Source organism: Anopheles gambiae, chromosome 3, assembly GCF_943734735.2.
Source record: "Anopheles gambiae chromosome 3, idAnoGambNW_F1_1, whole genome shotgun sequence".
In the NCBI taxonomy this organism is placed as follows: domain Eukaryota; kingdom Metazoa; phylum Arthropoda; class Insecta; order Diptera; family Culicidae; genus Anopheles; species Anopheles gambiae.
Window position 1 is genome coordinate 70,419,016 of NC_064602.1, and position 263,017 is coordinate 70,682,032.

Here is a 263,017-nt window from a genome sequence, read left to right on the forward strand (position 1 = left end):
AAAAAAGCTTGGTGGCACTCTTGCCCCGTATGGCACACTTGCCCCAAATTCCCCTATGCTTCGCTCTGCTCTGTTCTTCCCTACTGGTATTGCACTCACAACATTCCCTCATATCAGTGGAGACGCTAACGAACTTTCATTAAAAAAAAAAATAGAAAAAAAACTTATTGCATTGTGTACGAGACAAAACAGGTGCTGTGAGTATGTTAGCACCACCAACTGTTTTACATATATGAAGTGGAAGAAAAACCGTTCATCCTTCTGGCTCCTTTCAACATAGGAAGAGTTCTTTTTTGGCATTCGATTTACATTCCTTTTTTCTCCTTTCCTCTCTCTCCTCCTCTCTCTCTCTCTCTCTCTCTCTCTCTCTCTTTCTCTCTCTCTTTCTCTTTCTTGTTCTTTTTAACTTCGAAACCTATATAAATGGGGGAGCGCTTCGGATTACATTTACATTAAGTGTTTTTTGGTTTAATAATGATTAAGTTAGATTTAATCTTTGCCTTTCTTCCCTCTCTCTCTCTCTCTCTCTCTCATTCTTTCTCTCACTTTCTATCTGTTAAATTTACCTTCCCTTTGCATCTTGATGATATGGGAGTAATAGAGAGGACGAGGGCTGAGCGTAAACTTATTTATAGTAACGTGAAAGTGAAGGAAACCAGTGAGTTTTTATCTTTTCTTTTCTTTTTTTTTAGTATCAACAAAACGAGTACCGCCTCTTGTATCACAACATTTGAAACGACATTTCTACACACAGTTCTGTCTACATCGTTTTTTTTCTCTCTCTCTCTCTTTCTCCTTACATAGCCTCTCTACTTGCCACTATATTGCACGCACACCCAATTGCATCCCTATTTCTGCATTCGGTCCTGTCCAGCAAACCCTTCTTTTACCAACCACGAAAATTGCCGTTCCGTTGCTTTGCGCGAACAAAACAATTATATTATTGTCACCAATGATAAGACTTACCAAACTCAAAAACAATTGCTGAAAACACAAACTGCTTAGCAAGCGAACCCTTACTTCTGTCTCTCTTTCTCACTCTTGCTACGGTAAACTGAGGATTTTGCTTTTCTCTCCGTTATTTTTTTTTTGTACACAAATTCTGCTGCTAAAAGAGCTCCTAAAATGCTGGCTTCTAAAGGACTCTCTCTCTCTCCACAAGAGCGGGCTTTTCTAAAGTGTGTGTGAGTGTGTGTCTGTTTATTTATGTTTTCATGTGTTTTGTGTTAACTGCACGTTGCATTGAAAAAACTGCACAATCATACCATTTTGTTTTGCAAATCATGTACCTTTACCGTGTTATTTTGGTTGCTTTTGCATGAGGTTAACGTTCTTCTACATTTTCTAGAAGACTATCAGGCGCTGTGTTTGGTTTTTGCATTTTCATAAAAAACTGTGTTTTTTATTTGTGTCTTTTTGTTCTGTGGTCTATTTTTCATTAAAAACGAAGCCGCCTACCGCGATGGGAAAGGGAGAGCCTACCTTTGGCGTGTGCAAAATTGGCGCTACGCTGCTGTGTGAATTGCATACTTGCAGGCGAAATGTCTCTACACATTCACGAAAAGGGATAGAACGCCTAAAGTTATGCGCTGCTGCATTACAAAATTAGCGTTTTTTTCACCTTTTGTATGCATTTTGTTACTGTGTGTATGTGTGTGTTTGCAGGTAAATCCCTTTCTACGGTATGTTTTATGTTCTTATTATCCTGTTGCTTGTGTTTTCTTCTTCTTCTTCTCCTCCTCTCGGCTTTAAACTTTCAGTTTTTTGTTTGTTTTTCAAACCACCACCAAATTTACAAAACCAAACGCTTAAAAGCGGCTTCCTTCCCAGCTTCCTGCGCTGCGCTTATAGTGCAGCTCATAGGATTTGCGCAATGACCGGCTCGAGAAGACACATGTGCTCGGCACCACGGACCGGCAGCCGGTTCAGGCAGAAGTGCCTGATCATGTCCGGTATCGTTGGGAACGGGCGGCTAAACTGACCGAGGATGAACTGGCCCGAGTCGGCGTCCCGCTGTATCCGCATGTGCATGAAGCCTTTAGCGCTCCTAAAAGAAGCAACATCAAACAAACAATTAATGTCATGGAATGGAATTAATGAGAACACTGTACTTACTTCAGCGTGAGTGAATAATCCTGTCGCGTTGATTCGCTGTTACGTACGAGGAAGCTGCCCTCCGACAGTGGTCGAAGGATTTTCTCCGCATCGATCCGGCTGATGGAACCATGATACCAGCTGCAGGAGAGGCACAGATAAAAGCAAAGAGTTGAGGTTAGTATTTCTCTTTCTCATGGTCACATGGTAATAAAAAGATATTTATTCATCGCTTACCCTTGCCGGTCGAGCGGAATAGATGCATCGATGAGGTCCACGTTTGGCCTGTTTGTGCCCAGGTTCAGGCCAAGATCGAGCGTGCCGAACTTTTTCGGCGGCCGCTGGCCACATTCGTTCAGGTTTAGCGTCAAACTTTGCTTGAAGAATCCTGCAATGAGAGAGGAAATAGATGAAAATGTAAAAATCAATTATGTACCACATTTTATCTATTCTTTTATCAAACAAATCGATAAACAGTTTTCCATCATAAAAATAGTAATAATTATCATTATGATGATGATGATGATGGTGATTGTTATTATTATTATTATTATTATTATTATTATTATTATTATGATTATTATTATTATTATTATTATTATTATTATTATTATTATTATTATTATTATTATTATTATGTTTATTATTATTATTATTATTATTATTATTATGATTTTGATGATGATGATGATTATTATTATTATTATTATTATTATTATTATTATTATTATTATTATTATTATTATTATTATTATTATTATTATTATTATTATTATTATTATAAGTATTATTGTCATTATTTTTATTTTTTATTTATTATTTCATTATTTTTATTATTTTTATTATTATTATTATTATTATTATTATTATTATTATTATTATAATTATTACTATTATTATTTTATTATTATTTTTATTGTTGTTATATTATTGTTTTATTACCATATTATAAAAAAAAAACTATAACCTCATTAAAACTTACTATGCATTTTTGCAAAACTAGCGAGCCTTTCTAAAGTGTGTGTTTGTGTATGTTTTATGACTGTTCTTATATGGAGATGAAACCAACCAAACGGAACGTTGTATTAGTAGTGGAAAAGATGTATCCCCGCAATTGAATCATCCATTATATCCAGCTACTGTGTAAATTACACTCTGTGAACACAATTTTGTATTATGATCGATATTATACTATTGTTAGTCGTTAGGTTCTTCAACCTGGGAAGAGCGGACATGATCAAGCCAAAGCTGAACTGGGAACGTACAAAAAAGCATCCTCCATCAATCCCATGTATGTGATCTGATAGAGTTTATCAAGGTTCTTGCTACTAATTTGTTGTAGTTTAAAATCAATACGAAATTTGCATCTGTTTCTGTCGTTGATAACCATCAAAAAGGCGAATAACACAATTAATCACGTAGAGGAGAATATGAATGATAGAGGTTGTCCTTCACTTCGTTCGTTCAAGAGATTTGAATTGTTGGCTGACACTGAAAATTCTTTATCAATAATCTGCAAAAACGGGCCAGTCACCAAATACACCAAATACAATCGAAACTGAGTCATTTCATACATTTCCACCAACTGTAAAATTGTGATCAGCACCATTTACACTTTCCAATTAGAATACAATAGGATCACGGCTCGTCAACGGAATGCCCAGCCGAATGCCCTTCACTAAAAGCATGGGCACCATTGTCTCGTTGATGCTTCGGTTAGCATAATCCTACCAATTGTCTACCGTCAACACAGACATAGAAAAAGAGAGAGAGAGGGAGAGATTTTTCCTAGTGAAAAACACTCGGCTCGTTATCAGCCGACGTCTCAATGCCATCCAAACGCAGCACCATCATCTGTGCGACCACCATCATCAAGTTCAGCCGTTACTATCGGTGCTAATGCTGATTGTTATTGTTTGACATGCCTACACGGCTGCCTGGTTTGCTCAAAATGGGAAACAAACCGTGGTACGTGATTGGAATGTCGCAAGGAGAGTTTTCCCGAAAAAAAAAAAACGCAATCGCATTCAAACCCGTTGCACCAATTACTTTCTAACTGATTATTTCATTATTTATTCGCCGCACGGTGCGGCCCCATGCACGAGGGGCACATGATTTAAATATATCCACAACTCCTACCCAGCAGCTAGCGTGACGCAGCATCCGGTCGCGATTGTTGTGTTTGGTGACAACGGCAATACATTAAACATTAAACAATTGTGCGCAGAGCTCGTGTGTAGGGTGGGGTTTGCGGGCAAGCGGCTGTAATTACTTGCTCGTTTTTGTACCCTGTGCGAGGTCAGCAAAACGGTCAACCAGAGGCCGCGTAGTTCCGTGGTTTTAGTCACCTTCGCAGCGACTTCTTTCGAGGGTAAATCGGTCCTCGTAGCTGGCTGCAAACATGTCGGCTGTTAGTCACACACAAAAAAAAAAAAACACTACAACGACTAAATACATCACGTCAGGATGTCCCTGCGTGTCCCTTGCTAATGCTAGTAGGGCGCTCTTCCCCCAGTTTAAACCATTAGCCATCTCTTCTCGATGTTTTTGCAACTGCTGAGCGATAATGTTTGCAACATTTTTCACTTCACCAGCCGGACTCTGACCGTGGACGACAACACACGTGGCTGGTTGGTTGGTTGGTTGCTGTCGTACACCCGGAATACTAAAATACTAACCGTGAAACCATGCCCGAAACATGGCTGCAAACAACGGTGCTAAACGATTGTTTATCACATATATACGCGAGAGTTGCGGGGATGAAAAATGTCAAATCTTTGGCTCAACTTTGTGCGAGAACGGGGGAAAACTTTTACTCCCCTTTGCTTTGCGCTTGTGTGTGTGTGTGTGCGTAACAGTACGCAAGGAGTACACGTTTGCGCGAGTGACGGTCGAAACCAACCACACGGATACAGGCGTTTCGATGCATAATTTATAAGCGGGACTCTCTGTAACTTCCGTTCGAGAACGCAGGAACTGCGAGGAAACTGGACAAACCTGCCCGCACCCATGCCAGGATCGCGTGCTGGACAATACGTTTCATTGTCGGCTTGTCGGTAACATGTGCCATTGAACGCCAAAGCCAATGCCTAAATCTCTCAATTCAAAGAGAGAGAGAGAGCTTGATGGTGCGCCCAGCAAAGCCTGCTGTGATGCGGCTACCTTAATTAAGCTGTGCAACGCTACCAACGAACCAACGGGACATGTTTCTGCTAGCGTCAGGGGTTTTGGGCGTTCTTTGTTGTTCTCCCCTGATAGTAGCAGCCGATTTGGCTGTTGCGATAGATGAAATGATACAGTATTGGACAGTGTTTTTTGGAAAGGGAATTCTATAACAGTGCTTCGATCAGCAGAAGCAGTAGTATTCGCCGGAAGTAAGCTTAGAATTTGATTCAACGTAAAACTATTATAAATTTTACGTCACAAAACTGTTATTTTTTTTCGATAGTAGCAATTGAGTTATATTGAACCTTCTTCTTTTTTTACTTTGAATCTATTTGAAGTTAGTGAAACATTTTAGTTGAACAATACAATACAACAAAGAGTAAGTAAAAAACGATATTAAGGTTCTAATTCAGGAGTCTCCAAACTACGGCCTGCTGGCCGCATGCGGCCCTTAAAGGCCTGTATTGCGGCCCGTGATGACTTTGTAAAGGTTAAAATAAATAGCTTATTATATTGACTAATTAATCAAAATTCAAATATTTACTTTTAAAAGACGAAAATCCAACTTCCATAAAAGAAAGATCTAGAACCTTGATACATTCAATTTATATTTTCTAATTAAAACGGGATTTGAAATTTTACCTATTGTAAAGGTAGCGTCAAAATGGCCCTCGACAACGTTAATTGTGAAGCAATGCGACCCGCGAACTGAAAAGTTTGGATACCCTTGTTCTAATTGAAAGCTTTCCATTCCAGACCTCTCAGTTCGGTTTGAGCCTTCGATGGGTAAGCACCGCTTCTTTTGTGCTCCCGAATAATCTCTCATAAAACCGGTTTTCATTTTGTCACGCGCGTTTCTCTGCCTCTTCTTCGATCATGTCGGGGGAGGGGGGGAAACACGCGAAGCGTGGAAGAAACAGTTGCAGTGATAGTGGATCGGACTCGGGCATGTCGAAACGCTCCGTGCGGCGGATATGCCCTACTGCCGATAACGATGCATTGGCACAAAGGCTGAATAATGAAAACAATAGCATCAACGATACCAGCTCCTCCGACACCATGGAACAGGAGGAAATTTCCCAGGAATTTACTTTAGTAAATCGAAAGAAAGGCTCCGCTCGTCGTCGGTCTACTCAAAAAACATCCGCCGGTCCGTCGGCTAACCCACCCGCAGCATCTGCCACACCGCTGGCAGGTCGAAAAGTAAATCCGACTTCCGAGTCGAATTTCAAGCCGCCACCGATTGTGGTTAAAACAATACCTGTTGCTGAACTTCGTCCGGAGCTTCAGTCACGAGGATTCACGCCCCAATTCCGACTCAGCGGCATTGGCACATCCATTGTCACTCGCTCCAGGTCTGAATATGATGGCGTAGTAAAATACTTGCAAGAGCGAAAAGCGGAATTCTTCAGCCACGATGCGAAACAAGACCGCCCGTTCAAGGCTGTGCTACGCGGGCTTCCAGAAATGGACATCCCCGAAATAGTGGAGGAACTTCAGGGACGCTACCAACTCGAAGTTTTGGAGGCCTTCGAAATTAAACGGCGCATCGATACAATACACTCCAGATTGTATCTAGTACACTTCAAACGTGGGACCTGCTCCCTGAAAAAACTAGAGGCGGTTCGAACCATACAGCAAGTCATCATAAGGTGGGAGGCATATCGTGGTGGTAAAAAGGGTCCAACGCAATGCCATCGTTGCCAAGACTTTGGCCATGGTACGCGACACTGCAACATCCAACCACGTTGCGCTCGTTGCGCGGGTCAACACATCACTGAAGCTTGTCCAACCAAGGACCAAAATGAGGCGTTGAAATGCTCGAACTGCTCGGGTCCTCATGGGGCTGATGATCCAACCTGCCCCCGCCGAGCAAAATATGTAGAAGTTAGGCAACAGGCCTCACGTCGACAGGCAAAACACCAACATCCGCCGAACCCGGTTCATCGACAGATCCCTCCGAGGCCGTTCATAACAGCTCCACCGATGGTACGTCCTCCCCCCGCAACATCGACCCATACTGCTACACAACCCAGCAGTTCAGTAATGCAGACAAACCGCACTGCTTCAATTGAACCAAATACCCCACCCGGCTTCATCACCCTTGCCCAGCGCTTGGAAAATGCTCGGAACGCCCCAGACACACCAACACCAGTTTCTGAAGCGAATCTTTTTTCCATGCAGGAACTTTTTAGCATCTTCACAAAGATGATGTCGAAACTTCGACTATGCCGCAACAAGGCAGAACAACTCGCCGTTATCGGAGAACTACTTATGCTCAATGGGTAATCTTCGCGTTGTGACATGGAATGCACAGTCTGTAAGGACTAAAAGAATACCGCTTGAAGATTTTCTACATAGACACCGTATCGATATTGCACTAATTGTTGAAACACATCTAAAACCCGATATCAACTTTTACATCAGTAACTATTTCATTTATCGGTATGATCGCACTTGTACTAGAGGAGGTGGAGTAGCCATAGCAGTCCGTCACGGTATCCACCATATGCTGCTCCCGCGATTCGATACTACTATTATCGAATCATTGGGGATTCAAGTTTCGACATGCTCGGGGTCAGTTTGTTTTCTGGCGATCTACTGCCCTAAACAGTGCACCAACATCACAGCACAGGCTTTCCGAAGAGACCTTAATGTACTGACGCACCTCAATATGCGGACCATCGTTGGTGGCGATATTAACGCTCGACATACCCTGTGGAACAACATTCGTAGCAACTCTAATGGGAGAATCTTAGCCGACATCGCACAGCACGGAAACTTTATCATAGATTATCCTGATCAACCAACATATATCCCTTCTCGGGGGGCTCCCAGCACATTAGATTTGTATCTTACGAACACAGTGATAATGAAACCATGCACCATTGATGAACTTAACTCAGACCATTTTCCTGTGTATACTGAGCTAAGTGCTGAACCGAACAGAGCCCCACCAGCAAAACGCAGGAACTACCATAAAGCCAATTGGGCCAGATTTGGAACCATGGTTGATCAAAGCATATCGTCGACAGAAGTACTCCTTTCACCAGAATCCATAGATTCAGCCATTAAAATGTTGCAGGACTCCATTAATACTGCAGTAGTCGAATGCGTTCCCGAGGTGCGTATTAAGGGGGAAATTGTCACCTTAGACGAATATACCCAAGACTTAATCAAGCATCGTAACACACTCAGGCGCCAATACCAGAGAAGCGGTGATCAGCTGTTAAAGCGACAAGCGGCTAATCTCTCACGCATCATCTCAGATCGCGTAGCAGAAATTCGCAACACTAACTTTGCAAGCAAAGTTGAGCAGCTTCCACCCCACTCGCCAGCCTTTTGGAAAATGGCGAAAATTCTAAAAGACAAACCCCGGCCGATTCCTCCATTAAAGAGCAACTTACCAGCGCATGTAGTCATTACGCCCATCGAAAAGTCCAATGCACTTGCTAATCAATTTGCTGTGGCACATCGCCTTGGTCTTACAATGACTAGCCCTCACGACGTAGAAGTGTCAACGACCAACAGCACAGTTGACAACGCACCTCCAACTCTACCACCCGAAGAGCGCATCTCCGTCGCGGAGGTTGAAAGTACCATCAAATGTCTTCAAAACATGAAGGCCCCAGGCTTTGATAGAATCTTCAATATTTGCATCAAACATCTACAAAATCGAGCTATAAGTTTACTTGTTGCGATTTTTAATAGCTGCCTCTCACTCAACATCTTCCCGCAAGCCTGGAAGAGCGCAAAGGTGATCCCAATCCTGAAGCCCGGAAAGGATCCCACCCTTCCATCCAGCTATCGTCCAATAAGCTTGCTAAGCGCCTTCAGCAAACTGTTCGAAAAAATAATATATTGTCGACTAAGAAGTTCGGTTAACGATCTACAAATTATTCCGGTAGAACAGTTTGGATTTAGGTCCGGACACTCAACAACACACCAACTGATTCGACTGCAAAACACCATCCAGCAAAATAAACGAGTAGCAAGATCCACTGCTGTAGTGATGCTTGACGTGGAAAAAGCATTCGACAACGTGTGGCATGATGGACTTGTCCATAAATTGTACCAGTACAAGCTCCCATTATTCTTGATCAAACTGATCAAGAATTACCTGCAGCACCGCACCTTCCGTGTTGTCATCGGCCCATATAATTCGGATGTGCAGCATGTACCGGCGGGCGTACCCCAGGGCAGCGTTCTGGGCCCACTTCTGTATCTGCTGTTCACGGCGGACCTTCCTGCTCTTCCTAGCGGTGCCCAGTTGTTCCTATTTGCAGACGACACGGCGATCGCTACTAAGGGCAGAACACCAGCAGAACTCAGACGCGGCGCTCAGCGCTGCTTAGACGTACTACAAGGCTATGCTGCTGAATGGAGAATCCGCATCAACAACGCAAAAACACAAGCCATGATTGTCCCACACCGGCTAAGGCACCAGCTACTAAACCCGATTGGCCACCAGCTGACTGTGGGAGGAACAACAATCCCTTGGTTGGCAAGGGTAAAGTATCTGGGACTACTCATGGACAACAAGCTGCTTTATCATCACCATACCCGAGAGCTGGCAACACGGATCAATGTCCTGCTTAAAAAATTGTATCCCTTAGTTAATCGCGGCTCTCGCCTTTGTTACAGGAACAAGATCGCGATCTATAAACAAATAGTTCTTCCCATGGCTACCTATAGTATCTCGGTTTGGAAAAATAGCGCCCCAACCAACATCCGCAGGGTTCAAATAGGGTTGAACCGATTTTTGCGATTAATTGCAAATGCTCCCTACTGGACCAGGTTAGAGGAGCTATATGAAAAAACCAGTACATATCCAATAGATGAAATTGGATATGTGATAACAGAACGCATTAAAGCAAAATGCGCAACATCAGGTTCACCCCTTCTAAGGGCACTCTTTTGAATTTTTCACTTTTTTTTTTTCTCTTCCTTCTTTCCTTCATATTTTTGAATTTCTTTTGTCTTGTTCCTAATCTAATAGTGTTAAGTAGATAAGTTAGTTTAAGTTAATATAGCGTAACAAAAGGCCCTAAGCCTAACACCATGCTTTCTAAAACCAAAACAAACTGCCTCTTGGCAAAATGCTCTACAGCGGTGAAAAGCGAGCGTTACGCTAAATCTCGCAAAACAAATGTACTCATGAACTTAATAGAAAAATATCAATAAACATATATTCTGATTCTGATTCATTCCAGACCGAACGAAACTGTCAACATTACTACGATTAATCGGAATCCTATTGGAAACCGAAGACTGCCAATTGTGATCATTCTAGTGATGGACAAGACTGAATCAAAGTGTGCGAGTGAAATCTTTACAGTGAATGCATTGAATCGTGAAGAGTTTATTGGACTTATTTAAATCTCTGCAACTTATTTAAATCGGTAGCAACTCGTTCGCTGTGAATTAAATCAATCGCGAGTTAAAGAAGTGTGGTGAGAGTTAAATCACGTTGAAATGCTTATTTGCTTTTTTAAGTCTATTTTAATAAAGTGATGTGAATTTAAAGTAATGTTTGACTCAGTGAGTTACATTATTCGCAACCTCAATAACTCTTTTCTAGAGTTGCGTCTCAATGAGTAGTAAAACTCTGAGTGATATTTACCAAATCAGCCAATATCATGAACTTTGGCTATATTTAAATCAGTTTCTGGACATTGGACCATGAATCTTGAATATCCAACAATTGAGATCGTTTGCTGAATTTAATTTTGCTTTATCGTTGTTTTCCTACCAATATTTGACCTACAAATGGTCAAATTAGTCTCATAAACTTTATTTTTTTGGATTGCAATTATCTGTAAATCATCCCATAAAGAGCAACATCAATTTTAATGATTGTAACAAGCATAAATAAAGCTCTTCCGTAAATTGAAATGAGCCTCCTGCTGAAATTGAAATGCTCTACTAGTTTTTACTGTTATTTGATGCAAATCCTTTACTTTGTATTCTAGTGCAACCTTTTTACATGTTATCTCGGATGTACTCTAAATGACATGATCATATCATTTTTTGTCATGTATTACACACGGTGTCGTTTTGTACTTTCCAAAACAGTCCTCCAAACAAGGCATTGTTTCCTCCTACCAATTAAGCATTCCACCCTGTTTTAAGCCGAACGGGTATGCAAACGGGATCTTTATCTGCTAATGGAGGATTCTGCACATCATCCGCATCATCATGATGCCTTTGTCCGGTGCGTCTAGGTGTGGCAGGTGTATGTGTGTGTGTGTGGTCCGCACTGCCATAAATCAATTACCAGCCCGAGCCACGCAATCCTTACGCAAATGTCGCCCTAGTCAGCCCCAAAAAATCTCCCCCCAAATACCCACGTACGTGACGAATGTTGCAAGTAAACATGTACATATCATCCATTTATCCATGCAGACCGTGCAATGAAATGGTCATTACACAAGATACTACAAGCTCTCTTTCCCTCCTCTCTCTTTCCCTCGCTCAAATCGCAACTGTTACAAGATGGAAATCGATGTCATTCGATACATCCGAGTGGAGTGGAAATTAATTATTAAAATGAATGTACCGAGAGCTCCGTATCATGCGACACCAACGAGGGTGATTGAAACATCACTACCTAACCGCAATCGGCCCTCGACGACGCGGAGGGACGTGTACTTACCTCCTGCTAGTGCCAGCTTGCTATCGGAGTCTCGCATCGACAGGCTGGAGGAGGCTTGGGACAGCCCGCTTGATTCGGTGCTCGTCTGCAGCAGCATACCGCCGCCCGATGTCGACGCAGCCGTGCTGGTCTGGAATGGGTGCTGCTGCAACTGATGCTGCTGCTGTTGTTGCTGTTGTTGCTGTAGCAGCTGCTGATGTTGCTGATTTTGGGACAACCTTAGCCGGCGCCGCAACTTCGGCATATCGAAGGGTAAATCACCCACGTCCACCGACGTGACACTGCCAGATGTGCACGGTTCCTAGTGTGATGGTTTGGAAGGAAAGGAACCCCATCAGTGTTTTGATGTGAAAGATGATGAGAGAGTTTTCGTCTCGCCATTACCACTACTACCACTACTTACCTGCTGCAGGTGTGCTCTTCTTCTGCGCAGCTTTGGCATATCGAACGGCAGATCGCTTAGGTCCTGCGGCAGTCCCGACTGTCCCTTGCCGTGGTCGCCCTGCTTGTCCTGGCCGAGGGAGGCCCGCTGAAGGCTGGCGTTTAAAAAGTTTGTCCGGGATTTTAGATCCTCCCGGGAGTGTAGCGAGATGCCACTGTCGGAGCCTTGTATTTCGGGACCTGGGTGAGAGTTCAATACAATGTTATCAGTAAAGCGTATGCACAACAAATTAGAGCACAGTGGGTAGTGGGTATTTGGTAGGGACGACATATCCAAAGTCCTAATTCTTATTTTGATTAATTCAAAATTATGTTTTTATAGTCAGACGTCAACCTAAGTTGAATAAAAAAAATTGATAATTTGTATGAATTAGTTTAAATGTTTCAAACTTAGTTTATTAGTTTAAACTTTCAAAGTCTACCGGAACAGGATTTGTTCTTATTGCATTGAAAATTCTTCAATTTATTCTAAAATTGAATCTAAAGCATCGTTTTCAACAACAAATGTAGTATGGGAATTCTCTAAAAAATGTTAATAAAAACTAACTTGATTCTGCAGAATGATTTTTGAACAAAAATAATAATTAAATACATTACAGAAAATAGTCAATTTTATATTCTAAACCTTCTGTTTAAAATTATCTGAAGACAAGGCACATGGCTCAATTTTAATAACACATTTTTATCTTTATCTTTTCTTGTCGTAAAAATGTCAAAAGTTATCTAACCATATTTTTCTAGGATATTTAGTGACAATACACTACAGAACGTATTTGATTATTTAAAGAGCATAGAAAACTAATTATCATTATATAAACATTAAAATGAACCATAAGAAAGTGAAAGAAACAAAACACGAAAAACAAACAAACACAAGAACAACATAAACAAAGGAAGAGAAAAAAGGAAGAGAGAAGACAAAAAGGATAAATAAAACAAGTAAGACAAATAAATATTATTAACGAGAAGTCTTGTTGAAAGTTATAGTATTTTGAGACGATTTGCTTTCACTTAAACTGAGTAGATGAATTTTCGTTTGTTTTTGTTCCCTTCTTTTCATTATAAAACTTATCTACATCGATAAATGTCTCAACATTCTCCCACTGTGCTAGTGATTCTCAACCGAAACCTAACTTACCCGTTATTAACAGCAATGCCTTGTTCGGTGCCGAACGTCTCTTTGTGACGTTCGTTTTCACAGCCTCCGTACCTACGACACCACCACCAGCGCTCTCCTCTCCCTCCTTTTTGCTCAACGTACCACTTCCTCCACCAGCAACAGCACCACCACCACCCGTAGTACCATCCACGGGCGACTGCTTCTGCGAGTTATTGTTGCGATTGTTAATGTCCGATGTCTCCGAGCCCGGCTCTTGTGACGACTTGTCCGATATCGGACTCAGTATGTTCAGCTTGTTGTGTATGGCCACCGGCACCCTCAGCGGGAACGCCAGCGACGGTCCCGAGTCGGAACTGTGCGAACTAAGCGACGAAGAGTGCCGCGAGTCCGAACTGGACGTACTGCGGTTCCCTTCGCTCGTACTCGACTTTAACGACTCCATGCTACCGCCACTACTCGAAGTAGCCATACTTTCCGTGGAGGAAAAGTTTCCACGTCCACGCTGATGCTGCTGCTTACCATGATGGTGATGGGACGCACCACGATGACCTCGCTTCAACTCTAGCACCCGCTCCGGCTCGAGACAGAGCGTCGAACGGGGCCGTTCACCCACCTTACTCCCATGCCCAAACGGTGCCCCCTCGGCAATGCTGCCATCGCAGCTACTCCCACCCGCACCGTCATTGTTGCGCACATTCTGTATGTCCAACCGCAGATCCTTCAACCTCGGATGCTGAGCGCCCGCATTCGAGGAGGGCAGATTCGGTGCACTCTTGATGCTGCTAATAAAGAACCGCTCATGCTTCCCGGGGAACTTCATCGGCAGGGGTGCCGTTGACGGCGGGGACGGCGTATAACCCCACAGGGGCAGCTGAGAGGAAGACGTGGAGTTGGCGTTCGCTATATTGTCCATCTGTTTGTCGAGCTGCAGCTTCTCCTGCAGATCCTGCGCCAGCTGATCCGCCTTGGCTTCTTCCAAGGCTGGCTGAGCCCCTGCAATGTCCTGCCCACCACCGGAAGGCGTTTTACTGCTCGCGGATTTGGTCCGCTTCGTGTCCAGCCGCTTAGTGCGGGACGCTGGTGGTGCTCCCCCAGTTACCATGTTGCTCGCACTACTGCTGTTACTCTTCGTTAACTGCAGCAGCACACTCTGGTTGGTGATCCGGTCCACCTCATCCAGATCGTCGTCCGAGCGCGTTATCTTTGAATCGAACGCCGTCTCGTAGATTTGGCGCGTGCGCACGTTCGCCATCTCGTCCTGTGCCGGGGTGGAACTCTGCAGATCACCTGCCCCTCCTAGTGCACAGTCAGCACAGTCGGCGGCGCCCGGTTGGTGCACGTAGAAGATACTGCGCGGACGGAACAGCTCATCATCGTTGTCATCGTCGTCGCCGAACGCCTGGGGCGTTGCACAGGCACAGACTGCCGCCGGTCCGAGCAGACGGTGCGGTGGCATCGAGTCGACGCGCGGCCCAAGGTTACAGGTTGCCCGGGTGATCGCTAACGCTTGCGCCTGCCACGCCCGCCGCTTGCAACATTCGGAGCAGTCCGAATCGTCCGAGGTAGTGGTGGATGGGGAGTCGCACCGTATGATCCGTACGCCCTCCTCGGTGATGGAGTATCGCTTCGGTAGCGGGACTTCCTTCTCCGCGCCCGGTGTATCTAGGCTGCTGCTCTTCTTATAGCGGACGGGAGGATCACGACGGACCGCTTCTGCTGTGGGCGTTTGCTGTACTGTTGGAAGATTCGCAGGCAGTCCAGTGTCTGCTGGAATTAGTTCAGTTCCTTCCCTTTCGCGCTGTTTGTTCTTCAGCAAGTCGGAGTAATAGTAGGGCGATGGGTTCCGTTTGGCTGTATCAGGGCCTGTTGTCTTGATGGGGCTTTGACGCAATGGTAGTGCTTGCACGAGATCGTCCGATATACTGTCCGGCGAGTTCAGCTCTGGTATCTTGCTGAGCTCGTCCTCCTCTTCGTCGTTATCTTCCTCCTCAGAAGATATCGGTGCCGATGAACCTGCAATTCAAAATTAAGCCTTTCAAAATATTGAAATGCCATCAAGGGGACTTGTTCTACTTACCGGAGCTAAAGTTTTGATTGATGTATTTCACCTCCGAACAACTATCTGGACGCCTTGTACGGCTTCTAGCGCGATGCCTGCCGGCCGGCTTATAGCTCCGACGGGTATCGAAGATCTCTTCGAGTGTTTTGATGGCGACGGTATGAGCCGCTGCTGTAGTTGCTGCGTCCGGACCTGGCTGTAGTGGAGGGATAGGGCACAGCGATGGACCGGAAGCTGATGGGACGAGCGGGAGTGATGGACGACCGATGGTACCGGTACCTGGTGGAATGCCGGACGATGCGATCGTTACACTGCCCGGTACGTTATTGCTGACGATGGTCGGAACCGCTGACAAGGGTTGCTGTAGTAGCAAAGGTTCTAGAAATGAAACCTGAAAGACAGAGAGGCAGATAAAAGCGCTTGGTTAGAGTTAGGAATAATTGGCAGAAATTTTGAGCACGAATTTGGTACTAACATTCGGGAAATCTGGAGAGATTTAGAATCGTTGAAACAGTCTGGAATCATCTGGAACGTTTTGAACCATCAATAATATTCAAAGATACAGAATTGTTTTTCCAGAAAATTTTCCACCAACTCATCTGATAGTTACACACGATTCTGGATGGTTCTGGACTGATCCAGGTGATTCCAACTGGAGCTGGCGCTTCTATTTCTTCAGAGTTGGAATAGGAATTAATCTAGCATGAGCTGAATTGGAACCGTTAGTGTACTCCCAGTGAATCCATAAATACAGTGGAGTCTTTGTAAGTAATCTGCAGTCTTTCCAAATCAATTTTTCCAGTAGTCCACTCCATCTAGTCTGTAACCCGACAAGACTGTCGAATAGGCATGGTTTTCATATTTGTGTTTTCAAATTCTATTGAAAAGGTTTTATGGAGTAGAGTAGCAAAAATGGCCTGAAAATGAGGAAAATGCAAAGTCCTCAGAGAATATCTCCCATAGTTCTTCAACCGATTTGAGTACCAAGACTTAGAAATTCCAAGTCTTTGAAACCATTGAAGTAACGAATGTTCACAGAAATAATGTATACTAAGGTCCAAGACTAATGCTTAATATCTTGGATAACCCTTAGCAACATGTGGCTTTAGTTTTCCTAGAATAAATGTCTTTTCTTGGGTCCCTTGGAGATTCTATTCAGGAAGACTTCACGGTATTCTCAATACCTGATTGTGTTACGGATAATATTAAACTACCAGTAGATACTGTGAACTAGATTTCCCGATTACCGGCACTGATTTTGAACCCTCAAAACAAACGAACGTACGTGGCAAAAAAAAACAAACAAAATCAATCCAGAAGTTATTTCCAATATCAAACTATAAAAAAACGCGCCAATACCATACGCCAATCCCCCAAAGGTACGATTTCAAAGCCGGGAGCTTTAACCAACCATAAACATTTCAAAAATCGATTATCTTCCTATCCTTTGCTCTCCCGGTGCTCACACAGGTCACAGGACATGCTCCTCCTGGTGCCGTTCCTTCCCCGAGGGACCCGTTTAGGGTCGTGGTATATCTCGCTCATAATCCTACCCATCCTTTTGGCACACACACATACACAAACACATACCCACAGATGGCAGTACAACACGCCCTCAGGCTCGTGGCTATGTGTCCCACACTCGGGTGAGCGCTCGCGCGCGCTTGTGTGTGAATTGATGGATCCGTTGGGGCTTCATTCACGCGATTCACGGTGCGATGCCGTGTAATGCCAATAGTGCAAAACCCCCCGCCAGCCAGCCACTTGTTCCAGTGTGGTTGTTCTTGTTGTAGCAAAAACGCAAGATCCCACTCGCCGCGTTTTGCACCAAGAACGCCAACTCTGGAAGAATGTCTGTCGCCAGTTTCCACACGATTTGCTCGAGGCACGCCAACCGTACGAAAGGTGACATCTTGATCCCTTGGGCGACCAGCTCAAGTCTCCCCCGTGGAGTAACTGCAACACACATACACTCGCCAAACACACACACACAGAATGCCTTCAAAACTGGTAATTTATGACAATTTTAATTTATGGTGTAAACAGAAACATGCAAACCCAGGCACCCAGGCAGCAAACACGCACAACTGATACCGCTGCTCTTACAGGGGAAGAGCTTGTTGCCGAAAAGCTTGTTGCAATTTTTGAGCGTCACGTCATGATGAGAGTCACGGAAAAACCACGGGGGAAATTGAATAAATTTCTTCGCGTTACGGCGGGTTAATTCGATTAGGTTCATGAATATTTAGCGATACCCGATCACACCGTATCACACTGCGCGAGGCGCCTGGCGAGCGTTTGCCATATTTTTCTATAAAAAAAAACTTTCTGCCCGATATTATCACTCTCTGATCGGCGAGTGTGAGGGGAAAGGGACGATTTTTTCCCTTAAAATGAGCAAAGAAAAAGTGTAGTCAGTATCTTTCCCCTCCCCCCGATTGAAGCTCCTCCAATCTGAACGTGCACTCTTGCTAGTAAAATACAATTTGAATAAATTTAAATTGAACACTCTTCGGTGTATCAAGTTAATCCGAGTAGGTGTGTAGGGAAAGGTGTCATTGGCGTAGACCATTTGACTGTGGGTGTGTATATTATTTAGCGCTAAAATGCTCTCTCTTTCTCTCTTTCCCTAGACAGATAGAGCGAACCACATATGGGTGGTGGGGAATTATTTTCCTTTTTTTTAATTAAATTTAACGTCCCATGCTACCTCTCCATTTATAAGGCTATTACGGCATTCCTTAAGTCTCCCAATGGCTTATATAATTGCTTTTTGATAAGGGGGGAATGGGGCACGCAGAAATAAAGGCAACAAGACCCGCCTCTGCCTCTTCCATCTCATTGAAATTAGCTTGCAATGGAATGTGAAAACCTCGACGTTCTCTCATTATGAAATATTTATCGAACATTATTGTCGAGGTTCCGTTTCCGATCCTCCTACTCTACCCGGCTTGTCCCGCAAACGGGCACGTCTATTTAATATTCCGCGTCTGTACGACAACATAGCAAAAAACAGGGACAATGGAAACGAACTGAAAAAAATAGAGGAAAAATACTCTCATCTCGATAAGGATTTGCCGTCCTACAGGCAGGACAAATTTGAACGCCAACAGAACGCCAGACTAGGAAAAATCCAATTCATAGTAACGATCTAAAAGCTTCCCCCCTCCAGTGGTTGGATTCCGTCGAGTGTAGTCTCCAGGCTGGTCAACCAAAAACCAACCGTGTGTAAAATATTTAAAACTCAATATTGAGCGATTATAAATTTTGCCACCAACACAACAAAAAATACACGAGCCGCCGAGCAAATGACTACGGAATTGAACGGTTTACGAAATCGGCTTCATCTCCCATTTGGGTAACAATGTGCAACAATGTGTCCGTCCGTACGTCCGTCCGTCCGGGGGTCGTCTCTTTAGCGATACTTCGATACGATAACAGTGCCCAAAATGGTAGACGAAAACCAATAACAACAACCAGCGGAAGTCAGTAGCAACAACGAACCAAAAAAAGAATGTCGGGAAAATGACTTCTCTGTGCCTAAACTCTAACTCCTCCAGAACATGGCATTGTCGTTGGAGTGCGTTCCCTCGGCAATCGAACGACTGGCTTCTTGCTATCAGAAACAACACAAAAAAGTGCACCGTTTTGAAAAGCATTCAGACTCGGTACGGCAAAATACCTTTTGTTGTTCGGTTGCTTTTGGCGGCTTCTCTCTGGTTTGGCTAGAAATATTGAGCACAAACCGTGTCATTTAAGGCCCTGCCAGCCGGATTGAATCCTATTCGCGGGAGGCTGATTGCGCGTCCGTTGGTTGGTTGGTAATAGTAAAAATTCCGCGCTTCGCAATCCCACTCGGATATCGTTATATCGGTTTTGCACGCTCAGGGCTTTCTCATCAATAAACGTTGCGACTACCATCAGACTTTTCCAACAACTGTTTTCTGCCCGCTTCGAGGGGAGAGGCCATTGTTTGGTAAAACTATACCAGCGCAATAGGGTAGGCATGCAGGATTAGTAGTAGTAGAGGCAAACAGGGCGAACATACAAACACACCTATTACCTGGTGGTGAAGCGGATGTGCACATGGTAGGGTATTTCTGGTATGAGCAGAACCATCGGCAACAACAAAAAAAAGTACGCCTACCACTTCACTGCACCAGCACCAGTGTTCCGTTGAACAAAAGACACTCCAAGGTCTGCCGACTTCTGGTCGCTATATTTAGCAAAGAGTTGAGTGCAACAACAGAAAAATGAAAAAAAAAACACTCCTGCATGAAGAACATTGTGAGGTCCGTGATATGTCTGCACGTACAGCGGCACAAGTGCACAAGTGATAAGGGTTGTCGTTTTTGTGTGTGTGTGTTCTTGTTCGCAAAACTTGCCATTTTAAGCCCTTCATCGCTCCATCCTGCATGTGTTTTGTCTTTCAAAGTTATTGATTTGCTAAATGAAGCACACATTTGCGTCATAAGAAAATGGCTCTGCAGCTGTGCAGTTACGTTTAGGGGTATTTGTAGGATATTAGGGGCTTTACCATTTGACAGAAAGTTACAGACGTTTGATATCAAGATCAGCTTGTAAGGCAAAATTTATGGACGTCCTTAAAGATGTTGCATTTGCTCTGTTGAGAATGACCTAGAACTGCAGAAACGCAACGATGTAAATCCATGGAGCTGAGGCTAAGGCATAAGCTGAAGACAACTTAATGCAAATGACACAGACCTCTTCATCAAAGGTAAGTAACTTCTGAGCTCTTTGCCACTAAAACGACTTGTTTCATTAATGCAAGGGATACTTCAATAGAATAAACTAGAAAAGAATTTGACAGATTCGTCATATCATAATCATCTATACCTTTAAGTTTTATGAAATACGTATAGATATTCTACCATTTGGTTCCAAAAGCCATGTCAACATATAGTTCTGATTTAATTTCGAATGTGCTTCTGAGACTAAAAATGATATCCTTGGCTCTATAGAACCTTAATCTGGAAATTCTTTTGCTAAGAGTTGAGTTTAACTTTTCATATTTAAAAAAATAGACACTGAACTGAATGCAACTGATGTTAACTTCAATGTAATGTATAGAAAAAACAAACATTACCAAATGCTTAGAGAAGTAATATATACCTATACTCAACTATTCAAACTATCTGAAATCGCCATCTTCGGGAAGAAAACACCTTTATTTCACGATTTTAGGAAAGATGTTCTACGATTATTCTATACACTGACCATGAAAATTCCAAATTGTTGAACATTGAAATGAACATTGAATGAAGTATTTATGCGAGATAAAGCGAGATATGCGATTATGTGAGATAACAAGGCTCCAGATCCCTATCAGTTTTCGGTTATCAGAATCCACCGTTTGACCTTTATTTACAAAACTTTCTAATTGAAATGCAAATCCAACATGGAATCAAAGCACATTATCAACGATGCAACGCATCACCATCTACGGCTTTATTGAATTTTGCATTGCTTCTTAAAATGCTAATCGAAAAAAGCAGATTAAAAAACCGCAAAACCTAAGCCTGGTAGAGCTTATAACCTCATAAAGTGCATCTTTTTGTAGCGACAAAAGTGACCCTCACCTCTCCCTTTTGTTTCTGTTCTCTCTTACATATTATAACATCCGCACTGATACAATGAATATTGATTTTTACGATTATTAGTTGAGCTGGCCACTTTTGCGAGCATAACTGGGAGTGTGGGCACAAAATTATCCCATACCTGTGTCTAATGAGTTTCGCTGTCGAGTTTTTCGCGAGCGTCAAAATGGAAGAATACAAAACTTTTTCGCTAATTTCAGTAGAATGTAGCAAAGAAGTACGTACGAAGTACGAAGTCGCCCAGGGTTCAGGTGTTTATAGAGTGCTGTTGCACGATGGAATCGAGTCTGTCGGAAGCGATTAACAACAGTGGGCCAGGTACATCCTGGCAGCTCCACGCGCTGTCACAAGACCTTCTGCACAAACCGCGTGTTCAGGAAGCAGGAAAGAAACGGGCGCTAAATCTACCTTGACATTCAATTATGCTTTAATTTCTTCAACCGCGATGAGCGAACGGAAGAAGGTAAAGTTGCGTTTAATCTGGACGGGACGTTCACAGATGGGTATACATTGTAAGCCGTGGCGTTATTGCTCGTTCATTGCTTTCGAAACAATTTAAGCCACTCGAGCGATTATGTGTCGACTTGTCAAACAGTGTTTTTTCAGCGTAAAGCTGTAATATGACACTGAAATGAGTAAATTGACAGTAAGGATTGAAAAAGTGTCATAAATTTAAGGCAATAGTTAAGCTGGAAAAATGTACAGCAAATCTTGTACTTTAAAGACTTTTAAAGAATTCCCTACAAAGAATTCATTACAATAAAACTAATCCTCGACTCTTCTTTTCAATCTCTCCCCACTTGCATACATTTCGTATCACTTGCCGTTTAATAATTCATCAACCCATCGCACCGTTCGCACCGGCAACAATCGACATTCCAACACCCCCGGCAGAACCAGGCTTACCTAGCAGCATCAGGTTCATAATTTATTTACAATCACCTTCATCCATTTCGTATTGCATCCTTGCTCACCGCAGGAGGGAGGAGCGTTGGTTTCGCTTCACGCTCCAAGATGAATCCCGGCAATGGTCGAAACGCAGCTAGAAACGCACTTGAATCCCCAGCTTCGCTCTCCATTGCTCCAGGTGTATTCCAGTCCATATGCTTACACCCTCACGGACGGACACACACACTCACCAAGCATTCAACGTAAAACGGGCGGCACATAACAATAACAAACAGCCTCGAATGCTCCCCAGACTTGGGAAAGTAATTTATTTGCGTTTTAATTAAATTCTAATTCAATTAAATTATGGTAGTTCAATTTTTTGTCCATTTAAAAAGTAATTATTTGCACCACGGGGCGATTTTGCAGTGCACAGTCTTCGGTGCTCAAAAGAGATAGCGAGAGAGTACGTTGCTTGATGATCATCGCATGCTCTTGTAGTACGCCAGGCATCGGTAAAAGTAGTAATCAGGGCGTGCAGACTTCTTCAAAGTGCGACCAACGGTAAAATGTGGAGTGTTGTTGATTAAATGGTGTGTCTTTTCCAAGTGGTTGTTCACCTTCCCACCCAACGAACACGGGTTGCATGATTTGATTTTCCACAAGAATGCTGCTGCTAAACGTTATCAGTTAAGGGGTTGTTTCAATTGGTTTAGAGAGCGCGTTTTTCCAGTGTTTTGCATGCGACGGAAGGAATTGTTAGTTTACCCCATAACTACTGTATTAATGTTAGTAATCTGATAGTAGCATGATGATGGGGCATATTAAGAGTTTGTTTGAGTTTGAGTTCTGGAAAATGATGATCTCCATAACACAACTGATGACAAATAGCTCAGTAAAGTCTAGATCATACGGATAAAAACCTAGGATTCTTAAGTGCGCAGTTCTCACTTTAGTCATATTAAATCAATTGCCACACATTAAAAACACATAAAATTTTACTGATAAAATCTCCAAATATCACAGTTTCGTTTAAAACAGATGAGTTGAGGTTAACAATTGAACCATACACTTCAAAGATTAACAAAACTTGATGGCCAACAATCTGACTTCACGAAAAAGTGTGCAAAAGTAAGAGATAGGCATCAACATGAAAGGATCATACAATTCCAAGAAAATGTCAACATTAAATATCATTCCAATTTTCCTTTGCAATATCCAAAAAGTTCTATTTTAATATGAATAATAGGGAAAATGATAAAGACAATCCAGAATGCTCCTTTTCTAAAATGATGGAAGTTTTCCAAAATTCAATAAATCATGCATAGCCTGGAATTAAGAGTGAGGCTAATGATCAGTTGTATCAAGTGTGTAGTGTATTAATCTTGGATCAAGCCTACAATCAATAGACGAAATGTGCCAATGTCCTAATATTGAGACACTTCTTGCTTCATAATTTAGTGCCTAAGAAGTAAACAATTGCAGTTTTCAATGCACATGACACATAGGATAATATTTGAACTACTTTTAGATCTCCATGAGTCCCTTTAAGTATTTAAAACATTCAACGTGTACTTACGTGTTCTGATTGCGGACTTGGGGAGGCCCAATTGGTTGGTATATGCTGTACGAGGCAGGGATCAAAACTGGACGGTCGTTTCTTTACAAAGTCAATCGGTAAGCTGTAGTCATCACAGACGGATATCTGAAAGTACAAAAACAAAGCAACAAACTGGTAAGTGGTTAAGCTTCAACAACGTAAACACTAAACTACCATCTCCAGCACTACACAGAACTCTTGCAAAATGTTTTATAGACTCCCTCTCCAAACTGGTCCATCCAAAGCCAGGCATCCTTGCCACCACCACAAGTGCCTTTCCCTCCAGCAGCTGGGTTACTTTGTATATGCATCTTTTGAAGTACCAAGCAAACGATTTCCATTTCCCGGTTACAACAATTTCCATATTGTAACCGTTGTCGGTGGAAATTCCACGGCTTTAGCACATACTCTTACTCCTCGCTCCTGCTCCGGAGATATGACGCACCACGCTATGACGCCCTCCCCTCTTTTTTAAGTTTGTCACACCCCGGTTTTGGAATTTCGTATATTTCGGACCTCCTTCAGATGTGCATAAATTTTGCGAATTCTATTGTTTTCGTTACATAATTCATATCCGTACCAGCAGCACACGACAGCTACCTTGGCGCTTAAATCCGTGGGGCCCCGGCCCGGTCGGGACAGATTTCCGATACGCCTTCCGAAGCGTTTGCCGTTGATTGGGAAAGTGGCGAATGGAGGGATTCCTTCGTTCAACGTTTATGTTAAATTCAATTTTGCTCCGTGACCACACATTGTGGGTGGGATCGAGTGTGTTCACCTTCCCAAGCCGTTTGTCCTTGTTGAAAAACCCATCTAAACGTAAACGAGCCGGGAACCCCTGTTTGTTCTAGCGAACGTAGGTGGTAATGATACGACGATTAATACCCCACGCACACACACACATGCGGACTGTTGTGCGTTCCCTTCGAGTTTCGACGACGACGTATCGACAAGTGTTTGCGTCGGTGCGTTTTGTTTAAATATACACACACACCCACCGCTACACGCATGCACATGCACATCCACTTCAAAATCAACCCTTTATTTATGGACTTGGGCAGGGCTAGGGATAATGCCTCTCAGCCCCAACGACACGGGAATGTGGTCAAAAATGTGGTCGTAAACGTTTAATTATTTGCAATATTTTTCCGAGAACTTCAGGACATGCCTATCGTTTTATGTACTATTTCATGTGTTGTATTAATTGAAACATTATTTACTGCTGTTTGAGTATATTAAACACCTTATACATTGCATTAATTCTTGTATATCATTTTGATTAAATAATAAAAAATATTAATATATTCCATACTAGAGCGCATAGTGCAGAAGCACACTCTTTGGGGAGCAAAAATCAAACCCTATTCCTCGTTTTACACTCGGCACACACTGAACCGTAGCCGGAAGTGACTGCTGGTGCCGGCCAGCAACCAGCAGCGACTGGAATGCACGAACACACACACACACACACGCTCAGTCCAGCAGCAACCCTTTTTCCTCCCCATCCCATCAATGCATATTATTCATATTCATGATTTACGGTCGCATTAACCTTAAATACGTACAACGGCGTTGAGCACGGGGTTCAGCTCGTTGCCGTGTCCGTTCACCGCTGTGGGGGTGGAAGAACCCATCCCAATGAAGTGAAATTTATTAAGCCGTAATCATTGCAAACAATGCACACCAACCACACCAGCTACCCCCTTTTTGTGTGGGATGCTTCCAGGGATGACTCGGAATAGTGAAAAGCCGAACGAGGAATGATCATCAGCGACCTACGTATCATAATGTTTGGTTTTCATTTCCGTTCATGCCCTGTTTTTTCGACAGACTGGGAGGATTTCTTGTGGGTTTCCGAGGGAGAGGGCGGGGGAGGGAGGTAGTGACAGAACAGGCAGAATAGTCCACGTGCGTTGTTTTTCTTCTATGAGGGGAAATGACTCCCTCCCGCCGAAAAAAAAACAAGCAAACAAACACGAACCGGCCTGGTCATTTGTTAAAGGGGGTAGCTTATTGAAAGAATAATTCATTCCAAATGATTTCGTATCAATTTCAATTACGCTCTGTATTTGTTGCTTTTGATGATGGCTGCATTTTATGACCCGCGCGTGCGATAAATTACGACGATGCGATAATTATCGTCAAAAAAAAGGCCGCAAACGCAAGCAAACGAGCCTTTTCATTTTTTGGTGGAGCCTATTTTTAATGGTTTTGGCTGTCATTTTCGGTGGGACATTAGGTGATTGAAGCATCAGCCATCAGGCAGGCTGAAACCGATTCTACGCCAAACTTAATTAAGCTCAAAAGTCACATAACGTATATGAGGATTATAATGTAAGTGTTATAAGAGGGATTGTTTAAATGTTATTCAGTCCCATAAATTAACAATTCCGATGGATAATTCACTTTAATCTGAGAGTAAATATTGAAACATTTATTTTCATCCAACGCCACTAAAACAGCAAAATTGTGCAATAATCATTGCATTATGATTTTATAACTAAATGAGTGTCTGATCATTACAGACAAATGTTCGTCAACGTGACTTCATTTTGAGCTTCTTAAACTTTATTTGTTAATGTAATTAACAATTTCGACACATTTTACTAAAGCTTCTTCATCAGAAGGGTAATAGAAAATGGAGTTTGAAGTCAAATTTTGAAGAAATTTGATTTGTTAAGGATGTACTATGCTTGAATTATACACGGTTTACAAAGTCACATTCGATTGTGCACATAATTATTCATCCCATCCAAGATGTTTTTCAACAGCTTTTAAATGGTGTATTTGCTTCGAAATGAAATTTCAGTTTCAACACATGATTTTCAACACATAACAAAGAACTGTCAAACTCAATCGAGCTCGAATCGTGTTGAAAATCATACTGAAGAAATTATAAATTAGTATGATGGGAATGAAATGACAGAGTGCTGTGGAATAATATTTTGCACGCGGTGCATAACAATGTTTACATTCGAAACTCACTTGGAAAACCCTGTAGTTATGGCGTTAAAACCGATACATTCTCATATCTGTGTTACAAATATTTATTATTATAGCAACAAAATAAAGAACTCTTTGTTGCCATTTCAACTGAAACAATCCAATTCTGGATATACGGAACAGCTAATGCATCAAAAGGAAAGGGTCGTGCCAATTTGTCCCATCTAAATGTGTGCTACAAACAAAACAAAGCAACACATAAAGCAAAACAAACCCTTGAGAAATGTAACATTTGTCTCGGAAGCAGTTTGTGTGATTTATTCCAACCTTCCAGCCTGATGTGGAGCTGATCTATGAAGCCACCAGCTTCGTACAATCACAATACAATCAGCTCCCAGTGCGCGCCTTTTTGCACATTAAATTTTCATACCTAACACTGATAAATTGTATCTTTTTTGTTGTTGTGGATGGGGTGTGTAGCATAGATATGCAAAAGGTAGTGGAAAAGAAATGTTTCAAATAAAAATATTCACACCTTTACACGACGAATAACAGGTCCCACCGAACGAGCGGACATAGATTTCACTTACCGCCAAAGGCAACTCCCGAATCACATCACACCCTTTCCTCCTGACGCTAGAACGAAGCAAGTAAGCAAGCTAAAAAAACGAACAAAATCCAATCCAACAGGCAGGCAGACAGGCACACACGCCAGGGTGGGGTGCAAATTCAATAGGCACAGGTACCACACAATTTGTTTCGCCACCCCTTTCACCAGTGCGCATAAATTCGACAAATTACGGTAGCCTAAATGGGGATGGCGTGAGGTGCACGCGTGGGCAAATGTTGAGCGAAGGGAGGCAAAAATCCACCCGACGTGTACCGTCTTCGCTAAAGATTTTGGCGAAAAATTTGGTTCCCCACACACACACGAGACGCGCGCGTCTTCTTCTCGAAACATTCGGACAGATTTGCTCCAAAAAGCCGTCGAAGGAAGAAGCAAATCAAATCAATTTCCGGCTATAAATCAAAGGTACGGATGGCATGGCGGGAGATGATTCCAATATCTTCTATTTTTTCTGGGGCCTTTTCTAGGTCCTCAGAAGTGCTAGCCAGCGCTGTCGTCTCGTACGCTGCTCGCTGTGATCGGCTTAATGGCCATAGTTGTCGTTTGGCGCGGATCTACACATCCCTCAAGGGGAAACGGTGAGTCGGTACTACACGCGACCCTGGAAAGACACTTTCTATTTCATTCTATACCCCCTTCACGTACAGGCGCTGGAGAACCTTGTAACAATCACAATCCGTTGTGACGGTAAAAGACAGAAGGTTCGCTAGGATACGATTCCACGACTCTGTACTCTGACTCTGGCAGGAAATTGCTCGTTTCATCAGCACACAGCAGGGAGAAAGGATTCTCTGTATCCGTTGCTGGCCCGGAAGCGTTGATCTTCTACCACCACCGTGGTGCACAGAGCGCCCTCTCTAGATCAAGCAAGAAGCGGTGAAGATTTATGGCATCTCATTTGAATGGTAGTGAAAATGCTCCCGATCACAAGTATTTGCTACAGATTCGCCCCCATAAAGCATCCTTCAGCACGTTGGAGATACCGTCACTATCGCCTCGATGTCCGTCCCAATGCAGACATGTGAGGGGGTATGTAAATAGGGGTTTTATTTATTGAACACACTATTTACATTTTATATTTATAACATCTAATATGCATGGCTTTCTCTTCGCGTGAATGTTGCATGTACGGCCCCTTGCATGTAACATTACAAATTGTTCGCATTCTTCCGTCCTTCGAAACATAAAAGAAGGAAACCAGATGGAGCTTATTCACACTATTCTACCGAGCGAAGCATGAAGGCGACTGCAAAGAGGTGGTGACGGATTGCACACAATGTATCCTCCGACCACATGTATTCAGTCGTTTTTTTTATTCCTGGTAAAGGTGTACACTGATTAGATTTCCCAACGCCATTCCCTAAATAGAAGTGCCGAAAGGCACTACAATCACTGCTCCTTGTGCTTTCCCGCCGTCAAACTACTCTCGTGTATATGCCACCGCAAGCAACAAATGGGTGCCATTTCCTTGGAACCACGCGCCACTCCCACACCAGGGTGGGCTACACTAACGGCCACTCATCGATCTACTTGTTCGCGGGAATTGCAATATACGTTTTCCCGAAATTGATTCCATTTACACGGGTTTTGGGAAGCGTTATTACGCACCATTTGTAACTGTGCGTGAGTGTGAGAAGCTGTCAGTAGCAAACGACCGCTGCTTGCAGACAATGTACAACCGTTCTCGCATTAGCTGTACTGTAATCAGTGCGCAAGCGACGAACAAAGCACTGCGAAACGGTGGTTCAACTTTAATTACCATCTGGCCGTCGAAATCTGGCAGTCAAAATTTGCATTTTACACCCAATCAGTGGGCAACATGTTGCTCGCAATATGCAACATTCAATTACTTATCCATTAGTAGAAATAATGGAAAGGAAAGAATAAAAAAAACCCTGCCAGATATAGCGAGCGCCAGTACCACATGATCCCAAGAGTACCGCGAGATTAATAGTGGGATATAAAATTTAATTCACTTCCCTTCCCAATAGAGAGGTAAAGGTTGTTATCCTCATCCTGACGGCTTCGAATTTCGTACTATTTCATCTGAAAATCCGGATGCTGTGCTGCCGGTGTAAGGTGTAAAACAGCAATAACTACACACGCTTGCTACATCCCCTGGGCCGACAGTAAAAATTCATTAAAATAGACTTTTATAGACGATCAATTTAACGCACTGACAGTCATTAACATATTTGTCCCAACGATAACGGGGCGGCCCACCTGCGGTCATCTCCGGCGTCCAAGAGCGTCGTGCTAAGCGCACGTTACCAGACACTTGTTCTCTCTCTCCCGCTCTATGCAAGCTCCCAGAATCCCCCGAGTTGGAGCTCATCCACTGTGTGGTAATGGCGTTTTGCGGTGAGTTTTATTTCTTACAAGTTGGTTGGTGCGTGCGTGAGAGAGGGTTCGAATGGGTTAACTTTTATTGTCCACCGACAGGTAGTCGCACCGACGTGGACGTGCGCGCGGAACCTCCGGGAGTCTCCGGGACCCGGGACAAATGGTTATTTTATCGTGGGAATGTCGGTGTATGTGCTGCTGCTTCTATCAATAGCACGGTGCACGGTGACCGTTGTCGTTACCAGCCCGAGGTGTCTGTGGAACGTGTGCCTGAATGTCATCAACACTCCTCCCCCCGCTATTGGGTGATTATTGTTTGACGCTGTAAACATTGCTTTGTTGCACCGTGTCCGTGTCGAACACGTATGTTTGGTAGTGGGCAAGTCGTGGTTGCAAGTAATTGTGGCGCTTGTTATATAAAATGTGAATAATGGCATCTCAATAACACTGGTTATTGGAACAAAAGAAAGTGGTAGAGATGTACAGAGTGGGTGTTGTGGACATGTGTATATTGATGGGGTAGCCATTGTAACTAGGCGAGGTTACAGAGTGGATTAACCTTGTTGTGGATTTCAAGAAAAACACAATCAGTTTTAAATTCAGAGTAACTGGAGCTCCTTTAATCTCCAGTCGTTATATTACAGCTTAGAAAATCTAGGAAACCTACCTTATTTGGACCAAAACATCGATACAAAATGCTTAATTTCTTGAAATAGATCAAACAAGGTGTCCTCAGACACTTCATGCTTAGAGAGAATGAAGTAAAGCAAGGAATTGATTTAGTCTAAGCCCCAAGAAAATCCTAGCATCATAATCGAAAAGACCCTAGCTATGGAGGAGTTTCGCTCCAATTGCAAACTCTAACACTTCCAACTCCGACAAGTCCAAATATTATGAAATTGTGAGCTAATTTCGACCAATTTTAGAACTGAATAAGAGTTATCTTTATTCAGATGTATTTAAGTTGTAACACCAAGAAGATGAACCTTTAAATTATGACTTATTCTTCGTTCAAAATAGCTAAGATTTTTGGATTCTACAAACAGTCTTGAATAGCGTTATTATATGTCAACGATCTGTATCAATTTTCATCTAGTTTCTACTAACTAGACATAAGATCACAGTTTGAACATTAAAAATATGTTAATAATTTAGCTAAATCCAATGCGTTTTTAATAAGGACGATGCTTAAAAACCTATTGAAATTCGTATTTTGCTCTCAATTTCAAATTAGCTTCTCACAACTTACATATTCTTCTCAAATTTGAATCTGTCCCTAGAATCGAGTCACTCTTTTTCTGCACTTATAAATCATTCTGAAATAGGATAGGGAATCGATCCTTGATATTATATTCTTCAGATATTCAATGTTCCTCATTGCAATCCGGAAACCATTTGGCGGCACACCTTTAATAAATTTCACAAAAATCGAATTTGCCTGAATTCACCGTTTACCCGATAAAGAAACTGCAGACATTTCACGTGCTTCGTACGCTTCAGCAAACCCCGTCACGTAACGACGGTAAATCCTGGCGTCGAAACGAAGTCGTGATTTCTGCAAACATGATCTTCCTGTTTGTACGGGCGGTTTCTTTTTTTGCGTGTTCTGTTTCGATTTATCACATTTTCTTTTTTTCAATACCGTTACATCCTTACAACACTCACCGAGAAATAATTTCTTGCTCTAAATGCTACACAAAAGCCGTAGCAACTAGACTAGACAACCACCGGGTGTTGCCACATTCCACTTTCTTCAAGGCTGTTCCTGCGCGCACACCACATCTGGTTGGTGCAAAGTTGCCGAATAAAAAATGTATACATTGCTTATGACACCGGGAGCCGGGAGCGTGTAAGAAGCGTGTTTTGTGCGCACGCCAAAATCAATGTGTTGAAAAATGGCGCATCATTATTCTCGCACACAAACAACAATCGTTGTCACGGGCAGAGTGGCACAACGATCATAATTTCCTCACTCCTTGGGCGGTCCTGGCTACCTGGTTGTCACGGGCGTAATAAAGAACAGGAACCGTTTTCCCACCTTCACCCTCTGGGTGGTGTTTTTGTTCCCATTTCCTCGCCCCTCCCCAGCCGCAAAAGAAACCAGATAAATCTCCGACGCCCTTCACGCGGTTGTTCTGCAAGTTATTGCTCTTATTATTACATAAATTGCTTCTTCACTTTGCCCAACCGAGCGAATAAAAGGAGGCCGATGGGAAAACGGTTTTTGAAATCACTCAACTTTTCACCACACCCACAACACCACACCGGTGTTTCGAGGAGGAAGTCAACCGTCGTGAGTGCTTTGCTGTGGAAGCAGCCCCGCCCCCGCAACCACTGACCGAAAGCGATAAATTATGCTTAATGTATCTCACTCTCTCTATCTCTCCATCCGGAAAAGCCACAGAAAACTCCAAATCCACAAGCAAGCCAAATAAAAGGCAGAGGCGCGTTTTTTCCGGTTACATCCAACTGCTCCAGTTGTTCTAGACGCGCACTAGTTGTTGCTGAAGATACGGGTGATAATAAAGGGGAAAGAAAAACTTTCGTACGCAAATATGCGCACCAAACCACAAAAGCAGACACCGTGACGCCATTCTTATCACCTCGATTATCGCCAACAACGCAGGCGGCGGCAGTGTTTTTATCAACGGCCGAGCCTAACCAATAAGTATGGTAAATCTTTTCCTGCTTCTATTTACATAAATCCTTGCCGCACCCTTCTAACTGGCGCAGAGACACTTTCCTGCATGCTGGACTGCTGGTCTGCTGGCAAAAGATATTGTCTCCCCAAACTACCACCTCCATCCACCAGTGCTTAGAACGCAGAAGGAGAGAAAGGCAGACCAAATCGAATCAACATAAACACTGGCCCCGGCAAAAAAAGGATTTACTGTCCAATCTCCCAGCGGGTTAGCAGAAGTTGGGAGTGGGGACCGTTTTGCGGGAGAGAAAGAATGATTCAATAATAATCATAATTTTCTTTGTCATCAGGGCTCGCTTGCTCTGTTTTTGGCTCTGTAGCCATTCTGTAGCCACACGTATAGCTCTGGACACCGTTCCTGAGATATTTAACTTTCGTCCAACAATGTGCCAGAGAAAGAATACCACACAGAGATATGACTAGGCCAGGGAGATAACTTCAAGGACGTCTTGAAGCAAATATTGGAGCAGAACGTCCGTTGGCTCTGGTCCAAACGAGTGACTGGTACCTACAAAACACCCACTCGCCCCAAACTACATCTCATTTCCGGCCAACTACAGTCGTAACTATTTATTGAAGTCGCTTAACAGCTTTGGACGGCTCGCACCAGCATCGCCACTGTCATGCCATTGGCAGCATCGCAAGCATATTCACACATTTTTTTGGTTATGACAGTTCGTTCCAAGATGATATTCCCCTGCATCTTGAAACACGTATGGTTTTCCTTCATCAGTTTCTTCTCCACATATGCGAAATCTCCCCGGGTAGAGTTTTTCCGTTGATCCTTAAACGGTCCTCAAGTTGTTGTCGGAACGGAAATAAGGCAAGAGACTCCCCGCTGGCGCTCCGTTGACGATGGATCCTAACAACGATGTCCACACATCCGTTGCGTTATGAGCGTATTGCGGATCAAACGCAACGCCAGCTAAACATGGCTGACGAGACAAGAGGAAAAACCTCCTGAAGAAAAAATGGAATGTTTCATGAGCCTATCATGTACCGAAATATTTCCCCCCACCTCACGGGGTTTGTACGTATGATAGTATATCTTGAGGTTTTTGATTACCTTTCCAACCAGCTGCAAAGGTACATTGGAGGACCAAAAGCTATGAAAGAACAAGGCCGGTAATGGTATCGACAAAACGTAGACACACACTCCCACCACACGCGTGCTTGCAACGCGTCTCTTATCCACGAGGCTCTAAGAGTATGACCGGTTCGTACATGATTATAATCCGAGAAGGATTTGTACCATCATTCCCTTCATCGTTTGAAGTTTTTTTCCTTCCTTCTTGCTTCTCAAACTCTCGAACTTCTCCTTCCAAGGGGAAAAATCCCGATAAGATTTATTGGACGGCTTATCTGTTGACGCAGTGATATGGTCCAAACTTTCGGCAGATTTGTAGACCGGAAGTCGTAATAAGCAGCCGAAATAATCTGATCCCCTTTTCTAAACCACTGGAAACATATATTTGCCTCCCGCCACGGGGTTTGGCCCGTCTTATCCCGTCTGGGGAGATTGACTTTAGCCCAGAGCTTGGAATATGAGGCCTATCATACATTTGTGAAGGAAACGTGAAAAAAAGGAAGTAAACGAATATCCCAATGCTGCTGTAGACTTGGACATCTTGCGCCGGCAAACCACTTTGATGAAGCTGTACCTAAACTAACATTTCGTATTCATAGAATAACGTAAATCCCAGCCGCAGTCTCATGCATATGAGCTCCATTTGCTCTGCCGAGACGCACTGCATAATTCTACTCCGGCAGCCCCAACGCCACACTTACGCCGAGACGGATCGATAACCGAGTGCCTTCCGCTTGTGGAAAGCGCCGTTGCCGTTAAGTGACGAACGAAGATGCAAAGAAATGAAGAAACACAAAAAGCGGAGCAATTCCTCAAATGCGCTCAAAGTCAGTGCACTTTAGCGTGTGGAAAAATAAATGACATCCAACACCTGCAACCCTTCGGAGTCGACATTCCACCACCTCAGTGTCTACTGAAAGGTTCGAATAACTCGGCGCCTCATCAAATTTCCACCTCGCACGGCGAAAACGGCGTGTCGGCGGCGCGTATGCACTTTCCACGATTCGTCAAATATTCATGAACCTCATGCCCTTCTTCAGCAGGCCTTCCAGGCAAGCGAAAAAAACAATAGACCGTGTTCCGACCCGGGCTGTGGATGCCCGAAGGTATATCAGCAGCAGGAACAGCAAAAAAGACATCACACTACGGTGTACGCATATCCTTCCCATTGTCACGGCAAAAAGTCTCCATGTCAAGACCTTCTCCAGCTCCAAAAATGGCAGAATGAGGAGCAAAAAAAAAGAAGGAAACAAACACCTTCATTCGTTCCATGCACTCCTTCCCTCCTAGAAGCCAGAGGAAGGATTCGGTTTCATTTAGTCAACTCCCAGCTCCCAGCAGCTTCCTCCGCCCCCTTTATCGTGCATAATTCGTCCTCTCAATCAAGGAAATGGAAAAGGACACTTTTGTGATGCTGCCTAGCGTAAACCGTTGGGTGTGATAAATTAAGATGTGTACGAAGTGAAACTTTATATCCTACGGATGGTGCCCAAACCTCGTGACAAGATGGATAGGGCATTGAGAAGGGAGGGGAAAAAAACACGGAAAACAAGGCACATAAAGTCCAGCGAGACGTAAATGTCAATAAAGGTGATTTGGTTGTGTTAGCGGAGATGTTACCGAGCAGCATAATGATGAGATGTTTTGACAGCTGCGGTTCAGTTAGCATCAATTAGGATCAGGTTCTCGGTTGCCGTGTCCCAGCTTTGCCTCTGCTTCTAGAGCGCTAGATCATAAATATTAAATTTTCGAACAATTTGCACCGTCGTTGGGGGTTTCGCGTGAGGTTAGAAGGTTGACGCTGCATCACGTGGTTGCCTGGTAGGAGGATTTGCGGTCCTTTTGTTTGGTCATTGGAAATGGTCTGGTCGGCAAATAGAGCAATTTTGCTGACAAATTGAAACTAATGATTCATCGCCGCCTCGGTTCAATCGACCAGCGTCGAACAGCGCAATCAGTGCTAATGAAGGGCATCGGCACTAAAGCCTTCTCGGCGATGACTCTTCGCTGAAAATGTTGAACACGTATCCAGAGGGCTTCCAGGGAACAGGAAGGCTTGCTCGTTCGATCGAGGAATGATACCAACCTGAAATGAGGCGAAAAAAAGGCAAAAACACAATATTAAAAATCAATATTTCACTCAGATGTCGGTCAGTGTGAGAGCGGAGGGACGGAACAACAACGAAAAAATGAGCTCCAAGATAGACACCCAACCCGTTTGGGTTGGTTGCTTGGTCCGAGCGATCCTAACCTCAATCCCCATGTGGCCAGGAGTCGGGAAGTAGAAGAAAAAAATGTAAAATTCATAAGCTACCTCCAAGCACACCTATCTACGTTGTTGCCGGTACGTTTTGCAAAGGTATGTTTTCGCTTGACAAAAACCTCACCGGGATCACCAGCGGGACCATTTGTTTGCGTGTTAGAGTTGGTGCAATTTTTTTCCTGTGTGGGCCACTATGTTTACTCTATCACTTGTGCCGGTGTCCCTTTTTTGGCAGACCGAAACTATTTCTACCCCCTTCGCTCGCACCCCTGGAGCCTTCTCGAGCCCCCCCGAGTTCAGCGGCTAACGTCCTTTTCAAGGGCCTTTAGTGAGTCATTTTTTACCATCTTTATGTGACCATTACCGAGGTTTTCCTCGTGACAGAGAGCAGGAGACAAGCAACCCGTTGTAGCTCGTGCTTCAGCGTTGTCTCAGTGTGGATGTGAAGACATTCGAAACATAAACAATTTTATGAGCAAACTTTCCTTTCACCGCAGATAAACAATCTGTTTTGCCCGCTTCCACCTCCCTCCACTGTCCTGGTTGGACATTGAGAGTGAAGTTTGGTGGAAAAGCGCCGACAAGAACCTCTGGCATTTTTGTATCTTGTTATTTTTTCGGCTTCTTCATGTTTTACGCGTTTGAGTTTTCGATCTATCGTCCTTTTTTCTGTGTCAGGTGAACCTTCCCCTGTTCTATTTTGCTAAAGGTAAGTGGTCCTGTCCTGCACACTTATGGTAGGGGTCGAGTGGAGCCCTCGCTCTATCACTCCCTGCAACTCCTTCAAGTCCCTAGGAAACAACCGAAGTGGAGGAGTGGGCAAGTTTGGCACAGAGCAAGACACCCAAGGACGATTGCTGTTGCTTTTTCGCAAAACACACTCGCACAAACATTCCGGCTGCGCATATGTTACATAACCATAAAAATCAAAATGAAGGTATACTCCCCCCGCCAGGTTTGAGGAATTTGAGGAATTTTCGGCACTTATATCCGCAAAAGGCATTTCGCGAACCTTCCGAGAGAAGGTGCGCTACGGTGTTTGGGTTGAAAAGAAAATTAACATTGTTGCCCAACCGTTTCTGTGGTTTGAGCTGAACCTCAACGAAGACGAGGTTCTAGTAGACGCTCTATTTTGGATTTCTACTGAACCAGGTTTTAGTATCACTCCTCCACAAAAACCACAGACATTGTTGCCGTTTAGAGCTGTTACAAACACATCCCAGAGCTTAAAATTGCCCTCAGAGAGGCGACTTAGTGGCTAGATTATTTTGTGAGCATTCGCCGATACAACGGCTTTACTTAAACACAAAGAGAAACATCCAAAAATGCTTCCCACAGTCACAACTTTAAAGTTGCAACATTCCGTTGCAAATGTGTCTCTGAACGTTCCACCAACAACAACAGCAATAAAACACAAAAAAACATTCATTCCTTATTTATCCGCCCGAGTCGAAAACGGGTGCGTGAAAAAGCGTGCTAAAATAATAAATCAAGCCCACAAAAATGTTGCTTCACCAGCGACGAAACTTCTGCTTCGTCCCAGCCATTGTTCTCGAGTTTGAAACGGTAGCAAAAAAGAAAAAACAAAACAAAAAAGTTTTCCAGCCTCTAAAGCACCGCCGGTTTGTGATTTTTGTCTTATCATGCAACGTAAACGGGCGATAGCACGGATTGAACAACCATCAAAGAGCGCGTAGAATGAGTATCGCATATCCCTTCTTTTTGCTTGCGTTCTTCCGCTGGATTCTAAAAAAGAATCCATTCAGCCGCTGGATTACATTCCTGGCGTGAAAATCTCTCGCGCACAAAGCGATGAAACGACGCACGCGGGCTGCAATAAAAATATAATTTTACAACACTTCCACTCGGGGCTTCTCGGGGAAATTTGGGGAAAGTTTGGCTTCCAGCGGCGGCAGTGTATTGAAAAAGGGAATGGTACTGATATTGAATGTGCAGCGGAGAGCGAAAGTGAAACATAAAAAAGCTATTCAAAATTATGTGCTTAGTGGTACATGGAGTATTGGAAAAAATATCTTTATATCTTTTTTTAGCAGGAAGTTCTTCAGTGATTTGCATGCAAACTGATGTAACTTTAAAGGGTAGATTTGTTCTTTGGGATGTTTTCCTAGTTTAGCTATTAGCAGTTTTAGTTTTAGTATTTAGTTTAGCAAAAGTATTATATCCAGGATATATCGTTAACCTCATTTATATCGCAAAATATCGCAATTGCAGTATGTAATATTACACACCACACATAGAATCGTGAGTTTCAAGAAGATAACATCACTTTATACGATTATGATATCAACTGAATACTTTTATTTATAGTTTCATAGGATTTGTGGAACTGTTTTTCAAAAATATTCTCACGACGTTTGAAGTGTTTCTTCTCAACTTGGCGCAACGTCCTACGCGGACATACCGGCCTATACAGGGCTTTAGAGACTTATTCAGTACCACGTCGCTGGATCAGTTCTTGCTACGGAGGGAGGATACGTCGGAACAAGGCTTGAACCCAAGACGGGTACCTTTTGTTATGTCGGTCGAGCTGACGACTGTACCACGGGTCCGCCCGATGCATTTATTCTCTTAAAATTGCTAATAAATCGGAGAACAAACTGAAACATGTGTGGGGAAAAGCAAAACTTGAAACGTTCATCAAAACATTGAAAGAGTTCCAACAATTAAATATTTTTGATATTTTATTTCGATTATTTATACGACATTCAAACATCAAAATGAAGTAACCATACATAACCATTCATTTTAGACATATTCTTCTATTATTTTAATTTTTCTGAAATTTCAACTCAAATACAAGACTGAAAATCCTTCGAGGCAGTGATTTTGCACATTCCTACACGCACATTCACATGTCACCCGAAACCCCGAGTCCCAATACTCACATGAAGAGCAAACTGTCACGATAAAATAAAATTTTACTATCTTCAGGCACCATTTACCGTCATCCGCCACGCTTAACGCCTTCGCTAATGGCAAGTCGCGAATATGATTCGAAAGGCTTCACGCCATCCCGCATGGAGCCCAATTTCCAAACCCCTGTGCTAGCAATTGCCGTAACATGTACGCAAATAAGTCGTTTAACGTGGAATCGAAATAAAAACGACCCAGAGTGTGGCACAATGACGTGCGGCAAGCTTGGGAGAGCAAGATATACATTAAATCTGAAAAATGAAATATTTAACACCTCCGGGCGTTTCAGGTGGAAATACACAGTTTCCACGAACTGTCCGGGAATTGGCAATTCCAGTGCGCCGTTAAAATCTTCTCCCAAAATCACAACTAAACAGCGAGCGAGCGAGCGACCCGTAATTATCATTAATCTTTCGGCCCTTGCGGCAACGCAGATTTTTGGATGAATTCCACCCGCCTGGCTCCGCCTGTCAAGATTAAAACATCTCCTTTGCGCCTGGGCACTTTCACGTGCCTGCGAGTACTAATTTCCCGAACGCTCTCGTTGGATGGATGGATTTCCACCTCCCTCCTGGTTAGAGGTGTTCTTTCTCCATAAAGGTTTTACGGCATCAAAACTTGTCCGACCCCGGGTAAGACGAACGCGATGTGCATAAATACGATTATGGATAGGGGGCCCGCGGGGTTTGGCAAGAAATGAATGATTAATGACTCCATCGTCCCGAAGACAGGCACGTCAACTTGAGACGAGCGAACCCTATTAAATTTTGTTTCCGGGGCACGCGCTCCTTCTGGGTTCGCCGCAAAATCGAATAAAGATGATACCTAATTCCAAAAACTCACGCACACCCCAAAAACGCCCAACGAAACGCGTTTCCGATGAGTTGGGATGGTAAATATTGCAAAGCACATCACCTAAGTGATGTGCCTATAAACGCAACGTGTTGGTGTGGGCAAAGCGGAAGCGAGATAGTATGTCTCCACTTAATCCCAGATGCTCTCAGCTGCTTGCCATTGATCCTTGCATCATTCGAGCAAAGGCTCTTGTTGGGTACATCTAGTACAATAGACACACATTTAGGAGGCATCATGTGCACTCATAAAATGAAGCCAAAGCCGACGAGAGCTCGAGTTTTCATTCGAACGCGTTAAAGTGGAGAGTGATTAGTCGCAGGAAATGGTTTGCACGCAGCATCCCCAAAACCGTCCGGACCTTCTCCCAACCAATCCTATCTCTGTTTCGGACGCTCTCATCCGTTGGAGTGGTGCAATTTGTTGAATAGAAATGGAGAATCCCCGGATCATCCATTGTCCGGCTATGGCTACCAGGGAGCGAAAACCCCATTATGCACCGATGCCGTACCGCACGATGGACAACCGTGGGCAAAAACCATCCCGACTTCGGCCATTGGTCTACGAAAAAACGGGAAGCAATTCGGTACCAGGCGCAGCTGGGCCCAATTTTAATATGCTCCTGCACGAATCCCATCAAACCGGGCGGGTTGGGAAAGCGCGCACGCTCCGGGAGGTTTAAAAATCCCGCTCCCCCAACATTATCTTCCTGGGACATGCTGGCCACTAGCTGCTGCTGCTGTAATTTGAGCCACGCAGAGGCCCAGCAAGGGGCATGCTCCCGTCGTTACATAAATTCTGCACAACATATTTTATAAATTTCCAACAAGCAGTGAAATTGTCTGCACTTAAGCGTCTGGCGTCCAGGATGAGCCCGTTGTGGATGAGCACGTGTGGACGTGTGATGCGAGTAAAAAGATGTTAAGCGAAAAAAAAACACCCCGAACCATCCTGGTAACGCTATGGAAACACACCGATACTACCGTGTTACACACCGTGCGTTCATCCGCTTCGTACCATAATGAATTGCAGGTGTTTTTGTTTCGCGTGAGGATTTGGTGGACTTCAGGAGAAGATGGTAGAAAAAAAAACAACCAAACCATTAGCAGAACCACGTCAAAATAAGCATTTGCATAATATGATGAGGCGATATTTGCATAACAGCTTTTTCGACCGATGCAGTTACTTTAAGTACTTTGTTATATTGCTACGTCGTTTGAAGGTCAACGATGCACTTTAAGGTCATGTTATAGATAAATATTGAAACCTTTTACTTATTCATCTGGTATCCACCATATATAGAAACATATGCGATATCCCTTATTTAAAATTATTTTTCAATTTTGTCTTAATAATAATATATTTAAATCTTAAAAATAATTCAATTAGGATAGTTTCTACTCGAAGCATTTTAATTACATCTACGAACTACGATATAATCCTAAAATAGCTACTATTCAACGAGATGTCGATAATGCCGTCGAATAGAACCGTACATAAGTTCTCGGTCTCGCGTACGAAAGGGCGTGCGATCGAATCTAAGCTGTGAATTTCGTGGATTTTGATGGTTTTGAGTAATGGGTACATAACATCAAGATAAGAGTATTATTATTTACATAATCATTGCTACTCTGTCTCATCTACTCACACCAAGAAACTTGTTAACTTTCCCAACGGTAGTGGGGGACAAAAGGGGAAAAATAGAGATTTTCGATTTAGATTCTGTTGTGTTTATCTACAAAACACAATTTAACACACAAACCAAACATCAAACCCCACGTCAGCACACGCGCCGTTTGCTACTCACGCCCAATGTTTACAAAAACGTCGTAATTGCGTCCGTGTTGGATGATATGACGGTCATTAACACAGGACAAATAATTGTTCACACTCGGCGTAATACGCATTTTAGCATTTTCGCGTGCCAACATTACTTACTGCTCACAGCACCAAACCGAGACGCGAGAGTGGTGTTTGACCGATGGTGGTGAAAATCTCGTTAAACGTACAACAAAACACATTCACGCAAAACCATGCTAAAGCAACAGATATATAGCGTGCGCGCTTCTAAAGGCCGGGCTACATTGATCGTACTCGCACGCGTAATTTTGATTTTCACTAGCGCATCTGGCGGCGGCTGACCGAAGCATTTTGCCAAACAATTTGGAGCCGCTCCAGAAAATACGTTAATTTTCCATGTTTTTTACTTAAATCGGAGGAGAAAAGTTTTGTAAAACATAGATACACATGTTTTGCACGCATTGCATTCATTTTTGCAATGGGAAACGATGAAAAAACTAATTAATTTTGAGATCCGGCACGACCATTCCCCCGACGACCAAAAAAAGCTTCCACCAGCCGCCGCCAGATGCGCTAGTGAAAATCAAAATTACACCAGAGAGTACGATCAATGTAGCCCGGCCTTAACTCGCGACCAAACCTCGGGATAGTAAGCTACCCAACATTCCACTTTCACGCTATTATACATCGCGCTGCCGGTTCATTCTGATTACTGTTTCCTTCGCCGAGGCCTCGTGCGCTTTCCATTACCATGCAAAATTGAACACGCGAAACAAGGCTCCTCGGCCTCCCAAAAGGGCCATTGCAGTCCAAGGGTTGCGCGTTCTCATCGTGTGCGCCTCGGGGTGTACTGTGTTGCGTATTGTACCTGGCCCAAAAGCCATAAAAAACACCAGAGAGATGACGGGAGCAGGTGGAACCGAAACATGGTGTTGGGCCAACTATTATTATCTTATTTCACGCACCACTGACCTGCCAGCATTAGGCGGATCTGATTTTCTGACCAACTGACACTGGTCACTGTACTGAATAGTGTTTGAGTGGGTGTGTATTTGTCGTTAGCACTTGCAGAGCACTGAACCAGTTCACTATTTTCACCAACACCTACAACAAAAAAGAAGCTAGCTACCCCGTAACTCTTAACCCATGCGACACGTGTTGGTGTACCAGTAAAGCATAACTAGATCCTCAGTACCGGAACCTCCCCCAACAACGTTGGAGCGTTCGGGTGTGGGCTGGCTTTACACAGATTGAGATAATTAACCGGTAGATGGATGATTTACCGCACCTAATCCATCCACACCGGCAGCAGCAAACAAGGGAGGCAGCGGCAGCAGCATGTCTCCGCTGTGGTCTATTAAACTGCCAGAGTTGGCCATGAAGTCTGGCAGTTTCGCAGAAGATTCATTACGCCTAGGCATTACGTTCTGGCAGGTCTTTGAGGTTTGAGGACAGCAAAAAAAACCACTGCAAAAGGGCGTAAATGTATCCTGGACACGCGACAACTCCAGCCACAAACTGTTAAAGCAACTCAGTCTCGATGTTAGTACATTCTGCACACATGCCACCACCGAGTAAAACCCATAAAAGGCCTCCATACCTTCCAGTGTGTATGTGTTTTGCTTATCTTTCAGTAAGTTTTACTAACACCTTTTGAGGCAAGTCAATCTGCTGCACATTGTCCCGGACCTAGAGATATGAAGATGCACATAAACTCACAGGGGGAGCAGGAAGTCGCAAAAAAAAGAAACATTGTCATCTAAATCGGATGTACCCCGCACGGCTGGTAGTAGCCGGAAAGGCACACAAACACAAGTCCCCACTGCCTTTAAGCCGAATTTACATAATCCACCCATATGTAAGTGGCGCTGATGTTCATTAAAATCACTTTCAGTGAGAACCAGTGCACCCCCCACACCTCAGACACTGGAGACCAGAAGGAGGAAGGCGAAAAAAACAACAAGAACAGAGCCGCCACGACACAGGATGTGCTGCTTTGGGGGGTCTCACTCGTCCAGACGAAAAAGTTTATCGCAAGATAGATCCTATTTGTAGACGAGACTCTCTATCCGGAACTTCCGGCAAGCAGGAACACACACACACTCGTTCCACATCCAGTAGGGAAGGGCATTGAAACAAAGACGTCCCACCATACCCGTTGGAATGGGTATAATTGACGAAAAATGGTAATCAGCGTTCAGGTTCCCAGACAATAAACGAGACTCAAACTTCCGGGATGCTGGTGGTGGTGGAATGGCGGTAGTGGTTGACTGTTCGGCTAACTCTTTACCCCTTTTTTTGGTGGTTGTACTTGCGAGGATCGGGGGATATATTTAAATGAGATTATTATTAATTTCCGTAAGCCATTTTATCTGCTAAAGGGAGAGAGATAGAGCGAAACAGTGATGTGAAATTAGTGTCTTATTTGTTGAAAATGCCCAGATGCCTCGTTTGCTACAAAATGGTGTTTAACGAAATGAGGATAATGGTTGTTTATTTGTCTGAAATCTGCTAATGTAGTTTGTTGTGTGCTTGCATACCTTGTTGTAGCGTTTTAGTACATATTGTAGGACAGTTGTATGACAGTTTCTATATGAGTAGTTTCAAAATAATCTCAGTTTGGGCCTACATGTACAACACAGATATTTTGCTTGTAATTAGTAAAGTTAATTCCTAACGCTTAGAATGAACTCATCGAAATGAACACACTAAACAAGTTTATACTCGAGAATTATGGAATTATGGGATTTAGTCATTAGGTGCGTGACAACTAACTACTACTGTACCCATATACAGACAGATCAGTCCATTTTGGCAAAAAAAAACATGCCAACAGCAAAAAAGAGCTTTTGTTGTGACTTCGAGAAACTTATTAGAGAGAAAACATAAATTCCTTCGAAGAAATGAACAAGTTGAACAAATGAATTTTACTTTCCTTCGAAGAAATGAACAAATGAATATTACTTTCCATTAAAAGCCTATTTTTTCTTTCCAAAGGATTTCAGGGTTTCTGGCATACTTATCAGAACATTTAATTTCTAATTAGAAATGTTTTCTGTCAATAAAGGTACCCTAGGACATGACAATCACCAGCCAAAAATCAAATCCCGTGCGAAAAAATCCAGTAAGTGCTATAAAGTATCAAAACCGTGTGTTGTCTCTGCTCTTAGTTAATGAAGAAAGTTACTGAAAATAGAAAAAAGCTCTCATTTTGAGAGGTTTGTCAGATTGTTGTCGCTTCTGTGCTGCTCACCTTTTTATGCACGTCAAAATACACTTCAATAAATATTCTATGTTTGTTTAAAGCTTGTATTGCTATTCATATTAAACTGAGCTTGAGAGTGTGGAACTTATTTGCCAACCCAGCCGTGCATACTGTTGTGCCCATCGGGCTCCGCCACATATCCCATGACGCTCATTCTGACCGAAATGCCTCTCACCCCCGGGAAGATGCCGAGATTCAGCGCTGCACAGGAAGCGGCAACTTTTTCCACCACGCAACACTATCACCGCCTCCACATCAAAGCCCATAATCAAGTCATAAAAAGCGGATGATAACGTCACCGGGATATGCTTTTGTTCGTTAGGGATAACATTTTCCCCCCTTTCGGTGCAGGTTTTGTGTAGGTATCCTCACCCCGCACGCTTCCTTGTATCGTCAGCTTTATTTTTTCCGTCTACTTTTTCCCGCTTTATTCAAACCGGACGTAGGCTCGAATGTGGAATTGACGACATAAACGGTAAACCAGGATGGCCGAGAGGGATGGCAGGATGAGTTGTTCGGTGTTCGGCTTGTGTGTGTGTGTGTGTGTGTGTGTGTGTGTGTGTTTGTCTATGTGAAAGTTTGTCCGGAAAGTTCAACGCTCGTTTGCTGCCTCCAATGTTCCATCAGCCAGGCTCTTATCTTTCCCGAAGGATCACACGGCGGGAAGTGGAGAACTTATTTTTAGATCCTTTCACGTTGCATTACACTCAGCCCACCAAACACCATGTTTGACCTCAAAAATGTTCGCCTCGCCACAGCGCTCCGCGCCCTCTAGTTTCCAGGGAACACTCTCAGGCACCAATCTCAGCTCAACAACCTGCGGTGGTGGTGGTGGAGAACCTGTGTAGGCATTAAACTATTCCGAGACATCTTTAGCAGTGGCGACTAAAGCCGCATCCATTTTCACGGCTTGTCAATTTTTCGCCTAACCTGTCAGTCGGGTTTGCGTCAGTCGCTGATGGGGCGGAACCTGTCTTGGAATAGAGGACGTCATTTCTACCTCCCAACAAGGTTCTTCGTACATCTAACCACCCATCCACCCGCCAAAGAGTTCAGTGAGAACACAGTGTTACAATCACCGCGTGATGGATACTTAGGAATCTTCTCTTCTTAAGCTTCATGACAGCAGCCCATTATTTGAGCAGTTCATCAACCACTTTCCAGCAGAAGATTACTCACTCTATCGATCGATCCATGCTTAACGAAGCAGCACCGTCATCCCCCAAAATTTTCGCTGCCAATGTTTAACCTCTTCCAAACTCAGAAAACTGTCCAAAAAGGTGGAGTGAGCATGGAGCAAAAAATTAACATCACCAGTCAATCTACAAAATGTTCTTCCCATTTTCCCCCTTTCCACAGTGGCTTAATGTATACGAACATGGAAATTTGAGCACTCTACACTGTTCGTGGCTGCAGAGGGTGGTCATTTTACCGAACGGTTGAAATCAAATTCCAAACTCTACCTAAATTTCTGAAACATTGAGTGCCTCGCGGCGGTTACGGTGCTCTGTAGCCCCGTACATGGTACCGTTCTCTTGGATACACGGGATGATGGAACCCCCGGTGGCGTTTAATCCTTTGCCAGACGACTTCATACGTACGCTCTGGTCGTTGACGTTGCGATCACTGTTTTATACAGCATCGGTGTAATATGATTTGCGATGATTTAGTTTGCACGTACAGTTAATATGTACGCTCTCCCTCAGTTTACTACGTGCTTTAAAGCGAACGCCATCAGCAAATGGTTTTCTACTCAATTGCTATTGCTATTATGAATATTAAGTTAAACTTATCGTGTTTAAAGGCCACGCTACCCTTCGGTGTTTTGAGGGGCCAAATCCAAAATCTGTCTCACGAACGAACGGACTGTACTGCCTCGGGGTAGCAAACAAAACGACCTTCCCATCCGTCCATCATACCGTAGCAGCTTCACAAACTTGTCTATTGCCTGCAAACATCAGCATCGGTCCCAACAAAAAAATACACATCATTTCTTCAGACTTTCTTCAACTTCGAACTTCCTAATTACAAAGATTAACGATGTCACGGCGGGAACCGGTACAGATGCGCCTCCCTCTACACACTCAAAAGAGTTACAATCGTACCGAATTATCTGTTCCAACCATTGGAAGGAAACTCTTTTCCGAAGAATAGAGCTTTGTTTTTTTTTGCTTTGATCTTTTCTTTTATTTTGGTTCCTTTTTTGCCATTTAGAATGATTGACTGATTCGACTCCATTTTCTAAGGTTCAAGAATGAGTTTAAAAATCGAAAAGAAGTATTTCCTTAGAATAAAGAAACACAAACAATCACACTGCTTTTTAGTCTAGGGATGTCTTCTTTGTCAGAGGTGAAATAAAGCGTTCCATTTCAATCAGATAAAGAGCCCAAAAAAGTATGGAGAAAGTCTTCTTTTATTTTATTTTCGCGCAATGTTTAAAAAGCATGTATTATTATTGTATGTATGTAGAATCTTTTACGTGATTTATACACTTCCTCCGGTTTAGAAAATCAATTCATACATCGAATAATGGTGGCACTCCAGGTTGGATTTGAACGCTTTATCTCCGTTGTGGTACGCAATCGCTTTTGTCAAGGCTCCATGCGTTCCTCATATAGCATGGGCATCAATAGAGCAATAAAACCTGCACACAATGCACCCACCACTCCTTTAAAATGATGCTTCCACATAGTGATTATACTTTTAAACGAGTTTCGGCGCATTTCCATCGATGTAAAAATGAAAGCAAAATTGGCAATTTAACCTTTAATTAAACTGCTTGTTTAGAAGCTTCGTTTACACTTCGCCCTCTGTATTACGCTCGATTACTACTGCACCTTAGCATGGTTTATGCGGACAAAGCAAAACGTTACTTCCGTGCTTCAAGCAAGCGGACTGACCCTCTGCACTCCCTTAAGGGAACGGCAGAACCATAAATCATATTTTCCCATAAGCTAATTGTTGTGCGCTCGGCCGGCTGGCTGAAAAGTCCACTTGACATAGGTTGACTAGCCTTGAAAATGGGCTCAACATCAGCAACAACAGCTCACCTTACCGTGAAGTGTTATCAAAACGATGAAAAGCGGTTAAATAAACAAATAAACAACCAATCCCGAAGGGGCGAAGGCTTTCCCTTTTTCCATCTAGTCTGTGTGTTTCAACGGTTGGATTGGAAAGATTTAGCCAAAGGGGGAGGAGGAGGAAGAATATTTACCCGATCAACTGGTGTCTGTGTGTGTGTGTGTGTGTGTGTTTGGAGGCTTGGTTGGCAGGGAGTATATCGAATCGAACATGATAAGGATGGAATTTTACTATAACTAACCCTTGTCGAGCGCTCCTTCCACTTCATAGTCCAGACAGGAATTCAATTGCACAAACCGAATTGGCTGATTTATTGATTTGTAATGCACTTCACATGTCCATTCTGTGGCATCGGCGGTACCTTGTGAACACCACTGTCCCTCCTCTTTTCACATTTGGGTATTTAGCATATAAAGCATCTTCACTTCGCATCTCCACTGTTGGATCAATACTTCCACACCCCGAATCTGGCAGGAATTCTAATTTGACTCAAAAACATCTCCCCCAGCTCTCTTCCTCCTCTTTCCTCCGGTGCGCTGGAATGCTAACAAAATGGCGTCCCTCCCAGGCAGCTTCAAAGCATTTCCGGCCGATCTGATATCACTTTACCCGGGCGGGGACGGGAAGAATTTCAAACCGGACATTTCGTTGCCGTTGGTAACGGCAGCTCGAGGATGGACGGAGAGATCGATACCCGGAAAAGGGCTGCCCATCATCATCTTTCTTTCTCTTGCACACACAAGAGACTGTTTTCCATCTGTCAGGATGGATGGTTGGCTCGTCGGGACGCAGAAAGTTAATGATACTAAGTGATGCTTCTTTACGGTTTAACGGAAGCGTCGAAAGTTTTCAAGTGCCCGCGTGGCGACCTTTTTAAATCATTAAAGCACTGAAAATGTTGATACTCGAAAGTACATAATTGGACCGGGCGTATTGCTGCTGGTTGTATGATTCGGACCGGACTGAATCGGGTCTGGGGATTCGAAATGAGAAAAATATCTAACCGTCCAGGTCGCTGCCTAGGGGGAATTCAATGTTTTGCAATTTTTTTACACAAATTAGACGATGAAGGACAAAGTTATGGACACACAAAACAACTTTGTTTTATGCTCCGTTCCTGCTGTTCCGTAATTTAAGAACAACTTCTTTTTGAAGTGCGATGTGAAGTAATTTTATGAAATATTGTTTTTTTTTTGCGCACAAAAAACTCCTATCAAACGCATCTTTCTTCATCCTTTCACTCTTTAACAGCATGAACATAAAACAAAACAATTTTACCTTTCCAAAGCATACATCTTCTTGTGCATTGCTTCTTTCGCTGCCTTACGACTCCTTCTAACACCTTCAGTACGTTAGATGAAAAATAGCAATTGCCCCTCTTTCCTCCTCTCAGTCATTTTTTTTCACTAACATGAAAGTAAATGTGGCCTTCGGATGACATTTCATGTCGGCACCGGCACCGGTGAGTGTCAAAAGCGTTAGCTGTGCACAAAAAAAAACCGCACAACCTTCCCTCATCTAACCAAAAACGAGGGTTCAGTGTACAGTGCCACATACACACACACACACACACACACACACACACACACACACACACACACACACACACACACACACACACACACACACACACACACACAGAGAGAAATAACCCTTTGCGCTTCATAAATTCAGCCTTCAACCCGGACGGCGTGCCAAAGGTCGAACTGAAGAGGCTGTCGTACGCTTTTCGCTCCGTTTGCCATAAGCCACAGCCCCAGCAAACCACTTAAACCACCCTCCTTCTGGTAAGGAACCTGGCCGCTTACCTTTGCCGTCAGCATCCAAACGCCTCTCGCCAAGCACTGTACAAATGCACTCTCTATCCTATCCTTTCAGATTATGCTAGGAATATTCATACATTTTGCAAGGAGAGTACAAAAAATATTATTCTACACAGTACAGGAAAACATTTCTCGCACTTTAGAGCTGCGGTAAATGTCTTTATGTCCCTCCGGTACGGGCAAACACACCACTGCAGTTGAGCGGGAATCTCATACTTTATACCTTTTAGTTCTTTTTTGTTCTAGGTTTTAATATCTCTCCCGCTTCTACCCAACTGGTCACGCTGTGAAGAGAACTTTAAAACTGCAGGAAACATAAATTTCACATAAGCTTGAATTAAGATGCAAGCAACGAACGGAACAAAAAAAAAAACAAACACGACACATCTCCACTCCACGAAGGGAAATAATTGCCGACTTGTTTCACGAAATTAAACGAAACGTAAAGTTTCCGATTCTGTGAAAATTCACAAAGGAAAAATTAGAAACTTTTTCTCGTCCTATTATCTCCCACACCCCCTCCCCTTATCAACACATCCTTTCCGCACGACCCTAGGGTGTTTGTGTCCCGTCGTTAGCCCCCTTCATTCGTTCGCCCCGCGAAATAGAACTTTTTTCTACTGTCCCTCTGTTTTGTGTCTGTATGTTTCGGTATCTCCTTTTGGGACACTCGTAACGATATGATAAAAAAATGTATGAATGAACACCGCCCAAAAGCATTCCGTGAGCCGAGGGTTTAATTATTTTTCATAATTTTTCATCCTATCGAGTGGTCATAGGTATGGGGAAAGGAACCCCCTACAGTGAATGAAATGAAGAGCCTCGATTATCTTCCCCCCGTCAACAGTAGCCATCTAGCTGTAGCATCATCAGGAAAGAGAATCAACACAGGAATAAACAAATCCAAACAAAACAAGCAAAAAAATATAAAATAGAAACTTTTTTCCGAGCCTTCCGTCCTGGGGAAAAGGTAAAGCTGGATTATTATTTCTTCCTTTCCATTTTGCAACCGCCAGGGGAAACATTACAGTGCGGGAATGGAGAGACCTGAGGCTGGAAGCAAATATTCAATTTACTGTGCTCGTCAAAAACTTCCACCAGCTCTAATTCTCGGTTTCAATAATCATATAAACAAATGTTTGCCTGCCTGCCTGCCTGCCGGTAGCCACACTAACAAACACCGAGACCGAGAATGATGCTTTTAGATGAGATTGCGCAAAAGCTGTGATTATCTAAGGGAAAACGATCGCCATCATCGATTGACCCGGGTCTCTGGGTGCATTGTACAGCCACCGCAACAACACGATGGAAAGATTTTAATGTATCAATTAACTTTTACGGCAGTCAGCCAGCTTGCGACGCGGGGAAACAGCAAAGCTGTCTCAAGTAAAGGATGAAAAACACAATAAAAGAAAAAGAATCTCCTGCCAAGCCGTGCGAATATCTGCACCAAAGCATGAAAAGTACCGTGGCAAAGATGTCTACCGTCGATTCCGGCGAGCAATGCGTGGTGGCACTACACTTGGCAAACGATTTAACTTTTCTATCAATTTGCAACATGAAGTGTTAACAAAGAAGGCAAACCGATATGGCAAAATCCACTTTGAGAGAAGGGCAAACTTTCTTTTGACCGCTGCAAAAGAGGCAAGCAGTTGCAGGAGCAAGTTATTTTGGCGTGAAAATAGCTTGCTGTTGCTTGCTCAAAAGAATTTTTATTGCATTTTTCCTATCTGTATTGTTGTTGCTAGTGTTGTGTCCAATAGACACCGCAGAGAAAGATCAAACTCGAACTAATTAGTGTGTACTTTCAAACAAAGACCCAGAATGGTCCTTCGAACCGGATTGTCATTAGTTCGGTAATTTATAGATACCTTTTTATTGTTTTTCTAACTTGTCACAGATCAAAGAAGATTTCAAAACCTAGAAATATTACCAAATATGTTGTTTAAACAAGTGTCAAATTATCTAGCACATCTGATATACATTTAAGACCTCTCTATAACATGAAGTCATAAGTTCAGGCATATTGTATTGTCATGTCACAAAAAGTTGAGAAAATGCGGAAATCGTCTCACATCAAGTGAGAACTTCTAAAGCCCTCGAATACATCGTGAGACAAAATGACATGCCAGTCAGTATTAATGAGTATTAACGGAGTTAAAAAATAACAAATTTTCAGTGTCTACTGACTCTTATCAACGAAATTAAATCCCGAAAGACTGGTCAATACAAATAGCTCATCTCAAGACATGAAAAAAGACCTACCTCACAAATCCCGCACAAAAATTGACTTTAACTTTATGTACATAAACATTACGTACATAAAACACTGATAAACTGAAATACTGTGCGCAATTTAAATGCAGTTATCAAAATGTCGTAAACATTCCATCCCCACCCAAACTGGTACAATTGTCCCAACGGTTCGACTGACCGACCCATCGTATCAAAAGGGGAACATGCATCGAAAACGCCATCGGCTGTAAGCGAGAAAATGGATATGATGATTGCTTTTGTTTCGGTAGTAACACCACCATCCGGTGGATTTTCCTCTGATTTTTTACAACAAAACCATACAGGATGCAGGGAAGTTGCATGCGCCCCAATGAAGGTGTAAATCATCACAGTTTCCTGTAGACACGCTGGTCAAACAACTGTAACGCATCGAACACCAATAACTTCCCCCATTTCTCTTCCCTGACAAGCGAACAATTAATTGAGGAAATTGAATGTGGTTTTAGGGAATGAATTATAAGAGGACCGCTAACGGACAACGATCGAAAAATTTACGCACACACGCACACGTGTAGCCGCAATTTAATAGAAATAAATGTAAAAAGCCACTCTCTCGCCATATTCGGATGGCGAGTAAGGACGGTAAAGCCCAGACTAGTCAATATACTATTATGCCTGCCCAGTGCATCCTCCATTTGGGGATGCATCGCAAGCAGTCCGCTAACGTACGCGAAACAGGGAAACACGCCATAATTTCCATCTCACCAACTGGCCGAAAGCATAATCCACTAAATTAAAATAGCGGATTATAGTTAATTTTTACGATAACGGGGCTCATAACAAGCTGTTCGCCATGGCAAGTCCCCGTGGTGAGTTGGTTTGGTTTATCGCGTGTTGAAGCGCGAAGCAGCGATGCGAAAGCTCGACGGAAGTGGGAAACTCATTTTAAATCAAAGTCCTCCGGCAGGTGCACACTAGCAGAGAAGAGGGGCAGGAACAGCCGTGTTATAGTCAGCGTAATTAATTACGCATTTCACCAATAATGCACCGTGTTTCCACAGTGCGCTACACGATTCGTTTAAAGAGCAGTATTTTTCCCCCGGAATCTTCCCAAAAGACTTGAAAAAGCAATATGGTGGAACGTGCCTTTTGCGAACAGTATTTTTATGTGACACGTATGTTTGGTACGTGTGAGGGAGTGCTCTCAGGGGTTTGGCGAGCTCTCTGGCCGGGAGGTACAAATATTAACTTTCTATCATCATCATCATCACGGCCCACCAAAAAACCCTCTTGCCCCACAGTGTCAACTTACGCAAGGATCAAGCGTATGTGGCACCACTTGGCGAAAGTTAATGCGTTCAACTCGCCTGGAAGCCATCAATCAATTTCGGAGGCCTAAGGAAAACATTTTGCTCTCCAGCCTCTCACTCCAAAGGCACACACACACACACACAGCAGGTCGTCATCTGTTGATGACAGGAAATGCTAGGCGCTACAAGGACGCTAGAAGCAATGTTACCTTGTGCCAAAAAGACGTTGCTTGTGCGAACAAGATCCCTTTTCGCCCGCCGTCAGATCGCGTGACGAGCGTACATGGGTTTGCTCACCGAACGAAAGTGCGAAGAGAGATAAATCGAGGGTAAATGCAACGCAAATAGAAGAATCCTTATGCTTCTCCAGGACGCAAGGAGAAGCAGAAGTAAGCAGAAGGCGCTTATACACCAGGCTTATACCTCTGCCTGGCGCTTATACCTCTGCCGCAGCAGACGAGGTTGCGTCACGGAAGATAATAAAGTAGATTTGCAGCAGCATTTCATCCTCATCTGGCCCGAACACCAATATCGTCGTCGTCGTTGTTGTCGTCGATGAAGTACAAGCTATTGAAATATGATTTCGGGATGAATAAATAAATAGCAAGAAAATTACAATCTCTCGTAGCGATTACGAACCATTGCGTCATTGACTTTCCATCCATGCGGCGGTCTTCAGGCCCGGGATCGTTGGGATTTTTGCAATCAATATTCTATTGAACGGGCAAGCAAGGAAAGAACGACCGGAGAAGCAAAAGCAAATTCAAATCCGATCAATATGGAAGTTCTCAAACACTGTCGCAGCCGGGTTGATAAGACACAGCCCGACGGGAAAACATAATCGATACGCCATTGGAAGGCGCGATGAACCGGGGTCGGTGTTCAAGGCGCAAGTATTCTCTTCAATGTGGATACAACAGCTTATTAATCTCTCGCTGCCCGTACACTTTGTTTGCACTGCCTGCTAGAGGATTTGTTTGTTTTGACGCGGAACAAATTTAGTCTCTTTTAGTGGTTGAACGGGAGGCAACGGCAGTGCTAAATGATTGTGATGAATTGTGATGGATGACCTTTCACTAAGGGGGTTTACTTTTGTTTGTGGCCAGTGTGATTGGGTGGTGTTTACCGAAAATATGCTACTATTGCCCAATAGTGGAGATAGTACAGTGGCTGCAATGACGTATCCGATTTTGGTCCTTCGAGCCGGATCACGGTTGATTAATAAATCTAACGCCTTTCAATGGAGTTTGTTTGACGTGGGAGGCATTTTCTCACATACTTCTTCGAATGAAGTCTTTTCTTTGACATCCAGTAACCCTGAGGAAGTCCAGCAAGACTAAATGAACTGTTTTATTCCTCATCATCGTCATCATCATCATCAATTAGATTTAGGACGTTCTCACGTCCAGCAGTTTTGAAGTATCAGTAAATTCACTAATTGGCGTCCAACACTGCACATAAAGTGGGATTGCTTGAATATAACTTAACAAATAATCTTTCAATTCACATGATTCATTCATTCTAAAAATATTCTCAAATCTTTAAGCTATTCTGGAAGTTTTCAAAACCCTGACCAACAGCTAAATCTTCCCACAGCGATTCGAGACACTTTGGTCCATACTCAGTTAGCACCCACTCAGAGATTTACAATTGTTTCGGCAATCATTCGATCCACCTTAATGGCACACTTGCGACTGGTCATTTCATTAAGCCGCGCGATGATTGCTTGCTCCTCATTATTGTACGTGCCTCTTTATTTATTTTACTTCTTCGTCTTTTCATGCGGCGTCAAGTTTTCCCTTTCTCTTCAACCATCTGCGCTTTGTTTCATTTTCTACAGACATCCTACAAAAAAAAACACAGGCATCTTTTGTTACCTTTTACTAAGACGCAAACACACCAGGAGACCTTTCCATTTATTTTCCCACTCTCCCTTTAAGTGGAGCAAACGCTGCGCAAGGCTCACCCAAGACGCACCTGGTCTAAAATATATATCGCACCCTCGGGATACCCCTCGCGAGCCCACGGCGAAGATATCTCCCGCTGGGACAAGTTGCCCATTACCGTAACTCATTAAAACATTTAGCGCCATAAACAGAGACGTCATTGTCAAACTTTTCAGCTGTGGCAAAGCGCGAGAATGCGCGCGCGCGTCGACAACATTATGGACCAATAATTATGATTAAAATTAATATTTAAACAGGCATTACCCCCAAAAGCAGCAGCAGCAGCATCGGTGATGTAATAATAGCCGATGATGTCCCGTACGCGCTATTTTCGCTCCAGCAAACCGTCACCGGCACCGCTCATTGCAGGCAGAAGGATTGCATCGGGTGACATCGGCGTGATGACGCTACCCAAAACGGCCTTTCGTAATGGTATTAGCCGTTAAGCCTAGCAAACACATTGTAATTAGAGCGCGAAACGCTTCAAAGCGGCCAAGCACCAACAGCCTCGGATCGGGGACTACCATGGCTGCCCTGCAATGCGCCACCGAGCGCAGAGTGACGACGACGACCGCCGACGACGTCTTTACGGCCACGTTGGATCACGGTTCTGCGGGAGGATGGCCCTCAAAGCACGTCGAGCCGGGCGCGCTTTAATTCAATTAGAAACCATTTCCCCGGAATGGGGCACACGGAAATTTTAAGGTTTCTAATGCCCTGTCAACTAACCATTCCCACCGGGTGGCCGGGCAATCGGAACCATTTTCTCCTGTGTGTGTGTGTGTGTGTATATGTCTGTGCTTCTGAAAAACTATAGAGAAAGAGATTGTGAACGCTACGAGGGCAACGTTTGCGATGGCCCTCTCGAGACCATCTCCGCCGCCGTTAAGTGTTGAGCATTATCCGAATGTCAGGTTTTTATTGTTATTGAATGAAGACGAAAGCATCGTCCCGGGAAAAGCGCACGGGAATCCTTTCCCGGTGCTTCGAAATCTAGGTTGCAAAACGAAAAACAAAAAACCTTCGTTAAACATCTTGATTGCAAGCGCCAAAGCCCGGAATATGAGTTTGCTCCTCCTAGGGTTTTCCGCAACGCATTTTGTCGCATTTTTATTCACCATTCCGGCAGGACGAGCGCGCTGCTTACTGCTGCTGCTGCTGCTGCTGCTTTACACCAAATCGGGCGGGCCAGATATTATTTATGGCAAGCTTTATTTGTCTAGCCGCTGGAACGATCCCGGCAAACGTTCTTGCCGGAAAACAAGTGCCACTTTTACTAATAGAGATAGAGAAGGGAGCGTCGTGGCGGGATCCCATTTTTGCAGCAAAAATCATCATCACACCCATCCAATCACACGGCCGCACAGCGGAATGAGAACCTTCCAGAGTTCGTAATCCCGGGCACAATTTCGCATAATAGTTTTATGCTCCAGCCTCCGAAAAATAGCACCAGCCAATGCTTCGGAAAAGGCCCTGGGAAAAAAGTGTGGTATGAGACGCATCGCAATAATCTTACACACCAAGTGGTGCGACATGTGTGGTAGCGCGCGCTGAATGGCATTCAATTCTTAAACGCCATGCTGTCAGGGATTGAAGATAGCGGCATTACACTGACTGTGGTGCAATAGTTTTTCTGAATTTTGGATTCACAGCGCTGTTCCCCTTTTATTTCCACCGGGTAAATGTTCCAATCCATTTTCCTAAGCGGTTTCCCCCAACCGGCTTTTTTTCTCGGTTCGGTTTGCTGCCCGGCACGTGCTGACACGTGTGAGGAGCGGGGAGGAGTGATGTTGCTTTCGTCAGGCGTAGCGGATGGCCTTACCGGCCGGTAAGAAATTGCCTGCATGTGTCGCACATTAGTGTGGTCCATTTGATTATCTTCTATTTAGATAATTGCATTCATTTGTCTGGATTATTGTGCTAAACTACTGGCGGCGATGGCAGCTGCATTTTAAGCACAAGGAAGCTCATAACCTTTGTGTCTGATGAGTGTCGGTGGAATGCAGGTAGCACTATAGGTTTAACTGGATTTTAGTCGCTAAGTAACTTCTATCAGAAGATTTTTATTCCATATGACACAATAACCATTGTTTCACGGTGGAGAAACAGCAAGAAGAGCTAGTTCATAGACATTCTTACGAAATAATTTTGTCTAGAATGTTAGGAGGTAGCAATTAAGATCTTTGTTGTACCTTAATTGTATGTGTCGTCATCTTCACAAGATATCTGAAATTAAATGAGATTTCCAAGGCTTGTTCTCCAACATTTCTAATCAGCTTGAACACGTCAAATGCTTATGCTGCTAAGTAGAAATTGTGGTTTCGCTTGTATTACATAAATCAATTTAAAAGTTCCGAAAACGCCCCGTAGTCGCTTGAACTTTGCCCGACAACCTGCCGAAAGTCTCATTTTTCTTACACTCCCAAACAGCTAGACCACTCATTTGCAGGACACACTGTGCGGCTGCCGATGTCCATCGTGTAATTTATTGATCACAATTAATTTTCTTGCCACTTCCAGCCACTAATTAATTTTACGAAACCTGCTTACTAGCAGTACTGCACAACCGATAAAACTTTGGCGAATGATTCCAAAGTCCTGGCCCATACTCCTTTCGAATGCTTTTCCAATGCATGGGCTGTTTTATCGTGTCTAGTGCAGCTGAACTTTGACCAGAATTCACGATCAACGGCAATAATTCTCGTCTCTCAGGCTTCCTCGTGAAGAGGTTCCCCTGACAACGCAATTCCAATATTGATGGGCAGTGGAAAAGAGTTACACGCGCGACAAAAGGGAGCAAAAAACGGGGCGATGACTAAGGGAAATTATAGGAGATCCCATTAGTTACGTGACCTTTCCCCAGGGGAGGTAGAGGACGACACTATTGTACGAAGTTGGAGTTAGTGGATGCAAGCGAATAAATTAGTTTGGTTGTCCAAAGCTCAAGTACCACACAGAACCAGAAGAAGAAGTCATTTCTATTCCGCCCTCCGAACACTCTAATCTCCATCATTCACCGCCTCATTCGTAAATGGGAATGTTTCCGGGAACGAGATATGGTTGATTTAAGTTCACCTGCATATTTTATGATTTTATTCACTTACAATCCAAAGGTAGGCTCAATAACTTCTTTTTCGCAAAACCGAACCTCCCGCCAGGTTGTGGAGCAAACTCCCCAAGTTGGTATTTTTCCGGAATTTAGAAATCAAATCTTCCCCTGTCTAACACATTATGGTCTGCTCCAGAGAAGGGATGTTCTGAGTACCTGAGCACGATATGTTCCGTTCCAGCTTTGGTGCACAAGATACTATTGTAGTAATTTTCGCATTCCAATTCTATTTCGTCCTAATGGATTCGCCAATTCCAGACCTAGTTCCACGTTCTCGCAAGAAGGGGGGGGGGGGAGTGTCTATTTTATTTCGCCTAAAGGTAATTTTACGATTATGCGTCTTATCTGAAGGGATCACACGCTTGGAGATATCTTCTTTTTCTATTACGTCTCACTTTTTTTCGCTAGATCTTGCGCACACAACCATAAGAAGTACCTCAAATACTCAAACACGTGTACACACGGTGGTTTTAGGCTAACCGCCCACGTCTGTCTATCCCTTTTCCGGGACGTCCTTAGCACCGCGTACACCACGTTTGGTGGCTTTTTACATTATTGTTACGGGTTTTTGCAAACCGCAGCACTAGGTTCTGACATCTCAGGACACCGACGAACGAAGGTGCGAAAGAGCTCCAGGTTCCAGCGCCACCAGCTCGTAAACAAACCGATCCCAACGAATCCTGCGTAGGGTGTAATGGCGCATCTTTTATGGTGTCGTCCCACAGTTACTGCAACCCTCTCTCGCTCTCTCTCTGTCTTTCGTCAGTAAGCGATTCAACCAAGTCGGCGCGGTACTCTTATTCAATATTTATATGCAATTTATAAGTTATCATAAATAAAAGCCGGGCCCGAGTGAACCCTCCTACCAGCGGAGCTGAGAATCTTTTACCAGAGCTTACCTTTGCCGGAGGGTTGACTGACATTCGCGTAACGACGGAGATAAAAGGGAAAACGGACTTCTTGCACACACACACACGCATGGAGACACCCGAACAAGGAAGAATTTCTACGGGAGATGGGGTGCGATGAATGAATAATGAAAACATGTACCACCGCAGCCGAGAGAAGAGAGGAAGAGAGAGAGAGAGTGAGCGAGAAAGACAGGCAGAGATCAGAAGCCCAAAAATGTCTTCAAGTTGGAGGAGAATGTAGACGCCAGGGGGGTTTGTGTGACCAGGAAAAGGCGTGACACGAAAGACACAACCCCGACACGGTTCAGACAGACCCCGGTACAGTTGAAATGTCAGCAAAACTGACGGCCGGCCGGTTACTGGTCGGAAGCGACCGGAAAATGCTGTACGTCAACACTCGAAAAATCTTCGTCCCGTGTGTCGAGTGTGCTATCGTCGCAATTTTACGCTTCCGCTCGAGCAAAATCGTCCTCTTGAAAAGTCTCTCACACACACACAAGTCCCAAGTAGTATTCCCATTCCTGCACAAATCCATGGCTGGTTGGAATCGTTTTTTCCCTCTTTTTTTCGCCTTCCGAGCTACTTTTTAATGATCGGAAGAAGCTGAAAGAAACCCCATAGAGTGATAGAGATGGCGAACAAGTGGTTCCAAGGAATCTCGTGACTGATTCTGAGGAATGCTTTCACGTCATCCTTTTCTTTGCTCCTGGACAAAGAGTCGCTCACATTCGTCATCCCGCTGGGGGAAAGTGGAAATTGGAAATATCTACCATTTTCACGCACCAAACTGGATGGGGTTCGCTTTTTTTATTTACTGTTCAATAAGGTTCGAATGGCGTGCCATGCGACTGCCACATCCATTCTTTGGTCTGTGGGGTGGAGGAAGTTTCAGTAACAAAGCTAGTAAAACCCTCTGCTGGAAGTTTTTATTTACAACACTCCACTCTTCGATTTGTATGATGGACCTTCCTGTTCACCAGAGCACAAACAAATTCAAGCGTGAATATAACATTAAAAAGTTTTTCTCCCTCTTTCCAAGTGCTCGCCCTCCACCAGCAAAGCATTGTTTTCCAACTTTGACAAAGTTTACTCGGTCAATCTTATGTAAAACGGAACGGAAGCGGCAGGCACAGGAAAGTTAATCATCCACTTCATAAGCGCTCATCAATATCAAATATTTACCGAGCGAAGCGGGCAGTACCTGCAGTACACCAATCGATAATTGCTGCTAATTCTCTGCTGCTGCTACTTCTTTGCGACTAGAGCACAGATTTCAAGATTTGGCCCATCCATCCCACAAAGAGCACGCACAACGGAAGTTCAAATAAAATTAGCAAACGTCGCAGTGTGTTTTAGCGGTAACCTTCTGTGTCTGCAATAACGATAGCATCAAAGCAAGAGTGTGTACTATATTCTGTTGGCTCCTGCCCAAATCTTGCCTGCAAAAATATCTAGTCCACTAATACTCCAAAAAGCTCCCCAAAAGTGTGCTTCATTGAGTTTCGAACGGTGCGCCGCTTTGACCGAGATTTATCTAGCACAAATCTTTTCCATTAGTGAAAATAGGCAACTCAGCGAATCGTTTTCAGCATCCACAATCACATCAAAAAGTGCCGTGTGTGTGCTTCTTTTCAGCTCTCAGCCAGGGTCTGTGTGGAAAATAAACGACGAAAAACTTTTATCTGCTGACACTCATCACTCATCTAGCAAAGTATAGAGGATGGTGGTGATGCTCATTGCTTCCACCATTGCTTTTAACCTCTCGCCCGGAACGCGTGCAAAGGAGAATTCATTTATCAAATGCCGTTTTAGAATTATTAAACGGCTTCACCTACCGCCAAAGGCCCTTCTGTATCGAATGGGACCGAATAAATAGCAGGGAGGCAGACGGAGTATGATAAAAGAAACCTCATAATTGAATGACATTTGTCAAATTTTGTACTGCTCGTTTTAACAGGAAGATCGAAAAAAAGGGCGCCGAAGATGATGTACACAAAAAAAAGATAGAGTAACAACAAAGCCAGCAGCCTGCAAGCAGCACAAACCTGACAAGAGATGTGGTCCAGGCGGTGCCTACTTGCCCGGAAAAAAGCCAACAACTCAAGGGAGGGGAGAAGGCGCACGTTAGGAAGTCTATTAAAACCGGCAGGCGGAAAGCCTAGCAGTAGACAAATCTTTTCGACCCATCGTCGTGCGTCGAAGAAGAAAAAAATGTATCGAAAGAAAATATTCTTCTTATGCAATTTCCCGCCGAAGAATGATTTTTGGTTTCTTTTGTTTCGGTAGTGCGGAAAGTTGGTAAGGCTTGGGTCTTCCCAGGATGGCCGGACAGCATTGAAGTCGGTTTAGGTTTATTGTGTTGCGTGGCTCGGGAGAAGAATCAAAATAATCCCCCAATTTGTTGGACACATCAAATCATCTTACAATTTTTATGATTTGATAAATCCCTAAATTACATTACTTCAGTGAACCGATATGGCCAAGGGGTTTTGGAGGGGAGCGGGATAATAAATAAAAGTTGAATTATGTTTTGTCTTGATTTTTTTTTTGTTTTTTTTTTCAATACCAGTAAACGCTTGTTTAGGACGGTCATTCTTTCATGTCACGGTTCGATGCAGCATTTGTGCAAACTATTCGACTTGAATTATTTTGTAACAATAAAACAATAAATATAAATCCGTATCTTTAGTAGGAGCATAGAGAATAAACACATAAAAATAGAATGGGTTGATTTAAAAAAATAAATACTAAAATAATTAATAATTACAGTAAATAACGTATCATCTCGAATGATGATTTTTTGCTTTGTGTTGTAATTTATGGATGATCCCCCTCTCCCGTTACGTAATTTATGGACGATCACTTAGTTATTTAATCAAGCTAAGATTCGCTCAATAAAGGAAAGATTTCTTATTTAGCGTAATTTGTTGTAATACATTTGATCTATGCTATTCGAACTTTATTTAAAAGCCCTACTGTTAAACAATAGCTTACCGACTGTGTACGATTTGGACGATATGTACGTAATGTCAACATCTTTACTGTTATGCGTTATGCTAATACTCTATTTAATTTCAAGATAGAACAGATGTTATTTCCGTTTTAACTATAAGCTCTGTATCATGTAAATTCATGCCGAACAGAACATTTACACCATTAGTTTGTTATTTTTCAGGCACAAGCAACAAGCAGCACTTCATTTCAAAACACCCGCCTGAAAAAAGAGCGTAAAAGTAGCTTCCTGCTTCCTATTTCATGACACACTCCCTCACCAGACCGTTAAAATCAACTCAAAAGCGTAAACCCAATTTAACGCGCGCGTGTTTCGTTTTATCCTGTAGAAAACAGTCTTTCAACCGACCGAAAGCCATCCCAAGCGACTAGTGTTAGTGCCTATTTTCGTGCACACTCAACGCAAGGGCTGTCGCCACAAATACTACCTTAGAAGCGATGCTGGCGGACAAACAAACCGTGAAACTACCGGCCGAGTAATAGGCAGACCCGTCCACAGGGCCCACGATGGCGGCAAGCGCAAGCTAAGTTTGTAAATAAACCATAAATTTATAACACTCATAAAACTCTCACGCTCAACTTGCACGCTCAAAGTGAATTGCACTTGAATGGTTTTACTACCAGTTTTTCACTGGTTTTTGATGTTTTTTTTTGTTCTCGTTTTCGTTGTTGTTGCTGCTGCTGTCATACATCTTTACACCCCGGTCGGGGTTAGTACACGCCAAGGACAATAGGTACAGAGAAGGAAGGCGGGTCCGTTGTCGATCGTAGTTACGGTATCGTAACCACATAATGGAGGCCACATTACATAAAGATGAAATCTACCATGATCTTGGCATTTGTGGGGGTGTGTGTTTTTTGCACATCAAACGACCATGTTTCTGGACGGATTGGAAAGCAATAGCCTATTACTATTATTGCTACTTGGATAAAATGGGCTTGAGCAACGCTGGGAGGCGTCGTAATACGTACTCCTCTCCAGTTGCTATAAACACAAATTGTTTGTGAAAATGTTTCTTCTCCTTTCATAATAAGTCTGAGCGGTTCCTCAGACAATCATATAATCAATGGCTTTTCGTTTCCAATTTTTACGATAAACCAATTAGAAGACTCAATCATTTTGTCAATTAATGTCTCCACATCGTCCGCATTGATGTGTAGCGAAGTGTATTATTTTAACCCCGAAGCAACCCTTTTGCGCTCATCATCAAACGTAGCTGACTTCCAGGCTCCAAATTGCTTATTTCTAACCCGTTCGGTTCATGTGTGGAAAACAGTTCCCATCGCTTCTGGCTTTGTTCAAATCCATTCGTCCCTTTATTGACTTAATGCTTTATCAGAAATCCCATCAACGTGCACTTTTCGCACAGGAAGAAATCCACTTCTTCGTCAACCTTTGCTTTGAGAGATCGAAAGCGAAGAGTAATAACAAAAAATAACCCCAGCTCCTCCTAATACCAATCTTGCCCGATTTATCCCTAGAGGACATTTCCCGCTGTGTTGACTAAGACGAAACATAAATTTTCCCCTTTCCCGGGTGGTGCAGAGGGCGGGCAGATGGTTCTGTCGTATTGGCTCGTAATTAAAATCCTATCGATCCTTTCCGGACCGAACATTTTCCCTCTGCTCCGTGGAAAACAAAAACAGTTCCATTGCACTCCTTCCGTCTTGCCACCATTAGCTCCGCTCACATTTCTCCCCCTTCTATACCTCTACATCACAGACGGGCGGAAACTCCGGTGTGCTAATCGCCAAGGGAAAAAACGCATGTTTACTGTCAACCTAGCGTCGCTTTATGTAGCAATTGTGGGCAGGCAACTGATTAAATATTGAACAACGGCGACCACCGCCGGCGTGCTTTGCTGTCCCTGTTGCTTGTAGTTGAGGGCGACTACACTTTTTTCCCAAACACCAAGAGATAACACTCCGCGGGAAATGAACGCTCGAAGGATAAGCAAGCAGATTCATCTTCAAGTGGAGACGGTCGCAAGGAAAGGCAGTCATTCATCAAATCACCCCTGCACAAAAGGTGGGATAGGAGAGTGGCAGTAGTAATACCACCGGGCAGACTCCCTAAAGGACAACGTTTTGTTTGGCATCTTCCATCTGGTCGAAATGGAAGCAATTCCCTCAAGCCTTCATCTGTCGCATCGTACATAGATGGGAAAGAGAGAGAGAGAGAGTAAACAAACAACGGCGATGGTGCATTCAGGGGCCCATGAAAGAAGGACCTATTTGGGCAAGCTCAAGAGCACACGATGTCACCGTACGCAACCGCGCTGTGCCAATCGGAACACGTGTAGCTTTTCAGTGTTTTCACGAGGGAAAACAAAAATTACGTGCTCAGACGAAAAACTACCCTTTCCTTGCTGATGAATACAGAATCACAACGTAAATGCCGTAAACTAAGAATAAGGTAAAGCAGAGTACGCTCAAGATCTATTTTTTTGGAGTTCCTGAGTTCCTTGAGATCTTCTCCATTGCTGAGATATTTCAATTCCAACCTTTTCTGACTATAAACCACCAAAACTTCGTGTCCTTACACCAGCAACAAACTTGCTAAACTTTTCACCTGCTTTCCCCACAAAAAACAACAACAACAACATCAACGTCTTCAAGTGCAATCTCACTAATGGCCTGAGGTACTTCTAGAGGGGGTAGAAAACAACAAGTACAAGTGCACACACCTCACTTACCAACTCACTTTAACGCATTGGGTGACTCTTTATTGACTGTTTTTTGCTGGTAGACCCATCCTACCGCATCCAAGTACTTCACTAACTGGCGAGTAAAGTGCGCATTATTATTTATAATGAATTTTACTACCACACAACAATCTTCCGGATGTCCAACCTTCATCATCAGCCTTTCATCAGAGCCGGGAGTGGGAGGGGCGTACACTCGTCATCACTTCGTCAGCGACGTTCGTGTCTGCCAGTAGCCGTGCTGCTGCCATTGCGGTATTAAAGTTTTCAACGCAACCAAACAGACCAAAACCCAACCTCTGCGTGGATTGACGCAGTTCCGCAGGAGACAAAGTCATCTCGTCCCGTGCCAGCTGGCATCCCAAAAAATCGCAAGAAGGCAGCAGTTTTCCTAGCCATTCAGTCTCACCCGCCCACAAAAGACAGGCAGGCAAGTACAACGGCGAGTACAAAAGAAGCTTCGAGAAATTTTCAACTAATTTGCATGTTTTCCCTCCCCGCTACCCAGAGCTCACGCAGGCCTCACACCAACCGCCACTACCGGAACAAGGGACAGTTCTACATGCGTTCCCTGGGAAGCAGCCAAAGTACCCGGCTCCTCCCCGCTTTCGCATATTAAGTGGAGTGAGTTTTTATTTCTTTTCCCCATTAACAAATACGTCCTCCTCCGACCATCGGTGCGGCGGGGTGAAGAGTTTTTTGCCCGCCCGAAACACGTGGCAAATGGTAACAATCGCGCCATCAAGCCTGAATTGCTGGCACTGAGTGAAATCTTGAGACGAAGAACTCGTCTCGAATTTTTTTGTGTACATTCGTTTTGGCAAACTGGCTGAGTCGTTGATTTGTTTCGTTGGTTAGCTGCTGCTGCTACTGCTGTTGCTTAAGGTTGCTTATTTTTACAAACTTTCCAAGCAAGCCTTTATCCTTCCCTTGAGAAGTCTGGCCCAACTTTGCCGTGGAATGTTTTCAAGTGAAGGAACTCCAATATGCAGACGGGTTTTCATAATTTCAAGCTTGGCAGGCTCAAAGAACCAAGCAGTTCAAGTCTCCCGTGGGATGGTGGCGAAAGAAGAATGGCGCAACCAAAGTCGGAGGGATTATTTCAATTAGATTCAGCGAACGAAATGACAATGACAAATGGTTCCTGGGAGTTTTTCTTTGAAGTTTCACTAAATGCAAAACTACTGCGCGCTTGTCAAAACATTGGTCTTCCTGCAGGAGGAAAAAGGAAGCAACGGAGTTTTGTGGAGCAAATCATAAATCCCAACTTTCCTCCTTCAGCAAGTGGCTAGGTACAAGCTATCGGCTTTACTGTGGTCATCGGAGGACAAAACCGTCCAACCGAACGATCTATCTAAAGTACACATCGTTTGCAGGCTTTTCTTTGACTTTGGTAGGGAAAAATATGCCTTTCATCATGGAACTTTTCCACGTCTACAGCTCTTTTGCTTTCAACGGGAACTGTTTTGGGATGAGGTCTGGCTCAGCGTAACAATACGGACGACTACAAAATACCTGAACTAATTCCAACCCAGCCAGGGCAAGAAGGCTTTAAGATGTCCCGCAGGACTAGAGTTCTTACAAGACAACACCAAACGAAGGAAATAAAACAACAATGCTTGATGTTTTCGGACTGCGACGACGGTACAACTGTTTCCCACCGTACATTCTGACACACATTCCACCCCAAAAGTTTTCCACCAGAATCCCTCTTGCGTGTTTGGCAATGCGAAAAACGATCATTATCATTAGGTTAATGGATTTCGTATCTCCATCGAGCAAGGGCAAGCACACATCTTGGGCCGCAGCGAAGCTGCTTCTTTGCCTTTGCCAACCCGGACAATCTCATTTGCGAAGGAACAATTGCTTGGAAGAATCATCTGAATTGGATGAAGCAAGGCGAAGAATGCGCATTGCAGTAGACGCTTTCAAACGCTCCTATGCCCGGTAGCCACTAATTGATTGTTGATATCCCATCACCATCCCATCCCATTGCCTGCGATAATGATGATGTAGGTGAAGACATACATGCTCGTAGCTAAACGTTGGCAAAGACAAAACACACATCCATGGGAACAGTACCCTTTAGAAAGAGAGTGAGAGGGTTTTGACGCAATGAAGGCCAACGAAGCAACGAGCTTCCCAAAAAAGTAGTTGCCTTTCGTGGAGGTTAAACTAGCACACCGTTTTGCTCACAACAATCACTCTCAAATCGTGTTGCGTACAGCGGCGTTGTACTTTTGCTCTTGCTGAAGGGTACTCCTTCTCTGCTCGTCGATTTCCTTACACCCGGTTGAAAAGGTTAACGCAAACACCTTTCGCTCCGGTAGTTGGTTTTTATTTCCTCGTGATCGACGTGATTCTTCCGTTCCAAGAGAGGAGATCGCTTACCCGTGATACCACGACGATCAACTGCTACAGAGCGCCGAAGTAAGCTATCGGAGCGTTGATCAGCGTTACAGATAAGCGTGAAGCATGATTGATGAAGGGCACCATGAACCGGGAGGAAGGTAACCCTAACAACCCCTATGAGCCAGGTTCGTCGGCTGCTGAAGACGATTCCATAAATCGCTCCTTCGAGCAAGCTTTGATCCTAACCTGACCGACCGTCAGCCCGATTATTGGTCCCCATTGCGCAGTCGCACTGATCCGCACAAGGTCACTGTACCAAAGCAACAGCAAATCGTGAAATTGTACAGGTGAAGTCTGCGGCGCCTCTTTTAAGTACCGAAAACAGCCACCCGCCGGTACCGACCGAGATTGGTGCAATTTTGACGAGCGCGCCGAGCTGAGCAATATGCCACACAATAAGCAAACGGATGATTGATCTGGAAGATGGCATATCTGTGCGGCTCGCTGTGATCGCAGAGCATTGGAAAATCCAGAACTTATGCAAAACAGAAGAGAATTGAACGGGAAGGAGGATTACACACCAAATGATCATCCTTTGCGGCAAAAGTGAGCGTTTTGGTTCGTGTTTGAAAGGGAACGACACTGACCGACCTTCGGCAAGACGACAGTTTGGAAACAATTCAACGCGCGATGACATCATCGAAGACACGAACCGCCAAGAGATATTTTGCGATTGATGATAATTGTGCGCTTCACGAAACAAACACCAAAACGCTTCAAAACCCTAACGGCAAAAGGGTTCCGCGAAGGGAGAGCTCTCCGTTCATTAAATGTAATGCCTATGTTCGCAGCATCCTTGCGCAATTTGTTTCCTGTCTAGGCCCGGCCGAGCCAGCCAGGGCCCTGCGTACCTTAATTAATTCCTGCCCCAGAGGAGGGCAGATCTTCATTCGCCTAAATTGCTCGAATTGTTTCCTGTTAAACTATTGAGCGAACGCGCGCGCGCGCACGCTTGCGTCTAATGATTCCGTCGTTCGCGGCATCATTACACGGCCTTAAGGTCTCGGTCCGGCTCATCCCGCGTCACGAGGTGCGAGCTAATGATATCAATAGTTGACCCGTCAGCGAAATGGATCTTTACATCGGCTACAGAAACGACCCCAAACGACCTGACCCCGTGTGCTGCCGACGCCACCGTGCCGACGTTCGTTAGCGAGCATGAAATTCAAGGCACTCCTTCGCGCACCCGGCATCATGGTTTAATTTCACGAATCTTCGCATGCTGACTGATGATCGGTTTTTGTTTGAAAATTGAAAAGCGTAGCATCAAATCAATCAGCTCACAAAGTACGGCTGTAGCCCAAATATGGGCTCTCTGCAGGGGGCGAGGGAGTCAAACAGTGTTTCCGGCGCTTCCTGAAATCGATTATTTACGTACCTAACCTTGAGCCGGGCGATGTTGTTGCGCTAGCCGTACGAAAACGGGGCTTTGCATAACAGCAGACACTGGTTTTGTTTTGTGCGGTTTGTGTAACATATTGGTTGGCTTCGTGATGCTTACCTGCAGAAGGGGAGAGTAGAGAGAAAACGAAATGGAATCAATAAACGTAAACAATATTATGAACGCTTGTCATATTATAACTACAAAATGTTATGATAAATTGTATTTTTAGCCTTAATTATGTTGTTTATTTCTCGCATGGCAACCGGTTTGGCACAGTTCTGCTCACATCCTGGTTCGTTGTTTAGAATTTCTTATTCCCATTAGCTATGCAGATTTAGCAATGCGTCTACGCACACACACACACCATACCTTTTCTAACGAGCATTACCGGATGCATCTCCATTTAAATACCCCCAGTTTCCGGGGCGGAGGTCAACGGCCTGCCCGAGAAAAAGGGTCACCCAGTCGGCTGTCAATGCGTCAATCATCGTCAACGCCATCATTTCCATCACAGAGTAATCAGAATGGCCACAGACACAGGCACCATACCGACTTCCGGGATTCAGATTTCCTGCCCCAATGCCCCATTCCACGCAAGCCACAGACCAAAACGAGGGATGCAATTTATTCATGATTCGTACACATCAATGAAATTTATTTCACGCCCATAAGCCACAATCAAGTCGCCGGGATGTGGATGGGTGTGTGTCGCCAACTGTACTGACCAAAAGGGTGACATTGGTGATGGAAGAAGCATAGGGAGGAGGAAGTTAAATTTAACAACTGTATTTTGTACTTGCCGAAGAATAGGAGAATGAAGGAGTTTCTTGTTTCGATATTGCAAAAGTGAACCATTTGATTCGATTGGGGAATGGTTTTATTGGCAGTGGCTCAATGGAATTGATGGTTTAGCTGCATCAGATGACTACGGTTTCGGGGTTTCCAGCGAATTTAACACTACGCATGACGTAGAAACGTGAAATAGCATTTCATATACAATTTTGGAATTACAACCTGTCAAATTTATGGTAGCAATTACACTTTGAATAGCAGTAAAGAATAGATAAATCATTAAATGCAATGTTAATATCATATTCTCCAAGAGAAGAGGTTGATAAAGTTAATTATTTCACTTAACGAAAAAAATCTTATTGAAAAAACCCCTATATTCAGTCAAGATAGCAGACAGAACCCAACACAGAATTAAATACACAAAATCGTACAACCGACAAGAGTGACTCTCTTATCGCTAGTGTACACCAAATAGTGTCCAAACAACAAGAAAGACAGTCTGGGACAGCATGCAGAGATTAACTTTTTAATATTATTCAACCATGAAAAAGGTTCTCAGCGATTATCTGGGAATATAAAATGGGAGCTTTTGAACTGCTAGAATACGTTTCTACGTCGTTTCTGATCAAAAGGATGATATCAACAAAGCCCCAAAATAATTACAAATTTGCCCTGGATTTGAATGGTTTGGTCCTTTTTAGTGTTCAGCTCCGATGTCCTTGAAGGCGACTGTGTGTGAGTCGCCTTCGCCTTTATGAAAAGATGACGAAGCTAGGCAATTTAGAGATGATATTTCATGTTAGGTTGGAATTACCATGTAGAACAATACATCATGCTGACCACAATGACTAGCAGCGTAGCAAACATTTAACGTAAACACACAATAAAGTCATTTTGTCCTACAATGTTACACTTTTAGATCGTGTGTTAAAATAAAACAAACGATAAATCATCCACCAAGCACATTCACAACACGGAAACTATCGCAAACAGTAGTCATTTACTGAGCTCATGCTATTTTAAACTTCTCCTTGACCTACGAACCGCGACACAATATTCCTTTCCAAAGCACCCACAAAATTGAACGTCGTCATCGCCTTAAGGCACTTACACTTTGCACCATTCAAATAGAGCAGGATAAAGTATTTATCATTTGTTTTGATTATGTTACAATATATTATGCAAATTCATCGCCTCCATCACCATCTCCGAGTGAAAACCACAACTCGTGGGAATTACAAGAAATGTCCGCTACTCACACACACACACAGCGTAACTACCGCTGTTGACCTTTGCTAAGGGAAACGAAAATTACCTGTGTAAAGCAACAGCAACGGTTGACACTTTTATTCCGGTTTTATGCAAATGACCAACACCATTTGCACTGGTAGTTGGTAGAACCGTGTTTTGTTGCTGTTACTTTACCCTCTTTTTTTCGTTTCCTCAACCAAACGCTAACACTGACGGACGACAAGGGGTGATGACAATTTGGACGAGTGCCGAACAACAGCAGCAAAAAAAACCGAGCTGTTAACCAACCGTCAGTATCTCCCTGTGCTCGGACTTTACAGGACTTTGCGGACCAAATTACTAGCCACTCAAGTGCACACAGCCCGGATCGGTGGGCGGTTGGAGTGTGTAAGTTATCCTGGAATAGGAGATTTTCACCATGTACAGGCTTCATTCGATCCAGGCCCTCCAGTGCCAATCTCAATTGAAGTGTAGTGCTCCCATCGACGAGACCCATCGACGCTGGGTTGGAGTATCAATTTCAATTAAAAATAGAACACGTCCGTCCTGCCGTCCCTGCTCTTCTACGCCGTCAATGACTAACTTCAATCCAACAAATTGACACCTGTACCTGTTAGCACAGCAACCACACACATACACAGCAATGGTATTTTGGGGTTGTTTTACCCTCAACTCTCTCGCTGGGTGCTCTTCAGTGTACTTCCGTTGGATTTTACCATCACGTGCTCCTTTTTCATCCATTTAAATTGAACAACAAAGCTAGTCATCCCTCGCTTTTTTTGGTTTGGAAAGTGAAAGAAGAACGAGGAAACAAAAGTCCTTCTTCACTGCTCCAAATGGGGCCCACTGTGTGAGCCAACCAACAAAACGGGAACCCCTCGGTTGGAATGGAAAGGACCTTCTGCTAGTCAAATTTAACGATAGAAAACTTTCACTTGCCGCGTGACCCTTGCGTGACATTTTCAAACCCAGCCCGGCGCACACGGAAGCCGGAGCCACGGCACGGAACAGGAGAAAGAGTCGGCTCATTGTTTCTCGCACTGTGGCATTATTTAATGAATTCATATCGTATCACCAAGCACCATCGTGTCCAAACGCACCACTGTCTGTTCCGCTGTTAATTAAATATGATGTTTACAAATTCACTGTTGCTCTTGACGCAAAAGCCCTTGAGATCCGTGTTACGTGTCCGTCGAAGCTTAAATACAGTGAAAAGTTTCTGGACGAGATGTTCGTCAAAAAGGCCACAGAAGTAAGGGAAGTAATTTCCTTCGCAGACTAAACATCCTAAGGCGCTTGCCACAGATCTTCTGCAGACAGCGCTCGATGCGACACTTCGAAACAGACAAACTCCGTTGCTTGTATTAAATTGAATTTCCGACAATTTAATGATCCTAATAGAGATTTATGGACACACACACGGCGGTCGTTTGTCGACGGTCCGGAGTTTATTGCACCGTGACCGTGGGTTAGGTATTGCACACAAAAAATAAGACCGTCCCAAGAGGACGACCCTTTGGAAAACTACAACTCTACACCACTCCACCCCAACTCCAAAGCTGAGTAAACTGCTTTCTTTTCAGCTTTCTTCGGATTTTTTTAAACGATGGATGGTCTTTGTACCTGCTCTTCTAAAGGTTCTCGGTGATAAGATTACAGAGGCGTCAATGTGAAGTACATCCCAGGAACTAAAGAAAATCCTCTCCTTTGATGTCTTCTCAAGGGTAAGTTTTGGTAGAAGAAGAAAAAAACCCTTTTCCGTCTTCAAAACCATTTGCGGTGGATTAGTAACATGTGTGAAAGTTGATTGGCGAATAGCTTTAACATAATGCTTCCTTCAGAATTCAATTCAATGCTCAATGTCTTTGGAAATAGTCGAAAGCACCTTCTTTTTCAGCAAGCCCTCCAAGAAGTTCCGTTTTCCGGCTCTCGTACGGTAAATGTAAAACAATTTAAAATTATGGGCCAAAGAAAACATGTACCCTACTAATTTACATTTACATTTTACCAACAAAACATAACAAACATCCATTCAATTCGTTGTTCGCCTCCCTGGCTCTACTCTTACGTCCAACCCCAACCACTCCATGGAACACACCTGTCTTCTCTTGTTTCCCATTTCCTGTACAAAAACACAATCGTTCCGCACGCAAAAACCAAACTCCCACCCGATCCACCATGTACAATGCTCTGTGTGCGTATTTCAGTAATTATGCTAAGACCATCGTTAGGCATGCTGGAAAAAATACCATCCTAAGCCTATTGTGCGATTCCTTCAATTCTAATTTTCCACATTAGCAACTGCGTGGGGGGAGGCGCCCTAATGCCACACCGCGTTGCGAAGGCTGCCTCCACCAACGGCCCTGTCAGTTTGGCAGCCGCCACGAACAACTCGTACTTGCTGTCTTCGACATAATTAATTAACCCCACGAGAGCAGTTCGGCGGGGCAAAAGCTTGCCGTACCGCGCTAGAAAAGAAAGCAGACAAAATATGCGCACGGACAACATCTTGCAGCAAAACTCGTGGAATGCTGCTTATGAAGAAGAACAGGCCTGGAATAATGCTGCCTTTTTCTTTTCAAATAGGCATAGTTTCCACTTTTTCTTTCCACTTCAAACACGACTCAGGGCACACGCCATCTTCTGAACTCCGGACGCGGGGTTACGACGTTGGGCTAATGATTTGACGAAACCATGCTTTCGCATAATCTCCGTACCATTGATGATAATGGAGCCACGGTTTCGAGGATGCGAGCAGCTCCTTGTAAGCTGTAATCCCTTTCCCAACTCGCGACTAAATCCGCAACCGCTGGTACCGGCAGGCATAAGGAAACAGCTTACTTTTTGATGTTTTAAGTATGTCCGGATCATCCGGGAACATGTGCCATCTACTTCCCATTAAATAGTACAAAGAAATGGTGATACAGAGCAGAAGGATTGTTTTCACTAAATAAGAAAGGTCTTGAGCGCACTCCATGCTACTTCCTCAGCGATGATAAACAATACCAGCTAATCATTCTCGGCTTTCACGCATCGAACTCCAACCAAAATGAACTATGCTCAAGCCCGGCGATACGTCTCGTGAAATTTATCGTCATTGGCAGCAAAACAAACAACTTTATCATTTGCGAGCTAACACCGATTCGCAAAAGCACACATCTTCAGCGGTCCTTAACGAACATCGTCACGATGTAAACCACCATTAGGCTTCTACAAGCTGAGGGAAGAAGACAGTGTCAACGTATCGTCTTACACATTAGTCACGCTTCGCCAGCCACATCAAACGAGTTCATCAATCCACCTCGCTGGTCACCCAAGATCAAATGGGCAATCTCATTTCGCGACCCACCGAGCCATGAGAAAACTGGGCACCCTCCCGCATGTTTTGGCACACAGACGGAAAACATTACCATCAATTTGCTCGCACCACACACACACACACGATGGGATGGGATGTGTTGAAGTTGCGCCGGGCAGATCACTTTTACAGCGCCAAATTGCGTCATCTAGTGGCGATTACATTAGGCTGATTAAAAGTGGCCTTGAACGTGCACCCTGTTAGTCCGCTTGACGTAAAAGATTGATATAATAACGTTCATCCATTCACAGAAGTCTGGTGTAACTCAATAACGAAAGTTGTTGGGACAATCTTCAAGAGTCGGTTTAAGCCGAAAAAAAATATTTGTGAACTCCTTCCAAAAAGTCTGAATTACGTGTCACCGAAGGATCCTACTTATTAGCATAATACTTCATTCATTAACCCCAAACAGATATCATCATCGTATCCCTATATGATATGGCTGTAATCAAAGTTTCGTCACAGTCTCAATAATCTGTTCTACACCTTGAATTTGTAACCTTTCGACAAGACACGGAAGACATGCTCTGCCTTCTAAAACAGCTCGCCCTATTTAGAAGACAGTATTCCACCTCCAAAAAGGCACATTAATACATCTTCCACACTCCAGGCCTATCTCAGACCATCGCAGACGACGTGTTTATCAACAGCATCTACACGCGGTACCGGCGGGAACGATGATGCCTTACACTTTTCCCGCACTACTCGGTCTGATTTTTCCCCGTGAATGGGTCTTGGCTTCGAGAACGTGCTGCGCAATAAATAGGCCACAACTGAGGGTGATGCGGGCGAGATGTCTACCCGGCACAGGCGAAACGAGATATTAGACGACGATAGCATGTCTTGCCAACATTAACCCAGAAAAACATGCCCAAAAATCTCTCCACACACATACACTTATTTTCACAAGCTACGTGAGCCATGAGGCAAATGATAATGATCCTGATGATAGCACAGAAACAGGTTCATAGATATCGCGTTTCAGAAGCTTGCAGGAGGTTGAACTAGCGGAGGTTCTCTGCTGTCAATCATTTGCAGCGAAGTAAGCGCTGCTACTTGAGGGAAGGTTTTTGAGGTGCACATTTTGACATTTCCCAAAGTCATGAAATGGATGTTACGAAAGAAGAAAGACCCCCCCCCCTTACGAGAGTTATCTCGCGTAGACCGTCCACGCTCAGTTTTATGCTCCAAGGACAGGCAATCACTCTCACTCTCCCAGTTATTCTATTTTTGAGATGATGAGATATTAAACGACTCTCCATGTCTCCTGGACTGCGAGATGATGTTCAACAAACATTGGCATGATGCTGCTGCTCTGCCTTGTGTACAGGAATTTCCCTCTTAAGAGAATAATCTTTAAGGTACGACGACATCAATAACGTCAACGCATTACATCTTGCCTTGAAGGAATCGTTCAAGGTCCAATATGTCCAAGATGTCCTTGCGGAGCGCGCCACTTTCCCATCGACAGAGAGAGAGAGAGCACAACACGAATAACAACTCCGATCGAACAGCGGGAAAAGAAAACAACAACACCAAATAGCACTCCCAGGGAAAGCCCCATCATCGGGGGGTCTCCCTCTATTTCCACGCGATACTCATTGGCGATGACTCATAGGTCGGTAGGTCGCCATCACCTCATATACCTTGTGTTATTTTTACGATGTTCGCCTTCTCACGCCTTCTGCTCCACCAGCCGCACAAAGCACAGCAGGTCGGAAGTGGGTTTGCCAACATAAGCTCGGGCTATACACCTGGAACCTGCCCTGGATGACACTGATTCTACACTAGCACGGCACAAAACGGACACGTCGTGACACACTGTTCGCTTTTAGCAAGCGGTTTTGGAGCGCAAAAAGGGTTACACACAGCAATAAAAAGAACTGGGCAAACTGTCAATTTAATGCCTGGAGTGGTTCCAAAAACATACACACACTCACAAAACTTCACATTTACCACTATCCTATTTCGGGGATTTCACTACACCTTACCGTCACTAAACGGGGACGCTTCCCTCGCAAAAAAACACCGTGTGACCCGGTCTCTTAACTCACAATTTAGACACGCCACACATTTCCCGATAGTCCGGGCGAACACACGGCGATACGCACTTGTCAAGCATACTCTGTGTGTATGTCTCTCTCTCTCTTTCACTTCCCTATTTCCACTGGAAGGTATAGCTTTTCCACCCGCTCGGTATTGTTGTTGTTTTGGGGCGACGTTGGTGCTCGCGCAACGTTTCGTACCGTAGTGCGACCACCGTCTGCCGGGCCCGCTGCTCTATCCTGGCGGATCGAATTCGTACACTCGGTAGCACGAGGGCTGCTGATGATTCATCCCTGCAACATCGCGGCCCGCAAGGAAACCCCGAGCACATTAGCGCGCGTGTCCCCCAACAGCCCACCAACCCACCCCGCGCACACTCACACTCTCAGAAGGGCTGATACCTCGTCAGCTGGATCAAACTGACTCTCTCAGCCGTGGGCTCATGCCTTTTCCATCGCATGCTCAGTTGTCGAGCCACTTTATGCTCGAAAATTTCACTCACAAACTCTCGCTCTCACACACAGCAACACAGCATGCGGCGAGGGAAAACTCATGCAGCGAGTAAAATGGTAAAGGAAAAACCCTCTGCTTGTGGACGGGAATCGGTGTGTTGCCTGGACGGGGACGTGGAAGGCGACGGTCGCATCGATGTCCTTATGCTCTCGGGAGGAAATCTCGGAGAGATGGAAGATTTTCTTGCAGTTTGTTTTGCCTGCGGCAATAATACTGCTACTGTTGTTGAAGTTTTTCCCAATTTTTCACACCGAAATGCTTGCATCAAAACTTATAATGGCGCACAGCGTTGGATTTGCTCGAATTAAAACACTTCTGGATACGAACATTTCATCTCAAAACACTATCTGACACGATACAAACACGAGGATTCTTTGGCGGATTCTGATGTCGCGTTTTGCGTCACCGGAGATTGCTGAGAGCGTTTCGCACACGTTTCCTATTCACAACTCCGAGTGGAAAATCTTACTGTACAACACCCAATTTCTACTGCCACTCTGCGCTGATGATGCGTTTGATAACGTCCTTAAAGTGTTTGTACGCGTAACTGTTCAACTCATTGCCCAACTTGGAAGCCCCCGAACCCAGGACGGTCCACCCAGGACATGACCAGCGCGGCGAAAATGTTGCGGACAACTAAATGATGTCATAGGAGCGGCTGGAGTTTTTAGAGGCAAAAAACATCCACTCCACATCACCCTCCGCTCATCTCAGGCTGGTAGGAATGCTATGCCTGGCAGAGCGTGACAAGGATAACGCGATGGGAAAGGTGCGTTATCTCCTTTTCCAGCGGGAGGAAATGAGTACCCCAGTGAGTGTACTCACTCACAGGATCAACAACGCGCCTTTCCCAAAAAACCATTCTCTATTCAGTGGAAAAAGGTTTGGAAAATAGACAAGAACTCATCGGAAATTCGAACCTTTTTTGTACGGGGAGTATGATACCGAACTTCCGCACCAAAGAGAACGAGTGATGCTGAGTGACGGTGTTTGCCGAAAACGGGTAGGCTAATGGCATCCGCTTGTGACGTAAATCGGAGAAGTTGTTTTGAGTAACCTCGGCCACGAAAGCATATCTCTCGCCGCTGGACCTGCGCACTGCCAGGCTGCTGCTGAAATCGCAACGTTCTTGCAATACCGCACATATCCTGCCGCCTTTTGCTTTGCTGTTCACTGTGAATAGTCTGAAACCTTTGGTGGTGAATTTTTGTTTGGAGTTCGAAATCACAACGTCGAGCGCTGCTTCCTCGGTTTGCTCTATCGATTCGCTTATCGGAAACAAATGCTATCGCTGCGATGCTGTCAGTTGCTTGAGCATCTTTCGCTGCGTGGAATGGATGTGGAATAGGGAAAACAGCACCGTTTCCTAGCGACTCCTCTGGTTCGGTTACGTAAACAAATGCTGTCAGTTGGTAGCGCGGCGGAAGCTGACAGCCGTTGTTTTGGACGACGACAGCACTGCCCGGGAGATGATGATACCGCCACCTGTCAGCACAGTTGCTGTGCGTGATTGTGCGATAGCGACGAAATTCAAATTGTTTTCTGACAGTTGAAGCAAGTGGTCACACACTCGGGCGCATTTTGCTTTTGTTTTTGTTTTTTTTTTATTGCGTGCTGTGTGCTTGAATGCTGTATGCTGTATTGCTTGGATAACATGTTGATATCTATTTTGTCTTGTGCTTTTGCAGATTACTTCATGAGTTGCTCAATAATGACATATTCAGCCTTTGGTCCTGGGATTTGGTCATCTATTACCCAAACTCTGCAAATGAGCCGCATGAGACATTTGGTAGCTAATGTAGTACTAAAAATTACAAGAAATCTACAATAAAATCGTAGGTTCCTAGTTTTTTATAAGATTCTAATATTTAAAAGTTCAGCTAACAGATATCAAACTGATACCGATACTTTGTTTCAACTAAATAGGCTTCTCATCAGATTTATACAGTATCATGCACGGAACCGGGGAGTAAACTACCAACTTCCAACAAGTCCGAATGGGAATTGAACCCCTCCCGACCTGCAGGAACAAACGCGTCTAGCGAATATACTTTTAAAACTTACGCAAATTGGAGCCGATAATTTCAGAGACATTATACACACTATTTCTGAGAAATCCTAAGCATCCTGAGGAAAGTTTTTATAACAAAATTACAATTTTATACAAACAGCTACCTTCCTAGAATGAAAATTCCGTTCAACTACAAACAATCCAGACATAGCATTGAAAGCCTTCTGAATACTGTCGTCCTCAAACTCCATTGAGGCGCATCATCTTCTTCGGGCCGTGGTGAATCACATCGCACTGCTGCAGGACATTCCCGGCACCAGCTCGAGAACCTAATTGTTTACAGTTGTTTCCGCCCGGCGTACGCAACCCATGCGCCGACTAAAGCAAACAACAACAGCACTCGGAAGCTCGGCCACCGCCCTCCGCTTTCCAAGTATTCCCACAGGGCGTCGATGTCGAAAGTCTATTTTTGGACGCGCTGGGTTGAAGTGTGCACCGTAAGGTTCACCCGTTACCATGCACAGCAAGGCCAAACCATGACTTTTGTGGATCTGTTTGTGGCTCGGTTTGCCTAGCGCTATCGGAAAGTTACCTGCCACGTGGACTCTGCGCAAGGCAAAGCGAAAGTCGAAGGCAACCGTTTACTTTGTAGCGCGGGAAGTCAACATTAACACGGATGGATTCTCGCCCCGAATGGTGAAAACCCCTTCCAAGGTGAAGGATACCTTTCGCCCTGTGCTATTACTGTTATCCGGAGGGTTAGTTTTCTCGAAATACTCTCTTGCTCTCCATTCTGTTACTTTTGATGTCTTTCTCCAAAACACCACAACACGATGACAACGATGTTAGATTGGAGGGCGACCGAGAGAAAAAAGAAGAAGCGAAAATCATTATTGTTTCCCACTCCCGCGAGCGGTCGCACGCAATCTCTTATCAAATATTTACACTAAATTTATTTGCTTGCACTGAATTATTAAACCCCCGACAACAGCTACAGCAAACAGTTCAACTCATTTACACAACTTTTCCGCTCAAACGTAGCGTGTAGTAAGATAACAGCGAAGCAACGAGTGATTGCATTTTTGCGCATGATTTACATTTGAATCCTGCCAATTGCCGGTCTGGTCCCGAGGTGATGACTTCCTGTCTGTATTTTTTTAGAGCCATAGCCATACACACGGCTCTCCTGTCCATCATCCCGGAACTGCGAAAAATGGAGCCGTTCTATGTCAGCAGCCGGCGGCCACGCGCGCTGTGATTAACTTCGCACCGTAATGATAGCTATTAAGAAATATTTGTATGCAGATATGACTCGTGCCGTTTTGGATTTTTTTATTATCCATTTTCATTGCTGCTACCCCCGTTCGGTAATGTTCACAGAGAGACGGGGACCCAGTGTATGTTGTGCACGCCGAGCGCCCGTCGTTTAGTTCGCAGAGTGACGTGTGCTTGAGTGGCTCTCGTCGTACGAAGAATGCAACTGAGCCGACCAGTTTTATGACCACTTTCAAAATCCACCATACAACACCGACCGTTTGGTGGGGAGGGCGAAAGGAAGGCATGGTGGCCTGGTTCGGTGCTAAAAACTGCCCAGTTCGTCGAGCGCATTCCGTGATGCGTTTCAGTTCCGTGCTTAAAAATGCATTCAGTACATTTGCGGGGGGTTCTGTAGCAGCGGTTGCTGCGTGCGGCGGCACGGAGCCGTTGTCATAAAAACGCGACTTAAAGCGAAGCACTTGAAAAAAAGAAAAATCATTCACCACTGTTCCGGACAAGTGTGGCAAGTGCTGCGGCGCGGCACTCTGTCCTATCGGATCGGAACCGTTTCCAAGCGGCGGTGGTGATTATTTATTCGTCTCACGCAATCTGTGATGTCATGGTTAGTCGCTGTGCTCGAGTGATGTAAGACAACAATGTAGGGGAAGATGGTTTAATCCGTTCAAGGTAATGTTTGTTTTGCATACTTTACGCAGTTAAGTGAAACCTGATGCTACATACAAGAAGCGTTCGAAGGATACAGTGTGACATATTTGTTACGAATGAGAGAAGAATTGGGAAACCACTTCTAATCAATTGATGTAATAATGTACTCAAGAAGTCATGTTAATATAATTATTTAAAATCAAAACATTCGCCAAACACATTTACTGAGTAATTCTGTATGGTTTGTCAATGCCATAATCAAGACGTAATCGGAACATGAAGTTGTTTTAAGACGTTAATGCGTACGGTAAACGATTACGCTTCTCTTGTTCTGCGCAATTTATCACCTGATGATGAACGGCGGGCTGTTTTTTGTTGCCTTATTTGTCCATTGCGGTACAGAGGAATATGCGCCAGAAGCATGCGTAAATCACTAGCGCACGAGGTTGAACGCGCCTTTTGGATGTCAGTTAATTAGGATGAGTTGAATGAGCATGACACAATGTGATGTTATAATTCGAACTGCTTTGATTGCCAAATGTAGCAAAAACGTGAGATAAAGGAACCACAAAGTTATTTGTACATGAGACAGAACAGAACTGAGACAATGTGTTGCAGAAATAGACTAAAAACAATAATAACTAAAAAAGAAAAAGAAAAATAAAAGAACATAAAATAATAATGGATTTAGAATAAATGAAACTGAATGCATACAAAACTAGAATGAATCAATGCAAAGTAAATACAGGAATGAAGTAGTAAAAGAAAAATCGCAGCATAAAAAATGATAAAACTTATCGTAAATTTTCACAAAAGGGCACAAAACTTTAGCAACTTGTTAAAACCCGTAGATGACTTATTCTTATTATTTTTATTGATATTATTTCAAATTGCAAGACAAACCCTATGATAAAATTTAGAATGTGGTTTTTCGTTTAGAAACTAAAAAAATAAACAATCAAAAATAAATTTTAAAAATAAAACTGAGTAATAAATATGTTTTTAGCTATCAACATTTCTTGACTACTATTTTGTTAAGAAAAACGAGATATTGTTAACAATGTTTGCCTCATGTTTGTTGTTTTTGTTATAATTTTAATATTTTTTCAATTATCTTTATCTAAGACACGAACTAAATGACGTAAAGATAATTGAAAATGACAAGCCTAACAGCGAGAGTGAATGATCTCTACACCAAGATATGATCGCTCCAAGAACTCTATTCATCTTTATCACACGTTTGGTTTGACTTTTTTTTATTCTGCCAGTGCTGTTCAAGCACACTCAATAAAAAAAAACCTCCTCCCAACCTATAGTTCAACATTGTTGTGCCAAAAACTGTATCTCATCGCTTATTATTACGCACCCTTTGCCAAAATCGACACCCTGCAACCTCTTCGATACAGCCGGAGCTTGACGAAGCGACGGCCTGATCGGATCAGTTGCTTGCAAAACAATTATTCGAACCACTCCAACAACAACAACAACAACAACAAAACTAGCCAACTAATCAACCCATTTCCTTTTCGTGACTTGCAACACAAAAGACGTCACCAGCATCATGTTCTACAGAGTGCCGAGCCATCGCTCGTCTTCCCAAAACCGTACAGTTTCTTCGTCCAAACTCCTCCTGATCGGAATTTCCTGCCCCTCCACCGGGTGCCCTTTCTTTCGCCACCCTTAAGCCACACACACAAACACACACGGGCATCCGGGTTGTAGCGTGAGGTTCACCCGCGTCGCTAAAAATAACCGGAATAACCCCAAAAACTTTGCACGATCCAGGATCTGGCCGTTGTCGAGATGTTGCCACCTCACGACCCACACGCTCTCTGACTGTGGACGCAACTGTGGATATTGCAAAGCTCACGACTGTGCTGCCATACGACGCGGATCCATTCTCATTCTTCTTGCTGCCTCGCTGCTCCAAAATCCGAACGTTAGTTATCCACCGAAAAATCTCACAATTCTGGCAAATTCCCAGGAATGTGAACATACAAAACACTCCACCATTCTGCCGGCTGTGTAACGCAAGCGATGCCATTTATTAATAACATCCGGAATGTAATTCAACCTGCCAACACGGCCGCTATCTAAGATCCCGGAGCGCATTTTGTTGTGATTTTCAAACGCCCTGCACGCCCGACTAATTTCATCATCTCCATACAGGGGAGTGTGAGAAACTGCATCATACACACACACACCAAGCCGACAGCATGATTACACTAATCACTTCCAACTTTATTGGGTACCTTACTTTTCATTAGCATCAAGAATGCCGTCACTTTGCGATGCAACTTCATCATTCCTCATACCGAGCGCCCCGTCGTCATTCGCCTTTAGTTGCAAAGGTGACTTGCATGTCAATTGAGTTCTTCTTGACATATCTCACCCTGGAGCTGGCTTTAAAGCGTGCGATGAGACACGCCATCATTCCACAAAGAGCTCGTGGCATTGACGCTCCAGCATCTCCAAACTTTTCTGGGGTGAGAACACGAATCGCTAGCAGTACCTCATTCCCTCCGGTAAATGATTATCTCTTCAACCTGCCCCGCATTATTTCCCCCCACAACTGCTCACTTTCTTTCTCATTCCCCACATCCAGACATTCATGATTTTAAAAAGGGGTTTATTTCAGAGCTTCGATTTACTTCCACAATAAAGAACTTCTACAAGAAGATCGTGGGTGCGTTTGCCAATAGCACCAACAGTGGAAGAGGACGGTGCAGCAAAAGACGAGAAGTGGAAAAAACCGTCTCACAAATGATTATTGCTCAATCATCTTCATTCATTTATACACATTTCCTCCATTTAACGCTTTTTGGCTTCCTAAAGCGTCATGAACCGCATCATCATCATCATCATCGCCATCTGAACCTCCATCACCATCGTATATCCATTTTATACTCTTTACCCCTTTTTTCTGCAGAACTAAATTCGTTTCAATCGCAGGTGGACGGAGAACGTGATTATCTACTTGAGATTGTACACCGTCGTTGATCCTATTTTGTGTTTTTTTGTTCTACTCTGCTCTCTCTCTCTCTCCTCCAATTCCATTCCAATTTGCTGCGTCCGTGTGCCGTCAGCTTGAAGCGGGGTGCTGAACAACAATGGTAGCGCTTTGTGTAGAGCCACAAAATGACGCGCACGACCCGACGCGCCATTGATTAATCAAATCGTTTGTTTCGAGAGCGCCAGCCAGCAACGCTGCAATATGCAAAATGCGTATGTGAATTCAACCAACCAATCAACCAGTCAGGTTTGCTGACGGTTTGAAACACAGCATATGTCTGCTACTGTATAAAATGCGTTCCTTACCCCGTTCCGGAAGTGGCCCCGCAAGCACTTCGAGTGAAGCATTTGAACAGTTTTATTTTATTTTCAGTAACAACAAAACAATGGCTGCTAATCCCTTTTCCCCTCTGCGCTATATCTCTGCTATGTCACAAAACATCGTCCATATGGAACGTCTGCAATGGTTGTACCGCTTTTCAGCCCCCGGGAAAAGCACCGTACTCTGCTCCGGAACACGCAACGCCGGATTATGCTCGGATGCCATTTCACCGACATAAAGACGCCAACGACCAACACCCTGAAGCAGCTGCTTGCTGCCTGGCTCGCGTGCTAAGCCTTCCGTTCCTGTCCCAAATATCCTAACCCCAATATCTCCCGGGAGGTAATGATTTACGCCTCCCTCGCCAAACCGTTGATGATCCCTGGCAGCGCGTAAACGTCACCGAACGAGCAGCAACCTTCAATTAGGCACCAGATTATGACGCTTCAACGTAACGGCTTCTTCCGCCGGCTTAAGCCGCCACGTATCGCCACGGCGCATCTTCTCGCGAACGTGAAAGGTGCTTATGCTCAACGGACCGTTTGCCGAGACGGTCTTTGCTATACAAGGTTGCACATACACTCACCCTTGGTTGGCTACCGTGCGGAACGTGTTTACGCTTCCCCTGCCAGTGGAGAGCCTGCTGTAATCGTCTGGACCGAAAATGGCCTCCCAGGATTCCGGGATGCAGCAACAACAGCCAGCAAACGTTTCCCGTGTACACCAACGCATTTTTGAAAGGATGATGGCTGGAGGAGAAACACAAAAAATGCTCCCTCCCCCTTTACACCCATCCGCACAGATATATCATGCTGGCAACACTCCATTAGCAAAAAATTATGGACAGTAAAAACGCACCGAGCCGCCACTACAAATTTTAATGGCCTTGAAGATTATCGTTTTTATCCCGCGTTCGTTCTTTCGCCGTGTCGTGCAGCATCACACACCTATCCCGAAAAGGGTTCGCTGCTTGCGAGCAGTGAGTCTTTTGCTGAGAGAATGACAGTGAAGTATTCAAATTAACTGGCGGTCCTTTTTTCAGGGTGGGCAAGGGAGAAAGTCAATTTTTCTTCCTTTCACATGTTTACTTTTAAGTGCTCTCGGTGCCATAATCGGGTCCCATTTTCTATTTTTACACACACAAACACACTTACATCGCACATTAAAAGTCCAAACCGCCCCTCTGTTCTAATTGTTTCAACCTTTAATCATCAGCTCGACACACATCAACACCCTATGTATGCTGCCCTATGCAAATGATGGGAAACCCAGAATTGGGTGAACTTCAAACACATCAAAAGCCATTGCGACAGAAAGGATACATTTTTTTTACGTACCTATACAAACCAATTCCAAACTCATGCTGAGAGATTGTCGTCATTGAAAAACTTTTCGAATCTTAATTTCAACTGACCATGCCCACCAAACGACGAACCCGGTTTCTGGAGTGGTATCCTTGGACAATGTTGCCCCTTTGCCCGTTAGAAAGGGATAAACATGCCCAGTTTTACAGCAAATTTGCATAATATGCGCCACACACTGTCATTGTGCTGATGCCGCCCCATACACACATACATCGGCATGAGTAAGCGGGGTTTTTTTTACTACGATGTGTGTCCGACCGTTTTGCAGTTGATGTCCCTCCGTTGGGCGCTTTGTGTTTATTGTAAAGTTTAGAATTTGCAAAATAGGGCCCCCGCAACGACCCTCTTCTCCATCCATCCACCACGGGGACCGTTTGCATATGAAAGGGTAATTTGTCATCGACCATTGTGTCTTCATTTGCAGTCCACACTGAAAACGAGAGCGACATGGACAGACCGACAGGCAGCGAACCCCAAACTGCGCAACCAAAAAGTCAATCATCCGGAAAATAGTCAACCCACTACACTGAGATGCGATGGAAGAGTGAGCATGTGTTTTACGATTAGCCGGCCAATTCAATGCACTCAGCAGAAAAAGGTCACACACCACACCAAATGGCCCTTCAGCATCGGAAAAGATGAAATGTTTTCATTTTGGCAGCCCCCTCCTCCCCACCGGACCACAAACGGACCGGAACTAACGTCTCTTCCTTCGTGGCGTTGCTCTCATGCATCGAACAACAAAGGGTGCTTGAGAAAGCCTTCGAATTAGCCCCAAAACACGGCCTCTAACTTCAAATAGCAATCAAGGGGGGCGAAGAGGAAGAAGTGGCGGTGATCGGTCTAGTATGCAAATAATCGCCCGCCGCACGCCACTTTCAGCGCTCAAGTGCACCAGCTGCTCGAGTGCGCGATGATCCTTCAAGTCAATAAGATCGTGAGTGAGTGATTGTGAGTGATCGATGCAGATCAGTCATTGCGCAGTGAAGGCTGCTGCGCATGATAAAGCGCTGGCTCCTCTGTTCCCCATTGCTGCCCCCTTGGTTTGATGTGCAAAAAGCATCTTTGGGACAGGGCACACTTTTGCAACATTTACATATTGGGGGATGCGCGCACTTTCAAGGTGCGCGGCGATTATATTCGGCACAACCTTGACATTTCCAACCCCCGACCAGGTTAGTACGCCGATCTAGATGCCGCATCGCACTGACGCACTTTTCCGTCCTGGGCCAAGCACACCATCCAAAGGGAGGTGATAGTTTGCTCACATCGGGTGCACCCCTTTCGGCTGCAACGCGCATAACGCTCCCCCCCCCCCCCCCTTCGCGTGTCATAAACCGGTGCAGGGTTTGTGCAATGTAGGCACACGCAGGCTTCTCACGGTGGGTAGTGAATGTAGTTACCTTTCGCTCCGGTCGCCCGATGATGATCCGATGAAGACCCACAACCCGCTTCAACTATCGGAAATCGCCACCGCGTTCTTGGTTTGTTTTTAATCGCCCCAGTGTCAGTGCATATGACTACCGCACGCTCGAACTATCTAGATCGAAGGATAGCGTGCATCCACACCGACGCAAGATTCACGTAAGATGTCCGCCGCCGCTCGGGTGGTAAATTATAATTATTCTCATTGCGAAAAGGTGAATCGCTTTAATGAGATCTACGCTCACTTCTTGCGTCCAAATCCACCGGTACTGGAGTTGTGGTTTTGGGGCCGTCACGAGTCCTCCCCATGTATCCCGAGGGGAGAGAACCTGTGTGGGTACGATTATTTATAGAATGCCAATCACCACCTGGAGGAGTAAATGTCACACACGGGGGAAGGTTGGTTTCATTTTTCGGATAAACTTCCATCATCTGCGATGATATCTCTAGCAAAAACACCCTAACGACCAGTAGCGTATCCCACACACACACTGTTCAAGATGTAATATCAAGGTCCCATACACAATGTACTGCATAGTAACTCTGGTGTGCGCCGGTGGCAGTGACGGATCGACATTCGGTTTACGATACGCCGGAGGTGATGATTAAACTACTTACCCCGGACTCCATCGTGTGCGAGTGACCACACGACCAAACGCAAACCTCAACCACCGGCGACACTCTGGCGACCTGTCCGAGCGGCTGTCCAGAAATAGACCAGCGCTACAGACATTAATCTTACGTGCAATCTATCGTGTTGATCACTTGCGGATTATTGATGGCTGGAAATAAAGACTCCATCGCACTGTTCAGATGTTTCTCCCTTAAGCTGGAAAAGATTTCAATTTGTTTCCCCATTTAGAAGTGTGTTATACGGTTTTATTCCAAGATTCTTCTCTAAGATGCCGCCCAGAAGTTACGCTAATGTTTGGATGTTAGTTTTTTTCCGTATTGATATCACTCCCGCTCACGCTCTCTGACAGCATCAGCAACATGATAAAGTCTGCCGAGGCACAAATCGATTCCACTGAGGGATATTGTTATAATTCAACCGACCGTGCTGTTGCGTGCCTTGCGAAATGGCGTTGCAACGTGTGCACGAACTAGATCAGACATCCAGACCAGGAACACCTTCACAACGCAACACCTCCAATGATGTGCCTCCCGCGCCAAACCACCTCCCCCCACACATCTTTGCTTAACGCTGGTGTGCTTTATGAATTCATAACTCATACATAAATTATTACTTTCTTCATACCTCCTCGTTGGGGCTACATCGCTTCCCGGGGTGCTTCTCACTTTTTCGAGTGATTTCTGCTCCCTAGCAGTGCCATCCGCACGTCCGCCCACAGTAACGGAGCAGCGGAGAGAGCCGAGATGAAGAAACAATTTCTGCTGCTGGCTGTGGACGCTCCACTCCACTCTCTACATTGTGGTGCATCTTCGTTCGGCTGTTGATCTCCAGCCAGGATTTGCCAATGTTTTCCATACAAAACGCTTCACAACGCTAAGACGCGCGGTGCGCATGAAGTACATTGCTACGGTAAACCGTAGCCTGCGCGCTTTTTGCCATAAATTTCCCTGCATTATACCGCGGGGGTACACTGCTGACTGCTTTTCCCTCTCGCTAAACCCCTGGACGCGGGCAGAAGAAAAGTGCGGAAAAGTGTATTCACACCAACATTTGAGCTTGCGAGGGTGATTCGTGACGGCTGCAGGTGTGCAGATGGTTCGTACATTCTCATCAGCCCGACGATCTTGGGAATGTGTTTTGTCTGCTGGCACACGGCGGCACACAGCTGGACGTTCTCGAGCAAAACCGAGGCGAGCAAAATAAGTTTAAAATATTCGCCCTGTCCCCCTTGTATTCGGACGACTTTCCTCGTGTTTTTTTTTTTATAAATATTTATCGGCAATTCGATACTTGGCGAAGGATCACGTCTGGGCATGTTTGGAGAGTTTCGGTTTGCCACCTTCCCCAACCCGGCTGATGGCCATATGTTGTGTGGTTTCCGGTGTACACACTCCTCAACAGTTTTCCCCAATTCGCAACTACAAAACAACAACGCAGCCAACACAACACGGAGTGTATCCACGGTATCCTTGCATCGGGATAAGCTCCCATCTTCCCCCACCCTTACGATTGGATGCGAATTTATGGCCACCGGTGCAATATCACCGGCGGCTGGCTCACCTTTACACTCCCGCACCATTTGAAAGGTTACATCGTTTGACTATTTGTAGCAATTCATAGCGAATGAAAATTTATTCATAGTAGAGAGCATGGCTTTGATTTGCTACAAACGCTGCCCCTCCGACGACGCCACGCCGCGCGACTGTTAGATGCAACAGTTTGGCAATCGATACCTCGTTAGGCGAAATTGAATTGGCATGTTTTATCATCGCTCCTGTTAAGCGGCTTTGTGGAGAGAGAAAAAGTGATACTAAAAAAAAAATGCACAAACTTGCCAGGTATTCATTTAATGAAAAATGACTGCAATATTTGTTTTACTATTTGTTTAGAATCTTATGTTTAATATTCTGTTTTGTTTTGTTCGGGAATTTCAATGAAAGCTATCACCTTTTTGAATTTAATTTGTAGACCTTAAACTTTAAAAACAATTTTTGCTTGTACATTCGGCGAGTAGTACGTAAGTTAAACTTAAGTTGGTGTCTAGGCCATACACTTATCAATTAAACTTATTTAAAAAAAACTCATAAATTTATTATTATTATTTGGAAGAGCGTCCAAAAACGGCACTGTTACTATTAAAAAGCGTACATGTACATTGGATGACTGTGTTGACTTCTTAAGAGCAGAACAAGGTTTAATTCCCATCCGGGGTACCATTCAACCTTTTGCCCGGGTACAAACGCGTTGTCTTATGTCTTATTTTAAATCGGGTACAAACTAAAAATTAAAACTATACTTTCAATTTCTCACTACCATATTTACCCCACACTTAATCTTTCACATTTTAGGCACAAAAGCGTTATCCAATCCAATCAGCAACACCTGGACTTGAAACTTTTACTCGACCGACGAATGACTTTCATGATTGCTTAAGTATCATTATCTTGTAAACACTTTCGTTGTGGGAAACCGATCAATAAGATGCTCAAATTTAGCTTCAATGTACATTATCGGCTCAATAAGCACTACCTAAAGCCAGCGAGGGAAGCAGCGTTTGTCTAAAGCATCCAACAAAATAGCACAAATATGCTATCATTCACTCGGCTGGCAAAATTGCTCATCAACCAAGCATAACTTCCACAACAGAGATGTCGTGGATGGCTTAATTGCATGACCCCATACTCCCCGCCAAGCAGACCGAATTATAGATGGCATGTCAGTAGTTATGTATCTTCTTCTGTGCCATCACAGCCATCCTCCGTCTCAGTTTTGATTAATGATCAGGCTGATTAATTTCTTGCCAATTCCAGACACTCTAATTAAGACATTAAAGTGGAATAATAGAAGAATCGGAGACACATTTTTTCCCAAAACGTAAAAACACCAGCCAATTGTGACAGCTTCATAACGAGACACCAATTGAATTTCGTTTCGCAATACACCGGCGCGGCGCGTCTGTGCTTAGCAACAGATTGAGCATCACAGAGTATGAAATAAGTAACATTGAACTACAAATGTCTTCGATTATGCCAAAATCAGCAGGTACGCGCATCAAGCACTGACCATGGCATTCACCTCAGCTGCGCACGCGCATGTGAAAGTACGGGATGAACCATCACTTGCCTGCTTGCTCAGTACCCTTAAAACCCCCCATGTACATAATAATGTGCCTTCTTCAGAAACAATAAAGTGTCTCTAGGACACGCCGCTGCAAATCCTTTTTAATATCTGCCGGTGGCGAGTACATTCTCCTACTTATCCCTCGATCGCCCGGATCGATTAGTACTTTTACGGATTATTACCTTTTGCAAAACCGACCGACATCATGCCGCTCCAAACCTTCACGCATCCACTAATGGAATCAATAACCTCAAAAAAGCATCTCAAGTAACCGTTCCCCATGGTGCAAAGGGAGGGGAAGGCCACATTACCCAACCCAGACCCAAATCCCATTGATCTCCGCGCGCTTCCTTCACCTGCTGATTTATTTGATCAGCAATTTTTTCACTTAATTTCACCACCACCACCACCACCATGGGGATTCTGTGGTGTGTCTTGAGCCATCTTCAGCCGAAAGGCGGATCGAATTGGGTGAACGAAAAACTCGGGCTGCCGAAAACAAAAACCTAATTCCGCAAGGGCGCAAGAGCCCACACCGGTCTCGTCGGCTACGGACAGTCACTAAATGAACCAAAAAAAACAAAAAAAAAGCATAGAAAAAAGTGGCATGAAATTGAACGGAGCCTCTCCACAGTATCATCTGCTTCTTGGCAAAAGTGAATGTACTCGCACCGCCGTACGCAAACATGTAAAATCGCACTATCGAATGCTCTGTGTGTCTTACCGAAGGGGGGGAGTTGGTGTGATCGAACTAAATTTCTAGCCTTCTCCAACTTCTGCTCCAAGCCTCCAAGGAACCTCCAAAAGCCATGGACGGCGACGCTCAACCGGAACGATCAACTACCAGCGATCATCATCTATAGGGGAGCTGCTGCTGCTGCTCCACTACGATCTACAACACAATCGATAATGACGTCTTGAGAATCAACCTGCCATTGTTAGTGACGGGGGGTGTTGAGGTAGACCATAGCGGGGAAGATACTGCCACCACCACGCACCACGCAAGACCCAGAGATTGGACACCCGCGTGCCACCAAAACTGGGGGAGGAGGTTATAGAACACGTTCACCACGCGCCGTGGGCTCTTCACCTTCGCCGTCAACCCGAAGACCGCCGTGGCAGGGGTTTTGGACCGTTCGCGGATTATGACGGGGGAGTTCGTCTTCAAACGACAACACTCGAAGCGACCGGGCCAGGCCTTCTACCGTACGGCCGAACTCCCCCACCCACGGCCCCCGTGCAGCGTTCATCATCAGCATCAGCATCACCCTCTGCTCATCACCATCCGGGTGTGTGTTAGAATCGGCGAACGGCGTCGCGCGCGCGATGCTTGTGCTTATATAAAACCGCAACTCATCTTCTACAAGCATTAGTTCAGTTCGACAACTCCTCGAAGCTTGAAGCTTCTCTTGCGCATCCACACACACACACACAGACACTGTGTAGTTAACAGGTGTACAAAGCTGCGTGTGTTCGATATTTGGATAGTGCCTTATTCCCTGTTTAGCAACATTTTTCCAACTACTGCCTTTACGATGGTGCACAAGACGGTAATGCTCGTCGCTAAAAGTTCTGATCCTTCCGCAAAAAAAAAACACAAGTTCTCAAACCCATTTCTCCTCCTTCTGGTACAACCAGCTGTTGCTCTGTGCATTCCTGGGCCTTGCTAGTGCAGCCCGGCTCGACAACCTGTACGGTGCTCCGGCCCCAAGCGCCTCCTTCCAGGGTGGTGCCGGTGACGGCAACCTCCTGAATGCTCCGCGCCAGTCGCCAGCCAACCAATATCTGCCTCCGTCCGCGCAGGGACAGCAGGGCTACCCGTCGGTGGCACCGTTGGGCCAGCAGGGCCAGCAGCAGTCCGGCTTCAACACGTACAATCCGCAACCTTCCGGACCGGGATCGTATCCAGGCTCGGGCAGCGCCCCGAGCGGACCGGCCGGTGGAAGCTTCCAGGGCACGAACTACCAGCAAACGACTCCCATCCCGATTCTGCGCTACGAAAACGTCAACAACGGTGACGGCAGCTATCGATTCGAGTAAGTATTGAGTGGCATCGGCTGCATCGTTCAGGTGATAGATCGGCGCAGGGGTTAAAGGCTGCACTATCAGCACGGTGTATCTACTGATTATGACTAATTAATCACTTCATGAGCTCATTCGTTTGCCGCGAAACAAAACGATCGATGTTCATCATTGAATTATGTATGTGTATGTGTGTGTCTGTGAGTGTGTTTAATTGTGCTTAGATTGTTACAAAACGTCCCGATCGTGCTAAGTGTTTTCTACAGTACGATGTAATCACAGTTTAAAAGTTCAACAATGTGACTTGCTGCACACTAGGAGTTCAATGTGATGTGCAATATGGTTTGACCAGTGTGGAGAGCTCAAAAGTGCATCGAGTAGTGATTAAAAGGCATAAAAAATATGGTCACGTACAGAGTTGCTGAATACGAAGTTGCTGGAGATGATTCATAACAGATGGGGGCGTCGCTATTACACACGTTCCGCTGCACGTGAAACTATGAGTGATGTGAAATAGCTTCTTCCTTTTACACGTGAAATTTAACTAATCAGTTGCTTTTTATGTGTACAGTAATAATCAAGCTTACTATATCGTGATTTGTAATGCATTCCGAATCAAGAAAATGAATTTCGGAGTGATCTTTTTTCCATACAATAAGCCATCAATACGATGACAAAACCTGTTAGACAGTGGCTAGAATAGAATATACACGCGTGTATGTTTGTTAAATTTTTTAACCAGCATAGTCCAATAATGAAAGTCCTTTTGAATGATGAATTCTGTCGGTCTGAAATAGATTCAAACCCATGATCTGTGGTGTATAAGTCCGTATTCTTGCGTATCGCGCAAATGATCTTCGCTATAAGAGATCCTTTAAAGTCGTTAATGTTGCACGAGTTTTTGTTTGTAGATTTTTATGCGCTATTTGAACCAAAACTCGTAGGTTATGAAATTAAACTCAATTAGTCACAATAACTTAAAGATCATATAGTCCGTTTCAGTTCATTTTAAACCAAACAACTGCCAAGTAGCCTATTCAACAGGTGCTTTTTTTATAAATTCAATTCCGTTGATTGTATCCAAATTAGATTCCACTAAAGTTATGCCTTAAACTACCAAAGCCATTAAGTAGACCCAATATTTTAAACTCCATCCATCTTTCTGTTTGCTTCCTCCGCACAGCTATGCCACCGGCAACGGTATTCAGCACCAAGAGGAAGGCTTCCTGCGCAACCTAGGCCCGGAAAAGTCAGAACAGGTCGTGTCGGGCGGCTACTCGTACACCGCTCCCGACGGTCAGCTCTACAGCGTCCAGTACAAGGCGGACGCGAACGGATTCCAGCCCGTCGGTGACCATCTGCCAACGCCACCGCCACTGCCTCAAGCGCTGCAAGAGTAAGTACCGTACGCAAGCCTGCGCTGTTTGGCAAACGCAAAAACGCTAACAACGCGCTGTATATCACCCACCCCCTCCTCTCACTTTCAGAGCGTACGATCTCCACGCTCGACTGCATGCCGAAGCTGCCGCCCGGCCCCAGAACCCCGCCTACCAGGAACCGCAGGCCCAGTACGGTGCGCCCCAGGGTGGATCCCAGCAGCAGAGCTCGTACTACCCGCAGCAGCCTCAGCAGCAGCAACAGCCCCAGTACCACCACCAGCAGCAGCCGCAGTACCAGCAACCGCAGCAACCACAGTACAACCAGCAGCAGACGCCCCAGTTCAGCTCGCCGAACGCCATCCAAGGTTACCCGTCGGCACCGGCCAACCAGTACCTGCCACCGGCCAAGCGGCAACAGGGCTTCAATCCCAACAGTGGCTACACTTACTAGAACCCTGCGCTGCCTGCATTCTATCGATTTCAGTATTTATTTGTGCTCCCCAAACAAACAAACAAAAACCCGAACTCACACGCTAATAAACCAGTGGTGCTGCTAAGATACATGCGCGCGCGGCACACACACAACCATTGAAGGTGAAACCCTTCAAACCTCGAACTAGTGTCCCGGTGTGTTCTTCTTTCACTGATCAATTCCGAATTCTGTGAGGTGTTCTTGTGACACTTGTAAGTCAGTTATTGAGTACGACCTTGTCAAGTAATGGAGCAAGTTACCATGTGTAGCTCCTGATCAAAATCCTGAAATCCTTTCTCCCGCTCCGGAACATGTTGGACAATGTTACGCTCGTACATAACAGCTTCAATGCGCTTCCAAAATCCATCTAACCTTGCCTAAAATCTGAAAGCACTCAACAATCACTCGGATCTACATCGGAATCACGAAATCGAAGTCAAAAGTCAAGACCATGACCCTGACATTCGCCACACTTCTTCTTCGCACTCTCAGGGCATAATTGAGTTAAAGGCGCTTTTCCAACTGCAATAAAAAGGCATGGCTTACACCATTCGGGCATGTAAAACTGTGATTGTCCGATTGCTGTTTTTCACGAAAAGTTGCACAACCCAGCGGCAACACACAGCGTCACAAATCTTGCATTCTTGCAAAACAACCGAAAACCCTCGTACATCACCGTAATGAGCTTTTGTACAGGTGGGCGCGCTACTGGCCTGCTGGTTTTTGTTTTACCTCGCCAAGGGGGCCTGTGTTGCCTACTTTTCACGCTTAACCAGCCGCCGAGAGCCGCCGTTCTATTATGCAAACCTCATTCAGCCTCTTACGGGTTTCCCCCGTAAAGAATGCCCTTTCGACCCATGTCGGTTGCGATGCTCTCGTGTCATGTCAAAGGGGAGCGAAGGCGTGGTGGTGCCCGTTGTCATAGCTACTGTACTGTTTGTCGCTTGAGTGCGTTACGGCCCTTAGGCCGTGGGGCAATCTTCTCCACCAGAAGTGTGCAAACTGTCGAAGCGCATCTTTATGGACTTCCTACAAACGCATACAAACCCCTTCGTGCCAGGTGCAACGTGCAACACCGAACACGCCAGTGGGCGCTAGAGATGAAAGACAAATACAAATCAGTCACCGAACGCCCGAGAGCGATAAATCAAAGCACGAGCCCATAATTATCATAATTTATGTTGTGAAAAAAATTTACGACCCACACGACCACAATCACATACTGCGTGTGTGTAGGGGAAAGGGAGTGAGAGGTGATTTGGATTTGGTCCGATAAGATTGGCTTTCTTGAAGCAGCCAAGCATACATATGGACCCACACATATAACAAACACCTCAAATGGGTGCATTTTTTTACACGAACGGTGCAACATTCTCCTTCAAAAGAGCGTCCCTCTCCTCTGGTTTGGCGAGAAAAGCGGATGGATAGTGAACTGGGCTCACCGGTTCGGTTCTGTTCGATTCGGTTTCTATGCTATGATTCTCGCGACGGGCGGCCGATCATGGGTTGCCGATAATGGACTGATCGGCGATAAAATCCGCCCCCCAGCGCTCGTCCATACATCAAACGACGCGCCAAGGTGCGAGAAACAAAGCAATTGAATTGTTTGACGTTGGGTTGATACGAAAGCGATGCAGTGCTGCGGTGCTGCAAAGCGGAAGAGAGATTAGGTATGGGGATCACGCTCGTTAGATAAGGAACTGGACAGTTTCAGTTTTGTACGGCGAGAGTTAATTAATTTAATTGACACACTCGATGATATTGCTGCTGTAGCTATCGTTACGTTTGATCGCTGTGTGACGGCAAAAAGCATTAGATGCATCTATATTCAGCATTCTTATTATTAAGGGCGATAAATTGCAAATGCATCTCGCAAAGTAGAATTGAAAGCATCACTGACGGTACGACCTAGCCCGGCATGGTTCAACCTATTCTATTACTTCTGACGAATCGGTTTACGGAAATCGTATCAATAGGCGAAACCATTTCTGCAAGCGATTTATGATGTGGCCATCAGAAACAATGTTGCGGTGCAGGTTATCAGCCCGTGCTGATCAACGCATTGTGCGACTAAAATATTAACTGCAACACACCTGTCAGCAAAGATGTCAATCAGTATTTGCAGTGAAAAGAGGTTATCTTTGGTATTCAGTTTCTATGCTATGATTTTCGCGACGGACAGTGTTGTTTGGAACCATTTAATTTTACATTTAATTTAATTTACAATACATACATTTAATTTTGACATCTGAGTATGTTCTTATTCTCCAACGATTGTTTCAAATATTTTAGTTCTTGTATTCAATGTTTAGTTTAGTTTAATGTTTATTAATCGATGGGCTATAAAGCCCTCTCGAGTCAAATTGTTTTCATCAGAACATTGATATATTGTTTTCATTGGACGCACTTCGAACACTTAAACGTGAAGTCAATTTAGCTATCGTCATTCCACGCTCGTAGAGATCGTCAACTGAATTTAGTGAACGGCACATACAAACAAGGAGATTGCGAGTGCCAAAGGTTGTCCGGGTTTCAGCGACTGCCAGCATTGGCCAGCGACAGAGTATTCTGACAGGAAGATAGAGGTGAATTTAGCGAAAGCAGCTCGGGACAGTGGATGGTTCCGTTTAAGATTACGGTGATAAATGCGAGCCTGGAGTGCTCAACACGTTCGGCGGGGAGCGGGATCCCAAGCAACTAACACCTAGTCATGTAGTCGAGACGATGCGGCCAATCACGGAAGGCGAACCGCGTATTCCAGCGTATTTATAACCAAACCAAGTAGCCGATTACAACTAACGACTACTTGGCCTATCTGTTCCTCAAAAGAGAGTTTAGCATCTAGGAGGACTCCTAGATCCTTGACACAGTACACTCTTTCGAGGTTCTGACCGTCAAGCGTATAATTGAATTACGCTGGAGCTCTTGAGCGGCTGATTGAGATTATGGCGTAAATTCAGTCACAAAATTTAGATATCAAACTAATGACAAGGTCGTTGCGCGTCACTTTCAAGACATCTCCATCATATCGTATTAATGTTAGCATTGTGCGCATTGCTTGAACATAATCTGAACATTTTACTTTAAATTACTAAAGGATGTAAATGATATTTACAAAAATATTCATTGAAGTCCCTGTTTAGACTTCCCATCCCGGAATTTAGTAATGTACATTTTTCGTATTGCTTTAAAGTTTTATTTTATAAGAGTGCCTCTTAAAAATGATGTCTATGTCATTAGCGTTTCAAATTATGTGGTATTTTCCGAAGGTCTAGCTTAGGTGTCTAGTAAACATAAACGGAATTTCATAATATATTGCCATTTACAAAACACATTCCACTAAATTTTATTTCAGTAGATAAGAAGATAACTTTGGATATGAAAATATAAAATATTTATTCAACTTTTTGATATCCGGTAACCGATTTCAAAATAAAGAAATTGATCAAGAAATTTAGATAGAATCAGAAAAATTCTGGATAAATGGTTTCTGAATTTATAACAATCATTGAGAAACTGGGAAATTGCACCAACGGACTTTGAACCAAAGGGCGAAATATTTCCAAAAATGCACTTTGTGGGTTGTACTGTATAATGTACTATAGCGTACGTATAGTCCAGGCGTACTCCCTTGAGTAGTATATCCACCGTTACTATCAAATTGATGCAATCTGAAATTCGATTTGCCGCATAATTCCAGATCCTTCTATAGAAGCTTTCCAAAGTTCACCATTGTCTAGAACGCCTTGTGCGCCAGAAAGTCATTTTTCTCCATCAGTTCTATCACCAACGATCATCCTGCTAAGGAAATGTACCATCGCCAGCCTCAAAATACAATTCGTCCGTTGTCCCGCAGTCCTATCGCACTGACCCAATCTCAAACCACACATTTACTGACAGTTTAAATTGTACATCGCCGGGGCCACGGTTCTACCGATCCGCCATCCGATACAGGAAAAAAGCTTAATTTACAACCTGCACAGAACACCCACACACATATATACAGACACCCACAACGAGGCAACAAAGTAATCACATTTGCGTGATACTTCCATATCAATTACCCGGCACGAGTTCGCAAGCATCCGACACTTGTGCATGGGATCGAAGTGCTTAGATGGCGGGAGCACCTTTTTCCTTTACCTTTTCCTGCACCACGCGTTTTGGGTTTTTGTTCCCGATCGCACCGGAATGAAAGTTCAATTGCTTAGCACCCCCTGCTCCAAAACTGGTGGAAAAAGGCAGCGAGTGGAGTGAACCACACAACACCCCATCCCGCACTCACGCCAAAGCACTCGTGGGAAAAGAAATTACAAAACTCCCGTTGAGTGGACCGCGAGCACAGGGCAGTTGGGGAGGGCGTTTGCGGTTCGGCAAAATGCTTGCACCCGGCTTGCGGCTGACAAGTCTTCGGACAAAGCATATAATTCAACATCGTACGTGTACAAGTGGACCACCGGTTAGCAGGAGTAATGATCTGGGAAAAGCTTGCCTGATGGATTTATTATGGACACTGCCGGCGTGTCCTGGGTGACGTGAGTCCGCGCCTGAAGGAGCCTGAAGTTGCGGTGCGGTTTCGGAAGGCACCAACTTCTCCATTCCTAAGACGGCTCCGGGCGCTAGCACGCTCACGCCGGGAGGCATGATTTATGGTAGTCTTGTTGCAGGACTTACTTTTCCATTAGTGAATATTGCGCGAAAGAGTTTCCACCCGTTCCATCTCGAGATTGATCTTTCGGGCAAAGTACAAAAAACACAGGACTTCCTACGAAGTTTCCCAATTTCGGGTATGAACAGGGTTAAGTTTGTGCGGTAAACGATTGTTTTAACGATATGAAATAAACTCCCGCCGGACATTAGCACGCACACACGGTACTTTCAGGGAAAACACATGTTCGCTCTGCATGCTCTCTGTACCTCCGAGGGGGGGCAAGACAAAGAATCAATCGGTTAAACTTTCCACCACTTTCAATTGACCATCTCCTATCTGATTTGTGGCCAACTGTCTTTTATGGAGATTGGAGGTAGAGGGCGAAGATTAGAAACCCTTTGGAGTTTCCTGCCGAGGATCCTTCTTTCGCCCTGTCTCTTTCTCTCACTATGAACACAACAAAAGGATGCATTATTCATATTGGAAACTAGAAACTTTTCCTCATCGTTCGATAGTAGAAAGTAGGAAGTAGGAAAAACCTGCTGCAGGTTTTTGTACCCCAAACATAAAACCAAAGCGCGATAAAGAACCGCTTCTTCCGTATCCTTCTTCTGCTTCCGCGGTACTACCTGGCCTGACAGATGATTCTGGTACAAGATTGTGCAACCACAGCGGCGGCATACGGCGATGGGAATGAAAACTTTTCCAATACAATTCATCTATCTTTCTTTCCTTTTTTTGTTGTTGCTGAGCTTTTTTAAGATGTACGAGCACACGGGAAAATCCGAACGGACGCGCACACAGCCGGCAGCGTCAGGGCTGGAATCCAATTTGATGTCACACCGGCTTACTTATGCTCCCGAGACTTGGCTCCAGTGTCTTTGTGATTGCATTTTCGGTTAATGTCGTGCAGATGGGTGTGTATGGGTGTGTGTGTGCCTTTTCCTGTCTGGGACTCTTGACTCTTGGCAGCTCTGTTAAAACTTCATTCCTTTACTCAACGGTTGAATTCAGTTAGCACAAACTTATGACCCTGTCGGGGCTTTCTTTGTCTACCCTATCTAGGAAAGGTTTCTTTTTTGGGGATGTTTTTTTTTCGTTTGCTTTACAATCAATGATATTAAATTGTATCAAGAAATGTTTTCAGCTGATTGCTTTGCTAGCTGTTTTCATAAGATGTTAAATTTTAATGCTAGAAAAAAAGTTATCTCTATTCGATGAATTATAAATGCTTTCGTTTAGAACATATTTGAGACCCACCAAAATGGCATTTTTGGTACTATTTTTCATTCTACTTTCATCGCATGTTCTTGTTTTTTCAAGAGCCTTTCACCTAGTTGGAATCATTCGTATGTTGTAAGTAAGCGAAAGTATAACTCTTCATGCGTCATTATTATATACAGTAGAACGTCGATTATCCTTGGACGGATTAACCAGCAGACTGCTTAATCGTGCGCATGAATTTTACATATTTTCAATCGCTGTGAACATTTGCAGCTATTGTCAAGTTGAAAAACATTTTTTGTAGCTATTTAGTATCTAGTGTTATTTCGATTTTTTTGTAAATTTCGAATTTTTATTGAAGAACATTTGTTAAATAAAAAATATTCTGCTAATGATGTATTGTTCGGTAGTACGTGAACTGTTAGTATAACGAGTGAATTTTATATTTGTTATATAAATTCGAAATTTGTTGGACTATCATCAGTGGATATCAATTAACCGGAAACCGTCCGGTCCTGAAGTGACCAGAATATTGACGTTTGACTGTAAATCAATTATCCTTTCCTTGAGCGCAGTACTCTCAATATTTTTTGAAAGAAATATAATTGAAATTTCATTTTATTTTCACTTCTTCTGCCTCTGTTTGGATCTTTAAGGTTACCTCATCCCGAACATACTTAATAAAAGGTTTTTTGTAAATAAAATTGAATAACTTCTGGCGTTATAATGCAGAAGGTCTGTGTATGCAGCAGGAAGATTCATTTGAGTTTTATTTTTTACCAAATTTGATCGATTAACTTAAAAGAAGAAAAAACAATAAAGAACCATGGAAAAGTTTAATGTATTGTTATCAGTTGAGCTTGATGCGATATGAATAATGAAATAGCATCAAATTACCTTCGCTTGTCTTGTTTTAATTTATACAAGAAGCGAAAAAATCTTTACAAAATTTCCACTCTGATAGATTTCTCCACTTTGCTTACAAAAAAATACTGACAATTTGAAACAATCTTCGCCCTTTACAAGCAGTTTTCCCGTTCCCCTCTACGTGTCTTTCATTTAATTTATGATCCTTTTTTTTCCTATAATCACAATGTTGCATCTCCATCCAGTCTCTTGTATTTCAAAAATATATTCTCAAATACAAAAAACGCTGCAAATCTTCAAAAACTTTCGCCAGACTAAAAAAATGCTACAAATTTCTTAACACAATACCGTAAAAATTAATATGCAGACAATGCGGCAGTCTTACACTACACACCCTACATGTCCGGGAGATTGTTTTTGCTTCAGGTGACTTTCGCCGATGATCTATTCTACCCTCACCCGGGGCTCAAAGAAACCTGGGCAACCAGGAAAAAAAACCCTAGAACGAAAATTGCACCATAAAATATCGCTTAAGTGTGCAATAATACCAAACGGCTTTCGTTGCAAACGTATCATTCAACCGATCGTTCGTCTAAACATTCGCTAACACTGGCCGGCCACGACAACTTCCCGTTCATCCCGTCCCGTCTGTCTCACTGGGTTTGAGTGTTTGGATTTTCACCCATTGTGCAGTTTGCCTGCAATACTCGACATGAATATGCAATGAGCTCCTGGGCGGACGATGTACAACGCGCGCACTCAAGTAGCATTCATGCATACCCCAACGGTGGTCCTTTGCCAGCTTATTCAGCTTAGAGTATTTTTCTATAACAAACAAACATCTAAATTTCCGTATCAACGGGACCGATCCTGCTCCCGATAAGATCGGCAACATAGACGATTGGCGGGGGGAGCGCATACCAGACTAAGCGCGGCACCATCCGCGCCCGAAAAAACACGTCCGTGAGGTGGAAAAACAGGTGCAGATTTTCCACCAGCACCTCCGGACAGCGAAACGGTTCGTGTCAAGAATACTGGAGCTCCACCACGGTGTGTGTCTGTGTCACATGTGTTTCGCGACCGTTCGGCCATTGACATCCCCCATTGGGTGGCATTCGTATGCCACCCGTGGAGCGTTAATTAAACGGAATGAAATCGTATAACTCACTCGGCCCCTGGTTCGCGGGAGCAGTAATGAATAAATCCAGTCGAGAGTGTTTGTGTAATAGCGAGGCAACAGCAGAAGGTAGGGAAACGTTCGTACACTTTCAGTTTAATTTAGCTGTGGTATGAGTCGTAGTTGGTTTGGAAATTCTGTATGTGATGTAAAAATTGATTCGATTTTTAAGCAAATATTAGAGTAATACGATTATTTATCAAATTCAAACAGTAGAAATTTCAATCTGTAATTGAAAAACAGTAGCGCTTAATTTTTTTATTTTTTTTTTTAAATTTTGGGTCAACCTTGGACGTTAATCTGTACAGATTTGATGGGGTGCCTTTACTTTACATAAGCTATTGTATTTAAATATAACTAAACCCATGCTAAAACTTCGAAACAAAAACTTCGCCAATACTACTACATGCCCTGCCCCTCTCTTGCCATAATCACACTGTTTGCTGAACCAATAAATCGTCCAGACGAAGGATTGAACTTCCCATGCCAAACTGTCAACCCTATTTTCCAATCAACCGGTTCGACGGATAAAAGTTCGCTTAATTTCAATCAAATCTCTTGTGCCGATATACGGAAAGCGATCCTTTCGCTTACTTTCTTTTTATTTTACTTTGAAGCATGTCAAATTTGCACGTCTTGTCAAATTGATTCGGATCGCTTGCTTTTTTCTTCGTTTGGTGACCATTTCTACGGTCAAATTAAAAGAGACAAACCGCCCTAAGTAAATATAGAAAACCAGCGATCTATGGCAAACAGCGAGAAAATTAACATTCACTCTGCCAAACTCGTCATCAAAGTGGGAGGAACATTTTCTCTCCCAAGAAACCCAACCAGAGATCCTATTTGCTGGGACAATCCAAGTACAATCACACAAACCAAGTATGACTGCAGTAACCTGGAAGGGAAACATCAAGCCGCAACAAATGGAAAAAACGGCAGCCTCAAAAAATCTCATAAAAATGTAAATTTTCAATAAAAATCGGAGTCTTAATCCTATTGCACCAACCGTCCGTCTCTGCCGCGCCCAACACGTTGCTGATTAGGACCCACCGAAGTACCAGAGCCAATCGTCAGAGCCAATAACAAACCGGAACGAGAGAAAGGAGTGTTCACAATTCCAGTTCTTGCTCATTTTTTTTTTACCACGTTTTATGTTTTCGTCTCTTTGCTTCACATTTTCCCGTTGATGCGTTCGGCTGCCAACTTTATCACCTTGAATGAGGAAGCGCTACAATTCAGGAAACGCCGTCGGCGTAGAAGCTGACGATTGCGATTGCGATTGAAGGCACAATTTGCACGAGAGCACGAGCGCTAATAATGAACGTTACTTGCAACGAACTGTTATTGATTCATTATCGATTTGATTGATTGATCATGCTGCAAAATAATGTTCTTTTATAGGTTTATACGCGCTGGAACTCTCTAACGAGAACCATTTTGCACTTATTTAGTTGAGATTGAAATGTTTTCAGTTTTTTTTTTAAATGATGTTTCATTTTACTCAGCTGTAGCAGTCGTTTTAACACTTCACATCACTGTACGGATCATTTCACACTTTCACTATACCGAAGCAACGAATAAAATGCTAAATAGACTCCATCTCTGCAACCGCGGGGGTGTAGCTCAGATGGTAGAGCGCTCGCTTAGCATGTGAGAGGTACCGGGATCGATACCCGGCATCTCCAGAGAGGAATACTTTTATCATTTAAAACCTTTTTCTCTCATCAAAGGCTTTCGTTCATGTTACGTGTTTTTGCTGATGAACAACGAAATGCAACCAAAATAGATATTAATTGTTTTAAGGAGGGGGGAAATACAGGGTTCTCGTGGTAGTGGGACGTTTTCCATGACTGACTCTTTCTTATAAGAAGTAGGCTTATATGTATGTTGGGATTTGGACTCTATGGCACACGTTTTGAACAAGTTCCTTGATAATTCCTATTTGATTTGTTTAAAAAGGATGCTATGGGGTTTTTAATTCCAATCGTATAAGGTAATTTCCAAAAAAAAAGAGTCAAAAAAGTTGTCCCTTACTTATGAGAACCCCTGAAAAACCCTGTAATTACGGGTCCCCGAGATACACGATTAATGGGGACCGAAAACAGCCACAAAATACCGCGTATCTCGAATTTCCGCGTAAGTCGAATCTCGTGATTTCCAGTCAAAATATACTTATCTTCGTGTAATTTTGCAAGTAGGGGATGGTTTTAGCAACTTAACTAATTATTTGATATGATTCTTACTAAATATAACAGTTTTAAATCTTTTGAAATGGTTTTTAACATTCGATCAATACGGAAATTATTTGGCATTTTACAATTGATGAGTCAAATCAGTACAAATTGCTCAAAGAACTGTCAAATTTAGAAATCCACGTATAAGAGGTACCGTGTATCTCGGGAACTATCTGTAATAAACAACACTTTTCAAATCAAAGATATGCTCAAAGATATTGTCTTAAGATGGCAATTATCACTGTTTAAAACTGCATGTGGTTTAGAGTAGTAACACAAATAATGTTGAAATAGGTTGAGATTCATTACATGTGCGAACTTTTCCATAAAATACAATGCAGATGACCCAGCTAACGCATTAAATTAATTTAATCAATAAAACTAACCAAAGAAAAACTTTCACATTGCTTCTGTTGACGAACGTTTTAGACTAACAGTGATTAATATTTTATTTCTCCAGTACTGACAACAGTACGTCCAGCAAAACCCACAAAAAAGGCAATAAAACGTCTGTCTAGTTCAGACGGAATGAATATCGTGGTCCTTTTGGTGCAACAGAAAAAAGAAGTAAGAAGAAAGAATCCTAATCACAATACGTAAACGATTCGCCGAGCATAAATTCCCAGACACGCACGTACGCAGAGCAACGGCGGTTGCACGTCGTGCTTGCCCTGTTCGCCTCACGCTTTCATACAGTTTAGACGCGTACCGTGCGAGAGTGGCCACGTACTGTGAGCGACCAAACGAGCGACGGTAAAGCTTTATAAAAATCCTGTTTCTCGATTGTTTTTCTTGTTCTTTTTGCTTTCATTTCTTTCCTGTTCTAACCACCGAAACTGCAGCAAACTGTCAACGGGTAGATCATACGTTGCCCGCCAGAAATAACTTCACCAAAGCGCGGCAAGCTACTCTCTGCTACCAGTCGTGAGCCGGCGGCTTCGGTGCAATCCAATTCCCGCGACATGGGATGGATAAATTGTTGCCCATCGTGTCTCCCGGTGTGGTGTGTGTATGTGGTTTAACACGGCAGCATCATCCATCGCACACTCGAAGAGCCTGGACGGCCTGTTGTTCGGCCAGGGATTTTGCACGGCGCAGAAGTTTATTTACTGCAGAGCTCAAGCCAACCAATCCACAGCAGCACAGCACGCGGCGGCTGCTGCGGTAGTCCCAAAGCGTCGGTTCATCTCACCACGGGCCGGGAGGAGGATAACGTTTTCGCGTACAAATACGTATCTGTTGCACCACTCGCATTCCAAATACGAGTCTAACGGCGTGTCTTACTGCATCGTTTGCAGTTTGAAGTGCGAGAAAAATACATTGGATGGAGGATGAAAAACATCCTTGCGTCCCTGAGGGTATGTTTGTATACTCGGTGACTTTAAAACTTTCAACACAAGAGAAGGTTTCCCAGTTCCTGACTGAATGACATAGAGGACCTACAAAGCTTAACACATTTTGCTAAGCATCCTATTACCAATCAGATACTCAAATGATGCTCTTATTTATCTGGCCATCTCTTCTCTAATGGCCAAAAACCCCAACAAAAAGACCCATCCCTTTGAAATTATGTATACTTCTCCAGGAATCCTTATCCTACCAGCGGTTGCACTGCTTCACACTTCATCTTCGACCAGTCTGTGTGTGTGTGTTGTGACAATCAGCTTTTGCCTAACTCCCCACTCGATGATGATCCCATTCTCCCCAAGAAAAGAATGGAAAAAAAACCACAAACCACATGGCGCTTCTGCACATGTTGGAGCATTTTCCAACACATAATTTCTGTACGATGTCGATGTGTTCAAAAGGGAGGGGAGAGGAAGACACCGGAAAGGCAAATCGGCAAATGGCGTCCTTGTTGTCGCATGCATCTTTTGGCCCAGAGTGCTGTCTCTACCCTCAGCCGAGTCCTCAGACCACTAGGCATCAGTATGAGGTTGAATGGAAGTGACACATGAAACATTTCCATATTTCATCCCTCGCACATCCAGTGCTCCCCCCCTGGAAAAGCCCATCCCAGCAATCGTTGCAAAGAAACGACACCCAAAAAGTAAAAGAGGAAAAGGCACCCACCAGCTAACACCCCGGAGGGCAACCACACACCACACGCACACCCAACTGGTTGAGTTGGTCGGTCGAGGGAAGGCCAGTTGTGTATTGAGAGCATAAATAAAATAAATAAAATTATTATGCAGGCGAATATTTGATGTTTTGATGCTGTCGAACCTATCCGCCGGTTAAACGGGACCCGGCCAGCACCGTATCGACCACCCATCCCACCCAGACTCCGGCCACAAAGAAGAGAAGAACCCCCCAGGTTTCGGGACGGTTGTTTGGTTTTGAATATTAAATGGCCGTCCGGTGCTATTACCCGTGCAACGTGAAGTTTTTCACTTTTTAACTTCCGTGACCAACCCGGGAGAAGCTGTTTTTTTCAGGGCAGAGCAGCCGCTTTGTTCCATAACAGTTTAGCTAAAGGTTTTCCTGTTTCTTTTTGTTTTGCCTGTGTATAAGCATCAAATGAAATTAAAAACTGGATGCAGTTGTAATATTTTCCGACGTGTCAGTCGTGCGACATGGTTTCCGCTAAAACAGATCTACCTGAACAATTAGCAGCAGAATAGACAGAAACAGAGAGAGAGAGACAGAGAAAAAACGGCAGACCAATTAAATCATTGGCTGACAGTTTATTTTGTAAATGAATTGTGGCCGTTGGAAATTGAACAGATAAACTGTGTACGGAACGTGATGGATGAATATTTCATTTTTGACATACAGGGAGCTAAAATAACAAACAGGCAGTCGTACACAAAAGAGATAGTTGTAAGTTTGTGTTCGAATCGGTAATAAAATATGGACAACTATTTTCCGAAGGCTTTTGGGTAGGCTCAATGGTTCCATGGACAGACTAACCGACTTTCACAAGGTCCGCATTAGCTAGAACCTGGACCGGACCTAGATGAGAGGCTGATTTTATCAATGAAGAGATTGTACCTGATTATTTACAACATCTCTGCTTTTTCCAGACTTGTGTGTTTATGACAGCTTCTGCATAGTTTTCAGATATTCTAGGCAGCAAGCAAATGCATGTTCAAGGTAAGGTTGCAAAGTGAGATTCTCTTGTAAATTCCCTTCTTAAAAATGTGATCTTCTCACTCTAGATGAGATGCTAAGATCTGTTAGAAACATTTAACCACATCTCATTGCATCTGATGTCTATAGACTCATGGATGGTATCGGAAGAGCAAAGAATATTTAATAAATCTTGAAGCTCGCTTTAGAATACTAGAATACAGGCGGTTCCCGAGATACACGGTACCTCTTATACGCGGATTCGGAGATACGCCGTTTTCTCGATTTTGAAAGTTCTTTGAGCAAATTGTACTGATTTGAAATTGTCCATTGTCAAATGCCAAATAATTTCCGTATTGATCGAATGTTAAAAACCATTTCAAAAGATTTAAAACTGTTTAGTTCAGAATCATATCAAATAATTAATTTGGGGGCTAAAATCACCCCCTACTTGCAAAATTACACGAAGATAAGTGATATTTTGGCTGGAAATCACGAGATTCGACTTACGCGGAAATTCGAGATACGCGGTCTTTTGGGGTCGTTTTCGATCCCCATTAACCGTTTATCTCGGGGACCGCCTGCATTGTCCTTTAGTGTTGCAGTGAAGTAGTTTGGAGCTATTTCTATACTCCTCTATAATAACCATTCAGTAATCGCTCGATCCAAAATACAGAATTTCCTTTCCCGATGTTGATTTGAATTGAATGGAATCGAAAATTTCAATTTATTAATAAATAGTTAGTATACAGTTAGTATACAGTTAAATCTCTCTAAGGCAAATCTTCAAGGGACCGTCAGCTTAGAGAGATATTCATGTTTAGGAAAAGTAACATAGATGTTGCCATGAAGTATCTAAAAATCCACGGGAAAAGCATGGTATCCTTCGAACATGTTTTGTGAATGGCAGCCCAAAAACTCATCTGAGATAATTTCAGCTGCCAAATCGCATATGCAGCTTGAAGAGTATTCGCCTTAGGGAGACATTCATCTTGAAGAGACGTAAAATGTATGGAATATGCCGAGTCAAAATGTTCATCATAAAGAAACAATTCATCTTGAAGATACTTCATCTTAGAGATATTTCACTGTATATTCCACGAGATACAGCGCACAGCACTTTCACACAACGTCCATATGTGTGACTACCTTGAGGCTTGACACGTAAGATTTTGAAATGGATTGCTATATAGCCTCAGTATGGCTTTTTAAAATTATAACTAATTATAACTAACCAACTCTTGTACAGCAGGCTTCCTCATCTACAGCCATAGTGTAGAATTCCTCAAACAATTCCTCATGTCTGATGGTGCATTTACAATCATTCTCAAAATTATATTCAACGTGATTTGTATTTAATGCAAATGTATTGTAGCGCAATTTCCCCATACAAATATAGCATTTTTTAATATGTTTATTTTCTTTGGGAGTTTCTACTACTTCTCCAACAGAAAGATTTTGTTTCACAACTAATTCCCACCAAGACATTATTGTATACGTCCATACAATGATGGTTGCGAAGTCCAATAAACTTCATAAAACGTTCACGTAACACTTTAAATGAATCCTTTTTTGTCTATTACACTTAACGAAACGATGAAGACACAGGTTTTCAAGAGCTCAGTAAAATCACTACAGTGCACACTCGCCAGTGAAAGAAACAATCGCACTACACAAAACACTCCATTGCTTCCAATGACACCCAGAGCCTGTTGGGTGCGACCTTTCGACCGATTGAGAAGCTTTCCTCTTTCGATGCATTTTTCTTTGCATCAGTAACGGGCAAACGCTGAAAACAGGACACTATATACTTCAGCAAACACACTTTCAGCGTTCTTTTCACCAACTGCAGCACGAGCGAACTCGTGCAAAAATATCGTTCTAGCCCCTCTCTCTGTACACTTTATTCTTCTGAAGTTGTCTGAAGCTTATTGTTCTATAAATAATGTAAATACTCGAGAGATACTCGAGCAAAACCACCACGCGCCAACCAGCCAGCCAAGTTCGCAGTCCCACTTTCACAGCCAGGATGTGAAAAGCCGGAAACTCGCCAAAGGGACATCACTACGACAGCAAACGGCACAAGATCAAACCCGATATCTGAACACTAGGAACGGAACCAGCGTAAGAATAGTAGCGTCGGTTTGCCGACGCAATCACTATTTTCGTGATGTGGGCGCGAAAACGCCATGGAGAGACATTAATAATGCATCGACTAATATTCTTTTGTTTCGTTTTGCACATTTACGAACAGTTTTTTCCTCTCTGGTGTTTGTGTTTTGCTTGTGCTTCTCCTTCTCCTAACTAGGGAATAATGTTGGAGGTTTTCCCTTTTTTCACTCCCACATCTTGGAAACCCCAAAAATTACGCTTCCTTTGAATGTACGGCTCGATTCGCCAAAAGACAAACACAAACCAGAGATAGAGAGAGAGAGAGAAGCTGAACGGTTGCTGGGGCCAAATAACTTTTCCGTTCGTTTTTCCGCGCTACTACGCTTTCAAAGAAGAAGGAAAATGAGTTTCCTGCAATGTTTCAACGGCAAACACCAAAGGTGTGGGAAAAGAAGCTAGGTGCACGAAAAGAATGTTCGGTGCGAAATAGTGGTAGTTGCCTTTTACCTTCTTGTTTCACCTTTCTTCTCTTGTGACGGCCAAGCGCAACCATGGAAAACGCAAGGAGGAAAAAATATTCTACTCCAACGATAAGCGATTGTGTCTATGTATGTCGAAGTTTATTCTCGTAAATGAAAAGCTTTTGTACCGCGTGCCCCGTTGTGTACACATCATATCACCTCGTCCCGTAAAGTGTTTGCCAGAAACAACTACTGCCGAAATGATATAAATAACATCGAGCATCGGTGCTAGTGGCAAAAGCGGGTGATGCTTTCCCACAAGTCATGCCGAGAGTGTACGGCGTCGTGTTGGAAGACTACGGTGTTGCCATTTATCAACAAACGAATGAAAAAAATGGACTAAGACAGCGCACCACTTTGCCATATTAAAATATGGTCACCCCATGCCAGTCTCTGGATTGAGCTTTCGTTGAGGGAATTTTGCACAGGCCTAAAAGCTAGATGCTAAGCGCGAGAGACGGAGTCCTCAGGGAATTGTAAACACAATAGCGAGCACGGACAAGTGATGCATTCAGTCTTGTCTAATTTGATCATCCGTCCAGCGTTTTTATCCCTCCTGACAACATCTGTGTAACTAAATAAAGCGCGATATGGTGCAAACTTTGACCTAGTAAGCAGGAAGGAAATATCTTATTACCTGGATGTTTCCAAGCTGCGACATTAATTATTTTTAAACGAATTTTATTGGATTGACGTAAAAGATTGCTGCACATTTCTCATACATTCCATAAAAACATTCAAATAAATCAATCAATTGTTTTACCAGTAGCATAGAAAGGTTTGTTCTCTCCAATACCCAGATTATCTCATTTCTTCCCAGTGTCCATGTCAATCAAACAGTCAATCAAAAGAAACCCATTCTTGTATGGAAAATGAAAACTTATGCTTATGCATTGGAGGATAATTTATCTAAAATTGTAGACAAAAAACTAGTTTGAAGAACGTATTGGATTCAAAAACTAAAAATATGAATTTATCTTTTACATACACAAAACACTATAAAAAAGAATTCAGCGATAAGCATTTATATGTATATCGTTGATGAAGAAATTCAATAATTTGTATATGTGGTATTTGTTTAACGTTTTATACTTTTCGGCCCCATTCCGAAGCAAACAAACGCAACGTGTGCATTAAAATGTGCCACATTTGAATTAAACCGCCAAAACGGAAAATCTCTGCAGTTTATATTTTGACATGTAGATGGCGCTATGTGCTTCCCCTGTTTGTATGCAATTCGCAATACTTGTACGCTTTCGGAGCACGTTCGCAGAGCACTGGAAGGGCTACACTAAATTTAAATTTTGTCTTTGATAGTATGTTTCTTAAATATTCTAATATTTTTCAGCATTAAAAGAGTTGTCTTAATTTGACCTGACATCCAAGAAAGCCTTTTATCTGCTTCTTTCACTTCGTACCCAGATTGAGTTGCTTGAGTTTGCTGTTATTCGTACTGCTATTTAAAAATAAATTAGTACATTGGAGTAGTAGATCGAAGACCACTTCCGCCAAAGTTCTTCAATAATAAGTGTTATAAGTATCAGTCTGTAAAGCTAAAATATTTACTGATGTTGTAAAAAAAAACATTCAACTGTTGAAATGAAAGTCATTCTGACAGTTTATTTTACATGGGATACTTCCCTCTAACTATTCAAATATCTGATATTCTGAATTAACTTGTATGTGAATTAGAGTTCAGAAGATTTCAACAAAACCTGATCAATTAAATAAACATTTAATCATCATTCTGTAGTTCGATAAGCTGCCATCGCTGTATGGTAAATCTTATAACGGAATTTGACAAAAATACTTCATAGAGTTAATATATAACAAGAGCTGAATATAACTTTGAATTATCAATAAAAGAAGTGTTGCAGACAAATTGATTGTTAAATTAAACAATGGTGCGATGAAGTTATTTAAAAAATATTTTTAGAAACGATCTCCTGACCTGTCCTAGCATGAAGTAATTTGTATAATAAATACATCAAACACTCCGAAACTTTCCCACCAGCAGCCTATCCAAACAAATTCCAACTATTTGCAAAGTACTTTCGTTCCAACTCTACGGACGGCGGGGTGTCCTTAGAGAGGTGAAATTCGAAAACCTATGCGCCCATGCAACAATAAATAAAGCTTCCTGCACTTTGAACAACAACAACAAACATACCTGTTTCCGCAGCATTGTCCTGGCGCCCGCTTCCATCGGGTCCTTGCGTTCGAACCTCTCGAACTTGAAGCTGTTCGAGCGGTAGAGTTCGTTGTCCTCGCCGCGCCGATTGCGGCACAGCCTGCGAGTGATAATGTTGCCGCTGCTCTTAGGCCTGAAAAACGCGAGCACCAAGAACGGGCAAAAGCAGCGAAAAACGAGTGCATAAGAAAATAGAAAAAACACACACACAAAAGCTTACTCAGAGGAAACACGAAAGGCGTCGGGATGGAAAAAAGTAGGTCAACCTATTAAGGAAATTGCAGCCCCGTGGCTAGCAGCAAAGCGCTAGAAACAGACACCCATCCGGGAATGGGAGTAGGAACCGCAAATATCCTTTCCCGCCTGTTGTGGTTGGTCGGGAAGATACTATTCGGGGTTTATTTTTCGGGACAGACAAACATCACGCGAAAAGCGAAATCTCTTACCCGCACGGTTTGCACTGCGTCATGTGCAGGTCCCAGTTGAGGTTGAAGTTGAACATCTTCAACCGTGCCACGGCTCGTTGTCTGAGCGATTGTTCGTTGGACTGTTGCGCGATGGTGACCGATTGGCTGTTGCTCCGCCGGCCGCCCGATGAATGTCCTTTGTGGTGGCCTCCCGACCCGTGGCCACTTTGCGATGCGCTGTAAATGGAGAGACGATTGTTGGAATGCAATGATTTTGATTTGTTATTTTTATTGCACCATTGTTTGCTACATTAAAATGGGCTTTAGAGGTAAAAAATTACATGACAATTATAAGTCTTTATGGAAGCAAAATTCCACATAATGACATTCAAAAAGGAACTATACAGGCGGTCCCCGAGATACACGGTTAATGGGGACCGAAAACGCCCGCAAAATACCGCGTATCTCGAATTTCCGCGTAAGTCGAATCTCGTGATTTTCAGCTAAAATATCACAAATTTTCGTGTAATTTTGCAAGTAGGGGGTGGTTTTAGTCACTTTATGAATTATTTAATATGATTCTGACTGAATATAACTGTTTTAAACCTTTTGAAATAGTTTTTAACGTTCCATCGAAACGGAAATTATTTGGCAATTTACAATTGATGTGTCAAATCAGTACAATTTGCTCAAAGAATTGTAAAATTTAGAAAACCGCGTATCTCCGAATCCGCGTATGAGAGGTACCGTGTATCGGGGACCGCCTGTACTATGCTTAAGATCTTATCAGCAACGATCGGAAATCATCTCCAGTTTACCTATATACTTAAACTGAACTAAGTCCTTCCATTTCCTCTAGAGAGCACAAGTTTTATTGAAATATGAGGACAGAAATAAATCCTTATTCTTGGACATTCCCATACTACACAATGACAGTCAGCCTTGAAGAACACACCAGCCTGCAAGGCATAGACCATAATGTGATTGGTATCAATCATTGATCAATTTAGTCTAACCTCGGGTTAAGTGGCATCATCCTAGCATGTTCTGGACACAATAAAGCCTCTAAGAACTTTTTTCCATGCCTATAATACTATTGAGCACTCATACGTGTTCTATACATGGTAAATATCATATCAATAGAATTTTTATAGAAATCCATTTGAGTCCATTTTCAAGAAAATACAGCGTTAAAACGAGACATTTCGGGATCAAGCGCTATACAACCAACCCAGGCCTTAGAAACTCCAAGAGATCTGGTATGAGTTGGCACTAATATGACAATTTGATGTTCACTGTTTAGGACAGGGGTCTCCAAATGGATGATCTTTGGATTTAACCGGATGAATGTCAATGTTATATTAAAATGTTGACTTAATAGCGAAATATTTATTTTCACCTTTACAAAGTTATTGCGGATCACATTAAAGGCTCTCAAGGCCGCATTGGGTTCGCTTACCATAGTTTAGAGACCCCAAAATTTCAGGGCCGATCTCGTGGTACAATCGTCCACTAGTAAGACTTAAAAACATACTCGTAATGGGTTCAAGCCCCGAATGGATCGTGTCCCCAAACACATTATCCTGCTATGGTAGTATGTAGGCACTAAAAGCCAAACCCATTAGTGGTACAGAGGCGGCAGGCATTGTCCGACGACGGTTGTGTTGTGCCAATGAAGAAGAAAATTCAGAAACAGACAAAAGTTTCATATTTCAGGATATTTAGATTAATCTATGTTGCGAGAGAACTCAGAATTATGGATATGGTATGGATGTTCTTCCAGAATAAAAGTCATTGAGATGAATTGAAGAATTTGTAAATATTAATGAACAATGATTTGCTGTACTTAAGATGAGCATCCACAAGCATGAGATCAATGTTTTGTAGAGGAGCTGTTGAATGTATAGGCTACTGTACTCTTCGTAAATATCAAATGAAATGAATGTCTTCTTCTTATTTTTACAAACGTACATAGATGAAATACTTGTATAGGGGCCTAAATAAGGCATTACTTAACAACAGTTTGTTTTACAGGATTTTACAGCAGTTTCTAATTTAATTAATAACGTTTGCCATTAATCTCAACATCCCTGATTTCGATGTCAATCTTTTCCAAGGCTTGAAAGAGACTTGGACGAAATGGTCGTCTCATAATAGACAGGTCCAAGGAAAGGTCTCATGTTAAACTTCTAGTCATACCAAGTCTTCTTTAGTTGAATTTAACTTGAATGAAGGTGGGTTAGAAGTATCCTTAAACGTTTAATCAAGTTTTTCTTAGTCTTAAATCTTAATGTATGACATAAGAGATCATCAACTTCTGTTTGTTATAGATTATTTTTTGTTGAAATCCAGTCTTGACTTAAACTTAACATAAAACCAACATTTATAGCTATATTTAGTAGGTTTTAGAAAAATTATTCTATTTCTATCTTCTTATAAATTCAAATAGAAATGATTAGCAATTTCAAATTGGAAACTTCATTACTCTACACTCCTCTCCCTCAATGATTCATCCTGCTGTCAGAAAGATCAATGATTCTTTGGAAAAAAGACTGTTGATTCACCGCCTACTCGGTACGAACTTCGGCCAAGCGTACGTCATGAAAAATGCAAACCCCCCTCCCTCCCCTCCCCTTCTCTTTTACTTACCCTTCCCTGCTGGGGCGACTGCGGCGCCGCCGGCGTCGCCGCTTTTCCGACGAGGCCGTGCTCGCCTGCGGCACCACCACCGACCGGCGCCTTTGCACGGCCACCACCTGTGACTCGCCGAAACCGGCCGAACTGGTCGTGTCGGTCGAATGGTGCGTCGGCCCACCGGCGGAAGGACCGGCCGAGGGACCTGCCGTGACGAGGGACGCAGCATTTGGTCCACCGCTTGCGCCACCACCGGCCGTTGCCGTCGCCTTCGATGAGGAGGATCGTAAAGTGAGGCCCTGATTGACTTTACGCCAAACCCGCTCCATCGTTCCTTGGACACGCGGAGGATTGTTTCCTAGGATACACAAACACACACACACACACACACACGGAGGAATTTCCCACAGGGACGAAGCACCGCTACTGTACGATGTTGCCCATCGTAGAAGGCGTGGGGCGTAGTAAAGAGGAACTTCACTTCAGCAGGTGTAAAGTGCGACTTGCAGTGTGGTAAGGTACATCCTTTCACCACTCGCTGGGGCCACAGAAAGGGGAACAGAGAGCTGCTATTTTTATTCAAGATTTTCACACGAAAGCTTTTCCGACCACTAATCGCTTGTGAAAATTTCCATTCAACATCACTCACTCATGTCACTCGAACCACACTTTCCACTCGGCGGATCACACCAGCGGCGAGGATACGTTCACACTTCCGCACTTTCTTTAACCACTCCGCTGGTTGACGACTCGCTATATGGGCGACAGGGCGACAGGGCCACCGTCCTGACTCTGCCTTCAAGGTGTCTCCATCACAGTGTATCCACAACTTAGATTCCTTCCTTATGCGACCCACAAAACCAGAAGACACAACTGGGTGTTGCTGTGCTATTGTTCCCGATCCAAACAAAGGACAACATTTACGGGAGTTTGGGATATATTCCAAGTTAAAAAAAGGCCTCACGCACAACTTACATCTCTATAGATGTACGTGATAAAACGGCTTTTGGCAAGATATTCCGTAACCTTCTTGATATTCACCGTCCCGATAAAAGGAACAGCTTCCGCGAGGACTATTCACCCACTAATTTGACACATCTCATTTCGCACATCCGCTCTCTCCCACGAAGGTTGCTTCGATCCGTTCACATTTAACACCAACATACACACACACAAACACTCACGCATACACGCAGTCACATTTCCATCATCCGCGGTTTTTGTTCCCACGGTTTTTTTTGTCTCACGCTATTCCGAACACTAATTTCCAAACACCGTCATCCGTCGGGGAAGAACATTTGATTTCAAGATTTTAGTACCCTCTCATTCTTTACTGCTTTGTATCAATTGGCTCTCTCTCTCTCTCGCTCGATCTCTTCTTTTTCTCTGATGTTGATGTGTACGGTTGATCGGTGGCTGTGGTGAACTCCCCAAAGAATATCCATGGCCTACTCTACCCACATCCATATGCTTGTCACACCACGAATAGCACTTCTTACATAGCAATGCTTCCGTTTTTTTCAGGAACTTTACCCCGATCGGCAGACACTGAATGCTCCAAATGGAGTACTGCAACCCAAGTTGTTAGAGGAAGGGTTGTTGGCAAAACAAATACACGGTGCACACACAACAAAAAACAACAACCACGGGGCCACCATACAGGACACAGGTACGGCTCACGAGGGAAAGCCCCAAACTGGGGAAACGTCACGAGGAAAATTTTTGACAATAATCAAATCCATTTTCCGCTCTTTCCAGAGAGCTGAAGGAGAGTGTGTTGCGGGAGAGAGAGAGCGCACCCACGAGAGAACATCCTCCAGCGGAGGAACATCTCGTGTTCTTTTGTGTTGTCTAATAAGGGATGCTTGATGACTAATTCTGTGTACTATCAGTGCGGAAAAAGGGGTGATGAACCTGTTTTCCATAATTTGCCATCACTAAGTAGACACAGAGATGTAGAGAGTGTCCAGTGGCCAACACTGGACAGTTTCCATTCTACAACTCAGAAAAACATGAACAACGTTCCTCCTCTCGCCAAGATTTTCCACATACAAGTGAAGAGAATTAGACTGTTAGTTCCCCCAATGGCAGGTCCCATGACTCACACGGTGGGTGGCCACAAACTCTCAGACTCCGAAACTCCGAACCGAACCGCTCTTCCTACACCATGTGATTCCAACGGCAGTGCGAGAGAGCGGAAGTGGAAAAGTGTGAGCAAGAGAGCAAAGCAGCAGCTGCCGTACAACGGCAGAGTTCGAGAGGAAAAACAACCACGTGTGTGTAGCCGACGACGCAACGGAAAAAATGCCACCACTTCCTTGGAAACCAGCCGCCGCCACCAGTCGCAGTAGCTCTTTTCGACCATCGCGTACCGGTACACGCAAGTAGTAGTACAGTATACGCCGGGAAGGGTGGTGTGCACGCAGCTGATGAGTGGGGAATAATAACAAAACAATTACGTTTGGGCGATGGGGGTGTGTTTAGTGTTGAGAGAATATTGTGTGGAGGAATCTCAATGTTTTCGGATATTAACAGCAGAAGTTTGAAGATTATTTTAATACATTGAAATTATTAGATATGGTAAATAATATTATATTAAAAACCCCTTTTTTTAGTGTTATAATAACAACAAATAAAAGCTTTGTATTAAATCCAAACACTGAAAGATAAAGAGAAAGTGATTATTGCACGTGCTCCAATCCGGAATCGATCTCGAGAGACTCTTTACGAGCCTGCGTAGCTATCCAATAGGCCACCGAGCTGAAACTAAGAGACGAATGTTAAAAGGCATCCAGTTACGTCTGGACTTCATTTCTAATGAGTTTTTAGTATGAAAATTTTAAGAAACTAATTTGACTTATCGTTTATTTATGAAATAAAAACCAAAAAGCAAAACGAACGATTTGGACCGTTCCTTCCGAATAAAAATAAACTAAAAATAGGAAATATAGAAAATTTTGAGAATAACAACAAGTATAAACTGATTTACATTGTAAATGGCACAGACTCGGAAAAATAATAATTAAGATACACTCTGTGCCTGTAAGCGAACCCTCCTCCTCACAAACCAAGTGTTTCTATTCTCCGGTAAGCATATCAGCTGTTGCCTTTTCCCTGAGGGATAATTGACTAACTTTTTATCCATTTACCGGATAAGCTGTTTTTGCATCACCGGAGTTTAAAGGGCAGTCGAGCCGAAACCAAAAACTCCCAACGAATGTCGAATGCTTTAAACGAAAAAACGAAAAACTAGTTACTAATTTCTTTCATACAAGTCCATTCAATCACACACACACCATTCAATTAATTTGCGAAAGGGACACTCGCGTTTGCGCAATTAGGTGTTGCGTCCCCCTCTCTTTCCATCTGTTTACTTGTTCACATGTTCAAGCGTGGTTTTACTTTTATTGTTTTGCTGTTCAGGTTTAAGTTAATAGCTCTCAAAAACTGCCCTCTCTCGTGCTAACCACCAGCCCTTCGTTCAGTGTCTAACTATTCAGTCGTCGTCGGCCCATCGTTTTCTTTTTTGTGCCGACTGACTCCGACCACCTTCCTAGTTGTTCTGTTTGCTGATACGTACTGTACGTCCTTTGCGGCATTGCTTTGTTTTTCATTCTAAATTCTTATCGCTTATCTCCTAAATATGCTATTATTCTGCTTAATGATGGAGTGGTATTTCATATCGTGAGAGAGAGAGATATAGAAAAACAAAACAAAACAAAACAATAACTAATAATAATGCCACCATTAAAGTGTTTGTGTGTGTATGCCGCGCTATGCATAGTATAGCGCCGCAATTGAAACGCATTAATAATAATAATAATAACATTAATAATAATAAGAAACTAACAAAATAATCATTTTTTATACATAAAATAAGTTCAACTAGCAGTTTTGTTCGAATTCTCGCTTCAATTCTTAAACGATACAGGGTTAGACTCTAGGTTTGCTCATCATGTACAGTGGTAGTGTATATTAACACCCAATTCAAGTAACGGGCTTTTGTTTTCGCTTTGCTTTTTGGGAAAATAAATAAGTTTCTGCTGTAATTTAATGAACATAGCAACAACACTTTATGCAGCCCTGCAGGCCTTCCCCCTGCGGGTGTGTTTTAAGCAGCATTTTGTTTGTTTTTTTTTTTAAATACACAAATACTGCTCTGTATGTGTTGTGTGTGTGTGTGTTAGTGTTGCAAGCAGCTCACGCACTGCTTACAGTCGGTGGTTAACACAGTACGAATGGAGCTAATCGCCCCCATATTCGTATTGCTTAGACACATTTAGCGGAACGAGGACGTTTTTTTTAATGGGGTGGAAGTCATAGAACATCCCCTCAACCGGTCTCCTCGTTGGATGCTTTCCCCGGGTTGGAATCTCGTTTGCTTGCGCCTTGTCATAATCCGCTCAATCAGTCTAATGGTTTTTTTTTTGCTTCTTCTTCTAATTTTGCAAACCAATCTTCAAATTCCAATTCTCTACTAGTGCAGTGTGCCCTGAACTCTTCCCTCTCAGTCATGCTAATGCTAAATTATCTTATGAATGCATGCGTTTTGTTTGCGTATATTCGTTTGTTCGGTTAGCGTAAGTGTTGGTTTTGGCGAGATTTGTTTTAAAAGGTTCTCGTATGCCTTACACAAAAGGTTGATGTGATTTTTAAAACACTTAATGATTACCTAAGAACTGATTCTAGCACTCTTCGCTTACACATGTTCGATCGCGTGCGCGCGCCGTTCTTTGTTGGCGTGTTGGTATTTATTTTATGCTAATTCGCGTTCATGTGTTTGTGTGTGTGTTTAAATGAAGTGTATTTCTACATCCCACGACTCCTCGTTTCCGTTCCGTGACACACCTTTCGTTTATTACTTCACAAGCACAAGATAAAAGATGCGAACGTTAGTGTGCTCTTGTACCCATCTCCCTCGAGAGAGAGAGAGAAAGACCTAATTATGAATAAGTTATTTCTATATAAAGTGGATTCGCATAAGAGCGATAGTAACTTTTGTTTCATATGCTGCTTTTGCCACTACTCCTAGTACTGTCCGCCTGCCCGCTGCTGCTTACTACTTACTGCTTAAATTCCTCACTTAACACTACTAATCAAAGAGTGTCTCTGTGTCTGTGTATTCTGCTTTGTTTCAGTTTCTTTACCCATATACATAGTAAAAAAAAGAAGAGATTCGTTCTATATGTGTTCATACTTTTCCTTTCAATAGAAAAGCGATAAAGAAAATCAACAAAAGAAAAAACGTGAAAGAAACATTGCAACAAAATCTACTTTTAGTACATCTTTTGATCTTCGCAACGGAAAGAGGCTTCGTGTATGTGTGTGTGTGTGTGTGTTGAGTACAAAATCAACTTTGTGGCAGCAGCAAATGGGAGAGTGCGGGGGTTGTTCATTCTCCTTTGCATATTCGAAACACTGTAATTCTGTAATGTTGTTTGGACCTAACAGAAAAAAAAGCAGCTGTACTTGTACCCAAGCAAACCCAAAACGAACGCAACACAACAGTGCACACAGACGACGAACGGCGTCTGCAAAGACAAGGAACTAGAGCGTTGACTAAAACGTATCCCCGCCGTACCAGGGATGTATCCACGGGGCGGAAGGGGGCGGCGTCGGTGGGTAGATGGTGGGCGAAGGTAACGCACAGGACCGTGCCGCGGTGCTGGTAGTATCGTACGCACTAATACTGTTCCCACCAGCAATGCTTCCTCCACCACCAAGACTACCAGCGCTTGTTCCACCTCCACCACCACCCTGCATTGGCGGATGGTAAGGTGACCCAGCGGCAAAGTGGGGTGAAAATAAGCTGTTGTTTACGGCTACCTGCTGCTGTTGCTGCTGCTGAGTTTGCTGCTGGTGTGTTGCTGCAGCATGTTGGTGATGGTGATGGTGGTGATGGGCGGCAGCAGCCGTATGATGATGCTGGGCGGCTGCGGCAGCCGCCGCCGCCGCTAGTGCCGACTCTTGGAATGATGAGTAAACGGAGGGGGGTACTATGGATGATCCGTGGCCAAGCATACGGCTGGCGGCGGCAGCAGCGGCTGCAACCGCTGCCGCTGCCGATCCACTGCCCGCTTCAGCGCCCGCGGCGTAGTAGTCGGCAAGCGCGGAAGAGCTTATCTGCGCTGTGGCAGCAGCACCGCCCTTTTCCTGCTGATAGCGGCACGATGACATGGTTTTCTTGTCATAAAAACTGCCCCCACTACTGGACGAGCCGGCCGAACCGCTCAGCGAAGGTGAGCTGAATGCACCGCCACCGGAAAACAGGGCCGCTGCCGCCGCACCGGAAGTTGACACTACCGAGGACGCGGTGGCAGAGGGCGAGATGCCCGCCATCGCCAGGGCGGCAGCGGCGGCTGCTGCTGCGGCTGCCGCCGCCGCAGAAGACGATGACGACGCGGACGGCGCGCCCGTTGACGAGGAGGATCCTTTTCTTGCGCCCCCACTGCTGGAATGAGTTCCGACGCCTCCGCTGCTGTTACTGCTGCTGCTGACCAGCGATAACGATGAGGAGGACGGCGATGGGGTCAGGTTGCTCCAACCGGCCGCCGCTATCCCACCACCAACACCACTGCCGGTGAACGAATCGCCCATGCCACCGCCAACAACACCACCGCCACCACCACCACCAGTGCCACCGCCAACACGACTCGACGAGGAGGATGATATTAAATCCGATACGATCGTGCTCTGAGGGCACTGCTGCTGTACCCCCCACCCCAATTCCTAGCTGATGCGGGCCCGCTTGTTGGCCTGCGACTCCTGGTTCAGGTTGCTGCTGCGGATCATGTACTGCAGCTGCGGCATGTACGTCATCACGTCCGTCACCTGTATCATCGGCATCTTGTCCACGTTAGTGCGGCCCGCCTCCTGCAGCGCCTGGTACTGCAAGCTGAAAAAGGGTTGGAGAGGGGTGAAGAAATTATTAAATTGTTGTCAAAGTTTAATGATGGGGACTATTCTAGCAGCATAATGCTATGAATTACAGGGTTCACCTACTCATATTGTACAGTATTGAAGAGTATTACAGGGTTTACTGAGTCGTTTCCGAATGCCAAAACTACACAGGGTTTAGCGAGTCATTTTGCCAACGTAAACAGTATTACAGGGTTTCGCCTCACTTTCGAATGTGAACACGCTAATATGATTTTCGACACCTTAAATATCCTATTGGACTATAACGCGTGGGCAATCATATTGAAAACATATTAAATTTCAAATAACATTCAAGTAAAATTCTGTAAATTTTCACGAATCTGCAATGTCCATAATTCGGTGAAATTCGCAGTTGCATTGCATTGCGCCATTGCAGCTACAGTGAAATCTCTCTAGTTTCTTCAAGATGTATTGCTTCTTCAAGATTAACATTTTGACATTTTGGTCCGGTCATATTCCTTACATTTTATGTCTTTTCAAGATGAATGTCTCCCTCAGGCGAATATTCTTTAAGCTTCAGCAGCCCAAATGATCTAAGCTGAAGATTTGGAGGACAGGTCACAAAAGTATCAAAGGATGCCAGATTTTTCCCAAGGTTTTTTGGATACTTCATAGCAACACATTCATAACCATTCCTCAACATGAAAATCTCCCTAAGCTGACGGTCCCTTCGAATATTTATCTTAGAGAGATTTCACTGTATCATCTGTTGACATCTTACCGCAGGACTCCACACAGCATAACACGGAGCGCAACATAACAACTGACAGCTTCCAAACGCTTCAATAAACGCTTGCGGAAGGAGGTGAAGTGTTTCATTACCTGTCGGTCATCGCAGTAGGTTGGTAGCTTTTCTACGAGCAATGAGCGGCCTATTAAGGATATTCAAAACATGTTACCAGGAAAGAAGCGTTTTCTGAAGCGTTTGGCAGCTGTCAGTTGTTATGTTGCGCTCCTTGTTATGCTGTGTGGAGTCCTGCGGTTATGGTTGAGCAAGAAAAACAACCCTATCGATTCGTCTTCCCGTAAATAAATATATACAATTCTAAATGATGGTTGACTACGAACTGTTCCTATCTTCTTCAAGCCCGTAGGAGCTTTTTAATTACCTAATGAAGAATCCCCTTTAATTCAACATTTCCATTGCTGGATAGTTATCGAATAAAAGTAGCTTGTGCGAATAAAAGGTTTTAAAGGTAAAGGTTTCTGAGGTACTTGAGTTTAAAGTCTGTTAGAGGCCTTAAGAGATCATCCCTAAATTACGACCTATTACACGATCCTTTTCCTCCTTACCTATTGCCGATGAACAGATTGATGTCGAGCGCGTTCAGCACCCGCCGGCACACCTCCAGGCTGATGTACGGGAAGAACACGTCCTTCAGGTCGAAGATCGTCATCAGATACTCGGTGTTGCGGTACGGCGTCTTGTTCACGCAGTAGATGATCTTGTTCTCGACCGGTTTCTTCACCACCTCATACGGCTTGTACTGCGTCACGCCCATGTTCATCTCGGGCAGCACGATCATGTTGCCGTGCCGTGTTTCCGTCAGGCTGTTGATCGCGGCCGCCGCCGCCGCCGTGGCCGCCGCGTGCTGCTGGTGCTGTACCTGCTGCTGCTGGGCCTGGGCCTGCTGCTGCTGGAGCTGCTGCTGCAGAGCGGCAACGCTGGCGTTGCGGTAGCTGTTCACTCCTCCGCTCGCACCGTTGCCACTGTTGCCACTGCCGGAGCCGCCGCCGGACGAGCTGCTGTTGGAGATCGCCCGGCCACCGGATGACAGGCCGGCCGATCCGGACGCCGCCCGCCGACTAGACTGTGACTGTTGCTGCTGCTGCTGTTGCTGGGCAACGGCGGCGGCCGCCGCCTGCTGGGCGGCCGCCAGATGCTGCGGCAGCGTGGTGCCTCCCATCGTGGACCTTTGGGTAGAAGATAGATCGATTACATCCGACAGTCCTGCTGCGATCAGCGCATTCAGATAGTGTGTTCTTCCGTCACTGGCCACGCCACCATTGCCGCCACCCGCACTAGTGATCACGCTCTGATTTCTTGTGTAATCGTGCCTACTGCTACTACTATTACTACTACTACTATTGCCGCTCGCTCTACTCTTATCGTGCACTATAACGCTAGGGCTGCCCGTGTTGGTGTTTGTGCTTTCCCGGTACGATGGTAGCTGTTTGCCGCTGCCGCCGCCGCCGCCGCTATTGCTCGCCTCCAGCAGGCGCTCGTTAATGATCTCAATGTCCTTGCTCATCCGCAAATGAGCCAACAGATCGACGCCATTCGCTACGAGACTATCCATCAGCTCGTTATTGACGCCGCCACCGACCGGTATTAGGGCCGGCGGCGGTTGCCTTGCCTGACCGCCCTTCGGTGAGGCACGTGTCGGCGAACCAATCGGCACCGCGGTGATGGAGATCGGATTCTTAGGGTACGCTACCGGCTGCCGGTTGCCGTTCACAGCGTAGCTCCCCAGCCCGGCCACCGTCAGCTCGTCGAGCGTACTTGCACCTCTCTTCCCGGCCGGTGTGATCGTTACATTCCGTCCAAGCGAAAATCCATCCAGACTGTTGCTACTGCTGTTGCTGACACTACCACTGCTTCCCGCCGTGCGACCACCAGAGTTCATGGCCGCAGTAAAGGAAGCAATGGCAGCGGCAGCAGCGGCAGTAGCAGCGGCACTAGAGCTACTATTGGCGCTACTACGGCTCGACTTGCCGGCGGTAGCGGCGTTACGGTTGCTGCCGCCACTGGACGCCACCAGGCCCGCTCCACCGGTGCTGGCCATCGTGAGCTCGCTGATCTGTTGCTGATTCAGCCGGGACAGGTTGACGGTACCGTTTGGGCTACTGGTGGTTGCGAATATGGACAGAGCGGGGTTTAGGTTCGGTAGGGTATTGCCAATGCCGGCGGTACCCGAGGAGGAGCCCGAGCGAAGGACTGAGGAGGATGCGCCACCGCCACCACTCGACCTGTAGAGGAAGGCACATTACGGAGTAGTTTTCGGTTTTTTGTTTTTGTATGCAGTTTCTTTGGTTTGGTTAAGGTACATCGGGAACAAAACGCTCACCAACAGACACACTCTGCCTTCATTACAGCCTTCGTTTCACGCCAACACTCACGCATTGTGACACGCGAGGCATTCAGAAACGGAGCACCCACGAATGGAGCGTTCTTGTTTCCTTACAAAGCTTGTTTCCCATGCAAATTCGTTATTATGTTTTTGTTTTGTTAAGAAAAAGGATTAACGTTCGGCAACGAACTGTTTTTTCCAAGATCATTCCGTTAGCTTTACTATCGTTTACACATTAAATTCCATCCTACAGCAAGGGATGTATCTGCCTTTAATGTAACTCTAATTTTAAACTGCATTTTCTTCCAAAAACTCGGTGAACAACAGCACCGGAACAATCTCTATCATTCACAGTTGCACACAGTTGGCCAATCTCCACCAGGTCGAATGGGGCAAAATTGAAAATGGGGAATTACGGGGCGATCGGGAGAGGGCAAACATGGGTGGGGGTGCCGAAGGGAGATATAAGGAATTCTGTAACTAAGTGGCGCGAGATTCTTCCTCCCGGAACCTTTCCGGTGCAAAGCAACAGCAGCAACACTGAACCATGTCCACGCCGCCAGATGGCGAGGGGTAGAGAAGAAGGAAAGCACACACCACACCACCACACGGGGGGCGCCACGGAAAATGTGCACGGCTCTGTACTGCAAACGGCGCGTGAGAGAGTAAGAGAGAGAGATACGGACGCTACTCTGAAGTGAAGGAAAAGCTAAGAAATTGATTTAGGATATATTAAACGCTTGTGTTTTTTTAAAAAAAGATACATATCACAGGACGGACAATTTTGCTGTCGTTGTCCAGGTGGGTTGCCACTACTGAAACACAGAAAGAATGCTTTTACCCAGATAATACAGGTAAATAAAGTGAACCCGTGAAACAATAGTAATAAATAATAAACATAGCATCACGGATTAGCACAAAAAAACTGGAAAATCGGCCAACAGTACAAACTGAACGAAACAAAGAAACAACAACACGCATAAGCGGTACAAGAGTTACCAAAAATCTACGTCCAAAAAACCTAAAATTTGCTACAACAATTAAGTAATGTTCTTTTTTGTTTCATACTAGCCTATAATTTTGCTTCAATTTAGCGTTTTACAGTAAAAAAAAGCTAAAGACACGATGCCTAACACACTAACAAAACGTCGTTGTTGTTACTGGGACGGTTTGGCAATCTTATCGTCTTTTTGTTTTACAGTTTAGCTTCACCTCCGTTTTACGACAATCTTTCTGTTTTCAGTTTTCCTCTATCCCTAGATTTTCTTCATTTATCATTTGTTATCCTCTTTACAAATTATGAATCTTCTGCAAATTACTTCTTAGTTTTTTTTTCAACAATAAGGCAAACAAACTAATCAGCCTCTGCTTATTCACGCAACTAAGCAAACGGTAATTTTACGCTTAAAAGCACAAATATATATTAAACTAGTTTAACTACGGCAACAAAAAAAGTCTCCCAATTGCTTTGTAAAACAATGCAAAGCACAAAATGAGAGGACCGAACGAATGTCATGTATTGAAGGAAACAAACTAAAAAAAAAACTTTGCAAACGCTACTCAACAGTATAAAGTATAACAACTAATGCATACAAGTACATACAAAAAAAGAGCGCAAAAAGGGGTCTTATACAAATGAAGAACACAAAAAGTGTCGGTAACCCCTTCGTGCGGCGAAACAAGGGCGCGTGTGCCAGTGTGTGTGTGTTTGTGTGAGGAAGAATGCACCTATCGCTAGTTACTCTCTTGCTTTCTTTCTCTCGCTCGCTCCCACGGGGAATGTTGCAAATCGCGCCTGCTGCCACCACTCGCAACATTCCCCGGAAAACGGAGATCGAAAGGCGACTTCTTTGCGACGCTACTTACAGATGCGCTTGAACCTGTGCCGATCGTACTAGCGGTGGCGGTACCGCCTGATTCTGCGACGTACGGGACGTCAGCGACATGGCGCTGTTCAGGTAAGAGTTGTACTGCTGCATCGTGTGCATGTTCTGCATGTTGCGTATCTGGGCCTGTGCTTGGGCCGCCTAAAACAAACAGAAAAGCGCATTAGACGTTGAGCTTTCAGGGAAATGCGGCCTTCTTAGATGAGGTCTCTCTTTCGTCTCTTTGGTTACCTGTTGGGCTTGGCTAAGTCGTATCAGCTGCTCCTGCTGGGCGAGCAGATTCGGATGGTTCGAGGAGACCATGTTGTTCCAGTTGTTAGTAAGAGCCTGCCAGAAGAGACAAAAACGAAACAAAACATTGCGCGTTAGTACCGACCAGGCCTCTCGTATCGCCCAAAAACCAGTGAGGCACACATGCCTCCTCTTACACCCAAAGGAACGAACCTGTACAGCGGCAGTAATACTGGTCATTTGGTTGTTCGATTTGGCAAGGTTCTGCTGGGTCTGCAGCGTCTGGTAGACGTTGTTGGTGGCCGCCTTGCGGGCGGTCGCGTTCGCCATGATGGTGGGCGCCTTCGGCGGCGGCTGGGCCGGCTGCCGCGTCCAGTGGATGGTGTTCGTTTTCGGCCCCGAAAGCAGCTGCGAGTCGACCACCTTGCTCGGCCAGTAGTCCTCGAACTCGGTGCCGGGCGGGAAGTACCCCTTGATGTCGGTCAGGCTGATGACCGCGACCGAGTCGCTCGCGAACAGCTCGTTCCGGATGCCCTGCACCTTGCAGCAAAACTTCAGGTACGACAGATCCCACCCGGACAGGTTATCCGCCTTCAGCTTCAGGTTGTCCGTCTCGCCCTCGAAGTAGAACAGCGGCACCATCTTCTGGTAGTCGCGCACCGTGTACGGCACCACCGACTCCTTGTTGATGCGGATGAACCCGCACTTGTCGTTCGGGGTGCTGCATCCCATCAGCAGCTTCTTGTAGCACACCTCCAGAAACTGGTAGAACTTGTACGCGTCGGACACGCGCACCACCAGATCCTTGAGCGTGAACAGCTCCCGCCCGAAGTGCATGTCGCAGTGCTTCTGGTTGATCTCGTTCAGCAGCTTACACTCCGCCTCGGTGATGTAGTACGACCGCACGCACGTGCACGTGTAGATGTCCTGGTGCAGGTAGTTCAGATACTTGTTCAGCAGCTTCATCTCGACCATCCGCACCGCGCAGTAGCGCTCCTGCTGCCGCAGGATGAACGGGATGTGCACCTTGGCCGGGAACACCTCCCACCCGAAGTGTCCCTTCTGGCTTTCCTCGTCGTTGGCCTTCTTCTCGGCGCCGTTCTGGTCCGAGGATCCGCCACCGTCGTACGCTTTGCCGCTACCGTTCGACGTGACACTTTGGCCACTGCCGAGCGGGACGGCAACGGTAGTAGCCGCCGACGCAGCCGCCGCCATCACGTTGCCGGCTGTGGCGGTCGGTTTGCGCGTCAAGTAGTTCAGTATGTTCGTCTGGCCGGTCGTGACACCGTTGGCAGTGACGGTGGCCGCCACTGCGGCCGGTCGGGCCGGCACCTGTTGCTGCTGGACGGCGGCCGCCGCCGCCTTCGCCGACTGTTGCTTGTGTGCCTCCACCATCTTTGCCGCCATCTCGTTGATTTCGGCGTCATCGTGCCGCTCCTGTTTTACTGTGACCGGTGCCGCGGATGACATTTCTTCCACCACCACCACCGGAAGCGCTATTACACGGAATCGGAGGGAGAGAACACTCACACAAAACGAATACACACAGGTCGGGGGGAACACTCAAGACCTGGTCTTGTCGGGTGTGGGAGGTTTTTTTTAGGGGGGGCTGTTTTGCTTTCTCACACGCACACGAGGAGGGGTGGGGGCGATTTTCACGTAATCATAATCACGGTTTCTACCACTACTACTTTAGCTTTACAGCACACACAAACACACACGCACAGACACTTTCACAGTGAGGAACTTTGGATGTTTCCAACAGGAAGACCCCCTCCTTTCTTTCAGCACAACTGTCGTTTTGTCAACCTTTCCATCCAACACAACACACACACGCACAGTAACACACACACTCGCAGGAACTCCGAGGAGATGTCACGCGTGCCTTTCAGCTGTCAAAATCTGCTGTGTGTACTTTGATTCTTTCGGTACTTTCCACTGCCAACAGACACGCGCGCACGCACACAACCACCAATTGCTTCTATAGCCGTATTAGAAACGTACACGCACACTGCCGCAAATCAACATTCCACCGGAGTGTGGACACCGAGCGGCGGAACGGAGGACGGGAGCCTCACACACAGAGGGACGGGCGTGTACCACCAACCACACCACAGCCCACACCAAGGTTGTTTTCTTCTTGCTCTGCTTGTTGTGCTTCTAACCGACACTAACACACTACACTCTGTGTGTGTATCGCAAATGCCTGCTTCCTCCACACACCACACACACTCCACCGTTGCTCTCGTGCGAGCGCACACACGCACACACAAGCTTTTGGATTCGCAACTGTGCGCGCACACACACTTCACGGGATTTGCTGGAATATCGCACACACAGGCGGGGAAGGGGGGCTATCTATTGCTGGGCTTTTGCCTTTTCCACGAACGCACACAGCACGAAGAGGCCAGTTTGCACAAAAGCGACCCCCAACAATGGGTTTTTTTAAAGCTCGCCCGCAGTCGCTGCTGCTGCTGTTGTTGTTTGCCTCACACAACTGTCACGAAACTGAAACACTTTCCCGGGTCCAGATTTTCTTTCCAAACAAAACAAAATCAAAGCAACGGGAATTTCTTGCTAAATCCACTACCGTCTACCCTGCTAAGTAGCACCACCCCACGGCCACAACACAACGCTGTCCTTGTATTGCCCGTACACACACACAATACACACCACCGCGATAGAAATTCCCTTAGTATCTTTTTTGTTGTTTTTTTGTGTTTTCGCGTTCTGTCGCTATTTGTTCCGAGAGGAGCGCGCGCGTGTGCCGAGTGTCGCTGGCCTGCCGTTACACTACTGCTCTCATCCACACGTCGTTATTTTGTGTGGTGACGGCGGTACGTAAAACACCGAAAAACCCCCGGATCGAAAATCGCCCAACCGCTCGAAGAGAGCGAGAGCGAGAGAGAGAGAGCGCGCGCACACGGACTCGAAGTATACAGCAGTGTCAGCAACACATAAAAGCGTGCAGCAACACATAGCAAGAGGAAGAGAGAGCAAGAACCACACACACGCATCGGGCAGCGTACCCCTTGGGTGCGAGAGCGAGAACGGCCACAAACACATACAGCCAAGAGCGCGGTCTTGAGCCCCCGTTCGCACGCTGCTGCTGCTGCTGCTGCACACACAAAAACCGCTCATCCGCTCGGACGTGTAGTCTCGCACAACGAGGGCAGGCGCCTGCCAATCGGTTGGTCGTAGTCGCCGTCGTCGTCGTTCGCCATACTTCTTCTCTCGCGGGCGCTGACTCTCGCGCGCGGCGGCTCGCACCGTCATCATCTCGTCGCACCGGTTTCGCTCCCTCTCCCTTTGGCCCGTTTGTTTCGTACCGTGTGTGTGTGTGGCTGTGTGTGTTTGGTTTTGGGTTCAATCTAGTAGCGTTTGGTTGGGGGACGGGGTGGTGATTGGAGAGAGATAAAAAAACATCACATACACAATCTATATTATATGTACACGAAATATAGGTAGAGAGAGGGAGTGGGAGAGCGAGCGCGTAAGGGACAGCCACGGTACAGTACGCCCTCATTTATTTTCGTTTCATTTCCCCCCCCCCCCCCTCCGCTTGTTCCTCTTCCTCTTTTTCCACCATCTCCATCCGTAACTTCGTCCTCAGCAGGCGGCGGCTGTTGTTCAGCTTGAGCCTCGCTTTTCCACCGCTCTCCTCTCTGCTAAGCGCACGCTCTCCCGCCAAAGGGAACACGATCGCTGTTCGCGCGTGTGATGTGTATGTATGTACCTGTGTGTGTGCCTGTGTGTGTACAAAAGGCAAGCGAGGCGAGAGTGGTGGTAATATAAACGAAAAACATACTTTGGCGCCTTTGCTCCGGGTCGTAAAGAGTCTCTTTCTGCCTCTCGCTCGCTTTCTTTAGCTCGCTCTCTCTCACTCACGCACGCTCTTCCTTCCTACCTACACACCCCTTTTCGCTACCCCGTTGGCCGATTTTCAAGCTCCTTTCTTTCCTTGAACCTTTTTACGATCTCCCCCGCAACACTCTCACTCTTTCTCCCTCTCTGCCGGCTCTTCCCTCGCTCATTGCATCTAACAAAACCACCGCGACGTGCATTTGCGTACGCTGTGCTGCTGCTGCTGCTGCGTTTCTTCTACGCGCTTTTCGCCATTCGTTCGTGCGTACAAAAATGAATTTCGCGTGTTCGCGTTCGATTGGAAACTGCCGTCTGGTGGTGGGGATGAAACAATGGGTGGAGGAGAGAAGTCATTTTTTGGGAAAGGTTGCATACCATTCAAATGGTTTGGTATGTGCGAGTCTTGCCGGTTGCAGACGGCCAGCAGGAGCGCAAGGTCATTCTGCAGGCAAAATGCACCACCGAGAGCGTCGTTTGCGTTGCGTTACTGCGCGAGCTGCAACTATTTTCCAAGAAAGTGTAAAGACTGTCGGGCGGGAGGGTTCGGGGTCGCTGGAAGAGGTCAGCTGCGGACAAAGAATGGCCTTCCTGAAAGCGTGTATCGTTAGAGGAAATCTAATTAACCACCAAGGGCTAGCAAACGATCGGGATTAAAAACTGATCACTCTTTGTTTCACTTCTTCTTTCAGATTTGGCTTTTTTTTTCTATTATTGATTTTATATTAGATGTTTATTTCGTATAATTTATGTTATTTATGACTGATTGATGAGAAGATTTTGAGCCTACTGGTCTAGTTTGTCTCGTAATTCATACCCTAATAATATGACGTTATTTACCTTTTTGAAATGTTTGATTTTTGGTTTGTTTGGCTTTATTGTATACTTTTATTTAATTAAATTCGTTTGTTTATTTGTTTTTATTAATCATGTATGTTTCGTTTCGCATAATTATCAACAAATGGCAAATTTAGGTATAATATCAAATATTGTGGATAAACCTTATAATTAATCTTAATTTATTAACAATAATTCATAATAGTACTTGAACCATATAATATTTCAATTTATCACAGTATTAGTATTAGTTAATTAAAATTAAATAATAGTAATATGGCCGTAGTATAAATAAGAAAAAATACATTATAAATAAATATATAACATTCACATTTGTACTCCATTCTTACATTACATCGTAAGTTTTTTTTTTTATTTGTCATGTTTTCATAATTTCAATAAGGCACACAGGCTAATGATAATCTCATTTCCTAACTGCGTTTTACATTTACACAAACCCAACATTAATTATCGCTACACGCAATCTAAGGAATTTTCCCCTTCCCGCCCCGGCCGACGGCATCGTCGAAAGCGATTGTCCCGACGGCCCTACCGATCGTCACACACACACACCACCACGCACTCGTCTTCCGTTCCCCGTTTCTCATTGTCTCGATTTATATGTGTTAAGTGAGTGAAACTGTGTACATATCTCTGAAAAAGATATTCCAACACAATCGCACACACACACGCGCATACGCACCGATATACACCCATATACCAGCTAGCCTCGCAGTTCCCTGATTGCCTGACTTGAGTGCGCGCGAACAACCAACGAATCCAGCAGCAACACAGGCAGCAACAACAGAGACAGAGATAGAGCGTCGAATAAGCAAACGCTGCTCAACGTACTGCTGCTGCTCTTCTCTCACGCCCTTATACATTGCAGTATTGGTAGGCACCGACCACGGGGTCTACTAAAACTCGTAGCCTCCTGTGTCGAGCGAGAGACTACAAAAACACACCACACACTGTGACGAAACGGCTGCTGCTATTGCTGTTGCTGCTGTGGTTGTTTAAGCTGCCCAACAAAAGTTCCGTTTCGCTCAGCGACAGGCGATACCCGAACCCAGCTCCTGATACCTCCCTCACTTACCCTATTGTACACACATTGCTACACTTCGGGCGAATAATTTATGCAAAGTACGTGCCGTTTTTTTCGCCCCTTTTCGCCCAAGATATCCCAGTAGGCAGGCGCCTATTACTCATCGCACGAGATCTTGCCGAGATAGTTAACAGTCATCCCCTTGGAGCGTGCTCTTCTTTTTCTCTGCTTTTTTTTGCTGCTTTGAACAACAACAACAAAAGCAACTACTTTCTCCGTCGCTCGTTTTATTTTCGCACAAGACCCGTTGCGCATCAATAATAATCGAGTCAGCGTCTGTATGTGTGTGTGTGTGTGTGTGTCCGTGTTTTGCTATGCTTTGATTATAGAAATTCCGCTTACGGAGCAACAACCACCGTCGAACAAAACATCCAGTACGGCTTTCTGGAATAACGCGATTTGGTACACGATCTTCTGGGAATTTCCATCCAAAATACACAATTTTTCCACTTAGCTCAAAACACCCCGGGTGTTCGGCATTCAAGTACCCAGTTTTACTCCGCAAAACTCTTATTCAACAAACAGAAAGAGGAAAAAAACCCCGCACACACACCCCGCTCCCGGGCAACAACCATTTCGTAGCCATCTTTGAAAATAATTTCCGGGCGCCTTGCGAGCGAGACTACGACTACGTTTCGCCTCGGCTTATTTACGTGTTGCTAAGGGAGGGAGGTTTTCTTGCTACCTCTTTGTGTGTGCCTTATGTCTCTCCCTCTATCTCTCTCTCTCTTTCTCTTTCCCTCTCTCTTTCTCTCTCTCTTTTTCGCTCACTCCTTGTTGCACGCATACACTGGCTACCTATTTCACCCAGCTGTATCGATAATGTCTCTCCTTCTCGTTTCGGTTTCCATCGCTCTCTCGCTCTGTTCTTCGTTTCCTTGAACGGGGTAGAAAAGTGTAGGCACGCGGGGTCGGGTTTGGCGTCTGTTGTACTACATTGTATAAAGTTTATGCGACGAGGGGCTATTCACCCAAATACCCTAAATATCTTCGTGTACCCGGTCCGCGTAATGGTTTGTAGGCCCCGATCGATGATTATACCTCGAAAGCAATTAAACTGGGTACAGCAACACACAGGCATAGGAGACTATCGGAGATTAGGAAATACTTATGACATGCGTGACAGGCGCTGGGATGGTCTGACCCCGCTGGCAAGCGCACGAGGTCAGCCGCTTCGCTTTTGCCTGACGTCAGTCGGATTTTCTAGTATCGGGTTGGGGGTACAGTATGAGTCATAAAACACTTTAAGTTTTTAACGCTTAGTAGGGTACATTTAACAAATAATTAATGTTCTTAAGTAAGCTTCTTTAAATGCCTTTGAAAACTGTTTCACATAAAAAGACTGTTTTTGTATTAGATACAAACATATAAAAATTATTTAAACTACATGACGTGCCCTATATTTTATACAGAGTGGAGTTTATGATAGAGTGAGAAAAGAGAAAAAGGGTGTGTGTGTGTGAGAGAGAGAGAGAGAGAGAGAGAGAGAGAAAGAGAGAGAGAGAGAGAGAGAGAGAACTATCCCAGGGAGAAAAAAGAGCTCAAGGTAGATTAAAGTGAACAATAACGAAAGGACTTAGATTATTACCTGTATTGAAGAATACATTACCATTTGCATATTAGGCTTAGTTTGGGCGAAATCGGTAGCGAATTATCCCACCTCAAGGTAAAACTCTACGCGTGGAATAATTCTAGCACCGATGTATCCAGGTAACATTCACCAACCCCGTCTGCTCCGCTCGTTCCCAGAGGTAATAAACTGCTCGCTCAAGTGTTGTAAAATATCCTGCGCCTGTCAAGATTTATGACAGTTGCTATGTACTGGTGACCTTATTAGTGATGTAAATATACAGAATGGAATAAAACAATACAGTTCACTGGGTCGATTCAGGTTCGTGAGTAGTACAAATAGTAAGACAAAACTGCAATAAAATAGTCTCTCAATATAGTTTTTTTTTTTAAAGAAAGCGCTTGCATTTGTGCTTGTGAGGTAGATATGCGCTTGTCTGCTTTGTAATGGACAATTTTATACCATAAACAGACATGAGCGGAAACTCCTATGGCTTGCGTCTGGACGAACGCGTTGCGAAAACGTTAGCTGTCAAAGTGTCTGGACAAACTGTCCTTTCTTGTTGCGAGGGCTGTTTTTTGTTGTAGTTGCGTGAGAAACAAATTGATGTTTAGTAATGGATGATTGATGGGTAATGTTTCACTGTTGCAGGAAACAATTTCAAATCAAGAATAATGCCATATTACTTTCATACTACAATACAGGCTTTTCCCGAGTAACGGGAATAATCCGTTCAGAAGACATTCGCGTAATTCGGATTTTCGCGCATGTCGAATGTCACATTTCTCAGCCAAAATGTGGATGATATATAGTTTTTCTAATGATTAAATTTAGTAGTTTTATGAACGTGATAACTTATTTCATACAATTTGTGTATAAAATCCGTTTTTTCTGATTTTTTTCGATTTCAAACTTGTGGCAAAAATGCAGTTAATTTTGCATTTGGAAATTGTCGGAGAACATATGAACTGTCAAAATAAAAAAAAACGCGTTACTCGGGGAAAGACTGTAGTTATCTTTAAGAGCATACAAATAAAATGTTTTCAATAAATAAATAAAACATCAAATTGTTGTCAACTGACATGAACAACTGCTTCAGCAACAGTCCTACAGATCCAAACCAAAGGAAGAAAGAAAGTGATCTACAATTTCTACTAATGACATGGCCAGACGATAGACAGCTACGAGATCTTGATTATGCGGACAGTCTCACTCTCATTAACAGCTTTAATTAAGCTCGAAAGCGAAGAAACACGTGACAAAACAGAATAGCAAACTCCCGTACAGAGCCGCATCGGGGGATCGTAGCGAGATTTTAATTCACGCTGGAACATTTTGCTTAAAAAAATGGCATCGCTTCTATCAACTACACTACTCAGCAGCAGCTCTGTCTGATGAGTTTGAAATGCAATAAAATACGCCTCCAGCAACGAAAAGAACGGGTTTATGGACGGAAGCACCTGAAACAAAACCATTCAGTGATTAAACGTTCAGCTCTTTAGTGCAAAACTAAAATAATCTTTAGCCAACTGATATTGTGCTGCAAGTCACCGCTGAACGCACGATGATAGGTGGATTTAATCTCCACCACCACCACCACCACCACAGCGGGACCGAGCGTACATACAGCGTACCAGCGGGCGAGGGTCACGGGATCCCCATATAGTTCGACCCTCGCAGGGACGACACCCTGCCGCCCCCCCCCCCCCCCCCCGCCTGCTGCCACGGGTGCAATCTACCACCCTGTTGTTGTATTGTGTACTTTCCGAGCGAAATAATTTTTAAGCAAACAAAAACCACACATACACACACACGCGGCGCGTTTCGTTAGCCCTCAAAGGCCATCGTCTCCGGCGGTCCCTTTTGTGTTGTTTATTAGCTAGTGTTGGTGCAATGGGTAGAATGGTAAGGGGGGGGGGGGGGAGTCTTCGTCGCTTTTTCATCGGGTTATCGGCAGCAACGTGCTTTTTTTTTGTTTTTGCAACTGCGTGCGGACCTTAGAGGTGTTTCGTTTCCCGTTTTCACCCGTCCGACTCGACCCCTCCCCCAGCATCTCGTCATAACCACACCAAAACAGGCACGTTGGAAAAAGGGCGAAATATTCACCCAAAAAGCGCCCCCCCCCCCCCCCCGCCCCCTCACGGACCACCAAGCATCCAACATTTCGTTGCGTATGGGCAGTGAGGGCGGTTGGGGAGAGGAGGAGGGAGTTTTGTAGAGAGCCTCGTTTGCTGATGGCATTGATTGCTACGATCGCAAAGAGAGGCTGGGGGGTGCGCGCGCGTCAAGGTGCTCTCTTTCGTCTCTCCCGTCGCACCCTCCCTCTCTCTCATCGCTCTATTTAATTTAGCACACACAGCGATGCCCTTCTATTCATCAGCAGACGGCGGTGGCGGCGGCATCGGCAGATTCGATGATGCTTTAAAACAACGAAATTTCGTCATCGTATGCGAGCCGCACTGTTGTGTGTGTGTGTGCGTTTGTAGTCTAGCAACATTCGTTCACCGAAAAACCGTCCGTCTTTCATCATCAGCCCACACTCTCCACACATTGCCGCCCTTCCCCTCTTCGGTCTATCGCTGCCGCCCTATCGCTCCCCCTCCCCCCTTCTGCCACCACCATCCCTTTTGCAATGTGTGCATCCTGCTTTTCATTCACCGCAGCGCGCAAAGTGTGTGCTGTACAGTGTGTGCGTGTGCGATGGAGAAGAGAGCCGTCTGCGCTTGTGAGGAAACAGCTTCGCACTACTAACACCGCAAGCGCGCGCGCTCTCTCTCTTTCTCTCTCACACACACACTCACTCTCTCCCGCTCCCTCGTCGTTTGCTTGGGCGCGCTAAGAGCTTGGATAGGAGCAAAGCACAAACAAAATGCGCAGGCTAGAGTAGGTGTAGTAACCAACGCAACTAGGCTGCTGCACAGACCACATGCTGGATGGAAGTAGAAGGTAGAAGAAGAAGCAGAGGTACGGGGCGGGGGGGGGGGGCTAGATGAGCGCGTATGTATGTGCTGTTTGCTGTCAGGTCGGACCCGGGCCGTGTGTATGTGTCGTTGCGCCCTCGTGAGCGCTAAGTGGTGGTGGTGGTGGTGGTGGTGCTGTGCTGCGGAGAATGCGGGAAGCACATACACAGAGCGCGCGCGGGCGACCGCCATTTTTCCGGTGCCTCTCCGGGGCGAGCGCGTGCGAGACTATTTCAGGTTTCGGGGCCAGGCGGGTTTTAGATTTTTCGTTGTTCGTTATTTCTCGTCGTCGTGTGTCGTCGTGTATGTATGTGTGTGTGTGTATATCAGTTTGTATATTATATTTTTACTGCCTTTGCTGCTGCTGCTGCTGCTGATGTCGTTTCATTCTTCACACTTCTCCTGCCCTTTGCCCTTCCTCGTACCCTCTCTTCGCACGCTCGCTCGCTCGCTCGCTTCTTCTCGCACACCGTCCGCTCGTTTCGTTCCTTCTCCTGCTGTCCCTTTTTTTGTTGGTATTGCCATGCTGCATTTATCATCTTTTCATCGCAGATGTTTTGCTTGTTTTTCGTGTTGGTTGGTTTCCATGTACTCATTGGACGCTTCATGTTGCGAAACCCCCCTCCCTCCTAAAACTTACGAAAGGAATCAAGCCAACAAGAACAACAACAATGCAGATCCGTTTATTTAGGTTGCCTTCGCAACTTTTGTTTATATGTGTGTTATAAACTTGTAAATTCTTTGTGTAGTAGTGTGCCCTTTTGTCCCTTTTTCTCGCTGTATGTGTGCAGCTGTAATTTTGGCCAAGCTTTGTTACATGTTTGTTGAGGGAAGTTTGAATTTAAACACTGTTGTGGAATCCATTCTTCCACCAGGTTCGATGGTGCAACTGCAACACCAATCTAAGTTTCTGAGTTTGAGTGAAAAAAAATCCCACTCTCTTCCACCTCTTCCACACCGGGTCACAAGGTTTCGTGAGATAGTTTGGGATTGTTGCTGCTGCTGCTGCTGCTGCTGCTGCTTCTGCTACTACGATCACCCTCTCACCCTCCCCCTTAGGTCACCTAGCAACGGAGAGCGCAGCAAGAAGTGTTTGCTGTTTCCCTTTCTATTTTTTCCATCGATTTTACCGCAGCGGACCCGCTTCTAATCCCAAACCCTCCCACCCCGCGTACTGTCTCCCGGCTGTGTTTTAGGTCTTTTTTTTGCCCATCTCTTGCCCCATCTCCATCCCCTCCCAGCAGCATGCCTTACCATGCAAGAGCCAGTTTGGGTGGGTACTGTGTCCCCCACCACCCTCCTCCTCCGCAGCTCGATGCTTTTTTTGCAGGCACGCAACCTGTACGTACCACCTCTCCCCCTTTGCTCCTCGCTTTAGTACATATATACAGTGCTCGTTGGAAACGACACCGCGGCTTGGTAGTGTGTGCCCTTCACCTGGTTTCCTATCACCAGCAGCTACCCACTGGGCGCGTGTGTGTGTGTGTGATGTGTGTGTGTGTGTGTGCGTTTCCCAGCAGAACTGCCGTCGTGATGGAGGCTTTTATGGTCCCTGGTGCGTGTATGTGTGCGTGCATGTGTGTGTGTGTTTTTTTTCCCAATCCACAATCAACAATCCCGATCATTTGCCATTTGCCAGTGTGTTTCGTGAGTGAGAGTGTCATATTTGCTAAATTTTAATATTTTGAAAGAAATGCTAAGTTACTGTAAGTTTATTTTAGATTTCGATATTAGATTAAAAAGATAAGCAAAAGATCATTATTGTATAAATCGGTTAGAGAACAACCTAATTTATAACATTGTTCAAAAATTTAAAAAGGAAAATAATACCGTCAATACTAATATAGCATTAAGAATTTTAATAAAAGTTATAGTTTGTAATAATGATAACATATAACAAGACAATCCTTGTTTGTTAAGTACAGCACATGTTATGAACATAAGGAACCACAAAGGAACAAAGAAATAGTTACAACAAATGAATACCAATCAAGAGCTGGGATGCTCAGAATTTGAAACAGATTGAAAAAAGGTCTCAAATGCTCCAAGAACCAGTTATTCAAAAAATAACTCTTTTCGGAAGGATATCAAACCAACATCGTACCTGGAATTTCAGTGTACCTTTGAGCACAAACATCACTACCTTACTAAAACTTTGGAAATTCCATCTAAAGGTAACAACGAGATTCTACGAGCTATCAAAATACGAACAAGCAACAATAATGAGTACAGATGAACAGCTATATTAAAAAAACAGGAAAAATACACCTCAATTTCTGACAAACTGAACGGTTAGCACATACACAGAGGGTATATAGTAAAATAAATAGAGAATTCCTAGACATCCATACGTATTTATGGTTCTCTACACATCTTGAATAAACATATCGCAACTACTGTCAGATCCACAAGTGCATTGCCACAGATCGAGGTTTGCCGAAAAAGACTCTCCTGCAAAAAGCAGACAGTTTCAAAGGGATACGTAAACTACGAAATATCGACCACTGATATTCCATGGCACGTTGAATAATCAAGATGAATTCCGAATCATTGGATTGGCTAATGATAAGTCAAGCTAGTTGAAAAGTACAGAAAATCCTGATAGTGAAGTGACGAAAATTGGAAGAATACTAAGGCACAACCATGTACAATAGAACCTTACTGGTTGGGATGTGCGTGTAAATGTGTACTAACTAGTTAGCTATAGATTTCACACTCGATAGCTAGTATAGTTGGGCCGGTCTGGTGGTACAGTCGTCAACTCGTACGACTTAACAACATGTCCGTCAAGTCCCGAATAGACCGTGCTCCCATACGTAGGACTGACTATCCTGCTATGGTAACAATAAGTCACTGAAAGCCAAGCTCACTTCACCAGTGGGTACAGGCAGGCCTTGACGGACAGCGGTTGTTGTGCCAATGAAGAAGAAGAGCTAGTATAGTTGGCGGATGTAAAATATTATGCACAAAAATGATAAAGAAAAAAATCATTCAAAAAACTTTGCGAAGCAAACTAAAAATACATCGCAAGAGCTACACGTTATAGCTCCATTGCAATCACTCTTTAAATGTCGGTGTATCTTTCTGTCAAAGCTCGTTGAACGTACACCGTACTTGAAACATGCGGTTACAACAGCTACAGTAATGAAAAACCCATTTGAGACTTAACTGATAAATACTGAACATGTAACGTCAAACCCAACCTGTTACGTATCGTGTAGAATCATTATCGCAATCCGCCCAGTACTGAAATTCATCGGTATGCGTAGGCCAATAAAAAAACAAAGACATCATATCTTAAATCCGTACTGCGTTGGAAGATCAAATAAAGAACACAATGCAGGATTAAGGTGCAGCATGCATACGGATAATTGAATCCTTTCAGTTGCCAAGGCATGCCGCGTAGGTCATTAAATCTCAAGTGCGTTTAGGAACAATCTAAAAACGCGTAGAATATACATAGGACATAAAAAGGCCAAGGCATAAGAAAACGTATAAAAACCAACAAAAGACTACAGAAACAGATCTATGCAAAGACATTCAAAGAATGAAATGTATCGATATCTACTCATCAAAATAAGATATGCATACACAACCAATGCTTACAAATGGTTCCGATATATAAATTGGAGTTTTCATAGAATTAGGGAGAAACTGATACACTGGAGACTGTCAAAGGAAATGTTTGTGTTTTACTACAAGTGCTCTGAGTGTCCCTGTATGCCCGTTGTAACCGCGCGGCAAATTGAGGTGAAATATACAGCGAAATGAACTATTTGACAGGCGAAATATCTGACGGATAATGCATCACAGCAACCAGCTGATGTGCAATGTAAACAAATAACGTGCACAAAATCGTAACTAAATCCATTGAATAACTTCAATATCCAGTACTTCGTCAATTTTTTACAATTTCTTCCAATTAGGGAATGTTCTGCTTAAGAAGATATTATTTTTAAGTAAATTTCGAAAGCGGATGTTGTGTCTCCCCCAACCCTTTTGCTGTACCTGTCAGATATTTCGCCTGTCAAATAGTTCATTTCGCTGTATATTTCACCTCATGTAGCCGCGCGGTAAGGTTTCCTAGAAAGGACATTTCTTTTAAATGTTTAAGATCGCCTAGACGACGGAACCATTTACAGTAGTGCCATAGAACGTTATTAAAACATGGCTACCGTAGTTATACTATTTTTTGTTAATAGATGATGAGAACATATGACAGACAATAAAGTAATCGAAAAGAGCATCATAAACTTGGTTTTTTTTCAGTTTTAAAAAAAAGAAAAAAGCCAACTCGACGTCATAAAAAATACCTTAAATCCATAAAAACCCTGGTGCTGCAAACGATCTGACACGCGGGTTATATATGTCAACGAATTCAAATTAAATTTACTATTGCTGCAATTCGGCTTCGGTGCATCATTCAATCAAGTGAACATAATCAACAAAATCGTAAAACAATGTTTAAAAAAAAAACTCTCTTTATAACCCGCATGAACTATTGCAGGTTAAGCTGTACCGGCCCTTTACACCGAAGGGTTTAATACCCCGTACAGCCAGTACAACCTTTTGCTGCATCCACAGCCCGACCACCACCACCAACACCACCGCCACCACGGTTAAATGCCTTGCAGCTTTCGCAGAAACTCCCCCCAACTCTCCCCCCCCCCCCCCCTTCACATACTTTCTGGTGGGCCGACCACTACCGCCACCACCAAAGCTTAGGTCCCCGGATCATCAGATGATGACTGACAGGGCGCAGCCAGGGTGTTTCGCCGAACACAACAAGCACCGGATGTCGCTGGCGAAGAGTGTTGGATGGGCAGGGTGGGATGGGCAGGAGAGAGAGAGGGCGAGAGAGGAAAGGGAAGACCAATGCTGCGGTGAATAGCTGGTGCTGCTGCTGCTGCTCTGCACATCGAAGTAGTCTCGCACCGAACGGAGAGGCCCCGCGCGTTCGAAGAGGGTTCACGTTCACATTCACGTTTGGCTAGAGCTGCTGCTGTTGGTGTTTTTCGGCCTCGGAGAGAATAACAACACGACGACGATGACGACGGCCGTCCAACCAAAAGCGTACACAACAGAGCCGCCGTGCTACGTGTGTATGTACACATTGGGTGGTTGTGGTGGTAGTGTGGCGGGGGATATAATACACGCCCCGGTCCCATGTCGTTGTCGGGTGCTGTCGAGCCCAAACACCCCAACTCGAAGCCCAGGGGGCCTTCCAAGAGGAATTTGGAGGAGGGCATGCGAGGGCTGCAAATGCTCCAAAAGGTTCGGGTTCCGTTTTTAGGCTTTCATTATGTGTTTTGCGCGCGGCCATTGGCGGTCCAGGTCCTTCCACATACCACCAAACAAACTCCCACATACCCCTCCCACTGCATTCCTCTTTCCCGCTTCGCTAAATATTCCACCCCCTTTTTTGACCCCAGCAGGTTCCCGGGTATCCGGCTAGAGTGTGGCAAAAAAGCGTCCTCTTCCCCCCACTAAAAAAGCCTCACAGGAAGTCTCCCCGAGGTGTTTTTTGTTTCGTTCCCTTTTAAAACAAAGCCAAAAAAACAACACCCAGCAGGCCCTGCTTGTTTGTGTTTGCTAATAAAGGTTTGAAGGGTTTTTGTCATGTTTTTTCTTCTTCTCTGCTTCGTTTTCTTCCTACGGGTTGCGCCGCTATGACCCGTTGATAATGGTGGTGGTGGTGGTGTGTTATTTCCAGCCTCCTCTTTCGTATCGTGTTTCGAACAGGAAAGACATGGTCCTCGCACCACACCCCGTGTCCACCAACACCACTACCACCACTAACCGAATTCGCTCTAAAATTATGTTTACGACATCTTCTCTTTCATTTTCGCCTTCTCTCTCTCGTTCTCTCTCTCTCTCTCTCTCTCTCTCACTCTCTCTCGCTCAATATTGTTTCGATATTTACCCCACGAAGCACATATATACAAACATACACACACACCTTTCACCTCTATTATAAATCGCGTGTTAAAGCCTGCTGCGTTGCCATCACTCCGCGCCACTCACCTCCTCCCCCTCATCCAACCATACCATACCGACTGGAAAGGGAAGGTTCTAGGTTTCAAATATTATCAACACCACCTACCTCCCGCTTCATGCTGCCCCTCCTCCAATTATGCCCTTCACTGATTCATTAGTATTCTTCCAACACACACACACACATACACCCACGCACTCACTTTTTCTTGTTTCTCCTCTTCTCGACTCACCAATCTTCGACTCCAATCGCCGTATCGTTTGATCTTACGAAAGGCGGGTGCACCACCAACACACCACCATCAACCACCGTTTTTCCGGTGTCCCACACGCATTTTGGTGTGTGCTTTTTTTTATCTTTATATCAACGCTTGCTTCGATTTTTCATGCATCCCATAATTTTCCCACCCATATTCGCGCTATGTTGGCAACTTGGCCGTTGGTTGGAAGAAAGTTGAATTTTACTAGCCCACCGCTGCTTTTTCCACCTTTTCTGGGGGTTTTCTACATTTTATCATATATTTGTGTGTCTTATTTTAAGCAAAAATTCTCTTTCTCTTTCTTTTATTAACCATATTTTGGTTTTCTCAATTCGTTATTCATCAAAATTGAAAATCAGTTGGTTGTTGTGATATCCTTTTCCTATTTTCTTTTATTTTTGGTTGTTGTTTTAGTACATACTGTTCATTGTGTATGTATTTGTATACAAATTGTGTACAATGTACAATGTATTTGTATTTGTGTGTGTGCTTTTTTTTATCTTTATATCAACGCTTGCTTCGATTTTTCATGCATCCCATAATTTTCCCACCCATATTCGCGCTATGTTGGCAACTTGGCCGTTGGTTGGAAGAAAGTTGAATTTTACTAGCCCACCGCTGCTTTTTCCACCTTTTCTGAGGGTTTTCTACATTTTATCATATATTTGTGTGTCTTATTTTAAGCAAAAATTCTCTTTCTCTTTCTTTTATTAACCATATTTTGGTTTTCTCAATTCGTTATTCATCAAAATTGAAAATCAGTTGGTTGTTGTGATATCCTTTTCCTATTTTCTTTTATTTTTGGTTGTTGTTTTAGTACATACTGTTCATTGTGTATGTATTTGTATACAAAATACATACATACACAAAGCAATATGTTGTAAAACACACACACAGTCGTGCATAATTTTGGCTTGTATCGTCATGGTCATTGGCGCCTAAACGACCACGGGAAAAACGCAACCATACAAGGATAAAATTAAATCCTTCGTTTGTTTTGATTTTGGCTACCACCAGGGTAGAGGGAACCAGGTCGGACGGAAGGATCTAGCTCTCCTTGGCTCCCGTCCGACTGCCGGATAATAAATACCGACGGTGGAGCGGAGATACGCTCCGGAAATATTGATCATTCGATATAGCCGCCCGGGGAGGGTCGGGGTCGGGGTTGTAGTCGTCACGAGTTTCGTCCCTTGCCAAACGGACTCACAGGTATGCGGGGAAGAGAAGATGCAAACGATTTAATATTGAAAAATTAAATAACCTACACCGAAAGGGGTTTTGAGAAAAGGATACTATTTAAAGCGTGCTAGCATTAAATATATTCGTTAGCCAATTGTTTATAAACGAATTAACAGTTCAAAACCTCAAAACTGGAGGATACAGCTGAGTGGATAATAATAGTAGCATTATGCAAAGTTATCTGATTGATAAGACAACAGATATTTAAGGTACTTCAGAAACGTTAGCAACATTAATTCAAACTAATCACAAAACACAAACTACGTACATAATACACTGAACAATTTTATCTCTTGCTGGGTTACGACAGCCAGATTTAACCAAAAGAGCTAATTTTTAAGATTTTTCAACTATAAAAGTTCCCTAAATATGGGCTAAAAGAGTTTTCATTAAAAGAGAGATTAAATAAATTGTAGATATTTGAGAATAAGTGAAAGAAAAATATCAAAAATCTTTATAAAAAATAACTGCACAAATGCTAAAAAGAGTTGCATTGAAAAAAAAACGCATTGAATCTTTTCCAAGTGAGTGGTGTTGGTTTACTGTATTGGTTGAATCATTAGTATATTTCAATTTATAGCTGTGAGCTATTCTTGTAACCTTCAGGATACTTAGACCTAGAGTTACTTTACATACCAAATCAAGATTCACACATTTTGGAGCCAATAACCCTCTGTTACAAATGGCCAACGTTTACAACTCGTTAGGAAACAGTATAGATTTTAGTACTAGCTTAAGTAGCATGAGGACATTTTATCATAATTTAGTAACACGATTTAAAAACATGTCAATTATTTTACCGTTCAATGTGTGTGCGTACTGTGTTTATTTTGTTATTATGACGGTGCAGTTGCGGTCAGTTTTGTTTATCGTTTTTATTTTTATAATCATAAGGATGTTATGTAGGCTTAATATAGCTGGATGAAAGAAATCAATAAATAATGAAAATAAATAATAATCTTTTAATAAAACTCGCAGAAGTAAACCTTTAACTATTAAATCAGGCTGCTTTCATTAGTTGGATTCAGAGTGTTAGACGATAAACGATAAATTGAATTACTAAATAATGTCTCCTAATATCAATTTATTTTCTTCAAAAACTCTACTTTCTTTACCATCTGTCATTATTAATTCTTTGTACATTTTTGTACCATTCCACGTGGATGAAATTCTTTACATTTGTATTTGTTTGGAAGAGCTTTTTTTTTCAATGTGTACAATATTCAATTAGCTTGATTCACATGCGATAAGAAACCCCAATTTAAAATTAGAAAACTATGACAACCTTGAGAAGTTTAAAATATCGGGGTGCCTTAATATCTACTGAATAGCGTCACATGTAAATATTTCACTAAATAAAAGATTCCAAAGTTGATCTAAACATTGAATATATTGAAAAATAAAAACTAATTGAATGTCTAGCCCAGCTGCCACTTTCCAGGCACCATCAACATCAACCACGTGCTGCAAAAATGACGTCATCGGTTTGCGCAAACATCGGTTCCCGTCCTATTGCCCCGACAATCACTTAACACAACACATGACATAAAAATTCCTATTAGTCATAATACTGCTCATCATACCTGTTAAATCGTAAAACGTACATACGCGTTTCCCAGACATACGATTTTTCCATCCAAAATGATCGCCTTCCGGAAGACCTGCCAACAAGTGCTTATCAATCGATGATAACACTTGCTTGGCGAAATTATGTGTTTATGTTTTAACCATTATCAATTCAATATACGAACTCATAATGGTTTTAGTATAATCAAACATAGCAGTTTAATTTCTACTTTTTGTTCGCTATAATGTCTCTGTCGATGCATGGTCAATATTGGTCGTAACATGAGCACAAAAACCCGCATCACTTCAAAAGAAAGATGGCTGCAATGTGCGCATCAAGCTGATAAATGAAGCAGACAAAGCGATAAGAAAACGAATTAAAACACAATACAACAACAACAACAACAACAACAGCAAAAAACATTCGAGCGAGGAATTAATACAAAGAAAGAGATGCAACCAATCACCCAACAAACCAGGCGTGCAGCAACGTGACGTGCGCGGTAAGTGAGTGAGTGAGTGAGTGAGCAAAGGCCCCGGGCAGACGCGAATAGTCTCGCAACTAAGGCCACAGCGGCCAACGGTTGGCGGGCCGCACCGAAACAACTCTCGTCTCGTGCCGATGAATAAGCCGCACACAAAACCGGATTCCGGCTGTATCGGTGCGCGGTAGAAGGTTAACCTCCGTCCACCCCGTCCGTCCGTCCATCCCGTCCGTCCATTCCCTGTTCGGGGCATTTCCTTCCGAAATTACTGTATTCCGTACGGTTCCACGTTCCACGCAACCAACTTCCACCCGTCTTCCCGTGCGGGGCATCATTCGTTCCTGTGCTGTGTACGCGCATCTACCAACAAACCCCCAGGGAAGATTTGTATTGTTTTATGGCCTTTTTTCTGGGTTTGTTTTGGTATTGGTGAATGATTATTACTTTATATTATTCGTATACGCATCAACGTATGGGCGCAAAGAGTGTGTTAGGTAAATTGTGTGACGAGGCAAAAAAGGAAACAACATGCAAATGTGTTTTGGAGTAGCGCTAGCAACCAATAGATGGCGCCACCCGATGCAGGTAGCAAACAGTAACCAATTCTTGGGAGGTGTCGGCATGGAAAGACATGCAGGAGGAGATATTCATAGAACAGTAACAGAATATGTCTCCCTAAAACTCTGCATTATCCAATAACAGCATAATAGGCATTAAATTCTAACATTAAAAATACATTAAATAGCCCTCTGACTATAATCCCTCTGACCCCAACTTTTAAAACCGGGGGACACTGTCTTCACTGAAGCTGTTTGTGGTCATCGAGGGAATGGTCGTGCCGGATCTCAAATAATGGTGGTTTTTTTTACCGTTTTTTTGTGCAAAAATGGCTGAAATACTTGCACAACATATTTATCTATCAATTACAAAGCTTTTCCAGTGCAGTTAAACTAAAAAATATGGAAAAACCTATTTCCTGATGCGCTAGTGAAAATTGAAACTACGCTAGCGAGTACGGACAATGTCCCCCGGCCTTAATGCTGATAAGACCTAGGTGTGTAGACATATGCCTGATTTAATGTTGAAACGAGCTTTGGATAAGGAGGAGGAGACTCCTTGGCATACGTTTCTTGCAGACTTCATGTTGCTTTGAAGTGTAACAAAACACCTGTTTTGGCCTTACAGGGTTTTTTAGAGGTTCTCGTAATTGTGGAACACTTTGTTGACTCTTTCTTATAGAAAATTAACTTTATGTGATGGGAATTAGACACTCTAGCACCTATTTAGCAGACATAAAAAGTACATTTTTGATAAGAAAAAGTTACCCCGCAATTATGAGTCTTTAGTCCTACAACTATGAGAACCTTCAAAAAACTCTGTAAGGTAAATTTACTAAGGACCGAGCCAAATCAGGAAGAAATCCGACACGAGATACAACAAGACCATATGATTTGAAAGCCGAGTTGCACGAGTTTATTCAAAACCAAAAACTGTTATAATATTGTGCCTTTCTTTATGTATGGCATCCGTTCCATGGAGATAATCTTCCCACAATTGCTCGTTTCCTTTGTGGTTTGTAAAACGTTTGTGCAATGTGTTATATACTTAGTTGCCTAACTACGATGAGTTCAGATTAATAGCTTTATTCCAACTGACTATTCTATATGGTTATACATGTATACTACGATCGTACAATAACTATTCTATATGGTTGTACATATGTACTGTGATATACAACATCTCCCCCCTTATGGATTCGGCATCCAGTAAGATTTGAACCGTTCTGGTAATTTGATAACTCTTCGACTTCTTTCCAAAATTGATGATTGCTGCTCTTGCTGTTGAACAACTGGTTCTTCTCCCTCGGATTCTTCTGCGTTGTCATTTTCGGAACTAATGTTACCCAATTCAGAATGATCTGGAGTTGAACAGAGTGTCTGAGATGCTAGTTCAGTATCGCTTGATGTTGTTACAGGTTCATCACAGGAAACAAACTGTGACGACGTTGATTGTTGGTCTGACGCTAAAAGTGTTTTCAAACCAAAATCATCAAGCAGTATAGATAGTGGTGTTGAAAATTCAGCCATGTTTTGCCCGTTTGCCATTCGAGATTTCAGCTGGTTGGTATGTGATCGTACTAACTGCTGTTTTTCTTTAAGGAAAACGTTGTAATAAACGTTGCCGATTTTCTCGATTACGGTTGCTGCTTCCCACTGCCAGGAATTTCTACGATATATCTTGACATAAACAGCATCGCCCTGTTGATAACATCGTTTCACTGCCCCGTGCTTTTTGTTGAAAATTCGGCTTCCTTCATTCTGTTCCTCAGCTCAACATCTCCGTGCCCGCTTGGTTTGAGGAGCGACGATATAGTTCGTATGGTCTAGAGAACATAATGTCAGCAGGAGCTTTTCCATCCAAATCTCCAGATGGTGTGGTTCGACATACTTGAAGGAAAGTGGTTAGTGCATCTTCGAGAGATTCCCCTCCCTTGCGAATTTTTTGAATACTTCGTTCCAGTGTATCCACAATTCGTTCAGCTAACCCGTTGGATTGCGGATGATATGGAGCAATGCGCAAGTGTTTGATGCCTTGACCAACGCAAAACTTCTTAAACTCGTAACTGGTAAATTGAGTACCGTTATTAGACACGAGAACTCCTGGCACTCCGAAAGTTGCAAAAATTTGTTTCAAAATTCTTATTGTTGTTCTCGCAGTTATTGATCTGGTAGCGTAAACTTCCGGCCATTTCGAGTGCGGATCCACGATTACAAGGAAGTAGAATCCGTCTACTGGGCCTGCATAGTCAATGTGTATTCTGGACCATGGTTTTGATGGTATGGGCCAAGATTCCAAAGTTGTCTTTGTCGGTGTTTTCGCTGTAATTGCACACGGACTACAAGATTTAACAAAATCCTCGAATTCTTTATCAATACCAGGCCAGTAAACAAAGCTTCGAGCGATGAAATTGTTGTAGAATCTTTTTTTGAAATATATTTGGTACAACAACTCTGTCACCAAACATCACGCATCCATGGACTATTGATAATGATTCGGGCCTCGCGTAGTAAGGTTGGATTGCAGTTGGAAGATTAGTGGAACAATTCGGAGTGGAATGAATTTGCAGACTGCTTGTAGTGTTGAGCTTGCAGCGGTTGCTTTACGGAATGCTTGAAATGAAATTGGAACCTTCTGTGTTGTATCGGACAGAATGCTCGAAAGGTCAGTGTTGCAATTACGTACTCTTCTTCCGGCTGCTTTCGGAAGTTTCGGGAGGATGTAATTGGTGTACTGGTTGTGTGCTTGTGCATCCAACTTCCTCAGTAAAAGCCTGACTTTAGCGACATCTTCGAGATCTTTGGCATCCGACTCGAAAAAAATTTTCATAACGTCGAAAAGTTCCTCCGTTCTCTGGATCGAAGGTAAACTCGGTCATGTTCATTGCCACGAATCGTTCCGTATTATTTGTACCCGTTGATGTTTCTGATAGCTTCTGCAGAGCCTTCAAAATCTCTAATTGAATGTTCTGATTTTCGAGAGACATTCTTGCTTTTAGTTTCAACTATCCTCGTTGCCAATTGTTAAATACTTAGTTGCCAGACTACGATGTGTTCAGATTAATAGCTTTATTCCAACTGACTATTCTGTATGGTTATACATTTATACTACGATCGTACAATAACTATTCTATATGATTGTACATGTGTACTGTGATATCCAACACAAAGTAGTGTAGTATATCTGCTATACAGAACTTATAGCTTATAGTGAGTAGAACTTATAGTGTGTATAATACACTATCAGCTATAGAGACATTGTAACACACTTCGGAAAGCCACATCACACCATTGCAACATATTCATTATAACACACTCAGCAAATCAATCCACACCAAAGGAACATACCCAGACCATACCGTTTATAGAAAAAAAAAACAATTGAGACACATTTATCGAAAACAACCGAAACGCGCAGCAATTCAATTCAAGCAATTCAAGCGTTACCGCAGCAAACCAGACAAACAGAGAACACATAGCAACTTATCGCTAAAAACGCAGCGTATACAAAGACCGGCTAACGCACCCGTTCCTTGGCTAGAACAGTTGAAACTTTCCAGAACATTTGTAACACTTAAACACTTAAAGCGCAGCATAGGCACAACATGACAAACACCTCACTCCGATACAATGTACAAATTGCACCTCATACCAATAACCTTTAATTGGCACAAAAACACAACCCAAAACCAAATGTACCAAACCCATAACATCTATTGAGTATAAATAAAACCAATTCCGATCGCGGCAGAACAGATTCGTTCGGAATGTCAAGATAGGACGTTACGCTGCCTAAAAACTTCGCCTTCCAACTTATTTCAAGAGTTTAGTTATGTCCCCCTACCCAAGGTAGGGCTTCTAAACTCCAACGTTTCCAGTAAGGGAAAACCCCTTCCGGGTTTCTATGATCGCCTGGACGATCAAGTGATGAAAAGTCCGCTTCGACCAAAGCTTTATTCTACCTCGATACATGTCAGCGAAACACTGACCTACTGCGATAGTACGCGTGGATCAGTTTTACCGTATGTACGCTCATCAGATTACAAGGTGACCGTATCTAAAACCGATCATACTACATGGCGACCGTAACTATCTCCAAATTGACTACAGTAGAAACTCCCGTTCCAGAGGTGTATCTCTAAAGGTTCAAAATATCAGGCCTTCAGATATGAGATCACACATTGTAAGGCACCGCATAGGATGTGTCAATTCCTCTATAAGAAACAATAATTTAAAAGCTATATCTACCGAGTCACCTGTTGAAAACGCGTCAACACCTGTTTGAATCTAATCAATTGTTTTAACGCACATTTTTTAAAAAACCTTCAACCGCCAACGACGATATTCAAATTCAAATTGAAATGATTTTCTTTAACAACCAATTCACGGAATCAACATAAATGGTATTTTCTTCTTTACCATGAACATTCTTTATCCCCGCCATTTGAAATACGGCTAAGCTGATCGCAGTCCATAAAAAGGGTGACCGCTCTGCATGCTCTAACTACCGTGGCAACTCACTTCTTTGCTCTCCTTCCAAGGTCCTCGAATCCATTATTAACTCTTCCCTCCTACCCTCTACAGTTAACCACATATCTTCTCATCAATATGGTTTCCTCCCCAAACGTTCTACATCCACCAATCTTATGTGTCTCGTCTCATTCGCTCTCAAGATCAAGATCGCTCTCAAGATCAGTCGCCAAACTGATACTATTTATGTGGATTTTAAAGTAGCTTTCAATAGTCTGCCTCTTGACCTGCTGGTGGTTAAACTCGATCGTCTTGGTGTCGGGGGTTTACTTCTTCTTCTTCTTCTTCTTTGGCACAACAACCGTTGTCGGTCAAGGCCTGCCTTGTAGCCACTCTAGTGAAGTGAGTTTTGGCTTTCAGTGACTTATTGTTACCATAGCAGGATAGTCAGTCCTACGTATGGGGGGCACGGTCTATTCAGGGCTTGAACCCATGACGGGCATACTATTAAGTCGTACGAGTTGACGACTATACCACCAGACCGGTTTACTTCTAGCATGGCTTAGTTCATATTTAACTGGAAGAAAGTATAGAGTCAGGATACAGATCGATTTGTCCGATTCCTTTGATGGTTGTTGCGGTGCACCCCAAGGAAGTGTCCTAAGTCCTCTCCTCTTCATTCTTTTACTAAATGAATGTGTCTCTACCCTCCCTCCTAATTTTTTTCTGTTAGATGACGTGAAAATCTTTTTCCCTGTATCCTCATCTTCCGATTGTTGTGTTGTCCAAAATGCCCTTGAGTTGTTTTCTGTATGGTGCCGTTGTAACGGGGTTTCAATTCTGATTCTTTTGGCAGATCTCACAAGATCGTCCACAATTACACACTGTGCAACACTACTATTAGCCGTGTAACTTCGGTGAAGGATTTGGGAGTGTGGCAAAACGAGACGCTGTTTTTCAATGTTCATATTGAACACGTCCTTAAAAATGCCAACAAATCGCTAGGTCTAATTGTTTGATACCAAAAGTAGCTAACAATCATTCCCCAAGCTGTTTAATACAAAAATTAGTTGAAACGAGCATATTTTTTCGAAAACCGTTTGTTTACCTCCTGATGATAATGATGCAAGCTGCAGTCCAAGGGGCACGAAAGTGACAGCTCTACAGTTTAACCGAACATGTCAACGCCTACTTCCGAACAATTCTATATCTCGCTGAAAGAGTCTATTATATGCCTGAAAAAATCTACAACTCGCTGAACATGGCTATATAATCCTCGAAAACCCTGTAAGCATTCATTTTATAACACCCTTTAGCATAGAAGATTTAAACCATTATTTACGTGCAATCTGCAATTTAAAACAAACCCTAGCGAACGGCAACAAGATAGACACAAATGCGTGATACGTTCGCTGTGCAATAAACAGCATCCGCTAAACATCCAAATGCAGAACCTAAATAAATAAAGAAAAGAAGCTTCTTATAGAATGATGCGATGTATAAACAGGGTACAGCAACAAACAGGCCAAGCAAGTTGAAAAGGGATTGCGTTAAAAAAAACTATATTCGATATAAAGGATAAAACGGGTGAACATTTACAACATCGGTCCTCGCGTAAAAAGAAGGAGACGAACGATCTACTTCTTCTTCTTCTTTGCATAACAACCGCTGTCGGCCAAGGCCTGCCTTTGTACCCACTAGTGAAGTGAGTTTTGGCTTTCAATGACTTATTGTTACCATATCAGGATAGTCAGTTCTACGTATGGGAGCACGATCTATTCGGGGCTTGAACCCATGACGGGCATGTTGTTAAGTCGTACGAGTTGACGACTGTACTAATAAACCGGAACGATCTACGAAGATAAGGAAAAAATACCCCGGAAAGTTGGGAGAGCGTAGAAAGTAAAATAAAATATAACGAATTTTTGAATTGTTAATAAACACTTGCTATTTAGGTCTCAAATCGTAAAGATCACGTAGGTCAGTGTCGGTAATTCTTTCTTCCTCGACTTTTGAAAGGCGGTACTGCCAGCGCGTGGGCAACGGTCTCGTTCAGTCTCCTGATCGAGCCAAAAAGGTCTTGTAAATGCTTCAAAGTTGTAGATCACCATCCTCCTAGCAAGGTTCGTCATTTATATATATATATATATATATATATATATATATATATATATATATATATATATATATATATATATATATATATATATATATATATATATATATATATATATATATATATATATATATATATATATATCTTTCTTGTTGGCCTGCTCACGACGTCGATGTGACATGGCCCGGTCAACAATTATTCTCCAGGATGTTCGGTCCCTGGCTGCAGCCTCCCATCCATGCAGACACCCGATCTCCGTCAGGCCTTGCTTCACCTGGTCCAGTCATCGAGTTCGCTGTGCTCCCCTACGCCTTATGCCGGGGGATCGCTGTCGAACACCTTCTTGGTGGGGCATGGGTCCTCATGACATGCCCCAGCCATCGTATCCTGCCAACACACCGTCAAAGATGGTCCAGAGAATGCGTCGCTCAAACACGCCCAGAGCGTTTGCATACTCCGCTCGGATGGTACAGATATATCTCACATTTCGTGCGGGCTTGAAGTCTTCTGGATCTCAGCAGTCGGTGAAGCCCATAGTATGCCCGAATCCCCTGAACAATGCGTCTCCGGATTTCGCTGCTCCGGATTTAGCAAAACTCCTTTACCACCTCGAGACTGTCGCCGTTAATACACTGCTTCCCAGATGGTCTGAGTCTCCGGCAAGCAGGTACTTCGTCTTCGTCGCATTGATTCTCAATCCTATTTTTGGTGCTTCGCGTTTGAGTCGGGTGTACACTGGTGGACATTAAAATAGGAAAAAAAATTGTGTGTGTTTTTTTTGCGTGCACTAGGTGTGTCATCGCAAACAGTTCGAGGCGTACTGAATTTGCAATAGTCGAATTTTGCCTTTTATACTCTCATTTTTGGTGCGCTACTTATCTGAGTTTTGAGTGCCGGCAGCGTTTTGCGGCAGTATAAAAGGAGAGCCAAACCGTGTTGTGCTTCATTCTTCCATCAGTGGTCAAGGTGAAAGGTTGCTGTTTAAAAATTCCACAAAATCATCATGGGTCGCGGAAAGCACTGCACACCAGAGGAGCGAAAACACATTCAGGGGCTGTATCGTGAGAACGTGCCAATCAAGACAATCTGCAAGGCGTTCGGCCGTTCGCGGACGTTTGTGGACAACGCCATTCGTAGCGAGGCTACGGGTAAATCGACAGGTCGTCCGCGAAAAACAACAGCCGACGTTGACGCGCAGACTGTTGAGATGATCAGGGCGGATCCTTTCAAAACTTGCACTCGTATCAAGCAGGAGCTTGGTTTGCAAGTTTCGGCGAAAACGGTGTCTCGCCGTTTACACGCCGCTGGGTTCTGTGCCCGGAGACCGAGGAAGGTTCGTAAGCTGCAGCCGCACCACGTAGAAGCGCGCATTCGGTTTGCCGAAGAACATTTAGCTGCATCCATCTTTTGGTGGAGCAAAATCATTTTTTCGGATGAGTCCAGAATCAATCTGGATGGTTCGGACGGCATTAAATACGTCTGGCGCTTTCCTAATCAGGCGTATCATCCGAAAAATACGATAAAAACCCTTAGTCACGGAGGCGGCCACGTAATGGTGTGGGGTTGCTTCTCCTGGCACGGCACGGGTCCTTTGTTCCGTATCAACGGGACACTGAACTCGGAAGGGTATAGAAAAATACTTAGTCGTAAGATGTTGCCATACGCCCGACAACAATTCGGAGACGAAGAGCATTACATCTTTCAGCATGATAACGACTCTAAGCACACATCGCGAACAGTTAAATGTTATTTGGCAAACCAGGATGTCCAAGTTCTACCGTGGCCTGCGTTGAGTCCTGACCTCAACCCGATTGAAAATCTGTGGTCAACTCTCAAGCGTCAGCTTAAGAACCAGCCTGCACGTTCAGCCGATGATCTATGGACACGCTGCGAGGTTATGTGGGAACGCATACCCAGAAGCGAATGCCGTAAGCTCATCGGCGATATGGCCAAACGCTGTCAGGAAGTGATAGCGAATAACGGTCACCAGATTGACCGTTAGTGTTGTGGGCAGCCGTGCGTGCCGACCCCTGGACTTGCCGTGGCAGTTGCGCTGCCACCGGTCAACGTCCAGGGGGACAACAGTGTGTACACGCACACTGTCGCACACACTAAGCGTGCAAGGCTTAGTGTGTGCCGAGCGCCTAGGCAGAGTGTGCACGAAGGCCGATCGAGCAGGAGCTCTCGGCAGGGGCGCTCGGTGCGGCTGGCGCGCGGCCTACGTTTTAACGTGTTTGTATTTCGTGTGTATTTATTATAATGTAATGTTTTAAGTGTATAAATAAGGTGCAAATAGCTCAGTTCATAACAGTGGCGACGAGGATGGGATCCTCCTGCGTAAGGGGGATCCCAGTACGAACCCGCGGACGCCATCGCGAGTGGGCTCGTCTTTCGCTGCATCATCGCAGCAGCCATCGCGATGGCAAAGGTCCGGGATTCCGTGGAAGGATTGGGCCGCCGCCACCGCCAAGACCGAGGCCTCCGGCTGCCGTCCCATCAAGGGGGCCATATGGGCAGCGCTGCACACTCTCGGCGACGTGTGAAGGTCGCCGGGCTGCAGTCCAAGCAGCGCCGGCAGCGTCATCGGCGAGGAAGCTTTCCGCCTTGCTGCCGGGCTATGGGCGAGAGCGTCATCCGCCAGGCTGCAGCCCCAACTTCAGCGGGCGAGGGACAATGCCGCCCTGCAGTTACAACAGCAGTCTTGCCACTGTGTCCTAAGAGGGCGAGGGATCTATGCCGCCCTGGATGCAGTGTGGAAAAGGGACGAGGACCCATGCCGTCCCGGGTGCTGCCCTGTACTATGGGGGCGAGGGTGTCATGCCGCCCCGGGGGCAGCCACAGTGTCCAAAGAGGGCGAAGGTGTCATGCCGCCCTGGATACAGCACTACGAGCAACAGCAACGCGCAAAGGAAGGGCGAAGGGTCATGCCACCCTGGCTGCATCGTGACCAAGAGGGCAAGGGTGTCATACCGCCCTGGAACAGCATCATCAGCATCAGCCCCAGCTTCAGCGGGCAGCAGGAACGTGTAAAGGAAGGGCGAGGGTCTATGCCGCCTAGCATCAGCATCAGCAGCAGAGCGCAGCAGCAACAACAGCAGGAACATGTGAAGGAAGGGCGAGGGTCCATGCCGCCCAGCATCAACAACAGCAGCAACAGTGTCCAAAGAGGGCGAGGCCGCCCTGGATGCAACAAAGCATCCGCCGCCGCAGCAGGGTTGTCGTCGTCGGCTCGGCTCAAGCACGACAAAGGGCGATAGCAGGGTGGAAAAAGGCGACGAAGGCGTACGCAGCATCGCCACCGCGGCAAGTGATCGTCACCGTCGTGGAACAAACCCGAGAAAAGGGTGAGAGCGAAGCCGATAAGGGTTTCGGTATCCGTGGTATACCGAAAGCGCTCGCGCCACAGCATCCCCAGTATTCATCAGCATCGGCCGGAGGGTGTCACCACACCGGTATTCCCTCAGTGGAATATTCCGTGTCGGTTCGACCCCTCCGGATAAATAAAGGGGGAGATGTTGTGGGCAGCCGTGCGTGCCGACCCCTGGACTTGCCGTGGCAGTTGCGCTGCCACCGGTCAACGTCCAGGGGGACAACAGTGTGTACACGCACACTGTCGCACACACTAAGCGTGCAAGGCTTAGTGTGTGCCGAGCGCCTAGGCAGAGTGTGCACGAAGGCCGATCGAGCAGGAGCTCTCGGCAGGGGCGCTCGGTGCGGCTGGCGCGCGGCCTACGTTTTAACGTGTTTGTATTTCGTGTGTATTTATTATAATGTAATGTTTTAAGTGTATAAATAAAGAGCAAATAGTGCAGTTCATAACAGTTAGAATGTGTTTTCGCTCAGTGGAACACCGCAACACCTCCTCCCAACAACCACTTAAACAGTCCTTTTCAGGGTTACCAAATATTTCTGACAAGAACTATGTCTTTCGGTCACAGAAAAAAGTTCCTATTTTTATGTCCACCAGTGTACGCCTCACACACCTTTGCTGTTGTCCTGCCGATGATGCAGATGTCATCCGCGAAGCCAAGAAATTGGAAAGATCGGTGGAGGATCGTGCCACGGATGTCGTTGTCTAGCTCCGCGCCTAGAATGACACCATACAGAGCGATGTTAAAGAGCAGACAGGAGAGTCCGTCACCTTGCCTCAGACCCCTGTGTAATTCGAACGATTCCAACGTCAAGTTCGATACTCTCACCTTGCGCTGCTCCCCGTTCATGGTGGCCTCTAATAACCGGCTCAACTTCCCAGGGAAGTGGTACCGCTCCATGATGCTCCATAGCTCCTTCCGTTCTATGGTGTCGTAGGCCGCCTTGAAGTCGATGAAATTTCATTTTTTTTAAATTTCTCTACATCGCACGTTACGCCTAGGGCCTTCTTTTTTTCTTTTTAAACTTTTTTAGCAATTTTGTATCAAAGATTTAATTTATACCATACATCTCTCAGCTCCTACTCAAGGGAATGACAAACCGACTGAGTGGAATATAATAAGTCTTGTCAGGCTGTTACTCATTGACAACAAAGCTGCATATGATAGCACAGCCAGGGTAAAACTGTACGACGCTATGAGCTCTTTTGAAATCCCGGCCAAACTGATAAGGCTAGTTAGAATGAGTATGACCAACGTCACTTGCCAGGTGATGGTGGATGGGAAACTCAGGATCAATTCTTGCAACTAAAGGCCTGCGCCAGGGGGACGGGCTTGCTTGTCTCTTATTCAACCGGGCAGTAGAGAGGGCCATCCGTGACTCGAAGGTGGAGACTACAGGAACCATAGTTCTTCTATAAGTCAAAACAGATCCTGGCATACGCTGATGAGAGAACCTCGGATTGCAGATAAACGAAGCAAAGACCAAACTGATGGTGGTAACATCAGCGACCCTACCAAAAACAAATCAAAACTTACGTAGGCGTTACGTACAGATAGGTAAACGCACTTTTGAAATCGTCCCAGAAATTACCTATCACGGGTCAAAGGTGAATTGAGAACGCAGTTCACCTCGCAGAACCTGACGCGACGGACGCTGTTGGAACTATATAGCACCGGTATTATGGTACCCGCATACATGGACACTGTCCAAATCTGACGAAATCCTCCTAGCCACGTTTGAGAGGAAGATGCTCAGAAGGATCCTTGGCCCTGTATGTGTCGAAGGACAATGGAGGAGCCGTTATAACTACTAGCTATACGAGATGTGCGGCGATCTCACGTGCAGTGTATGAAGTTCGTCAAGCATAATCTGTGGCGCTTGGGTGTTTTATTCAATTGTTCACCTACGACCTTCTGGCACCTATCGAACAAAACATGTTTATATACATAATTGAATGTGTAGTGCTTTAAATTTAAGTTTTGAGCTCTGCATACCTGAATGCAGGTTAGTGCAACGTGAAAACGGATTTGCAACGGTTTTTAGCATGGACAGATTTAAATTTGAATCCACAATAGGCCTATTCCACTTTCGACGGGAGTTCAAAAAAGAAATGTAAAATTTTTGCTTCACGAAATCCAACACATCATTTGCATAATTTAAAATCAACTCAAATCAATTGCACTTAAAAACATGAAAAAGCATCAAATAAACGAATAAACTATTTTTTTCTAAAATTACTTAATTTGACAGTTGCCCTACATTCGAAAAGGCTTTTGTTGCTCGAAAACGTCACCACTTCGGGTCCGCCCCCGCAGACCAAAATTCGGTTTTCGTGAGCTCGCCAACGCTGCAAATCGGTGCGATTTTCCCTCGCTGGCGATTGTTTTTGTAAGTTTTTAGCGAGGGTTTTTGAGGGTTAAAGATGGCCGCCAAAAAGCTCGAGCTAATGTGCGATTATGTTGGTGGGCAAAATTAAATAGCATAAAAAAATACACTCCACCATCTCCCCCGCCCCTCCTTGACCCTACCGGGCCCTATATTTCATGTTTATGCCATATTAGCATCTGCGCTCCATCGTCTCACTTGCTCATACATGTTCCGCTACTGCATCAGCGATTCGGTGGTGGCTTTTTATGTACAGTCTTCATTTGCGGATGCTCTTGATGTTGAGGAAATCGAGGAAAGCCGGTATCGAACTTTTACCGGTGCTTTTAATAATATATTTATTTCGTGCTAGTTCTGACGAGGCCATTCGCGTGAGTTATCAAATGCGTTGGACTGCGTGCGAGCGGCGCATCCTCCTGATCATTATCAACAATTTAATTCTAAAATGGTTTGCCAAAAGAAAAATAAAACATGCTTGAAGCATGGTGTGTGCTTGCGGAGACCAGTAGCTGAAGAGTGGATACATGCGTTGGCAAAAGGGTTATTAAATACGACATGCCTTACGGCACTATGCGCAGAATCGCCAGCGAGCTGGAGGGCAGGATCAGATTGAGCTGCGTTTGTTCTAAATCGGAGACAGACAAAGACGGATGGGAAGCAGGCCTTGGCAGAGCGCCATGGAGAATGGATGGCACCTTCACCTTTCTACGTGCTCAACCGTGAACAGTCCATCTAAACCGATGAGGCAAACATACAAACAAACAATTACACACATCTTTATAACACCTTACACTTCATAGCACTAAGGCTTACTGTACTTACGGTGCATATTGGCGCGTATACTACGGTTCTTCATTGAATTGTTTTATCGATGTATTCAATTGTCCGTTGAAAGGCATTCAGTTGCATGAGAGCGTGTGAATATACCGATGTTTGTAGTCGTTCCCATTCTTCTACAGAACTGGTGTTTAAAAAGCGTACACTGTTACATTGTCTAATCCCAAGTGCCACAAATTAAGCTTAAACGACTGGAAAATCAAATATCCATAGAAAAAAAAGTAAGCACCATAGCTTCACTGGTTTTCTGAATAGATGGCGTATTATAACTCATCATTATATTGCTGTCCTTTTCTTGCAATGTGTTTCGACAAGCTTCATCTAATCATTACCTATACAGCCTTCTAACTTTCTGAGACAAAATCTATATGAATGGTCGTATGGTCAGATACGTGACTATCAACACCATCAATCTTTATCCAAATCTCACTTGCTTCTGTACAAATGTACACATTGGAGTTTAGTATTTAAACAATCTTATCGCGGTTCTAGTTCTAGCGATGCATAACTTCATTGCGAAACCATATAATAGTACAAAGGGAAGGTGTTGACGCCGTCAACCGTCAATTCACATGCAAAAGCCTCCTTGCACGGGTCACGCGATAGAGGGCGCTGCCGGTCGCTTCGAAATTAATCGGTTTATCGAAACCCGACCAGCTACGGCACGAACCGAAGCCCTTAGGGGGAATGACCGGCGCAGCAGGATGACGAGCAGATTCCTTCGCGCACCCGAGCATACGCACGTGATTTTTTAGCGCTACCTTGCGAAATAGTAATAAATTATACCATTCTAATTTCGGCTAAAAAACGTTTTCATTGATCTCTGGGTAGAAAGAATCGGTTGCATCGCAACAGAAGGATAAAGCTCTCAAAGCGAGGAAAGCGCTCCACAGGTTGGGTATTGTTGTGGTCACGAAGTGGAAGGCTCCCTTTATTCGGCGTTAAGAACGTATGCAGCCACTGAGTGACTGATGAGCGGTTAGCAGACGAGAGAGCGCCAGACGCTCGTGGGACACCGTCGGGAACACAAGGGCTGATCGTGTAATAAAGTATTGTGTATTGTTTATTACGTGTTCGGTGTAAATATAAACTGTGTATACTCTCGGCCATCCGAACACAACAGTGGCGACGAGGAAAACAAAATAGACTTTTGGGAGTTTTTTTCGAGTAAAGTTTACGTGTTATGCGTGTGTCAGTCATTGCTATAACTCTCGTGCTAGCGTCGCGCGTGTGTATGTGCGTCGCGTGATCGTACCGCGTCTCGGGTCGTATTTAATTTGTTTTATCGGGTGTTCTGTGCGTACTGCAACAATTCCTTCGTTACGGAAGCGGAGAAGAATGAACAGCCCAGGAGATCAGCCCCCATCGGAAGAGCAGCGTCGAGCATCGCAAAATTGGTACAGCGTTCCCGGTGCAGCAAGTATGCCGCAGCAGCCGCAGCAGCCATCATTAGTAGCAGTGCCACCAAATCTACAAAGTGCAATGCCCTCAGCATACCAGAATCCAGCGCCATCGCAGAATTTTGTTGAAGGGTCATCGCACCAAGCAGCGTCATCGCACCAAGCAGCGTCATCGCACCAAGCAACGTCATCGCACCAAGCAGCGTCATCGGAGCAAATGATGCAACTGATCATTTTAATGCAGAAACAGATAAGCCAACTCACATTAATGCAAAACAATTCGGCAACTGCCAAGCCCCCAGAAAATGTATTAACTTCCGCACCTTTTGCAGAGCAAGTACTCGATTCTTTATCGCACCACATAAAGGAGTTCCACTACGAGGAGGAAGCAAAAATGACCTTTGCTTCGTGGTTTGCTCGATATGAGGATTTGTTTGAACGAGATGCTTCAAGGCTGGATGATAGCGCAAAAGTGCGGCTCCTCATAAGAAAACTGGGCGCAGCAGAATATGAAAGATATGCCAATTTCATATTGCCAAAGAGTTGTCGTGATTTTTCGTTCAGCGAAACGATAAAAAAGCTGTCATCGTTATTCGGAGTGAAAGAGTCATTGTTGCATAGGCGTTATAAATGCTTGAACCTAATGAAACGACGTAGCGAAGATTATCTGGCATATTCTTGTCGTGTGAATCGAGCCTGTGTAGATTTTGAAATTGGAAAATTAACTGAAGAACAGTTCAAGTGTCTGATATACGTATGCGGACTGCGGGACGAAGAAGACGTCGAGATTCGAACACGTCTACTTGGAAAGATCGACGACCGAAACGACACAACACTGGAAAGTTTAACAGCAGACTGCCAGCGTATTTTGAACTTAAAAAAAGACAGTGCTATGATCGAGAAAGCAGCAACCGAACAAGTTTTCGCTGTGCAAAAGAAAACTGACGAACCAAAGTTTTCTGAGCGCCAAAATTTCCAGAGCAGAAAGCACGAATATAAGCGTCCTCAAACCCTACCTGGAAGAAATTGCTGGCTTTGTGGAAAAAATCATTGGGCGCGTGATTGTCCTTTTAAGTCGAATGTGTGTCGTGTCTGTAAGAAAAAGGGTCATAGAGACGGTTACTGTCCAAAACCGAAACGTTATTCAGATAGCCCAACATACAGAAACAAGTTTTCATCACGAGTGGTTTCGGTGAATACAACTAATGTTCAGCAAAGGCGAAAATATATCAATATTTTTATAAATAATGTAAGCACTCGATTGCAGTTCGACACAGGATCTGATATAACGATCATTAATCGAAACGTATGGCAACGTCTTGGAAAGCCTGAACTAAAACGAACAGTTAGCGCAAGAACAGCATCAGGAAGCGGACTCTTTCTGTTAGGAGAGTTTGAAGCGAATGTTACCATCGGAAGCGTAACTCATGTGGCTACTTTAAGAGTAGCACAGGCAGACATACTATTGCTCGGAACAGACTTAATAGACCTGTTCGCACTTGGTTCTACCCCCATGGATGCTTTTTGTAGGCATATTTCATCTGAGGATTACTCTAAGACGGTTGAGCGGAGATTTCAAGAGGTCTTCAACGGCATGGGTCTGTGCACAAAGGCTAGTGTAAAACTGCAGCTGAAGGAAAACGTTCGTCCAGTATTTTGCCCAAAGCGACCGGTAGCTTATGCAGTACAGGAGTTAGTCGACAAGGAACTCGATCGACTAGAGCAGATGAGCATAATATCTCCAACGGATTACTCTGAATGGGCAGCACCTATCGTCGTCGTCCGCAAGGCAAACGGCAGCATTCGGCTTTGCGGGGACTACTCAACTGGACTAAACGACGCGTTGCAGCAACATGAGTATCCTTTACCATTACCTGAAGATATCTTCGCTAGACTATCGCAATGCAAAATATTTAGCAAAATTGATCTATCCGATGCTTTCTTACAGGTAGAAATCGACCCTGCCTACCGATCTTTACTCACCATCAATACGCATCGAGGTTTATTCACCTACAATAGATTGCCGCCTGGTATTAAGATTGCTCCAGCAGCGTTCCAGCAGCTTATCGACACAATGCTGGCTGGTGTAAAAGGAGTGTCATGTTACATGGACGACATCATTGTTGGAGGAGCCACTGAACAAGAGCATGAAGCGAATTTAATGGCAGTTTTGAAAAGAATTCAAGAGTATGGATTCAGCATTCGATCGGAAAAATGCGCTTTTAAGGTTCAGCAACTAAGATATTTGGGTTACATCATCGACACCCACGGATTGCGCCCCGATCCAGCGAAGATCGATGTCATAAAAAGGCTTCCTGAACCAACAGATGTGAGCGGCGTCCGATCCTTTCTAGGAGCCATAAATTATTATGCCAGATTCGTCCCAAACATGAGAGAGTTGCGATATCCACTGGATAACTTATTGAAAACAAATGCACAGTTTCGATGGACCGCCGATTGTAAAAGAGCGTTTGAAAGATTTAAATCCCTGCTATCATCGAACTTGTTGTTAACGCATTATGATCCAAGGCATAAAATAATAGTATCGGCAGATGCATCATCAATAGGTATTGGTGCCACTATTAGCCACATGTTTCCCAATGGTACCATACGTGTGGTTCAACATGCCTCTAGAGCACTTACAAAAACAGAAGAAGGATATAGTCAAATAGATCGTGAAGGACTGGCAATCATCTTCGCGGTAACGAAATTCCACAAGATGATATTTGGAAGGCGTTTCCAGCTTCAGACAGATCATCGTCCACTACTGCGGATCTTTGGGTCGAAAAAAGGGATCCCAGTCTACACTGCCAACCGCTTGCAGCGTTTTGCGCTCACGCTATTGTCATACGATTTCGGCATTGAATATGTACGCACCGAATCATTCGGAAATGCCGATGTACTCTCCAGGCTAATTAACAAGCATGATAAACCGGATGAGGATTGTGTAATCGCTTCTGTTGCACTAGAGATGGATGTAAAGTCTATTGCAACAAGCGCTTTAGTTACGTTTCCCTTGAGTTTTAGAGAGGTCGCTCGAGAAACGAATCGTGATCCTATAGCAAGGAAGTTGCATTACTACATAAAAAACGGTTGGCCACGTAACATTGCCCTTGGCGCAGATTCATCTCGTTATCACAGCAGGAAGGAAGACTATTCAACGGTGGAAGGATGTATTTTGGTCGGAGAGAGAGTGTTAATACCAGAGAAACTACGCAAGCAATGTCTGTCCCAGCTTCATCGAGGACATCCTGGTATCCAGCGCATGAAGGCGATTGCGCGTAGCTATGTGTTTTGGCCGTCGTTAAATGAAGACATCATTGATCTCGTCAGTAATTGCCATTCATGTGCTCTGGCAGCAAAATCTCCTGCTCATGCTGATCCTTTGCCGTGGCCGAAGACAACAACGCCATGGGAGCGTGTCCATGTGGACTACGCGGGCCCAATAGATGGAGACTATTTTTTGGTAGTAGTCGATGCGCATACTAAGTGGCCAGAGATCATCCGGACGGCTAGTATCACAGCCCGTATAACCGTTAGCATCTTGAGAGGGTTGTTCGCGCGTTTCGGTATGCCAACGACACTGGTGAGCGACAATGGCACACAATTCACCAGCGGTGAGTTTTCAGAGTTCTGTTTGAGTAATGGTGTGCATCACATTACGTCTGCCCCGTTTCATCCGCAATCGAACGGGCAGGCAGAAAGATTCGTAGATACGTTTAAGCGCTCGTTAACCAAGATAAGAGTAGGAGGAGCACCGCTGCAGGAAGCACTGGACCTATTCCTACAGACATATCGAACCACGCCAAACCCTCAGTTAGAGCAAAACAAAACACCTGCTGAAGTTATGTTTGGACGACCTATACGAACGTGTTTTGATTTACTCCGTCCCCCAAGGAATATTCAACATGACTTTAGAGAAGGGAATGAAAGATCGTTCGAGCGTGATGACCTTGTCTATGCTAAGGCGTATAGTAGGAACAATTGGCATTGGGTTCCAGGAAGAGTGATTCGGAAACGTGGAAATGTTACCTACGCGGTACTGACTGGTCATCGCAGCGTCATTAGACACATTAATCAACTGAAAAGGCGTGGACCATTCAGCAGCCCGGGTCCCATGACGGAACGTTTCAATCCATTACCGTTGGATGTATTATTGGATTCCTGGAGCATACCCGTTACACCATCAGTGCTCCCAGATGTGTATCCAACACAACTTGCACCGCCAGTGGCGACTCCAACTGAGCCGCCATCTCTTCCCCCACATCGATCCATTCCTCAGCATCAACGTTCACCACGTCGCTCTTCTCGGTCTAGAAGAGCTCCACGTCGGTTCGATCCGTACCTACGCTATTAAAAAGGGGGAGATGTTGTGGTCACGAAGTGGAAGGCTCCCTTTATTCGGCGTTAAGAACGTATGCAGCCACTGAGTGACTGATGAGCGGTTAGCAGACGAGAGAGCGCCAGACGCTCGTGGGACACCGTCGGGAACACAAGGGCTGATCGTGTAATAAAGTATTGTGTATTGTTTATTACGTGTTCGGTGTAAATATAAACTGTGTATACTCTCGGCCATCCGAACACAACAGGTATCATACCAACAGATGACGCCACCAGCTTTTTTTGCTATTTTAAGAATGCATGAGCCATTTGCCGTCTGCTAAACGAAGTATTTCTATATTCTATTTAGAGAGCTTGAGTCGTTTAGAACCCGTTTAGTGGTCGTATAATGGATTTGTGGTACTTGAGATAAAGCTTTTTAACAAGCACACGGTACTCGTTGGAACTTTGTGGCTGTTTAGCCTGATGTGTATGGATCACGATGAAACTCAATGACTTGTTAAGGTGTGCCGAACTTGGTACAAGGTGGCTCTTGTCTAAGTGTCAAAGACTAACGCCGTCAATTTTCTGGAGTTTGTAGCAAAAGTTAGATTTGTTAATTGAAGAAGGAACAAGGAGTTAAGTAATTATGGTTTTTTAGTAAAATTTGTGAAATTATGTGAAACTCAAGAGCATTTAAAGTTTAAAATAAACATGCACAGAGTAAAAAAACAACTCGTGTTAAAACGATTGTTTATTTTATTGATGACGCCTTGCTTGAAAATAAAACACAAAGGAAAATAATCCCCTGCACTGGGGAAGCTTTCTGCTCAAGCGCTATTTAAAAGAGCCACAGGGATCTTTGATGCTGTTTCTCTACTGCAAAGGGCGAATTAAAGCAGCGATCTTTAGCCAAAGTTGGCTGCTTAAGTAAATTTAACTGTTTTGAGGGGCGAACACATAAGCTCACTTTGCAACGAGCACTGTCGGCAAGTAAAAGAAGGGTAGAGCAAATGAGCGAGATGCAGCGATATTCGAATGTCAAAAACCCTCGCCATGTTGTACGGGGCGCTCGTCGGTCCCGGTTTATACAGCCAGCGCTCGGGGATCGTATATCTTTGCAGTTTGACTTTTGTTGCACCACCAGCCAGAAAACCACAGGCACAGAGAGAAACAACGGAGCGAGTGTGCGAAAGGCGCAACCAAAATTAGTATTTGCCAGTGGGTTTTTGCTGGTTTGCGGACGAACCGAAAACCTGCACCGTGCAATTGCAACCGTGTACCAACACCAACACCCACACGCATTCAAGCGAGTGAAACGATTGTTTTTTCCCAGCACAGCAGAGGTGAAGAAAAGTTTCGAGGAAGTGAAAAAAAAACATACCAACACTGTCCCCGTGTGTGCGTGTGACCTAGTGTGTGTGTGCGTGCGTGTAAAACTACAGCAAGACCCGTGGGCAAAGCAGTGTGAGTAAAGGCACGGTGTGTGCGCACACACACACACACGTTCAGCTGTCACTGTGCGCCAGTGCGCCAGTGGTGTGTGTACGTGTGTGCTCTAAAACACACACACACGCACGGAACGTCAGAGAACGTCGTTTTTCTGGGGCACCCTTCTATCGCGTGTGTGTGCTTTTATTTGTTCCGTGTAGTTCGTCTGCAGGATAGGATCATTCGGTCTCGCTCTCTCGCACACACTATCCCGTGGCGTTTGTGTGTTGAAATTTCGATTGCGTTTTACCATCGACGAGCGAGATTTCGGGGTTTTTCGTGGTGTCACTGCAGCCAAATCGAAGTACATCGTCGCATCGGGAAGGAGGTTGTTGTTCCTTCTCCACATAACCACACATACAAACAAACGTTCTTTAAGTTTTGGAGTGTTTTTTTGGTTGCTTAATTATTCCCACTTTAGAAAAAAATTAAAAGAGAGAACGAGAGCGAAGAAGCCAAAATTGATCCGTAACACACACACTACGTGCGCGCACAGTGTGTGTAGTGTGTGCTGCACAAGAGGAGGAAGCACAGTGTGCCGTGGCAGTGTGGCACCGATCTGCGAAAAGTGTGGTGTTGGAAAATTCGAAGTGAAAAAGGCGTGTGAAGGTGACATACACACACGGTGTGTGGCCGTCTACAGGGCGGAGAAGCAGTTTGTGTGTGTGTGTGTCTCGTAGAGTAGACGGAAAAGCTCACCCGCAGCGCCGCCCACCCATCCTCCCAAGATCTGCATCACAAATTTGCACAACACACATCAACCACTTCCGTGAGCAAATCGTGCAAAACGCGCAGTCAACGGGAAGGAGCTGCACAGTGTGAGTGTGACGCGCGTGAAGAATCTGGTGACCAATCATTACTCTCCCTTCCTCCCCCTCTGGCGGTCGCGAATTAGCGAGTTGGATTCAAGTTCGTTTCAAGCGCTACGTGTAAATACACACACAGAGAGACACGCACACACGCACGGCGGATCATCAACCTAAGCGCGTGTGTGTAGGCCAGTCACAACAGCCACAACAACAACAACACAGCCGTTTTGTGAAGTGAAGTGAAGGAAGTCCTTGACGGTCTCGGCTGTGTAGTGTTTTGGCCCCGCGGAAGTCTCAGGTGCCACCGAGCGCGGGGAACATGGATTCCGACGATGAAAGCTTCGAGGAGCACGACTCGGGCAACGTGTCCAGCGGGGACGACGATTTCGCGATGGACGTCGATATCAACAATCCGCGCGACCGCGGCCAGGAGACGGACGAGTACCCGTACGACGTGCTGACGACGGACGAGATCGTCCAGCATATGGTCGACTGCATCAAGGACGTCAACACGGTCGTGGAGGTGAGTTTTTGAGGCGAGGGAATGGTTGCGATGGGCGGAATGGGGGGCTCGTCTGTTTGACCCCCCTCAAAGAGGTTGTGTGTGTGTGCGGTTCACCCAGGGCAGTAGAAAATTCGAGGTCATTATTCGAGTGTTATGTGTGTATGTGTGCAAAGGGTTGAGGAAAATCCTTGTGAGTGGCCAGCGCCTATGGCCAGAAGGTGTGTGACACCTTTTTTCGCCCCCTGTGCTCCACAACACACAGGACAGCCTACTTGTTTGCTGCTGCGATTTTTGTGTGTAAGTTTATGTGTCACCCTGTGCGCCTCCTTTGTTTTGGCTTTTGTGTGCGGAGTCAGTGGACGGACCAGCAGCAGCAGCAGCAGCACCAGCAAACTGTCAACTTTGTGTGTTGTGTTTTTGTGTGCGCGCGCCCATATCTAGGTCATTTTGTGTACGACTTTTGGGTGTGTGTGTGTGTGTATGTATCGTATCGCCCCTGCCCCTCCCACTCGTAAAACACCCGCTCTAACTGTCCTCCTTGGTGTGCTCATTATGGAAAATCATTTGTGCATATGATTAAACCTTCTTCTTGCCAGCACCACCCCACCCAATCAACCCCAAGAACTTTGTTCGCATGTCACATGAATTGTTTGGGAGTTGGGGTGGCCAAGCATAAACATCTCCCACCCTTGGCCCCGTAACCGTCTACGCTGTAATTATTCTGCGAAATCCGCACCACTGTATGGTCTATTATTTCGTCATTTCGATATAATTGCGTTATGATTTTAAGCGCACCCCCCAAAATTCAACATACCCCACTCCCCCCATTTCACTGTAGAGAGTCAGCTGAGCTTGTTTTTGGTATTGTGTCTTTGTTTCTCTCTGTGTATGAGTGTGTGTGACATCAACACAATTTGCGTATTAGGTTTTTTTTGCCTTCTCCACTTCACTGTTGTGTGTTGGCGCACTGGTGGGGGATGGTTGTGCGTGTGGAAACGCGCGTGTGCGTGCGCTGCTCGTGAGACGAATGACGACGGCGGCCTCCCCCCTCCCCGCCACGCGACGGTCAAGGTGTTTTCAAACGAGGGTATACTACCATACCACACACATAAACACATGGCCCACACTGTACTGAACAGTTGCATGTGTGTTTTTGTTGTGCATTGTGCATTGCGCTGGAAGGAAAATGCTGTAGCAGCATGCAAAAGCAAACAAAACACACACACATATAAGGAATTACACACGTGAACGAAATAGATGATCAACCAAAGGATTATGTTTGGGAGTATGAATCAGGACTTGCTTTCTTTTAGCTGATGATGTAGTGAAGACATGCAAAGGGTCTAAAAATAAAAATAAAATGCAAAAACAATAAAAGACGGACACTTTTATGGACAAGTATTTGCCAAAACAGAACATTATAAGCAATGAAGCCCTTATGGCCTTAATTTAAGAATCAAAAGTGGCATACCAATGTGTTAAAATGATCGTTAAGCAACTGTTAACAATACAGGGGTTTCCAAGCCATTTTCGAGTGTAAACCGTTGTTTTTCACGTTTCGTTTTCATCATTACATATATTTTTTTATTTCTTCAGTTTGATTTTCAAACACTTCTACGGTCTATTGCCATGGTTTTTTTCCTTTCATCGAGATGTGTAAACCATTTTCAAAATTACAGGGTTTTCTAAGTCAGTTTGGAATGTAAACATAGTTATTCATCGCATTCAAGATGTTTTTCAGCAGCTGTCAAATGGTTTATTTGTTTCAAAATGAAATTCCAATTTCAACACATGATTTTCCACACTTAACAAAGAACTGTCAAACTCAATCTAGCTTGAGACGTGTTGAAAATCATGCTGTAGAAATGAAAGATGGAAAGAAGGAAATGAAATGCCAGATCGATGCGGAACAACATTTTGCATGCGTTGAATAACAATGTTTACATTAGAAACTGACTTGGAAACCCCTGTAATATTACATGCATTTTTGATGCATTTTAATCAGATTTTCGCTTTAAACGGCACATAAGAATAAAGCTAAACCTTCATCATTTTCAAATTGGTACTCTTTTGACATAAAAAAAATGCATCAACATCCATGTAATATAAATTTTAAAAATGTTGTATGAATTTGGAGGATATGAGACTTCTAAACCCCGGTGAAAAAACAATGGCAAAAATACCGTTAAAGTGGCGAAAATCATGCTGAACATTGCCTAGTTCTAGTTTACATTCGAAAGTGACTGGGAAAATCCAACCATGAAACCACCTATAAAAACGTCAGCCTTAAACTCTGGCGTGACCGGCCTATCATAGATTAGGGAAACGGCAGCAATAGTATGTCGCAAAATTAAACAAAATCATTTGAATCATAATAGAAAATGGATAAGTAGATGCTGAAGCTGCTGATAATAGAGGAGGTTTGAAAGTGGAAATGCTGTTGAGAGTACATTTCATACCTTGATCCTAAATGGGAAGTAAACATGAAGCAATAGGTGACTGAGAAAATTTTCATTGAAAACTTTGTTACCATTCTATTGATTTATAATTCATTACAATCTATCTAAAATCAATAATTCCAATAAATCCTATCAAACTACTGCTAACCAGATTAGCTAGAATTCTAGCGACCTACATCCAGATTAAACAGAATTTTGAAAGGTTTCTAGGAGGGAATTTCCTTTCCCGGTACTTTCTTATCTTACATTTTTGGACACAATTACGTTTCTTTTACCTAAACCAGTTAATAAAATTGCATACTTTTCTCGAACATCTAATCTATACAGCCTTTTTGCATAAATGCATCGTTTCTAAACAAACAAATGCTACAGTTTTTAGTTTTGGTTATAAATAATTAAAATTTGTTTAGGGATAATTATAAATTATTTATATTTTTATAAATTAAATTTAAATAAGGAATAAATGAGAAATTTGGATTCATTTGCTTATTAAAAATAATAATTTTTGCACACTTCGCATATTCAAACATGAATAGTGTACCCCAAAGATTTAATTTATTTAGAAATGGTTAAAGTGAGACAAAGTATTAGAATGGAAACATATCGAAATGATGTAAAGGGCCTTTAGGAGGAGCAAACTACGCATAGGACTGCAGGAAGGAATAACTAAGCGCGATCATATAATGTTACAAAATATCATATCTTGCTTCTCCAAATGAAGCTCTTAAACCCTAAATTAATACAATTATTATATATCTTTCTTTTCTATTTCAACCCCCATCCAGATCCCAGCCACCATTACCCGGATTCTGCTGAACCATTTCAAATGGGACAAGGAAAAGCTGATGGAACGATTCTACGATGGCGATCAGGATAAGCTATTTAAGGATGCGCACGTGATCAATCCGTTTCGAAAGCCAAGTATAGCACTCAAGCCAAAGGTAGGTGGGAGGAAGGAATTTTCCACCCCAACACAACAGTGACCATTTTCATTCACCGTCGTTTTCACTTCTTCTTTCTATTTGCAGATCAAAAAGTCCAGAACAGAGGATTGTGAAATCTGCTACTCAACGTTTCCTCCCAGTGTAAGCGCGTGTTTCTTTGTTTCCTTTTTTTGGATTTTCGCCCCACCCAAGTAGGGGGATGTTTACCCTTTGATCCCGCGGCACGGTGATCTTCGCCAACAGGACGAACGTACTGCTGCGGTGTGTGCCCTTTGAAAGTGAATCTTTCGCTTCCTTGCCCTTTTAAGCGCACCCCAGCAGCAGCTACCCAGCTCGGTGTGTTTGGGTCCACACCGTAGTTCTATGGCGTAGTATTACGATTGGCGTGCTGTGGTTGATCGACGGTGTTTGGCGCGTTTTATTTTGAATGTACACACTCCGACCACATCCTGCGGTGTGTTGCCCGTCCACTGGGTGGTTAAATTTAAACACCCCCCCCCCCCCCTCCCCTGTCCGTCCCTACTGAGAGCTTAAGCGTGCATTTTGCCAAAAACACCTCTCGCTGCTGCGGCTGCAGCAAGTTCTGTAGCAAAACAAAAACAGTGGCCAATGTAGCCAAAAGTCAGTGCGGTCGCAGGCGGGGGCACCCGCTGCGATCGTTTCTGGTGTGAATTTTGTATCGTGTGTGCGTTTGATTTTGTAGGATGGGACGGCTTCAAGGCCATCAGAGAGTTGCATTCCATTCTGAGGAATTGGAATTGGTTGATGTTTTGTTTATTGAGGTGGAATTGTGTTTTTTCTGCTTTTTTTTCTACCATTTGGTATCATTCAATGCGAGAAGTTCTATTTTTGCAATGAACTGAATGCAATTGTGAAGGAATGTACAAACGAGCGAGTTTTAAGAATCATGGCAAAATTGAAGATTTTTTTCCATAATGGCAAATTTTTATCTTTTAAGAACGCTGTATCACATGAGAAGAATTTGAATTTTACCTTTCTAGTTAAAAACTCAAATTGTATTTGTTTTAAACTATAATGATATATGTTTGACGTTTAGTTGCAAGCCCTAAATGTTTAGTCTGTATGAAAGATTTTGATATTATTCAGCTATGTAAAGTTAATGTTAATTGTAATTTCAGTTCCAATCAATCAATGGGCCCTTTTCTCTTTAAAGACAGTAGGTTCGAATTTCAGCCTGTCAGCTGTTTGAATTGTATAGCAGTTTTCGAGCAGCTATCAATGTGGGTATAACATACATGTGGGCTTATCGCTAGGCGTATGTTTTTAGGAGGTTTATTTTCATCGCTTCTGCTGGGCGACATTGTGGGAACCATTTGTCAATCCTTGCATACAAATTTCAAAAGTTTATGTAGACCAGGTTGTCTCATAGCCTGTTTTTATAACCAAATTAAAATGTCATTTTTTCACAGGACGGGTGGAAACTTTTGCTCGAACAGGTTTTCTGGCAACTTGACGAATACAAAAAACACTCTTAAAATCCATATTATACACACTAAAAGTTCTTCAAACACGTGAAATATTGCTAATTATAAGCTATATCAAATCTGAACGACTTAACGTTCATCTATGTTTTGATACAATATCTTCGATGAGGACACCAATGTCTATGGAAATTAACTTCATCCGTTCTGTCAAATGGTGTTTTTGTGATTCATAAAATAGTTGTCAAACTACAGTGAAATCTCTCTAAGTTGTAGTCTCTTCAAGATGAATTGTTTCTTTAAGATGAATATTTTAACGATCCCGTCATATTCCATATATTGTTTATCTCTTCAAGATGAATGTCTCTCTAAGGCAAATGTTCTTCAAGTTGCATTTGCGAATTCCCGATTAATCGTGCTATAAAATGTCAGTTTGGAAGAGATTCGCGTCGGATCACAGCGGGCCGATTTTGTTGGGGATTTGACAGTTTTTTTTTTTTATTCAGAAAGAACGGCTTTGGCCGTATTGCTGGATTTGACAGTTGGCGTTAACGAATTTATGGCATCGTCCGTTGTCCGGTACGTGTAGCTTGGCCGTGAAGATTCACCTTAGAGCGATTTCACTTTATATGGTACGAGATCACATGGTCTATGTACACTTTGATTCTAATTTCCTCCACCTGATCTCATTTTTATGCACCTTGATAGAATGAAAAAACCACGACTTTGTTTTGACATTGTTTCGAGCAGGTACTCGAATCTAATTCTAGCCTAATTCTATCTTCTTCTTCTTTTTCTATGGATTGAACCCATGACGGACATGTTGTTAAGTCGTACGAGTTGACGACTGTACTATATAGGCCGGCTATGTACTATAATTCTATCTAAGGCTAGAATAATCTAGACTGAAAATTGCAGGCTAGTTTTGTGTGTGGTTTTGTATGCAGTGTTGACATGATTTCAGCCGCCAACTGTCAAACTCCACACACAAAAGCTGACAAGAATCGTGAAAGGCCCCAATATCAGTATTACTTAAGGCAGCGAACGCGCAAAGTACGGCTCGCGAGCCGCATGCGGCCCTTTGATTTCGAGATGGCGGCTCTTAGCCGTTCATATGTTTCATAGAACTTGCACACATTTTTACTCTTGGTTTATTTATTTGATACTTCACGTCCCATGGAACTATTTCTGCTTTAAAACTCCTGTGAAAATCACTGTTTCCCATGAAAAATTGAGCAGAGTTTGGCGAATATTTTTCGTGCAAGTATTGCCATCCGCTGTAGTCTGGTTGGCACAAATCTTTACTTGTAATCTTTTGCTAGGTGCAAAGAAAACTTCGTGTTTTTGTTATTAAACTTATTTTTGGAATTCCTGCGCATGAGAGAATATTCTTTTAAAGGGTTTTAATGATTTAATGTCTATCAATTGTCCAAACTTTCACAGATGATGACCGGTCTGGAATGCGGACACCGTTTCTGTACGCAGTGCTGGCAAGAGTACCTGACCACCAAGATCGTCGAGGAGGGGCTCGGCCAGTCGATAGCGTGTGCCGCCCACGGATGTGATATTCTGGTCGATGACGTAACGGTGATGCGGCTGGTGCAGGATCCGCGCGTCCGGCTCAAATATCAGCACCTTATCACCAACAGTTTCGTGGAGGTAAAACCCACCGTCCCGCTGTGTTGTGTTGTGTTGTAGATGAATATCAGCATCATCATCATCGGCACTAATCACCGATCACCGAGGCGTTGTTTACTAATTTCAAACGCCCTACCCAGCGATGTCTCTGACCCTATCTCTGTTTCTTCCTCTTTTTTTAATAAAAATGCAGTGCAATCGATTGTTACGATGGTGCCCGTCGGCCGACTGCACGTACGCGATCCGGGTGCAGTACGTCGATCCGCGACCGGTTGTCTGCAAGTGCAACCACGTGTTCTGCTTCGAGTGTGGCGAAAACTGGCACGACCCGGTACAGTGCCGGTTGCTGAAGAAGTGGATCAAAAAGTGTGACGACGATTCGGAAACTTCCAACTGGATCGCCGCCAACACGAAGGAGTGCCCGAAGTGTAACGTCACAATCGAGAAGGACGGTGGCTGTAACCATATGGTAAGGGTGTAGTAGTACGCGTGGGAAGGGTTTACATACTACACAAGTGACAATTACCAATGGGTCTTTCTTGTTCTATCTCTTGATTTAGGTATGCAAAAATCAAAATTGCAAACATGACTTCTGTTGGGTATGTCTTGGATCTTGGGAACCGCACGGTTCGTCCTGGTACAACTGCAACCGGTACGACGAGGATGAGGCCCGTGCGGCACGTGACGCGCAGGAGAAGCTGCGCTCCACTCTGGCAAGGTAGGGTGGTTTTTGCTCTTTTCATGGAAAGAATATCGTTAAAACGACGCTTTAATGTCTCCATCGTCTTATTTCGCCACAGATATCTCCATTACTACAATCGCTACATTAACCACATGCAGTCGCTCAAGTTTGAGCACAAGCTGTACGCTGCCGTCAAGGAGAAGATGGAGGAGATGCAGCAGCATAACATGTCTTGGATTGAGGTACTGCTGTTAGCGCCACATAGAGCTTTTTCGTATAACCAATTCCCAAAAAACAATGCTCCTAATCGTGTGTCGCGCCTTAACTTCCAATTGTAGGTCCAATTTCTGAAGAAAGCTGTGGACATTCTCTGCCAGTGTCGTCAAACACTCATGTGCACTTACGTGTTTGCCTACTATCTTAGAAAGAATAATCAGTCCCTGATCTTCGAGGAGAACCAGAAGGATCTGGAAACGGCGACGGAAACCCTGTCCGAGTACTTGGAGCGTGATATAACGTCGGAAAATTTGGCGGACATTAAGCAGAAAGTGCAGGATAAGTACAGGTGAGCTCAAACGAGAGCGGACGTTGTTGAAGGTGCTCGTTACTAATAATCCTTTAATCCTTTCTGTTGGCCAGATACTGCGAGAAGCGTCGGAAAGTGTTACTGGACCACGTGCACGAAGGCTACGAGAAGGATTGGTGGGAGTACACCAACTGATGATCATGATCGTGAATGCTGATGCAGATATGACGGAATGATGGTGGTGTGTGCGTGTGTGTGGTGTTGAATGTGAACGATTAGCGTGTTGGATCTGAAGCAACGCGTCGTTCGACTTAATAACTAGTGGTTCAACTAATAATTTATAACCCTCGTAACGCTTCGGGGTCCCATCGGTCGAACGTGGACGAGGGAGGTCGATGTGGTGTAGTGTCGGCGCAGCGGGACGCCTTTACCTTAGTAAGAACCGAAATGCGAGACGAGAGCAATTCGACCAATTTCAACTGCCCCCTCAACCAACAAACACACACACACACATACGCAAAGAAGAGTCTTTGCCGTCGCTCGTGTTGTAGCAAAATAGATGCTCTACTTGGTGTGTGAGTGTGTGTGAGAGAGAGATAGAGAGAAGTCCCGACCGCGCCACATTTAAATTAATCGAAAAAAGATGGTAGCCAAAAGTAGGTTTTGTTATCTACCGCTGATACGAACGGGAGAAAGGGAGATAGAGAGATAGAGAGAGCTTAGCACACACAGTTAGTAGCAGGCAGATATCCTTTTTCAGTTGTCCCCCCCCCTCCCATTTGAACTCTTGATTTTGATTCTCGGTTAGGATTTCCTATATTTACCTATTTTGGATATATGTGTTTGTCTGTGTGTGCGCGCGCGCGCTTTGTGAAACATGAAACCCTTCGTTTTGGTTTGTTGTCTTTACTAAATGCACGTAATTATTTTAGGAAGCAACCGTTACAACATTATAAGCCCTAGGCTAGTCGCAAGCGAAAGAACGATATAAAAAACACACAGAGCTGCTTGGAAGGATTGTATCATACTTTTGCACACACACATACATTTGCAAAACTAAACAGTATGAAAACGGAAAAAGAAAAAAAGGAAACAGAAAAAAAAGAAAAAAAAAACGTTAACAAACCTTGACCCACTAAACAAAACGAACCACTGTTGTGTTATCGGTGTAACCTTCGCCACACAAAGGGGCTAGAAGAGCGGTAGAGGGAAGAGAAATGAGAAGCAGAGAGTATGCTTTCATATGTTGTGTGTGATATAGGGTGCCGTGTGCGTGTCATGTAGCTGGGGCGTTACATTTTATAATTTCCTTTTTCCTTTTTCTCCTATTTTCGTGCAAGAACTGGCTGCTACCCTGAACCATCCAACTTTGCATCCCCTCGGAATTAGAGGAAGAATCGTGTTGTCCTTTGTTATGCACCACCCTCTGTTTTGTAGTATTTTACGGGCATCTGTACTTTGCTGTGTGCTATTGGGGCAAAGACACAACGTGCTTCTTGTAGCTATTGTGGTGCGCGGGTGTGTGTTTTGATTGTTTGCTTTTGTTTTTCTCCCATCACCCATAATTGCTAATGTAGCGAATTTTTTTTAACATTAAACAAACGCAACGGCGAAACACTACTCTTTCATGTCCATGTGATCCTCCTACGTATATTGTTTATGGTTTTGATAGGTTTCCCCCCCCCCCATTTTTGTCTTTAAATGCTTCATCAGTTAGTTCCTTTTTCCTCCATTGTATGGACATAGTTTTCTTGCCATTCTGCTGGTCTGGGACAACAACTGTTTCGGATTTGTTGCAACAAAAAAAATCAACCCCAAACGAAGAGCTGCCGTCTCGTGCATACTCTTACCCCGATAGTGGTGTAGTAGTGTGGGGGGGAACATGTGAAAGTGTGATAATAAAATATACAGGTGGTACAAATCTGAGATGGACGCTTCGTTTCGTTTTCTTTCTGCCTCTGTTTGTCCCTTTGTGTGTGTGTTTTTGTTTTGTTTTGGACCGCTTTCGATTCAATTTTGACTAGCGAAGGACGGAAATTGCGGTTGATACCTTTTGAACCTTAGATTTGTGAGCACCTTCTTGCAGCATAGCTGCCACAAACTTCTACTTATTACTTCTTAAATTTATTTTTTGTTCTTTTGTGGCTGTTTCTCCTTCTCTTAAATTGGTTGATAGGTTTGTTAATCCCTTTAGACGAATAAAAAAAAAACACATTTTAACTCGATTTGGTAACTTTGTACGAAAAGGGAAAGCTGTTGTTGTTTGGTCTGGTTTCGTGACGCAACCAAGCGCGAGCTGTCGATTGGTGGAGTTGAGCAAAGCAAGCAAAAAGCAAGAAAAAAATGCATACTTTTTCCTCCAAAAGTGTACATAAACTGTGACATGTGACTCTCATTACGCAAATGTCCCAAAGAGGAGGAGGAGGAACAAATACACTAGCAGGCGGTAGTGCTGAGAAGAAGAAAACGTACATTTCACGAGCGAGCGAGATGTATCGAATAATTGCACGCAGTGAAAGTTGTAAGTAATTGAAAGCAGTTGAACAAAATAGAGAAGCAACAACAAAAAAACAACACCCAAACACGTGTGTATCTGAAGATTATTGTTGATTATGAGGTGTGAGTGAGGCAAAGCGTTACAAAGAGAAGAGATATAAATCAGAGAAGCGAAAAACATAAATATAGCAAAATGAAAAAAGAAAAGAAAACGCGCGTGAATAATAACTGTATGTATGTATAGAGAAAAGGAGATAGAAAAGGGAAAAAAAGAAAGAAAGTCGTAACAATTAACACTTTGTTAGTGAACCGCGCGATGATGTTGAGGGAGAAAGCAAAACTTAGCTAACGAGAAAAGGCAAACAAAGTATAAAACAAAACAACTGATAAAAAAGAAGATAAACAGAAGTTTAAGAGTGATGAATCGAACATTATATATATATATATAGTGAGTGCAAGAAAAAGCAAGAAAGAGAGAAAGGAAATGAGGAAAAGCATCCGCAAAAAATATATATTATATACATAGTACGACAATGGGAAAAAACTCGTGAATTTACAGTAAATAAAACAAGGAAACGCAAACAGTGATCAAATATATTTGCGCTAACAAATAGAAGAAGAGAAGAAGAAAAAAGCAGAGCAACCAACACAGAAAACGAATAAAAAAACATAAACAAAAAAAACCCATCGAATGCGTGTGTCAATTGATTAGTGAACCGTGTTTGGCGTAGCAACATAAGCACACGTACTGTCGTCCCTATCTGTCATGCCCGCAAGGTAGATAGTCCACTGGTGGTGGTGCATCTCGGATTACTACTAACACGGATGCACCTAAAAGTGCATTAAATGCAAAATGGAAGATAAAAAGAGAGAGAGCGAAACGATTGCAACATAATAGCCCGGTCGTACTGTATCCACAGCCTACCCTGGTTAGAAGCACCTTAACCTCCAGGTTTCCATCCCCCATTGAACGCGTAGTTGTGCCTTCACCGTAGTAGGCGGCCCCCGTTAGGAGGGGCCGCCTGAGCAGGGATGGCGGTTTTGCGCATGGGTTTTGATGAAGCGTTGCGCACCCGATTGGGCATTGTTATTGGATTTACTATCCCCTCGCCGCGCTGTCGCCACGTTTTGTATTTTGAGTAGTCACTGTGGGAGGGAGGAATGGGGGGGGGGACAAGCTTCCGGGTGGTGTGGTGGAGAGTTTGATAGAACGCGCTGCGCGACCCCGTGTACGCGGGCACGATACATGCGCGAGCGCGCGCTCAAGCATTCACAAGTGATACATTTAGCAAATGGTAAGCCGTGGTCGCGGTCGTCGTCGTCGTCAGTGTGTCGTCTTCCAGTGGATTCAGTGTGCATACCACCGTGCGAAAACCGTGTCGAAGCCGAAGAAACCGATCATCGCATTTGCTGACTCGAGTTGCTCGGTTGCTGATGGCTGCTGGTGCTTTGGTGGAACATCCTTGCGAAACGGAGGACGCAATCGTTGCAGCACGATCAGGATCGGTTGATCGATAGGTGTTGTACTACGTACGTTCATCGTTTGCTCTTGAGACAGAGAAGTTACGCATACCAAATCCTGATTTTCCCGTGTAGTGTTCAAGGTAATTGACTGGTCCTTAAGGCTGAATGACTGACTGAACTTCCTCATCAAAACAACAAAACTGTTTAATGTTTAATGTTTGTGTGTGTGTGTGTGTGTTTGTGTCCATCGTAAGTGACAAAGTGACGATTGTTTGCTCCCGCCTGCTAAGTGCATTACCTGAATTATCCTGAACCTCTCTGCAGTGTGTGTCTATTTACGCAGTTCCGATTGTACCACTCACCCGGACATTGTGTGTGTATTTACATCAACAAAAAGAAGGAAAAAAGCGTTGCCATTTTTTAGGTCAACCCGGGGCTTGGTGTCCCCGTACCGAAAACCGAACCGGTGCCGATAAGTAACCTGTTTTATTGTTGTTGTTGTAGTGAGCATCGGCAGGGCCCAGGTTCCACCAGCTGCATGTGGACACGCGCCAAACGGTGTTAACACATTAGCACCTTGGGCTTTTGATACCCTTGGAAAGAGGGGCAGGAGCAGCGGACACTGATAATTGTGAGGGCAAATATCGCCAAAAAGGTGTTGCGTCGTCATCGGTAGCGCCTCCTTTAGGGGGGTACACGTTTTGAGATCGAGATTTGTTTTCGTTCGTCGCCTAACGCGCACCTGAGTCATCGCAAAATAATGGAGGACGCACTCCGCTCTGCAACTGTTTGGTGTGATCAATTTAAGTTTGTGTGTGTGTGTTGATGTTTTGAAATAGTATGATCAGTGTATGATCAGTATCAAACATTTGGCGCCATTTTGAGTGGAGAAAACCTTGTCCTTTTACCACATTTTGCTCGTGTTGTACCTACAACCTTGACTGAAAAGGTGGCAAATCTATTGGAGTTTTTTTTACCTACATTAACCACACAAGTTATGCGTTGTTTGGGAAATTCCATTATCTACACAGAAGCATGCCCGTTGGTATGTGGTACCTTTAGTGTGTAGGGCGCGTCGCACGTGTTTGCTTATCGAAACACAAAAGGTGCTAACGGGTGCGATGATCGTCACTCGGTCTGTTACGGTTTTGAGAAGCAATTCATTCCAGGGGCAGACAGAGAGAGCGAGAGAGACATTCTTATAGCTGCATTTTCTGTGCAGTTTATCTAGGTTTAACGTTCTGTAGAGTTTGGCGGGAATGTCTACTGGAAATTCCCCTATTTTAACGTATTTGCAGCCCTTTACACATGCTCTATTTGTACAAAGTTCTGGATACTTTTGGTACGTCATCGGCGTCACACACACACACACACATACGTAAAATGTCGTCAGATGATAAGTGCGCGATGAAAGCGCAACGAGACAAAAATCAACAACTGTCACTCAAAGTCGCGAGCACCGGCACAGCCGAGGGGCTGCATCACGTGGAAACGTGATCGTGGCCATGAATCACCACACTACAAGCGGCTGTTGATGGGCTCGCGTAGGAGAGCCGAGTGATTTGTACTGTGTATATACGATCGTCGCACGATCAAACATAACAAGATGCCGGTAAAATGTGTTTAAGTTTGTTTTTCAGCCAGGAAAAATTGATCATTAACACACACAGACACACTAAAAATCTCAACACATATGATAAGGGTGCGCGCGCTAGATGTGCTGTAGTGCGTACGCTCTACCCACCGCCACACAAAGTCACGTCCAGCCAGCGGCTGTTGCGCCAGTACGGTACCCAATTGAGCCAAATTGAATTAGAGATGGGATGACAAATTTAGATGGCGAATAATTTGATTATCCTGTTTCTACTCTTTCCTTTCACTAGGGGTTTGCTCTACCCCCTTTTCAGGCTGCTCTGCTGGTAGAGCACACTTGACTAAGCTTGGTCCAGCTTTGACGTTCGGGATGGTTTGGAGTCGGTTTTTTTTTGAGGGTCGAATGCGATATCGTTTAACTCGAATCAGGTCCGGGGAATGTTTCTTTTTTACACCTTTATATGAAAGGTATATGAAACTTACATACAAGGAGGTTAGTTGATCGTGATTGTAACTAAACTTTAATTATCTTTAGAAATTTATTGTTTCAAGTAACCGATCGATTGATTGTGTGTCCTGTATAGGATCAGTAGTCTTTTTTAACTGAGAGTCGAATGATCAGTGTTTCCAGCATGTCTGAGCAAAATTGTATAGTAAGTCAACCCATAAATACGTGACAATATCAAAGGCAATTGCAGTGAAATACCGCTACAAGACATATCAAATTACCTGAATTTATTATTTTTGGATATTATTAGATTATTTCGTAACAATCCAAAAGCAAATCTATATATTTTAATTGCTCAACTGTCAAATCAGTGCAATTTGCTTCAAGAATTGTCCAATGCAGTATAATTTTTTGCATTTTTGCTAATAAATTGAATCCTCTTAAATGCCAAAAATAACACAATTTTCTGCACTAATTGTATAAAATTAATTAAAATAAAGTGTGTAAAAGTACTGAATTTTATCAAAAATACTGAGTAATCAATTGTATTTTGGCCAAAAACCGTGAAATTCGAGATTCGGAATTCGGATTCCTCGGGAACGCATAAACCGCGCATTTCGGAAACAGACTGTACACAATGTGTTTATGGATATAGTATGATATTAGATATTGGGGGATGATATTTCCAAAGAGTGTTTTTTTTATTACAAATTATTTCAAACATTTTATGTATATTAGGTAAGCTAGCTAAATGACTACGTAAAAAAACTCGATTTATACAATAAATGCCACTTAGAAAGAGTATTTTTCAAATTTTTGAAGGGATTGAATCCTCCTGTTCTCTTCACCTCTTGATGGATATCATGGATGCCTTAACTATAATCCCAAAAAGCAGATTACAAGAACGATCTTGAACCTTGACTTAGGCAGAAAAGTGAGACATATTCTCATTCAAAAGATGAAATTCTTGTAATCCTCTGTTACAGGTGATCCAGAAGAAAAGAAAGCTTCTAATAACTTGTACCAGCAATAGTATCAATGTGTTTAACGTAACAGTTCAAAGAAGTGTCCGAAACCGTTCACGGTCGCGCGCCTTTGTCTGCCAACCCGTTATCCCGGCATTAATGGCGTAAGCCTCCTCGCCGTTCTGCCATTTCAATGTTGGCCTAAGACGCCTCCTCCCAAATAGCCAAAATTGCTTAAGCAGCCAATTTTGGCATGCTAAAGATCGCTGCTTGAATTCGCCTTTTGCAGTAGATAAACAGCATTAAAGTTCCAGGTGATCCTTCTAAATAGCACCTAAGCAGCTTCCTTATGCCAGGATGCCGGGGATTATTTATCTTTGTGTTTTATTCTCGATCATCGATGAAATAAACAACAGGATTTGTTTTGTTTGTGTAGATGTGTATATTTTTAAATCCTTAATATTCATAAATTACACGAAATGCATCACAATTTACTGTACAATCACAATCACTTCACTAAAAATCCCTTTTTCAATTAACTTATCTAACCTGTGCAGCAGCAATGAGGTGATTGACGGCGTCAGTCTTTGACAATTAGACAAGAGCCACCTTGTACCGATGTCATGCATTAAAAAGCTAAAAAGTACCACCAAGTTCGGTATGCTTTCTCAACAAGCCTTCAAGTTCCATCGTGAACCATACACATCAGGCTAATCAGCCACAAGGTTCCTGAGAGTACCATGTGCATGTTAAAAAGCTCCATAGTTCCGCAAAGTACCGTCTATCTCTTAACCATCCACAAGATACGACATCGGAACGTTTTTTGTTAAACAGCCCCAAATCCGCTATAAAGTACGACCTGGCTATTTGGGCTCTGTCCGTGTGGACGGCCTAGAAATACTTTATGGACTTGGTCGGCCATTTCCATACGTACAACATAGCCAACCCACCGGAGCATGGCGAGATGTGATCCTACAAGAGCGGTATACGTGAAACAATAAAATGTACACAAAAGTATTTGTGGAAATGGGATCATGTGTGAGGATCTTTTCGAAACCTAATTTTAATTGTTCAATACATCAATATCTCAATAATCAATATCTATGTTATCAATAAGCTTGCGAAATATGTGCATTAAAACTCCAATTTATAAATTAGAAATATCACTCATACCAACTGTTAACCAAGAGAATTTATTTAGGCATTTGTTTCATATGTTCTTCAATTATCTTCATATCTTAAACATGACAGACAAGAAGAACGATCTTGATCAATATGAGTCCAGGTTTACGCAGAAAAGTGAGTCATGTTCTCATTTTAAAGATTAAGGTCTGGCAATCCTCTGTTACTACAATACATAAGATGATCATGCTTATCTATTTCGCAACAACATCATCATACAACATGCTCGCTATAACAGTCATGCGTATGAATTACGATGTCAACTCCACTAAGGCGGACAAACTTTGAAAATTATGACCAATTTTCAGCCTCTTAATGGTCTCATTCACTTTTTAGGAATAGATCTACGTATAGTAGATGATCGATAAGAAGAGAAAGCTTCCAATGATATGATCCATCTATAGTATCTATGTGGGAACGTTGCAGATCTTTTGCCAAGAACTTCAAAGGAAAAGTCGTTTATTGACTTCAGATGACCAAATAATTGAAAATGAGCTTACTGTTCGACCCAACTTTATACAATATTACAGGGTTATTAAATTACCAGACATAGAACCTTAGTACCATGAACAGATGCTAAGTTCTAACCATATCCAGGCAAAAGGTTAAAGTAATCATTCATAAGCCTGATATGGGATACATGCCAAACAAGCCCCTAATGCCGATCGAGAGCAGGTAAAAGAATATCACAATCAGCAGCATAAAATCCTGAAATGCTAACCTCGACTAGTTTCAACCATTTTAAACACTTTCAAACTCCCACAAAATACCATCGAGTGCTTCGAAAAGACCGTCACACTATTACCGGTACACAAAACACCATATTCTGGGTTCATTTACCACACTCCAGCAAGATCTCCACCACAACCGCATGACATGCATGCCGCCCAGTGTACGGCGTAAGTTGATACCAGTTTTTGGCAGTTTTCGCCGGCAGCCAGCCGCGGAGTTAATGCGTGTCGCGAGAGTCCATCCATCCGATGGCCATGAACGACGCCAGCAGAGTGCGACGCAGCACCACTTTTCGTTAGGGGCCGTGTGATGGAAGACCGGGAAAAATTAACCGGAAGTGTATGGACAGTGTATGTGTGAGTGTGCGTGTGTGGGAGGGCTCGTGAGTCACTTAATGCTTACAAATTGAGCGGACTGGATCGTGCGCGGGAGAGTAATTTTGAGATTGTGGATTGGATCTTGCAAAACACTGTCAAGTAGAAGCTGTCCCAAAAATAACCCTAAATGCGTCTCCAAAAAATCCCAAAAAAAAACCCTAAAACTAGATTAGGTTGGTTTTAGAAGCTGAAGGCTTTTACAGAATAGAACCCAGTTTGAACCAACTGAGCGTTGCATTGGATGACTCTAAGCTGTGTTATATTACGAATTGATCAAACCGTACACAGTGTGTCATTAGAGTTAGCAAACTTAACGTAATTGCAACAATTATTTGTCTTTTTTTGGTTAGTGTCGTTCGATATTTGTCTTGCCAAATCCATTGATATATACAAAGACCAGAGAGAAGAGACCTTCAGCATGAAGGCGAGTCTATGGATTGCTAGCTTGCCAAAAAAAAAACGAACATTGCTCCCTGTCGCTGCCCGCGTGGGGTTGGTGTATTGATACAGCTGGCCAGACCTACCGCTGCTGCCGTACAAAGCCACACACACACGAGCACACGAGCACACAATACAACAACCTCTCGTGACAGACAGGCAGTTTGCCGAAGCTTAAGCCTCGTAACGACCATCCGATAGATGCATCCCAACGGAGATCTCCAACAAGATCTTCTCGTAAGACCGGTAGAGAGCAAAAGGAGAAGGGAAAGGTGTTTGGGATATTTTTCCGAGTTTCTGCACAATTCTCAATTTCACAATTGGTCACACTAGCCGGGGTCCATTTTTGGACCTGCAGCAGCACCAGCAGCAACTGGGACCATAAATAACTTCGCAAACAGTAGCGCAAACCTTATCACTATGAGCTCATAGCAGCACCCCTTTTACCATCTTTTATACCCCAGAACTTGAATTTGGACTTCTTGTTGACGAGGGAAGAGCCTTTGGGAAGCTGGCAGAAGCTTACGATCACGTTGGGAAGGCGTTTTAAGCTGTCGCGTTTCGCGTGATGCTGTTTGCAGTATGATAAGCCAGAACAGACAGGGTTTATCTCCGGCTGTTAATCTTTCAGTCGCACTCGGGAATGGTAAGAAATGGTCTTGCATATAAAAGGCGTACGCCGGTAGCAATCCTACCTTTCGAGGTTTGCTTGCAAACCCCGTACGAGTGCGAGTACTCCCGGTAGTAACTGATCTAAGTTGGGAAAGGACAGTGTGGTGTGGGCCTGTGCTGCAAGGTGTAGTGGAACGCTGCCATAACCAGTAGTGTTGTGGAGGAAAGAAAAAAGAAAGGTAAGCAGTAAGTGAAAAATGCAATCAATAAGGCACATGCGCCAAACGTTGAGAGAGCAGAAACTTCAGAGAGGGTCTTGCGAAAAGAAGCTTTTCACGTGGAGCGCGTGCTTAATTTTGTTTATTTACGCAAAACTTAGCGCACAGTGGCGAAAGAGAGTTGGTGTCGCAGTGTTGCAAGTTTGTAAATACATCTGTCCTTGCCCTTTGCCACGAGACAGGCACAATCACGCATACGATCGATCGACGACTACGAAATTAGGCACTACCAATTATTTGCAAACGATATTGGCAAACTCTATTGAAACTATTGCTCTGTGTGTGTGTGTGTGTGTGTGTGTTTGGTTTAGGAATTCTTCCGAAAAAGATAATGCGCACTACACCAGCATGAAGCAAACAAGACAACAAAAACTGAACCCTCCCCGCCCGTTTTGTGAGGATCTTTTTGTCGACTGAGTCATCACACCCGATTCGCTACGCTCTCTGGGGAATTAGAAAGCAAGCGCTAATTAGAGACCAGGAACGCTATCGGCCATGGGATGATGGTAGTGGTGGTGTTTCCCGCTGCTAGCGGCGGCGAAAGATGACTTTGAAATGGAGCTGACATGCAGTAAGAGGTTCTCATATTCTCAGGCAACAGCCTGCGGAAGGAAAAGGTTTCGAAAGGCTGTGCGTCAATTACGGTACCGCGTCTGCAGCTTACAAGTCGAAACATCTCAAAATGGCTGGAAGCCTTTGTCCCCTCTGGACTGCCCAGACACAATGCCAGACGTGTAGTACATGCGCATGGTTGCACTTCGCACGCACAACCTGTCGATTGCGTTCGATCCGCTCCGCTCGGCTTTAATTTGTGGGAGTTAAGCCCCCCGACCCGGCCTAATCGAAAGTGAGAGACGTCGGAGAATGCGCGTAAACAGCATAACACCGTAAGGCGTTAGATCTTTTTACACGCTGCAGTCACGCGAAGCTGGGCGGAAGTTACTGTTTTCCCCGGCGGTGAGGTGTGAATACAAGCCCTCCTGACCTTTTTATGAGATTTGAAGAGGGTGGAGCTTTCCGACGCTCCGGAGCATTATTGTGCAGACGATTAATGAAACATTAGAGCTAGTACGGTCGGTCGCTACCCAGTACCCAGAAGGTGAAGGTTCTTACTGATTTGCGTGTTAGTGTTTCGTCTTTTTGGAGGCTTGATTTAAGGCTTCCTGGATTTTCGTGAAAATATCAGGAAGTCTATTTGTTCTACCTTAAAAACTGTTTAAGATGCTGTGTGCATGAGCTGTAAGTCATTGCGTCGTCTCGCTGTTCACGTGACGTACGATAGGGATTAAGATAATAAGATAGCTTATCTTGTTGTGTTGTCTTAAACGTTTTAATCGCTCTGGGATTATTTTTGCCTTTTTTGTAATTTATAAGCAAAGAAGATCTCTATCATAAATATTTCACGACTAAGCTCTGAACAATTGTAGACATGTTTATACAGTTATTCTGGTTCTTGTTTTGAGTTTTTCAGATTGTTTCCCATATTTTAACTCTTTAATCATCTAACCGACGTCATTACTGAGCTGCCAAGCTCATTGAAATGGACTTTTTTGGACCTTACAGAAACCTTGTATATATTTACCTTGTGCATGATCATAAACAATGCGTAATACTCTTGTTTTTGAGACCAAAAACAGATGTCCCGGATTCAGAACAACAGCAAAACTTGTATTATTTTTTGCGAATTTGTAGATTGTTTACGAACAACGATCGCGTTTTGGGACAAGATGATCGTTGTTCGTACATGCTTTCGTGATACAACTAACATTCAATTATCAAATGGACAGGAACATTCATTTAAATGTGCCTTCTGGATCCTAAAAACATCGGATCTTACAAGGATCTTCAAGGTTTGAACCCGATTTTAACTCTCGTTTTATTCCTTCCCCTTCGGATTTCAAGGGTGTCCTTCCCAGCTACAGGATACTTCATAGATTTGAAACAAGAATTCCAACAAATCATCATTATTATAATGATTTTGGAAAGGTTTAGAGATGACCTGTGGTTGGATTCTTTGAAGATTACATTGGAAATATAAAGATATTATCTCATCATCAAATCCATCAAATCATCAAATTAATTTCTTCAAATCCAACATCAAATTCATCCACAATATTGAGTTCGTCAAATTCAAACCCATTGATTTCCGTTGTTTGATAACGTCGAGCTGATGTAGAGTGATTCACTGCAACAACACTATGCCAGTCGTGCCTCCCAGATAGAGAGAGAGAGAGAGATTCACCTCCCATGAAATGGTGAGAATTTGTATTGCACGATGGTCACGATCACGATGGTCAGAATCATTCCCCCTCAGTAAAGACAAAAGCGCCCGAACCTGATCCCACCGGCAGACCCATCCCGTCCGCAAAAAGGGGTTCCATCGGTTCTAGCGTGCTATGCACCATTTCCCGCAACCTTCGTACCGTGCAACAACAACAACAGCAACAACAAAGTTTGCAGTGCGATAACTCCCGATAAGCCGAAAAAGAGTCGAAACCCGAATCGAAGTGTCTGTCTATTGTCTGTGTGTATGTGTGTCAGATGAGCCAACAATACCGCAGTATCAACAACTCACCAGAGAGTCATTCTAATAAAAGGGAAGGGGAAAGAAGGGGTGGTTTTATCACTGTGTTGTACCTACCACCCCGAGCGCGCACGCTGTATTGATTCATCCCCCTCGTTGGGATCGTTGCGCTCGCGAAACGGCTAGACTTTGGTGATCGATCCGCCGGACACGTTCAGTTGTAAAGCGTCCGTCGATCGTTGCGCACCAGTCGAGTAGAGGCACCAGTTCTGCAAGGTTCTCCTTTGCGATCATCTATACATCTAGCAGTGTGTCACTCTCGATCAAGCGTGTGTGTGTGTGTGTGTGTGGCTGTGTTTTGCCATCTGCGTTGTCCAGCCGATCGTGAGCCACATTCACTCGCCAGATATCGGTCGTCTAGGACGCAGGCAGCCGTAGCCATCAAAGGATCGAACAGATCAACAGCTCTGCTGCCGCGCTTGCCGTACACAGTGGATGATCTCGTGCTTCGTGATCGTGTAAATGTGCTCCTTCCGCGTCAGTTCTTCCTTTACTAACGGTGCTAGCGAGCATGTTTGGCGGACTTAACGGCAAATACCATTGAATTTACCCCATTCTTTTAGGGGATTTAGGCACTCTCTCCGGTGTGTTTCTGTGTGAAGTAAACGAAACAGCGTGTGTAATTCCAGTCCATTCCAAGCTCTTCTTCAAACCAAAGAAAAATCGTGACCAAATCCTGTGCCTGCGTGGTTGTGAATGTTTGTTTGCGTTTTGCCCACCTTTCGTTTTGCGCGATCGCCCCTCAAGCAGCAGAAGTGTTAATGTTTCACGAGCTGGTACGCTTATTGGCAGTACCGTGCATAAAATCGACCATTTCCAGTGACAAAGGTAGCAGTAAAACGACCCGTTTGTTCGAGCGAAGATCCAAGCCCGCCAACTGTTGCTTGTGACGAAAAGGTATGTTTTGTTTTCTCTTGCGGAAGAAATCGATTTTTTCTAATCGAAAACAAGGAGCTGGTTCTTGTTCGTTTAATGACGGGGCTACGGTTGAAAATACTTGTTTTGTACATTGCGTGGCACTTTTTTTCGGGATGAATAGATCCGCCTTCCCCATTATACGCAAAACAAGGTGCTACTTTTGTAGCACCTGCACTAAGTGAGTTTAAATTGCCGTTCGTTTCGCTTACATCACCACGCATTCGGTGGTGAACTCACCACCCATTTCGATGTCCACCGAGGCGTTGGGCTTCGGGGCAGCATAAAATGCATACCTTCCCCCGATCGGAACCTCGATTGGAACCTCGGATCTCCCACGCCCTTGGCCATGGTTGTGTAGCGCCTGGTATGTGCCGCCGGCAATGTGGAAGAATTCACACGCTGGCACGATATATTGTAGCAATAGTAGCAATTATTTGCTACGCGGAACTACCGCACGAATGCATTCGGATGCACCGAATTTCGATTGCGACTGGTGGAGGGTGTATTTAAATTCTGATCGACGGCTGACGGTGTGTTTGAAGTTTGCACTGGTAATAGGTGATGATGATCGATCGACGGATAAGAGTGGGATGGGGGGCTTGTTTTCATTACGACAAGAAGATAATCACTGGTCAGGGCACAGGCTGGGGGAGAGTGATCTTGTGTGTGTTTTAATGCATACTGGAAGATGCGAGAAAATGAAAGCGAATGACCCTTCAAAGGTTTGCGAGTGGCAAAGTTAACGTGAAGCATTCACGCGAGGGTGCCATCAGTAGTACAGCGGGCTACAAAATGGATTACAAGGGCTATCTCAAAAGGTGATCTTTGACCAGTTCATGTTTGAAGTTTTAGTTTAAGTACCTTGATGGTCCTCCAACTTATTACTTTTTAATATTACTCCATATTAAACATGGCCTTTCATAAAGCCTTTCGCTACACTTTGAAACCTTTGGCACTGTTGTTTGAGTAGACAGGTTGCATTCTACGTTGAACTATTGTTGATTGAGAATATCTTTCCAAAGATTCTGGTGTCATAAGTGCAGTCGTTAAGTTGTACGACCTAAAACCATTTCCTTCACAGGTTCAAATATTGTATGGACCATGGGCTTCCCTGAACCAAAAGCATATATTGCTATTTATAAACAAAAGCCTATAAGAACTTATACAAAGGCTTAGCAAAAATTTGATTAAACAGACAAACATGTTTTAGGTGAAGTGAGAAAAATTCAATAAAACCACACAGACTCAATATCATGCCCGTTCTATTGAAACAACGGGTTCAAGCCTACAATCGACCATCCCCCCGTAACAAGGACTGACTATTCGGCTGCGTGGTACTGAATAAAGTCTCGAAAGACTATATAGGCCGGCATGTCGACGACGATACACCAAATAGAAGAAGAATTAAAATTAAAGCACGAAATTTTGACAATCTTCTTAAATTTTTGCATTTTCAATGTACCATTTTTGCCTTTTTGAGCCAGTATAGTCGATATAACAATAATCATTGAAGTATGGATAAAACGTAGTTAAGTAAAACACAGTAAAATATATTAAATTTGTAGTAAAATACTTACTACACAAGAGTCTATCATTGGTGATAACGAGGCATAGCTTGGTATCTTTGGAACAAACTTTGAGAAGCGCTGTCAGAACCTGAAGTCTTAAGGACAAACATTGATGATTTTGAGGCAATATTTCACAATAATAAATGTAATTGGGACAATTAATTCAGTCCTAACTAGCTCAATTTAACATATTCCTCTATGTCTGAAGAGTCTTTTAGTTAAGAAAGAATGCTTTAACTAAAAAAAATAGTAGTTTTTTAATTGATGTAGTTATGGAGTTATCCCTACATCCTAATTAGTCCGTTTTTAGTCTATGACTGAATACTTTAAGCTGTATGTAATTGTTATGATTGTAACACTTATATTTGAACTTGGTATTGTTGAACCCTTTCAATCCTATTCCAACAACCACCATCACCACCATCATCATCATTACTGATATTTCGTTTTGTAATAAAAAAAATAATCTCTTTTAAGAAGTGATGTTGCATTAATTTTGTAGATTTACAATGCTTGCGGCCAATGTAACTTCAAAATGAATAGTGAAAGCAATGTAATTTAATGATTTCCTCCTTAATCGATCTCTAATCGTAAAAAAATCCATTTTAATGATGATTCCTAACGAAACAACTCAGTTAGAAAACCAGAGGATAGTGTAAAGGCCAAAACAGTTCATCATCATAGTGTTGGAGCTGCTGCACTGCGGTTACGTTAACATTAATGTCGAATTTGTTCGTACCTTGGGATGACTATTTTCAGCTCCAAGTGTCAACGAGCTCGTAAACAAACATTGGAAGCAATGGAGAGACACACAACACCATCCACAACAATACACACACATACGAAACCACTGATAAACAGCTACGTCCTTGTGTGCTTTCTCTCTCTCCCGTGGTTGTTGTTGTTGTTGTGGTGTCGTTGCAGTGCAAGTTGTTCGTCTAATTCCACCACCGACGATTCCGGTAATCAGTTTCGATTGAAGAACGTTCCAAATAAGCAACTTTAGAGTCGAGTCGAGTCGAGTGGAGGAGTCCTAGCTTGGGACAGAAATTAAGATGTCCGGCAATTTGTCGTGGATGATGGATTTGGAGCATTTCGACATGTTCCGCATAGCCGCGCCAAGAGACTTGAGTCTTGCGCACTCAAGAACGGCAGGGTTTACCGTGCACAGCAAGGTCGCTTGAGAGCTCTCTCTCTCTCTTCAGGGCGGCTTTAATTTGATGATTTAATTAGCAAAACAAATTTTCTAATCAATGCTTAATGTGGCCACCCCTCCACGAGACAGATCACGCGCAGCGTATGCCTAGAATGTAAGTGTACGCGTGCTTGTACGGTGCACCGTGCACAGGGGGTGGAAAAAAAAAACCGGAATAGCGGTAGCTCATTCGCATAACTGGCCACGAGTAGACGGTTACGGTGCGCAAGAGCACTGTCTGTCTGGGCACCTTTCTCTGACGTCACTCTGGCTGGTGCATATGCTCGATCAAGCGCGCGATCGCGGCATGGGAAGGAGTTAATGAATAGTTAAACGGGTTTAACATATCCGGGAAGATTTAGGCGCTCAATGTACGCGGCGCAAGCAAAAGGTTTGGGAAACCGGGGAGGTAGATAACAAGCCACCGTTCGTTTACTGTGCCGAAGGTCAGGTTTTATCCTCCCCCCGGAGTCTGATGCAAGTCGGCGGGTCAGTTTAAACTAGATTCGTGTGGTTACCGATCAGCGAAAACGGGTTCATACTGATCGAGCTTGCGCTGTTTCATTATTAATGTTACTGTTTTTGTTTTGCATGAGCTTGTTTTTTGTAGCTTTTGCGTTGTCAACTGATGGACATTCAAGTGAATCGTTCACATAATCAATTTAAGCTAATTTTGAGATTGATTATTCATAATGTAATTTGGGAGTACAAATTCACTAGCCGATAATTCTTATGACTTTAAAAATAGAGTCTGAAATAACAAATTATTATTTAAAAAATCACCGACTTTTGCCTGAATATGTGAAACATTCCAATATATCGAGAATGTAAATATGAAAAATAGCCACAACATAAAATTAGAAAGATAATGATCGTGAAACTACGAGAACGAACATATACAATAATATAACAAAATGTACGAATAATAATAAGGATGTTCGTTTACACGGCCAAATCGTAATGAGGATCCGTTTTCCCATACACTCGATTTTCAGATACTTGCGTGTCGAATTGAAACTAACAGAAAGCTTCGTTTTTAAAATGCTAGACAGCTTTAGAACTCATTTCATTCCACTTTGAGTTGATCCAGATTACTAAAATTTGCAGCACCACGAGTAAAATGATTTAAATCACAAAACAGTAAACGTGCAATATAATTGGCACGTAGCATAAATATTCATTGGTCAGTTTCTCGCAAAGATAAAGCCGCCCGGTCCGCCGGTTTGTGTTTTGAAGTTGGTACCGAATGTTTAAGCATTCATTTTCTCACACGGCATCGGATGCGCAATGGACAGTAAAACGAAGATTGACGGAAAATATAGTTCACACAGTGCAATTAGACGTCCGGAAACGTGCGAATTCCTAACGCGATCGCGGAACTAAGAACTTATGGGAATCAGTGTCTAGTATCTTATATTTCTTCAACATTTTGCATTTAAATATGACACCTGCTTGATGACTGGGGGGGGGGGGGGGGGGGGGGATGCAAATAATAGCAAATAAACGGAACAAATGGATTGATAAATTGATTTGTGAGAACGTTGGAATGAAAAACGTACTTAACAACCCAATAGAAATGACAAACAGCTATTTTGTAATAGATTAATAACCCATATTTTAACATCTTATCTAAACACTCGATCAATCACTCGGCATCGCTGTTATTATCGTCGCTCGCGAAAGGGCCACACAAACGTAATCAGCTCGGTTGAATCACCCAATTAGTGTATCGGTGATCATTTCGTGCCGGGTTGTTGCCGGGTTGACGCCGTGCTGTTGGTTTGGTCCCGGCGACACTAGCGCGGCGAGGTGTTAATTTTCAAAACGATTCACTTTTGTGCTCTGTACATACACAACATACACACACACTCACACAATTACAGCTAATTGCACTTTCAATTCCGAGATTGTCTTGAGATGGATCAAAAACCCGCTAAACGAACGAACTCTGACGTACATGATTAGTGCACATCGTCAACAACGGCCTGCTTGCGATAGCTGTTTAATATTTAAGATACCAATCAAACGAAATCACATAATACGTAGCAGGCAACAAGTAGACGACAGTCGCCAGTGTCTGGGCTTTGTTGGGGGGCTGCCCAGGGCAGAAAACATTTCCGACCGGTAGTAACGCTCAATTACTTCAATCATCCTTGCTGCGGCTGGGGCCGAATTTCATTAATCTAGTTTACAACTGTTGACTGTCACACACTCGTACTCGGTCCCCGGTCTTCCTATCATTAGCCACCATTAGCGTGTGGCGTTGCACAGCGCAGCGAAAACAAATTACACGCGACCAGGACGGGCTGTTTCCACGACCACCAACGCTAACGATGCCGATCCCTACATTCGGGATGGAGTGGCACCAAATTGAAATCATTCCAAAGTGAAGTAAAAATGATTTAATATTAATGCAATTGTGGTTGTGTAAAATGGGAATGGTGTTTGGAAATAATGGAACACAGGAACAGTAGTCTGATTATGAATTCACATCGATTAAAACTCGCTAATGATCGAGGTTTATTTGGACCGGCTTCGTGGTACAGTGGTTAACGCACAGGGGAACAAGCATGCTGGTATTGAGTTCAAACCTTGAAATGGTCGATCTTTTTCTAGGCTTTTTCATGTAGGTGTTTGATCAGTATGCATTTATTCTGCATCGTTAGTATGGAGAAGAGATCCTTAATTCATAAAAAGATTAATAAAAAGAAGATTAATAAAACTAATAAAATCGTCTACATCTCTCTTTTGCTCTCTCTCAATTTCAGTTTACGATCCAGAAACAAAACCAAATTTCAATCTATAAATCGGATAAACGCGTGCTCGCTCTATCCGCAACTCAACTTCTTCGGAGAATTTCTTCCTTGTTTATTGAATTTTACCAGCGCAACCGATCAACCACACTTCTCGCCTACATAGGATGGTAGAAGGTGACACCGATCAGAACCAACCAAAGTGTAAGTCTTCAAGTCTCCGCTCCACTCTCCATCAACCGCTCAAAACCTAACCTCCCATCCGCTTCTACCATTCCCGAACAGATACCGATGTAAAGGACGACAGAGTAGCGAACGGTGACAGCAAGGATCATCCGTTGGCGGGAGGAGTCGTTGCCCTCTCCCTGCACGAGAAGTCGCTGGACCACACACAGGCTGTACTGCCACCACCGGCACCCGGCACCACTGGGAACGGCTCGGCGGCCGGTCCGCTCGCCCTCAGCAAGCAGCACGAGGCCAACTCGGGCACGGTCGGTACGGACCCCGAGCGAGGGGTCGCACCGATCAAGGCTGACTTCGAGCAGGCAATAGAGCTGACTGGTTATGGCAGGTTCCACTACATCCTGCTAGCAATATGTGGGCTGGTAAGCACCAGCGAGGAGATGGACGTCATCTCGATGTCGTTCATCCTGCCCTCCGCCCAGTGCGATCTCGACCTGAACACGCAGAGCAAGGGCTGGCTGAACTCGATCATCTTCATCGGCATGATGTTCGGGGCGTACATCTGGGGCAGTGTGGCCGACTCGCTCGGCCGCAAGAAGGTGCTGATCGTGATCTCGATCATGAACGCGTTCTGCATCGTCGCGTCTTCCTTCTCCCAGACGTACGAGGTGTTTATGGTGTTTCGCTTCCTGAACGGTGTGGCGTAAGTTGTGTTGCAAAACGAATAACCCCGGAGAGTTGTGCGGTGTCATTACCCATCTTTCTCTTCTCGCGCTACAGGTTAGGCGGTAGTGGTCCCGTCATCTGGCCGTACTTTGCCGAATTCCAGCCCAAGTCGAAGCGTGGCTCGATGCTTAGCTTTATGGCGGCGTTCTGGACGATCGGCAATCTGCTCGTCGCCGGGCTGGCCTGGCTAATCATCCCAACCGGTAGGTGTGCCGGCTCTTTAGACACACTTTAGACATCTAAAACTGACATCTCCAACTGTTTCTGTCCCTCTTAAAGGTATCGGCATCACAACGCCCGCCTTCACGTACAATTCGTGGCGCATCTTCCTGCTCGTCTGCTCCATACCGTCGTTCATTGTCGCTGCACTGCTGCTGTACCTGCCGGAGTCGCCGAAGTTCCTGCTCTCCCAGGGCAAGATCGACGAGGCGCTGGCCATCTTCCGCGGTATCTACGTGACGAACACGGGCAAGTCGAAGGACCAGTACCCGGTGCGCGAGCTGCTAATCGACGAGTGCTTGCGCGAGGAGCTGGAAGCGGTCACGAAACCGATCAAGAACAAGTACAAGCGCATGCTGTACGACATACTGGACAACAGCAAGCAGGTGTTCATGTCGCCGATCCTCAAGTTTACCATCATCTCGATCACGATCAACTTTACGTTCCACATCGGCTACTACGGGCTGATGATGTGGTTCCCGGAGCTGTTCAACCGGTTCGATGAGTTTACGCGCGCCCATCCGGGCGTGGAGGACGCGTCGGTGTGTCAGGTGACGGACTATGTCGTCGGCATGGGTTCACACTCACAGACGGGCGTCTGTTCCGCGACGATACCGAGCACTGTGTTTATGGAGTCACTCATTACGGTGGCGGCGGCGCTGCCCGCGAACGTGATTGCGGTGCTGGGGATGGATCGGCTCGGGCGTAAGTTTTTCCTCGTCTTCAGCACGATGGCGGCGGGCGCTTGTTCGGCGTCGATGTACTTCGTCACCAACCAGCACCAGAACCTGGCCGTGTCGGCCATCTTCAGTGGCGTCATCTCGATGGGCAACGCGTCGCTCGACTGTCTCATTACGGAAGTGTTTCCAACGAATTTACGGTGAGGCGGTCGAAAGGATATTTTCGATGTCAGGATTTTTAACGGAAATGCTTGCTTCTATTTTGCTTGTTTTGCAGTGCAACCGGTGTGGCGATCTCGATGGTGGCCGCACGGTTAGGCGGTATCATCGGCAACGTGGTGATTGCCACGCTGCTCGACCTGTACTGTCCCGCGCCGACGTTCATCGTGGCCGTCCTGCTGGCCGGTGGCGGTCTGATGTGTCTGTTCCTGCCGAACACGACGCGAACCGCCCTGTCCTAAGCACTGGGACGGCGCAACGCGCAACTTCACACCACCGATACCGTGGGCCCCGGAAACCGCTCCCCCGTGCTTCCCACATCTCCCCTCAAAATGCCAGCGTACAGCCGTCGGCTGGTGCATTCAACAACGAGCCCCATTCAATCATTGTTTTTTTTTTTAGTTTTTTAGAGTAGACTTTTTTTGTTTTTCATCGTTTTTTTTTTGCTAACGCAAACGGGTAACCAGGGGGGATAAAGAGATTTAAGTGTAAGCCACAGCAACCAAAAGAGAGGAGGTTGTTTGTGTGAAAGAGAGAGAGCAAGAGAGAGAGAGAGAGAGAGAGAGAAAGATGGGAGGGAAGAGCGTAGCTACCTATACATATCAAAAAATGGCAAAACGGGGCCAATTCTGTGGCTCTTTTTGATGGAAGTTTTTTTTACTACTCCCAATTCCTCAAAATCTTCCCTTTCGCCCCCTATTATGTCAATTCCCCTCTCATCAATTAACGTCAAAAAAAAGAAAACCCAACACGTAAAGGATTGAGAATTAATTGAAGCCATTTATAACCACTTTTCCTAACACATTCGCTGGTGACGCAAATGGCGCAAGCGGGTGGGGGACAAACAAATAAACTCCCAAATCCCTCACTCCCTCTAGATGTTTGTCAAAAGAATTTATTGTAGTGGTGAGTTTTGTTAGCTGTCGCGGGAAGTGTTTAACTTAATCTTAAAAGCAAAATAGTAAGCCTACCGGTCTGCCTAATGCGCTGGGCTGATAGGTGGGCGCTGCGCGAACGTAGCAAACGCCCCAGCATACTTGAGAGAGTAGCCAAATAAATGTTTAGCAAAACAAAACAAAAAAATCGAGTTTGTTTACGCTGTTTGATAAGAAGTGTTGTTTTTTATGCTTTGTACTGGAGGTTTTATAGGAGAAATTGAGAACTTTATTGCATTTTTGAGATTGTAAGTGGAGCTTCATCGGTGAAACACCAGGCGTCTCCATCGCCTTTATGTCCTAATTGAAAGCATTGAAAGCCTAATTGGTCTGCAAACGTTTTATGAACCATATGTTATGGTGTGTTAATGTTTTCAAAATAATATGAAGGATAAGACACAAGGACTAACCAATAGTTGCACAATAAAACGAACAGTGAAATGATTGTTTCTCTTTGCCATGAGCATACCAGTTGATTCCTTTACTTCCTTACAAAATGTCGCCCGAACGATTCCTTGCTTACAAAATAACGACCGCTCATAAACATATAATCTATTTTCTATTGAATTATAATACTTTGATGATCAGGTGCAAAAATAGGCTTTTAAGTGCTTTCATGACGTCTATTTTTCAAAGTCGTAAAAAATACACCTTGCAATGGAAATAACTCGTTTTGAATGAAAATATCAAACAATAGGAATATATGACAAGCTTGCACTACTATTTACAACTACTTGCTTAATACAGAAAATTAATTTAATCTCTGTGATGTAATATCTTAGACATATGACCACGATGCGGCCACTGTGCTTCGTGTGTCAAACTTGATCATGACCGCTGTCATGATCATCGTGCGCGCGGCAATGAACAATAAACGTCATTCGTTTACGGATCGTCGTACCGGCAACATCTTCAGTCTTCTTCTGTGTCGGTTTATTTCTTCTGCCTTTATTCTTCTGCCTTCGGACTGTGCTCAGTTTGAGTTCATCGGTTGATTTGAATTAATTCAAATTAATTCTAATCATTACATCTCAGAAGTGGGATACGTCCTATCGACTACACCTGTTTTGCTGTTTGCACCCTCACGATAAAAAGTATAGCGAAAAGTGTGTGCGTGTGTATGTGTGTGCGAGGTGACGCCACGATCCGCCATCGCGATGCCTACAAAAGATGAGATGTTGTGTGCTCTTGAAAGTAAGGGCATAGAAGTCCCCGTTACGGCTTCTATTCCACAAATTCGGAATATGTTTTCTGAAAACGTTCTACAACTAACATCAGCGGAAGCAGTCGCAACAACCTCACGAGGTGAGATATGCCCCCCGTCGAGCACCGCCATAGCCGCCACCACCACCACCTCCGTAGCTACCGTCGCGGCAAATTGCGCATCCACCATTTTGAAAGGCGACAACGATACCGATTCTGCCACCATTTTGAGTGCTTCCGTAGCTTGTGCTCCCATCGCGCTTAACAATGAGAATTCTTCTTCGCTTCCTGCTAACGCCGACAACGAAAATGAACTCAACGAAATGCGACGACGCTTGGAACTTTTAGAGCTTCGCCAAAGGGTCCAAACCCTTGAATATCAATCGGGAAAATTTTCGGCAAGCGATTTGAAGCTAGATGGAATTATTGAGCCTTTTACTGGAGACGATGCATCAAAGTGCATCATTGAATGGCTTGACGAGCTAGATCATCACTTTTCTCTGTGCCGCGTCCAAGATTCTGATAAATTCTTCTACGTGTACCGTTTACTGAAAGGATCTGCTGCTATGGTCGCTAAAGCCTCTCGTGCTTCAACACTGCAACAATTAAAAGACGAGCTGGTTGCAAACTTTTATGTGACACCCACGACCGAAGGCGTCTACCGACAGCTGCGTAACCGTCGTCTCTCGCCCCATGAGACAGCCCTGCGTTACGTATTAGATATGCAGCGAATCGCCAGTCGCGCATCCGTTCCTGAGCCTGAATTAATTAACATCATCTTCGAAGGGCTTGGCAGTCCGTCCCACACCGCTGGAATGCGTTTTCTGGTCGAAAAAGTGGAGGATTTGAAGCCACTTTTGAACAAGTTCGAGGCGATTCGACCACGATATGTTGCTAAATCATCCGAGACGCCCTTTCCCAGTGATCGCAAACGGGTTACAACTAATCGGGGAACAACACCAACAACTGTCCGTTGTTTCAATTGCTCTCAGTTTGGTCATCATCAGAGTGCTTGTACACGCCAACGCCGCCCACCAGGAGCTTGTTTCCGTTGCTTCCAGCTGGGACACAACTATAAAAGCTGTCCGAATGCTGAAACCAGCGCTGCTGCTTATCCGGATGCGGCCAATCGCGTTGATATCGATAATGCAGAAACACTGCCATTAAATGAATTGCACGAGGTGAGTGCTTCTTTTCTTAAGTCAGGGAATATAATCATGACAGTCAAAGAATATTCCTTATTTGATACAGGTAGCCCAGTAAGCTTTATTAATGAGAAGATCGTACCTTTATGCCTGCTATCTGATCCAGTTCCTTCCAACTACAAAGGTTTAGGAAATTCGCATCTTTATACTCGTGGCCAAATACACTGCCGAATTCAATTCAGGGAGACGATTCTCCATCACATGTTTGTTATACTGCCACATACATCTATGGCATGGCCAATAATCATAGGGAAGGATCTACTTCCAGCACTTAATGTTCATCTTATGTATTTCAAAGATCACATCCCGCTTAAACGAACTTGCATTATCCCTACAAAAACTATAGAGGAACAAAAAAGGAACGTTAGCAAATCTGGTATATTAGATAATGCCTTTAGTGAAATCTGTGCTATTGATACATTTGAATCTGAATTTAAACTTGATACTGGCCCTTCTCTATCCCTCGAAGAGACTTCAACCATTTTGTCTATTTTTGAAAATTCTTATATAAATAATACTTCTAAAAATAATGAACTATCAAATCACTGTATGAAAATTAATCTAACTAATCAAACTCCTATTTTCACAAAACCTCGGAGATTATCATACGGGGAACGTAATCAAGTGAAGGAAATCGTTTCAAACTTACTTAAAGAAAAGGTTATAAGACCTAGCAATTCTCCTTATGCTTCGGCTCTGGTACTCGTGCGAAAGAAGAATGGAGAGGTTCGAATGTGCGTGGACTATCGACCGTTAAACAAAATTACTGTGAGGGATAATTACCCACTACCGTTGATTGAAACATGTTTAGAGCATCTTAGCAACAAAAAGTTTTTCAGTTTACTAGATCTCAAAAGTGGCTTCCACCAGATAAGGATGGAAGAATCTTCCATTCCCTACACTTCTTTCGTCACCCCTGATGGTCAGTACGAGTACACCAAAATGCCCTTCGGTCTTAAGAATGCCCCCTCTGAGTTCCAGAGATTTATTAACTCCATTCTTCGTGAATTTATCGATGATGAAAAAGTGGTCGTCTACTTGGACGACATTATAATAGCCTCCTTGGACTTTCAGTCTCACTTAAAAACCCTTCAGGCAGTTCTAGAGAGAATCAAACAATGTGGCCTTGAGCTTCGCGTTGACAAGTGTAAATTTGCGCATCAAGAACTTGACTATCTAGGATACAAAGCAAATGCTTTCGGTATTCGACCTAGTGATCGGCACATTCAAGCCATTAGAAATTATCCGATGCCTATTAATGTTAAACAACTCAGAAGATGTTTAGGACTCTTCTCTTATTTTCGACGCTTTGTCCCTTCGTTTTCTTGCATTGCTAAACCACTCACTAACTTACTTCAAAAAGATGAATTATTTAACTTTGATACAAGCTGTTGTGAAGCATTTGAAACATTGCGAGAGAAACTTACTCAATCCCCTATCCTTGCTATTTTTGATCCCAAAAAGGAGACTGAGCTTCATTGCGATGCCAGCTCGTTCGGCTTTGGTGCTGTATTATTACAGAAACAAGAAGATAATAAACTTCATCCTGTAGCTTATTTCTCGAAGACAACATCAAAAGAAGAGGCAAAGTTGCATAGCTACGAGCTAGAGACGCTTTCCGTTATCTATGCACTTAAAAGATTCCATGTATACGTACATGGGTTGCCTTTAAAAATCTTTACTGACTGCAATTCATTGGTCGAAACCTTAAAAAACAGGAATGCATCGGCTAAAATAGCAAGATGGTCTTTGTTTTTAGAAAACTATGATTACACAATTCATTACCGATCTGGAACTTCTATGGCTCATGTAGACGCTCTAAGCCGAACTGAAGCCGTTGGAGCAATCAGCGACTTAGATCTTGATTTTCAACTTCAGATTGCTCAATCCCAAGACCCCTTAATAAATACCCTACGACAAAAACTTGAAGCTGGTTCTGTTCAAGGATTTATCCTCCAAGATGGTTTGGTATATCGTCAGTCTTCCACAAATCATCTTCAATTATATGTGCCACGAGAAATGGTAGACAATATTATCCGACACAATCACGAAAAGATTGGTCATCTTGCCATCAGCAAAACTTGCCAAACCATTAGCCAACACTATTGGTTCCCTCATATGAAACCAAGAGTTGAGAACTTCATTAAAAATTGTTTAAAATGCATCGTCTATTCAGCACCTCCAAGAACTAACAACCGAAATATGTACAGTATTCCAAAGACACCCGTACCATTCGACACGTTGCATATTGATCATTTAGGACCCCTACCCAACATTACATCTCGCAAGAAATATATATTGGTTGTCATAGATGCCTTCACCAAATTTACAAAATTATACGCTACCGCTACAACTAATACTAATGAAGTATGTGAAGCTCTCACTCAATATATGTCATATTATAGCAGACCGAAGCGAATTATAAGTGACCGTGCAACATGCTTTACTTCAACCGCATTCAAAGAGTTTGTTGATTCTAATGATATCACTCATGTTCTTAATGCAACCGGTTCCCCTCAAGCGAACGGGCAGGTGGAACGTGTTAATCGTGTACTTCGCCCCATTTTAAGCAAATTATGCAATTCTTCTGACCATTCTGATTGGAGTTCGCATTTGAGATCCGCTGAACATGCCCTCAACAATACTGTCCATAGTTCCACAAGCTTTCTTCCTTCGATTCTTCTTTTCGGCATTGAGCAACGAGGCCAGATCTTAGACGAATTACATGAATTCCTTAATGATAAGCATGTTACAACAAACCGTGACTTAAACCTTCTTCGTTCTGAAGCGTTATCTAACATTGAATATTCACAATATCGAAACGAACAATACGTAGCCAATAGAACCAAGCCAGCCCCTAGTTTCTCTGAAGGAGATCTGGTAGCTATCAAATACACAGATTCCACTAATGCAAATAAGAAACTCGTCTGCAAGTTCCGCGGCCCTTATATAGTTCATAAAGTACTTCCCCACGACCGTTATGTAATTAGAGATGTTGATGGATTTCAGATCACGCAGATGCCTTATGACGGAGTTTTAGAGGTAGACAAACTTAGGAAATGGTCTAATAACATATAACATGATGTATTACTAGACAGCATCGTATTGCTTTAATTAGAATAGAATTGAGGTCAATCCTAGGTCAGGATAGCCGAGCTGTAATATCTTAGACATATGACCACGATGCGGCCACTGTGCTTCGTGTGTCAAACTTGATCATGACCGCTGTCATGATCATCGTGCGCGCGGCAATGCACAATAAACGTCATTCGTTTACGGATCGTCGTACCGGCAACATCTTCAGTCTTCTTCTGTGTCGGTTTATTTCTTCTGCCTTTATTCTTCTGCCTTCGGACTGTGCTCAGTTTGAGTTCATCGGTTGATTTGAATTAATTCAAATTAATTCTAATCATTACAGTGACAATAATTGAACCATTTAACCGTCAATTTGAATAGTCGTGTAAACCCATTGGTTTGGATTATTCGGGGTCCGTACTCGAACCGTTATTTTTCGAGCAGTTCTTGTGCAGCAGTTTTCTCACTTATTTAAGTTTTCTCACGCACGATTTGTTTGTGCGACAAATTGTTTCATGCTGCTGCTTGATGTTTAATTATTCTACTCCAAATCTACTTGTATTAATACTGTATTATTGCCACTGTTAATATACAGGTAATATTCCAGCGCTGAATTTTTATGCTTTTCAGGAAAGTTGATCCGGCTGTTAGAGGCCACCATGAATGGGGTGCAGTGCTAGGTGAGAGTGTAGAGCTTGATGTCGGAATCGTTTGACTCTCACAGGAGTCAGAGGTAAGGTGACGGACTCTCCTGTATACTCGTATTTAACATCGCTCTGGAAGGTACAATTCGAGGCGTGGGGCTAAACAACGACATCTGTGGCACGATTCTCTATTGGAGAGACCAATTTCTTGGCTTCGCAGATGACATCGACGGATGAGGTGAGCAAGACAACAGCGAAGGTGTGTGAGGCGTACACCTGACTCAAACGCAAAGCAGCAAGAATTAGATTGTGAAGACGAATGCTGTATCAGGTGAATCAAGACCTGTCGGAGATTGGGTGTCTACATGGATGGGATTTCAGAATTCCAGGAAAGAGTATAAATTGCTCTTCTGTGAGCATCCTTGATTTCTAACGCTCCAAGCATTTTTGAGCAAAGAATAATACAAACAAACTTTTTTTGACTTCCTGATGGTGACCAGATCCGGAAGGATGCGATACTAGGGCAGCGGTAATCGCTACTGCGGACGTGCGGGCGTGTGTGCGGAAAAATCAAAATTGTTTGATTCAGACGCATGCGGTTGCAAACTGTCACCCGCTGCGGGTGTCAAATTCCATACATTTTCAGAAAACGCACGCTCGCCCGCATCAGCGATTACCGCTGCCTAAGGATGCAATTCTAAGATTCTAATGCATGATGCAAAAGGCAGGTATTCAGTAAGACGAACGTATTTTGTTTTAGTGTAGACGGAGTTCAGTGGTTAGAACCAGTGGCGAATTTAACGGCAACCGGACTGAGAGGCCGCGGGAGGCCTCGTTGATGGTAATTCCAGCATATATAACAGTGGATACAGTAGCTTAATCGAGGGCCACGTAAATACGAGAATAATGAACTAGCTGTAATCCTACAAAAGTCTACAACCTTGATCGAGTTTGTTCTTGTTTACATTGCGCCAAAACATTCCCATGCTGCTAACGCTTGAAATTTCCTTTTTTTCGTTAAATTACACTCGAATTTATCAAATCGTATGACTTACCGCCTAAATTATCGTTTCAATCTTCCAAAATCACTGTATTAATCGCAAAAACCTTATTTTCCTGAAGAGCCACAACATCTATTGTTTACGTCCAGCACCAAACACTCGGTTCAAATTCCAACCTGCACGAAAGCTGACATCCAGCGCGTGACACCGAAACGTCAGCGGCATTAGCGTAAATTCTATGTTCCGCTCACAAGTCCGCCATATTGAATGTTTCGTCTGACAGTTGTAGCCTGTGTAAACAGAAGACATTGTTGTTTTAATCTGGCAAATTCCCATTATTTTAAACATGTGTATCAATTAAATCCTTTTTTCTGTTTTAATACATCAAATTTGTCCCGGTTAAATTCAAAACGTACAATTTATAGCTCTTTTCATTGCCACCAGTCATGGTCGTACATCTGTCAAACTACGGTCATCTGTTGACGGTGGCCTGCAGCCGATGCACACACCTCCTCCGACCTGGCGCCTCTGGATCGTGCTGTGCTGTTGAATTTGCAAAATTTCGTGGACGTGGCTGGTCGTGTGTGCGTGTTTTCGCGTTTCTTATTGCCTCCCCACCCGCGATAGAAAGTGAACCCATCCTTCGCGATAGTGTTAATCGGTTTTTTCGTTGCTGTATTTCCTTTCCAACCCAATCGTTCCCTTCAAGCTTCACGAACCGATTAAGAGGAAGGTGGAGGAAGGTCGAACGTTTTGTGTCGAACACAGGGCGCGACGAAGGACGGTGCAGACGGGAGGATAAGATAAACGGGGGTGAAAAAAAGAAACGAAACCCCTGCAGCAGACCTGCGTGCGTGCGTGCGTGTGTTTTCACCCATCCGTTTCTTTCCACCTAGGACCAGGGGGGTGGGCTATGTGTCTGTCTTCGGATGGAATATTCGATTAGCTTCGATGCATCCCAGCAGTCGCCGTCGTCGTCGCCGTTGCCAGACACCGCCAGACACTGCAGTGTCCGTGTAAAAACCGTGCTTTTGGCCTGACCGTCTTTGGGCTTATGTGTGTGTGTGTGCGCGCGTGATTCGTGTGTTTTCCGTAATCAATAAAATCCGGTACGACGAAAACCAGCAGCAGCGCTACCACCACTACCACCCTTCATCGTGCAGTGCGTGCTCTTTCTCTCTGTGTGTGTTTGTGCTACTATCGCAGTGTGCGTGTGTGTGTGTGAGAGAGTGTTGTGTGATTGGCAACAAAAACAAAGCCTACTTGACACGGTCGGAAGTGAAACAGAGACTGCTGCCGCACACAATCGCTGCTTGCCGTCCATAGAAGAAAGAGGTGGTCGTCGTTTGTCGTCGACGTGGTGTGTGGTCACATCAATCGTCATCATCACCATCATCATCATCACGGACGATCATTTCGGGGGTTCTGTTTTGTATTCCGTTTGCCGAAGAAGTGGCCTTCAGGCGTGTTGTGACGCAGCGTACAATCTTCTGCCCGTGTGTGTCTGTGTGTTTGTGTAAGTGTATAGGGGAACAAGGGCGACCAGAGAGAGATGTCCGAAACGCCCATGCCCGGGATGGCGAAACCTGCCACCCCGACACCACTGCTCGGCCCGTCCGTGGTCGTGCCCGGTGGTGTGGTAGTGGCCCCTGCCGTCGCCGCCGTTGCAGCGGCCACTGTCCCGGCAGCGACCGTCAATGCGGCCGCCGCCGCCGCCAGCCTCGCCAGCGCCAATCCGAACGGTGGATCGAGCACGTCCGTGGCGGCCGCCGCATCCCAGGCCGAGCCGGACATGAAGGGCTGGCTGCTCAAGTGGACCAACTACCTGAAGGGCTACCAGAAGCGGTGGTTCGTACTGTCCAAGGGTGTGCTGTCCTACTACAGGTGCGTGGACGTTACGACATCATCACCCGAGCGTGCGTGTGTGTCTCTTTGTAGCGGTAGCTTGTGTTGTTTTTTTTTACCAGGGCCCTTCATTTCCATACCCCCACGTAGTAGCGAGACACTGGCCCATTGGATAGTGTTTCCGGAAAGGGAGACACTAATATTACACACACACATACAGCCACATACATACTGCCCACCTGTCACCTCCCAAAAAAACACACCAAAAACGCTCTTCTAGTGTGTAGAGCTTGCATACGCGGGAACGAGAAAACAATGTGACCTTCTCGTGTATCTCTTTGTTTTTCTTTCTGTTTTTTATTGTTTCTCTCTCTCTCTCTCTCTCTCTCGTTTTCTTTTTCTTTACTCTCTGTTGGATTAGTTTATGTTGTTTCTAATTGTTATATTTTCCTTTCTTTTTAATACTAATCATTTTTATTTGTTTTCTTGCTTTGGAGAGTTATTTGTTATTTAGTTGGGCAAAGAATGGTGTATTAGTTGTATTTTATTTTAATTTGTTGTGTATTTTTTACTTTTTCCTCGGCTGCTGGCGACTCTTGAGTATTGTGTTTCTTTTTTTTATACAAAAACGTATTTCTTCACCAAAGAAACCGTAAATAAAACATTAATATTTTTTCTTTTAGATTGATTAAAACATGTAAGCCACCTAACAAGCTCAAAAAAACCCTCAACAAGACATGAAAATGAAAAACAGATACTTTGAGAGTCGCCCGTCGTCGTCCTCCATGTGTGTGTGTGTGTGTGACCCATCTTCCGTTCTGCCACAGTCTGCGACACAGCACGGATTTGAGAAGATTGAGTTTGATTGGTTTAATTTCATTACAACACATGTGCGCCTCATGCTCATCCAACCTCCCCGCTTTTCACAGTAGTGCAGGCGCCCTGTGTTGGGTTATCCAACACACAAGCATCCAAATCAGCTGCTTTTTCCATACCCGAAGGGCTCCAACAAACCTATAACCCATCCTGTGTCATGCTTATTTTTCTATCTTTTTTAGCACAAACCCCCCTATTGCCATTCCTGCCGCAAGCTTTTTGGGGTGATCTATTGAAACGGGGGGAAAGAGAGCAACATGCCATGCCATCACCGAGCAATTCGCCCAGTGCAAGTTGGGGGCACAAGGCCCTTCCATCATCGCTTTGGAAAAGGAAGGCTCATAAAGCAAGCAAAGGAAGCTCTAATTTCGTTTCAATGACGCCTGGCTGGCTGCAGTTGTGATGCAACAAACACGCGGACAAATGCCTTAAGGTGGCACCTCCCTCCCCATTTGGTCTTATGGGAAAATGTGCTGTGTGTTGGTGCAGCCCCTAGTTTGTTTGTTTGTACCCAACGAACTGTGCTTTTCTCGGGTGGAATTGAAGCTGTGTTAGTGTGAGTGCAAGTGTGAGGAAGCTGACGTTTCGTTTTGGCTAAGGTGCACAAAGTGTCCGGGGGGTGTTTGTGGGGCGTGTGGTTGTTTATCTGTTGCCCCGAAATGCTCCCTTCCTCCTTTGCTTCCTTGCTCTTGGAAGCGCCGAAGGCACACGCGACACACCACTGACAAAGGACATTTCGAAATTTTTGATATTTGTAATGATGATGGTTGCTATTTTTGGGAGGTGCCGTGCATAGCATCATGATGCATGAAACGCTATTAGAAGGACATTGTTTTGAAGGAGGTACCCTGCGCACAGAAAAAAAAATGCACTTCTGGAAGAAATGTGCCACGGAAAGGGCCGTTACGTCACGGTGCAAAACGTACCGAGGGTTGGGTTTTTTTGCCCACGTCGTACTACTACTTCCACTTCTTGCATAATCATAATGTTCGGTACTTCACCCTCAGTACCATTAGCACATCAAGAACTTCCTGTTCCAAAGAAGTCTTATAATTGTTTGTAAAACCTTTGAATCATTTTGATTTAGTTTCGAAGCGGCATGGCAAAATTAGGAATTTGGTCGAGACATCTTAGCCTTATCTGGGATGATCCCACTTTGGGGTTGGGCCCCGTGGAACAAACACACACGCGTGTGTCCAGTGTTCAAGAGGTGCTGCCCGCAACACAAAGACAAAACCGTCCCTTCTCTCCCTATCAGCGGCCAACACAGTCCCACCGGCTCTTCCCGGAGCTCCCTTATCAGCGATTGAAATCGAACGTTTTCGAGTACATTGGACTTGGGCGAGTGGAATTAGAAATGGCTCGTCGCAGCTGTTGGTGAAATAATGATTTAATTGTCCTTTTTTTTTCTTCGTTTTCATGCTGAAAGCTTTCGATCCGTATGGTGGATTAGTTTACATGTCTATTAATTTGAATAATAGACCCAAACAAAAAGAACTATTCTCCCAATATTGGGTATTTTAGAGGAAGCTTGTACGAAGAGCTGCACAGTGAAGAATGCAACGAAAACATCTGCAGCTTCATAGCTTCTCTTGGACAATACGTTATTTATTCATGTGCTTGGCAAATGGCAAATGGGGAGCGTGTTGGTTTATGTTATTTATTATTTCCTCCCCTTTTCAAACCCCCCGTTCCCGATTTCAATCCCAATCATACAACAATACACTGTGCACACACAAATGTAGATGTTTTTTTGTTTTCTTTCATTTTCGAGCTGCTGTGAATATGCATGAGTCGCCAAAATGGGGGTTTCTGGTGGTCGCGGGTGTATTAAGAATTCAGATCGAAGAAATGCATCATACTATCATTTAATTTACATCTTATCACACTTGGCCATTTTTGGGGGAAAGGAGCCTCTTGGATAGTGTTGTATCTATATTCATTATTACATTAATACTATCACCTGCTTTTTTATTATATCGCTCGCTTGTTACACTAACTATTCTTGTTTTTGCAATCCACCACAGTTTCTAATCACTCATCGATTTTACCGGTTTTTGGTTTGTGTACAAAAGTGGTTTTACTACCAAACTCTCTTAACCCATGAGCAGCATGATTTGATTTGTAGTTTAACTTAATTTCTTTAGTATTGTCCTTTTTATTTCTTTTTTTTTCAAATTGACACTTAGTTTCTTATTAATTTAGTTTTCATTGTTTCACTAACATCAAATAGCTAACACACAATGATAACAAAAAGAAAGATACGCTAAATACATTCGCTTGCTACTATGGTTAGCTGATAAGTAAATGATAATAATAAAACAATTAATTCATTAAAACAAAACAAAAATCCTTTCCAATACGGTAAAAGCGATACAAACACACACACACTTACATACCTGCCATATCAACGTTTCGTTTCATGCCGATATCGTAAAATAGAACCAAATAAAATATAAAATAAACACTTTTTTATCAATTTTAAACCGCAATATGATCGATATCAAAAAATAGTAAAAAAAACAAAACAAAAAATCCAAAAACAATCTGATTTGACTCTGGGGTTTGCTATTAAAACAGGGCTGAACATGGAGCCGGATCGTATGCTGGGGGCAGGAGTGCCGCGGGCAAATTATCTATAAGACGCCGCAGGAAAGGTCCCCGACCCGAGTGAGTAGCGTTTCATTTCCTTCTCCTCGTCCTCCTCGTCCCCTGTCGCCTGCCCCACAACCTACGGATGGGTGGGTGGGTATGGGGAGCTAGTGCGAGAGAGAGAGAGCGAGAGAGGGAAGAACCAAAACAAAAACAAAAAAAAAAAAACAATCAAAAACAATTCCAAACACACGACGTGGAATGAAACAAAAACATAAAAACAAAAACAAAATAGCAAAGCTCTACGCAATTATACTTTTCCTTCTTCTTTTCTTCTGCTCTCCTTCGTTTTCTATCGAATTTCGGAAATCGTGTCTTTTCACACTACTAGGCTTACTTAATTCATTCTTGCTACTTTCAAAGCATTCGAATCATGTTTGTTTAGTTTTCGTTGTTTATTTGTTTGTTCGTTTGTTTTCTCTTTACTTTTTGATTCTTTTATCTTTTTTTTTTAGTTTCCATCATTCATTCGCTACTTTACGCTACCTACATTCGATTGTTGTTGTTTCTATCTTTCCCTGTTTACTTTTCTTTATGCATTCCACTGCTACTTGTTTTCTCTTTTAAAATCATTGTTTTTAGCATTATACGAAAATAGAGTTAATATGCGTTTCAATCACTCTTTGATTGAGTTTTCGGTTTTTTTAAATACTTATTTCGTTAGCTCGTTGAGAGGGATTAAACATACTCTGAAGACTCTTCCGGAGATCAGGTCACTGCTTTCGGTCTCATTATTGCAACTGCACTGCAATGAGGGTTGCGTACACATTGTGGAAGGTTCTGCTTTCTAGAACGAAACGTATTGCCAACCAGTTGGGAAGCAAAACTCAATAAATTTCCCGTAGCCGTCGATGCTTTTACTTAACATTTAAAAAAAGCTGCATGTTTATTAATATTCACATAAACATTAATTTGGTCATATGCATGTTATAATATTGCTTTTAATTAATAAATTCACTCAAAACAAAAACATCTTAACATAAGCTTCATTTTTTATAGAACATTATAACATATTATAAAAGAAGCATGTTTATTTTTTAAATTCCATTTAGTAAATAGTATTAAATTGCCATTAACGGTTGTTTTGTGTTAAACTAAACCAGATTTATGTATGAAACTAATCGTATTATTTAAAAAATAGATAAAATAATGCAAAAAATAATCATTAAAGTAAGCAAACAATGAAACAAGAAGAAACACCATACAATAAAACAAAACAATAATCCAAGTTTGTAGAGTGTTAAACAAAAACAGAATGATGTAATGCGTCATACCCGTGTTAAAGAGTATCCCTTCTACATGTCACAGCTAGTCGTTAAATGGCTGTTGGCGTCAAATGGAAGCAACGTTTGCATCATGGCACTTAGTTTTTTTTATTACATTTTTTACCGTTCATTGGGAGTGCATGTTCTTTTCAAAGGGTTGAGATAGAAACGCATATTCTTAACAGAGGCATGTTAAAAACCCGTTTCCATGTGCTCTTTTTCATTTGGTTAAACATAAACACTACAAACCCTAAAGCACTTTTTTATTATTTTTATTTATTTATTTTTTGTTTTCTTCTACATTTTTACCTTTGGAATGCATTTAATTGCGACATTTTTATCGTTTTATTAATGTTTTATGTTTATTGCGCATTGAAAAGCGTCAGAATCAAATTCGTAAGAATGCCTGTACACTTTCCTTTATTTCTCTTTTTTTTTACTTATTTTTGTTTTGTTTTCGATGCATTTTCCAAATTCGATACTAGAAAAAAAAAACCCACACACACTCACCAAACCCGGGCAACTGGGCGCCTCCACTACCTTTCCTTCTTCTCCTTTCACCGAACATCCTTCTCTTTGGCCAAACTGCACCTTTTATTGTTTTTCTCTTTTTCTCTTACTCTCACTCTCTCTCTCTCTCTCTCTCTCTCTCTTATATACAGTATAATGCAGCTATTGAAACAAAAACAAAAAACACACACACTGACCTTTTTTACACTCCTTTTTCTTCCCCTTTTTCCCACTTTCCCCCCTCCCCGCCCCGTATAATTTACCCCGCAGGAGCAAAGGAACCATGATGCAATGCTTAAGAGCCCCACGTTCGCCAACTAGATTGGTGGTACCCACCTCCTCCCTGCCCGACTCGAATAGCCTTAGCAGCAATAATGCGCTGATGAAGAAGCATAGCAAAAAGCTGAAAAAGTAATTAAAACTAAAAAAAAAACAAAAACAAAAAAAAAACCAACACACGAATCACATACGCGCACACACACACACATATGCGCTCTCAACTCAAACCACTAAGAACGTGTAACGTGCGTGTGTGTGTGTGTGTATAGTGTATTTCTTTAATGTTTTTTTAGCCCCACCGGTAGTAGAGGGAAGCGTTGACACAGGTGGGGTGTGGTGGTAGTGGTGGGTTGTAGTGTGGTAGTTGTTAGTGTAGTTCAGGTGTTTTGGTTTAAGGTTTAAAATTCTCTCGTTCTTCGTTTGTACATTACTGTGTGTTTCTTTCTTACTGGGTGGCGGCTTTCTCGTAGCAAAAAAATAAAAAAATCATAAGCAAATCATAATGCTTCTTCCATACAACATGTACATGTGGTGTAACATAAATGGTCACTAACCAGAAAGGCTCTTAACCATTAACACTAACCCCGGTCCTCCATTGCGTTGTGTTAATGGAAAGTAAATACAGCAGCAGCAAGCACGGTATATAGAGTAGAGAAAGGTGTTGTGTTCCCTTTGTGGAGCGTTTTTTCCTTGCCTTTGGTATAGAGAGAAGATTCAGTTAATAAAATAGAAGAAAAAAAACAGTCGGTAGTGGTGGTGGTGGTGCTGGTAAACAATAATCGCTGTTATCGCATTCATCTTCTAATGTCCTTAGCGCCGCACCTTCCAACTTTGCCCACTTCCAATATGCTTCCCAAACCTTCAAAGTTCCTTCCAAAGAAATGATTTTGTTTTTTTACTATAAATACACATCCACATTCGTCTCCTATTTTTCTTTCGTCCCATTGCTTGCGTTCTCTGTTGTTTTACACTTTTTTTGGTGTTTGTTCTCATTTCGGTGGTCATTAGTGCTTATCTAATTATCTTTTGATCTCATTTTGCTTTGCTTTGTTGTGTCTGTTTTCTCCTCTTGTTTTGTTTTGTTTTGTGTGTGTTTTTCATTTTCGATAACTTTGTACAAAAGGATTCCTTTTTTCATTTTTTTTCTTAAATTTCTTATCAGATTTACCCATTGTTTTTGCAAACGGCATATAAAAAAGAGAATGCTTCCTTTTTGCAAATACGATCGGAAAAAAAGGAATCCTTTCTGTCTGCCGTTGGGTTATTGATAATAAAAGCATCACACGAACCCCTTTATGGTCCTTTTTAATGCTTCTCTTTTCTTCTTTTCTCTGTTTTTGTGTGTCTTTTCTTTCTTTCTTCCCCTTTACATCACATACACACATGCTTACTTGTGTACTGGTACATCATATCTCGATTGTTCCTTACCATATACGAATTTACTACTGGTTTTTCCGTTTTCCGTTTTTCCTTTTTGCCTTTCTGTGCTTGTGTTTAACGTTTGCTGCAAAAAAAACCCACACACATACACACGAACACAAACACACAACACGTGCGTCTTGAATGCTCCTCATCGTTTGCGCTCTGTCCCCATGATGACTGACTGGCCACTTCCATTTCTTTCTCCCTTTCTCTCTCTCTTTCTCTTTCTTTTTCTGTCTATTTTGCCTCTATTTTCCACCGACAGAAATCAGGCCGAAATGGCGCACACATGCCGCGGGACGATATCGCTGCACGGGGCCCTCATCCACACGGTCGACTCCTGCACCTTCGTCATCTCGAACGGCGGCACGCAGACATTCCACATCAAGGCCGCGAACGAGGTCGAGCGGCAGTCCTGGGTGACGGCGCTCGAGCTGGCCAAAGCGAAGGCAATGTAACGTATAACAGCTGTCCTTGCGGACGTGTTAAGGATGTGTTTGGGTATTAATCTTGATTTTGTGTGCCACCGCTCTATTTCCCTTTTCGTTTTAGCCGCGCCATGGAAAGCGACGAAGAGGAGGAGGACAATACGGCCAACACGATACCGAGCGAGGAGCTGAATTTGGTCGTGCGCGAGCTGACGGTGCGGTTAGAAAATCTGAAAACCTGCTACGACCTGATCACCAAGCATGGGGCCGCCCTGCAGCGCGCCCTGTCCGAGCTGGAGACGGGCGACGATCTGGCGAACAAGACGAAAATCGTCAGCGAGCGGGCGACACTGTTCAGAATATCATCCAATGCTATGATCAATGTGAGTATACGCTTGAAGAAGAAGCAATCACGACGACCGACGACGACGATGACGACGACGGTTTCAACATAAAGTGGAAAAAATGCGGACAAAAAGAGGTTCAGCTGACGGTGACTCCATCGACACACACACTTCCCATTATCATAAATCGTTCACAAAAGCGATTAAATTTGAAACCTCCGTGCAATCAGCGCACCAGTGCACAGTATCAGGTTCGCTTTGGCCGCCGCCAACCGCGTGTATTGTGTATTGCAATTTGATTTTTCGTGTTTCGGGCGGCATGTAAGCATGCCCGCAAGGAATGTGTGTCTCTCCACGGAACACACATTGTGGCTAAATAAAGAATCGCAAAGATAACACAAAACAAAAGCCATCGACACAACCCTTAGCCGGCCCTCGTATCGGTTACACCAGTCATGTGTGTGTGTGTGTGTGTACGCTGGTGCTTACCATCCGGGCACGTGAATGAGTCGGCACACTTATCGCGGATGTGGGTGACAATGCAGGAAGGAAAACACATTCTAAGACCTAGACCGATTTGCTGTGAACACAATTTCTTTGTCACGTAAAGGAAGGAAGCGAATCACCATTTCCCCCACTCATTATTGTCGATGCGAGTATACAGGGATGAGCTGTACCGGCTAAAGTTTATGTCTGTTAGATAATCTTTACATTTGTTTGATTTATATTCTGTCGTGGAATGTCTTTCTCAAAGATTTTCATTTCTTTTTACATATTTTGAATATTTTGAGCTTGTGTTTTTCTGATTCGCTTTTACATTTAGAAATGAAATGTTAGGAAATAATCCGATTAGAAATTATTGGATTTTTTTTGTTTTGGAGGGAAATGTCTTGAAACATTCTACCCAAAAATATTTGTGTTAGGCCTTAGTTACTCAGTTAGGCCAAATATCACTTAGGTAGAAATTGTTTTTTCAATATGTTGTGTACTTTCAGTTTATTTTTCTATTCGTTTTTTTTTATTTAAAAACGAAATGTTAATAAATAATACAGCAAAAGCAGGGTTTAGGTGAAAGTATGTTAAGGAAATGTACCCAAAAATCGAATCTCTCCATTCGGTTTAGTTTAAATCATTCCTGTTCTTATTGTGAAACGACTTACACTCCTTTTTCAGTATTTTGAGAACATGGAATTGATTTTTAAATTTAGACATGATTGGTTAAGAGTGCCAAGCACTTTTTGTTTAAATTTTTTATTGCTATCATATATGATAGCCAATACCTCCAAGGAAGTGTTTATGAATATAAACAAACTAAAAGAGGATGAAAATAATAATTTTTAATACAATTTTGGTTGATTTCTTGCTGTATTTTCATTGTTTTGCTTTGTTTTGATCATTGTATAGGGTAAAACAACAGTTTAAAGTTATAGATAGATTTGTTTTCAACAGGATGCTTCTTTGAAAAACAATCATGTAAACAACGTTGACACTTAGATAATATTTTGACTAACATCTGCTGTTTTGCATATATGATAGCCATAGCACACAAAACGTTTTGCCTGTAAGGCGTCAATTTCACTTTATTTACAAAATTTAACGTAATTTCTGAAACAGTTTGTTGCTAAATTATTGAAATTAAGTTCAGAAGTTCGTAATTATGAATTGAATAATATGAATGAGTAATATGTATAATTAATATGAAGTTCGTAATTGATAAAATTTAAAATATAATAATTATTATATCAAATTTGGAAGTTAATTTAATGATGTGAAAAAAGTTGCATTTTCAGGTGGCTGAACAATGATTAGCATTTCTGAAGTTTAACTATTTTTTCACTAAAACAATCAAATTATACGGTTTATTGTTCATATGATGTTATATTACAATTGTCATTAATATACTCAAATATCTTGTAAAATTATCACGATTCCTACAACAGTCAAAAATAGATGCCTTAGAGCCAAAATTTGACGGCAATCACTGTAAATTTTCTTCAAATATTCTTTTAAAAAAACACACTCACGTACAATGTATTTCGTTTATTAATTTTATTATAATGTGCTTTTTTTTAATTTAACATGCGATTGTTGATAAGAAATGAGTTTCGGGATGACGTATAACTATAGTATTCTACCCGTAAAATCCCATGTCTATACTGAATTTAATCTAAATCAGTCTGGCAGATATTACGAAACCTTTCCCAAGTACCGACCGACAAGGCTACGAGCACTCATTAAATCTATGTTATGTCTCATTTTATTACAAGATTACTAATAAAAACGCTTGTATATTACCACTCTACCATCCCCCCTTCATCCCTCTTTTTCCAGGCCTGTTCCGACTACTTACAAACGGCGCAGACACAGGGCCACAAATGGTCCAAGATGTTGCAGCACGAACGTGACCAGAAGCTGCACCTGGAGGAGATGGTCGAGCAGCTAGCGCGGCAACATTCGCACCTGGAGCAGGCCGCCACCCGTCACAGGCCAAGTGAGTATTTGCGCGAAACGACGACGACAACAACGAACGGCAACGGGGATTGCGCAGACCATGACGTTGTTGTTACCCCGTTTTTGTACATGGAACAAGGTTCTCCTGCTCTTTCTATCTCTCGAGTGGAAGCAAAAAAAAAATAACAACTGTCACACTACTCATGGGGAAGGAAAAAAAAAGAATCGAACACTTGTCGTGTTGGCACGGTGGTTCGGACTACCAAATAACAGGATGCTGTTGGGAAGATTTGCCGGTGAGGTGAGAAACTGCTCGAGTCTCGTTGTGTACCCACCGAGAAGGCGATTTACGCTGCGACGCGGCTGTTGTCCCTCTCCGAGCCTTTATTGACCTTCCCAATTTTGGGACGGCAAATTGAATTACCATCAATTAACCAGCCCGCGACTGGACGATGCCAGGAAGGCCAACCGTTTTGCCAAACCACGGGCACGGGATTTGATGCGAACTGCTGGGGGTGAGAGAGCAACAGCATTGATTGGAATTGGAAAATCCACACAGACACGCCGAGACGCCGATGTGTTCGATGCTGGTGCTTTTAGAGAAGACTTTTTGCGAATCATTCCCCGTATGTGACGTCAAACCGTAGCTTCAACAGTGATATAATGGACCGTTTGGAGTTTTTAGCCTCAATGAATGTTAACACGAATGCTTTGGAGGTTCCAAAATGTCTACTGGCACGTGTTAAACTACAACCGTTTGCTGGCCAGTGGGCAGTAAATAGTAATGAGCAGCAAGTTGTGTCACATAAAATATGTGTTTCGTGCGCGCAACCCGATCCCGCAGCTACTTTCCATATTCATGCACAAAAGGTGAGCTGCTAGGGTTTCGACCCACATGCAATGGCGTGGCGTCCAGCGGCCGCCGCCTAACCGATTGAAGGTCATCAATCCGTCGGTGCCCTGTGCGCACCCTTTCCGCCCGTAGTTAGCGAGTAAATCACGCCACACTGGATTGAAATAGAGTACACCTGCACTAAACCTCATACTGGCGCATTGTGTGCGCTGCTCGTTGACGATTATGATGCGTTTGTTCGTGCTTTCCTCGTCATCGTTACACAAGTCTCAAATTGGTGCTGCCCTTGCACAGTGAGCTGGATTTTCATCACGAACCCCCCGCTCTCCTACCAAAGCCAACCAACGATTACAATTGGTGATTAATCATAGGTAATGTCGTGTGCGTGGTACCATTTTGCGGAAGTATCTCTCCGGCAGTGTTGAAATTAACCGCCAAAAATTATCCACCAACAAGACAAAGAAGCAAAAGCACTTTGCACGCGGACACGTTCCCCAATGTTGTGGCTAAGGTTGAAGGGAACGGGAGAGGGGAAACGCTACCATTGGGTAGGATAATCGCATGGTAACAATTCCGATTTTTATGATCCCGAAACACGCGCACCTGGTGGGGCAATTTCATCAACAGTTCAGCAGCAGCAGCAGTTGTACTCTTTTGCCGGTACGATTAAAATCTAATGCTGCTCTCCCTATCTGTCACAGTTAAGTGAAGTATTTGAAATGCCATCCATTGTAATTGTTGATTGTGATTGCCGACCGGCTGCTCGAGTTCTGCTGTTCGAGTGTCAATTGAATGAATCCATAGCGATAAGAGCAGATACAGTAGCGTGCGTCAGATTTCTCTGGTTTCGCTGGTACGCAAATTGTGTTGTGAAGAAGATAAAGCTCTGTGATATTGCACTTTTTAATGCAACTTCTTCCCTTGCTATCAATGCTCTTGTTTCTGCTCTGATTTGTTTTGATTTGCTCCATCTGTATTTTTGGGCTAAAACTTAAAGAGATCTTCTGAAGATGCTATCCTTTATGATCCTCTACCATCCTCTGTCATTGATTGACATTATTTTCTAGTCTAGGGACTAGTGACGGTATTTTCTAATTGAACTTCTTCGTATTTGTTGGATCGGATTGTGAAATTTTACACAAATATATCAACTACTTCCAACTATAAACATGGATTGGGGCATCAGCTCTGCGTAATTTTTACGGAATACACTCACATATTGATGTTAATTAAAAATGTACACAAGATATAGCACAGCGAGCTTTTTTCGCTCTCAGCTAGCACTGTTCGACAACTACGGCAACGACGCTGAAACAAAATCACATCACTGTAGAAAACGCCTTGTGCCTTAAAGCGGTGAATGTCCGGTATCATTCTTAGGATGATCGGGATAAGCGTACGATAGAAAAATGTACTATTTCGAATAGAATATTCTTAACATCTTGCTTTAATACTTAGATTTGATTTATGGAGCAGAAGCCATGTTAGTAGTGGAACAATAAGTTTTAGTTCAGGTGGTTTTTGGGCACATCAAAGTGCAAAATAGACGATGGTGTAATGATAGGGTGTAGTGTTGGGTTCCATGAATCTTTCGATGAGATTCATTCATATGAATCTTCAGCGATGAGTGATTCGAATCCCAAATCGCATATCAAAAGATTCATGCATCTCGGAAGATTCATGTATCTATAAGATTAATGAATCTATTAAGATACATAAATCTGCAGGGAATCTTGAATCTTAAGAGATGCATAATCTTCAATATATTGAATTTGCGAGATCCCACAGTGGTAAACTTGTACACCTGTAATAACATGCCCGTTATGGGGTCAAGCCTCGCATGGACCGTCTCCGCGTAGCAGCACAAACTATCAGGTTGCGAGGTACTTGCCAAGTAGTCTCGAAGGCTGCCATTATCACACAGGTTGTTACGTCAAGAAGAAGAATTAGAAGAAGCTTAAGCTTTATACATCTTTAAAGACTTATGAATCCTTTGAGATTCATGAATTCCTAGAGATTCATGAATTTTTCGAGATGTATTAATGTTTTGTGGTTCGTTAATCTTTCCAGATCCATGAGTCTTTTGAGATTCATGAAGCTTTCGAAATTCATGAATCTTTCTAATATGTATATAATCATATCAAAGACTCATTCAGATTCATGAATCGGAATGTCATTTACCCAACACTAGTAGGGTGTACGGGTGGTCCTGTGGTACAGTCGTCAACGCGAACGACTCAATAACATTCCCGTCATGGGTTGAAGCCTAGAATGGACCTCGTCCCGTAGCAAGGACCTGACTTTATCTGGCTACGTGATACTGAATTAGTTTCGAAAGCCTGTATAGGCCGACATGTCCTTATGCCGGCTAGGACGTTATGCCACATAGAAGTAGAAGTAGTAGGGTGTATAAGCGAGTGGGTAAAGGCATCTTGTAATTGGACACAACAACCATAGTCGGTCATGGTCTTCGCCTAAGACACTAATGGGTTTGGCCAGCTGTGTGACTTAAGCTAACTATTATTGAGCACACCAAATCCTGCGTATTGTGGCTCGGTTCAGACGAGAGCTTGAACCTTTGCCACGCATTTAGCTAAAGGCACGTTATGCAAGTTGACAACAGTACCACAGAACCTGTAACACGGTGTTAGTAGGTCATAATGCCAAACAAAAAGGAAAATTCTCGTTACTTGCATGGTAGAATAGTGTGAGATCTATTAAGTTTGTAGGTGTATGTTATGAAATGTATCGTTCTCCCCTACATTTTTTGCATGTGAGATATATTATCACAATGTTTGCACTCTTCCCTACTGCAACTCGGTTGCGATGACACGGACAACGGTGTTGATTGTTTACTTCTATACAGACTTAGGACCGATTTACAGAACCAACAACAGTCTACTGCAATCAAAAGACTTCAACGTGGTGACATCATTAAATGCAAACACCCCTGCAATACGTGGCAACAACTGTAGAGCTGAAAACGAACACCTGCTTTAAAAGCAAACATTTTGAAAAAAGCTTTTCTGTATTTCATGACGATGAGTGTAAAATTGTTTCTTATAGGAAAATGTTTTTAAAAATCATATTTACTGAACACAATTCATTGCACCTACTCCGGCACACCGCACTGTACGTTCGCGTAAAGCGTGTGTTTGTAGTGGTGTTGCAACCATCGCAACTGCATGCGAGCGAGAGAGTGTGTACGCCAGAGAGAGAGAGAGAACGAGAGCGCAACCCCGGTGTGGCCCCGTCTTTTCTTTTCTTTTTTTTTCGCCACAATAATTCGCACAACCACCATACGGCGCGGCGGGGCCGCAGCAGTTGACAGTTCGGTTCTATCGCGAGTCCCCGGCGGCGGCGGCGACAGTGGCCACACAGTCAGCAAAGCGCGGTCCACGTTCCAGCCCCGCTGATAAGCCCTTTTTGCGTACGTGTGCGTGTAGGTGTGTGTGTGTATTTTGGCAGTGTGTGTGGGAGGGTGAATGGTAAATCGGTGTGAATCTGTTGCGCTTTGTGTAGCGGTCCGTGGTTGTTTTTTTATCTCACAAGTTGTGCCAAAGTTATCGCCGCCCGCTTAGAAGAAGACACTAGTCGTCTGCCATTACCTCTCTAAACGGTTTGTGTAGTTGTGTGTAATCGTGTAACGTTAGAGAAAGAGAGAGAATGGCAAGAGCGAGAGGGAGAGAGAGAGGTAGAGCGTAACAATTGGCCACAGGAAGAAAAGAAAAAGCACACGAATGGGACAAAACAGAAATTTCGGCACTACCAACACCAGCAACAGACAGATACGGCTATTATCGTATGATTCGTGACGTGGTAGTACCGACACACAGATGTGTGTACCATCCGGTCGGTCGGTGAAGTAATAGGGCTCTCACACTGACTGTACAAAACACACACATCATTCGAATTTCGGGTTCCTGTGTCCTTCCCTCTTGCTGACCCCGTTTTTTGTGCCTCCTCTCACCACCGCCGGTCCGTTATCAGTGTTGAGCGGTCGGTGGTTTGCATGACGGTTGACGATTGTGCTTTTCCACGAACAAATCAGCTGATTGTGACATGACGCGTGCGTTAATCATCATCGTCGTCTGCTGACTGATAGGAGTAAAGTACGATTTGATAATATTGTGCTCTTTATAAACAACCAGAACCCTTCCCCAGAACGGCGGCCCCCGTTAAGAAAATACGGCCTACTCTTCCACACATCAAATGCCAATCGTGACATCACCATCGGTCACGCATACATACGGCCTACTGCAAAGCAGCGGCAGCAGCAGGAGCAGCAGCAGCTGCTAACCTTGTACGCGTGTACTTTGCGAAGGTTTCAGCATGCTACGTTTGCAGCAGAATCGCGCGGCAGTGGCAGTGTGTGCGTGCGTGCGCTTCCAACGGTAGCGCAAGTCCAGGGCCGTTTGCGCTTAGAACTGTGTACTAGATTGTGCGCCACATCTGTGTTCGTTCGCGCAAAAAAAGATGTGACGACACAGGAAATTTGTAGGAAGCAACGTGTCAGTTTGCAAGCACGGATATACGGACTTTAAATATAGCAACATCCTAACCGAACGCACCTAACCGATGTTGGGTGGTCCGATACACCCGCTCGGCTCAACAGTGTCTGGCGTTATTTCCGGCCCTAATACGCGAACGCCGTGCTTGTTTACGTATGCAACGAAAAGAAAAAAGGGGGAAACGGAGGAAGCACAAATTTGCATACCGAAACAACACCGAAAGGGAAAGCTGTGTAAGAAACCACAAGGTGTCTGATTGCGTGGAAGAATTTTTTTTTTTGGACGCGGAGAAGTCATTGCCCAGTCACTTGATCTTGTGGAATCAACCCCCCAAGGTCTGCGTCTTCCACTTACGCTTTGCCTTCCCTTTTCCGATTCTATTCTTATTGGGAAATAAGACAATCACCGTCATCAAGGTGATGTCGCGTCGGTCACAGCGAGTACACAGTGACGGCAAAGAGGGGGAAGGGACCTTGAAACACGGGGCGCGCATAAATTGACAACACTAAATAACGCTCGCCAACCGTCGCTGTGCGTTCCAATTTTGCAATCTAAAGGGATATAAATATAATGCAACAATTTAATGCAAACAGCGACGAGCGAGAGGGGAGAGGCGGTCGATAGTTCTCCGTTCTGGCCAATAATATGGTTCATTTTTTATATTATTTGTTTTTTTTTTGCGTAAAATTTAATCATAAAAAGCTAAAGCTTTGTTACGAATTCATACACTCTGGTGCGATACAATTAAAACCCGCGTACCGTAATTGCTTATTTAGTGTGTGTGTATGTTTTGCAAAAAGAAAACACAAAAACAACAAAAAACCACACACACTTTGGGTCAGATTACGGTCTAACTTAATTATTTACGCACCGTCGTCTAACGGTCGAACGAACTGCGCGGCCTAGAATCCCGCCGGCGACCACCGCCTGGCTCCACCATGTCTGGCCAATATTATTATTTCCTGGGAAGTTGTTTGTTCGTGTGTATGTGTGTTTTATTTTATCCTTCCGTTTTGGGTTTTTTTTTAGATTTTACTACTGGACAGTCTAACAAACGGAAAACGCCGGTATAAGTACACCAAACCGAAATGGCAAAAGTTGGACACTGCAGTTACACTTGTCGACAGCTTGAAATGGACTGCAGAAATAGGAAGAGAGATAGAGAGGTTTAAATGCTTTCCCTACTATCCTACTAACAGCGCAATTTGCTGTATTAAGGACGAGAACCAGCGCCAATTTGTTGCAACGTGCCATTACTAATGTGGCGCAAATTGCATAATAGCATCGTTGACCTTGTTTGTTTTTTTGGGAAGGGACTGAGGTTTAACTAATTATTCATCTTTAGAAGAAGCGTAGGAATGATATGCTTTATTTAGAAAGAAGAATTCATGTACTTTCAGCGTCACACAATGTGTGCAGTTATGATATTGCTTGGTATTAGTAGTTGCCATGTTTAATAAGCATTTCATTCACGATAGAAATGATTCATTGCGTTGTAATGTCGCCTATGACGCACATGATCTTGTGGCTTTACTTAGCTTAGTTCTTTATCTATTTAGCTAACATCCACATGATCTGCTGAACCGACTGTACAATTGATCATTCGAATGATCGAATGCAATTGATCAACAAAAATTACAAAAAGGGAAAGAAATAAAGTTTTAAATTCAATAAAAGAGAAAAGGCATTAAAAAGGAAAGTGTAGAAGAAGTAATCAAACAAACCAAACAACACCTGCTACCATCGGTATTAAGATTAGCGAGGAATTTGTGATCATCAGGCGGTGTAGCAGTCAAGTTCTTGCAGCTGCTCACTTACTTGACGATTTGACCGATAAGGAGCCTGATTGTGTTTACTTTGCAAAACAGCTCTCTCTCCCCTATCCTCACAGATTGATCCGGACGATTTTGCTTTGACTAAATTCTTTCCTTTGTTTTGTGTGTTCTTCCCCCATTTGCAGACGCAGCCACATCCGCATCGGATGACGAAGATAACGAGTTCTACGATGCACAGGAGGAAGGCGGCTCTGTCACGCAGGAAGATAGCTCATTCATACTAAACATACCGGTCACGACGCATCACAACCATCGGCGGAACTCGAACGACGCCACCGGAAGCTCATCGGAAGGGGAGGACGGCAATAGTGAAACGCAGCAAGTAAGAACGGCCACACAACATACCCTTCTGTTATAATTTCCACTCCCCAATCAGTGCAGATCATTAACGGCCGGCCACTTGTCGCTGTCATTCTCGCCCCGTACAGGTATTAGTGGTCGCCGAGAATCTAGACAATATGGATGTGACCGATAGGATATCTGTACATAGTAGCCAAGCACTAACACCAACGCTAGCGAACCAATCGAAGGTGGTGCGCAAGCGGCGGACCCGCGTCCCCGACAAGCCCAACTATCCGCTCAACCTGTGGTCGATCATCAAGAACTGTATCGGCAAGGATCTATCGAAGATACCGATGCCGGTCAATTTTAACGAGCCACTATCGATGCTACAAAGGTATGGAGGGACAGCTGTGAATTGCTATTAAGGTAGTGTTTTACATAATGGTCATTTATTTGTATTTGTTTGTTTGTTGGGGCGCAGATTGACGGAAGATTTCGAGTATTCGGAAATACTGGACAAGGCGGCACAGGCAAAGGATACCTGCGAGCAGCTCGCGTACGTGACAGCATTTACCGTGTCCAGCTACTCGACCACCAGCAACCGTACCGGCAAACCGTTCAACCCGCTGCTGGGTGAAACGTACGAATGTGATCGCACCGATGATCTCGGCTGGAGGTGCATTAATGAGCAGGTAAGAGAGAGTGTTAAAGTTCTTGCAATCGTGTGAATTCTGATTCAGCATTATTAGTCAGAATGGATACTTAGAGGAATTCAAACTTATAGCTCGCATTTTAAGCGATTCACAAATCAGAATCATCGATGATGGTGATTCTCAGAATAGGATTCGTAAAAAAAACTGATAAAGAATCACGATTCGATTGAATGTTCAATAAAATAGGGATAATTCTTCTACTTTGGGAATAATAATGGAAAAAGCTGATTCAAACTCATGAATCTTTTAATCGAGTCATGTTTAGATTCTTGGGATGCTTTAATGGTTTTAGAATTTACGAAGTGTGCAAACATAGTTTTTATAGCTTCATGAATCTTCAGTAATTCATGATTCTTTTATGATTCATGAATCTTTTTGTGTATTGTGATTATTTTATCATTTAAGAGTCTGTTATGATTAATGATTCTTTTATGATACATTAATCTTTTTTATGTTTTGTGATTCTTTTATCATTTAAGAGTTTTTTATGATTAATAATTCTTGTATGATTCATTTTTTTTATGTTTTGTGATTCTTTTATCATGTACGATTGTTTTATGTTTTGTGATTCTATAATGAATTACGAGTCTTTAACGATTCTGTTTTTTTTTTTAAATATTCATTCATATGAATCGTGGACTGAGTGATTCGAATCACGAATTGAATATCTCAATATGAAGGGGTTTAAATGTAAACATATTCACAAAACTCTGAAGAATCATCAGTAATCATGAATCATGATTAATCTGGCAACTTAGTTTTGTGAATATGTTTACATTTAAACCCCTTTACAGAATCACAAGATATTAAAATTGAGATATTCGATTCGCGATGCGAATCACTCGGTACACGATTCATATGAATGAATATTGAAAAAAGAACATTAATTTCGAATCTTGAATTTTAGAAGATTAATCTATTTTGTGTTTAATAATCAGGATTCAGTTCGTGATTCAATTGACTCTGACTCTGACTGAATCGATTCAAGCACAGCACACTCATCTTCCCCGTTTTTCATTCCAAGGTATCCCACCATCCACCGATGGCCGCCCAGTACTGCGAGGGGCGGGGCTGGCGCTGCTGGCAGGAGTTCACGATGACGTCCAAGTTCCGCGGCAAGTACATCCAGATCGTGCCGCTCGGCTATGCGCACGTCGAGTTTCCCGCCACCGGCAACCGGTACACCTGGCGCAAGGTGACGACGACCGTGCACAACATCATCGTCGGCAAGCTGTGGGTGGACAACCACGGCGACATGGAAATCTTCGGCGAGCGGAACGCGAAAGGCGTCAAATGTCACCTGAAGTATCTGCCGTACTCGTACTTTACGCGCGACACGCAGCGGCGCGTCAAGGGCGTCGTGATGGACAGCTCCAACCAGGTGAAGTGGGTGGTGAACGGTACGTGGGACAGCAAGATCGAGATAGCGCCCGTGACGTCGACGAGCGGCTCGACGGAGAACCCGGTGTACAAGACGGGCAACTACAAGACGGCCTGGACGCGCCGCATGCCGCCGCCGGACAGCGATCGGTACTACAACTTCACCCTGCTGGCCTGCCAGCTGAACGAGCCGGAGCCGGGCGTGGCGCCGACGGACTCGCGGCTCCGGCCCGACCAACGCCTGATGGAGGACGGCAAGTGGAATGAAAGCAATCAGGAGAAGCTACGGTAAGTGGATGGATGATGCGGGGCTGAAGCGGTCGGTTAAATTTGGATTTGGCATTTGTGTAATTAAATCAACGTACATCCCGCTTGCTTACAGGTTAGAGGAAGGTCAGCGCGCACGTCGCCGGCAGCGTGAGGCCGAGGCGGAAACGGCCGCAGCGGAAGGTCGCCCCTATCCACCGTACGAACCGATCTGGTTCGGCAAGGAGAAGGAAGAGGGTACGGATAATCTAGTGCACGTGTACAATGGCACCTACTGGGACGCGAAAGCTAAAGGGGACTGGTCGAAATGTTCAACCATTTTCTAAGCGCGCCCTTCCGGTGGCGCCCCCAAAAGGGCAAAATGGTGTGCAACGTGAGCGTCGTCACCTCCCATTTATACTCCAAGCAAAACCAATGCTTCTTTTCCTAATGACCTAAACGTGTCGGTGATAAAGCGAGAGATATAGAGGGAGAGAGAGAGAGAGAGGGGGGATATTGTGTGGTAAGCATGTCGTGGTAAATTGTGTATCTATTTAAAGGCAAAGTTAAATCATCAAATACAGGATTCTTTACATGTTCGAATAACACGCAACTCCTTAACCGCAGCAGCAACAGGGGCAGTAAGTCCAGGTGGATAAAGGAGGAAAAGAGAAAGTGTGCGCACCTTTGTCGCCGCTTTTATTAGCAAATATGTATTGCCATGATTCTCCAATCCCTCTGTATTGGTTTAGCGTGAAGAAAAGAAGAGGAAAGTAATAAATTGGGAAACGAAGCGGAGCGCATTTTTTGTATACCACCTACCAGAACACGAATCGGCACCAGGGCGAATGGGATTGTGCAAGAAAAACAAAAAAAAGGTAATAGGACAAGTACACTGGGACAGGGGGAGAGGGCTAATCTAAGGGGTGCAAGGGTGCATATGTGTGTAAGGCTCGGGCGCATCAGATTAGAAATAGACCGAGCTTTTTCCAATGTTACAGGATGATAGCAGGAGGACGAGCAGGATGGTTTGTCCAAAGTGGCGAAAAGCAACCAACAGAAAAGCTGCAGTAGTTGAAACTTTCTAAACTGATACGAAAAGAAAAACGTGAAAAAAGGAAGAAAACGATTCTCATGTAAGCAAAACCAAACAAAATAGTCCTTATACTGTGTTGTACAGAGAGATAAAAGGAGAGAAAGGAAGAAGTAGAAGAAGAAGAAGAAGAAGAAGAAGAAGAAGCGATAACTAACAAACTTCCCTCCTTCCTTCCCAAAACAAAAACAGAGGGTAAAATATTAATTAAATATTATAAATTAGCAATTAGTCTCTCAGAAGAAGAAAAAAAGAAGTTATGAGAGTGTTGCTATATTACTGTGTTTGTTTCGTTCTCTTGAATATATGATAGTTGTACTACACTACTGTGTTAGTGAGTTGTTACATTGTTTTGTTTTTTTTTCTTTTACTTTTTCTCTACTTTTTCTTCATTTTCTTTTCTTTTACTCCTCTACATGTCCTTTTTTCGACTTTTAGGTGTAATTTATATACTTTCTGTAAGTTTTTACTTCTTTTATTTATTCGTTCTACCACTTTATTGGTGAAATAATCGTAATGCAATGGTGTGTAGACGGCGGCAGGGATGAAAAATAGGTGCAAAACACACTTGGAACTTGTTAAAATATTCAGACAACGAATGACTTACTCTCAAAACTGTTCTTAATCGAAATATTCGCAACAGTAGTGCGCAATCGTTTCGCCCGTGTTTGCGTTGAGCTTAAAAGCGCTCCCGTTGAAAAGCATTTTCTAGCAACAAAAACAACAACAACAACAAAAACATTAAACAACTTTCTTCTTGTGTTCTTGTGTATTGTAATAGCTTTTCCCGATGTGGCGCGCTCGATGTGTTATTGAAACCAACAAAACAACAAAAGGAAAACCTACACAACCATTTAAAAATGTGCACACACACCTATTAGAAAGTTCATTACAAAGCAAAGCAAAAAAGCAAAAGTAAAACTAATACTACTACCATTACTACCTACTACCACTACTGGGCCCGTCTATAAATAAATATTACAAAAACAAAAACAAAACAAAACAAAACAAAGCTATTCGTGTTGGTTCCAAAAATGGCAAATGTTTTAAAAAATGGCTAGCAAAAACAAAACGGTTATTAAAACAATTTCTTACAATGCAAAATTTAGAGCAAAACCAAAAAAAAGGAAAAAAATGCGCCAACCACCAAAAACAAAAGAGGAGACATGATCGAGAGAGACAGAGAGAGAGAGAGGAGAAAATAGAGAAGATAATTAAATAGGTAATTCTCTACAGAAACGTTCGAAATAATAGGCTATGGAATGGGTCCTCCTTTTTCGGCATAAGCATAACGCCGGCATTAGGTAAATGTTTGCCGAATATTCTCCATCTCCCCAGGATCGTTCGAGGAAATTGGGATGGAAGGGGCGGAACAGTGGGCGAGAAAATGGAAGAACAATGTCCAAGAAAATTCGTTTGTTACGCTTATGAAGCTGCTATCCAATTTTGAGGTAATAAAAACAAACCCAGGACGACAGGGAGGGTGCGGTGTGCGGTACAAACATCGTCCAAACATAACCCAACTCCGCGCACTGTTTTGCGTAATTGGATTTTCTCATTCATTCGGGGGAAGGTAAGTAGAAAAAAAACAAAGCTGCTTGTAAGGAATATTTTTTGTATATATTTTTCACGCCTCCTTTTTTGTTTCTTATCGCTTTCTCATAAAAGATCCTTGATTTTGTCGTGACATCCTTTCCTTTTTTCCCGAATGTACCCCCTAGAAGAAAAAAAAATCACTCCCCTTCTAATTGGTTTGTGGGGATGGGGGCATCACCGACCCCCCCTCGCCCTAATACACCTTCCTTTTCCCCTTCCTCTCCCAACTATTAATTATCTAGATTCGGCTAGTTGCGTGGGTGTTCGCTGTGTGATTTCCGGTTAAATGATTGCACGAAATTGGATTGTGGGTGGAATTCAAATTGGAATTAATGGTAACCATTGCCATTAAAGGGTTTCTATCCAGTTGTTTGTATGAAATGAATGGGTGTGTGTGTGTGTATTTGTGTGACTAGCTGCATGTGTAAGGATTGGATGAACCCCCGGGGAGATATGAACCCTTTGACCACTGCTCCCCCCTTCAAGTAGCCCCCCTACTTCATCAGCGCATGCACAACGGCCTTCGCGTTCAGCGCCTTCAGATCGGTGTACGTTTGCCCGGTGCCCACGAACACGATCGGCTGCCCGGTAATGTACGTCATGGAGATGGCCGCACCGACCTTGTCGTCGATCGTGTCAAACTTCGTCAGCACAATGCCGTCGATGATGTGGGGCCGCTCGCTCGACGAGTAATCGGCCAGCGCCTGGTTGAACTTGACCAGCTGATCGACCGCCTCATTCCCCACCAGCGCCTCGCCCACAAACAGCACCAGGTCGGGTTCGTTCACCTTGATCAGCTTCGCGAGCGCACGCATCAGCGGCTCATTGTCCTGCATCCGGCCGGCCGTGTCGATCAGCACCACATCGATCTTGCTATCGTTCGCGTACCGGATCGCTTCCATCGCAATGCCGGCCGCATCCTTCCCGTATCCCTTCTCGTACAGCTGCACCATACTGCGGCCGCCATGCCTTTCCGCCGGGTGTAGCGCGTTCAGGTGGCGCATGTGCGTGCGCAGCTGCTCGACCGCACCGGCCCGGAACGTGTCGCACGCCGCAATCAGCACGCTCAGATTGTTCTCGATCAGCCAGAAGCAAATCTTGGCCAGATTGGTCGACTTGCCCACCCCGTTCACGCCGCAGAAGCTCATCACGAACGGGCGGCCGGCCCGCTTCGCCTCCAGACAGTCGCGCAGTATGTCGACGCGCCGCTTGGGCGACAGTATCTGCACCAGCGCCTCGGTCAGCGTGTTCCGCACCGTGGTGGCGATCGTGTCGAACGTGCCGATCACGCGCCCCTCCAGCTTGCCCGCCACCGAATCGCACAGCTTCTGCGCAATGTCCGACGCGACGTTCTTGCCGATCAGATGGTCGCGCAGCTTGTCCAGCGCCGGCTGCATGTCGTCGCGGGTTAAATTCTTCGACCCGACCAGCCCCTTAAACATGGAAAACATGCCCCCGCGGGAGGAGGAGGATGGCTTTTTGCCACCACGCTGCTGCTGCTGCTCCTCGTACTCTTCCTCCTCCTCGTCCTCGTCCTCATCGTCCTCCTCGCTGTCCGACTCAACGGCCAGATCGCGGATGCCACCGCGCATGCTGCCAATGATTTGATCGTTCGGCGTGAAGTCGCTCTTCACGTCCTCCGGCCGATCCTTGCTGCGGTCCAGGTTGGGCAGATCCTTCGTGTTGCCGCCCAGATCCCACACGCGCATCTGCTTGCCCTTCTGCGGCTGCTGCGGCGATTTCGGCGACTTTTGCTTCTCCAGCTTGCTACCCTTGCCGCCGCCACCGCTGCCACCCTTCATCTTTTCCGCAAACTTTTTGCGGCTCTCCATAATTAGATCCTCGCCCAGCTCGGGCGGGCTCCCGTTGGAGCGGGGTGAACGGGGCGCCTCCATCCCGTCACTGTCCGCCAGCAGCTCACTCGCCGCCTTCTTCTTCTCCGCTATCTTGACCGACTTCTTGCTGCCACTGCCCGCCCCGGCCGGTGGCTTCTCCTCGCCCTTGCGCTCAATCATCGAGGCGACCGTTTTCTTCGATTTGGCCGAATCCTCGTAGCTGCGCATCTGCTTCGGCATGGTGGCCTGCTGTCGGCCCCACTTTTCCGCCCGCTCGAGGATGCGCCGGAAGTCGGCCCCGAACTCAAAGTCCGCCCCATAGTTGCGATTGTCGACGCGCAGATCGTTCTTGTACCGGTCGCGAAACTCCAGATGCACATCGCTCAGAAACTTGTCGATGTAGGAGAGCTGCAGTATCTTCTGGAACGCGACCACAAACACCAGCTCGAACTCGTTGTCCAGCTTGTACTGGAGCGACAGGCCATCGTGATCGTACACGCCGGAACGTTCCTGAAAGGAGGCAGAGAAGCTGTCAATTATTTGGCTGCCTGACCACGGGAATTGCGGGAAGAGGAATCCCACATTACCTGTAGGATGACGCTCTTAATAAGCGCATTTACTGACGGGGCAAAGAGCTGGTTGGTGCTGCGGAAGCACCACAGCACGATGCCACCCTTGGTGAAGATCGTGAATAGGTCCAACATGCTGCTGCCTCACGTGAACACGCACTATACTGGTACTACGCAACTAAATAACAACGCCTCGGTCTGGGTCTGGGCAAAACAAAACAACGTAAAATACTACCTAATAACAAATGGAAAACGGAAAACAACAACAAATGGCAACAATGGCGTGCGGTCTCGTGCGTGCGAATACTTTTGCACTGTGGGCTGTTTTTTTGTTGGTCCTGCTGGGAAAGAAAAAACACGACCCTTTTCTCAGCTAATATTCACAGCGTTTCCAGTCCAAAGTTTGCTGTGTTGGCGATAACATTGTTTTGAAACCGATTGCGTTGTCACGTACTGTCAGTGTCGGGCGCTGTCAATTTGCGCTGGTGTGTAAACATGGCTGGTGTCAACAGCGGGTACGGCTACCTTTTCCAAGCTGAATGTTGCTGTACCCATGAAACATTTTCAGTGGTGTTGAATTTGAAAGATTTCGGTTGGAATTATGATGAGTCGGTGTCAAATATCCCAAATAGCCAGCTCGTACTTTATAGCTGATTTAGGGCTGTTTAACGAAAAATCGTTCCGATGTCGTACTTTGTGGCTGATTAAGAGATAAACGGTACTTTGCGGAACTATGGAGCTTTTTAACAGGCACATGGTACTCTTTGGAACTTTGCGGCTGATTAGCACTATGCGTAGGGTTCATGATGGAACTTGAAGGCTTGTTAAGAAAGGGTACTGAACTTGGTGGAACTTTATAGCTTTTTAATGCATGACATCGGTTCAAGGTGGCTCTTGTCAAAGTGTCAAAGACGGACGCCGGCAATAATCTCATTGCTGCTGCACAAGTTAGATTCGTTACTTGAAGAATGAATATTGAGTGAAGCGATTGTGAATTATCATTAAATTGTGTAAAAATTTGTGTAATCATCAATACAAAAGATTTAAAAATATACATATGTGTTTAAACGAAACAAATCTTGTTATTTATTTCATCGATGACGCTTGCTTGAAAATAAAACACAAAGAAAAATAATCCCTGGCATCGTGGCATAAGGAAGCTGCTTAGGCGCTGTTTGAAAGACCCACATAGAACTTTGATGCTGTTTATCTACTGCAAAAGGCGAATTAGAGCAGCGATCTTTAGCGTGCCAAAATGAGCTGCTTAAGCAATTCTGGCTATTTGGGATTGTTAATGAACCACTTTATAAGTTTTTTGTGCTTAAGAAATGTTTACCGGTTTGTATGGTCCCATGGTACAGTCGTCAACTCGAACGACTCAATAACCCAAATAACCAGAATTGCTTAAGCAGCTCATTTTGGCACGCTAAAGATCGCTGCTCTAATTCGCCTTTTGCAGTAGATAAACAGCATCAAAGTTCCAGGCGGTCCTTCTAAATAGCGCCTAAGCAGCTTCCTTAAGCTACGGTGCCGGGGATTATTTTTCTTTGTGTTTTATTTTCAAGCAATGGTCATCGATGAAATAAACAACAGGATTTATTTTGTTTGTGTACATGTGTTTATTTTTCAATCCTTAATATTCATAAATTACACGAAACATATCACAATTTACTGTACAATCACAATCACTTGCTTCAAAATCCCTTCTTCAAAGAACTAATCTAACTTGTACAGCAGCAATGAGATGATTGGCGGCGTCTGTCTTTGACACTTTGACAAGACCCACCTTGTACCGATGTCATGCATTAAAAAGCTATGAAGTTCCACCAAGTTCGGTACACGTTCTAAACAAGCCTTAAAGTTCCATCATGAACCCTACACATAGTGCTAATCAGCCGCAAAGTTCCAAAGAGTACCATGTGCCTGTTAAAAAGCTCCATAGTTCCGGAAAGTACCGTCTATTTTTTAATCAGCCACAAAGTACGACATCGGAACGATTTTTCGTTAAACAGCCCTAAATCAGCTATAAAGTACGAGCTGGCTATTTGGGAACATGCCCGTTATGGGTTAAAGCCTAGAATGGACCGTCCCCCCGTAGCAAGGATTTAGTATCCGGCTGCGTGGTAATGAATTAAGTCTCGAAAGCCTGTATACCCAAATAGCCAGCTTGAACTCCATAGCTGATTTGGGGCTGTTTAGCGAAAAATCGGTCCGATGTCGTACTTTGTGGCTGATTAAGAGATGAAACGGTACTTGGTGGAACCATAAAGCTTTTTAACAAGCACACGGTACCCTTTGGAACTTTGCGGCTGATTAGTATTATCTGCAGGGTTGACGATCGAACTTTAAGGCTTTTTAATAACGCGTACCGAACTTGGTGGAACTTCATAGCTATTTAAGACTGAAAGACGGTACTCTATGGAACTTTGCTGGCAAACTGACCAAAATATTATCATCTGTCAAATGACGGCGTCGTAAATCACCTGAGTGAAAAATCATTAACGGAATACACAAACAAACATGTTTTCGCGAGTTTTAAAAAGATCTGGAAAAATATATCGAAAACGCGACAGTATAAAGCGGTCATTATTTAATGTGAACAACTCCGTTGGGAGTGAAATATTTGGTACTACAGGTTTGTCGCGTTAGAACAGAATATAGATACATATTCTAAAAGCATATTTTTTTCTTTTTTGTTAGGGATAATTACTGCTGCAGATGTTCAATCTTCTGATAGTTCAGATTCTGAAGATGAATACGGGGCTGTAACAACGGATTCTAATGAGTTTGACACTATGGACTTTGAAGAAGGAATGCAATTTTGGGCTTTATACACCAACCAAACACATCAATCCATAAACATGATGTTAAAGTTATTAAAATCAAATATCGACTCAGTAAACCTTCCAGAAAATGCTAGAACGCTGCTTCGTACAAAGAGGACTCCGGCGGAAATAACAAAGATTGATGGAGGTCAATTTTGGTATAATGGAATCCAAAAATGTCTTTCATCCTTCTTTTGGTAAGATAATATATCTTTTTTGGTTATAATCAATATCTAACTCTAAAATTTAGTAAACAGGGACCACCATTCGAAACACTGTCGCTCAATTTATTTGTGGATGGTTTACCTCTTTACAAAAGTAGCAGTCTCCAGTTTTGGCCGATTCTCTTCAATATACATGATATGCCCAATGTTCGTCCAATGATTGCTGGGATTTTTTGCGGCAATACCAAGCCGGGAAATGCGGATGAATATTTGAAGAAATTGGTTGAAGAATTAAAGATAATATTGGTGAAAGGAACAACCATCAATGGTGTAACCATTGCAATCAAACTTCGAGCAGTTATAGCTGATTCTCCAGCTAGATGTTTTCTAAAAGGTAACAAAATAACAAAGCTAACATGAATTTTAGGTTTAAATATCATCAATCAATATTTATCATTACAGGAGTGACAAATTTCAATGGATATATTAGTTGCTTGAAATGCACATGCCACGGAGAATACAACCATGATTCACATACTGTTATTTTTAAAGGGGTGAATCATAAAATGCACACAGATAAGAATTTCCGAGCTAAAGCATATAGACAACATCAGAAGAAATGTAGCCCATTGCTTGAAATTCCATTTTTGAATATGATTCGAGACATAATTGTATCAGATAGGTTACACCTGATAGATTTGGGAGTGCAGCGAAGATTGCTTCTAGGTTGGAGAGATGGTACACTAGGATTGCATGCAAAATTATCAGCTTCTGCCATCAGTGAAATTTCGGAATTGTTGCAACGCATCAAACTTCCATCAGAAATACACAGACCATTTAGAGGTCTGAACGTACTAAAATATTGGAAAGCAACAGAATTTAGTTCATTCTTGCATTATGCCGGAATAGTAGTGCTTAAAGATGTTTTACCGGATTATGTATATAACCACTTCTTGCTACTGTTTTGCTCTATTACAATGCTATCAACAAACGTGTATAAAAATAATTGGCATGTTGCAAACGAAATGTTAAAAGAATTCGTTGTCCAGTACAGTAATGTTTATGGAGACAAATTTCTCACAAGTAATGTGCACAATCTTTTACATGTGTACGATGAAGTGTTTTTTTTCGGACCGTTAATTACTTTGTCAACTTACCCGTTTGAAAATTTGTTACAAGTTCTGAAAAACCTACTACGTGGTCGACGACAAGAGCTTCAACAAATTATAAACAGATTATCGGAGCTGGAAAATGTTTATCAGTACAAAGGAGAAACACAAAACACTAATAGCATAGATTTTAAAATGCAAGACAACGATCGCGATGGTTGGGTATTGACGAAACAGAAAAAAATTGTCCGGTTCATTAAATTAGATTCTAATTCTTCCTCTTTACATAGCTTTCATGGCAGAGAAGTCCTGAAGCAATGGGATTATTTTGAATACCCTATCAAATCATCTGCTTTACATATTTATGCTGGGAAATTATCAACTTTGTCAGGGGCGGAAACTACGTTCAATTTTCACGATATCAAATGCAAGTTAGTTGCAGTACAAACCAGGACACCCGATCTTTATGTTTTTATTCCTTTAATTCATACATTGAAATAATAAATTCACATAGTTTATTTTTATACAACAAAACAATGAATTCAAACAGATTCGAACTTGTGCTGTGTACTTTTTCGCAATCCCTTCGAATAAGCTCGTTTTGTTGCATTTTTGAGCTTTTTCATAAAAAAACGAGCCAAAACTTTATCGGTGACCACAGCCTCTTCTGTGCTGCCATGAAGTCTAAATAATTCAAGAATATTTTTATGTGTCATCATAGGAACTTTTTCTTTTCCCTTACCTATGCCGGTCCAACTACAGAGGGTCAAAAATTTTTTTGAAAAAATTAGATCCAAAATTTCTATCATCCTATTTTCGGGGGTGATTTCCCATATGTTATGTTCTAACCATGACGAAACTTCATTGAAATAATCTGGTTGGGCCAAGTTTGATTCTAAAATTGACAGCTCTTCTATGCTACTGACCACTTGAAATCCTATGTCATTTCTCTTGCGACGCATGGATACCGGAATAACTGTTTTATCTAGAAGAATATCCAATTTCGCCAAAACTGTAGACATTGCTCTTTCTAATTTTTCCAATCGTTCGTCAATACTAGGAGAAAGTTCAGGTGTGGTAATCACTGTTTTGTCTGCAAGAATATTTAATTTTGATAATACAATAAACAAAGTATTTTCTAATCTATCCAGGCGATCATTCGTACTGAGATTTGCAGGTTCCGAATCGTGTAGTTTAAGTTGGTCAACTTCACTGCTAGTTTCATCCTTTTCCAAATATTCCTCTTCCTCAAATTCTATTGAATTGTCTTCATTCAAGCATTCTATGGCCTCGTTACTCTCTTCTTTTGGCTGTTCCTCAACTAACATTTGTTGAAATCTGTTGTCTGGTTTGAAAGCATGTTGCTTCGTCTTTTTAGGTTTGCATAACTTTTCTTCGTGCACAACACTACAATCCGTTGATGAAACCAAACACATATCCTGTATAATGCGATTAGCTTGTGCGATTGTTTCCAGTCCTGTACGTTTTATCTTGCACATTATTCTCTCCCATGAATTAGAAGGCATGCTTGAATCATCTAGTAAAAGCGCGTTTAAACTATCGGCTCGCCGGACGTTTGGCCACATAAGGTAATTTATCCCTTTGCTTGTTCCTTGAATCCATGTTTCAGGGACGGCCAACAGCTCCTTGTGGCCTCTACCATCTACAGTTTCAACGATGTTAAAAGGCATTTTCCAGACTATATTTATGATGATGGAAATAGATACGTATGCCTGGAAAAGTCATCAATTGGAATTAGATATGCAACAAAATACAAAAAAAATCTTTCGTTCAACCTCACCGTAGATTTTCTGCTGCCTTTCTGCCCTGTGTGTTCTGCCGGAATGGTACGGGTTGTCGTTTGGAAATACATTGTTGGTTTTGTTCCAGGAATTTCTGAGACTCAGCGAATATCTGCAGTTTGTCTATGTGGTTGCAATGTTGTGATGATTTCGGATGGGTGAATTTATTTTTATAGCTATTTGATGTTACATCGAGACATCAGGGCAAATAGCTAACATAGGAAAGGGAAATGACATAGACACGGAGGTCGACTGTTCAAAACTCACTAATAAAGACAAATAACACTAAATTCTAACTATAACTATAACACACACATCAAACTAACTTAACACATTAAGCATATACAGCACATACATACAATGAATATCAGAAGAAAGCTCACATCAACCCAACACACCAACACATTCACACAATCCATGCCTGACAAGTGTGATAGCGCGCCTTTTTTTTTGAGGTTATGTAGTCTTACTTGACAACAAAACGCTAAGGCAAATTTTCTTGCAAATCCATGACACGAAGCTGCTTAACAGCTTTTTGAAAGTCCTGTCTGGAACTTTGATGCTGTTTATCTACTGCAAAAGGCGAATTAGAGCAGCGATCTTTAGCGTGCCAAAATGAGCTGCTTAAGCAATTCTGGCTATTTGGGTAGGGCGGCATATCCGACGTTAGGCCAAATAGAAGAAGAAGAACTGTTTACCGGTACCGCGGTAGAACCATCTACTAACTATATGCAATTTTTTACTCGTCCATGGTGGATTTAGTCCTAAAGCTTTGGAACTTTGCTACTGGTTAGTGTAGTGTACAGCCTGTTCCTGAGTTACGCGGTTCTCGACTTACGCGAATTTGTAGATATGCAGTTTTCTTAACCCAAGTGCCACAAATCCACTAGACGACCACTAAACGAGTTCTAAACGACTCAAGTTCTCTACCTAAACGGAATATAAAAAGACTTCGTTTAGCAGACGGCAAACGACTTGTATCGACCAGAGCGCCATCTGGTGCGCACACCTAGAACTACCGACAGAAAATGTTTAACGGGCTAGTTAGGCAGGGACTGCACACAAAGCTAGAGCAGGACAAACAGTGGTAGCATGCTGCACCGCAGCTATAAAAACGGTGGCTTGCTCCATACACGCTCTCTCTCGTCCTAAACGTTTCAACACCGACACGCGCATATCCGTCCGGCTTACCAAACGCACACTTCTTCTCCGGCAACTTTCGAACGAACAACACTAATTTTCGCGTCTCTCCCGAACTCACCGTTCCGCGGCTTAAAAGAAAAAGGAATAAATCGAACCCTACCAAAACGTAGTTCGCAAAGCGTGTTGCGTGTCCTTCTTTAAAAAATTAGTGACCACATTTGTGGCGCCCCTAAAGACTCATGCATTCTAAAAATAGCAAAAAGCTGGAGGTGCCATCTGTTGGTGGGATACCCAACCAGTGGAGCTCCCTCGCTTGGAGAAGAACTTTCTCATTTTCTTTGTACTGTTGTATGGTTTCGCATTGAAGTTATGCATCGCTAGAACTAGAACGGCGATACGATTGTTTAAATACTAAACTCCAATGTAATCCACCAGCACTGAAGCAAGTGAGATTTGTGTAATGGTCGTTGTTAGAAGGTTATATAGGTCATTTATTTATTTATTTATTTATTTCTACAAATGTCCGCCTCGAGGGCTTAACAATGTTTCTTAATTACTAAGGAAAGAATAAGGATGAGGAAGAGTGAAGACGAGAACGGAAGAGGGATAAAGGAGTGTTAAAATCGAACAAATGATAGAACTAATTAAATGCAATCTGAGCTTTAAGGAATGGGTCATTTAGCCCATATCGAGTATACGGGTGGGAATATAGAGAGGTGGCCTATTGCGAAGATGGCGGGAAGGGGCATAAAAGGAAATAGGAGATAAGAGATAAGGAACATCAAGCTCATTAAGGATGACGCTGGCAATGAAACAAACTTGCAAGTGCGAGTGGCGAGTTTTTATCGAGTCCAGACTCAAGAGTCGACAACGATGTGAATAAGACGGGATTACTGCATTATCATGACCCGAAAGAAAACGCCTCGTGGCAAGTCGAGTAAATTTGCGTTGAACACCACACAAGCGTAATCGAGAATGGGGCGTACCCAGCAACAATAGAGAGACTTGAGACACAAGGGATCACGGATAAAATGAGACAGACGGGTAATAAGGCCCAAAGTACGGTAAGCTTTGCTTGTGACAAAGTCGATATGGTCTTTGAACGCAAGCTTTTCATCCAACCAGACGCCAAGATCTCTGACGGAAGTTACACGATTGATGGGAATATCTCTCAACGTGTAGTTCCAAAGTACCTTACGGGTGGACCGACCAAACGAGATGGTGTTGCATTTTAGTGGACAAAGACGCAAGCCATTATGTTCACACCAAACAGAGAAAGAGAAAAGTACATTTTGAAGTTCACAATCCTCAGAAGAAGAGACAGGAAAGAAAATTTTTAGGTCATCCGCATACATAAGAAGACCAACGGGGGAAGCACGTTTACACAGTCATTTACAAACAAGACAAACAAAAGGGGGCTTAAAACGCTCCCTTGCGGAACACCAGACAGGCCCACAAAGCGGTTTGATAGACAATTTAAGACACGGACTCGATAAGATCTTCCAACTAGATAGGACTTCAACCAGGTGACCATAGATTCATTAAATCCCAGTTTAGCAAATTTGGCCAATAACAAATTGATAGGAACGCTATCAAATGCTGCCTTGAAATCAATATAAATCGTGTCCACTTGACGACCAGAGGCCATGTTGTTGAAAATGAACGAAACTAGGGACATGAGATTAGAAGAGGTCGATCGTTTGGGCATGAAGCCATGCTGGTGAGGTGAAATATAATGCACTACACGCTTAAGGAATGAGAAGTGAATAACATATTCGAAAATCTTGGCCGAAGCACAAAGTAATGACACCCCGCGATAATTTTTGGCATTAGTTCTTTCATCTTTCTTATGTACAGGCACTAGCCATGCACATTTCCATAACATTGGAAAGGAACCGGAATTTAACGACTTTCTAAATAAACGATACAGTAATGGGACAAAAATCAATACGCATTTTTTAATCACAGATGAAGGAATACCATCGGGACCTGGAGAGAAAGAGAGCTTCCCAAGCGCCACAGATTAAGCTTAAACGACTGGAAAATTGAATATCCATAGAAAAAAAGTGAAAGCTCCATAGCTTCACTGGTTTGCTCAATAGATGGCGTTTTACAACTCCTCATTATATTGCTGTCCTTTTCTTGCCATGTGTTTCGCCTAGCTTTATCTAATCATGACCTATATAGCCTTCTAACTTTCTGAGCAAAAATCTATTTGAATGGTCGTGTGGTCAGATACGTGGGTATCAACACCAACGACCATTACTCAAATCTCACTTGCTTCAGTGCTGGTGGTTTCCGTTGGAGTTTAGTATTTAAACAATCGTATCGCCGTTCTAGTTCTAGCGATGCATAACTTCAATGCGAAACCATACAACAGTACAGAGGAAATGAAAAAGCTCTCTTCCAAGCGATGAAGCTCAACTGGTTGGGGTATCCCACCAACAGAGAGCGCCACCAGCTTTTTTGATATTTTTAGAATGCATGAGTCGTTTGCCGTCTGCTAAACGAAGTCTTTCTATATTCCGTTTAGGTAGAGAACTTGAGTCGTTTAGAAGCCGTTTAGTGGTCGTTTAGTGGATTTGTGGCACTTGGGTTATTTAAAATAATGTTCGATAATGTATTATTTTCACCAAAAGCGATATAGAAATTCAAGACCGGAGAGTTTTAGAATCTATGGAAATGTGTTTGTAACGGTTATAAGCACAACAATTCCAAAAATATACCAATTTCGTCTCAATGACAACTTTTAACTGTCAAAATCAAAATCGTCGTATCTGCGAATCGTCGTAACTCGAGGGGGTCGTAACTCGGGGGACGCCTGTATATCGAGTATCGCGTACTGAGGATAATTGCTGTAATCTCAAAGACTAGCACTGTTTATTACCTTGTTTGAAAATCAAATGCCGGTACCCTGACATAAGGGAGCTGGTTAAGCGCAATTTAAAAGACCCACCTGGATCTTTGGGAAAGAGAAAGCTCTTAAAGAGAGGAAAGCTCCACTGCCTAAGTATCCCACCAACAGCCTGCCACACGAGCATACAATCTGTCAACTTATAGAAAAAGAAGAAGAATTTACAGGCAGCAGCCGCACTGTAACGGGAAAAAAGCCGATTTATAAAGTTTGGTTTCAAAATATAAGTTTTTAGTGCTGAACGCATGTTTATCAAATGTAAACTATTTGACAACTACCGTCGATTCTATTTTTCTGCCTTTTTTTAAAGCCTTCATTGTCAAATGTTCTACATGACGACACCTCCTTTACATCCACTTTGACTCAGAGTTTTTGAATTTTGCTGAATCTTGTTTCGTTCGTTGGGTATTGCAAACGCACCGCTGACTGTCGCCAACTGTCAGTCAATGTTAGCTGGGTCCGTCCATCACACGCACACACACTCGCAAATGCACCGCTCTGCGGCACAGCACGTCTCGCTCTCACTACAGCAAGTGCTCTCCGATGTAATTGTCAAACGGCGCTCTGCCTCATTTCGGTGTGGGCTTTCGGAGTGTGTAGCAGCCAATTTCGCAGAACGGTGGCGTTGTTCGTCGCGCACAGATATCAGTGAGTGAGAGAAAAAAGTGAAAAATCAAGTGAAAGAAAATCCAAAAGTAGTGCAACAACCGTGTGTCTGTGTGTGGTTCAAAGTGTAGCTAAGAAAGTGTTCCAATTGTACAGCAAAATCAGGAAAACATACATACTGCAGGCGGCCAAAAGGGAAGCGAAAGAAAATTTGCCGTCGTTCTGCGAGTGTGTGCGGCGGGGCGGTTCAAAGTGTAGTGGTGTGGCGTGGCGCCCTAAGAGAAAAAAATTCTGTAGCGGTGTACTCTATACAAGCAGAGCAGATATTTTAGCACTTCTTCAATTTCCCGGCAGGAAGAGATAACGAAAAAGGTAAATTGAAAAAAAAAGAAGAAATAAGTTCACTTCAAACCGTCGCTCGTTTTTCCCATATTCAGCTAAAATCTTTTGCTCGTTTTGTGCAAGTGTGTGCATGTGTCTGTGTGTGTGAGTGTGTGTGTACGCTGAAGGCGCCAGACGGTGGCCCCTAAATTTGGGTTCCCCTTGCTTCTTTCTTCCCTTCGTCTTCGTCTTTGTTGTTGTTGTGGCTGTGCTTTTCTTTTCGAATGACCTGAGAAAGATAGAAAAAATGTACTGACGCTTGGCTCCCGACCAAGTAGCCCTTGGGTCGCCGTTGCCGTCTTCGCTTTAGTGAGAAAAATGCGTGAGAAGAAGCTTACATGTGTGTGTGTGTATCTGTGTGTTCATTTAATGGGAGATCGAATTTGAAATATGAAAAAGAAAATGGAACGAGCCTCCTCCTAGCGCATCTCGAAAAAGAGAAAAAAAAAAACGCAGAATATTCCCTAATTCTTCGTCAAATTATCGATTTTTCTCGCCTCGAATGGGGGAAGGCCAGAAAACGCGATTTCCATTCCCTTTAGGGAGCGGCGAGAGCAGCCGCGCTTGTCGTTACACCATTTTCAACACCCCGGGTGCGAGTGAGACGGTAACTGGTTTGCGAGTGAGAAGTGAGGATAGAGCGTGAAAGAGAGGAGAGATAATGGGAAAGACTTTTCTCGCTGCATTGCGAACGAAAGAGACGGAACAGGACGTATTCAGGCTGAGTAGGACCGCTGCAACCTTAAATGAGTTTTTCCGGTAGGGTGTGTGCGTGTGTGTGTGTGTGTGTGTGTGTGTGTGTGTGTGTGTGTGTGTGTGTGTGTGTGTGTGTGTGTGTGTGTGTTGTCTGTGACTGCTCTAAAGAACGGTGGAAAAGAAAAACCAGGGGGAAAAGAAAACCTTCCCAGGAACAACAGGGAGGAAAACTCGGCAACGACGCATCTCTCTTCCGCCACAAGGTGGCGAAACTGTTGGATTTGTTGGGGTGTGTGAGCGAGGCTGCGACGAAGGGGGGGGGGGGGGGGGAGGTGAATTTTCTTTGGTCAAAACGCCATCGAAGATTTTTGGGGTGCTGCTGCTGCGTGCGCGTGCGTTTAATTCACTGCGTGCTGCCGGATGCGCTTTGCGAGTGTGTGGAAGTCGACGACTCTGTGGCGAAAAGCCTTGAAGTGAAGTTATAAAAGGGCAGCCAGCGCGCGACACACGCTCGCACGGAAGAGCAGCCAAAAGCAGTTGGTGTGTATTTGTGTGAATTGTGGAGAAAAGTAGAGAAAATTTGGTGAAATAGTGAGGAAAGAACAAAACAACCCAACGCAAAACGGTTTTTGTTGACGTCTAATGCTGTGCGGCGTGCGGCAACGCCCATACGATCTATTTAGGCAGGTTTTTATTCCCCCCTTTGTGTGTGTGTGTGTGTGTGTGTGCATGGCTGTGTAGTGTATACGGGAGAAGGTGGAAAATGAAGATGAACTGCTCTTTCATTCACTTCCCTTACACGTTGTACCGTTAGCAGAGGGGTTTTCTAGCCCCGCGGGAAAAGACCGAAAGCAAAGTGGGAAAACAACACGCATCAAATGGGTCGACCGAGGGAGTGGTTGTGTGTGTGTGTGTTATTGCGTGAAAATGAGGAAACAGGGAAGAGAAATTCGGTCGCCGTCTATCAAAAAGCCAAACGCGAACACTCCAACGCCATCTTCATTCCAATTTGCTTGCCTGCTCACTCCCTCACGCGCGCCCGATTGCGGAAAAAGCCCGTACGCGTGAGCAAGCAGCGCAAGTGAGAGCGAGCAAGCGAGAAATGATGGGATATTTTTATTTTACTTGATGACATCATCGCTCATCTTTTACTGCTGCGCTCTCTCTCTCTCTTTCTCTCTTTTGTTACTTCGACGCTATGTATGTGTGTGAGCGAAGAGGAGAGCTAGAAGAAAGAGCGTAATAGAAGTTGATTCAAATCGTAATTCATTTTAACTGCATTTGCAATGAAATACAAAATGAATTATATTTTGCTTTCGTTTTGCTGTTTGCAATTTACCGGTTCATTTGACCAATCAACCTCTCTCACACACACACGTACCCATCTATACGAACGATTTGGAACGCGAGAAGGGAACACGAATAGAAAAAAAAGCTCCCTTGCGGTGCTCTGCGTGGATCTTTCACCCTTTCGCTCGCGCTCTCTTGCTCTCGCTCTGACTGTGCCGGAGCGAATGAGAGCAAGCGATGGGCGAAACAGCGCCGTTTACACTTTGCGTGGGGACGAACGACGAGATTTGGGGTTCTGTTTTTATGAATTTGACCTCAAAGCGGCAGCAGCAGTAGCAGTCCCGTGCAAAGAAAGAGAGAGAGAGATAAACATACAACTGTTTTGGGGCGAGCGAGAGTGGAGAGCGTGCTAGAGCGGGAGCGTTTCTCATTTGTGTGTGAGCAAGAGCGAGAGCAGGAACGGCCGAAAGGGGTCGCCATTAGCGACGAGAGAAAGCTGCGGGCTGCTTCTCCATCGCACACATCGCGCTCAGTCGGGATGCATTAAAATGCGTGTGCAGAGCAGTTTTTGATCCGGTAAGGAACGCATACAGCAGCAGCGCCACATCGAATTAGTGTGTCGTACCCGTGTGTGTGTGTGTGTGTGTGTGTGAAGCGAGACTCGTTATTTTCTCGGGTGAGAAGTATTTTCATTTCGAATTAGTGTCCGATGAGTTAGAATATTCTGGAGCAACTCCTTCAGTTGAGTTTTAGTGCTTAGTGTAAGTTGTCCTGGTCAATGAGTATTAGTGAAGTTGTCTCCTGATGCAGTGAAAAAGGGGACTCATCATGTGGTGTGTGAAATTTATAGAGAACAAAACGAAGAAAAAGAAAAGCAAACGCGCGCAACTGTGAGTGACACACACAGAGGACAGGAAACAGAACCCTCACAGACACACCACAGTGCTGTACTTTTTGGGCTCTCCCCCCTTGCTGGTAAATGGTGAACAAGTGATACTGTGTTTGGTCTGTGACTGTGAGAGGGTAAAAGCGAACGAGACGAAGAAAAAGGGGAAGCAAAAACGGGGGGGGAGGTGAGGTGAATGATGGTGCAATGAAGAAGTGAAAGAAGCAATATAGAACGGGCGAGAGGTGTAATAAAACACCGCACACGGAAAGTGAAGAAGAAAACGCGCAGACTGTACCGAACAGAGCCCAACACACACAGCCACACGTGTTGGTGTTTGGTAGGGAACGGCTCACATGCACACACACATTAACACCGTGGTTCTGCTTCCAATTTCTCCACCGTAAAGTGCGTGCGTGTCCACCTCTGCTGCTAGGGATGGAACGCGCACTCTCTCTTTCGCTCTTTTGCACATTAAGCGCCGTTAGTGAGTGCGAGCGCTAGCGAGAGAGAGAGAGAGAGAGATGGAGAGAGAGCGCGCTTTTGCCGGTAGATTGCGCAATCGCGACGTGCTGCTGCCGTCAGCCGCAGTTTCGTTCCGCTTGGGATGTGTGAGTGAGTGAGTGTGTGCCCGTTTTTTCTTCTATTCAGATTCCTCTCTCCCTTTCTCTCTCTCTCACTCTCTCGTGTCACCTAGAAGGAGTTCTTTTCGTGCTTGGTGTTGTTATTTTCATTTCCTTTCTGTATCCGCAGCCCTGCTTGCGCGCGGGGGAAATTGTTGTTTTTTTTTCGTTCGTTTGTTTTTGGAAAATGATTTTCACACCCAGACAAATGGACTTTTTCGCTTTTCTTGATTGCAAAAATAAGATCGTAAAGTTAAGGAAACATTAAGGAAATCTGTTACTTACTCGTGGTTTCGCGTAAAGAAACGCTTGCGTATATCCTCCCATTGTAGTGCGAGGATATGCAACAGGAAGTAAGTGGATGTAGCGCTTACAAAATCGCTGAAAATCGATGAACCCCCCCTAGTTCGTTCCAAAGTTCGCACGAGAACCCATCCAACTAGCTCCTGAGGTTGGTGGGTCGGTCAGGTGAGCGCTTCGAATCCGGTCGTGTCGTGTCGGTGGCTCTGCAGTTTCGTGTGTCCTCTGTTTATTTGGTTGACTTTGGGCACAACAAAGATAAATATGTTTGCGTATGTATGTGTGTTAGTGATTTGTTTTTTTCACTTCTTTGTTTTGCAAGTTGAAAAATAGATAACGGCACGTAAGCACGCAAATATCGCCGTGGATTTGCCGTTCCGTGTTTTGGTGGGAGGGTGGTTGACTTTTGCTACATTTTTAGCCCTATCTTTTTTTTCTACGATATGACTAAACCCTCCGGAACGATGGGGAGTCTCTAAGGAAGGTTTTATATCTTATCCTTGTAGGAGGAAGGAAGGAACAGGAACGTTGTGCCCTTGTGACATTTAACAGTAAATCAGTTTTTTTCGTAGCCGAGATGAGCAACTTCCGAACGAAATTGGAAAATTGATTTGAATTCGTTTCAGAATCATCGATTGAGTTTTTCAAGTTTGTTTATGCAACTTTATATTTGACAAACATATTTTTTTCAGTAGCCAAATTAGAGGTTGGTTGGTTGCTTATTTTGTTTTTGCTTATAGAGACTTTAGGGCCAATTATATGACTCGAGTGTTCGAGAAAAAATGTGTCAAAAATTCTGATGTTCTATTATGATCCGCATTAGACATCTCAATTTGTTTCTCGTTTGACATATCTAACTGGACAGGAAGGACATTTGCATTAACAGGCTCAAACGGAGACCGTTTATTTGTCCAACAGCTTTTCGTCAGATTAAAGCTATGGAAAGCATTTTGCTTAACGGGTTTACTGCTAATTAAATATTTTTAAACCACAAGAATTGCATGTAATTACTTTCAGATTGGACTTTTTAAATCTTTCTGTACTTTAAATCGTATTACTGGTAAACTATTTTGAGAGCAACAAAAAATGCAAAGGAAGTAGAGAAACAAGCGCTACTTTCCATGAAATGACATTGATTACATTTTTCATTGATTGCGAGATGTTTTTCGACATCTATCCAATATTGTATTTGCATCACAATAATGTTGCAGTTCTTCCACATGATTTGACAGCTGTTGAAACATATCTTGGATGTGATGAATAATGATGTGCACATTCGAAAGTTACTCGGGAAACCCTGTAATACACCATACACGAGGCACCAACTTACAAGCTCAAGATAGCGTACACTGTTTTCCGGGTCATTTTCTAATGTGAACGGCATCATTCAACAATCACAAGAGGTTTTTTCAGCAGCCCAGATGTCACAAATAATTACAGCTGTTGAAAAACATCTTGAAAGTTTTGATTAATGCTGTTCACATTGAAAACTGAGCTAGGAAACAGGGTTTTATGAGCCTGTTCCTCACCAAAATAATTGATCTTTTAGTAAGTCAAGAAAGCCTGTATAGGCCGATGAGTCCGCGTAGGACGTTACGCCAGGTAGAAGAAGAAATAAGTGAGCCTTTTGGTAGAACTATGTTGCACAGTTCAATAATAAAACATGTTTCAATTTAGCATTTAGATAACAGTCACATGAAGCAACTATGTCAAATCTTAATCTGAGACCTGAGATCTCAACTGGATTGGATAAACATTTTAAAACTCTTTATGTTGTAGGAAAAAATCGAATTGGACCGTCCGATTTTATTTTAATGCCTTGACCAACATACCAAAGCTTGGCCCAAGAAGCCAGTTTAAATAATGATGATCTATCTCACTCACTCTGAACTCAATGGTGCTCCATATCAGTAGCTGAGTCAAGCATATCAAGACCCATATTTTACTGTGCTAATAAACATAAAGAAAATATTTTAGAACCTTCTCAAAAACACTCTTCTTCTTGCAGAGAAGTAGGTCCATAAATTAGCTCCATTACACAAGCTGAAACTAATTTCAAATTAGTACACCCTTAAACCGTTGCCAACTGATTACGTACTCTGGAACTACTCCTTAGCAAAAAAACACAATTTTTGCTGATGTCGACAACGATCTGTCCTCTGCCCTTTTGGAGCGGGCCCAAATGTGTGTATGTGTGTGGATGTTATGAGAGCGGAAAGGTTCCGGATTTTGTATTCCCTTTATTTTCTTCCTACTGCTTTTTATCTGCAACTTCCTTCCTGTCACGAAACTGGCCAATAATCGGTCCTGCCCGCCAGGAGGAGGAAACACTTTGCAACCTGCACACCCTGCACCCTACACATACATACTTTGCTTGAACCGACACAGAATCGGCCTATGGGTGGCGATATAAAAGTTAAATTGCTTTCGTGTGTCGGGCTGGCAGGGAGCCAATACCAACAACAACCTTTCGACAAGGTCGACAATCAGGCAGAGAATGAAGCTTTTTTTGTGGGTTTGATATTTGCCAGCCAGGTATAATAGCATATTGTGCCGCTGTACAGATCGTAATTCTTGCGTATTTGTTAATAAAAAATGAATGTTTTTTTTTTTTTACTTTTTTTTGCATGTTCTGTTTCCTGTTCTATTCCTCTAATTACTTCATTTTTTAATCAACAAATGCAGGAGAGGGTTTTCCAGCGGTTCTCATAGTTGTGGGACTCTCTCTTGACTCTTTCTTATCAGAAGTGAACTGGAACTGGAAAATACAATAGAAATTGGATTCTATGGCATCCTATTTGGAATTTCCTATGGATATGTCCAATAAGGGCGGTAATGAGTCCAATTACCATTACATTAAGTTCATTTTGCTTAAGAAAGAGTCTATAAAGTGTCCCACAGCTATGAGAACTCTTGGGAAACCCTGTATATTCGACACACGTTCATTTCCATCATCGTTTAACGTTACAATACTTCTCAGCGGGCTCTTGTTGGTGCCACGTATTACGGACAATACCAGCCGGAACGACAAACCAGCTACTCGCGCTAGTATAGAGAAAACAATAGTGTTTTGCATTATGCTGCGGGATGTAATATTTTTCAAAAGCAGCGGCACCCCCTGTTCTACTCTGCGTATGTCGCGGTACACCGTAAACAACGCGAAAGAATGAAAATATCATGGAGAAAATGGACTGGCGAAAGTATATGAGGGGTTGGCTGCGGTTCTGGCCAGGGGAAAATTCCGACACGCCATAATAATCACTCACGCTGGCATGCGTAGCTTCTCATCGGTTATGTTTGGTCTGTGTGTGTGTACGCACATGTGACACGGTGTATTAACACCATTTTGATTCGAGAGAGAGTAACCACCATTTGTTCTAATGAACATGTTTTATATTAATATTGAAAAAAGTCTAATTTTTGAACTTGTTTTTCACAAAAAATATAAATCAAAAGCATTTCTTGTTTAGAATCGCACCATTAGCAACGCTTCAGATGTTCATTGCGACATTAAAAATGATTTATATAGCTAACTTTCTTCTACAAATATTGCCAAGGAAATCAATAATAGAACAAAAAACTAGTTGTTAGATTGAGGCGTTCATGTCAACGTGTCTGATTCGCCTGCAACAGCAATATCATCATAACGAACGCATGTTGCAGATAGTGTTGAGTTTTTTATTTCATTCAAACATAAACCAATCAAACAAACGCGGGTGAAAAATAAAAAAACACCCCACACCAACGGTACGCGCTAGCCCAAAAGGGCACCGAAAGGGCAAATGAACTTCTCGTTTCTAAACACTATCGGGAATGGGAAGGCACACATACACCACCACAACCACCAACACCAAATCTAACTGGCCATATGGTTCTTCAAGCGTGCAAAGCCCTCCGCCGCATCCGCATTTTGTGTGCCTTTTGTGTGTGATGTTTTATGGAAGGGCCTAGGGTATGATGATGGGTTTGGGAGAAGAAAGGCATAGTTGGTCAAGGTGTCAAACTATGACAGGAAGTGAAGAACACGGTCGGAGGGAAACGTAATGGGGTTAAGCGGTGTATTTATGCGAACGTCGTGTGTCTGTGTGTCTATGCGGACATGTGTGGTGCGAGGTAGCTTTATTTGATTTTATGCTACAAAGGAACACATGAATGCCAAAGGGGCAGATCCATGACACAAAGCATTTGAGCATTTGCATTGAAGATGGAAACAAAAGAATGGAGGAACTGAACAATCGGAAAACTTTTTTAAAATGAATGAGTATCAAATGTTTGTGACATATACTCCAATGTTCAGTTGATTTGACAAAAAATGTGATCAAAATCAAAAAGAGTGAGTACAAAATCACAAAATAGACAATAAGCAGCAATCATTTATAATCAGTATCGGTGTGCTATCATTGGTCAGATGAATTCACGTCTTTGGCACATGATAATGCAAACAATATACTGAAGTTTGAATCTACAATTTCGGCTCAATATGTCAACGGAATTGATATTTTCCAGTGGCGTGTTTGTGAGAATTTGTGGAATAATTTGTGATTACAAATGCAACCATATGAACATTTAAAAACTTGCCTATTTAATGCAATAAACGTTTGCTAGAGATTCTTTCCATACTATATATACTAACCAAATAAGGATCGCTTCATCCGGCGGCATTTTGGTTCAAATCGCTTGAACAAGAAGGGACCATCCAGATGGATTATGAAAATAAAATTTATTATGGCAGGTGTAGAAGTAACTTGACCGGAAAAAACAGAATAAGACATCCGGATACCACTAACAAAGTTACTTCTAGGCGGCTGTAAAACGTGCCCTTTCTTCGACGACCTTTTTTCTTGAAGTGTATTACAAACCTTACATGAATGGTATTCCACTACAAGCATAAAACTCAATTCCATATCATCGCGGTGCGGTATCGATGGTATCTAGTAGTGTTTTATTTTCGTAACTGACGCCGTCGCCACTTGACCCTACGCGCGGAATGCCACTCTTGACCGCCGGAGGTGCAAGCAAGAAAGCGATGTGTAAAGATTGGCAAAGCGTGGAGAAGCTGCCGCCTGCTGCTGCTAGTGGCGAAATGCGGTGACGTACGGTTTTGTGTGGTACTTCTGGATTGATACCAAATATAAACGCCAAGCGAAGGAAGAGCACATTAGCTGCAAAGCTCTGTCGGGTGCTGAGAATCCCACCATCAAGAGCAGTGTAGCACATGTGAGCTCTATCGTTGTGTGCTGTTCGTTGTGTCGATGATGATGTTGATGTGCCGATGATGTCTCCTTTGGGCACAGTCCCCGTCTTCGTATTCTCCCCGTTTCATCCCGGGGAGCGGGAAATAAAAATAAAACATCGATTTCGAAACGCACTTGTTGGGCTGGGCGAAGGAAAAACGCTGTGTTCTTTATGCTACAGCGAAAAGATGCTGTTTTTTTTGCTGCGCTCCGCGTAGGCATTCATTTGTTGGAAGTAATAACATTTTATTGGAACGCTTGGTTGCGCTCTAGTAAGCCTGTTTTGGTGTACAAAAAATCGTGACCACACATCGGGTGATCACTCTAATTATAATCGTTTAATTTGAGCGTAAAAAAACAAGAAAACATCAATAAAAATGATGACATTCTAGAACGCAGACATTTCCCGGACGCACTGATGTAATCAGAAACCCAAACCCTGAGGTCATCGCATCGTTTGACCCATTAAATGTTCTTTCTCTCCCACCGTGCTGTATGCCCCAGCTCTAGTCTTTTATGTCTCACCGTACGTTTGTTAAGGTTTTTGGTGTAAATTATATATGAATCTGACACTGGACTGACGCAACCTTTCAACCTGCTGCGAGTTCATTGTGCTTTTATCGTGCACCAGAAACAGACAGTAAGGATATCCCGGAAGAGCATATGTGCATGAGTGTGTGTGTGTGTGTTTGTGCCACAGGAAATACAGGACTAGAGGGAGAGATATACACACAAACATGATGTCACACACTGGCGCCATTTCCATCACATGCGCAGTAGAGACACGCGGGATAGAACATTTTGATTTTGGAACTATTTTTTGCATCCTCAGAAATTGTTTCCAGCCTTTGTAACCTATCTTGTGTTTAGTATGAGCAGGAAGAGAACTCTCTAAGTGTCTATTTTCCTATTAAATATAGTTTTTTTTATATAAATGTATCTGTTGTTATACAATAATCTGTAAGCGTACGAGATTTGTCATTCAAATGACACTTCCCTGCTATTGGCAACAGTGAGGACGTAAGAAGGGCGTGCACTGGTGTAGGTGTAAGGGGCGGCAACACTGGACATCTCACTAATGATGATGTCACTGACTAGACTTGCTTTTTCCCCACACTGTCGTCCGTATCGGGCCCGTATCACCGAGTGCATTAGTGTCACCAGCTTTGCGTAGCCTCTGTGTGCGCCTGTCTGTGAACTGCATTTGCGGGTGGGTATGCTGTCCCCCGGTCATAATCAATGTTCGCCCTCGCCAGTGTTATCTCTATTGTTTGAAGTAGTACGGTGTGTGGGAACACTCCTAAATTGAATTCGAACCGCTCCGAGTGCTGTGTCAACGAAGAGTCATAAAAAATAGCTAAACAAACTGTGTTTGTGTGTATTTAATAATACAATGTTTGAGGTACTGTTAGGTGTTGATTGTATGCACGACCTCATGGCTAAATTGTTTTGCTAAAAGAGAAATATGGAAAAAATAAATTTTATAATATTTATTTAATGATAAGATATCTATTTACACAATAACCTCGCAAGTAATTCGGCTTGCTAATCAGATTTAGTCAGGTTAAACCACTTCGAAATCAGAGATATATATTGACTCTTAAGAGTGAACATTGGAAGTAGCTGAATAGAGCCGTAGGTAAGTGAGCGGACTCTTACAGGCAGGATCGTGAGTTCAAATCTAACTTCAACTGTTGGTTAAATTGTGTTTTCCGATTTTGATTGGCTTTTAACCGAAGTCTAGATAAAGTTATAATACGAAAAATGTGGTTCAAGGTTCTAGCGTTTGCGGCTGTGTCTGAAGAAACCAGGTTTTATGGTTTCGTCTACCTGCGCCACGCATCATTCATTAAATTAATAGCTTTGCCTGTCTTTTTTGCTCCTCCGTGCCCTGGTTGCTGCTGCTGCTAATCAACTTTCGCAAAGAAGCCATCTTCTCTCCTGTTTCCTATTTTTCCCTTGGTTGCCCTTCGAACCATCTTGCGTAACTTGTTCAACCACGCAAAGCAGAGGTCAGGTCAGAGAACCATTGGTATAAATGGTTCGCTCCATATCCTCCAATCATCATCACCACCATCGATTTCTGTGATTTCTGCTTCCACACGGGCCTCCACAACAACCGACCGACCTAAAGAAGCTATGTTACTTGTTTCGGTTTGCGATGGGGCCGCTCCGTAATGAAATCTAATCTGTTCTACACTTTTGTTACGCCCTCCTCATGTGTTCCCGTTTTCGGTACAAATAATAAAAAGAAACCCGGTGCAGATAATCGGGCCGGTATTGGTAAGGTTTCTTTCCATAGCAGAAGAAAACGGACAGAAGGGAAAGGGAAGAAGACTATCCCTCAATACCTGCAAGCTATAGCGCCGACATGCCAAGATAAGAAACTATAGAGAGAGACTGGTCGTCGCTTCCCATTTTCGTCCCGAAAGGTGGTTGAATATTTAAACAAGATGTGGAGGGATGGGTGAGTCACTGAGAGAGGGAGTGTTGTGGTGGTGTGTGGCGAACCGTAACTGTCATGCGACAGTTAATCTTCATTAATTTAGCACATAAAAAAACAACAAACTCTTGCAAAACAGGAAAAGAGCTTATAAGACGTTATAAAAAATCCCCAGCAATGTTTGTGTGACACCATCAGAACCATCATCCTTCGAACGTCTTCTTCGACTGCTGTTGCGATGATTTGTTTACTTTAACGCCTTACTACACTCCGATGACACTACCATTACGCTGTCAGTAAATGTGTGGTAATTAGCTCCCCATTGCCTTCCTTCTAGCGTCTCGGAAGTGTAGTAATATTGTTTCCAACCATTCCCTGAGACCTGTGGGACATCATCTTCTCTAGGCTGGGATGGTGCAGAAGGTACTGCAGGCCGGCCGAGTGGTATCACTAATTATTATGACCTAGTGTCGAACGCCACGCCATCGAAACCGTTCGAAGCACTGATGGCCCTGATGAACCACCGCGAGACCACACCCTTTCCTGCTGCAGTGTGCTTGTCGAGTGGTCGAGTGTGTTGGGTTTGGTTGGGGTGTGTTGGAGAGTTGCTGCTGCCCGTGTGTGAACGTGTGGCACAAAATAGAAACAAACGCCTCCCCAGAGGGTGGCGGTAATAAGCAAATAATGTCTAACATAAAACAAATGTTCCACCGTTCCGTTGCACGCTCTGTCTCTTTCTCTCTCTCTGTTTGTCGACTCGAACCTGTGCCTCATTAGAATATTCAATCACCTCATAGACGAGCTACTACTACTGCTGCTGCTGGAGGAGTCGCGCGTCACTCTCGTTCGTCGCTGCTGTATTGGATGGGTCATTTCCTGCCCGCGCGCGCTCGTTTTTGGTGTCACACTGTGCGGGTCTTCCTTCAACTTTTTTGTACCCCTTCTGCTGTGCTGCTGCTGTTCAGTAGTTTCCGTTTGACCATTTGTGTTGTGTGCGATGGTTTTGATTATTCATCCGATCTTGACGGTCTTGCGCCCACGCGGCCCCACGCGACATGACACTTGCGTTCAGTGAGCAACTCAGATGATGCACCGACCCGCCCCCCTGAGGATGAGCGGTGTTGGATTATTTCGGAATTGTAATTGTGAAATATGAGAGCACCTTTTCAGCTCACTCACTCTCTATAGTGTGTGCTGTTCTGTACTTACGATGCAAAACCCCAGAACGGTTCCAGCTCGTCGGGTGGTGCCTTTCTGCTCGCTGCTCCACAATGCGGCGGTATTGAATTACGTCTAAAATGTGTGACTCCAAATATGGAACAGCGGCAACGAAGAATTACGTTCTCGTTTACACCGATTGTCTTTGCAGAGGGTAGTGACGTGTGTGTGCGCTAGAGTAAGAACGTTAATTTGGTTGTTTAGACATGTTTAGAAGAAAGACATAAAACCGTAACGTAATTAGAACATGCGATTATATAAGTACGGAAAATATTTTTAAGCATATATATGGTACATTCCTTTCTATATATAAAAGAACGTACAACTATCAGCCATCAAAAGGATTTAAACATGAAACGAGAAACGAAATATTGACATGATAAAATAATGACATAAGTTGTCGGTCGTTCCAATTTGTACGAAAATGAATTTATTTTTTTTGTTTTATAATTAAGAAAATTTGAACGGCAAACCAACATTAAATATTTATCACTTAATCTTATATAATTGGCACATTTTCTAGACTAATTTTGACATGATTTTACACTGATCATGCCTTGTTTAGTGAAATCATGTTTTGACGTGTCAGATTCATTATTATTGTAACACGATGTTCGATATTATCCGACAGATAGCAGATGATTTTCAAGATTTTATCACTTTTTCTCATACAGTTGGCACATTTTATAAAATATCGATCACGTAGAGTTTTTTTTAATCTTTTGCGATATAAATCACTAACATAATACAAAAACAAATGAAAATTGCTCGAGATTAAGCGATACCTTAAATGTGGGCGAAGCTTAAATTCTTTTGAAATAGTACGATCATCTTGTAAAAGATAACCAATTCCGTGTTATTATTCTCTGAATGGCAATTCTAGACTGTTGGCGGTTGACTTACTAGAGTTTTCACTTAATTTCATAAGGTTTTTCATCTTTACTAGACTTTCTGAGAAACGATTTCAAATTAGTGAAATTCAAAAATTAGTGAAATTGCTCAAGAATAAGTAAAACGCGATGTAGTGTGTGTTTAATTAAAACATATGTTAAATGTTATCAGTTCCGATTGTTAGCAGCCGACTTAGAATATGTGTCATTTTGTCTCAAATAGTTGGCATATTTTCTAGACTACTTATCGATTCAAAATTTGATAATATGTGGAAAATTGCTTCAAATAATATAACAAAATCATAAGATTGCACACAAAATAAATAAGATTTTCATTTGATTAGCCTAGAAGTTATTGTATTTCTACGCAAAAGCGTGAGATGAAGTCATCCAGAGCAGCGCCTAACACACCCATAAGTGTGCTAAATGTGTGCACCGCACCACAACACCGCATTGCACAGACTGCAGCAGCAGCAGCAGCAGCAGCAAACGCTCAAGAAGAAGTGTTTTCCTTCAATCCGTTTTCCGATAAATTTACTGCATTTTCCTCACTCACACACTCACACATACAGCCGTGCAAAAACAGCCTTTCCCACCCTAAGAAGCACCGGCAGCAGCAGCATGGTGGTGATGGCGGTGATGATGGGAATTTTAATCCAAAATTTGCGTCGTCGCGTTCATCGTCGTCGTTGTTGGTCCAAACACTACTAAACCACTACCGTTTCCTTTCTTAGCTCCCCTCTTTCCGCAGCGATGATGAGAGGCGGCGGCGCACACGTCCGCACTGTGGACTTTAACAAATTCAACGCTGATTTAGTCATAGCCTAAAAATAACATCCCAACCGCGCGCTTCTCGTACGCTCAAGTGTCGCAGCAAAAGGCAACGGTGGTCGGTGGTGCTGCTGCTGGTGCTGCTGGTGCCGCTGCTGACTCTGTTTGCTGTTGCTGCATTGGCGAGATAGGTCGCGCTGCTTGTTTTGTGTATGCGGTTTTCTGACCCACTTGCTCTGTTTGGTACAAACACTCTTGGGCATCTCTCTCTCCCTCTCTCTCTATATATTGGTGTGTTTGGCAGAGTGTTGTATGGATCAAACCGCCGCACCACCAGCCAACGTGAGTAACGACCATGAAAATCAGCTTCAGAAAGGGCAAAAAGACAGAAGCAGCAGCAGCAGGAACCCGCCGCACACAGCTCTCTTGCCAAAACATTTCAATCAGAGAGAGAGGAGTGTGTGGCCGTTGAAGTATTTGAAGTATTTTGAAAGGGAAACTACTACGACTGTAGTCTGATCATCGTTGGATTAAGGTGTGGTTAACTTCAATATAGGATAGGATTACAGATATATATATTTAGTTTGAAAGGTTCCTGAAGTCGAACAAAGCAATGTTTGAGATATTGGCTGCCAGTTTTGTGATATCAACTGATAAGGTTGTCATTTGTGTGGCTTTTGAAATGACATTTGATGCGCTAGTTGCGTGAAATAATTAACAGTTGTGAGATTGTATGATGATTTTGCGATGTCTGCTGAAAAAGTCTTGAGATGTAGTGTTATCCCGCATCTAAATTGCCATAAAAAGGAAGCCAAAGTTCAATGTTTCACACTGTGTTGTGTGGTGTGAGCTCACCGTTCTTGGAACATTCGTTATTTTTAAATATCTGATTGATGCACTTAATTTTGCACAAGCTCTCTTCTCATCACAAGCAGAGAGTGCGCAACGTCTGAACTGATTCATACGCTTAAGTATAAATGTGTCTACTATATGTAGTACACCTGAATGTGCAGAGAATGTTCTTCACATACAAACACAAAATGAACAAAAACAAGACAGCTAAACACGTTCTCTCTTGCTCCACAAAACCGGGCTAGTGGAGCAGACGTGGTGGTCCCCTGCGTGGAAATGCAGGCCGGCTTTGCCTAATATGGAACCAAAGTGTTGTTGTGAGGGGATCCGCTTTTGGGCAGCAGTAGTAACTCGCTTTACAGAGCTCTATCTCGCTTCGCGAAAGCTCTGCCGGCAGCGAGCTAAATCTCTGGCTTTAGAGTTGTGTGTTTTTTTTTATCGCTATCGATAGATCTCGTGTGTGTGTCATGTGAGTCTTTTCGATTTTGGTTCGGTTGGTTCAGGCAACTCGTGATCTCGCAACGACGAGGAGCTCCCAGGCCTACGTCATCGATGTATGAAATTATAGTCTGAAGTTTTAGTAAATTCCTTTTTTCAATAAATTACTGATTTGTGGATTTGTGTTTGTGTGTTGAATTGTTTATCACAAACACATGCCATGTGATGTTTGATTTATTTGAAACGTTCGTTAACAGCTCACCTTACACACAACAACACCTCAATGTGTTAAACATTTATCATGTTGCAAAGGTCTGACAAACGCAAACCCAACCCTCCTCGAGCACTCCACTGGAACGAACCCACCCAAAAGCATGTTTACAGTGCACACTTTTAACCTTTTACCGCCCGCCGATGATGATGATGCTGCTGCAAGGCCATCGGAGATGTTGATGATGAGGATGATGCTCAAACCCTTCTCCTCCTTTTACCACCCATAACCCACCCAAATTGACCACAAACAACAACAACAACAACAAGTTGTGAAAATAAACAAATCACTCGTTCAAATTTATTTGCTTATCTATATTTTGAATTAATTTATTTCATTTTCAAACTAAAGTTTTAAAATTCAAGTATAATGTGGAATATTCTTCCAACCCCTTCTCAGATAGAGCAATAGAGTATGCTTGTGTGAGTGTAGTAGCAGCATATCAGGCACCCAGTTCTCGACCCTCCCCGACTGTGTGGTGACATCATGCCCGGCCCGGGTTATTGTGTTTGATTCGAAGCGCTCCTGCTGCTCGCCCCGGATGACCGCCCCGGTTGACCGCCACTGCCCCATCCCTTCCCATCTGTCTTGTGTATTTGGTAATCATTTCCGAATCGCACGGTGGGGGAAAGGCCGTTGATGGTACCGCTGGACGCGGGGCTGGATTGCTTCGTTTGTTATCACATTGTGATCGTGACCGTGCCGTGCTGGTTAACAGAAGGAGAGGAGAGAGTAAGGTGTGGAGGTAGTCTGCCTCTACCACTTGACAACGGCCCGGCACGGCGGTACATAATTGACTGTGTTTGGTGTACTCCTCTTAGGAGGGCCGGTGATGCGAGTGTGTGTGCGACTGATCATGATGTTGTTTGGCGTCGATTGTGCAACACTGTGTTTGACTCTCTCCCTCTCCGTTAGGGGGTCTTTGATAGTGAACGAATGACATCGACATCATTCAAAGATGGGTTTTTTTAAAGAAGAAAAAGCTTTTTTTCAATGTCCCTTTAAACCTCTCACCCTTCGAGTGTTACTCAAAAACTGCACTCATAACAAGCTTGCTTCTCGTAACACACTGTTTTTCAGCGTGAAAAGAAACATAATTGTTTCATTGTTTCATTCCGTTTCTCCATCCAATAAACAGTCGATGATGGACGGACCCTCCCCCGGAGCGGCTGGAATGATAAATCTAATGGAATAAATTTAACATTTAACCTCTTTTCCGAGCGATGTCACCCGGTCACTCACTGGTTCTTGCGAACTCTTTAAATTCATGAAGTCATTCCGAGTGGGGGGATGTGATCTTTCGTTACAATTGTTCTCTATTGTTCAGTATGACATCATAGCTTGGGGGCAAATTCTGCACTGGAGTTAACATAATGCATTCTACATTTCTACCAATAAAGTCACTTTTCATGGAAGTTAGGAAAGGAAACGTTTCTGTTATCAAGTCTTATTCCACAGCACCGATATCTCTGATAACAGTGAGTCCTCAGTACCAGTGGAGTGAAAGGAGGGTTTGTGCATTGATCGAAATGTTGGGTGCATTTGATGATGTAGAATTTCCACAGAATGTCTGGAGTAACGGCCAGTTCCAGCAAAAATACCCCTACTCCAATAAGGGTCGTAAACCCAATTCACTCGAACTTCTCTATCTTCCTGTAAGTCCCCCCCAGAGTGTCAGGTCCCCTTATCATGGGTGTGTGTTTTTCGTTATCAGCAAAAAGGGTTTTTTTAACTAACGCGAAGAGAGTTGGGACGTGATTTTTGTGCTCTTTTTTTTTGGATGTTTACTGCCAAGGTACGTACATACACGGCACTTGTCACATCAGATTGTATTTTCGAGAAACACGCCACCGAACACCACACCACTGTGTTCGTCGACTGTTTCCCGAGAGGTTTTAGAGAGGGTTTGGGGTATGTGTGTGTGTGTGATCGCGGCTCGCTCGCGGCGTATCACGTCTCGTTTGGACAACGCCCAAAATAGAGTGAGTTGCGCTGTGCTGTTGTCTGCCTGTGCCTCTGATGTACCACTGCGGCTCAGACGGCGCTCTAACATACACCCTAAAAGTGTGTGTTTTGTAGACTTGGTAGTACTAATATAGAGGGCGACAAGAGCGGAACTAGTGACAGAGAGAAGCAGAAGAAGTCCGTTCAATTACTTTCGATGCATCTCTCTGGAGTCGTCTGTGAACGATGATTGAGCCGGGAGAGCAGCACCAAAGCAAGGGAGCGGAACTTATTTCTGACGTGTGAATGTCCAGAAGTGCGCGCGCGTTCGCTTCTACCCCGTGCTTTTGATCGCTAGAGCAGAGTTGAGATCATCACTGATGGTGATGCTGCCGGTGTGTGTGTTTGTGTGTGCAGTGAGAAGCATAAAAATTGGACATTGTTGCTGCTGCTGCTGAAGGCGG

General features: G+C 43.7%; 12 protein-coding genes and 1 non-coding gene across 31 annotated transcripts in view; 8 read left to right on the plus strand and 5 right to left on the minus strand.

Moving 5' to 3' along the window:
• Positions 1 to 343: 343 nt before the first annotated feature.
• On the minus strand, positions 344 to 116,822 carry LOC1271063 (uncharacterized). The gene is made up of 11 exons (XM_061661862.1): positions 115,134 to 116,822; positions 112,524 to 112,721; positions 112,057 to 112,210; positions 23,620 to 23,745; positions 15,553 to 15,925; positions 13,494 to 15,488; positions 12,318 to 12,535; positions 11,915 to 12,215; positions 2,332 to 2,482; positions 2,116 to 2,235; positions 344 to 2,047 (listed from the first exon to the last, which is right to left on the minus strand). The coding sequence occupies exons 1-11, from the start codon at positions 115,445 to 115,447 to the stop codon at positions 1,858 to 1,860; spliced, it is 4,140 nt and encodes a 1,379-aa protein (XP_061517846.1). The 5' UTR covers positions 115,448 to 116,822; the 3' UTR covers positions 344 to 1,857.
• On the plus strand, positions 91,514 to 94,172 carry LOC1271062 (pupal cuticle protein 20). The gene is made up of 4 exons (XM_309807.5): positions 91,514 to 91,705; positions 91,794 to 92,191; positions 93,361 to 93,573; positions 93,665 to 94,172. The coding sequence occupies exons 1-4, from the start codon at positions 91,691 to 91,693 to the stop codon at positions 94,005 to 94,007; spliced, it is 969 nt and encodes a 322-aa protein (XP_309807.4). The 5' UTR covers positions 91,514 to 91,690; the 3' UTR covers positions 94,008 to 94,172.
• On the plus strand, positions 103,560 to 103,632 carry Trnaa-agc (transfer RNA alanine (anticodon AGC)). The gene has a single exon. It is a non-coding gene; the product is annotated as a tRNA-Ala (tRNA).
• Positions 116,823 to 118,421: 1,599 nt separating the features above from the next.
• LOC133393988 (transcription factor Sp8-like) lies at positions 118,422 to 121,715 on the minus strand. The gene has a single exon (XM_061661866.1). The coding sequence runs from the start codon at positions 121,713 to 121,715 to the stop codon at positions 120,678 to 120,680; it is 1,038 nt and encodes a 345-aa protein (XP_061517850.1). The 3' UTR covers positions 118,422 to 120,677.
• On the minus strand, positions 118,422 to 133,286 carry LOC1271058 (uncharacterized). 4 transcript variants are annotated; one of them, XM_061661864.1, is made up of 5 exons: positions 127,465 to 133,286; positions 127,246 to 127,341; positions 126,995 to 127,155; positions 123,351 to 125,027; positions 118,422 to 122,013 (listed from the first exon to the last, which is right to left on the minus strand). In XM_061661864.1, the coding sequence occupies exons 1-5, from the start codon at positions 128,713 to 128,715 to the stop codon at positions 121,848 to 121,850; spliced, it is 3,351 nt and encodes a 1,116-aa protein (XP_061517848.1). In that variant the 5' UTR covers positions 128,716 to 133,286; the 3' UTR covers positions 118,422 to 121,847. The 4 variants fall into 4 exon arrangements, with proteins under 4 accessions (XP_061517848.1, XP_061517847.1, XP_061517849.1 ...); XM_061661863.1 differs by having other exon boundaries at positions 127,459 to 133,283; XM_061661865.1 differs by having other exon boundaries at positions 123,351 to 123,971; positions 127,465 to 133,171.
• Positions 133,287 to 161,760: 28,474 nt separating this feature from the next.
• On the plus strand, positions 161,761 to 166,794 carry LOC133393249 (uncharacterized protein K02A2.6-like). Its single transcript, XM_061657221.1, has one exon. It carries the CDS (start codon positions 162,198 to 162,200, stop codon positions 166,614 to 166,616), a length of 4,419 nt encoding a protein of 1,472 aa, XP_061513205.1. The 5' UTR covers positions 161,761 to 162,197; the 3' UTR covers positions 166,617 to 166,794.
• Positions 166,795 to 167,680: 886 nt separating this feature from the next.
• On the plus strand, positions 167,681 to 179,001 carry LOC1271056 (E3 ubiquitin-protein ligase ariadne-1). Its single transcript, XM_061655249.1, has 9 exons — positions 167,681 to 169,402; positions 172,629 to 172,784; positions 172,872 to 172,928; positions 175,673 to 175,888; positions 176,061 to 176,336; positions 176,428 to 176,585; positions 176,668 to 176,791; positions 176,888 to 177,114; positions 177,189 to 179,001. Exons 1-9 carry the CDS (start codon positions 169,199 to 169,201, stop codon positions 177,268 to 177,270), a joined length of 1,500 nt encoding a protein of 499 aa, XP_061511233.1. The 5' UTR covers positions 167,681 to 169,198; the 3' UTR covers positions 177,271 to 179,001.
• Positions 179,002 to 187,446: 8,445 nt separating this feature from the next.
• On the plus strand, positions 187,447 to 199,788 carry LOC1271055 (synaptic vesicle glycoprotein 2B). Of its 2 annotated transcripts, none has more exons than XM_061656339.1 (6): positions 187,447 to 187,621; positions 196,694 to 196,882; positions 196,964 to 197,564; positions 197,642 to 197,790; positions 197,867 to 198,686; positions 198,764 to 199,788. In XM_061656339.1, the coding sequence occupies exons 2-6, from the start codon at positions 196,846 to 196,848 to the stop codon at positions 198,945 to 198,947; spliced, it is 1,791 nt and encodes a 596-aa protein (XP_061512323.1). In that variant the 5' UTR covers positions 187,447 to 187,621; positions 196,694 to 196,845; the 3' UTR covers positions 198,948 to 199,788. The 2 variants fall into 2 exon arrangements, with proteins under 2 accessions (XP_061512323.1, XP_061512324.1); XM_061656340.1 differs by lacking the exon at positions 187,447 to 187,621 and adding an exon at positions 190,393 to 191,141.
• A 7,458-nt stretch (positions 199,789 to 207,246) lies between these two features.
• Positions 207,247 to 230,098, plus strand: LOC1271054 (oxysterol-binding protein 1). Of its 4 annotated transcripts, XM_061662098.1 has the most exons (11): positions 207,303 to 208,652; positions 212,070 to 212,159; positions 214,187 to 214,327; positions 215,883 to 216,071; positions 216,170 to 216,428; positions 218,721 to 218,880; positions 226,165 to 226,361; positions 226,468 to 226,715; positions 226,803 to 227,013; positions 228,059 to 228,702; positions 228,797 to 230,098. In XM_061662098.1, the coding sequence occupies exons 1-11, from the start codon at positions 208,321 to 208,323 to the stop codon at positions 229,005 to 229,007; spliced, it is 2,682 nt and encodes an 893-aa protein (XP_061518082.1). In that variant the 5' UTR covers positions 207,303 to 208,320; the 3' UTR covers positions 229,008 to 230,098. The 4 variants fall into 4 exon arrangements, with proteins under 4 accessions (XP_061518086.1, XP_061518082.1, XP_061518085.1 ...); XM_061662101.1 differs by lacking the exon at positions 214,187 to 214,327 and having other exon boundaries at positions 207,304 to 208,652; XM_061662100.1 differs by lacking the exon at positions 212,070 to 212,159 and having other exon boundaries at positions 207,304 to 208,652.
• A 1,253-nt stretch (positions 230,099 to 231,351) lies between these two features.
• Positions 231,352 to 234,222, minus strand: LOC1271053 (signal recognition particle receptor subunit alpha homolog). The gene is made up of 2 exons (XM_309798.5): positions 233,772 to 234,222; positions 231,352 to 233,694 (listed from the first exon to the last, which is right to left on the minus strand). The coding sequence occupies exons 1-2, from the start codon at positions 233,886 to 233,888 to the stop codon at positions 231,844 to 231,846; spliced, it is 1,968 nt and encodes a 655-aa protein (XP_309798.4). The 5' UTR covers positions 233,889 to 234,222; the 3' UTR covers positions 231,352 to 231,843.
• Positions 234,223 to 235,911: 1,689 nt separating this feature from the next.
• On the plus strand, positions 235,912 to 239,001 carry LOC133393669 (uncharacterized). Of its 2 annotated transcripts, XM_061659503.1 has the most exons (4): positions 235,912 to 236,388; positions 236,454 to 236,775; positions 236,829 to 237,136; positions 237,205 to 239,001. In XM_061659503.1, the coding sequence occupies exons 1-4, from the start codon at positions 236,274 to 236,276 to the stop codon at positions 238,350 to 238,352; spliced, it is 1,893 nt and encodes a 630-aa protein (XP_061515487.1). In that variant the 5' UTR covers positions 235,912 to 236,273; the 3' UTR covers positions 238,353 to 239,001. The 2 variants fall into 2 exon arrangements, with proteins under 2 accessions (XP_061515487.1, XP_061515488.1); XM_061659504.1 differs by having other exon boundaries at positions 235,912 to 236,775.
• Positions 238,288 to 240,296, minus strand: LOC5666793 (uncharacterized). Its single transcript, XM_061659505.1, has 2 exons — positions 239,653 to 240,296; positions 238,288 to 239,584 (listed from the first exon to the last, which is right to left on the minus strand). Exons 1-2 carry the CDS (start codon positions 239,722 to 239,724, stop codon positions 238,394 to 238,396), a joined length of 1,263 nt encoding a protein of 420 aa, XP_061515489.1. The 5' UTR covers positions 239,725 to 240,296; the 3' UTR covers positions 238,288 to 238,393.
• Positions 240,297 to 244,259: 3,963 nt separating this feature from the next.
• The window catches only part of LOC1271052 (spectrin beta chain), a 36,975-nt gene continuing 18,217 nt past the window's right edge, over positions 244,260 to 263,017 (plus strand). For 9 of the 11 annotated variants that reach the window (XM_061653700.1, XM_061653696.1, XM_061653698.1 and 6 more), the window contains exon 1: positions 244,260 to 244,688. The gene's annotated coding sequence lies outside the window, so the exon portion shown is untranslated. Of the gene's footprint in view, positions 244,689 to 247,246; positions 247,659 to 263,017 lie in introns of those variants that run through there. The other 2 variants (XM_061653705.1, XM_061653706.1) reach the window with 2 other exon arrangements.

Coding starts and splice junctions, on each gene's coding strand:
- LOC1271062 (XM_309807.5), top strand. Junction 92,192..93,360: donor GACGGCAGCTATCGATTCGA/GTAAGTATTGAG, acceptor TCCTCCGCACAG/CTATGCCACCGGCAACGGTA. Junction 93,574..93,664: donor CTGCCTCAAGCGCTGCAAGA/GTAAGTACCGTA, acceptor TCTCACTTTCAG/AGCGTACGATCTCCACGCTC.
- LOC1271063 (XM_061661862.1), bottom strand. CDS start 115,447: ATGGAGCGGGTTTGGCGTAAAGTCAATCAGGGCCTCACTTTACGATCC. Junction 15,489..15,552: donor CAATCAAAACTTTAGCTCCG/GTAAGTAGAACA, acceptor TTTGAATTGCAG/GTTCATCGGCACCGATATCT. Junction 2,236..2,331: donor ATTCCGCTCGACCGGCAAGG/GTAAGCGATGAA, acceptor CCTCTCCTGCAG/CTGGTATCATGGTTCCATCA.
- LOC133393988 (XM_061661866.1), bottom strand. CDS start 121,715: ATGGGCGATTCGTTCACCGGCAGTGGTGTTGGTGGTGGGATAGCGGCG.
- LOC1271058 (XM_061661863.1), bottom strand. CDS start 128,715: ATGTCATCCGCGGCACCGGTCACAGTAAAACAGGAGCGGCACGATGAC. Junction 127,156..127,245: donor GACTTAGCCAAGCCCAACAG/GTAACCAAAGAG, acceptor TGTTTGTTTTAG/GCGGCCCAAGCACAGGCCCA. Junction 125,028..126,994: donor GCACAGGTTCAAGCGCATCT/GTAAGTAGCGTC, acceptor CTTCCTCTACAG/GTCGAGTGGTGGCGGTGGCG.
- LOC133393249 (XM_061657221.1), top strand. CDS start 162,198: ATGAACAGCCCAGGAGATCAGCCCCCATCGGAAGAGCAGCGTCGAGCA.
- LOC1271056 (XM_061655249.1), top strand. CDS start 169,199: ATGGATTCCGACGATGAAAGCTTCGAGGAGCACGACTCGGGCAACGTG. Junction 169,403..172,628: donor ACGTCAACACGGTCGTGGAG/GTGAGTTTTTGA, acceptor ACCCCCATCCAG/ATCCCAGCCACCATTACCCG. Junction 172,785..172,871: donor GTATAGCACTCAAGCCAAAG/GTAGGTGGGAGG, acceptor TTCTATTTGCAG/ATCAAAAAGTCCAGAACAGA.
- LOC1271055 (XM_061656339.1), top strand. CDS start 196,846: ATGGTAGAAGGTGACACCGATCAGAACCAACCAAAGT. Junction 196,883..196,963: donor CGATCAGAACCAACCAAAGT/GTAAGTCTTCAA, acceptor ATTCCCGAACAG/ATACCGATGTAAAGGACGAC. Junction 197,565..197,641: donor CGCTTCCTGAACGGTGTGGC/GTAAGTTGTGTT, acceptor CTCGCGCTACAG/GTTAGGCGGTAGTGGTCCCG.
- LOC1271054 (XM_061662098.1), top strand. CDS start 208,321: ATGTCCGAAACGCCCATGCCCGGGATGGCGAAACCTGCCACCCCGACA. Junction 216,072..216,169: donor CTGGCCAAAGCGAAGGCAAT/GTAACGTATAAC, acceptor TTTTCGTTTTAG/CCGCGCCATGGAAAGCGACG. Junction 228,703..228,796: donor AGCAATCAGGAGAAGCTACG/GTAAGTGGATGG, acceptor GCTTGCTTACAG/GTTAGAGGAAGGTCAGCGCG.
- LOC1271053 (XM_309798.5), bottom strand. CDS start 233,888: ATGTTGGACCTATTCACGATCTTCACCAAGGGTGGCATCGTGCTGTGG. Junction 233,695..233,771: donor TTAAGAGCGTCATCCTACAG/GTAATGTGGGAT, acceptor GCCTCCTTTCAG/GAACGTTCCGGCGTGTACGA.
- LOC133393669 (XM_061659503.1), top strand. CDS start 236,274: ATGTTTTCGCGAGTTTTAAAAAGATCTGGAAAAATATATCGAAAACGC. Junction 236,389..236,453: donor TGAAATATTTGGTACTACAG/GTTTGTCGCGTT, acceptor CTTTTTTGTTAG/GGATAATTACTGCTGCAGAT. Junction 237,137..237,204: donor AGCTAGATGTTTTCTAAAAG/GTAACAAAATAA, acceptor TTATCATTACAG/GAGTGACAAATTTCAATGGA.
- LOC5666793 (XM_061659505.1), bottom strand. CDS start 239,724: ATGTATTTCCAAACGACAACCCGTACCATTCCGGCAGAACACACAGGG. Junction 239,585..239,652: donor AAGGCAGCAGAAAATCTACG/GTGAGGTTGAAC, acceptor TGACTTTTCCAG/GCATACGTATCTATTTCCAT.